Below are 231,062 nucleotides of genomic sequence, written 5' to 3'. Positions count from 1 at the left end.
CTCCCAATGGATCTGTGACCATTACTCTGACCACAGACATTGGAATTGCAGTGATCCAGTCTCCTCAGTGGATCCACAGGTGGTGATATTTGTCCTCTCCACCATCTGTCTACTCTTGTCCTTTTCTTTCTTTTGCTCATGTATTTTCTTCATGTTATTTTTTATACTTTTATAGGAAAACCAGAACCAGCCATCTACTGCCTTTCTTCTACAATTAATTTTTTTTAAAACAAATCTGCCTCTTATATACACTGCTCATCCGGTGTTATTTCACTCAAATTCACTCCAAGGCATTTATTAACAAGAATTTACCCTGCTTAAAGATGGGTCATAACAAGCTCCTGGCCTGTCCTAGACCCAGCGTTTTCTCACAGGGGCTGAGCGTGTCCAAACAGGGTCAGCCCAGTCCCACAGCCCCTCACACCCCTCCAGCTTAACCAGGACCCCCTGATGGCTGCATTGCCCTTATGGAAATGGACCCTGCCTGATCCCCTGCAAGGGGAACCTCCCTGGGTCAAAAAGAAAGAGGAATAAGGAGGAATAATGACAAAGGAAGTTAAAAAAAAACAAAAACAAAAGCCAAAAAACAAAACAAAAACGAAACAAAACAAAAAACCCAGAAAACCCAACCAAACAAAAACAACAACAAAACAAAAATCCAAAACAAACAAACAAACAAAAAAAAAAAAAAAAAACAAAAAAACCCAAAAACAAACCAAAAAACCAACCCAACAAAAACAAGCAAACAAACAAAAACACGCACAAAACCACAGGGGAAAGCTGGGAGGGGGAAATCAAGGATGTGGAGCAGTTTTCTTTTCAAATCACAGTTTGAAAGTGGCTGTCAGGAACACAGGGCTGCAGGTCCCAGACAGCACAGGATTGGTTTCAGCATTTGGCTTCATGCTTCAAAAGGGACAGGGAGGACACGGCCCAGCCCTGCACAGCCCTGTTCAGCCCTACCCATGGACATAAAGATGGAAACACAGAATCACAGATTCCTTTTGGTAGGAAGGGACATTTCAAGGTTATTTAGTACAGGCCCCGTGCCCTGGGCAGGGACACCTTCCACTGTCCCAGGCTGCTCCAAGCCCCATCCAGTCTGGTCTTGGACACTTCCAGAGATCCAGGGACAGACACAGCTTCTCTGGGCACCCTGTGCCAGGGCCTCACCACCCCACAAGGAAGTTCTTCTCAGTATCCCATCTAACCCTGCCCTCTGGCAGTGGGAAGCCATTCCTCCTTGTCCTGGCATTCCAGGCCCTTGTCCCAAGTTCTTCTCCAGCTCTTTTGGACACCTTTAGGCACTGGAAGGGGCTCTGAGGTCTCCCCAGAGCCTCCTCTTCTGCAGATGGACATCCCCAGCACTCCCAGTCTGGCTCCAGAGCAGAGGGACTTCAGCCCTTGGAGCATCTTTGTGTTCTTACCTGGACTGTCCTGATCTGAAGGACAGGTGTCTGTCAAGGAAGGTGGGAACCTCCCTTGGAATGGAGAATATGACCCCCTTCCCTCTGAATTCTTATAACTTTGAAATGACAGGGCTTTCAGGCAAAGATAGGAGAAGAGGAATAGAAGTTCCTTGCTAGCGTGTGTGTGTATAACGTGGCAAACCAACCCCAAGGCGGCAGCACCGACGAGCAGACGCAGAGCCCCAGGGCCGGCCTTGTCCCGGCTGCAGGCCCCTTCCCCTGCGGTGCAGTTCCGGGCACAGCCAGCAGGGGCGCTGGTGGCTCCCAGCCGGGCAGGGTGGGGCAATGATTCCCCCGGGGCTGCAGGGGGCGCTGTGGCGCGAGCTCGGCCGCCTCTCTGCGCACGGCAATGGCGGCCGGGCTGGCGGAAGGGATGCACAAGGGGCTGCCTTTGGAACCCTCAGGGACGGCCGGGCCCGCTGCACCTCCGGCTGGGGAAATGGACTGCAGCAGGAACCTTGGCAGCAGCTGGAACGGCAGAGATGGGCACACCCAGGGTGACAAATAAAATGTAGGAGAAAATTCCGCAGCCTTACAGGAGCCGCGGGGGTTGGGCAGACACGGTGTTAGACTGTGGTGAAAAAGCCCAAGGCAGTGGCAGGAGGCAGCAGCAAAAAGCAGCAGAGCTGGGCAGTGGCAGCCGAGTTTCTGCAAGCACCTGGCACACACAGCTGGGGAGACGCTCCTTCCAGGAAGGGGGAAGGATTTGGAGTACAGGTTTTTCCCCTGAGGCACTCGAGTAGATGGTGAGAGTCCTTTCCAGTCAGATTGGGAGTTAATGAGGTCCCAGTTCACCAGCTGCTCTTACAAGCAGAGGTTCGCCCACAGTACGGAAGAAGCAGTGCCGGGCTGGACTCTGCGGTGGCAGCGAATTCTCCCCGTGGTAGCAGCTGCCCAACTGTTCCCTTTGGATCCCAAGAACGAGAGAGAGCGAGTGAGGAGCTAAGCCCAGCCCCTCACCCCCAGCCAAAAATGTCGCAGTATCTCTGCCCTTCCCAAGAGAAAAGTTCCCAGCAAAGCCCCCTTCCCCCATCTTGGCCACTTCTTTAGTCTCTCTTTAGTAACTGGTTATTATCATCTCTTAGGCAACACATGGGAGAAAATTCTCTGCGAGAAAGGAAAACTCCTAACTTCCAACAGGACTCACTCCAGCAGCTCCGTGTGCTCCCTGTATTGGGGGCTCCAAAGCTGGAGGCAGCTCTGCAGGTGGGGTCCCTTGAGTGGGGCAGAGAGGGAGAACCCCCCCCAGCCCCGACCTGCTGCCTATGCTGCTGGGAAAGAAGCCCAGAACACGGCTGGTTTTCTGGGAGGTCAGCATATTCTGCCAGGACCTGTTTTCCCTTAAAAATACCAGAGTTCTTCTGCCTTAAATCTCACATCCACCACAAGTGTGACTGGTGCTGCTGTTCCTGATAATTCTAAAATAATTCCACGCTGGGTTACCCTAGGGATGAGTTTAGTTATTTGGTCCAGAGCCATCATGCACATCCATCGTATGCAGGTTTCTTGCGAGGCTGGGGACACTGGGGACATGGGGACCACCCAGGATGGCTGTTTGCAACCCACAGACCTGTCTTCATTCTGCAGGAATTTGTTGCAGCAAAACTCTGCTGAGCTGTTTCCTGGTGCCAGCATAAATCCAGTACTGAAGCAGCTCCCTTTTCCTGGGAGAATAATACCCCAGTGAGGAGAAATTCACATCAGGCCAGACGTGCTATCACACTGAAAATAAATTTCTTTATAATTTTGTCTAGTTAAGTATTAATTCCCCCCCTAAGCAGTTGTTGGCCATTGGGATACAAAGCAACATTTATGGCTGATGACTGACTGCCGTGAAAGGGGAGCAAGAGCAGAGCCAGCAGGGTGGGGATGGGGAGGGGGCTGTTGGGGGGTGTCTGATGCCAGGCTGCCCTGGCCACTGTGGGTGTCCCAAGGGGCTGCTCTTTGCTTGCTGAGGTGCCCCAGGGCACCGACTGCCACGGCCATGAGAGCCCCAGAGGGTCACCGGGGATTAGGGGGACAGGGGATGTGGGCGCCTTTGGCAAGTGGTGGGGCAGGGTGACAGCTGGGGACAATGCCAAGAGTCACTCCCTCACAGTGCTGCATGGTGTTCTCCTGCATGGGCCACAACCCTGGGCTGAGGCTGGGGTCATCCTTCACATCTCTCAGCCTGAAAGTGTCCTGGAGGCTTCCCAAAGCACACTCACACTTCAAGACCTCCCTCCCATTCCACTGAAGTTTGTTCTTGCTGCAACTTGCTGGAAACGGCTGCTCCTCATGCCCCTATTCCTTCCCACCTGCCTGACTGGTCCTGTGGGAAACTCACATTTTTGCCCCAAAAATATGTGCCTGAAGTTTTTTCTTATTGGCTTCTGTCTCTCTTTTTTCTTCCTCCCCCACAACTTAACCTGCTTTGGGCCTAAATGAATCTTGTCCTCCCCCTGGCACAAGGGACAGAGCAGGATCAGCAAGGGACAAATCAGGAGGAACAGGGCCCTTCCTCCATGCCAGCACTGGGCTCAGTAATGAACTGACACCCTGGTGGTTCTTGGCTTTGGGCTGTTCTATTGTCAGTGTTTCAGGAACAGCAGCAGCAGCCCTTGATGTGGTGGATACAAAATTTAGTGACACCTGGATGCTTCCTGACTCAGTTTCCCCATCAGTGACACACAGCTGATGCCCCAGGGCCACATCACACCTGCCAGGGCTGCACAGTGCCAGGAAGCCTTGGGGTGCTGTTCCAGGGACTGTCTGTTGTGGGACTCACCCCTCTGCCCACACAGGGGACTGGAAATAGTACAGTAACATTAATTCCCATGAAATAATTGTGCTGGTTCAGCAGAGTTTGTAACAAAATTGTAAGGAATGGATTTTTTTTTAGTTCCCTAAGTATTGCTGTAATATATCCAAAGGTAGGAAATTATTTCTTTGTGTCAAGGAAAATAAAACAAGGTTTTGCTTTCAAAAAGGAAACTTCCCTATCCCACAGTATTCAGGACCAGCACAGACCTTAAAAAATTCCTTAGTTTCCTTCTCTGTTCATCTTCAGTGGAGACCCTTGCTTGGAGCATGGCAGGATGACTCACAGGACGCTGGACTCTGCCAGCCCCAGCCTGGGCTTTGCTTGTCCCAGTGTCTGCCCCTTGTCCCTTATCCCCTCACTGCAGAGCAGAGAACCTTGTTCTGCCTCTGCTCCTGCAGCCCTGGGTGCTCCTGGTCCTCTGTGGTCAAGCCACCCACTCCTCCCAGCTCCCTCCTCACACCCCTACTAGCTCACATCCCCTGGGAAAAAAAGAACTCCCTGGAAAGCTGTGGAAACAGCCTGGCTGGGGTGATGCTCAGGGGAACTGTATTCTTCTCCTGGAGGACGAGTGTGTCCCAAAAGCTTTGTGCTTCTCCTCAAGGTGCTGGTCAAAGAGGGGGCATTGGCAGCCAGGGGCCCGTGTGGTGGGAAGATGCTGCTTTTGCCTGGGGGTCTGGCAGGGCCAGTGGCAAATCTTGTGCCCAGTGCCCGGCCCTGACCCTTGCCCTGGGCTGCTGCAGATGAGCAGCTCCCAAAACCTGCCCCACTCACCCCTGCCAGGCCAGGGAAGTCCAGTGCCCACATGAAAGCTGGGAATACTGGGTAGCCCAACAAGCACATCTCTTCCTGCTGCCAGCCTGGCAGCTGGGCTTGGCTCTGGCCAAATCCAGGCAGCAGCTGTATGGATGCAGCGGGAAGACAGGAGGATCCTCACATTGAGCTGATGGCTGTTTAATGAGCTCATTTTCCTTAGCACTATTGATTTCCCTGGGCTCTGCTGTGAGTTGGTTTGCCTCCAGGAAACAAGGACTTGGCACCTCTGAGCAAGGCTGTGCCTTAAATCCACGGCATGCACTGGAGTGGTGTGGGCTGGGAGCATCCTGCTGGTTGAGGCTGCTCCAGGCAGTGCTGAGTGGGCTTGTTTTTCCATCCAGTATTGATGACAAAGCACAAAGCTCCAAGAGAGGGTTCACACCCTTGGGAAGTATGCCTAGAGCTTGGATTTACACCAGATACTGACAATGTCCAAGCAGAGCCTTGTAGCTGGAATATCTCAAACATGGCTTTTCCTGCCTCGGGTGCTCTGCTGCTGAACTCACATCCCCATGGACACATGGACCCCTTTCTTGCACCATCATGGACTCTGCAGCCGGCACAGAGGGGTCTTGGAGTCCCGTCCCTCCCACCAGCCCCTTGCCTTGATGCCTGCAGTGCAGACCATTCCCAGCCAGTGGCACCCCTGCCCAAAGCTGCCTCCAGCAGCTCTGGGGCTGCTGCAGGGAGATGGATGCTGTTCAGAGCCCAGCTTCGCTACTCACTGCTCCCCCTTGCCCTGTTTCCTCCCTGGCCATCCTCACTTACCTCCTGGCACCTGGGTGGAAGGGGAAAGGGTGCCAGCCTGGCCAGCCCCATCACCACTGGCTGCCCTAGCACATGGAGAAGTGTGAAGATGCACACCTGCAGCCTGCAGAAGCCACCTGTGAGGGATGTGACATGCCCAGCACAGCCCTTGGGCACAGAGGAGAGCAAGGGTCAGCCTTCTGCATGCCCACCCTGTCGGGGCCCTGCAGAGGGATAAACAAAAGGAGCTGGAAGTCTAAATGTGCAATCATGATTATTATTTAATTGGCATAACAAAGGCTTGGTGGGCTCAGGCTCATGACTGGAATATTAATATAGAAGGATGAAGCTTGCTCTGGAAAGACAGGCAGGGGATTAAGGGGAAATGTATTGTTTTGTATAGGAAGACTGGATACTTGTGGCTTGCAATCCAATGGGTACCTGGATGCCATCCTGCCAAGCTGAGGGGCTTTCCATGAGCAATTGCCAGGCTCACCCAAAACCCAGGACATCAGGATGGTGGAGAATGTCCCTACCAAAGCAGCTGGTGCAGTACCAGGACAGCAGGGACAGATTGCCCAGAGAACAATTCCAAGGCTTTAAAACTGATTTTTTTCTTTGAGAAAAGGTCAGTAGAAGAGAAAGGCTATAGTTTTGCTGATAACCTTAGGGTGTGGAAGTGGATTGTGGGGGAAAAACAGCGGGATGGATGCCACCCAGACATGAAAGAACTCCTTGCCTTGCAGAGGGGAAAGGGCTAGAGCTTGGGACTGGGAACAGGAACCTCTGGGGTATGGGAGCAGGATACTCGGGACTTGTTCAGGTATGGTTCAAATAGCTCCACATATGGACAGCCCAGAGCTGTGAGTCCAGGGCCAGGGTCTAGCCACCCTCATGGGGAAAACCTTGTCCTTAGAGCAATTTCCCTCATTCTGCCCCTCCCTGCACCTCAGGCATCTCCACCCCCACCCTCCCCCCATACTGGCCATGTGTGCTGTTCACAGCTCACCAGCCCAGCTGAAGAGAAGCTGTGGGACACCACAGCAACAGCCACACCAAAGGCCATGGCAGGATGGGGAACATCCCGTGCTCTTTCCAAACTCCAGAGCAACTGGGAAGCAGGCAGGCAGCTTTGGGAGTAAATGCATCCACTCAGATTGCAAGATCAAGAAGGCCAAAAGGAAAAGAGAAAGGATTCAGCAGGCAAGGCAGTGAGAGCACATGGAGAGGAAGGGGACAGGCAAAGCCAGGGCTGATGCTCTGGGGTGGAAAGGGGAATGATGTATACTGTGATGCCAAGAGCATTCACAGTCTCAGTGCTTCAGTCTGAACCAGCCAGGGTATGCAGTCAGCATCAGTGAGAGGCAACAATCCTGTCAGGAACAGGGCTGGGGAGCCTGGAGAGACAGAGCAGAGCAGGCAGGCCAGGTCTGGCAGCCCCATGTGGATAGAGGCACAGCAGACAGCAGGAAAGCTGGGAGCAGGAGGGCAAAATTGGGCAGCTGTGACAGCAGAAGCGTGTGTGACTTTTTAAAAAGAGAAGAAACCTGAGTGCTCAGAGCTGCTTTGGACCTCTGGGAAACACAAGGATAAGCAGCAAAGCAGCCTGGAACCCTGCAGGCCGGCACACTGGGGAGCAATTGCCAACTCCAGCTTCTCAGGGGAAATTGTGGCAGACCCGGTCTGGTTCTCTCCTCTGACAGGAAACACAAAACGCAGTGTATATGCTTGATGTTCAAAAGACTTTGACACAGGTCCATACAAACATCTCAGCAGCAAGCAGCAGATCATAACCAGCCTAACCCTGGTGTGAAATGAGTGCTGGTCCCAGCTCAGACTCCAGGCTGTGGCTGTCTGCAAGTGAGATCATGAGATACACAACTGTGGGCACAGTAGGAAGATAGGAAGTGTGGAGATTATGTTGGAAGGCAGATTCCTAACCCCAAATTCTCCCTACACACCATCTCACTGAGAAATTAGATAAACAGGCTTGGGGAGCAGGACACGATGGAGCACAGCCCCATACCAGCAGCATCCCAGCACAGCCAGCACATTCTATAAACAAAGAAATTATCCACTTGCAAGAAGCAGTTTCTGGGGGAGGGACTGACATGCTAATTAATTACTGCAGAGCAGGGGGCTAACAGCAAAAAAAGGGACAAGCACAATACTGGGATGTGTGACTGTGAAAGGGCTGCAGGGCTGCTGGAAGCAGTGGCTGGAGAAGACAGCTATGTGGGGACATTGCCCTTTGGGCTGCTTGGAGAGGATCCAGATAAGGATGTCAGAGACCTGGAAAACATGACTGCGAGAAAACATAGCAAATGTGGGCTTGTTTAATTGGTAGGAGGGAGTGAAGGGGGCTGCAGCAGCAGTCTGCTGGAATGTAAATTATTCCTGCAACAAGGAATCTGCCCATGCCAGATAACACAAATAGAATCAGGCTTAGATTATGACAGGGAAAATCAAGATAGGCAGTGGGAATAATCTTCCCAGTCATAAGAAGGAGGGGCTGGAGACTCCATTGCTGAGGTTTCTGAGAAAGCCAGGTCCCCAACAGCATGGTGTTACCTGGTATTAGCATTAGCTGGTCCCAAATGCTCCCTTGTTTGCAGGATTAAACCATTTCTGGGCACAAGCATATGGAAAACGCTTACAGCAGGGGCCTGGCTGTCTTTATGGCCTGCGAAGAAGCAAAGGTAGAACTGGACAAGAGACCTAAATGGTTAAAATCAGTTTGTATGGGCCATGGGAGCAGCATTGTCACCATCCCACAGAGCCACAGAGGTTGGTGCTGGGGATATCAAACCAGCTTCCCCCGGGAACTGACAGATAGAAAAGTCATAGGAATGAAATGTTGGGGTAAAACAAAGCAGATGAAGCTCACGTGGGCAGCAAACCTCCTGCCATACTGGGTGCTCAATGGGAACCTAGGGAAAGAGGAGCCTGGTGAGGAAACCTGTCTGGAAACAAAATCCATTGGGGACAGTAAGAGGAAAATGTGCCAGGTGAGAAACAGTGTTTATAGAGACAAGAGCTGTGTAATTTGAATTTGTGAAATAATTTCTGTTGTCTCAGTCCAGGGGGAGTGATGGCTGATGGCTCTGCTTTAGTTGCACACACTGGATGAGCAGAGCTCACGCAGATGGATGATGGTGATGGATGCTCAGGGACCTGGCTAATGAAAAGCAGCATGTTGAGCACCCTTCACTCTCACTAACTGGAGGAGTGCTCAGAAGCACCTCTGAGCTGGCAGCTCCAAAATAATAATGGCCACAAAACTCAAACAAAAAGTTAAGTCCAGGGGATGTCCCTGGGAAACTGCTGGTGGTGGATCTTCTTCCACCCAGGTAAAGCTGCTGTGCACAAGGTGCCCCTGGGATTAGGTCAGACCAGATGAAGATGATAGCTTTTGCCACCACAGCTGACCTTGGTAGCTCCATGTGGGGTCCACAGGGCTGGTACAGCACAGGGCAGGAGGATGCAAAACACCACAGCTGCCTGCCCAGCCCTCTTCCTCAGTCCAGGACTGCAGCTGCAGAAGAGAAGCAGTAGCACATTAGGTATAAATTCTTCATAGATTTAAAGTTTTATGTGTAATTTTTGCTCCATACTTGCCTGCAGGATAAGGTGGGCTGTGATACTGTGTTCTGGGGACAGCCCTGTGGGGAAGGAGGCTCACAAGTCCTCTCTGTGTGAGCCATCACAATCTTAAACCCATGCTGTGAGCAGGACGCAGTGGTTGACAGAGCCCAGGTTTACAGCACCGACAAAGCACAGAGCTCACACAGGGACAGGGTGAGTGACAGCTCTGTGCACAGCACCCCACCTTCCCTGACATCAATTATCTGCAGCAGCAAAGCCCAGGAGACCACTTAATAATCCCAAATAATCCCACAGGAAAATTTACAACAACCATCAGATAATTTATCTGATAGAAGCTCCTGAGGACAAGGAAATTTCCTCAAATAACCAAATCCACAGGAACCTCTGTCCTTGAATGAGGAGTTTCCAGCCTACCTTGCCAACTCCCTAGACCAAGGCCAAGGGAACCCCGGGGTCTCCTGGAGGTTGACTGCTTCTGCCACAGCTGGGCAGAGGGAACACAGGCAGGATAGCCCCACAGGCAACAAGCAAAACCAGGGCCAAGAGGCATCTAGGCTGGAGCACCTCCAATCCTCTGCACAGTTTGGTCACCCCTTCAGCTGCCCATAGAGCAGTTCCTTGCTGTTGGCTCCACTGAAGGGCACCTGACACACAAAGTTTTCACAAGGATTGGGCCATGACAGCTCTGGAGCTGGGAAGTCCTGTGGTGCCCCAAATGTGTCCAAGCATCTCACCTGGGTTTGGAGTGCTCTTCTGATCTCACACTGGACCTCACTTTTCCATAATTCCACACCAGTCTGGAACATGTTGAATTCTGTCTTGATGACATGGTTAATTACTCATGGCTGCTCACGGGCTTCACAGCAGCTTTAAAATCTGATCCCTCCCCTCCAGCTCCCTGCAGGCTCTGTGTTTCACTGGGGCATAGGTGTGCTCCAACAGCAGAGAAGGGAAGAAGTGCTGCAGCATCAGAGGAACTCCCTCTCCTTCCTGCTGTGTTGGATCTGGCTGGAACCATGGCTGAAGCTGATGGAAAAGGGCTGCAAGGGCATCTCCATCCTCTAGCTTGCATCCCCACAGGCATTTGGCTGTTGAGCTTTGCTTCTTACCTGCTGTGCAGTGTGGCAGGGACTGAGCTGGCACCCAGCCGGACCTGGTGGCTGCACCTACGTGTCCCCCTTGACCAGGCAGCTTGGGGGTCACTGCCCACTATCAAGTGCTCCCAAGCAAATCCTCCCAAAAGCCCTTTGCAAATATAACTGATGCTTTCGCTGCTGGTGTGACTACAGCCTCCATCTCCATTTCCTGGCTCCCATCTCTGAAATGGCCCTGCATCCTCCACTGTGACAACAGCCAAGGGGCTTGTGCACAGGGAGGGCAACCAGCACAAGCAGCAGGGGTGCATCTGCTCTTGGGATGCAGCAGTATGAGCAACAAGGGCTGGTAAATCTTTGTGAAGCCTGTCTGCAGAGCCATGGCCAAACCTTGCTGGGTGCTGGGTCACAAGTTGTTCTCCCTGTGTCTGGCACTGGGCCATGGGCCCATGGATGCCCAGCTTTAGAAAATATCCCCTTCAAGGGTGTGAGATGGTTGATACAGGCAGGAGTGGGTTTAGCATTTTCCAAAGGAATTGACCTTCGCTTCAAGCAGAGCAAATCTTTCCCAAATCAAATGATTTTTGTGATATTCTTGAATCACCTTAATGGGGGTTGTTTGAACAGAGAGCCAGATACATTAGGTTTTGTTCTAAAGGACATGATTTTATGAGTATATAATTACTCCTCATCCCTCTCTTTGAACCCCAGGCCAGAGACCATGAGCATCTCCAGACCCTGAAGTGGTTCTGCACTATGTCTGTTCCCAGACACAGGACTCCTGTACTGGGCTGTGTGCACAAACCCCCTGGCCCACATGGAGGCAGCTGATGAGCAGAGGCCAACAGCCCAACAGCCCTGTCACACACAAACTCCAGTCTGAAGTGACAGATTGGAACTTTCTGATTGTGCCTGGGCTGTGTATGGGGAGAGTGTGCTTGAGGGTGCTTGAGCTGACCTGACTGCCAGGTGCAGCATGCTGGGGCTGGCTGTGATGTTGTGCTATGGCCAGGACATGGTCTGTTCATGCTGATGACTCCAGCACAGTAACTCCAGTGGTTTTGCCATGTTTTTATCAGCATAAACAATCTCTATTGAAATCTGCATCTAGAGAAGAAGCATACAGTAAAAGCAGCACTGTGTGATGTGCTGGTGTACATCTTAACATATCTCATTTGTGGTCCATTCAGAAACTATCTTGTGTGTCCACTGTAAATTCTGCAGGCAGCTTCTGGACAAATATACCCTTCTGCCTTGCTTTACAAATGGATCATCAAAGATGGATGGGAGAAGTGGAGCTCCTGGTCCTTAGTTACTTCTGACCTTCATTGGAAAACCAGGACGGATGTCAGAGAGAGCACCTTGGTGGCAATGAGAGTCAAGATTCCCTTTCAGCCTGGACCTGGTGCTGTGTGGGCACATCAGTGCCAGCTGGGGCTGAACAGTCCAGGGCTTCAGCACAGGGCTGTGCAAGCTTCCCAAGGGGCCTGGCGAGCAGTATGGCTGCATGAGGACTCCCCTGTACTGCGCTCATCAGTCTGAGTCTCAGCAGAGCTAATTATCTTCAGCAGTGTTTCTTTTGGTGCCACAGCACCTCTGCATCAGCAGGGAGGATGGAGCCAGCCCTGCTCCTCTTCCCTAGCTGTCCCACCTTCCCATACAAAACGGCAGGCACGACAGCGCGGGCGCCAAAACGAGAGTGCTGCCGGTCCAGCTGCAGGTGCTGAGGTGAAGGAGGGGCTGTGCCTACTGCACACAACAATGTGTGACCAGGAACGGGCATCCCAAGGAGTCTGGTTGTGAGGAATTCCAATGGGAAACCCCCTTCGGCGGCCTTGGCTCACCATTAACTGGTGCAGGACCCGAACCTTGCCAGTTGCTCCATGCCAAGCTTCTCCCTGGACAAGTGGGTCACCCAGCCCAAGCCCTGAGCCTGCTCCCAGCCCATCTCTCGGAGCCCCCTCTGGGGAGCGCCATTCCCTCCTTCGGGCCCTGCGGCCTCCGAGGCCGCTCCCGCGCTATTCTTCCACGCGGGGCCGCCCGCGGGCGCCTTCGCACCTCGAGGATTTCGGCGGGCCGGGGCGGCAGCGCCTGGAGGGAGCGCGTTGCGGGGACGGGGCAGAGGCAGCGGCACAGCAGGGCCGGGCCGGGCCGGGCGGGGCGGGGCGGGGCGGGGCGGGGCGGTCGCCGTAGGGCACGGGCGGGTCCCGGGGCGGGGCGCGGGTCCCGTTCACATCCGGGCAACGCTCGGCGGACGTGGAGCACGCGGGCGGGGCGGTGGCGCGTGGGGGCGGCGGCGCGGCCAATCAGCGCCGCGCTCTCATCGGTGCAAACAGGAGCACAATGGAGCGAGCGGCGGGCGCGCTGCAGCCAAGCTTGGCGCGAGCGCCGCGCGGCTGACGGGCCGGCCGGCCAATGGGCGGCGGCGCGCGGCTCTGGGCAGCCAATGGGCTCGCTGCGGGGGCGGGCCCGAGCGAGGTTAGGGTGTCCTTGCTGGGCGCTGGGCTAAACTTCACCAAATAAAAGCTGTTCGTGTTGGGGCGGCTGCGGAGCCATTTTGGGTAAGTTCTGCCCCGAACTTTGGGTTCGCCCGCCTGGCGGGGCCGGCGCGGCGGTGGGGCTGCGCCAGGGCGGCGCTATGAATGAACGCGGCGGCGGTGGCGCGGGCCGCGGAGCGGGCGGGGGCCGGGGCGGCCGCCGGCCCTGTCATGGCTCCGGCCGCGGGGAGGGGCGGCGGTGCCCCCGGGTCCCTCCGCGCCGCCCTCCCCCGCCCCCCGGGCCGCGGCAGCGCGGGGGGGCCGCGGCCCGTCTCGCCGGCCTTGCCGTTCGCCCCCGACCGGGCCTCGCCGGCTCTGGGCCGGCAGCGCTGGGCCGGGCGCCCCCGGCAGCGGCGGCGGGTCCCGGGGAGTGCGGGGTCGGGGGCGGAGGCGGGGCGGGCTCCCCATGGTGCTGAGCCGAGGCTCCTCCCGGCCAGGGAGGGGGAAGCGGCCCCCCCCGGGTGCGGGGTATCGGAGCCCGCCCGCAGGGCGCAGTTCCCCTTTGGCATCACGGCTGCGGTGCTCGGGAATATCAATAATTAAGTCTTTAAACTTGGCGGTCGGAGGGAAGCGGGTCCCTTTGCGCGCTGGAGGCCCCGGGGTGCGGGCTGCCCGCTGCCGGGTCCCGCCGGGCCGGGGCGCGGGGGGGGGATGCGGTGGAAGGGCCGCTCCCGCCGCGCCGGGCCACGGACTCGTCCCTGTCAGCGCGGTTCCGTCCCGCTGCGCGCGGAGCAGACGCGGATCGGTTGTGACATCGCAGCCATGTCACAACAGAGGCATCGCAGTCACAGGAGAGCCGCGTCTCGCCGCAGTCATCGCACCCGCTGCGGGTCGGTGGCCGCGCCGTGGGGCTCCCCTGTGCTCACCAGTGGCGTTCACTGGTGGTGGAGGTGGATTTTAGCCTTGGTCGATGAGGTTTGTAGGATGAAGGCTGTGAGAGACACGCACGCAAATACGGGAGGAGGAAGCAAAATCGTCAGCTCGGGTTACTGCTGCCAGCGCGCACCCGCCCGAGAGTGGGTCTCCCCCTGATTGTCAGCTTGCCTGCTGACAACTGCACTGAACTCGCAGTGAAGTCGGGGACCGCGGGTCCAGGCCGGCTGCCTCAGCACATGCAGAGCTGTTTCTGCCTGGTCTGCTGCTGATATGGTAGAGTATTTTGGTAATTTTGCTATGAAAAATGCTTGCTTTGTTTCCTCAGGGAGTCCGGATGCTTCTAGCCAAAAGCCCAGTCTTTTTTCTTGTTTACGTCCTGCTCAGGAAATGCAGCAAATATTGATGGTGCTGGAGAATGAGGGGAGACGGACGGAGATGGTTGGCTGTGCTTGTGTAGTGTCCGATGGGACTGGGGAGAAGCCTCCAGCACCCCTCTGCTGGCACTGGCCTCCCTGGCATGGGGCTCCTGGGGGGCAGAAAGATGCTGTTAGCTTGTTAGATGTTTATCCGTGACCCCTTCATTTGCAGAGTATCTTTTTAAGTGCTGTGGGGTCAGTTGGATTAGAGTGTTGCCAGAGGAGAGGAAGCACTGAGTTCTCAGAGGGTGTTTTCTGTGTTGTGAAGTGTTGCTGGTGGGCCCTGTTCAGGTGATGGCATGGGAAGAGGTACTGTCTTGCCTCTCCTTGTCTCTTGTTTACCTTCTTCATGCAGGAACTCTGCTGTGCTCCTTTGCAGAGAAATGGTAGTTTTGGTCAAACTGTTGAAGGATGAAGCAATAACAGCAATCTTCCTGGAGTAAGTAGGTTGTTTCTCTCCCAAGGCTTTTGGCCTTGAGCTGGCTTGGTTTTGGTTTAGGGCTGCTCCTGGGCTCCTTTCCTGAAAATTGCTTCCTCTTCTACTACAAAGTAGAAATTTGTTTTTGGGAATGCTAATTCAGCCTGTGTCTCTGAATTGGTACAGCTGCCTGCTCTTGCAGGTCCTTCAGGGGTGCTGGATGTGCTGCTGCACTGCCTTCACTGCAGAGATGTGACAGCATTGGGTGAAGCTCATTGAATGTTGCCCCTCAAGCGCTTCAGGCTGAAAAACACAGTAACTAGGAGAGCTGGATCCTGTCAAAATGTATGTGTGTGCCTTGTGCAGCGGAGTTAAAGTACATGTTTTTATTCTTCAAACAAAAGCTGAAGTCAAGGAGAGGACTTTGAGAATGAGTGATCTTGGTTTGCTTGCACTTTGATGAAGTCTGAAGCCCACCCCGCAGGCATGGCTGTTTGTTCCTGCCTGTTCCTTTATTCTCATTCTTCCCAGCAGAAGCACAGGCTGCCCTGTCCCTGAGGAGGCAGTTGCAGCCCCTTGCAGTATGGGTACCCCGTGTGAATCTGACACTAAGGCAGCTCTGGCAGTCTTTATCCATGCTGCAGCTGTGAATAATGCACATCTCTAGGGGAAGGTGCTATCAGGGGCCTTGTTACTTTGTTCTGAATGCTGCTGTCTAGTTTAGTAGTATATGCCTTTTTAATGGATTGAGTTTACCTCTACCTCTGTTGTCCTCCATGGTGGCCTTAGGGTACCATGCTGCTTGTCTTTGAGCAGCTGGCCCTAGATGTTCCAATGTTAGTCCCAGGGGTCAGTGCTGTGGGTCTTTTTGGGGTCTGTTGATTTCTAGTGGCTTGGTGGATGAGGCTCTCAGAAGAGTGTCTAGTTTTCCTGTCTGCTTTTTATTGCATTTCTTCATCTGGAAGTAAATCTCTGCCCCCTCTCTCCACCCCAAAAGTGTAATCGCAATAATTTTTAAGATCTGGTCTTCCTTGAGTGATCTTTAATATTTTATCAAGAGTTTCTCCAAACACATAAACTTCTACATGTGGGTAATATAAAGAGTTTCACTGTAGTGGTTTGTGTTGTTTCAAGAGGGCTTTGTACAAGCACGTGAACTTGTTTTTGTGTGCTGGGTGACTTTGTGAGACTTGTTTTTTGAGAGGCTGCCAGAGCAGGCCTTTGTGTTTTGCTGTGGTGTCCTGCCCTGTCTGGGCTTTGCACAGATAAGAGCTGGTATCATTCTCATCAATGTGCAGGAGAAGCTTACCCTCACTAAGGGGGAAGAGCTGATCAGCCTTGTGCTGAGAGCGGTGCTTGGTGCAGGAATGCAGACTCCTGTGTTGGGTCTGGAAAGCAGGCATGCGCGGGGAGCCTGCTCTGAGGCTGTCTTAAAGAGACAATGTCAAGCTCAGTGGTTGGATGTCTCACTGGGCCTTGGGGCACTTAAAAGGGCTTTTTTCATTTCTCCTGCAAGTAGCAGTGAATGCATTTCTCCTTGCTCATCCCCACTTTCCTGCTTGGGACAGTGGAGTCAGCCTCCGGTGTTGGTGGTCCTCCCTGGTGTGTGAAAGCAGAGGCAGAGTGGTTTTTGGAGGCCAACAAGCGCTGTCAAGGGGAGAGAAGATGGTCAGGATGAAGGGGCCTGTATGCAGTGGGGCAGCAATGTTTACTGTGGCAGAGTGTTAGTGACATGCAGGGTTTGTGTGGTGGGTTTTCAGCACCCTAAAACCCATGAAAACAGAATTACCCTTGACTGTGGGAGAGATGTCAGTGCCTGTGTTGCCAAGCGTGGTGGTGGTGGGACCAAAATCCTCTAAGGAAGCGATGTGCCCTGTGCAGCACCTGCTGTGAGTGCCACACTGGGCAGTGCCTGTCCCAACCTCCAGTGATCATCCGGCACCAGCCCCTGGGGAAATAACAGAGCTGGGCAAAGCTGACCAATCTGGAAGCAAAAAGGGAAAAATGTGGTTCTCTGTGTGTCAGCTTGTGGCACCAAGGAGACTCTGATTTTGTTCGTAATATCTCGAGCTGGTGTAATATGTTTTCCATGTGGTAGGACAATGCCTTCAACTTTCCCTTATATGGGAAAATCTGGGATGCAGCCTAGCAATCCACCAATATGTGGCTAATAATTTTTGGCATTGTTATGTTGGATGTGTCCAGTCAGCCTAAGAATTAGAGTATACCTGAGACCCTCTGGCTGGGCTTTAATATTTAAGACCAGTCCCTGGCAGATATCTGGGGAAGGGTTATGACTATGCTCTAGGGAACGCCTGAGTACAACTGGCTGTTTTGGAAGTCAGCTAAAAGCTGGGAGAGTTTATGCCTGAGTGTAGAACTCCTGCTCTGTGCTGCCCTTGGGCCCAGTGCTTAGAGAAGTGCTGGGTTGTGTTAGCATCAGGTGGGACTCACACACAAAGCTTTTGGCACATCCTTTGTGTGAGGACCTTCTCTCTGTGGAGGAAATGCTGCCTTGAGGTGAAGGGGTGCATGCTGTTTCTGTATTGCAGCCTGTTGTCTCCATGGCGTTCTCAGCCTGTAGTGAGTGTAAATCCTTCTCTAACAGGAGCAAAACACTCTTTCAGTCCAGAAAAGAAAATGAGAAGCATGGGAACCAAGTCCCAGTCCCTCTTAGCCTTTCATGTGGGCGCTGGAAATGTGCAGAGGCGTGTTGGGTATGGCTCAGGGAGTGCAGGTGTTACTGTGAGGGTGAGATGTGGCTTGGCCATGGGGTGCCCATCATATTTTCCAGCCCTGGTTTCCCCTTGAGGGATGCTGCTTCATGATTATGAATGTCTGCCCTCTGAGGTACAGCATGCCTTCTGCAGGCTCACCTTTTCCAAAATTCTATGTTGGTTGTTTTGGGATAGTTTGTTTTACTGTGGTGTTTGGGAATTTTTTGGTTTGTGTTTTTCCTGGTAAGATTAAGTTTAGATCTCTTCTGAAGCTTCAGGCACTTGTCTGGTTCTCTCTGCCATTTGGCTCAATTGTGACGGGAATTCTGGGTTGAAATGCAGGTAATTCATTGTTTCCTTTTGGGGTGACTGTGCTGAAAGCAGGGAAGAATTATGCTTGGCAGTGTCAATTTTCAGAGTATTTTCTAAATGTTTGTATAAAAGTGTGGGATCTGTGGAGCCCTGCTTTACATTAGAGTAGGAGACTCTATCAGGGGTCAGTCTGGTGTTACTCTAGGCCCCTGAGCTGGCTGCATGTCCTGTTATAACATGCCTGCTGTTGCAGGGGAGGGACAGGTAGGCCGTGGATGGGCAAGGCTATTTCATTCACTATCTGGTGTTGTCCTAAATTACTTGTTTGAATTACAGCCTGAGAGGTCTGGCGCAGGAAAATAACGTCGGGAGGGCAATAGGCATGTGTGGGAGACCCCAGCCAAAAGCCTGGTGAGGAAGGCTGGGGGAAAAGTTGTGTCCCTGTGGCTGTCAGTGGACCTGTGTGAGGAACCTATTGCCTTTAGTGTGAAAACTCCCTGGGATGTAAGATCCTCACCTCTTCCCCCAGGAGATACCTCATTGGCATTTCTTTGAAGGCAGAAGCAGGACTTTACCTAATTGAGGAACTGCTATAGAGTGGTTGCAACTAACAACTCCAATAGAAAGGGAGTTGTGTTCCCTCTCTATTGCACTGGAAATAGGTATTTGTTTTGAGGACATAGTTTCATTTTGCACTTCAACTTACAATGTATGGCTGCCTTGGAAAGTGAATTCCAGCACTTACAATTAGCTACAGGCAGGAACAAGGGTGCTGCAAAGTTGCAGGGGGTTCCACTTCTTTGATATATAGGTAAGTGAAATATTGGTTCTTTAAGAAACATTAATGCCTTGTTATATATGTGCATTGAGGCAGAATTAAAATTAGTCCTAGATACAAGAATAAACATTAGTGCTTTGCTATAGATGTGCTGTGAAAGCTGCTATTTTTATGTGAGCCACTGCCTTGAGTTCTCTAGGTCTTATGCACAGAGCACTTTTAACTCTCAGTCTTTCATCTGCTTTGGTTGAACTTAGAATATACTTTAGATAAAGTGAAGTTTAAGTGTTCGATGTCTGTTAATTGAGGATCCAACAAGAGCCATTTTTGATGACTTAATTAAATGCCTGGTGCATCCTTGCTGTGCACTGTGCTTGCTTAGCCTCGGAAGGAGTGCAGTGGGGTGTGCGAATGCACAGTCCATTGCTCCTATTTGTATGCTTCTGTGCTTGTTGCTTTAGGGCAGGCACAGCCCTGTTTCAGTGATCTTTCTCAGTCCCTGCAGGGTGCCCCTCACCAGAGTATCCGAGCCTTTCCCAGCATGCACTTTGGTGCGTACATAAGAGCAGGTTTCTCTCCTCTGCCGCAGCAGCAGAGGCTTGAGCTCTGTTTGTGTGCAGTGATGGTGGGGGCAGGCTGGCTGAAGCAAGGCTTGTGCTTTCTGTCAAGGTGCTGAGGTTTGTGATTGCAGATTTGTGGGCCGGTCACAGTGACTTCTCCACCTCCTTGCACTGGAGGGTGAGAGTTTCTATCAGAGAATAAAATTGTTGGTTTGGAGTTAGGCCAGTCCCACACTGTGCTTTGAGAGAGAACCAGAGTCCTGAATCCCAAAGGCAAAGGAAGGAGTGTATCACTGTGGGCACAGGCTCCTTGAGGCTTTGGTAGTTGTAATTTCAATTCAGGTGAATTGAGGTGTGACTCTGCAGGCTGTAGCACCTATGTGTTTGAATAGGTACAGCTGTGCCCACATCTGACAGGGCATGCTGTGTGTGGAAATGTGGTTATCTGCAGATACTGCTTTCCAGTTTCTAGACAGGCTCTCCATTGGCTGCTCTGCTGAGTGGAGCAGGGCATTAGGGCTGAGGACAATATTCTTAAACCCTTTCCTGGATCCAACTCTATTTCCTGCTCTTTCTGTTCCCCTTAGCTGGAAGGAGGAACAGACATAGAGCAGAAATGGGTTTCTGGACCCTGTTGCATGATTGTTCCTCCAGAGATGCCTGCTGAAGAAAGGGTTCAGAATATGAGTGGTTTTTCCAAGTACAGAGGGAGAGAAGATATGGAAACCATTTTGGTTTGGACTTGGGACCGGTATGTGCAGTAAGAGTAGGCTAGGACATGGCCTGTGGGAACGGTGTTCTCCTGCTCTGTCCAGGGTTTGCTAACCTGTCTTCTGTGTTGCTTGCATGTCAGAGGAGACTGATGTCTACAGACCTGCCAGGCAAACAGGGACAATAGTTTCCTGGTAGCTTGATGCAGCTGATGCCATGTGCTTGCCTGCTTTCTGGCTGACCCTATGACAGTGGTGCTGGTTGGCCAGGAGTGTCCAGGGCATCTTCTGTATCTGTGCCCTGAATGAATGCAGCTTGAGTCCAGTAGAGATCCACAGCAGCTCTGCCTATGTGCTGTTGGAAGAAGCTCGGTGTGCCCTGGGTTCCAGTTGTGTTTGGAAAAAGGGAGTCTGCAAAGATGGGACTTTGCAGTCAGTGTTGGTGATAGTGGCGAGGCATCCTCTGGCAGGAAGCCCTCCTGCCCATGTGTTCCCTACTCGTGCAACTGTGGCTCTCCAGCCTGGCAAGGTTGATGGTCTTTTCACTGTTCCCTGAGCTGGTCTCTGACTGAAGGGCTTTATGAGCTGAGGCAAGAAGGGGCTACCTCTCCACATGTGCTTTTAGTAGTGTTTCACTTGCAGTGTGTCTGGGCAGGCCTCTGTGTGCTCACCATTTAAAAGGGCTAGTCAAGTGTATTAAAGCATTGTCTATAGCTGAGGAGCTGGCATCACTGAATCCCAAGCATTTGCACAAGAGGAATTGAAGAATTTCTCTTTGGCACTACTCTCAGCCTCCCATACTTCAGTCTTTCTTGGGATGGTGTAAAAGACAAATGCAAGGAAACAGATGATTGAGATGAATGTCTCATTACAGATGGCATCTGAACTCTGGACACTATTCTCTCAAAGTACCTTCTTAGGCCTGGACAACAGCAGATTTTGTCTTTTGCTATTTTGGAATGAGGTTTGCTAGATTTTGTTAGGATGTGCAGGCAGAACAGATGCCATGAGCTATGGGACCTCCCTACAGCATACAAAAACTCTGACTGTGGTTATTTAGGATGCTGTCTTTCTGGGTGCTGAGGAACAGCTTGGCTCCCCCAGTACCTGGCCTTGCTGCAGGCAGGGGTCTGCCAGCCAGCCTTTCTGCCCTGCCCTGGCGTGGGTGGCCTGGGTTTGCAACGCTGGCAGGACAGGTGCAGCCTGTGTGGGTGCAGGAGCTCTTCTCCAACAGGGCAGCATCAGTCAAGCAGCCTCTGTGAGTGGTGTTGGAGCTGTCCTGTGCTTGGGGAACGAGCAGTGTAGCAAAACGTTCTTCTGCTCCTGGGGATCCCTTCTATGTCCCCAGCCTGCGCTGTGTGTGAGAGCACAGACCAAGCTGAGCTTCCTTTATCACCTGTTTTTTGAGATCCCTAGGACCAGGATAAAGTGCTGCTTGGTCCAAAGAAGAGCTGCTCACTTTTCACACACTAAGATGTACCTTGGGGTCGGCCTTCAAGGCCTGTGCTCATAAGCTGTGGTCTGAGATGTGGCCATGGTAGGCAAAGCAAGGCTGGCCTTGAGCTCCCTTCAGGCACTGCACACCCCTTGCCACTCTGCCACCTGTCCACAGATGAGGCATTTGGCAAAGCAGAGGTGTCCATCCTGTTGTGAGGGCCTAGAAATGTTTGAAATGCTAACTCTTTTCCTGTGGCCCAGCTGCTGGTACTTGGCCATACTTCATTCAGTTCCTTGGATGTTTTTCCTTGGGCACATTCCTGTGGGCTACTCGTTAGATGCAGCAGGAGGTTGGCAGGAGGGCACCAACTTTTTCTTTCACCTTTTTTCTCTACCATGGTTATAGCAGAAGAACAATGGGGAATAACTTAGTCAGCAGATCACAGGAGTGAACAGGGATGTGGGGACATCAGGTGAATGACTGGGAAGGTAAGAGTTATCCACTGTGGAGGTCTGTGGCAGGGAGCTTCAATTGGAGCAGACTTTCCTGAAGTCTGACAGAAATTCCTCAAGAAATGATTTTCAGCACGACTGGACTCTGCAGTGGGATCTCCATCACTATGGAGCTGTGGCCAGTGTTGCTGTGCCTTCTCAGCACAAAATCTGATCAGGGTGTCAGATGTGTCCACAGCCAAGTCTTGAGGTGCATTGTGTGTGTTCACTTTTCTCTCCCGATGTCAATGTTGATTTTCTGTCTTTATTCTAGCCTTAGAAAATAGAGGCATTTAGGGTTAGGATTGCCTCTGAGGAGCTGTTGGCAGTGTGGCAAAACTGTTTTCTGACAGCTGGAGTTTGCTGTGCAGGATGTTAACAGCAAGAGAAGATCTGTACTTTCAAGAATGCCAGCTCATTTTTTGGCCATCTACCTTGGGGGATAGTATGAGTTTGGTGTAAAGCTCTCAAACCTTATAAAATGTTCTTTGCATTGGCTAGCTGTCAAGGCTGGCTTTTGTAAACCTTTTTTACTAATAAAGGTTAAATTATGTGCCTAGTGGCTTCTTTGTAAGGACAGTGACCTTGGAGATGGACTTGGACAGCTAAGTGAAGCTTTGGACACTTGTGTGTAAGATATAAAAGGCAGCAGGAAAATGTGCAGAGTGCACAGGCTGCTGGTTTTTGCTGAAACATCTATATCCCTCCTGGTAGCTGGAGAGCAGCTGGATGTTTTGCCCTGATGCAAGAGGCCTTTGAAGCAGCTGACAGTAACCCCTGTGCTCCCTTGAGCCCAGTAATTCATCAGAGGCTTTTTCCTTACACTGCTGGGAAGTCTGGCTCCTCATGACTGCTGGTCCAGGAAGCCAGCAGGAGCCAAGCCTACAATTCTCTCTCTACCCAGGGGTAACAGCCAGGCACTTCGGGGAAGAGAGCCTGCTTCCAGCACTGAGGCTGTGTCCTCAGAGCTTCTTTGCCCATATCCATCTAAAATGTAGTTAGGGTCGTGTTGTCACTCTGACCAGAGGCTTTCTGCAGCCTCCTTGGTAGCTGAAGCACACAAGCATGCTGCCTTGGCATGCAAGGCCCTCTGCCTTGTGAAGGAGCAGATTGGGTGGACCATCCCAGGCTAAAAGGAATTGCCCACCAGACATCTATTTGGTTGCCAGCAGGCTGGTCATGCTACTGTGTTGAGCTGCAGTGAGCAGTGAGCTTCTGACTCGCAGAGGCCAGGAGAGGGTTGTGAGCTGGCTGCTTGTGGCCTGCACCAGGGTCAGTGGGGTGGGACAGTTGTGCAGGATGCTGTGGAAGTGACACTTGGCCATAGGCTTTATTGGCTTCTGGAGCTTGGCACTCCTGTAGCATGTGGATACAGATACTGTGCTTTGTTCATTTTAAAGTAGGAAAATAGGTGCTGGGAATGTGATGGATGAGGTGGGAAGGTTTTATGGCCACTGTCACTGTCTGTTCCGTGGACACTCCACTCGTGTCCTTTCCTGTTGGCTTGCTGGTCGGCATGCTGGGGCTGGTGAATAAAGTGGAAGGAAAATTTGGCACTGGTGATGGAAGAATGTCTTGTTAAGATTTGGCAGACTGGGCAGTTAATTTGAGCTGTGTGGTGGCCTGGATTGGATGCCACACTGGACCATATTTGTGTGTAGTGGGTAGCAGAGGTCTGGAAAATGCTACATCAGTGACATGCAGTGGGCTTTGCTGATGTGTCAGGAGCTTGAGCTGGGGATGCTCTTTACAAGGCACATGAATTGTGCTGGTGGGATACTGCTGTGCAGGGAGCCACTGGGACCCCTGTGTGTGCAGGAGTGCTGCACATGTTCTTGCACACCAGTGAACCCTTGCACATGAAATCATGCCTCTTGGCACTGAGGGTGGTCAGATCCCTGTCCCTGTGGAAGTCCACCCTGCTGGGTGCCAGCTACGAGTCTGGGCAAGCTTGGCCTGTCTCCTTTCTCTCTTGGCTGTGTAGGTACTGCATTGTAGCAATTTGGTTTGGTTTTCCTCTGGGTTTTTTTACCTTGCTGATGTCGAGGATTAAAATACACTGCCTGAGGCTTATGAACAACTGTTTGGAGTCAGACTCTTGGCCAGCAGATCAGAAGGCAACAGACACAGTAGGTTTGAGAAACCTGTCTCGCTCCTGCATACCAGGGTAGCAGGATGATGACATGGGAAAGAGCACACAGCTGATGCTGGGTGCATCCCCATGATGGGGAAGGGGGTACAGCTGACACTGGGTGCATCCCTGCTCTGCAGACAGCCACCTTGCAAGGCCTGTGCCGCATGGGAGTAATGTGTCCCCTCATTTTGGACTGTTCATGAAGATGATGAGGGACATACATTTTATGGTGAGCTCAGATATGGTTTCCCTCTCTCTAGCAGCAAGCCGGAGTGCTTCCCTTTGTGTGCATGTCGAATGGCCAGGCATGGCTTTGTGTTCATGCCTTCACCGAACAAATTGAAGGGGTTTCAGCTGTTCTGCTGCTTTCTCTTCCCTTGTGCTGTTTGTCCCTACTCACTACTGTGTTCGCTGGACTCTGAGTGAGCCCTCGGTGCTCAGTCCCCTGGCACTGTGCAGCTGCTGAAGGTCACTGTGGTTATGGTCTTGGATTAGAAGCTGCATTTGAAAACCCTCCAAAAAGGAGCTATTGCTGGTGCTGCCACGTGAGAGTCATGAAATGCAGCTGACTGAAGCTGCATTACCGGGGGCTGTATCCAGCCTGCATGTGCACTCTTGCTTGTTGGGTGCCAGCAGAGCATCCTGTGTGGACAGGCAATGGCACGAGCCCAGGTGTCTCCCTGGGTCTCTGACGTGGCTCTTGCTGTAGGGCTGAGGGCTTGGAGCAGAGTGTTGGTGTTGAACAGGCTTTCTGGAGGGGAAGGCTGTGCGGCATCACCATATTCCTTTTCCAAGGGAGCAAGTGGCAAGGAGGTTGTGGTGATTTATTGCCTGTCTGTCAAAGTCTTGTTGCCTCTTCACCTGTGGGGTGGCAGAGCTGGGTGTCTTGAGAAGGTACTGCAGGTTCGCCATGTACTTTTGGTGTCCTTATCAGCAGATCTCTGGGCTCCCCTTGCCCCACAGAGAACATAGTTCATTCCCCCCCCCCCCCCACCTTCTTTTTTAAAAGATGAGAATATTTTGAATACAGAAAATTGCTTGCAGCATGGCTGTGTCCCTTGGGGCTGGCTGTTGTTGTGATGCTCTGCCCGTCCTGGACATGTGTACCTGCCTGATGCATGTTTGCTCCCTTACTTTGGGTTATTTGGACCTCTGCGTTCTCTCCTTTCCCCCTTTGTTTCCTTCATCGTGCTGTGTGTCCTGCTTAGGAGTGTGGGGCCTGTGCCCTCTTCCCCCTTGGTGCCGTGGAGCAGTATGGCAGCTCTGACATGAAGACCACTTGGCTGCTTGGCAAAGCCTCTCCTGATGGGTTGCTGAGGGAGTCTTGTTTGCTGTCGCTGTGTGAGCAGAGCTGGGAAGCTGATTCTCCGCAGCCTCTGTTTGGGAAGGAGAATGTGTGCTGTGCTGCCTCGCAGTGAGCTTGCAGACTCCACAGCCCCCTGCATCGCTGCTGCTGCTTTTCTCTTGCTGAACTACTGGGTTATTTTTAACTTGGAAAAATTACAACCCGAGATTGGCATTCTCTACCCCCAGCGGAGGGCTGGAGGCAGGATGTGGGGGCGGCACTGCGGAGGCCGGGAATGCGGCGTGCCGCTCCAGCGGGCCCGCTGCCAGCGGCTCTGCCCCCCGCAGCCCTGTGCCTGCCGGGCTGCGCAATGTGCGGCGGGGCTGCTGGTGCCTCGGCACGGATGGAGCTTCAGCCTGGATTCCCATGGCGAAGGCACAGAGCAGCTGCAGACACATAAACAAATCCTGCTGCAGCAGGCTGTGGGGAGAGAGCTGTGCTCTGCCTGCCAGGCTGCTTGCGTGACAGCCTGCAGACAGATAGCTGCTGAGGGGGACTGGGTACCTCCTTCCGAGAGTGTCCTACAGAGATGCTCTGGGGTGATGGAGTGTGCTGTGGAGGAGCAGCTAGCCGGGTTGCTGTTTTGCCTCCTGGAGGAGGCTTTGCTGAACCAGGCAGCCCTCCCTAATTCAACTGGCAGAGAGCTGTTGGGGAGGAGCCGGGAGAGGAGTCACTCTTGTGCCCCTCCCCTAGCTCTGCCTCCGGTGTTTTGCAGGCAGCTGCATTGTCAGTGGTGTCTCCCTTGCCTGGAACTCCCCGAGTGATGGGAGCCCCTCTCTAAATCCGCTGTCAGGGCGGTGTTTCTGCAGAGCCTGTTTTCTATGCAGCCCTCAGCAATGTAGTTGCCTGAGTCCCTCTGGGTTGCAGCAGACCCCAAGTTTCAAGCTCCGGTGGCTCTGCTGGCTGAGACGTGTCTGTGCAGCCCTGCTTAGGAGCAGGGATTGATGAGGTAGCAAGGCTCAAACAGCACCAGAGGACTGCAAACTTTGCTCTTTGGTCTCAGAGAACACTGTTGGCCAAGACAAGCAGAAGAAGAACAGTGCAGGATTCAGGTTCTGCTCTTGGTTTGTCCCTGCCAGACCTGTGAGTCCTTTACTGCTGCTCACCTGCAATGTGGATGCATCAGGTGAGGAGGGTGGCTGGTGCTTGGGTCCTGCTTGGTTGTCCTTGGGCTTTCTGTCTGCCTGACCAACTGCAAAGCTATTGAGGAGGTTCCTCTGATGGGGACGTGCTGCCAGGGCCTGGGGCCTTCTGTTCCAGCTCGCCTGGGAAAGCCTGCCAGTTCCTGTCAGTTCTGATCTGTTGTCTGCTACTCCGTAGCTCTCAGGGATTGGTCACGAGCAGCAGAGGAGCACAGCAAACCTCTTGGCAAGCAATGGCCAGTCCTTATGTCCCTTAGCTGACTTCAGGCAGTTGCAGACACCCTTTCTGGCTCCTTTGGGAATGATTCTCATTTGCTTGTTGAGGCTGGTCCCATACACCCAGCACTCTGATGCCATTTGGCATGACATGCTTTGGGCAGTAAGCTGGTGTGAGGCTCTCCAGGCTGTGGGATGGGGTACACCATGAGATACTGAGGCTGGTCCTCTGCCTCTGAGCTCTGGTCAGGACTCAGAGTTCCTGCCAGAGCAGCAGTGCTGGTGTCTCAGCTCTGCAAAGGCCCAATGTGATGCCTGACCCTGACAGAGAAATTACACAGCTCATGTCATCCCTGTATGGTAGGGAATGGCTATTGGCTACTTCCTTTCCTCAAGGCTGTAGAGTTTATCAGGCATGAGACACTGCTCTGTGTTTGAGCCAAGGGCTCTTCCCATGATGGCAGCAGGTGGTGGAGAGCAGAACAACTCTAGGGCAGCCAGGGCTGGAGTAGCATCTCTTCCCCAAGAGAGCTACTCTGCAGCTTATGTGAGGCAGTGGAGTGTCCCTGCCACTCCAGAGTGGTGTGAACACACAAGGACAGCTGCTAACACTGGCACAGGGATTGATGTGTGGAGCACAAGACAGACCAGGACTCTTTACTTGGAGGACAGGCTTCTAAAAGTTCTCAGCTGCCCTGTTGCCTGGTGCCCTTTGTTGCTGCCTTATGTCTGGCAGGGCTGAGCAGGGCCCTTGTGCTGTGTCTGTGGGAGCTGCCTGCAGTTCTTATTTCTAAGACTTCTCATCAGTCTGTACTGTGACCTCTGCCAGTGTCTGTCAGGGCAGGTTAGTACATCCTCAGGTAACAGTACAGCAAGGCAGTGCTGAGGCACCCAGCTTGCCCATGGCCAGCTGCCATCCATGAGCCTGGCTTGCTGCTGGCCTGCAGGCTGGGCAGCAGGCTGGGACCTGGCACCCCTGACTCATCTCTTTTCCTTCAAGCTGTGCCTGGCCACTGGGGACACGGAGCACTTCTGGAGGCACATTCACAGACCAGACCTGCTTGTCTGAAAATCAGTAATTTCATAGCATGGCTATGCAATTCTGTATCTTCCTGCTTGTACTTCAGGGCTGCATACAAAGTTCTGTGCCTGTTTGAGGTCTGTATTTTCAAGGAACCCTTCTTCTCATCAGAATTACAGGAGGAAGGAGAGAGAAGGGCTACATGATGTTGAGGAGGTGAGCAAGGCTTGCATCCCTCACCTTGAAGGAAGTGTTCCCAGAAGCCTGCTGATAGATGGAGCTTGGACACTTTTTGATGCATCTGTCTCAAAGGAGCTGCTTGCAGTGAGACCTTGTCCTTGGTACCTCCCTGAGCCAGCTTTGTTTGTGCCAGATGCTGCTCCTGCAGCTGGGAAGGGGAGCCTTTGGCTGCAGGGAGCTGGAAGATAAGGTCCTCTTGGAAAGTGTGTATCTCCAGTGGGCTAGTGCTAGGTAGTTTGGGGCATGAGTGAGGATGTGTGGAGTTAGGTGTACTGTATTAGAGCACTTCTCTGGTTTGTAGTAAGCACAGGGGTCTCCAGACTGAAGTGTGGGGTTCCTGTTCCTCTTGAATGTCACTGATGAACCACCCAGGGGTGCTTGCATTCTGCCATATAGGAAAAGGAGCTGGAAAAGCTGCCAGTGTCTAAATCAATGAATCATAGAATAGAATAAGTTAGAAGTAATCTTAGGTTATCTAGTTCCAACCCCTCTGCCATAGGCAGGGACACCTTCCACTAAGTGCACTTTTAGCTGAGAGTGAACAGCTGAGACATGGACCCCAATTTGTGTGTGTCTGTAGTGTCATTATGTGGTCCTGGCTCGCAGTGTGCCCTTGCTTTCCAGGAAAAGTGTCTGCTGCAGGACCTTGTCACTTTAGCAGAGGTGCCATCCCACTGGACCCCACTTGTGCTTCAGGGGATCAGGGGCTCTCACTTCTGGCTGGGGACCTGAGTGTTCAGGACACCTGCTGAGAAGCAGATGTGATCCCTTTGCTGGATTTCTGTCACTTCATTGAGGTATGGAGTGTGTATGTGCAGCATGCTGAGTGACCTGGTTGTGTCATTGAATGTCTGCCACAGGTATGGGCTGAAAACCAGAACTGAAGTGTACTGAGTGGAGTCTCCTCTGGAGATACTTAAAACCTCCCTGGACACAATCCTGTGAGACCTGTTCAGGGTGAAACCTGCTTTATCAGGGGACTTGGATGAAGTGATCTCAAGAGATCCCTTTGAATTCCAGCCATTCTGGGATTCTGTGTCTACTGTAGTTGGCAGTGTCCAAGGCTGTTTCCTGGTTCTGCTCTTTGCTGCAGCAGCTTTGGAGGGGCTTGAATGCAAAATTCCTATTTAGCAAGGGCAAAGAAAGAGTGCACGTTTTCCAAATGGGTTATCACCAGTGTCTTTGGCACATAGGTGGACATGCCCCACAGGCCTGTTGGGTGCCCCTTGTCCTTCCAAAGGTGGCTTGTGAGCTTTGCTTCTTTTTGAGTCCCAGGTCCTGTTGTGCTTGGAGAAAGCCACATGGCCCTTTTTATTTGCCCTTCTGAAGGGGATCATTAAGGGTGTTGATTTTTGTTTTAACTCCACTTGTTTCCTAGCTGCAGCCTATTTTCCATAGATAAAATCAGTGCTTTTTCCCCTTTGAAGAAGGCTGTCCACCTGCCTCTTGCAAGCAGCTGAACGTGGCACTGTGCTGCAGGAATGTGCTCTAATAAAGTAAAAAAAAAATGCTGCTGTTCTGAATAAGATGTGTTCTCGGGTAAATGCCATTAGTTTCTGCAGATGCTGAGGCCTCTGCTTTCTCTGGGTTTGTGGCCCTTTTGCTTGTTGGTGACAATGACCTGGTGGCACAGACAGGGCTGTGCTCATGTTGCCCCAGGGCACCTCCAGTGCTGAGCTGGCCTGGGGGAGCTTCTGAGCTACAGCCAAGGCATGTGGACATGTGCTGTGGGTTGGGGGGACCTGTCGCCTGAACTGTCAGAGAAGAGAAGGGAGGACAGGGCTTGAAGATAATACAGACCCTGGAAGTAAAGGCAAAACAAAATTAGGATTGCATTCAGAGCTGCTGACCCCCATCTTCATCACCATGCTGCAGATGTGATTTCCCTTCAGGAAAGGAAAGTTGCTCTTTGGGTAAAAGCTATGAATAAAACTTCCTTTCTGAAGTGCCTTGATGGTTTTGTGACTGAGGGGCTGCTAGGACATCTTGAGACAAAGAATGTTTGAAGGGATATTGGTGGAAGTGTGCCATGGGAGAATGCCAGAGATTGCTTTCAGAGATTGAGCTCTGTGTATCTGAAGTCATCTGTGGACACAGTCCTTGGCAGTGGTTGTGTGGGGATCTTGGGAGCACATGCAGGTTTTGGAGAGAGGGAAAGTTTGAGGCAAGTCTGAGTGTGTCCCCAGGGGAAAGATGGGGCAGCCCTGGACTGTGCCATGTGCTTTACAGGTTTTGAGGGCTGTTTCACAGTTTCCTGTGAACTGAATCAAAGAAGTTTGGAATAGAATCAAAGTAGTTTGGAAAGGATCATGGAGCCCAGCTATAAATATAACATGGCCAAGGCCACCACTCAACCATGTCCCCATGTGCTAAAGCCACATGTCTTTTAAATCCCTCCAGGGATGCTAACTCCAGCACTGCCCTGAGTAGCCTGTGCTAGTGCTTGACAACCCTGTTGGTGAAGAAATTTTCCGTAATCTGTAACCTAAACTTCCCCTGGTGCAATTTGGGGCCATTTGTTCATATCCTGCTACTCAGTAGAAGAGTCCATCTCGATCCATGCTCATGTCAGGGAGCTGTAGAGTGTGAGCAGGTCCTCCCTGAGCCTCCATTTCTCCAGGCTGCTCTCCCCCAGCTTACTCAGCCACTCCTCATCAGACTTTTGCTCCAGATCCTTCCCCAGCTCTGCTGCCCTTCTCTGGATTTGTTTCCTGAACAAAGGTCCCTGACTCAAAGGTTTGAAGGTCTTTCTTGTTACAAGGGGCCCAACCACTGAATCCAAGCTCCATCCCTCTGCATCATTCCCCCCAAAGTGGTCATCCTTTTGGGACCTTGAGAACTGGTCCTGTTTGACTGACCCTTACCTGTGTTATATTACAAGGAGGAACACCTTTTTGGCAGGTATTTTGGTAATTAATGGAATTACATTGGGGATTTAGCCTTTTTGGGGGATGCACTGCAAAAACCAGATGGAGTTTGAGATGTGAGAGCCCACCAGCAGTCTCCTTAAAGGCAAGGAGAATGTAAACTGAGAGCAGCTTGAATGGTGCAGATGCATCCCCCTTCCTGCTCTTGGAATACATAACCTGTGGGCACAGTCCCCTTTGCTTGTTAACACATGCTGTGTTTTCAGCTTGCTGGCTGTGGAGACTGTTGGATTTGTGGGCCAGTCTAATTTACAGCTCCTTTCCACAAGATCTGTTTTAATGTAATTCAGTCTTAGGTGGTGGTGTTGCTCTTTGTGATGAAGCTCCTCTGTGCAGCTGGAATAATTCTTGTCTAGCTCTCACTGTTCTGCAGTGCAAATCTGTGCAGCACCTCAGGCAGGCTCTTTTAAAGGTTTCAACAAGAATGGTACTGTTTTTGAGAAAGAGGTTACAGATTTTTGATCTTTTACCCATCCTTGTAAAAGTTCAGCCAGCCTCAGCACACCATCAGCCACTGAAAACAAACATTTGATTTTTAAAAGTTGTTTTTGTTGCTCTACTCTATTCCCTTTGCACCTGAATGAAGAAGGGCAGGTGGTAGAGGTTCAGATTTTTCAGGTGTGGATTTTTTTTTTTAATTGGTTTGGTTTGGTTTTTTTCCTCTCAGGGAATTTTAGGGAATTTTCTTCCATTTGTGGCCTAAGAGATGATAACGAGGATACATACAAGAGACAAAAGAAGGGGCCAGGATGGCGGGGTGCAGCTGGCTGTAGGGCTTTCTTTTGGGAAGGGCAGAGATACAGGTGAGGGGCTGGGCTGGGCTCAGCTCTCGCCCTTGGGCTCAGAGGTGACACGGGCAGGCTGCTGCCCTGGGGACAATTTGCTGCCACCGCGGAGTTCTGCCCTGCGCTGCTTTCTGCTCACCGGGGCTGAGCTTCAGCTGCTGAACTGGGACCTGTCCAACAGCCAACCTCACGGGGAAGGGACCCCGGCCCCATTCCCGGAGGGAGCGTCCGTGGCTGCCTGTGGGAGCCGCCTGTCTCTGCCCAGCCCTGCTGCTCTCTGCCGCTGTTCCGCTGCTCCAGCTGCCTTTGCTGTGCTTTAACCCGACAGCCCGAGCCTGCCGGGGCCCCTGCAGCTTCTGCCCCCGCCTGGGGCTTAGTGCTTCCCTTCGATTTGACACCTCCGGGGATCTGCTCGCCTCTGCTGTTCCAGCTGCTGCCAAGGTTCCTGCTGCAGTCCACTTCCCCAGCCGGAGGTGCAGCGGGCCCTGAGGGCTCCAAAGGCAGCCCCTTGTGCATCCCTTCCGCCAGCCCGGCCGCCATTGCCGTGCGCAGAGAGGCGGCCGAGCTCGCGCCACAGCGCCCCCTGCAGCCCCGGGGGAATCATTGCCCCACCCTGCCCGGCCGGGAGCCACCAGCGCCCCTGCTGGCTGTGCCCGGAACTGCACCGCAGGGGAAGGGGCCTGCAGCCGGGACAAGGCCGGCCCTGGGGCTCTGCGTCTGCTCGTCGGTGCTGCCGCCTTGGGGTTGGTTTGCCACGTTATACACACACACACGCTAGCAAGGAACTGCTATTCCTCTTCTGGTATCTTTGCCTGAAAGCCCTGTCATTTCAAAGTTATAAGAATTCAGACGGAAGAGGGTCATATTCTCCTTTCCATGGGAAGTTCCCGCCTTCTTTGACAGACACCTGTCTTTCAAACCACAGGCTTTGTGTTGCTTTAAATGGAGAAATGTCTTTCTCTGTCTCTAGCTTTCCTTTTCTTGGGAATGGGTAGACATGGCCCTGAAGCCATGCAGGCAGACCTGAAACTTTTTCTAGCATTAGCATGGGTCTCCTACCATTTCCTTCTGGTAGCCCCTTCCTGTCTCTGTCTGCATCTCCAGGCTTTCTCTCAAACTTAGCTCTTTCCTTCTGGAGAAACTCTAGAGAAAGCTGCTGAGCCACTTTTCAGACCAAAGGTTTCTCTAAGCCCCAGTCTTTTCGCAGGCCCCCACTTTGCTTTGGCAGCCCATTGCCATCCCTGTTTCAGTTGTATGTTAAGGCTTCTTCTGTCCATCAATGTTACTCTGAACCTAATTTTATACCTGAACCTTTTGACAAGAATTGCTGTACAAAAGGTGATTCCCAGACAAGGGCTTCTGACAAACTAAAATAATCTTTGTCATACCATTTCTAACCCTGTTCCAAATGCAACCCTTAGCTTTCACTTTCTGTCAGTCTCAGCTGTAGTTCTTGCTTTCCATCTGAGCCTTAGAGCTGGAAATCCGGATAGAGTTCTTCCAGCCCATGGATCTTGGCAGCCCCCACTTGGTTTTGGCAGCCCTTTTCCTGCCACAGTCCAAGTGCAGCTTTAGGCTTTGTCCCTCTCACAGCCGTAACCCTAATCCCGGCACTGGCTCTCATATTCCACAGAGCAATTGAAAAGGCCCCACAACCATTGCCTGGATGAAAACTGACCCAGCCCAGCTGTCCTGCCAGCTCCTGCTTGGCTTTTGAAGCCTGGCTCAGCTGTAAGCTTTGGCTTTTGCTCAAGCTTCTTATTTTTTGTGAAGAACTGCAGGGAAGACTCCCAGCCCATGGCTCACACCAAAGCTTTCACTCACCCTGGGACTCTGAGCTGCTCTCACTTGGGTTTGGCAGCTTTCAGCAGAAAGTTTACTGCTTTCAGCTTTGCTGCAGCAGTAACAGTGTGCATTCTGCTTTTGAGCCTGACCCTGTGCTTGCCTGTGGGCTGTGAGGAAGGGATATAAGGAAGGGTCCACAGCCATTTCCTGGCAGAAGGGGATCCACATGGGTCTCTTAGCAGCCCCTCTCCCCAGGTATCATGTAACCTTTCCTTTCAGTCCAAACCCTGACCTGAGCTGTTTTCCAGCGGAACTGTAGGGAACCTTCTAAAACATTTCCCAGGCTGGTCTCTTTATATTTTGCCATCCCTTTCCAGCCCCACATGAGTGCTAGACTCTGGACCCTTGTGCTGGTTTTCCAGCAGAGCCTTAGCTAAGCTCCCCAGCCTTTTCCTAATGAAGGCTTTTTCCCAGGTAAGGCCTTGTGCAAGTCCTTCTTTGCTCAGGTGAGCTCTGCTGCCTCTGCATTTCTGTTTTTTTTTTTTTTTTTCCTTAGCCATAGCCCTGATTTTCCTGAGAAGCTGTAGAGAAGTTTTCTACCAGTTGCCTGGACCAGTGTTTCCTCCCAGTACAGCGTTCTTGGAAGCTGCCATGTTCTTTTGCAGCCCCACTCCAGCTCCAGCTCTGGACTTTGTTTGTCTCAGCATTATCCCAACCCTAATCTTATTGCCAAGGTCATTTTTCAGGAAGGTGTCTGCAAACTCAGGTCTTTAACAGCCCTACTTTCTTCTGGTGGGCCCTTTCTGACCCCTCTCAAGCTATGAATTTTGGCTTTCCTTCAGCCCTAATCTTAATTTCACATGTGAAGCCCAGCCAAGGGCTGCCAGGGGAGGTTTCTCTCAGGCCAGGTGTTCTGTGCCATCACAGTGCTGTTGCAGCCCCACTCCCACAGCTGCCCTGTTGTGCCCATGGAGTAGCTGTTCCCCAGGCTTGCCAGATGCACAACAGGGTTGAGCTGGGGTTTCTTAAAATTTTTTTTCTGCATATTTCTGGATTTTTTTTCAAGTCAGAAAACTACTGTTTCAAAGTCAGTCAGACAGGGATTGGGCAACATTAACTCACTTTTCCCCTTCCTTCTTGTTTGCTTCATGGGGATGCCAGGCAGCCATGCCTTTTGTCAGCAGGACTGTTGAAGGATGTTAGCACACGCTGGCTGCTCTGTCCCAGTTCTGCATCCAAGCTTCAGATTTGATTCTGGCATTGCTACTTGCATGCAGCATTGGTGGGCAGGATTATTCCTGTGGAAGAGCTGCCTACAGAAGTTCAGTTAACAGTGCTTTTTAGACCTTCACTGGGGTATTTTAATTTTGAGTGTTTCCATCAGTGTCCTTTAAATATCCTCCTGAGATGTGAGATGGTGTGGTCGAAACACTGCAGAATCCATGGGCACCCCAGACATCAGGCTTCTGGAGAGAGGGAGAGGGGCTGCTTTGGGAGGTGGGCACCAGATGCTTCTGCTGCTTCCCTGGCTGGAGGCACTCGAGTCTGGAGCTGACATCTTGTGCTGCTGTAAGGAACTTCCTTATGGACACAAATAGTTTTTCAGCCTGTAAAACAGTTTTAGGGATCTCATGTGGCTTTTAGAAGTACCCTGTGAAGATTTGATGGGAAAGGAGCCAGGAGCACATTGCTGAGTGCCTGTGGTGAGGGTATGAGCTCCGATGCAGGCTGCCCCTTGGCCAGCAGTGCTGTGTGCCCCCTGCACCAGGGCTGCACCTGCTCCCTGCTGCTCTGCAAGGAGGGCTGGCACAGGTCAGGACTGAGCCTTGGGTGGAGAATTTGTGCATTTTATATTTTCCTGTAAAAACTGCAATCTGGAAAATGGTTTCAAAAAAGCAAGTCTGAGGTTTAAACTTCTTGGAAACATTTTCCTTTCCTTTGGATAAGCAACGAAGAGAGTGTAGAACAAGCTGTCAGGCCATCCTCCCCCCAGGCTGGGCGGCCAGCACGCTGCCCCCCCGGCCCAACAGCGCTCCCAGAAAATTGAAAATAATTGGTATTTCCTATCCTCAGGGCAATTATTTGATCCTCTGCAGCTGATCTGAGCTATTCTCAGAGCTAGCAGCTGGCCTGGGCAGGGTCCTGGGTGGGGGAACCCAGACTGGGTTCAGGAAGGAGCTCTGTCAGCAGCCCTCAGTGCAGGGCTCCTGGGGCGCATACTCTCCTGCAGGTCATGTCCCACCTGTGCAGGCTCACTTGTGCTGCCATTCCCCAAATGATCTGCATCTGGGCAACCTTCACACAGAGCTCACTGTTATTGTCACATAAGGTGATAAATATTAGAAATTATTCATTCTTCTGTGGCAACTTAAACACTGACACTTTTGGAGCAGGGTTGTTGGGCTGACACGTTAATGTTTGTCTAGGAGCTTTGTGCAGCTGGACCTGTTCCATCAGGATTTCCTTCTGGTTGCTCGCAGCCTGCAGGCAAGGAGGTGTGTGTTGCAGCATCTTCCCAGCCAGATTGAAGTAGCAAAACAATGAATGCTACTTGCTGTGGTTACAGATTGCTAACTATGTTGTATGTAAATTTAATCAATATTAGAGAGTATTGTTTGAGATTCTGTTGTCTTTAACGTTTCAAAACCTGGCCAAGAATATGCATATCACATTAAATCAGGGGATTTCTTTCAGCTGTGGATTTGAGACTGCTGTGGGATGTGTCTGAGGTTCTCTGAGATCTGTTTGTGGGCCAAGGGGGACCCTGAAGAGCTGTTGTTTCCATGCCGTGACAAGTTGCAGGCACGCTAGCATTGTAACTATTTTTGCAAACCACATGCTAGGATTTCTTGTTGTCCTGTGGCAGTTTGTCTTGGATTTCCTGCTTCCAGCACTGTGACTTTACAATGCTTTATTACAGGCTCAGCACTGGGGGTTTCTCTGTGGAGCTCACATGCCATGGCAGTGACTGTGTGGGACACACTGCAGTGGGTGCACATGGTGACACTGGGACCTGCTCAGAGGGTGCTGCCTCAGATGCCTCTCACCCAGCCTGCTGTGGCCCAAGGACTTCTCAGATCAGATGGTAACCCTGATGTTTCAGACATGTTCAGCTCTTGAGGCAAATGTGGGCCTGAGAACAAAGTGTGCTGGGTTAGCCTGGTGCTGTGCTAACACTGCTGGATAGTCAGACTCACAGAGGGATGGTGAAATGTTATTCTGAGCTGGTCCTTGCTCTGGGCTGGCAGTGTGGATAGGGATGTGCTTCCAGAGGCTTGTTAAAAAGCCAGGGATACTTTCTCATTGGGAGAGCACAGTTGGAGCTCAGCACAATTGGAGAAAAGAGGCTGAAAGTTGTTTTTGGTAGGGCTGGGTACCTCCTCTTGGCAATGTGCTCTGAAGTGAGGTGCAGTGGGTCCCAGGATCCCTCCTGCTGGACAAGCTGATCTGGTGAGGAGCTCTTCCCTGGGGTACTGATCACTCTGAGCCTTCTCCAGCCTCCTGAATTCGCCCGGTTTGCTCAGTCATGCCAGCCCTTGCAATCGCTGGATGTGCTGGTCACTCCAAGCAGTTTTGGTTTGGATTTTCCTGAGAATCGAATGCAGAAAAGGGTGAGGGCTGTGCTTTTTCTATCTTCAGCCCTCTCTCACCTCAGGCTGGCCTTCCTGAAAGCCCAGCCCTTGGTATGCAGAGCAGCAGGAGAGCCAGGATCCATCACATGCAGCATTCCTCCTGCTTTTGCACCATGGGGCTGCCTGTCTGCTCTTTTAGCCCCCTGTACAGGATAGAAATAAACATTCAATGTAAAATAGTATAAAGACAGGAGTAAGGTAGATGCAGAAAGCCAGGCTTCCTGTCCTAGCACTGTCCTTCAAGGGAGCTCGGGACAGAGCTGGCAGAGGAGGCTCTCTGAAGCACAGAGGAGCAGACCATGCTGTGTGACATATGGACAGCCCCAGTAGGAGCTTTGGTGTTGAATGGTGCCATAGCTTGGCTGTTAGAAGATGTCTGAGTAGAATAATCAGGAACTGAGGCTGGGGTGTCGCCTGGGCAGCGAATTTCAAGAGAACATAGTGGTTGAGAACAATGGAGGAAGGTGTGAGGAGAACTGCAGCTCGTGTGAGCTGGCCTCTTTGAGGAGGTTTGATGCTGTCAAGGTATTGTCTAAGCACCTCTTGCTTCATTTCTATGCTTCAGAGCTTTATAGGAGCCAGGAAGGATGTGTTGCCTGTGCACTGTGAAATCCTTGCCTGGCGTGTGAGGCTGTGCTTGCAGAAGTGTACGCTGCTGTGGGTTGCTGAAGGAACCCATGGGACACCCAAGACAGTGATAGCAGGGGGCAGGTGTCAGGGCAGAGCAGGAGCCTCTAGGAGCAAGTCCTACCAGTCATGAGTCCTGCTTGCCAGGATCCTGCACTTGGGGTGTGCATTGGTACCTGTTCAGTGTGCTCTGAACGGAATTATTCAGCTATTCCTTGAGTGCCATACACTTGATACCTGCTCCCACCATGTGCAGAAGGGTGCTCAGAACATCTCCTGCCTTGGCTTCATCTGAGTGCTCTCATTCTGCTGGGTGACTGTTGGAGCACAAGTTTCCTGGTCTAGTAGTGATGTAGCAGCTACACATGCAGATGGAGTCCTTGGTGCTATGCTTGTGTTGCCCAGCACATGCTGGGCACAGTTGGGTTGCACTTGAGAGTAAGTGCACAAGTTTTGTTTGCTCAGAGCTAGATTTTCAGCAGGTGGTGTTGAGCAAGCAGGAAATTGGATACTTTGGTGTAGAGACGTGTTGTATGGTGGAAAGTCTGGAAATAGCATCCACCTCTCCTTCTGAATTGCAGCAGGATGTAGGCAATGGTAGTTTGTCTTTCCATCAGGTGTGATCTTGAAAAGCATCCTCAGCAGTGACCCATCTGTGATGGCTTTGTCTTGGACAGTCCTTGGGGCTGCTCACAGCTGTCTGTGACAGTTCCAGAAGGCAGTGCTACCTCCCAAGTGCTGTGGCTTCCAAATGTTGTGTTCCTTCATCTCTGCTTTATGTGGATGAGCTAATATCACGCAGGGGTGCTGGGCAGCACCCCTGGCTGAGGCTCTGCACTCCCCAGGCTCCAGCTCGGATGCCCTGGAAGCACTGTAGCTAAGCCAGGCTGAGAGGAGTAGTTTGCACATGCCTTGGGGTACCCTGTTACCCTGTTATCCCTGTTACCACTCTAGAGCTTTATTCCTTTTCTTCATATGTTGACCTCATCTCCCAGACTTGGCAAGTGTGTTTCTGCAATGCCTGTTGAAAGTTCTTCTCAAGCCCTGGACATCTTGTCCCTTTACAGGCTGACTAGTCAGAGCCACTGTGGCTTCTCTGTGCCTTTGCTCTCAGCTGATTTTCAGTGCCCGTTTTTCTCTGAAGATCTTATTGAGAAGATCTCCCATTTCTGAGGGAAAACAGAGGTGAACCACTCTGCTGGAGGTGTGCTGGGTGGAGTTGTGTGTACAGATGAGACAGATGGCTCCTCCCAGGGAGCTGTGGTTGCTTTCACAGAGTGCTCGTGGTATTTACTGGTGTTTGGGCTGCATGGCTGGAGTACTGTGCATGTCCAGGGGATACTGGGAGCACATGTTAGTGAGCCTCAGCCTTTGAACTGGGAAAATCAGTCCTCCAGCTGCAGAGGAGACTTTGGCCACTCATATGGGAAGGCTGGTAGAAGAGGGAGAACAAATGGTCAATGCTTAGTCTTGGATTGGTGTTGGCTCAGTTGTGGAATTTCTAATGGTGTTCTTGGCTTCTGCACAGATGCTGCGACTCCTGGAGGAGCCCAGGCAAGAGCAAAAGGAAGTAATGACATGATGTGGACTCAGCCTGGTGTCAGGATGGCTTGTGCTTTCAGAACAATAAAAATAAATTCAAGAGAGAAGGATAGTAATGTAATGTGCCTCAAATTGTATAACTGAAAATGTCATTGCTAGCAGCAGATGCTGTGTAGAGGCTGTGCCACAGCAACTTGGGCTGGTCACAGAGAAGGACAAAGCACAGCTTTCAGGGCTGCTCTGCTTGTCTCTTGAAACGCATCAAGACAGTTCCTAGTGTGTGGTCAGTGTGCAATGTTGGTGTGCTCACTGCCTGTGCGTGGTGCCTGGCCATAGGGGCTTGCTGAGGAGCTTGTGCCATGACCTCATGGAGGACTTGTCCTTGGCTGCTGAAAGTGCTTGATGCCTGCCTGGTGCAGGGGTGTTGCAGGCTGGCAGCATGGGGATGGGGCACACATCAGTTAAAAGGTGTACAAAACCATAAAAACTTGAGCATGGAGAATGAAAACTCCCCACTTGTGACTGTGGCCATAAACCTGCAGTGCTTGCATGATGTGCTGGTGAGAACATGTTGATCTCTGTGTGAAAACCATAAGCTTATTTAGAAAATTGGGCTGTCTCATTTGAGATTAGAGTTCCTCTTTAATCTGCAAATTCTTAATTAGTATGGAATTAGCTTGTTATGTGGGGTTCTTTTTGCATATATATCCGCATAGCATGGTGGTGGTGCTTCTTAGCAGGTGGTATGCTTCCCTTTAGGATGATGGACAAGTTCCTGGCTCAGAGGCCAGACAGGATGCTCTGGATGCAGCAGGCAAAAGCAAACCAGCATGAGACAGACATGATTGTGTCCCTTTTCTCCTGTCCAGCTTGTCTCCTAGGAGGTGATGGGAAGAGATGTTTGCTCCACAGGATTATCACAGAATTACAGAATATTCTGAATTGGAAGGAACCCACAAGGAGCATTGAGTCTGAAGCAAAGTGAAAATTTTTCAGGATAGAAATCCATTTTAATTTAGGTGAAATGTACATTTTTGAGTTGAGTCTGTGGTTAGAAACCATAGTTATTTAGCCAGACTGCAAGGCCTAAGCTCAGTGAGGTTACTTCAGCGAAGGACAGAGATAAAGGGGGGGAGACAGAAGATGATAGAGAGAGGCAGGGACTGCTGTAAGGGCAAGTCAGCCTGACCTCGGAATTTTTTCTGATAACAAGGAACTAGTGGTATAAGTCACACGAAACCCATAAAAATGAATATGTATGAACCTATTGTGAAACTGGATGCATATGTATTTGAGAGAGAGATAAAAAGAGACCTGAAGTTCTCAGAGGTACGCATGCCTTTTTTGAGGACAGCAATCTTCGTGTGCGTCCGGTGCTGTAATAAACATACCAACTTTACAACTTTTACAAAGTTGTGAGGTTTTCTTCTTTTCTCCGCAAAACAAGTCCAGCCCTTAAATGAGTGGCCTGTGTGGGGACTCAAACCTTGGCATTATTAACGCCATGCTTAAGCCAAGTGAGCATTGTTCATGGCAGGGTGTGTTACATGCCACAGGCTCCCTGGTGGCTGCGGTCACAGCTGGCCACAGTGCCTCTGGCCCGTGGCAGCACAGTTCAAAGGAGCCTTCCACACACTGGGATGGCATGTCACCCTGGGAGCTGGAGCAGGGCCCCCGAGGAGCTGGCGTGCTGCCATCCTCTCGGGGTGCCCTCTCTGCAGCCAGCTCTATGTGCAGACAGGAGGCCAGGGGCTTTCTCCTGACACCTGTGGGGCTTTGGAGAGCCTCTTCTTGCACTTGGAAGACTTTGCACATGGTCGGAGTGGATATCCTGGTTAGAATCATTGAATCATCAAAGTTGGAAGAGACCTTTAAGATCATCAAGTCCAATGGTCCACCCAGCACTACCACTGCAACCCCTAAAAGATATCACCCAGTGCCCAATCTAGCCCCTTCCTAAATACTTTGGGATGGTGACTCCACCTCCCTGGCAACTTATTCTCTTTCCTGACCACTCTTAACAGTGAAAAATTTTCTTCTGGTATCTAACCTGAATTTCCCCTGTCTCAACTTAAGGTAATTTTTTACTCTTGTTCTCTCACTGCAGGCACAGCAAAAGAGACCAGCCCTCAGCCCACTACAACATCCTGTCAGAGACTTGGAGGGAACTATGAGTTCCCCCTATGAGCCTTTTCTTTTCAAGAGTGAACAAACCCAGCTCCCTCAGCTGTTCCTGCTAAAACATTTTTTGCAGACCCCTCACAAGCCATGTTGCCCTTTGCTGGACATAGACCAAGACCAAAATGTCCTTTTTTTCCCTTTGAAGTGAGGGACCCAAAATTGAACATAGTAGTCAAGATGCCTCGCCAGTGCCAAGTGCAGGGGATTGGTCACTGCCCTAGTCCTGCTGGCAATACTGGTCTTGCCATTGGCCTCCTTGGTTGCCTGGGCACACTGCTGGCACCCCCAAGTCCCTTTCTGCCAAGTGGTTTTCAAGCCACTCCTCCCCCAGCCTGGAGCTGCAGGGAATTGCTGTGACCTGAGTGTAGGACCTGACACTTCACCTTCCTGAACCTCACACCATTGTCCTCAGCCTGTTGATTGAGTCTGTCCAGGTATCTCTGTAGAGCCTTCCTACCCTTGAGCAGACTAAGCAGATCTTGAGGTTTAACTGTCTTCTCTGGATCTGATATCCCAGCCTTATTTTCTCTAGAGAGATGGCTCTAGTTCTGTGCAAGTACAGGGGTATAAGGTGGGTGTGATGCTGGCACAGCACCAGGCACCCACAGAAGCCTCTTGTTCACCCCCTCCTGCTTCAGCTGGGCAGAAGAGAAAAAAAAAATAATGAGGAGTTCATGAGTTAAGGACCAGTAGAAATACTTCAAGGGCAAAACAGGCTCAACCTAAAGTTGCAAAGTGAATTTATTACTAAGAGAGTCAGAGTAGGATAATGAGAAGTAAAATAAGCCCTTAAAACATCTTTTCTTCCCCCAACCCCTCCCTCCTTCCCACCAACAGTGCAGGAAAACAGCATGTGGGGGTTTGGTCAGTTCATCACTCAAGGTTTTCTTCTACTGCTCCGGGAGAGAAGTTGCTCCCATGTGACACCGTGGGGTCCCTCCCACAGGAGAGAGTTCTCTGTGAACTTCTCCAGCGTGGCTTGCCAATCTCAGGAGCAGCAGTCTGCCCAAAACTGCTGCAATGTGAGCCCCTCCCACGGGCACACAGTCCTCCCAAAACTGCTGCAGCCTGGGTCACTTGTCCACGGGCTGCAGTCCTCCAAGGACAGGCTGCTCCAGCCTGGAAGCAGGGGCCCTCTCTCTCTACCAGGTCTCCCACTGGATCACAGCCTCCTCCAGGCATCCACCCGCTTGAGTGTGAGCATCTCCCCCACGGGCTGCGGCTGCATCTCTGCATCCCCTGGGAATCCCCGTGGGCTGCAGGGGCACAGCTGCTTCACCGTGGTCCTCAGCACAGCCTGCAGAGGAGCCTTGGCTCTGGCACCTGGAGCACCTCCTCCTTCTCCACTGACCTTGGCGTCACCATGTTATGTCCCTCACATGTTCTCACCTCTTCCTCTTCTGGGACTGAAAGAAAAAACTGCGAACTGTGCCTTGGTTTTGATTTTCTTCTTAAATCTGTTATCACAGAGGCATTACCAACCTCTCAAATTAGGCCAGCTTTGGCCAGCAGCATGTCCATCTTCAGAGCCACCAAGGATTGGCTCTGCCAGACATGGTGGACGCTTCCAGCAGTTTCTGGCACCCCTGCTACCTAAAACCAGGCCATGCAAAACCAATACACCTGGGAAAAAGAATGTCAGGCTACAGGCAGAGGCTGCTTTGGCAGTGGGGGCCTGGCTCTCCTTTCTGCTGGAGAGCCCAGGAACATCCCTGTCCCTCACAGCCACTCTTAGGAGCACTGGATGTGGGGCAGGGCCCAGCTGCCTGCCTGCTCCCTGTCCTGGTGAAGAAGCTGTGCTGGTCTCCTGCCGCTGCTGCTGAGCCTCATGAGGCAAAGCTAAAGGTCGTTCCTCTGGGCAGCTGGCTCCTGGCACTGGCTGCTCCTCCCTGCCCACAGCCTTTGTCCTACCAGCCCAGTGCCACCTCCCTGAGATCCTGCCCTACCCGAGTGCTGGGTGCCTGGGAAGGAACAGGTGGGGTGGTGCTAGAGCAGCAGCCCACAGGAGCAGGGGCCAGGGCTGTGTGACAGCCCCAGGGCTGGTGGCAGCAGGGCCCTGCAGCCCTTTGCTGGGCTCTGAAGGCAGCAGAGCTGAGCAGCAGAGCTGAGCCACTCACTGCAGCACCAAATGTCTGGGCATCCTCCAGCCCTCGTTCAACTGCTGCAGCTGCCTGAGTTAACACTGTTCAAAAGGCAATGAGCATGCTGGGCCGTGGGCCCCTCAATGTGTGTGATGCACAATATATGGTTTTTCATTTGATTTTTTATTAAAAAAAAATAAAAAGCACCCTGAAAACCTAGAGTTGAATGATAGGCCTGTTGTGGGCCACGCATCGAGAGACTTCCAGCCTGGGCTAGCCCCACGATGAGGAACTTGTAGCAAAGCATTTATCTTGACCTTATCTTGCCAGAAGTTTTGCTGCTGTGCAGACAATGTGTGAGCCTTTCTCCTTCCCTGGCATCTCTTGGGTCTCATTGAAAGCTCCTGTGTGCTCCATGTGGGACCTTGGGTCTGCTGAATAGGAGCAGAGGGCTACAGGTGCCCCCAGTGTCTCTGGGCTGGTGGTGGCCCTTCTCCAGGCCCTGAAGGTGGGCAGAGCTGCACTGGTGAGATGCAGTGGTTCCCAGGGGAGTGCAGATGGATGCTACCAGTGTTCTGCTTTCTTGCTATGGGAGAGTCCTGTGCTGCTGGATTCTGTCCTGGTGCTGTCCCCACAGCTGGAGACATGCACAGGCACCTTAGAGTTGTAATGCTAGGTGCCAGGGCTCAGCCCACAGCCTGGAAGTTGTTGAGTGGTGTAAGTTCTGCTCTGGGTCTGGGAGCAGCAGGTTGGCTGGCCTGCAAAAACCCTTGGGGTGTGCCAGGTACTTAAAGTTAAGTGTCACGGAGTGATTCTTTGGGGCAAGGCAGTAGTGGGGAGACCTCATTGAGCACAGGAGGCATCCCATGCCTTGCTGCGTTTCTAAGGGACTTGTCAGCCTTTTGATGATGGAATGAAAACAGAGAGCAGGAAGAGAGTGCTAGTTCTCACAAGAGCTGGGGTGCCCCAGATCCATCTTCTGGGTTACTCCAGCAGAAAATTGATTGAGCAGTCAAACAGGCTCCTCAGGGAAGTGGTCACAGCACCAAGCCCATTCGATTTCAAGAAGTGTTTGAACAATGCTTTCAGGCACATGACAGGATTCTTAGGGTGACATGTGCAGGGCCACAAGTTGGACTTGATGATCCTGATGGGTCTGATCCAACTCAGCATATTCTATGATTTGGTGTTTGTAAAACCTGTGAGGAGAGGGCTGGGAAGTGGGAGCTGGGGTAGGAGCATCTCAGTTTGGTAGGTGATGGCAGGGCCTGCTGGGGGCCAAGCTGAGGCATATGGGGGAAGACCAGTGTGCTCATGTGCTCCTGGCAAGAAGGCGTAAGCTGAGCACCTTGGAGCCTGCTGCAGCACAGAGACCACTGTGAAAAACGAACCAAACCCAGGTCTCCTACACATCTGGCTATTTGGGATGAGACTGGTCCCTGTAGGAGCCCAGCATGATTGTTCTGAGCTGTTGCACCCACTTGGTCTGAAATCTCTATGTGGTCCTTCCTGGAAAGCAGCTCTATTGCAGCTGCATGTGTCTTCTAGCTTGACCTAGTGCTGTATTTTCTGGGCCCTCCTTGAACACATTTGCAGCAGTACAGAAGGGACTGTACAGGACAGGCTTAGTGTCTTGGTTTTGAGACAAATTTCAGGAGAAAACAACCTGGAATGAGCATTTCCTCTGAAGAGAAATGCTCACTAACGCCCTTTTCTTCGGCCAGTGAGAGAAGTAAATACTAGGTGGTGAAACTGAAAAAAAAGGGTTATTAACAAAAAAAATAAAGGTGCCTGCAAGGCACAGAAAAACAAAGAAAAACAACGTTGATTAAATGCTAGATATTGAAATTGTGGAACCCTGCCCTGCTCCTCCACCACAAACCCCAGGGCCGGCCTTGTCCCGGCTGCAGGCCCCTTCCCCTGCGGTGCAGTTCCGGGCACAGCCAGCAGGGGCGCTGGTGGCTCCCGGCCGGGCAGGGTGGGGCAATGATTCCCCCGGGGCTGCAGGGGGCGCTGTGGCGCGAGCTCAGCCGCCTCTCTGCGCACGGCAATGGCGGCCGGGCTGGCGGAAGGGATGCACAAGGGGCTGCCTTTGGAACCCTCAGGGACGGCCGGGCCCGCTGCACCTCTGGCTGGTGATGAAAGGAACTGTAGCAGGAACTTCTGAGCAGCAGCTGGAACAGCAGGGTGGGCACACCCAGAGGTAGCAAGCAAGAGGTAGCAGAAGCTCTGCAGCTGTGACTGGACTGTGGAACCTCCCGGGGGTAAAAAGTATAGCAAAAAGCCCAGAGCAGTAGCAGGGGCAGGGGTGGGGTGTGCTGGACAGCAGCAGCCTGGCTCCTGAGCAGGCCAAGAGAGAGGTTCCGTGGGATTTTTCACCAGCACAGGCTGGTCTCTAGGTCTGGACTGTGCAGGGGGGCAGGCCTCAGCGGGGAAACAAGGGTATTCCCATGTCCTTGTGCTGCATGTATTGGCTCTGGGCTTCCCACAGCAGAACTGCAGGAAAAGCAAGCTGGCAAGTCCAGTCACAGAGCCAAAGCAAAAAAAAAAAAAAAAAAAAAAAAAAAGGATAAAACCAAACCCAACAGAAATAGCAGGATTTTTTTGATTTTTGGTCAGAGACACCAGCTGCGTGGTCAGTCCAACAGCTTGTGTGGAAAAGGGAAGAACTGCCCCTCGCCTCGGCCTTAGCTATCTCTGGGAACCCTGGTCTGGCTCCCATTCATCGTGATAGTCCCGGAGCCAGGGGGAATGGGGATGGGGCCGGGAGAGCAGCCACCCCTGGGCACAAAACAAATCAAAACCCTCCAAAATTATATAGGTTAATAAACCATTTCCGTGACACTTTGTAATGAGAAAGATTATAATCTGTGTCATCCTGTTCACAGATGCCATGAAACTCCTCCCTGCTCATTTCGTGGCACTGGGTGCCTTTCCTTGTTCCCACTTAGCTTGACTTAGATGTGGGCCAGGATGGCCAGCCTTTGCCTCTTCTTTTCAGTATGATGACATGAGCTATGGACCAGTGTCAGCATGCAGAACTGGTCACCCTGAGCGCTGCCGACCTGTAGGACGTGTTGAGTTTTGGTGTTCCTGCTGGGGAGGGAGAGACAGTGGGGTACGGGGGCGTCACTGGGGCTGGCCTGTAGGCTGGCAGCAGTGCCAGCTGTGCCCTTGTGCCAGCAAGTCTGACAGCTCATGCCTCATGGAGTGGGTTTGCATGGTACCGGTGGGAAAGGAGAGGCAGGTGTTTGTGGGATTTCTGTCTTAAAACACTTGTCTAATACTTTTGAGGTCTTTGGCACTTGTTGCTGGTACTGTGGAGCAGACAACTGCTGACGATTGGCTGCCCAAAAAGCACCTACTGCTGACAGCTCTGTTGAGTGTGCCATGGCTAGAGCAGCAGTGGGGAGGGCACAGGCTGCAGCCTCACTCTGTCCCCTTGACTGGCACAGCATGCTTATCCTGAGGAGCTACACCAGTGCCCCATCCAGCCAAGACTGACACCGTTTCTGAGGCTGACCCTGCATGTGGCAGGGCTTCTCCTGGCCTTCCTGCCACCACAGCACTGGAGGGAGGGAGGCAGCAAGGCCAGCTTTCTCCTGCATCTGGCAGTGTCCTACCTATGCCCAGTCCCCAGGGAAATCAGCCCTGGGCAGGTGTGTGTCAGCTCACCATCTCGCCAGGGCCTAAGAGTGCATGAAGCCCAGGAGGGGATGCTGGGGGCTGTTCCTCTGTGTTTGGGTTTAGCTGCTCTGGCATTGCCTGGGAGCTGTGGCCATTGCAGACACAGGCTAAAAAGTTCTGCTGGCCAAGCTGGACCACAGCCACTGTTGCAGAGAGCCTGAGGGAACACTCTGTTTGCCCCAGAGAGGTGTCGAGGTGTTGCAGTTTTGGAGACAGGCACGCAACAGAACACACCAAAGTCCACAAGACAGCAGCCAAAGTTTATTGTTGGGCACCCCCTTTTACAGAGGCTTCAAATTTCCTGTGCTCACATGTTGTATTCATATTGTTGCTTGTTTTATTCATAATGTTATCATATTTCTATAGAGAGTCCCGTACCTTCTGACTGGCTTTCTCACAAGCAGCTCTTCACAGCAGTGTTGTTCCTGCTTCTTCGTCAGAGCTCCTCCAAGGCTCTCCCTGACCAGCCAACCCACCCCCTTTTATCCCAGTTATCCTCATTAGCCACAGCTGCTGCCCAATTAAGGACATCACAGCTGCAGCCCACTTAGAACAACTAGGATCAGGGCAAGGCCGCTTATACAATACATAGATTTTACTAGGACTCCTACTGTATTTTCCCCTTTTCTTTTACTTACAGATGTTCAAGTACTATACAGATATTCAAGTACAATACATACATTTCCCCATGACTCAAAGGCCATGTACAACACACAGCTCCTTGCTCAAAGGCCATATTCTTCACAGTTCTTGCCTGTCACAGCTCCTCGACTCAAAGGCTATGTTCTTCTACAGCTCTTGGCTGCCTTATCCTCCACAGCTCTCAGGCTGCCACAGCTCTAGGCTGTCCTATCTTCTGTCACGTCGGGGTCACCAATGGTTGTATTCATATTATTGTTTGTTGTATTTCTAGAGTCTCATACCTTCTGGGTGGTTTCCTCACAAACAGCTCCTCACAGCAGTGTTGCTCCTGCTTCTTCATCAGGGCTCCTCCAAGGCTCTCCCCAACTGGCCAACCCACCCCCTTTTATCCCAGTTATCTTCATTAGCCACAGCTGCCACCCAATTAAGGACATCACAGCTGCAGCTCATTTAGAACAACTAGGATTGGGGCAAGGCCACTTATACAATACATAGATTTTATTAGGACTCCTACTATACTTACACACCTGATTGATTGGGATCTTAACACCACCCGATGATGGTCTGGCTCACTGGCCGATGATGTGTCTGCATTTGTAATTAAATGGGATTGGCTGGGGTCCCCTGTTTGAATTTGAATCCGACCTGTCATTATCATACCTGAGGACTTGTTTACCTCTATTTTCTAACAAACTTAGGCTGGTTGAGTTGGTGTGTGTTATGGCCAATTTATCTGCGCAGCTTCAGACGAGCTGTAGCTGTCGCAGTTCCCCCTTTCTGTTTGAAAATGCAAAGTGTTCTTTGTCATCCTTCTGCAAGGGCCCTTTGCAGACAGGATGATAAGACAGCCTGATGACACAGATGATTCCACCCAACTGGAGAAGCCCAGCTCCTCCCAGCCAGGGGTAGCATTCATATCCAGGAGCTATCAAAGGGGATCACTAGCAATACAAGTTTTCAAAATGGCCACAAGGTTGTTACTTGGAAGTTACAATTTTACAACCTAACTCTACAAACAGGAAATATTTCAACTTTAGAACCCTGAGAAAACCAACTACCAGGAGAAACAATTTGTCTTAGTTCAGGTTTGCAATTCATTCCTTCAATAGTTAATATTCTTAAGTCCTCATATCTTTAAATATATTTACAAATTACAACTTTACACTACAAGCAAGAAACTATTCAACTCAAAACCATCTCAATTAAAAGCACACATCCTTCTGCCATTGATGCCTCCCAAATGTTTGTCTTGGTGTTCAAGTGGGGTGATGGGTAGGTTTTCTTACCATTGTTGATAATCTTCTGCCTCCAACAAGCTGTTGGCTTGCTAGGTTGTGTTATGGCTTGATTGAAAAACATGAGAACACACAAGACTTTTAAGGGGGAGGTGTACATCCACCCCACACTCCCCCTTTATTTTTACAACTTAACAGGAATATAATTCTGTTGTTACCATATTTCTAGAGTCCCAGCTCTCAGACTGTCACAGCTGTCGGCTGTTCTATCTTCTGTCATGTCGGGGTCACCACTTGTTATCATATTTCTAGAGTCCCATACCTTCTGGATGGTTTTCTCACACGCAGCTCTTCACAGCACTGTTGTTCCTACTTCTTCATCAGAGCTTCTCCAAGGCTCTCCCTGACTGGGCAACCCACTCCCTTTTATCCCAGTTATCTTCATTAGCCACAGCTGCAGCCCATTTAGAACAACTAGGATTGGGGCAAGGCCATTTATACAATACATATATTTTAATAGGATTCCTACTACATAATTTAACTAGCAAAACATGCACTTTTGAATTAAATTAACAAGGTAAAATTTACAGCTGCCTATACGCTTTTTCATCATCCAGGAGCCCCCTTTTCACAATGGGGACTTGGAGAGCCTTTTCTGGATTAGGCTTCCATGTCTACCTCAAAGGAAAGGGGTCCAACTTCTGCAAAGCCAAAGCAGCTAGTCAGTGATCTGCTTTCACTTTTAGCACAGAAACACCTGGGTTTGGTGGCATACTTTCCCTGCCAGCCTTGGCCACAGCCAAGACCCAGGATGGAAGGGCTTCCCTAACATATTCTAAAAAGAAATTTTTCAGTAATAACTCATAGAACAGCTAGCTTTGTCATATATCCTTATCTAAATAACCAATTATATTATAAATAGCCTGTAAATAACTATAACAATGCATATATATATATCCCCTTTTGAAAGTGCCATTTACTTTTTTGGCATGAACAAGCCAACTCAAAACCATAAAAGAAACCATCCCCATGTCTTGGTTAGGTTTTTCAGGTCGCATCCTGGTTTATGATTAAAAGTGACACATCCTTGTCTTAGTAATGTCCTTAAAATATTTGATTCTCAAGGTCCTTGAGTAAAGTCACGAGTGAATTGTCACTGCAGGGTTCCCACAGATGGTCCATGGTGTCTGTGTGGAGCCCTTGGACTTCCCCTGCGAGGGCCTCTTCACTTGGGTGTGATCTTAGGTCATTATTTGATGGTATGTACAATGGTAACAACATTATTTAGCTGTATTTGTAGAATCCCTTTGCATAGTCACAATACCAAAAGCATAGTGCAAAATCAGTTGGGTTTTCTGTCTCCTTAAATACAGGTAGTTTGCAGCATTACAGAACAGAGAGACACCTATGAAGTTGTTTCTTGATGTCAGAGGGAATTGATGTCAGAAGTTACTCACACAGCTATTGTACTGAGTTATTCACTGTGACAGATGACACACTGCAGGCTCCCCAGAAGTCAGAGGAACCGGTATTAATTTTACCATAATCCTTGTCATTTGCAGAGGTGGTGAATACAATGCTGGTTTAATTAAATATGGACAATAATATCTGGTAGAAAAGGTTTCAGATCCTGGCTTCAGTCTACCCTAATTAATGGGACCTCATTAGATAAGTGAATATAAAGTGTCTATTTTGGTTTGGGTCTCTGTTTACTTTTAATGCTGCAGTACTTTAAATTGTCAAATCAGCACTTCCATGAGCATTCATTTTGCAAAACTAAATATTGGGTAATAGTTGTAGACTACAACAATAACATTCCTCTGTATAAATTAAATCATACTTTGAAGAAATGAGTAGCCTAGGAGTTATGTACAAAGAAAATCAACAGTCATTGTTGAAATGAAATGCAAAGTGTTACTGCTACTCCTACTGTCTCAGATACCTTTCAAATAAATTTATCAAGACCCTTAGAATGTATTTATAGGTTTACAAGTCAAGTTTCAGAAAAATCAAATCATGTCAAAGATTCTATAAAGCAATGAAAAGCATATGTACATTTTCCTTATAACCTTGGGATTTTACTCATTAAAATTGTTGAGTTTCTGTATCAGTCTATTTGCAAGGTAACTGCAATAAATTCCCCTTTGATTACAAATAAAGCATTGCACCTTCAAGGCATATAATCTTAAACCATGGTGCCAGGTATGCACAGGTCACATTGCGCTCGTTGTCTCAAACAAGGTGAGCACAAACATAATAAATCCACTCAGACATGTAAACATGCAACCTGTTATCCAATTGCACAAACACCTTCTCTCCTAAATTAGTACCTCTGTGTTTGCTTTCATGAACTTTGAGTGTTCTTTTGGGGATGTTTAAAACAAGCAGTGTCTTTGAATTCTAAAATGTCATAAATATTAAGAAAGTCTATGTCTCAGTGAAGTTGCCTTATGTCTGATGGAGGAAAGTAGCAGGAGGCTGTCACAAAGGGACTGGCAATACTAGATATGCCACCTCTCTTCACTGGGCAATTGGTTGGGTCACTGACAGAGTAAACTGAATTTATAATAAAGGGCAGTACTTCTGAAACACAGGATAACTGTTTATAGAAGGTCCATCACTGGAAAATATTAGATACATGGTTGAAATTAAAGTATTAAAATACTAGTAATATGGTTGGAATAAAGGCATCACCTTTATTCTTAGCAAGAAAACCTCCTTTAAAGCAACACACTAGTGTCTTCCCTACTAAAACCTCAAACACTGCAATCCAGAGTTGATAAGACTGGAATAAATTCTATTTGATCTAATTTTAAACCTCTAATGAATTTTAATCCCCTATGCTGAATATTTGTGTTGTGCAGATAGAAAGAAAAATTCAACAATTTTTGTCTTCTGTGTAATCATCTTATGTTCTGATTCATGATTTTGGAATACTAAGAATTTTACAAGACCTTTAAGGATAATGACTATAGGAATTGCATACATATAATAGAAAAGGCTGAATTCAAGAACAAAGCAGTCTTTTCTATTCTAGACTTATTTCAGACTTTCATTCTATGAAAAGTTTTTATACTTCCACAATTTATAGTTTTGGAACTCCATACTAGGCTATCTTTGCAGGCTGACATTAGTTGCAGGGGACATAGGGCACAGTACAGGGATTTAGAAATCTGTGCCTTGGCATTTACTTTGCATGGTATATTTTTTTTTCTTGAAGGATTATTTATCAAATTGAGGGTGACAAAACTAAGTGTTATGTTGCCATTATCCAGAGTTATTACAAAGTATGTCCAGTCAGATATCGGGTTTTATCATCTGTATCTTACCTCAGTACTGCAAGGTGATGAAGTCCAGATAAATATTACCCTGAATATTGTATGAATATAGTGTATGTATCAGTATGACTCCTTTTTGGAAACAGTTTACTATGAAGAGACACAGAAAAACATCCCAAACATCTAAGCTTTATAATAAAGCTTTCCACTTACAAGTATATTCAATATGGTTTCCTTTTGGTGTTGTCTCAATAGCCTTCTAAGCTTTAGAGCTTTATATTGTTAGGCTGGCTGATTTACTATAGGTTTGATAATTGTCATATAAACTAAAAATAGCCAACAGCCCCCATCCTTGAATAAAATATTTGCACAGTTTTAAATGAACAAAACTTAATTTAGATTTGGAAATCCCATAACTGAAACTGTAAGATTTTTGGAAGAGAAAAGTAAATACTTTAATGCTTCTTTTTCTTTGGAGGGTAAAAACAACCTGGAAAATTACTGTGAGTCCTATATGGAAGAGAATTATTAAGTTGAACTACAATCCTTAAATATTACAGAGTTTTCTGCTGAAATTCTAATACACATTTGAAAAGGAAAGGATCCAGTGCTGCCAGTCATAACATGAGGACGAAATCTGTTGTAGGTATATACAAAAACCATTATTACATGGACACATCTCCATGGCAACCATTTGTCCTGCCTGATTCCTGGAAACCTTACCAAAGGAGCTTTTTAATGTTTCTCAATTCCATGGGTAGACTTTCTGGGTTTGCCGTGCGTGTTGGCCATCTGCCCAGCCTTGGCTACAGTGGGCTGCAGCGGCTGGACGGCCCTGCCTGCTGCCCCCCGCAGTCTCGGGGTCTCCCCACACGGCTGTGACCCCTCGGCTGTGCTGCTGCAGGCAGCGGGAATGGGATTGTGGCTGCGGCTGGAGCGGCCCCGGTGCCGGCCGGGATGGAGAGCACAGTCACAGCTCTGCTGTGTGCTGCACAGAGGGCAGGAGAAGGGTGCTGTCTCCCATCAGGGCTCCCCTGGTCCCGGTGGCGTGCTGTTCAGGGCTCCCCAGGATGGCGTCACTCGGTGCGGCTGGACCCGTCAGGGTCAAACGGAAAATTGCAGCACAGCGCTGACTTGGTAGCGGCAAAGGCGCCATCTCTTGTGTGTGTGTGTCGAGTCCCATACCAGCGTGTGTACAAGGGGTGGTTCCAGCTCTGGTAGTGGCGACGGCAACGCTCGTGGCACTGGGACTTTGGGATCCTCTGTCCTGCCACTGCTTCTGGGAAGGACGTTGGAATGGCATCCGTGGGCCGTGGGTATCCATGGTGATGTATCTCCAGGGTTCTCCCACGGGTCACAGCGGTTAGTGGGCAAGCCCAGTGGAAGCTGGGTCATAGGCGCAGTTTCAGAGCCAAGCCAGTCAGCCCTGGGAGGAGGCGCTCCAAGCACATCTGTGTGGGGAAGGAGTTTCGGTGTGCGTTTGGGTGGCTGTAGGGTGCTTTGCGGCCGTGACGGCCGCACGCCGCTGCAGTGCAGCTGCAGAGCCCGTGTGTCGGGCATGGCTGCAGAGCCCGTGCATCGGGCATGGCTGCAGTGCTCGCCTGGCACGGGGCACAGCAGGGCTCAGCGGCAGACGAGGCTCCATGGCTTGGCGTGGCTTTGCAGCGGCTCGGTGCGACATGGCAGCGCTCGGCTGGTGAGGTGTCCCGGCACGGGGCGGCCTCGCGGTGTGCCGTGGTTTCACAGCCTGACGCAGCCTCCTTGCCCTCCCTCCTGTCCCACGCGTGTGGTGCGACACCCCTGCCTCCCGCTGCCTCGCCCAGTGCCCTGTCTTTGTGCATACCTGAGCGGCCGGAGCCTGCCGCATCCCCACCGCCATCCTGGCATCCCACTCAACTTTTAACTGTCCCAGCAAATCCAGTACAAGTCTCTAGGGCCTTATAACGTCCATAGTGTCTGTAGCAGTTTCCAGAGCCTGTTCCACAAGTCTCCCAGAGCTTTATAACATCCATAACAGCTTCCAGAGCCTGTTCCACAAAATTTACCCCTCATTCAGATAAAAAGAGGGTGGTCCATACCTTTAGCGCAAGGTCTTCTTCCACTGAAGCCCATGCTCCCATGTTTCCTGCAGCTTCTTCTATTTACAAAGGGTCCGGACCAACGAGGCTTTCCCCGTTGCTCTTCGCAGCTTTCCCTGCTGCTCGAAGCTTTACCTGCTGCTCCACTGGGACTGCAGTGGCTCTGCCCACTGCTCTCTGCAGCTCCACAGGCTGCAGGCAGCTTTCCCCACTGCCCTCTCTTCCTGCTCTACCCGTGGCAGCTGTGGTATCATGTCAGAGGTCACCACTTGTTACAGTTTTGGAGACAGGCACACAACAGAACACATCAAAGTTCACAGGACAGCAGCCAAAGTTTATTGTTGGGCGCCCCCTTTTATAGGGGCTTCAAATTTCCTGTGCTTACACACCTGATTGGCTGGGATCTTAACACCACCCAGCTCACTGGCCGATGTCTGCATTTGTAATTAAATGGGATTGGCTGGGGTCCCCTGTTTGAATTTGAATCCGACCTGTCATTATCATACCTGAGGACTTGTTTACTTCTGTTTTCTAACAAACTTAGGCTGGTCGAGACGTTATGGCCAATTTATCTGTGCAGCTTCAGACCAGCTGTAGTTGTCACATCATGGTGCTGCATTGCCACAGACCCCTCATTGATCCAATGGGGAGAAAAGTATGGGGACCTGGTTGCCCCTGGCACTAAGGTGCTGCCAAGAGCTGGGCTTGCAGCTGCAGCCCCTCTGATCAGGCCTGCTGTGGGGGACTTCCTTGGAAATGACCCCTCCCTCAGCCCATACCCCCTGTGGGCTGCAAGGTGGGTGCTGTTCATGCAGGGTCCTCCCTGCTGCGGGGGCACAGGCCTGGGGACACAGCCAGCCCAGCCCCAGCACTGCCCCTGGGGCTGCTTGTGGGGGACATAGCTCTTCTCCTCCTTGCTTGCCCATCTTTGTCCCCATAGCAGCTGTTCCCTGGTCACGGTCATAGGGCTCACAGCCCACGGCAAGTTCCTGCATTCTCTCCAGTCTATTGCTGCTGTCATTGCTGCTTGGCAGAGGCTGGTTTGTTTACTTTCCTCTGCTGCTGCAGGGCTGGCAGCGTCCAACAAATCTCTCAGCAGGGCCTGGGCTGTTCCTGGGGCTCTGAGGAGTTTGGAGTGTGGTCTGTGCAAGCCCCAGACGTGCCGATTCTTGCCGAGACTGTGGCTGCCACGTTGGTCTTGGCTGGTGGGTTTCAGCAGCTGAGCTGTGGTGATAACTGTGGCTGGGCTCTTGCCGTGGCTCAGCAGAGCAGACATCCCCAAGCTTGCCCTGGGAGTTTCATTCTGGCAGCTTTGTTGCTCTGAGCAGCCCCAGGGTAGGCTCAGCCTTCTGGAGGGGTGAATAGAAGGATGGAGTGCCTCAGATCCAGCAGTCTCATAATTGTGATTTTTTTTTTGTGTTGTGTCTTGCAGAAATAACATTCATCCCAGATTTGATGATAATGAAAATACAGAAAAAAGAAAAGCAGGTTTGTGACCCTCTCTCCTTCTCCCAGTTCAGCTGTCAAGGCCTGAGGACCATGTCCCATATGGAAATTGTTGCAACTGATGTGTGGTGGGCAAGTGTTGTCTTGAATTTCCAGGCAGGGGTGCAGCTCAGGTCAAATTTCAAGGAGCTGAGCTGCACCCCAGAGTGGGTGAGCCTGATGGGACCATTGAACAAGGTGGGCTTTATCTTCAGCAGTGGAAATGCTCTAGATGCTGCCCCAGTGGAGGAACAGCCCTTCTTTTTGTCTCAAAGTCCACAATATTGGTTCTTGCTGTAATCTCCTTACAAAACCACGTTTGCTGTGGTTGCTGCTGCTAATGTGATACACCAAGACTAATACCACCTGGGAGGTTCAGGAAGGTCATGTCTGGGAGCTGTGAGAGCTTGGACCAGGGGGAATTTTCTTCCCTTACTCAGAAAAAATCCCATCTCACAAAGCTGTCATTTCTGGATTGCTGCATTGGATCATAACAGCCTGCTGCTCCCAGAGGAGATTTATGAGCCAGTGGTCTCTGTATTAAGTGTATGCAGGGGAAGAGCCTGACTGGTGGCACTCTGCTGAGGGGAAAGGACCTGTTACATGCATGGAGAGCCACTCTGCCTGTGGGGCTGAAATGTGGCTGGAGGTGTAAAACAAACTGGTCTGCCTGGAGCTAATTGTGTCCATGCTGCTTTTAATGGGAAACCATTCAAGTGAGCACTGACCGCAGGGATAAATCTGTGCCATTTCTAACCAGTGCGGAAGCAGCATGTGGTACTCAGGGCACCCCAGATCACACTGCCATGGCAGGTTAGTGGGAGGAGGAGGGGAAGGAAGTGTTTTGAAGAGGTCAGTGTGCTGTTCTGGGCTTCCAGCAAGGCAAATGCTGCAGATATTGAAAGGTGTGTGTTGGGAGCACCAGTACTGTAGGAAGTAATGAGATTAGCAGTGTGTCCTGAAGATACTGTGAAGAAGCAGAGCCAGCCTCAAGGTGAGGAAGAGGAGCAAGGGATTGTGGAAGGTCTTGTGTACCAGCATGGCTGGGTTGCTCCAGATAGGGCAGAGCAAAGGCCTCTGGAGGAGAGCAGGATGCTTTGGGGTGTGGGTCGGTGATCTCCCTCCTCTGACAGCAAAGCCCAGGTGAGAGATTGATGCCACTCATTGGGCTAATACAGCATGTTTGGGTGCTCTGGAGTGGGATTACTGAAATGACATGGGGTTTAAGCATGGCAAAACCATCCTCCCCTACCATTTGGATATTTTAGAGGACTCAGCTGAAAATTGTTTTCTATAGCTGTTGCTGCAGATAAAATCTGGGAGGGAGATAAAGGCCTGTGGTGTGAGGAAGAAGGGATAAAGTTCCAGCTGCTCATCTCCTGATATCTCTAAGCCAGCAGCAGTCTAGGACAAACCTTGCAGCATGTCATAGGGTGGGGTGCAGCATTCCCAAATTGAGTGTTTGGGAGAAAGCCTGGCCAAGCAGGCCTCCTGCAGGATTCTGGGTGCTCGGTTGAGGTGCTGAAGGGGTAGGTGTCTCCCTGCAATGCTCAGATAAGCAGCACTGGGGGCAAAACTTGCAAGGGGTTGCCTTCCACATCACTCTGGACACCTGAGCTGAGAAGTGCCCACACCTTGTAAACAGACTTCTCATGGCACCAAGAGGGGCTGTTGCCTTCCATTGAACAGTCTCTCTGGAGAAGATGCGATGCTTATGTGGTTCCAAGGCTCTCAAAAGTCAGGTTTCCCTGGTTCCTCTCATCTGCAGAAGTTCCATGTTGGTCATCATAAGGGTGTAGGATCAGGCCCATGGATGAAAAGATTGGCAAAATGCTGGTACCTTCATATTGGTGGGGAATGGCAGGGTGTTGTGGTGTTGATGTGAGGGTCCCCAGGACAAGGTGAGAGATGAGAATTGACTCCAAGTTCTCAGAAGGCTGATTTATTATATTATGATATTATATTAAAAGAAAATTATATACTAAAACTGTACTAAAGAAAGAGAAAGGAGACATCAGAAGGCTAGAACAAGAATGATGACAAAAACTCTTGACTGTCCGGAGTCCCAATGGACTAAGGTTGGTGGTTAAGTTAAAACAATTCATGTGCTGGGTAAACAATTCTCCAAATCACATTCCAGAGGAGCAAAGTATGGACAAGCTGAGGCTTCTCATCTTGCCAGGAGAAGAAATCCTGGCAAAGGGATTTTTCAGAAAATATCATGGTGACAGCAGGGGAACTGTCAACTAAAAAATATTGGATGTGCTCTCTCCTTTCCCTAGTCTTTGGCTGTCCTAGGCCAGTGCTTTGTCTTCCCTGTGTCCACTGCAAGTGGATTAGGAATCTGGGCTGGAGAGATGGGGTCTCAAAGTGGGCTGTCTGGGGAGGAGCTCCTCTCTGTGCTCCCTTGGTGCCCCCTGTAGCAGTGCTGCTGTTCATGTGCCAATTATGATGGGCTGGGTTACAGGGCACTGCCACCTGGTTCACTCGTCTGAGGGGCTGTTGTTAACAAAGGCAGGGGCTGTGTTTCCACAACTCTTTTTCCTCAGTGATGCACAAAAATCTGGTACATTTGTCATCAAGCTGTGACTAACTCGTGAAACCTGTCACTTGTCTCATGACACTTACAAGTTCTCATGCCAGGGTGCCTTGTCTGCTGATGGAGGTGGGACAGGACTGCCTGGTTAGCCCTGAAAGCAATGACAAGTGATGGATTTCCTTTGAGGGCTCAGCACCATCGTTCCCTAGACTGTCTCTCCTGTCTGTGTCCTGCTTGTCCCTGGACATTGAAGGGTCTTTTCTATTCTTTATTTCTGCCCAACTCTGACTTGTTAAATAGCCAGATAAATAATGAGCTAAAATAAATGCAGTTATCCCACAGTGCCTCTAAACCTCCCTATTCTACAGCCATGAAAATGCTCCCATCCTGCATGGACTGTGAGAGCAGAGCAGAATTGCATTGAGACAGAGAGGTGGAAAGTCCTGTGACCCTTTAGCCTTCTCCTGGAGGGGTCTTTGACTTTCCAGCCTGGGCTTGGAAGTGGCAGGAATGGCTGGATCCCCTGCAGTGTGCAGACAGCAGTGGGAGGCATTGGGAACAGCCCAGGGCTGCAGGGATCTTGTGGCTGCTGGGCAGCCTTGCAAGGGGTAGACCCTGGGAGCATCTGGGGAGCTCTGCTTGCCTTTGCTTCAAGCCCTAACTGCATAAAATGAAGGACTTTAGGACTTTCCTGAATTTTATGGGTCTGTTTGTGTGAAAGACAGCTTTGCTGTCTCCTATCCTGCAAATGCAGCTGGGGGTTTTTACCAGAGTTCCCCGAGGCTGGAGCAGGCTCCTGAGCAGTGGGAGCAGCACCAGGGCACTGCTGTCCAGGCCCGAGGGCGCTTGTAGCTCTGTCCCAGGCTGTCTGTGGCCTTTTCTGTCGTGTGACACTGTCAGGTCTGATGACCCCCTGCTGCTGGGGTGGAGTTTTGGGCACTCACTCTGTAAGGGTGAAGGGCAGGGGAGCAGTGAGCTTCCAGGGTGCCCTTCTCCTGCACACACAGCCACAAGTGCTGGGTCTCCCCCAAGCTCCAAGGGCTACACAGGTTTTCATCCTGAGTGGGGAGGACAGCCTGGACAGCCCAGGGCAGCAGCATTGCCCTCTGCCCCACCCACTCCCTCTGCTAGGGTGGTGGGGACACGTGTGCCCCCTGCCAGGGCTGGCCCTGTCACCAGACACAGCTTTGGAGCTGTAGTTGTTGAGAGCTGCGTTGTGGTGGAGCATCTTGGGAACAGAGCCAGGCTCCACCTGCACTGCACACATGCCATAATGACTGCAGAGCCTGCTCAGAGACATGATGGAAGGTGGCACTTGTTTATTTTTAGCTTCTTGTTGCATTAAGAAGCTGGAAACAAGGGGTGCAGACACTGTGAACCTGAGCACAAGAGCCCATGCTGTATGCAGTGCTGGTGGGGATGGGGCTGCTGGAGTGTTTGGCTCACCAGCCTGCCAAAACCTCTGTGTGAAAGAAGCTGCCTGTTCTGCTCCTGTTGGGCTCTGCAACCAGCTGTGTGGATAGGCTGGGCTGGAGGGGCCAGCCTGACCATCTCAGGGAGGCAGAGCTGTGTTGTGCTGCCCATCCTGGAGGGGCAGGCTGGCTGGTGGCCTCGGTCAGTGCTGAGGGGGAAATGAGCAATGGGGGGATGGGCAGCCCCCAGGCATCAGTCTGTGCCTAAAGAGCATGGAAACCTTTGTGACCCCTGCAGTCAGGGTCCCTGTGGACACTCCTTGTACAGAACAGATCTCTCAGGGTTTGAGACATGCCCTAGACCCAAATGCAGGCTTCTGCAGAGCTCTCCTGCCACGCTGCAGGAAAGCTGGGCCAAGCATGCACCAAACGGGGCTTGAATGGTCCTGGCAGCTGGGAGCAAGGTGGCATGTGCTGCTGGCTGTGGTCACACTGCCTGGTGAGGCTGTGTTGTGTGGGTGTCATCTGAGCCTGGCTGCCAGAGGAGGTGGGTCTGCTCTTGGTGTTGTGACCATTGGAAGAGCTCATCTGTGGCCTCTTACTAGACAGAGCTGCCGTTCAGATCCTGAGGCTGTGGCAGAGCTTTGCCCTGCTGGGAGCACTGCTCTTGGAGAGGAGAGCCTGCAGGAGGGATTATGGGCTGGGCATGAAGTTTTTGGTCTTTTCTCCTTCCCGCACCCAAACTCATGGGATAGTGCAGGGTTTGGATATGGATCAGGCTCCAGCACCCAGCAGTGTGGATGCAACATCTCCTTCATCCCCATCACATCTCCTGGCAGTGCTGGCATGTGACTTCTACCATGTAGGTCCAGAGGAGCTTCTCTGCTCCTGCCTCTCACAGATATTATTATTATTATTATTATTACTATTATTATTATTATTGCTGCTGCTGCTGCTGTTGCTGCTGCTGCTGCAAGTGCATAAGCTGTGTATATCAGCACTTCTTTTGTGGGGCAGCAGTTCCCTCTTTGTGCTGTTATTCCCCTTGCAAGTACCTGTTGCAGGCTGCAGGTTTTGTCCCAGGCTCACCATAGGCAGTCCCACTGGCCTTGCCCTAAGCAGGTGTGGGCAAACCCTGCTGAGTATCGCTGCTCCTCAGTTGCCATGCATGTGCCCAGGGAAGTTGGTTATCTGTCCCTTCACATGGCTGTGCACCCAGCTTTGCTGGGGGCTTGCAGAGGATCTGGTGCTGTGTGAGCCTGGAGCAGCCAGGGCATCCCGCAGCAGCCTGGGGAGAGGAGGGAGCTCTTTGGGTAACAGGAGCAGGAGCTGCTCTGCCTCCCACCTCCTGGTGGTGTTTTCCACCAAATCCTGAATAAAAACTTGGCATTCAAATTGAGACTATAAATGAAACAAAACAATTTTAAGTTAAGGAAACACACCACACCATTCATGTGGGAACTCAGCACATCACTCCTGATGTCCAGAGTTGCTGAGATAACCCCTGGGGGGGCTCGGAAATCCTGGAATGTTGCCAGAAGTGCTTGGTGGTTGGATTTTGACCCTGCACGGGATGTGCCACCTGTATGAGGACAAGAGGATTACTTGGGGATAAGTGGTGAAGGAATTGATTATTCACAGAGTGAAAACACAGGTTTTGGGATCTTGGTACAGGGGGGTTCTTAGGAGACAAGATGGAGGAATTAGGGTGTGTCTTGTCCTTCTCTTCTTCTTCTTCTTGTCATCCATCTTTGATGGTGATGCTGGCACTTTGGGATTGATTCACATTAAATCTGCACTTGTTAATAAGGGTAAAAGATATTGGAAGGTAAAGGTAAATATCTTATACGTAGTTTCTAGTATAAAAATAGACGGCCGCCCAGGGGGAGGTCAGTGTGCCCATGGCTGTCTTGCTGTGTGGACCTCTGTCAGGCTGGGAGATGACTTTGTAGATAAGAATTAATAAACAATATTGAAGACCGAAAAATCTGAAGAGTTCTTTCGTCCTTTGGAGCGCGGGCTGTCCCAAGGCCATTCTACGCCTAACCAGGCAGAGACAGCAGGCCAAGAATGGAGACACTAAGGCCCACCCTGACCTTGGCTTTGCCCTAGAATGGGGTCTTACAATTATAGTGCACTCTGTTAGCCTCCACAGCTCTCTGGGGAGTTTTTAAACACTTCTTTCTCCTGACTTTCTGTTTGATAGTAGTTAGACACATGGAACAAGACTTCCTGCTCCAGCTGATGCTGAAGGACTGTATGAAATGTAATTTATAGAAGATTCTTCTGTGAATAAAAAAAAAAATCACAAATTGTGTTCTGGAAATGTGAAATTATTACAATCATCACCAAAAAAATCCAGTTGAGAGACAGTGCAAAAGCATAGTTCTAGGGATAAAAAGTGTTCTGGGGAAGCAGAGCATGCTTGGATTGTTTTACCAGAGGTTCAGAGATGGGCATTCTCTACCAAAATGTGGAAGTCATCGTCTTTACTTCTTCTCCACTACAAAATACCCAGAAACAACAAAGCTGCTTGCTTAGGTATACATGTAAAATGGGTATGTAGAATGGGCAATTGAATGGAAAATTATGTTTCTATTTAGTTTAAGAAAGTGATAGTAAGAAAAAGGATGCATACTCTGTGAATTTAGAAGTAACCCTGTAGCAAGGCAGGGCATCACATTAGGAACCACTGAAGACATGGAGTCTAATAACAGATCTTTTTCCAACTCTCTTGGGATTTAAAAAGTCTTTAAGAGGAGTCACAGAGTAAACAGGGTGAGGTCAAGTGAGGGCTCATCTAAAGTGAGTGTTGGCAGAGCAGCTCAGTTAAATAGGCTCTCTACCCAGAGCCATCTCTGATGCCAGAGGCATCAGAAGGTTGCCCTTAAAGGGTGTGGCAAAGGCATTTTTGAACAAAGTCACATAAGCCACCTGTTTTGAGGGTCTTTACTCTGGAATTGTAAAGGAACACTGTGAGATTTGGGAATTACTAATAAATAGTGTTGGGACCATCACCCATTAGGGCCATGGAAGGGGAAAGGGGAGTAAATGTGAAACTAAAGGTCAATAGATTCACTTAGGTATTGAGTAAATACTTAGGAACTATAATAATTAAGCACTTTGTTTCTGAAAATACTACACTAGTGAATAGTCAACATGACTTTTGCAAAGCAGAGTTAGTCTTTGCAATCTCTTGGGGATTTTAAAGGTAACTGGCTCACAGGGCTGAAGTTGGGCTGGGCTGGTGCAAGACTCAGGGGCTCCCAACCAGCAGCTGAGGAGGTTTCTCACCGAATGCTTGTAAACACATGAAGTGTTGTCCTGATGAAAGGTGTTTCTGTAAATTAGTGACTGGTTAAAGGCAAGGAAACCAAATTCAGGGAAGATGCTGCTGCTTTCACAGCACAAATAGGGGAAGAAAGGTGCTGGTTGATTCCTGCAGTCATCTGAGATGCTGAAATGGAGAGGGAGGCTTAAAAGCTGAGGAAAGTCTCAAGATGCTCCTGGTAAAGTATAGGAGAACCAGTCACGCATGTCTTCAGTGGGGGCTGTCCCTGCTCCTGGAGGAGGCTGTAAAGCACTGTCAGAGTTTGGCATCTGCCTACAGGTTGTTCCAGGGTGCATTCCATGGTTTGTAAAGGGAAAAGGAGCAGAGCAGAAGCCCTGCTACTATTCTGTGGTACCTCTGATGCTCTGTGCTTCCTACTGCCACCCCATAGCCAGTGGGGTTGGAAGAAGCGCTGGGCAGGATAAAGCAGGTGGCCTGAGAGCTGGCACAGCCTACCTGTGAGGAGAGGGTGACTTGTCACCTATGCCTTAGCTGGGCCAAGAGAGCTCTGCAGGGGGAGGATGGCAAAACTGAATTGTACAGAGCGTGTGACAAGGAGACACCCCTCACACCTTGAGAAGGAGAAGCCACTTAGGAGGGCAGCAGGATTTAACCACAATTAGTGGTTTTCCCCAATACCTTATGAGTATACAAAGTACTGAGTGCCCCCAGGTGCATTGGCACCCAGGGTTACAGATGTGGGTGCAGCCTGTGCTGGACCAGCCTGGACAGATGGGGTGCAGAGATCCTGCCTGCCCTGCCCCACCCCTGCCCCCTCAGGGTCAGCATTGCCCAGAGCAGCTCCCAGCTGGTCAGAGCAACCCAGAGCAGCCTGCCTTACCCTGCTGCAGCATTTTCCAGAGCTGTGATTTGCCAGGTTTAGGCTCCTGCAGCTACATGTGTTCCTCTCCTGTGAAGGGTGTTGGTTTTTGTCCTCAGTCAGGGTCACCCGATGTTACAGGCCTTGCAAGGGTTGCAGGGGGAAGAGAGAGGCGAGAATCTTGACCTCATGTTCACAAGGCTGGATTTATTATTTTATGATATATATGTTACATTATGACTATGCTAATAGGAATAGAGAGAAAAGTTCAGAAGCTTGCTAAGCCAAGAATAGAATAGGAAGAATCCATAAACAAAGGAGCTCTCTCTGATCTGTCCCAGAGAGAGCTTGGCCTTTGATTGGCCCTTAATTGTAAACATCCCACATGGGCCAATCACAGGTGCACCCGTTGCATTCCACAGCAGCAGATAACCATTGTTTACATTCTTTTTCTGGGGCCTCAGCCTTCCAGAAGGAAAAATCCTAAAGAAAGGATTTTTCACAAAAGATGTCTGTGACATTGAGGATCTCAGTATGGTGGTATGTCAGTGCTGGCCATTGCTGCAGACACAGGAAAGTAGCCCAGTCACAGCAGTGGGCAGCCTGTTGGCTCATGGACACCTCTTTCTCAGGCCACTCAGGTCAAGGTTGCTGCTGCAGCAGAGTTCCCTGCAGTGAGTGCTGTGTCCCCATCAGTGTGGTCCTGGCCCTTCAGGCTGTCACCCTTTGGAAGCAGAGGTGATTTCCTTGGGGCACGGGGACAGCAGCCGATGTCCAGCAGCAGCTGCACAGGGACACTGAGCTCCTGCCTGCCAAGAGGAGCCAGCCAGGCTGCTGCAGGCACAGCACTGAGGGTGCTTTGGAGCCATGCAGGAGCACAAGCTGGCTCTGCTTCCTTAGGCTTTTCCTGTTGACGAGAAGCCAGGATAAACTGAACCTCATCGAGGGGTAGTAGAAAAATCCCATTCCCTGGCTCGTGGCAGTGCGCCAGGCTCTCACTGCAGACTGTACTTGGCAGCAGTCCTACATGCATGGCCAGAGCTTGCAGTGGGCATCAGGAGCATAGCATGAAGCATTCTCCCCTCAAAATAGACCAGCTTTGGGAGTATGGTTTCTGGGCTGGCAGCACTTGGTGGAAGCAGCCTGGTCTCCCTGCCTCTCTGTCCATGTGCTCGCTGTGTGAGCCCTGGCTGTGTGCCTGGGTCCCACAGGCTGGCATTTGATGGCCTGTTCATGGCAGAGCCTGCACCAGAGGCTTGTGGTTGCTCCAGATGGAGGCAGTCGCTGCTGGCTGGGACCAGCACTGCTCCTGGGACACGGCAGGCTGGGACACCTGATGCCCACAGGGATCCCAGCCAAGGTGCTGACACTGAGTGTTGGGGAAACAGACTTCCAGCTCTTCAGGGAGATCGTCAGTGGGATTGCCTGGGAGGCTGCCCTCTGAAACAAGGGAGTGGAACAGAGCTGGCAGATCTTTAAGGACACCTAGATTGGGTATCAGTCCCAGTATTGATCCAGACTGGGGCAGGAACAGATCGAGAGCAGCCCTGATGAGAAGGGTTTGGAGGTGCTGGTGGATGAGAGGCGGCACACGCCCGGCCGTGTGTGCTGGCACCCAGAAACCAACCATGTCCTGGCTGCATCAAAAGAAGTGTGGGCAGCAGGTCAAGGGAGGGGATTCTGCCCCTCCAGTCCCCTCAGCTGAGGCCCCACCTGCAGTGCTGCATCCAGCTCTGGAGTCCTCAGTGCCAGACAGACATGAACCTGGTGGAACCAGTCCAGAGGAGGCCACCAGGTTAATCAGGGGGATGGAGCACCTCTCTTAGGAGGAAAGGCTGAGAGAATTGGGTTTGTTCAGCCTGGAAAACAGGAGGCTTAGGGGTGACATAATTGCAGCCTTCCAGTTCCTAAGGGGGTTTAGGAGTGGAATGATACCAAAAAGAATGATATCGAAATTGTCTGGATAGAAACTTTGTAACGCACTTTTGAGTATTAGATGCAGACATTCTTTATTGCAGCATGGTGGTCACTCAGGGGGAATCCTTCCTCCATTCCAGTGGGATGAGTGTTGGGTGAACAGGGATTTTATCATGCACACTGATTACATATTCCCACATATACATATACATATTACATATATCCCCACTTCCTTGGCTTTATTTTACATAGTTGCACATCTTACCAGAAGTCCTTACATGGTTCTTTGGGGTCCATTTGGACAACTTCATTTGGGATCCAAATGGACAATTTCTGGTGTCCATTTTAGGTGGCTGTTCCTCAACCCTGTTTTTGAGTGAGTGCAATATTGCTGTTTTGCCTACTTCTGCTCTGTCAGCCGTGTAGAGCTGACCTGGCATCCTGCTTGCACTTCTGTTTGCCTAAGTTACATTCTTTATCTATTTCTACAAGGCTGTGCTGTTGTGTTCTACTTTCCTTGACAAAAGTAAATGTTGTTCTGTTCTACTGCTCTTATCGAGTGAGTAAAATGCTGTTCTGTTCTACTGTCCTATCAGGGGTACTACCTAAAGGGGACTTACAAGAGAGATGGAGGGGGACTTTTTACAAGAGCATATGGTGACAGGACAAAGAGGAATTGATTCAAACTGAAAGAGAGTAGGTTTAGATTAGATATTAGGAGGAAATACACACACACACACACACACACACACACACACACACACACTCTCACATATATATATATATATATATAATATTAAGAGAAAATTCTTTGCTGTGAGGGTGGTGAGGCACTGGAAGAGGTTGCTCAGACAAGCTGAATTACCCCATCCCTGGGGGTGTTAAAGTCAAGGCTGGATGGGGTTCTGAGCAACCTCGTCTAGTGAAAGTTGTCCCTGTACACAGCAGGGTGTTGGAAGTAGATAATCTGTAAGGTCACTTCCAACCCAGGCCATTCTGTGATTCTAAATTGTTACAGCTGGTCCCCATCTTGTGAGAGCTGAGGAATGCAAAGGCTGGGACTGATCCTGTTGGGCAGCCAGTGGTCTCAGAAGCAGCATCAGTAGTGCTGATTTTCTCCTGGTCCTGGAGAGGTTCCCTTTGATTCCTGAGGTGCCTGTGATGGCTGCTCCATGTGGTGGGATGGCTGCTCTCCCTTCCCAGGCTGCTGGGGCAGACAGCAGCAGCAGCCAGGGCTGGAGGTGGCTGCATGTGGGGAGGGATGCTGGTGCAGCCTGCTTGACCAACGCCAGCCAAGCCTGCAGCCCCACTCGTGGGGGGCTCCAGGGGCATCAGGGACCTTTCCACTTGCAGTCTGTTTCATTTAATGCTGCCATCTAATCCAAATCAGAAGTTCCAGTGTTACAGAGCACCCTGTGCCTAGACAGCCCTGGATGGGCTCTAGCCATCAGCCTGTAATTGTAAAGATTTGCATTCTCTCCCACAGCTCTAGGGTGTCTTGAGGAACTGGATGGTGCTGAGGTTCTGCAGAGCCAGGGCATTGCTGCCAGAGGCACTGGCACCTCCATCTCAGCACCAGGGAAGGGGCTTGTGAAGGAAGCAGTGCCCCTGGCCTGGAGCAGCTGTGTGTGTGAGGTGGCAGGGCAAACAGTGCCCCTGTCCCCACAGGCAGAGGAGATGCTGCCTGGCACTTCTGGGCCACTCACCAGCTGCCCCACAGGCTCCCTATGAGGAGCTGACACCTCCAGGCTGTGGGAAGGGCCCATGTCTGGACTCATGGCACAGCCACCAGCCCCCAGTTGCAGGATCAGCTTTGCAGCCCCGGCCGTGCCGCTGGGCCTGCTCTGGTGGTGCCCTACCAGCCCCCTAGTGATGGCCAAGCCCAGCAGTGGCCACTGCTTCCCTCTGGGCATGGCTGAGCTGTGTGGTAGGAGGAGCTGGGGCACTGGGGATGGAACCTGACCGGCAGAGCAGCTGAAATGAAGCCTGACATGTTCCTCTCCCCATCTGTGCACCACACCACTGCACTTCTGCCCGCTCCTTTGTGCATCCCTTGCTCTCTCTTGCTCTGGCAGCTGCTGGAAGGGATGTTTCCAGTTCTCATTGACACTTGTCACTCACAGCTCCCTTCCTTGGGCTGTCCCCTGCCTGCTCTGCCAGCCTGGGCTGCTCTTGTGGAGCGAAGGCTGCTGCACACTGAGCCTGGGTCCTCACAACAGGCACTCCTACTGCTGCTTGAGGAGAGTGGGGCCCTCGAGTGCTGCTGTGGCCGAGCATGCCCAGGAGGCTGCTCAATTCCTTTCAGTGTTCAGTGCTGGAAAGTGCCCAGGAAATGAAGGAAGTGCTGAAGGAGGAAGAGCAGCTCTTCTCTCCTGGCCTGGAGGGAGCCCTGGCACACAGCAGCTCCTGTGAACAGTGCTGGTCTAACCCTTCTCTTCTGCCTCAAGTTCTGCCCCAGGTGGACCTGGGAACCCTATTTTTGTTTCTGTAGGCTGCTAGGCATCCCTAATTCCTTGTCCTTGCCCTACTGTGACAATCTCTGGCTCAGGGCAGCAGACAGGAAATGCTGTGGATGCACAGGTTGCTCTTGCCTTAGGCAAGTGAAGTCTGGAGTGTTTGATCAAAGGCAGAACCAATGGTTTGATGCACACACTGGGGCCAGCCATCTCTGCTGGGACCTGCATTGGCTGAGGGGAGCCAAAAGGCCTCTGTCTGTCAGCCTCTGTTGGGCAGAGACGGGGGGTCCACCTGTTGAGCTGTGTCTGCTCATGGTGGCTGTTAGCCATGGTCCCTGAATGGTGAGGGATGCTGCACTGGGGCTGCAGTTCCCCCGGGGCACTGCTGGTTGTGGCTGTGCCATTTGCTTCACCTGGCGCTTTGCGTTCTCTCCGCAGCCGCCGAGCTTCAAAGCGTTGAGCCTCTCCCCAATGTCGTCTGCCTGGGAGTGCAGGACGCAGGACACCTTTGCCAGCAGTGAGGAGCAGGACGAGGTGCCACACCAGGTGACAGTGACAGCCATGAACACAGGTGGCCAGTGCCAGTGCCTGAAGGAGGAGCCCAATGGGGCTGCCCAGAAGCAGACGAGCAACCAGAACGGGATGCAGGACAGCGGGGGCACGGGGGTGAAGAAGAAACGGAAGAAAAAGGACCTGGGAGAGCAGGAAGGGGTAGATAAAGCAGCAGTGGAGGTGAAACCAAAGAGGAGGAGAGAGCCTAAAGAACCAAAAGAGCCTAAAAAGGTGAAGGAGTCTAAGAAGCCGAAGGAGCCCAAGCAGAGGGAGGTGGCTAAGAAACCCCGGAAACCTCGGGAACCCAAAGCCCCGAAGGAGCCTAAAGACAAGAAGAGTGGCTCTGAGCCAGCCCCCAGATCAAGATCCAAGAAGAGCAGGTGGGTGGTGGTGTGGCCCTTTCCCTGTGCCTGCTGTGCACAGGGCTGTGGGCTTGCATGAGCTGCATCTGGGAGAGAGCAGCACTGGGTGTGCAGGAACTTGGTCTGAAGGCTGGATGTGCTGGTTGGGGTGCCAGGATGAGCTCTCTGGCCATGCACAGATGGGACAGGCAGGTGCTGTTTGGGGGCCCCGTGAAACTCGAGATCCATAAGAGGACCAGAGAGTCCTCTTGGCCTCTCCTTGGTCTGGCCTTTGTGCCATCCTGGCATCCTGGGGAAAAAGGGACTTTAGGGAGATGTCCCACCAGGACAGTGAGGTGCTGTGTGGCAGAGGGCCTGTCATATATGATTTGGGGCCAGGGCAGAGGGTATGTGACTGAGAAAAACCTGGCCCTGAACTGTGTGCAAATGAGGGACTCTGCACACCCAGGGCCAGCAGCCTGCCTCCCCTTGGCTTGAGTTTGGGAGGATGGTGGAACAGATGCCATCCCCTCTCCCTCTCCTTCTCCTGGAAGACTTATCCCTTCTGGCAGCTGTGGAGCTGTGCTGACAGTCAGAGCCAGCAGTGGAGGGAGGCCTGAGGACTCCCTTGTCCTGCACAGGCCAGCGCCACTGCCTCTGGTAATTCCTCAGCCTTTTAATTAACAGGCTGGTTGGCCAGAAGCTCTGGTTTCTCTTTAATGGAGAGTGTGTACAGGGAGCAGAGCAAGTCTCAAGAGCACTGATTTAGTTTGCTCTTCCAGAGCCCTCCTCCTTCAGAGCTCACTGAGCCAGATCCTGGAGAGGCCGTGGTTGTGGAGCTGCCCTTGGGTGGCCTTTGGTGCCATTGGAATGGGCTGGTTGTGGACAAGAGGAGGTGTGGGTTGCTCAGCAGGATGAGAGCGGGGTGCCATGACCCCAGCAGATCCCTGAGCTGTGCAGTGCTGCCACTTGTGCTCTTCCTTGAGCCCAGGGCTCTGCAGATGTTCCTCATGAGTTGGTGAGCCAGAGCAGAGGGGATGGGCGGATCAAGCGGTCACTGCTGGGAGGTGAGGGAAGGGCTCCTGCAGGCCCAGGGAAGGCTGCAGGAGAGGGAAGGAGATGGGCTGCAGGCAGGGAAGGGAAGGATGAAGCCCATGTGCCTGCAGCATTGCAGCCCAAGAAGGGTCCTGGGATGAGGTATGCAGCTTTCTGATTTTCCTAATGACACTTCTGCTCCACCAGTAAGGAGCTGCCATGCAGCAAGTTCACAGGGATCTGCCCCTGCAGCAGGACCTGTGGGACCACACCAAAGCAGGGGAACCCAGGGGAAGAGCAGGCCCTGGAGGTTTGTGAAGGCATTCATGGCTCTTGTGGGTCCTTTGGCTGCCAGCAGTGCTTTGCAGGGTGCTGACCATTACAGACAGGGCAGCCCTGACTGCAGCCTGTTGTGAGGAGCTGCTGGACACATCACCCTGCCAGAGATGGGGCTTGTGGCAGGGTAACCCCAGGTGCAGATTTGGAAGCCCTGGCTCTCCTGCTTGGGCACAGCAGGTTCTGGGCACACAGGGAGCTGAAGGGGAGCCAGCTTGCTCTGCTGGGTACCAGCAGAGCCCCAGAGGAGAGGCCACTTAATGCAAAGCACACAATGTAATGTAACTGTAACATATTATGCAACCAGAAGAAACTGTATGTGGGAGTCTGGGAGTTCCACAAAGCTCTGTGCATTCCTTATGCTCTATCCCAGTATAGCCTGAGCCTGTGGTGCTTCCTCCCAGTCATCTGTGCTTCCAGGAGGACCTACTTCCAACTCTGCTGCTTGGAAAGTCCAGCCCATGGGATTTGGGAGTGCAGTCCTCTTTACAACTTCCCTGCCTCTGTAGCCCCTCTTTGAGCCATTTTTCAGACTTGCTTTGGGCTCTGGGTCAGCCACCAGCAAACCCCCTGTGTGAGGGATGGCCATGGGTGTCAGGGGGAAGCTCTGCCGGGAGCAGGGCTGGGAACCCCCCTGTGGCCCCTGGCCATGTGGAGCTGGGGAGGTGCCTGGGGGGCCCTGACAGCTCAGGAAGGGGAGAGGTGAGCAGCAGGCTTTGCTTAGTTTGTACTCTGTGCAGATGGAATGATTGCTGTGAGTCCTCTTAAGTGGCAGATAATGGTGGCATAATTTCTTCTAAATTATTTCTAATCATAGTCAATGACTGACTCATGAATGAAGCAGTTGTTAGTTGTGACTTACAAATCAATATCTTGGGAGTTATTGCTTGGTGGAAGCACTGCTCACAGAGCATTTTCAGGGCCTCTAATTTCGGCATATATGCATGGCCAGGGCATTTTTGGCCTGAACAACAAATTTTTACCTTTATTTTTCACTAGTCACAGGCAAGCAGAGATTTTTCTTATCAAATGGAGTTAAAATCTTGACATTGCTTTGAAACTAATGGTTCCTCTGCCACTGTGCAGATCTGGGATGTGGAGGGGATGAGTGGTGGGGCTGGAAGAGAGGAAGGAGGCATTGCTCAGCCCTGGGACATGCACCAGCTCTTTGGAGCCATTCCTTTAACAGTGTTTCTTGCAGAGGTAAAGGATGGACAGGCATGCTGGGAGCAGCTGGTTTTTTGCTCTGGTGCTCCCTGGTCCTGTTTCCTTGTGCAGGTGCCCTTACCCTGAGGACATGCCCTGGGTCTGGGCTTGTCTTTCCGTGTTTTTCAGGGAGGTGGTGGGATTCCTGGCCACAGAGCCCAAATCCCCTCAGTGACCTGAGCATAGAGAGCAGTTGCCTGGTGGGACAGAGCTTCCCAGCAGGCCCTTGGAGTGGGCAGTGACTGCTGTGATGGTCCATTGCATCTGTGGGAGTTGGGTCTGCATCCCCCTGTGTCTGTGGCCATCACAGGGCTTACCCCCTCCAGCTGGAGGCTCTCACCAGTCTGCTCAGCTCAGTGCTGTGACCCAGGAACACAAACTTTTAGCTGGAGCAGCTTGGTGTAAAGATTTGGCTTGGTGTAAAGATTTGCTGGGGTCTGGCAGAGCTCTGTGGCACAGGCAGCAGTTGGCCAACAGTGTGGCCAGTGCTCCTAAGACTGGACTTGAAGGTTCTGTTCCAGGGTGCCAGAACATGGGTTGCCTCTGAAGATGCTGAACTTTATTTCTGACTTTGGTCAGCACAGGATGTGTTTGGGAGCACTGTGGTCAGAGCAGACACCTTGCTGCCTTGGCATACTGAGTTTGGTAGTGGAGAGATCCTCTTTGTGCCTGTGCTAGACCCTGTGAGCTGAACCCCAGCTCCTACAGCCCCTGTGGGGTTGTTCCCTTGGCTGGTGAGAGCACCCAGCCTCCACACCAGGCAGGACAGGTGGACCCTTTCATCCCAGTGTTCTGGAGCTGGATGGAGAAACACTTGGTGTGCTTAATGAGCATCAGTGACTGGGGATCCCCAGTGCTGGGGGAGGTCCCAGGAGCCTGGAGCTGCCTCTGGGTGATCCTGTGGCAGCAGTGCTCTGTGTGGAGCCTGCTGCCTCTCCTGGGATCCCCAGGACATGATCTAACTGTCAGTCTGCCTCGGCAGCAAAGACACCCCTGTGGAGAAGAAGAAGAAAGGGAAGAGGAAAAATGAGATACCAGCGAACAGTTTGGATTTGGATCAGGATCTCCTGAGCCCATCTGTACAGAGCCCAGAGGAGTCTGTGGAGTCAGCTGACAGCCAGGTATGTCCAAAGCCCTCAGCTGGCTGCAGGTGGGTGAGATGCTGGCTGCCCCTCAGTGGGACCACAGCAAGGGCCTCTGGGCACAGGAATCAGAGAGCATGCTCAGCACTGTGGTCAGCTTCTGTCAGCCTGACATCAGCTGTTGGCCCAGGGCTGCATGCACACTGCTGCCCTGGGCCCTGCGTGTGTCAGCCTTGAGTGTCCCTCTGCAGGGACCCCAGCTCTGGGCAGGTGCCTTTCCTGGCACAGCACAGGGGGACACACTGGCCCTGCATCCTGGGGTCTGCATGCCCTGCCTCTCTGCAGGGCTCCTCTCCCTCACGTCCTGGGGATGGTGGGGCTCTGTGGGTCAGGGTGGGGATCTCAGCACTGCAAGGAGTGCCTGTTCTTCTACCACCCCATCCTGCTGGGGCCTGGAAGGAATTCTGGCAGCCCTGGGGCTTTCTCGCTGCCCCTCAAGCAGGGAGGAGGTGCTTGGTCTGTCCGTGCCTCCCAGCACTGCCCTTTCTCCTCCATGCACAGAAGCGGCGCTCGGGACGGCAGGTGAAGAGGAGGAAGTACAACGAGGACCTGGATTTCAAGGTGGTGGATGATGATGGCGAGACCATTGCCGTGCTGGGAGCCGGGCGAACCTCGGCGCTCTCCGCCTCTACCCTGGCGTGGCAGGCAGAGGTAGGGCTGGGCTGGGCTGGGGGTGTGGGACTGGGGATCTGCCTCATGCACAGCATTCCAAAATGGCACTGCTGAGGCTTGAGCAAGTGCTGGGTCCCAGCTTGAGGATGGGGTGGGAGAGTGACTGTCTGGGAGGGTTCAGGCTGGCTTTTCAGGAGCTGTGAGATGGACAAGAGGCATGGTGGTCCAGCTGTCCCCCTCCTGCTTGGAGACCAAGGCCTCTGGAATGTGTGATGCAGCTGGACATGTTCTACCCACTGCCCATGCCCACCTTTGGCTTTGGTCTCTGTAGCTCCTGTCCATGATTGCTCTATTATTTTGTTCCTGCTGGCTGAGGGCTTTGTAGGTGCCATGTCATGATTTTCTGCCTGCATTGCTGCTCTCCATCAGTGCCTCAGAGTATAGTGATGCCAGCCTGACCCTTGCCAGCTGAGCTGATCTGCTGGGCAGCGTGGCAGGGATGTGGGCAGCATGGCAGGGACCACCCAGTGCCACTGTGGTTTGGGCCTTGCTGTCCTTCTGCCTCTGCCCACTGGTTCAGTGCTGGCTGCTCCTTCCTGCCTTGTCTGTGACTGTGTCTTGGATCCTGCAGCTCTTTCCATCTTTCTGGTCACTGACAAAGCTGTCAGATATTAATAATGGTCACTGGTTGTTCTCATGGTGTTTCTGTTACCCTCTCTAGTCCCCTCTTCCCAAGGTTTTGGTGGGTATGAGCTCTGTTGATAAGCCCTGACCTAAAGATCCACACACCCACAGGCGATGCTCCAGTGCTGCTTCAGCTCTGCCTGAAGCTGTGTCCCAGCTGGGCTCCTGGCAGCCATCTCTCCGAGTGAGATTTTCAAAGCAGCAGGTGTGAGCTGCCTTTGACATGTGTCCATGCTCCCACCCTGTTCTCCTCTCAGTCCTAAAGTTCCACCTCAGTTTTTCCTGCTCCAGATGGGTCATTAAAGCTGATGTCCAAAGCAGCCAGGCTGGATGGTTGCTCTGAGGCCTGGCCAGCCTGCCCAGCTGAGCCTGCCTGTGCCTGCTCCAGGATCAGAACTGACAGCAGGGCAGGATGTGAGTGCTGCAACCTCAGGGCTGCTTTCTGCGTGGCCTGGTCGTGCAGCTTTCCCCCTTCACCCTGGCCACAGTCCTGAACAGCTCTTTGGGCAGTGCAGGGCTCCTCCAGCAGCCTTCAGCCAGCCAGCAGTGAGCCACAGACCAGGGGAAGCCTGAGTAAGGGCTGTGGATCAGCGTGGGAGCTCCCATGGCACTGCTGGATGGCCATGTCCACACAAACCCTCTGTGGCAGAGTCAAGCAGAGCCCAGCAGTGCCAGGGCAGGTGCCTGGGCACAGGGGAACAGGCACTGCACAGTGACTGTGGCAGGAGCACTTCTGCATGCTCCCTTCAGCTGTCTTAACCCAGTTTGGGCAGAGTTCCTCAGACAGGGCAGAAATCCTGCTCTGGGCCTTGAGATGGCAGCCAAGGAGCCCAAGCAGAGCTGCTGTTCCCTGCTCATTGCACTGTGGTGCTGGGTTCAACATCCTGCCCTGCACTCAAGGACAGTGCCAAGGCAGCAGTCACCTCTGGGCTGGGGATGGAAGGGTTGCTGTGGCCCTGGGCGTGGTCTTGGCTTTCCCAGATACTTTCAGATTAGTGGTGTGGGGTGCCCTGTCTGTCGTTCCCTAGCCTGCCCCATGCCATTCTTTGAGAGACTTTCTAGTCTGCAAAGTGACACCTCAGGGCTGCTTTGCCTTGGTCCATACTCTACCTCTGTCAGAAGGGAATGAACAGAGTCCTTGTGCTTTCTGCTCTGCACTTTGCTCCTCCTTCTGCTGTACTGTTCTAGCCAAAGCAGAACTGATATTTCTAATGCTCAAGCAGGCTCCATGTTTTTGGTGTCCCTCATCTCCCCTGCATCTTCCTCTGTGGGTCTCCTCTGTAGCACAGATGGGCACAAGCCTGGCTCTCCTGTCCCTTGGCATTTGGTGGGGCTGATCCTGGCACAGCTGCAGCCAGGAGAGCCTCCACGTCCCCAGAGCTGGAAGCAGGACAGCATCAGGGCCACCTGCAGCGAGCCTGTGCTGAGTGAGAGGAGCTGTGCTGGAGCCCCTGGGTGCCAGCAAAGGGGATCTGTGGGTAGAAGCCTGCAAAGAGAAGGAGGCAGCACTTCAAGCCTGTCAGGAGGAGCTGCATGGAGAGTGGTGGGGTGAGGTGCTGTTGCCCATGTCCTGTGGCCAAGGGCAGATGACAGTGTGTGGGTGACATGTGGCAGGGCCTGACAGACATGCTGCCTGCTCTCCTGGGGCCCTGGGGCCATACAGCACTGTGGGGCTGTATAACTGCCAAGGCATGACCAGAATGTGGCATGGAGAGTGCCTTGGAGCAGGAATGTGCATAATTTTGGCATAATTCCTTCCTTGAGTCCATGGGCAAGTGCCCAAGCTCCCTCCTCTTTTCTGGGAGGCTTTCCACTCTGTCTGGCTGCCCTGGTGTAGCTGGAATGACCCACACAGCAAACCTGACACTGCTGTGGCCTGGCTGACCTGGAGAGGACAGGCAGAGGGTGAGTGTAGCTGGGCTGGCAGCACCTACACCCTCACACCCAGCAGGGGCTCCCCAAGCACAGCTCTCCCAGCTCCCAGTGCCAGCTCTGCCTGCCTGGGGACTGGGAGAGGAGCAAGCAGCCATTCAGTGCTGGCAGAGTGCCAGGGGTGTGTGATGAGCCAGAAAAACAGAGCTCTCCTTTCCTGTCCCCAGGAGCCTCCCGAGGACGATGCCAATATCATTGAGAAGATCCTTGCCTCCAGGATGGTGCAGAAGGAGGTGAGTGGCAAAGATGTCAGTGGGGCTAAAGTCCCTGAGCAGAGGAGGGGTGGGACCTGGCTGCCCTGTGCAGCAGGGACACGAGGCAGCAGCAGTTGGTGCTCTTGCTTCTCTGGTGGGGTGCTGGGGTATGCCCAGACTGGCACCTTCCTGAGCTGTGGGTCAATGTGGTGCCTCTCCTGTCCTGGGCACCAGAAAGCCTCTGAAGAGGAGTCAGGCCTGGGCTGATGCCCAGGAAGTGTTGGGAGTTCCCCGTGCCCAAGGGCGGTCTCACGTCGTGTTCCCCAGGGCTGCTGCCCCTCTGGAGCAGCAGCACAATGAGTGCCTGCCTGTCCTCACCACCCTGGGGCTCAGTTCCTGGAGCCTGTGGCCAGGCAGGGGGTGGCTGAGAATGCCCCCTCAGCTTCTGCACAGCCTCTGACTGTCACTGACTCTCCTTCCCTTGGTTTCAGGCTCATCCTGGAGGCCTGGCATTTGAGACAGAGGAGTTCTACGTCAAGTACAGGAACTTGTACGTGCAGTGTTGTACTTGTGGTGCTTTTTTCTGTGAGCCCTGTGCATGCAGGAGCAGGGACTGTGCACTTCCACCTCTGTCCCATCCCAAACTGCAGCCCCAGCATCCCTTTTTCCTATGCCTGTTGATGCCTTGAGAGGCTACCTGGAACAAAGGCTGGACAGTGTTAAAGGAATAAAGCAGGGATTTATTAAAAAGGCCCTCAAAAGATACACCTTGGGCAGCACAAGAGCCTGGCTGAGGCTACACCTAAGATGGATGATGGGTCATGAGTTTCACACTTTTATAAATTTTGGTCCATTTATATATTTTGGTTAATTGTCCAATTACAGCTTCAGGTTCTGAAGTCACATCCTCCCAGATTGCTCTCCTCAGTTTGCTGTTTACACTTTTTGGGCCTGAAGCTGCAATGGGGTCATTGGTTCTCAGGCTGGAAAAGGATTGTTTTGTCTAACTAAACTGTGAAGAGAACTTGCTAACACTTTCTATGAAGTTCAGAGTTATATACTAATGCAGTACAGAATCTGCAATAAAAAAAAAGAAATAAAATACTGGAAAATGTTAAAGCTAAAACTTGAGGCATCACTGTCCTGAGCCAGCTGTGGTGGGAAGCAGGGAAGCTGCTGCAGCTTCAGTGCTTGGTCTTGGCTGGTCCTGGGGCATGGCTTTCCCAAGTTTGGGTTGGCATAGGCATAGGCATGGACTCGTCATTCTCTGGATCGCTGGGAGATCCATGCTGCAGGGTGTGGTGGATGCTTTGGGACCAAAGGCCTCTTGGTCACATGTTGATTTTTTCCCCTTGCAGCTCTTACCTCCACTGTAAATGGGCAACTCTGGAGGAGCTGGAGAAGGACCCCAGGATCTCACAGAAGATAAAGCGCTTCCGGAACAAGCAGGCTCAGATGAAACATATTTTTACAGAGGTGAGAGCAGAGCACAGTGAGCAGTGGTGCCTGACTCTGAGCCCAGTGCCATGGCGGAGCAGGCCAGGAGCTGCCTCTGGCACCTTGCAGCCCAGAGCAGTCTGTCTCCAGGGCTGGAGCTGGGGTCCATGACTGTGCCCTGGACACCTCCAGTGTCACTGGTGGCATTATGAGCAGGGTGACAAGTGTCCCTTGCAGGGCAATGCCAGCTCTGGAAGAGTTGCTTGGTGGGAGAGAGAGCAGCATATAGGGCTGGAGGTGCTTCTGTGGTGGAGCAGAGATGCTGTGGGAAAGAGGGAGCTATAAATATCTGGGCTTAGGGCAGCTCTTGCCTGCTCTGCTCTATAAGCAGATTAATCTTGCTTAGCATAAAAGGTGTTCTATAATTTATCTTGTTGCTCCAGAGATAGTTGTTGGGTCTCCTAGAACTGCCCCTTACGAGTATAAATCAGGCCAGTAGGATATGAAAATTTCTTCTTTGTAGCTGGAAAGCTGGGGGTGTGTGTCAAATTTCTCACTCATGAGTCTGTTTGGGGTCTTTCTCAGGATGCAAAAAAAAGAGCATGTGTTGGAACACTCTGTACCACCACCAGTTCAGCAAGGAGCACATGCACTTTCCCTGTAACTAACTGGGGCTTGGGGAGTTGTGAGTGTAGAAGCCTGATTTTTCTCTTTCCCAAGCCCTAGGCCATGTCTCTCCAAGGACTATGCTAGGTGGGGCAAGAGGGAAGCAGAGACAGAGACCAAGGTGTCACCCCTTGCAGCCCTGGGGTTCTTTGGGTGCTGTGCACAGCTCTGGATGCTGCACATCAGCTGAAGCAGACAGCTTAGGACTTGTACCTTTGGGCCAGATAGGCTGGAGAGGACATTGCTGCCTCCCAGCAAGGGCAGCACAGAGCATGTGACTGCTCTAAAGAAAGAGCTTTGCCTTCTGCCAGGTTCCTGCATCCTCCCTGCCCAGAGACAGATGTCTGTACCTGTGTCCAGGGCACTTGGTGTGTTGCACACAGCTAGCAGCATCCTGGGGACAGATGCCCTGCAGCTGTTTACTTGTGCCCATCTGTTTAACCCTGGAATCACCTTGAACTTACCTCCTGTTTTACTGTTTGCCATCACAGCCTGATGAAGATTTGTTCAACCCTGACTATGTGGAGGTAGATCGAATTCTGGAGGTGGCTCACACAAAGGACCCTGACACTGGGGAGGTGAGAGGCTGCATCTCTTGCTGGCCCCATGGAGGGAAGGAGGGAGACATGGCAGGAGGCCCAGCCCCATGGTGTACATTGTGGGTCATCTCTGAGCAGCCTGAGCCTTCCCAGCCTTCCCTTGCACAGGTTTCCCTGTCTGCAAGGGCCCTTGGCCCAGGGTGGGTGGAGGGATGCTGACTCTCCCTGTCTCTGAGCCTGTTTCTCCCTGTGCTACAGGAGGTGACTCACTACTTGGTGAAGTGGTGCTCACTGCCCTATGAGGAGAGCACCTGGGAGCTGGAGGAGGATGTTGACCCAGGGAAGATTAAAGAGTTTGAAGCCCTCCAAATCCCTCCAGAAATCAAGCACATGGTAACGTACCCTGAGGTAACGTACCCGGCTGGCAGCTCTGCCCTGGGCACAGGGACTGCCTGTGTCCTGCCACAGTCCAGCAGTGCTGGCCTTGTCCCTGGTGCTGCAGTTCAAGCCCTGTACCTCCCCTCTGGAGGTCGAAGGGTGGGTTCCAGAGGCCAAGCCCTTGCTGTGACTCAGCTGTCAGTGACTGTTTTGAGGTGTTGTCCCTGATGTGCAGCCCCAGCTGGCCTCACTGGGCATTAGCATCTCCCATGGACCTTGCTCCTGCTGTCCCCTCCTAGGAGCGCCCTGCGTCCGAGTCCTGGCAGAAGCTGGAGAAGTCCCGGGAGTACAAGAACAGCAACCAGCTGCGGGAGTATCAGCTGGAGGGGATGAACTGGCTGCTCTTTAACTGGTACAACAGGTGAGGAGAGGCAGGAGCCCAGTCCTGCCATGAGCAGCAGGCCCTGTGTGTGCTGTCATGGGAGCAGTGAAGCTGGGGAGCAGAGTGGACAAACGGGCCTGACAGAGCAGCCACTGAGTCCTTCAAGTGCTGGAGCTGGCTGGCAGCTGCCAGAAACAGTGTGTTTGCTTTAGCTTTGCAACTGAATTTTTAGGAATGGTTCTCCCTGGTATATATGCTGATGAGTCTTAGAGATAGTAGGGCTTAGCTGTGATTCTGAGATACACCTGGCTTTTTGGTACTGGCCAGGCTATTGGTGACTGATTGTGTGGCAGACAGGTGGGAATGTGCATGTTCTTGGCTGCAGCAGGCCATCAGATGCACCTTTCCCTGGCTCACGTGTACCTGAAAAACAGCATATTTCATGCTGGTTTTGAATCCATGATGTTAGAAGAAGTTGGCTGGCTTACCCAGACGTGTTTGGGCCGCTGTACCAAAGTCCCCCCATGCTCCATGCTGCAGGATCAGAGAAGGGTGGGCAGAGGTGGTGTGCCTGACATCCCCTCAAAGAGTTGGTGACAGAGTGGTTTCTGCCCCCAAGAGCCACCCTGACCTGACCCTGTCCGTCTCTGCAGGAAGAACTGCATCCTGGCTGATGAGATGGGGTTGGGGAAGACAATCCAGTCAATCACTTTCCTCTCAGAGATATTCCTGATGGGCATCCATGGCCCCTTCCTCATCATTGCACCTCTCTCCACCATCACGAACTGGGAGCGTGAGTTCCGCACGTGGACAGAGATGAACGCCATCGTGTACCACGGCAGCCAGATCAGCCGGCAGATGATCCAGCAGTACGAGATGGTGTACAGGGACACACAGGTACTGACCAAGGCACACAGCCCTCCTGGCACTGTCCCCCAGCCCTGCCTTCCTTTACTTGGGAAGCACTGAGCTGCCTGTGGAGCTTGTTCATTTGGAGAAGGAGAGATGATCTTTGCAGCTCCATTTGCTGGCATGGGCTCAGGTTGCACTGTGTGTGAGTGAACAGGCATAACTCATGCAGAGCAGGGAGGGTGCAGCTTCTTGTCCAGGCCTATGTGCCTGCCCTAGGGCAGTGTCTGGTTTAGAGATGCACAGCCTGTGGCCATCAAGGAGGCTTGCAGAAACCTGCCCAATGCTTGAGAGAGATTATTCTGGAGAAATTCCAGCTCAGAGTCAGATACTGACTCACGCTGATACTGTCAGACAGTGTGCTGCCACCCTGCAGGAGTCAAATTCTGGTTTCTGTTTCCCTAGGGTAACCCTCTCCCTGGGATCTTCAAGTTCCAGGTGGTTATCACCACCTTTGAGATGATCCTTGCTGATTGCCCAGAGCTGAAGAAGATCCAGTGGCGCTGTGTGGTCATTGACGAGGCACATCGCCTGAAGAACAGGAACTGCAAACTCCTGGAGGGGCTGAAGCTCATGGCCCTGGTGAGCATGTCCTGCCCAGGTTCACCTGGGAGCAGGGTGGGCTGGAGATGGCCATGCTGAGCAGTCAGATGCCACTGTCAGCAGCTTAGGCCTTGTGCCAGGCTGCAGAAAAACCATCCAGAGGGCCCCTTGATGGATGGGGCACTGGTGCCCTGCAGCCCTCACAAACTTCTTTTTGCCCTACCTTCCCCTGCTCCTTCCCACGTGGGGGTGCTCCCTGCCAGAGCCCTGCCCATCCTTGCAGCCCAGTGTAAGCTGCTGCAGCACATGGGGGCAGTTGCTGGCCAGCCCTGCACAATACCCCTGGCCTTGCTGTGTCTTGTGCCCTACACTGGGCAGGGCTGTGGTGTTTGAGATAGTTTCTTACTACTGTGCAAATGTTCCTCCATGCTAGGGGTGGGTTAACAAAGGGATCAGTGAGCTGCTCTGAGAAATTATTTGGATGTCCAGCTCTTTTCCAGTCCTGGGAAAAGCAGTGTTGCTGTTAGCTGGACCAAGGGCCAGCAGGCCTTTTGGGTCTTCCAGCTGTATCCAGCTTCCATCATACTCACTTGTAGCTGGGCAGGCCTCTGAAAATAATTCGTCTTGTGACTCCCACAAGTTCCAAAAGACTCTGCTATTTCCCCTGACTTTGTGTCTTGTGTAGGGCCCTGCTATGTTGTGAGCTTGGGCCAAAGCAGGGTTGCTTCTGGTCTCCCTTTTATGCCTTCACCTCCCTTTGTACAAGTCCTCTGGGAGTCTCCTACCTTATAATTACCCTTCTTTCCTAGCAGGCCACTCCTGTGGACATTTCCTGCACTAGACTGGGCAGGAGGATTAGCCTGAGTTGTGAGTCTGAGGCTCTGACAGTGCTGGGACAGAGGAACTGGTGCACCCAGGACCAGCACCTGGTGGTGCCTAAAGCCCAAGCCCATGTGTCAGTCATGGGAGGGAGAGCACTCTCCTTGAGGGATCATCTGATCCTCACACTCCCAGGTCTTGGGGGTTGTTTGGACCTCATCTCCTTTTACTGCACATGTACCTACATGGTGAACCTCTAAGAAAAGCTCCCCTTTGTTCCAAGTGCGCAGTCATGCCTGTCCCTGCTAATTTTGGAGCACCCTGCTGAGACTGTCCCTAGCAGCAGGCCACTGCTGCCCCTCGGTGTCCCATGGCTCTGCGTGGTGTTCCCTCTTGCTCTGTCTGAGCCCTGAAGACAAACATCCTGCCCCCAGCTGCACAGGAGCTTGGACTCTGTCAGCGTCCCTGTCCAGCACCAGCACAGGCCTGCCCGACACTCTTGTGCCAGGGCAGGGCTGAAGCCTGGGAGCAGTGTGAGGTGTTGAGTCTGGCTGTTGTTGCACAGAGCTGGACTGGAACGTGTGCATGGCAGTGTCCTGGGAGCCCCAGGACAGTGTTGTGTGGCAGTGGCTTGGTCAGGGCTGTCACCATGGCCAGTGAAGCCTCTCAGTGTGTATGTGGTCCCAGGCCATCCAGAGTGCTTCTTAGGCTGGAAGACAAGAAGCATTGTGCTCTTGGGACATCTTCAACCCCAGCTAATGGGGTTGAGCCATCAACCTGTTTTCTCTGTGTTCCCAGGAGCACAAGGTGCTGCTGACAGGGACCCCCCTGCAGAACTCGGTAGAGGAGCTCTTCAGCCTCCTAAATTTTCTGGAGCCACAGCAGTTCCCCTCAGAGACAGCCTTCCTGGAAGAGTTTGGAGACCTGAAGACAGAGGAGCAGGTACCTGGAGGAATGATACCAGTGACTTAGCACAGGCCACTGGGACACCTGGTGACCAAACCAGACATGCTTTCAGACATGTGCTTCATGGAAGTGGGTAGGGCTCCTCATACCAGGAGAAGCAAAGTTGTGACAGAGCCCCAATGCTGTTCTGGGGAGAGGAGACCTGCCCCTGCCAAGGCAGTGGTCTGCTCCCAGCTGACTCCCTGCTGCCCTTGCATGCGTGGGTAGAACAGCTTACCTGCCTCTCCCACCTGGTCTGTCCCTAAGACCAACAGGAGTGCAAGGGGAATGGGGAGGTCAGTAAGTCCATGTGTCAGTCACCCTTGTCAGGTTCTCTTCCTCCAAAGCTCTCCTTGAGTGTGGGTCATGGGAAGCTGCTTAGTTGCCTGGGCTGTCCCACTGCCTTTTGAATGTGGAAATTGCACAAAGATTGTCATTCTGTGGGAGCAGGCACAGGCACATGAAGCAACCACCATCTCAGCTACCATCCAAAGTCTCAGCTCTCCTCCTGCATCAGACACTAAGGCTGCTGGCAGCCCAGGCATGTGGAGCTCATAGCCTGGGACTGCTCATGCCTGCCCCAAAGACCCCAGGCCCTGAAGTTGTCCTGGCTGGCTGCTGAGCAGCTGCTCTAGTCACCTGTAGTGGGTTTGCAGCACGGGGAGGCTCCAGGCTAGCAGACCCCTCTGCTGGCCCATGTGCTTCCGTGCAGGGAAGGCAGTGAGTGTCTGTGCTTGCTCTGCAGGTGAAGAAGCTGCAGTCCATCCTCAAGCCCATGATGCTGCGACGGCTGAAGGATGATGTAGAGAAGAATCTGGCACCCAAGCAGGAGACCATCATTGAAGTGGAGCTGACCAATATCCAGAAGAAATACTACCGGGCCATCCTGGAGAAGAATTTCTCCTTCCTCTCCAAGGGTGCCAACCAGCACAATATGCCCAACCTCATCAATACAATGATGGAGCTGCGCAAGTGCTGCAATCACCCGTACCTCATCAATGGTGAGGGCTGTGCACAGGAGTTGTGTGGGGGGACACACAGGTGTCACTGCAGCATTTACTGTTCACTCCCAACAGAACTTGCCTAGCTGGGGAGCCAGCTCAGGCCTTGTGCCATCTGCCCATGAGGTGGCAGTGCTCTGTCCTGTTGCCTTCCCAGGCAGCCCAGCTCCCTCCAAGGGCTGCTTGCTGATGGGTACCTTAGAGTCTCCTGAGGCTCACTGTGTTTGGGGGTGTTCCAACACAGGACCAGTGTCCCAGCCTGACTTAATCTGCCAAGAGCTGATGTGAGCCCTACAGAAGTTTAGTCCCAGGAGCGGAGGGTCTGCAGGAGGTCTCTGGCCAGCCTCCCTAGCTCTGACTGCATGGATTCTGTTGCTCATGCAATCCTTTGCTGCTGCCCTGGGCAGCTGCACTGCCAGGCTTGCCAAGAGCTCATATCCCTTTTCACATGGCAGGGGCAGAGGAGAAGATCCTGGAAGACTTCCGCAAAACACACTGCCCAGAGGCACCAGACTTCCAGCTGCAGGCGATGATCCAGGCAGCTGGGAAGCTGGTGCTCATTGATAAGCTGCTTCCCAAGCTGATTGCTGGTGGGCACAAGGTGCTCATCTTCTCGCAGATGGTGCGCTGCCTTGACATCCTGGAGGATTATCTCATCCAGAGACGGTTAGTACAGGCTCCAGCATTCACCACGACTCCTCCACAGTACCTCCATGCACTGCACATGGAGTGGCAACAGCACAGGGTGGGGATTTGGCCATTCCATGCCCAGATACTGATGGATCTGTTTTACCATGTACTACTGGTGGGTGTGGAGACCCCAGAGCTAAGCACTTCACTTTCATTCTGTGTAGTTTAGGGCTAGTCCTCAGAGTGACCGGGTAAAAGTAGATCATTCCCTTGGTCCTGGTTCCCATGAGCCCCATATCTGTGCACCGTGCATGGGGTTGTGATGATTTTGTTATCATAAGAGGCACAACTTTTGGGAACAGCCACAGTGCCCACAGGCTGATGGGGCCTGAGCCTCCACCTGAGCGCAGGTCCTGCCAGTAAGTCCTGGCTGGTGTGCCCACACAGCCTGGGGGAAGGAGCAGAAAGGGATTTGAAGGCCACAGACTCTTGGGGCCCTGCTCTAAGCTCTCCCTCTCCTGAACAGGTACACCTACGAGCGCATCGACGGGCGGGTGCGCGGCAACCTGCGCCAGGCTGCCATCGACCGCTTCTGCAAGCCCGACTCGGATCGCTTTGTGTTCCTGCTGTGCACGCGGGCAGGCGGGCTGGGCATCAACCTGACCGCTGCTGACACCTGCATCATCTTCGACTCCGACTGGAACCCACAGAATGACCTGCAGGTAATGGGCTGGGCAGGGCTGTCATGAGGTCCCGAGGCACAGCTTCTGTCACTTGTGCCAGGCAGGGACAGCAGGGCAGCAGCACCAGCTGTACTGGGCACGAGGTACCGTGTCAGGACGGCTGGCAGGAATGTGGGCAGGGGGAACAGGACATGGGGGAGATCGCAGTGTGGCTCTGAAAACACAGATGCAGGCTACACTGTGTCCATACCTGTTTTTGGAGTGCGTGCAGTGTTGTGTGCCACATCTGTAGAGAGCCAAGGCTCCAGCCTGTGTCCTTGCCTGAGGGTGCTGGGATCTCTCATTCCTGCTCCACAGCTGTGCAGGCTGTGCCAGAGCCCTGCCATGTCAGCCACAGGCAGGGAATGAGCGTGCTGTGGTGGATGGGAGGTGACTGTGGGTTAGGTGGGTGAGTGTAGATGCTGATGCAGAATACCACTTGGTCCTCGTCCAGCTGGGCTCCCTGCGCTGACACTGTGCCCTCTGCCCTGACAGGCTCAGGCTCGCTGCCATCGCATCGGGCAGAGCAAGGCTGTGAAGGTCTATCGCCTCATCACCAGGAACTCCTACGAGCGCGAGATGTTCGACAAGGCCAGCCTGAAGCTGGGCCTGGACAAAGCTGTGCTGCAGGACATCAACCGCAAGGGCAGCACCAATGGGGTAGGTTGGCTGCTGGAGCGGGGCCAGGTGGGAGCCTCTGCAGGAGATCTCTCCTCCTCCCCCTGCAAGTCACTGCCAGGTCAGAGCAGGGACTCAGCAGCCTTTGGGGAGGGAGAGCCCAGTCCCACACACTCACACTACTGCTCTCTGGCCTGCCAGACTGTTCCTGCACTGCCATGGGGATAGGGGACATGTGGTGTGGTGGAGTGGTGTGGGCTGAATTTCCTGATAGTCCCTCAGGAAGAGTTTTGAAGTGACCTCTTTGTTTTAACAGCAGCTAGTCTGGGTTGGCTTAGGGCCCTTTGTTCTGAAGCAGAGGGAGGAGCCTTCTCCTGTTGTGCAGTGGTAATGGTTGCTGGCCGGGTTGGTGATGCCCCTGTGCTTTGGGCAGGTTCAGCAGCTCTCCAAGATGGAGGTGGAGGACCTGCTGCGGAAGGGAGCCTACGGCGCACTCATGGATGAGGAGGATGAGGGGTCGAAGTTCTGTGAGGAAGACATTGATCAGATCCTCCAGCGCAGGACACAGACCATCACGATCCAGTCTGAGGGAAAGGGCTCCACATTTGCAAAGGTATGCTGTGCTCCAGTGGGAGGGAAGGGGGATTTCCCTCGGGGGTGGAAGAAGGGGAACATGCAGGGCAGTAGTGGTCAGCCAGCCTCCTACCTGTGTGTGGAGACCTGTCCAACCTCCTACCTGTGTGTGGAGACTGTCCAGCCTCCTACCTGTGTTTGGACACCTGTCCAGCCTCCTACCTGTGTATGGAGACTGTCTAGCCTCCTACCTGTGTGTGGAGACCTGTCCAACCTCCTACCTGTGTATGGAGACCTGTCCAACCTCCTACCTGTGTATGGAGACATGTCCACATGGAGGCCAAGCCCTGCTGTCTCAGTGTGCCAGTGAGACCTTGGCTGTGCTGGGGCTGGTGTGCTCTCCTGTCTCTCTGATGGTCAGCAGAGCATTGAGGAGGGGCCACCAGCCTGGCAGGTGATAGAAGGCTGCCTAAGATGTTCAGCCATGAGGGCTGGATGGTGGCAGGACCCAGCTGCTGGGCTGCATGATGCCCAAAGCCAGGTGCTGCTGTGCCATGGAAGCTGTGTGCTGTGGGGCCTGATAAAACCCCCAGACAGAGCTCTGTGCTATGCTCTGGCCTGCTGGGACCACTAAGGGCCCTCCTCCTCTTGCACAACCCAGCCTCCATTTACAATGGGTCAGGCATGACTGCAGAACAGAGGAGTTCAGCTCCCTCAGGCAAACAAAGAACCCTCTGGCACGTAGCAGCTTAGGGTGTAACATCCCATAGCAGCAAGGCTGTGCACTCAGACTGGCATTGGGGGATCTCTGTATGGAAGAAAGCACAGCTGGATGGTGGGTTGCACCTGCTTCATTCCTCTTCTTTCTCTCCTAGGCCAGCTTTGTAGCATCAGGAAACAGAACTGACATTTCCTTAGATGACCCCAACTTCTGGCAGAAGTGGGCCAAGATAGCGGAGCTTGATACAGATGCCAAGAATGAGAAGGTAGGATGCAGTTTGTGTCCTGTGTGCCCTACAACTGATCTGACACCATGTGGCCTGGTGTCCAAGTGTCCAGGGAGCTGCATGCTTCCTCCAGGCTCTCAAAGAGGTTTGTGTTGGGCATCAAGAATTAGTGCAAGGGAAGACTGACCCACAAACGCTGGCTAAAGCCCTGATTTATTTAGCCACATGTTGGTCTGTGTCTCCCTGATCTTTCACGGTACTCAGTCTGTTCTTCTAGCTACTCCCAACAACCTCACCCTCTGCTTGAGAGCATTTTCCAAATGCTCTTTGAGCTCTGGTAGCCTTGGGCCTATGCCCATTCCCTGGGGAGCCTGTTCAATGCCCAGCCATCCTCTGGGGAAAGGATCTTTTCCTGGTGCAGCTCCAGTCATTCCCATGGGTCCTATCCCTGGTCACAGAGAGCAGAGATGGGAGCTGCCCCTCTGCTCTCTCTCCTGAGTGCAGACTGGTGACTCTGCCTGTCAGGAGGTAGGAGGGGACAGAGGGGATCCCAGTGCTCTGCTGGCCCTGCTGAGGTGATGGGCTTGGCTGCAGCTCAGGTCTCTCTTCCCAGCTCCTCCAGGCACAGGGTGCTATCACTGGCTCCAGTGCGGCCCCAAGGCTGCCATGATTCCAACTGAGGCAGCAGTGCTGTAAGAGATGGTTTTAGGCAGCAGCAGGAGGGAGGTCCTGCAACTCTGCAGAGCTCACTGCTCAAGCTGGAGCAATGGGAGAGTGTGTGTGTTTGTGTGTGTGTGTGTGTGTGTGTGTGTGTCCTATGTGCCTGAAATCCAGGCAGATTTACATTACATGAATTCATTCAACAGGGTGGGCTAAGGAGAGGGGGCAGGTACATGCTATTTAATTTCATATTGCTCCCTGCTGCACCTTCTTGGAAGCTGCTTTTCCTGTTCCAGCCCACCTGTCCCCCTGACACAGAGACTGCACTGCCTTCAGCACAGTGCTTGGCACAGGCTCTGCAGAGAGGGCCAGGAGTGACTCAGAGCTGAGTCAGCTGCTGGCAGTCAGACGTTTGGACACAGAGGGGGCTGATTTTAGCCTGTCATCAGTCAGGCTGAATTTTGTGCTGGTCAGGAGTTGTCACTTGTGCAGGCAGAACTGCACACAGGAAACTTGAAGCAGGTATCCTAGTGGGAAGGTGATGGTCAGCCGCAGGACTGGCAAGCCAAGAGCCAGAGGCTGAGCAGAGCCCGGGTGACAGGGGCCAGAAGAGCACATAAAAGTGTTTCTGCCTGTACCTGAGAGTGCTCTCTGCTCTGTCCATCACAGGAGAGCCTGGTCATCGACAGACCCCGGGTGCGGAAGCAAACCAAGCACTACAACTCCTTCGAGGAGGACGAGCTGATGGAATTCTCTGAGCTGGACAGTGACTCGGACGAGCGACCCACGCGCTCGCGGCGCTTCAACGAGAAGACGCGGCGCTACCTGCGGGCTGAGTGCTTCCGTGTGGAGAAGAACCTGCTGATATTTGGGTGAGTCTCACCCCTGTGAGAGCACAGCCAGAGCCTCCAGCTGCCCCAGTGCCCATGGGCACCCGCTGGCTGCACCAGCCACTTCGTGTCTGTCCTGCTTGCTGTGTTGCCTCCTTCCAGCAGTGACCCCGCTGGTGGGACCTGGGTTCTGAGTGAACGTTTGGGGTGGAAGAAGAGTTAGCAGGACAAAGCTGGCAATTGGCACTTCCAGAGTCTGCTCCTGCCTCTTCCCTGTTCAGTGCTGCAAACCTCTCCCCCTCTCTGCTCCTGTAATGTGTGGGCAAAACATCCCCATCTAGGGGATCTGGCAGGGCTGTGCCCCCACAGGAGCTCCTTGAGAGAGGTGCCAGCAAGGTCTCTAATTGCACAGGAGTGCTCACTCTGTGTTCCTGCTGTTTCAGCTGGGGACGCTGGAAAGATATCCTGACCCATGGGCGGTTCAAGTGGCACCTGAATGAGAAGGACATGGAGATGATTTGTCGGGCCTTGCTGGTGTATTGTGTCAAACACTACAAGGGGGATGAGAAGATCAAGAGTTTTATCTGGGATCTCATCACGCCGACGAAGGATGGCCAGAATCAGGCTCTGCAGAATCACTCAGGTATTGCGTGTTCTCTCTGCCATTGCATCCGTACCCACTGCCCCATGCCAGCCTGTGAGACTGAGGCTGCAGAATTCAAAGCAGAGCTGATGGAAACAGTCTGCAAGTGTTTGTGCTTCAGCACTGCAATTCTCTCTGCACAGAGAGAGGCTTCCATGGAGCTGACCTCCACACTGACCCTCAGAGCCAGCAGCAGGGGCTGGCTGAGTGAGGGAGGCTGTTTTCTGTCTTTCAGTGCAGAGAGAGCCTTGAGGTGGGAACAGAGGTGCTGCTAAATCTCCTCTGGCCTATGAATACTGTTGTGGTTCCCCTGCACAGGGAGGTGCTGGGCAGTGAGCTCATGAGCACCAGTGACTGTATGAACATGTTGGGTGTGATAGGGATGAGGTGCTGATTCCACTCAGGGCACGGGCATGCCTCAGGCTGCTCCTCAGGGCCCCAGAGGGCACAGCATGGACATGGTGCAGAACCCTGCCTCTGCCTCTGGGCAGCATGAGCAGCTGCACCAGGGAAAGCTGGGGGTGCAGCTGAGCATCCATCTCACAGCAAGGCTGTGGGTTTGATCCCCATATAGGCCATTCACTTAAGAGCTGGACTCAATGATCCTTATGGGTCCCTTTTAACTCCAAATATTCTGTGATTTTGTGATTTCCCTTTTTTTTCCCCCTTTTGTTTCCCCTTGTCATGGTGTTTGTCCCTGATCTACTGGTCTGCAGTGCCTGCCCTGATGGGTGGAGGTGCAGTGTTGGTTTGTTCTGAGAATTATGCAATGCATAAGTGCTCCCCAGGTGATGTTGTCTTCTCTCACTCTATGTAGCAGGACCCTTGTCCTAGGCCTGGCTGTGCTCTGTCTGCTCAGAGGCAGTGTCTGAAGTTCATGTGTCACATGTCAGATCTGTAATTGCATCTGTTGGCTCCCCGTGTCTGTATTCTGTCATGTAGAAGTTCCCAGTGTACCCTCAGTTTCAGACAGGTCACCCAGAGACTTGTCAGCCCTGCTCCCCCTCTGGCTCTAGCTCCGCCTCAGTGATGGACACTGCAGATTGGCCTCCCTACCTGCAGCACAATGCCTGCTCTCTGTAGGCCTCCCTGGGACTGGGGCAGCCATAGAGCCCACCCTGTGAATGAGGCAGCCACAGGGCTCCTCACCTGTGAGCACAGAGTGGCTGCTGGCTCTCTGCACCTGGGCTTGTGGCCTGGGACATGTGGTCACTGCCTGCTGTGCCAGAGGCTCTGGCTGACCTTGCAGCACATTGCCTGCATCCTGTGGCTCTCAGGACAGGTGAGTGGGGCTGGGGAAGGCCACAGTGTCCCTCAGGGAGTCAGAGCCCAGCAGCCATGTGCTGCTTGTTCTGTACTTGTGATCTGTGGCACAAGGTGAGTAATGAGGGGGCTGGTACTCTCCAGACTGCTTTTGACATCAGGGAGCTGGGCTGAAACCTGGGACTTCTGTTCCCAGATGGTGGAGCACAGGGAAGGCTGTTTTGGAGTGGTGATGCTGCTGAGCACCAAATGCATCATAGTTGGTGCTTAAAACCCAACGTCATAATTTCCTTCTGCCTGGAAGTGTCCAACTGGCTTTTGCAGCCTGACATCCAAGGATGTGGCTTCTTTTGTTGTCTGCTCTAAGTTATTCCAGTCACCTCCTGCAATGGGAGTCACTTTGGCAGTGCTGCTTCCTACTCTCAGCCCTGCCCTGAGAGCAGCTGGGAGTGGGCCTGAGAGTCCTGTGGGGAGCAGAACAAGAGTCAGAAGCAAATAAACTGCTATGAGTGGACTTGATTTAGATAATGCTAAGTGACAAACAAGCCACGGTTTCAGCAGATGGTCAGGATTGCTTTAGTGCAAGAGCATTGACTATTGACCAGCAAAGCCACCAGGAGCTTCTTCACCAACTCTTTAGAATGGCTCTTCCCACCTGTTTAACCTCTGTGTTGTCTGGGCCAGAGGAGCAGCAATGCCTCAGCCTGATGTCAGGAGCTGGAGAGGAGCAGAAGCAGCAGAACACTGAGGGCAGAGCAGAGCTCCTTCCTCTGGCAGGAACTGCTGTGGTTCCCCAGGCAGCCTCAGGTACCACTTGTGTCTGCAGAGAGCTGACTGGGCAAGTCCTGCCCCATCCCTGACAGGCAGAGAACAACAACGACCTTAAACCTTTGCTGGGGCATCCTGGAGCTCTTCTCAATCCCACATCCATGCAATCACAAGGGGTGGGCACAGCGCCCAGACAGCCCAACTCAGAGCTCTGCTCTGATCTAGCACCATCCTGCCTTTCATCCTGGAGCAGGCCAAGCTGCTGAGGAAGCAGCATCTGCCCAGAGTTCATCAGGCCAGTTTGGTGCTGGGGACAGGAGGCCTGGTGCCTGTGCAGGCCTCCAGCAGGCAGCTGGGCCACAGCCCTTGTCCTGTCATGGAGCTGCAGACTTTATGCAGGAGTTGATGATATAGTGACGCTTTCTCTTCTTCACTGGTGTTACAAGACCAGACAGATGGGATGGGACTGCCCAGGCATCCTTTCCCCTTCATGTTTGCAACTCCTACCCAGGGAGGCAGCTTATCCCTCTCTGGAGACTCCAAACAGCAGTGACCCCACCAGGAGTTGTTTCCATGTTCTGCTGTGAACTCACACCTTATTTCAAGGTTGAACTGTGTTTAATTTTCATCTCCAGCCACTGGGTCTCATTTTATCTTTGTCAGGCAGATGAGACTGCATTCCATTTCCAGTTGGTACCTTAGCACCCTTGCAGTTCCCCCCAGCCCTGCTCCAGATGCACGGTACAAGAAACAGCCCTTACAGATCAGATCAGCAGCTCTGCTGCTCTTTGATCATTTGGGAGGTTCTTGTTTGAACTCTTGTCCCAAATAACTGTCCTCATAGAGTGACCTTTAGAGGTGCCTGTGGTGTCTAAGTCTCCAAGGGCTATGGCCAGGACCAAGGTCCCTTCCCTGCTTCATTCCTTTCCATGTGATATTTTTGCACATTGAGGGGCCGTGTTATCATTTGGGCTCAGCATTGCACTGAGAACACACAGTAGTTCTGTTTCTGTGGTGATCCCCAAGTTTTTCATAGAGATGGACTGTCCCATACTCTGTGTTTGCCCCGTGCACTTGCTCTCCTTGGCTCTCCAGGCTGCAGCTGGGAGCTCTGCCCGGGCTCCTGCAGCTCGCAGCTCTGCTGCCCCCCCAGCCTGCAGTGCCAGAGGTGCCTGGCAGCAGTGCCCGCCGTGCCCGCGGTGCTCACTGGCTGCCACTCGCTCCCACAGGCCTGTCAGCACCGGTGCCCAGAGGCAGGAAGGGCAAGAAGACGAAGAACCAGATGCTGCTTCCTGAGATAAAGAACGCAGACTGGCTCGCCACCTGCAACCCCGAGGTGGTGCTCCATGATGACAGCTACAAGAAGCACCTCAAGCAGCACTGCAACAAGTGAGTCAGAGAATCATGGAGTGGTTTGGGTTGGAAGGAGCCTTAAGGAACATCTTATTACATTATCCTGGCCAAGGACAGGGATACCTTTCCTTATCCCAGGTTGCTCCAAGCACTGTCCAACCTGTCCTTGAACAGGGATGGGGCAGCCATGGCTTCTCTGGCAACCTGTGCCAGGGCCTCATCACCCTCAGAGTGAAGAATTTCTTCCTAACATCTAACCTAAATCTTTCCTCTTTTAATTTAAAACCATTCCCCCTTGTGGGAGCCCACATTGGCTCATGGAGACAGTGGGCTGAGGGCCTTTAGTGTTGGGAGGGTGGGAGGGAGCTGTGAAGGGCTCACAGCCCACAGAGGATGACCATACTCTCACTCCTGGACCGCCCTCGTTCCCCTCCAGCTCATGGAAGCCGTGTCCTGAGCAGCGACCCTCCGGCCACCGGGTCACAGGGCTGGGCAGGGTGGCATGACACTGCCTGGTCACTGCCCACCCTGCTTGGTGGAAGTGGGTGCTTCCATGTGGGAGAACACGGTGTGGAGCAGGTTTTGCTGGCTTTGCTGACCTCTCTGCCCCCCGGGACAGGGTTCTGCTGCGGGTGCGAATGCTCTACTACCTGAAGGCTGAAGTGCTGGGGGAGGCTGCGGATAAAGCCTTTGAGGGGACCCCTGCCAGGTAGGGACCTAATGCTGAACCCCTGCAAGGCTTCTTGGGCTTGAGAGCTGCCACAGGTGTCTGACCCAGCCACATCTGGGCTCTCTGCAGCTCCAGATGAATCAGACCCCAGGTCTTCCTCAGGCAGAACTTCACTGTCAGGCAGCCACCCTGCCTGTGCAGAGACTGCAGCCATAGCAGCCCTGCTGAGGCAACTCTGAGACTGTAGCACCAGCCTGGGTGCAGTGGGGACTTAGAGGGGTACCCTGCAGGAAAATGCTTCTGTGTGCTGCTTGACAGATGGGCCCTTATCCAAAGTGGGAGTCCATAGAGACTGCTCTCAGTCTCAGGGCCAGGCCTCAGAGCAGAGCACGCCCCATCGCTGTGGCCTGCAGTCCCTGCCAGCCCTGGGAACAGTGGGACCCACAGGCTCTGTAATGGCACTGAGCCTGCAGCCTGCCAGCTGCTGACCTTGCTGCAAAGACTCAGCTCTCAGTGCTTCTCAGAGAAGTGTGATATGCTGAACTTAAAAGCTTAATTTCCCCAAGTAGGGGCTGCTGCCTTCCCCAGCACAATTCCATCAGCACCAATGTGTGTGGGGAGACACTGTTCTTTTGGGGTTGGTAGGTGTGAAGTGTTTTACCTCTAGAGATGCTGTTCAGGTCAGACGGGATCTTCAGTCCTCTGGAGATGACTTGGGTGGGGAGGCTGGAGAGAGGCTGAGGGCATCCTGCCCTGGAGAAGGAGGAGCAGGAGGGCAGCAGGTTGTGGTGGAGCCAAGGCTCCAGTTCTTTGACCCCAGGGAGATGTGTGCCCATGTCATGGTGGGGCCCCAGGCCAGTGTTCATTAGCTGTGCCCAAGCCAGCAAGCTGTGGCACCTGCCCTCCCCGTGTCCCTTCTGAGGAGTGCCCAGTGCCCCTCAGTGTCTGCTGAGGCTGGGAGAGGGGTGTTCATACCATGTCTGCCACAGGGAGCTGGATGTGCTGCTGCCAGACATTGACTACGTGGAGATTCCCGTGGACTGGTGGAATGCCGAAGCTGATAAATCCCTGCTCATCGGCGTCTTCAAGCACGGTGTGTACCCAGCTCTGGTGGGTGCTGCTGTGTGGGGGGATGAGCACCTCTGCTGCTGGAGGCAGTGTTGTGCTGTGCAAGGGACAGAGCTGTGGCCACGCTCCACAGCCACACAAGGCCAGGACAGCCTCCCCAGGTGCCAGCAGCATGTTTGGGTGGGGAACAGGCACCCCACAGTGCCCAGGGTGGGCATGCCAGATCTCGTGGTAGACTCTGGTTTGCCAGGAGCAGTGTGCAGTTGCTGTGTGAGGGCAAGGAGAAAGGCACAGATCTTTTCTTGGCCTCGTCATGGAGTCCTGGTGCAGTTTCCAGGAGACACGGGGCTGTTTGCCCCAGCTGCACGCTGTGTGGTGGCTGTGCTGCTGCTGGCTGGGATGGGAAGGCTGACCCTTCCCTTTGCCTGCTTGCAGAGCCATTAGCCACTTTTGGGAAAGTGGTGTGAGTTCTGGGGGTGAGAACTGCTGTCGTGGTAGAACAGAGGGAGTGGGAGCCGGGTGGGGAGCTGTGTGCCAGGAGTAGGAGGTTTTTGTGAACCAGGCTGTGTGCTGTCTGTCTGTCCCGGCTGTGGCAGGTTACGAGCGGTACAATGCCATGCGGGCGGACCCGGCGCTGTGTTTCCTGGAGAAGGTGGGCATGCCCGATGAGAAGCTGCTCTCTGCCGAGCAGGGCGTCAGCGATGGGGCACAGGATGCTGCCGAAAGGTGGGCAGGGGATGGAGCCGAGCTCCCACAGCAACCTGGCTCTCTCCTGGGGCACTGCAGTGGAGGGAGGGAGCAGGCTGTGCTTCTGAGCACAGAGGGAAGGGCAGAAGGGAGCTGGTTCCCAGTATGAGGTGGAGAGGTGGCATGAGCACCAGTTCTTTGCTTCTTGGTGCTGAGAACTGGTACAGCCACAGAGGCTGTGCTGCCACTACCAGGAACTGTTAACTCTCTCACCCAGGAGCAGTGTGGAAAAAGAAGAGAGCAGTGGAGAAAAGCTGGAGGGGCTGTCAAAACAGGAGGTGAGTGGGATTCATAGTGTCAAATGCACATCTGATGCTGCCCAGCCTGCCCTGCAGTGCAGACTTGGCTCCCTCAGCTCTGCTGCACGGCAGCAGGGAGCTAGCATGGCTGGTCTGCCTGGTGTGTGTCCCATCTTGTGTGCATTGCTTCTGCTCCCTGGAGCACAGCTTCTGCTGTGCTTCTCTGTGTTCCCTGTGGATGTGGGCAGCATCTTCTTCGTGGGGAACTGAAGGGTATTGAGGGCTGGGGATTCCCAGGAATGCTGGTTCTCAGTCTTGGTTGGCTTCAGGAACCACATGGGGCCCTGGCAGAGGGGTCAGGGATGTCCCAAAAGAAATGGCCTTGGGGGAGAGGAAGATCAGGGAATGAGGCAGCACAGGAGAGTGCAAGGATTGTTTGAACAGTGGAGGCAGTCACGCTGCAACTGTCCTGAGCAGTGGCACTACAGCCTCTGTCACTGTGGTGATCTTTCCCTCCAGGCCCAAAATAGCCTCTCTGAGCTGTCACCTCTGCTCCTGTGTGCTGGGCACAAACAGCATCTCTGCAGCCCAAGCACACTGAACACACTACCCTGCCCATCCCACCACCCTGCCAAGGAGGGGTAGGCTGTGGCTGCTGGGCGTTCTGTGTGGGGTTGAGCCCTCTCTGATTGTTTCCTTTTGCAGGACATCGTGGCTGCTGGGGTGGGTGAAGCCAGTGAGAAGCGGGACGAGCCAGCGGCAGGTGAGGCCATGTCTCCTGCAGTGTGGTCCATGGCTTCCCTGGGTTTGGGGTGGCACAGCCAAGCCTGAGTGCTACCCCAAGAAGCCCACTGCTGGGCTGGAGGGACATTCTGATCTGTATTAGTGGATGAGGCAGCTCAACCTGGGCAGGGGCTGTCATGCACAGACTCACAGGTGACCCATGGATAGGCCCTGTGGCAGGGCAGACAGGGTTCCGAGTGATTCCAGCCAAAGCTACCCAGGGTAGCTTCAGGTAGCTTCACCCAGGCTTCCAGGGTGACTGGAAGTCATTAGTCTGCTCTTCTCCATGCACTTCCCTGCATGAGATGAGCATGTGAGGTCTCTGCAGTGGGCAGTGTTGGCACATGCTGTGGGCTGACTGGCCCCATTGCTGAGCAGGGAGCTGCAGTCTTCTCCCATGCATGGCCTGGCCTGGAGCCATCATTCTTATCCTGATCTCAGCCTCTGGACTCTCTGAAGGAAGCTAAGACATGATGAGGCTGTGAGCCAGCAGGGTCCCATGGCCCCCTGTTCATGACTGTGATCGCTCATGCTCCCCATGGAAGGCAGATGGTGGGAGGAAGCTCTTGGAGCTTGCCAGAGGATGTGGGAACCTGTGGCTGTGCATGTGTGCTAAATACTAATGTCCTGGCTGATGTTTGAAGCCCAGGATGGCTCCGACTCAGACAGATCCTGCTGGCCTGTCTCCTCTGCTCTCACGGCCAGACTGCGGCGACTCGTCACCGTCTACCAGCGCTGCAACCGCAAGGAGCTGCCTCCCCGTGCCGAGATGCTGGTGCCTGGTAACCATGGCTACTGGCTGCAGGATGAGATGTTCCGGAGAGCCTCTGAGATGGACTCAGTGAACAAAGAAATGCAGAAAAGGTAATGCAGCAGAGGAGCCTTTGCAAAGCTGATTTAGCCCACTTGAATTCTCTAACCCCCAGAAGTGACCCAGGTAAATGCCACCAGAGCTGACTGTGCTGCCAGCTGCATGGGGCATGGAGTCACAGGGGTCCTTGCTGGGCAGGGAACATGCTCTGAGCCATGGGAGCCTTGCTGCTCCAGCAGCCAGCCCAGCCACGGAGCAGCCTCCACTGTGTTGTATTCATATTGTTGTTATCAAGTTTCTAGAGTCCCGTACCTTCTGACTGGCTTTCTCACAAGCAGCTCTTCACTGCAGTGCTGTTCCTGCTTCTTCATCAGGGCTCCTCCAAGGCTCTCTCTGACCAGCCAATCCACCCCCTCTTATCCCAGTTGTCTTCACTAGCCACAGCTGCCGCCCAGTTAAGGACATCACAGCTGCAGCCCATTTAGAACAACTAGGATCAGGGCAAGGCCACTTATACAATACATAGATTTTACTGAGACTCATAGGCTACTTATACAATACATATATTTTACTAGGACTCCTACTATACCACTGCAAACTGGAGTTTGTGGGTAGCAGGTGGTGACACTGAAAGGACATGAGGGGACAGGTTTCCAGGGTCAAGTCAGCCTCAGCAGGGGAGAGTTGTGTCCCTGGAACACACTGTGATGAGGGTGACAGATGAGCACTGTCACAGCCGTGAGCGGTGCCCTTCCAGCCCTTGTGGCTCTCACACCACTGCCTTTGCCTCCTGCTCATGGCCACTGGAGCCCAGTGGTGACACACCCTGGATGCACTGTGCTCCCATTTCATTTGTGTCCCAGTGAATGGGAGGGGGTTGGGACTGTCCCAGCACCCTGAGTGGCTCTCTGCAGCCATGGGGAGGGTATGCACAGGGTGATGCTGTTGCTGCTGCTGCCAGTATCCCATGGCACCCCAGGACTGGGACTCTCTGTGGTCACCAGCCCTCAGTGGTTTTGCCTTCAGTGAACCTGTCCCTGCAGCAGGACCCCACATAACCACATGGCACATGTGCTGCTGTGTGCTCTGTTCTTGGCCTCCTTGTGTAGAAGCTGCTCCACCTTCCCTTTCCTCTTTTTCTGGACTTCTTCTAGTTGTACCGTCCCCTCTTCGAGGTGGGGGCATCAATAGTTGTGCTGTAGGCATCACAGCAGCCTGGTATCTCCTGCTGCTTAATTCTCTGGGCTTTTCATAGGGGAGATTGCCTTACAGGAGTTTTCCACTGGCCTTTAATTTGAGGCCTTTTGACAAATTCACCATTGAGTTCCTTGATTTGGATCATTAATATATTTATTAATTAACCTTCTTGTTGTTCTCATTTTTGAAATGAAACATGACAGCAGCCCCAATGCTGGCCCAGGTGTATTTTGGGCAGTTGGAGAGTTCTGTGGGTGTTGACACCCTGTCTACTTTCCTTTGATATGTCTCAGCTTCTTGCTGGTGCTGGCTCAGAGCTGCAATTCAGAGGCTGAGATTTGACTGGAAGCTTTTTTCAGGCCTCAGTGCTCCCCTTTTTCTACCCTTGCCCTCTTGTGTGCACCCAGGTCTGTTCTCTGTGGGTTTCCTCTGGGCTCTGCCTGGGCCAGTATTTGCCCAGGACACTTCACCATCTGTGTCCTTTGAGTGGTCCCCACTAGGTAAAAGCTCATAGGGTCCAAGCCAGCATGAAAGTTGCATTCTAAGAGTGCTGTAACTGAACTCCTCCCTCAGCACTGCTGCTCTCCTCTGCTGGGGAGGGGCTGACCCTCAGGAGTCCCCAGGAGTCAGTAGGGTGAGTGGTGTTTGTTACTGGGACCCTTAAGCAGTGAGCCCCAGTCTCAGTTTCCCTCTGAAAGAGGCTGGATGAGAACGGTGTCTGCCCATCTTTCCTTTAATTCTGCTACAGAGAACTGACCTTACTATGGAAGTCAAACAGCTTGATGTAGCAGGAACGGAGTAGATGGGATAGGTTTGTGCCTCCCTGTTGGCAGCACAGTCCAGAGCTGCCCTCAGAGGTTTATTGAAGCAGCCAAGAGGGTTTTTTCAGCAATTGAGAGCCAGAGGGCCTGTGGCCTCTGCTCCTCCTCCCTGTGCACCAGAGGGCAGAGCATCTAGTACTGTGGTGGTCTCCCCAGTGTGTTCCTCCTGACACCTCCCTCAGAACTGTTGGTCAGTAACTAGACTGTGCTCGCTGAGTCTCTCTACCTGGTGCTTTGCCTGTTCTGGGCCCAGAATGTGTCTCAGTGGTGTTCCCATCTCCTCCCTGCTCTACAGGTGGACCAGAAGGGAGCAGGCAGATTTCTACCGCACTGTCTCCTCCTTTGGGGTTATCTATGATCAAGAGAAAAAAATCTTTGACTGGGCCCAGTTCCGAGCCATCTCTCGACTGGAGAAGAAGACAGATGAGAGCCTGGAGAAGTACTTCTACAGCTTTGTGGCCATGTGCAAGAATGTCTGTGGTCTCCCTTTGTGGAAGGAGGATGGTGAGTGGAAATTGCATGGCCTATGGAGGGGTACTGGTAGGTCATTTTGAAGGGATCCCACTGCTCTGGTGGAGCAGGAGAGCAAGGGAGGAGCTTCAGAGACAGCTGGAGGCAGTGAGATGCCAGGCAGGCCGTGGGCTTGCAGCACTCATGCATTTCTGGCTGCCCTGTCCCCACCACATAGTGCCTCCCTGGCACAGTGGGAGGGTAGAACAGCCCTGTGGACTCCTGCCCCTGCTCTCACAAATCTCTTGGAGTTCTCACAGGAAACCACAACCAGTTTTATCCAAGACAGCAACCTCTGTAGGTGAGAGACAAGTTGAGAAGCAGCACACACAAAGCACAGCTCCATGCTGGAGCTGGAGGTTGTTTGGGTGAGCTGTATTGCTGCTCTCCAAGCATCCCTCTGCTCTGTTGGACAGAGTCCTTTCCATCTATGTCTGTGCTGACTGTGGAGCTCTGCTGCATGGTAAATGGAGCCTGGATCCACTGCAGGAAGCTCAGGAAGCCTGGCCAATACACAGGGCATTTGTTTCCTTTGAGTGCTCTGCAGAGGTGCTGCATTGGCACTGGACAGGACATAGATGAAAAGCTCCTTGGGGGCTATTTAGGCACAAAGTGATTTGTTTCCAACAACAGCAGAAAATATTTTGCCTCACATCTGTCATGTAGTCTGGTCTTAGGCACAGTTCCTTGTGTGTGTGTGTGTGTGTGTGTGTGTGTGTGTGTTGTACCTCAGGTAGCTGTTCCTCATCAGAAGAGCTGCATGAGCTGCCCTTCCCTGACAATGGGCTGAAGGGCTACCAGAGGCCCAGAGTGCTGGGAGCCACTCTGCCTGCAGGTCCAGGCAGCTCCAGCACTGCTGGTGATGATGGAGCAGAGCTCAGACCAGACTCTGAAATCCTCTGCAGCTGGTGCTGCTCTTGATCCAGCTGCTGAAGTCAGGGGGTTTTACTCCCTGTGTCCATTTGGTGGGATATGACTGGAAGGTACTGAGACTGGAAAAAGAGGCCTCAACAGTGGCTACAAACACTGGCCCCACCTCACCTGCAGTATGAGCAAGGTTAAAACTCAGCTTGCTCATCACTGCCTCTGAGGAACTCCTGCCAGCCCAAATAATGTGTCCTTGGCTTTGCTGTCCCTGCTGCAGGTCCTCCAGACCCTGACATCTACGTGGAGCCCATCACGGAGGAGCGCGCTGCCAGGACACTGTACCGCATTGAGCTGCTGCGGAAGGTGCGCGAGCAGGTGCTCAAGTGCCCGCAGCTCCACGAGCGCCTCAAGCTGTGCCAGCCCAGCCTCTACCTGCCCGTGTGGTGGGAGTGTGGCAAACACGACCGGGACCTGCTCATCGGCACCGCCAAGCACGGCCTGAACCGCACAGACTACTACATCATGAATGACCCCCAGCTGTCTTTCCTAGACGCGTACAGAAACTATGCCCAGCACAAAAGAACAGGGCTCCCAGGCTCAGAAACCCTGTGCTGCCTTTACCAGTCTAACTCCAAACTCTACAGTTCCCCCATGTTCAGCCAGATGGATCAGTCCTGTGAAGCCCTGGAGAACGAAGCCGAGGGTCACATCAAGCTCGAAACCGTGGACAGCACCATGTCCCAGGCTGAGGGCAGCCCGCTGGACACAAACTGTGAAACATTCATGTCCGAAGTCCGGGACATCATTTCCAGTAACTACGACGAGAGCTCGCTGCCGGACTCGCTGGTGTGCATGATGTACGATGAGAAGGCGTGTCCCAGTGAGCAGAGCTCCCTCGCCAGGGACAGCCCTGCCTGCACCGACGTCGGAAGCGGCGGCGCCAAACTCTCCGAGGGCAAGCTGGAGGGGGATGAGGATCCGTCCAGCTGCGATGCAGATGCCATGAGAGAGGCTCCCTTCCTGGAGGGTTTGCAGGTGGGCTCTGACCGAATGGACAATCAGAATGAGGAAGCTGAGCCTTCACCTTCTACCCCCGAGAGCAATCCTCTGCAGAGTGCCCCAGCCAAACTCAGCAAAGGCTTGGAACAGAAGGGAGCACTTGCCAGCCCAGCGGCAGGGCTGCCCGAGCATGGCACCGTGGAAAGGGTCCTAAGTGTAGGGCTCTACAGTCCCAGTCTCCATAACTATGAACTAAAGGTTCCTCCTGAGCAGAGGTTCATCAGTCTGCTGCAGGAGAAAGGATTGGAGGCAAAGTCGGGGCCAAGTCAGAGCCACAGCGAGGAAGATGAGGAGGAGGAAGAGGATGATGATAACTCTGACGCAGCAGCAGATGCTGTGGAAGGCTTGAATGGTCCCAGGACCAGGGCTGATTTTGACCCTGAGGCTCATGAACTGGGGGGTGAGGAGCAGAACTCTGGTCTCCCCACACCACAGGACACTTGCCCAGAAGATGTAAATGGCAAGAGGGAGTCCCTGGGTCTGGGGGAGCCCGGGGCAGAGGTCAGGGTGGACTGTGGCTTGAATGAGGAGAGCACCCAGCAGCACTCACCAGACCAGGCTCAAAGCCAGCCCTTCAGCCTGCCCACACCTCTGCCTCAGGGGGCAGAGGCCCCCTGTGTCAGGGAGGAGCCCTTGGGCCGAGATGTTGAGGGACAGACAGGCTGCACAGAGACCCTGCACCCTGAGCCTCAGGGCATAAAGCAAGAAGAGTGTGAGAACAGAGATGATGGGGAGAAAGCCAGCAGCAACCAGAGCCAAGGTAATGTCCTGAGAACTCCCTCAGGTTGACAGTCACCTCTGGCTATGGTGGGAGGCCTTGCTGTCCTCCTTGCAGAGCCAAACCTTGGGGCTGGGCAGCCCGTGGAGTGGCCTCCTGTCTGTAGGATCTGAGGCTGCTGCAACTGGGAGCAAAAGGTGTTAGGGGGTGCCTTTGCCAGTAGAGCTGACCAGAACTCTCCACCCTGAGCCCCAGCAGCCCTTCTGCTAAGGGCATGCCATGGAATGCAGGATGCCTTTCCCTTTCTGGCACAGAGCACTGCCTGTTGAGCAGCTCCCTTTGGAAAAGCATATGCCCTCCCTCTCTCCCACCTGGGAATGGCCACACATGGGGGCTACTGCACTTCAAGCCCCCCACATTCAGCTCAGGGGAATGATGGTCCTTCCTGAGCAGCTTGGGCTTCCTGCCCTGGTCTGAATCTGCTGCTTCTCTTGGAGACTAGGGGACTGTTTGGGACCTTTGTGAAGCTAGCTGGGCATTGGGGTGGGAATGTTCAAGGAGATACTCACCTCTAGATGGGAAGAAAGGCAGGGTAGTTGTGGGCTCTATTCTCCATTGCTTTTTTAGATGGTCCAGAGAAGTACTTGGAGGAGGAGAACAAGAATTCTGCTTCTGTCCTGCCCGGGGAGATTGATGATCTTCAGGATGCCCGGGCACCAACCATTGCCCAGCTGCTGCAGGAAAAGACACTTTACTCCTTCTCTGAGTGGCCTAAGGTGAGGTTAACATGAACACAGTTTGTATCAAAGTGTTTCTGGGTAGCCCTGGCCAGCAGTAGCTCACACAGCTCCAGCTCTGCCTCCTGCTCCTCTGCACACCCCATTGGATGCTCTGGCTGAGGTGCCGTGGAGATGCTTGCCCCCAAAGCAGTTCCCTGCTGAGCTGAGATCACCTGGGCTGGGCTTGACTTTAGTCCTGAGCTGTTGTTGTACATGGGTCGCTCATTGCAGTTTTCGGTTGCCTCCATCCAATTCTGTTTGCAGGACCGTGTGATCATCAACCGCATTGACAACATCTGCCACGCCATCCTGAAGGGCAAGTGGCCTTCCTCCAGCCAGCAGTTTGAGGCACAGAGCCTGCTGACAGCCCCAGCCATGGCCGGCAGCACCGGCAGCAGGAGCAGCTTTGCCGAGTCAGAAGCCCCCAATCCCACCTTCAATAACGGGGTCTTAATGTCACGGGTACAAAAGGTGAGGGGGGCTCTCAGGCAGTGAAAGGCTCAGGACTCTGGGGTGAGACATTGCCCAGAAGTACTCAGGAGTTTCCCACGTGTGGCCCCTTGGTGCCAGTTGGGGTGTATAACACGTGGCTTAAGCCACCTGGTCCCCTGGCGGTAGCTCCTGGTGGGTGCCCCATGCTCTCAGCCCTGTCCCCCTCCTTGGAAGGCAGCTGCTGTTGGCAGCTCCACAGCTCCTGTGGCTCTGAAGGTGCTTCCAGAGTCAGCACTGGAGCGGCTGACATGGTCAGAGGGGGCATCCCACTGGTATCCCAAAGGAAGGGGTGCAAGGAGCACTGCCCTGTCGAGTCCCCAGCTCCCAAGTCCCAGTGCCCCAGTCCCCAACAGTCACATTGGACAGACGGGAGCTGATGGCCTGGGGCCCCAGCAGCTGGCAGAGCATGGTTATAACACCTTGAGATATCTGAGTGTGTCCTGCATCACCCCTGCACTGGGAAAGAGATATGATATGCCCCCAGAAGGGACATCCCTCAGGCTCCTTGGAGAGGCAGGGATGGCTGTTAGCTCAGTGCTGGTGTGAGGAGCTGTGGTCGCTGGGCAGGGTGGGAGCACCTGTAACCCTCTGTGCCTTTGGTACACACAGGAAGGTTTCCTGAGCCCTGCCTTTGCAAAAGATGAGCGGAAGCACAGGAGACCCTATGAATTTGAGATGGAGAGAGATGCCAAACAGAGGAGCCTGGAGCAGCTGGCAGCAGCCCACGTCCATCCTCCCATTGTGCTGAACGGCTGGCGCGAGGCAGCGGTGGACTTGTCCAGAGGCTCTGATGGGTCCCCAGGGAGCTCCTCTCCTTTCCCCCTGAACACAAACATGCCCAAACTGGGGACCGTGAATGCCCTCCAGAGCTCCCTGGGCATGGACTTGTCTGGCATCCTACAGGCAGGGTTAATCCATCCTGTCACTGGACAGATTGTAAATGGCAGCCTCCGAAGAGATGATGCTGCCATGAGGAGGAGACGGGGCAGGAGGAAAAATGTTGAAGGGATGGACCTCATCTTCTTGAAGGAGAGGCCTCTTCCAAACAGGCTGCAGGTGGGTTGATGCTCCCCACTTTCACATGAACCCAGTGGAGTCAGCAATTTGTTTCATGGCCCAGCTGCCCCCCTCCAAATTCTGCTGTCCATACACTGCACTGCTTCCTCCAGGACAGTTTGGTTTGTGCAGGACCAGGCAGGAGTAGATACTACAGGGAGGAAAGGAAGTTATCCCTCTGGTTTACAGCACTCTGGAGTGTCTGAATCCTTTTAAACATTATTAAAAGCAGCTGTTCCACCTCAGGGAGTGTTTAGGTTTAGAGAAGACAAGGAAGACAAGATCCTAGTACACCCTTTCTCCTTCTATCCTGGGATCCACTCAAAGAATAGAGCAAGGCCAGCATCCCTAGACCACTTTTAGGAGTGATCTGAGGGGAAGTTGGTCTTCCTGGTGATTGGAGTGTTTCCTTGTGAGTTCAGAAGCATATCTCAGCTCTCTGTGCCTTCCCTACCACTAGTGCTGGGGATGGAGTGGAAATGTAATGTGGTGGTGGGTGGTGATTTAAGGAACAGGCACTGGGAGTATCTGGATTAGTGTGTGTGATGGGAGCAGATGACCTGCTTTGGGAGCTGGGCTTCTCGGGGTGCACATGCATCACTGCAGTTGCTGATGGGCTGTCCCTGATCCTCCTTCCATGGCAGGACGTTCAGGAAGAGCAGCCACAGCCCCCTCAGAACAGTCCCCTCCCTGATGGGCCAGTTGCTGCTACCTCAACTCCACAGCCAGTCCCAGCTGCAGGCAGCCAAGAGAAGGCTGTCCCGAATAAGAGTCTCCTTGACTGGCTCCGGCAGCAGTCTGACTACACACTCGATGTCCCCAGCTTTGGCACAGTAAGGGTGGCCTTCAGTGGCACGTGTGTGTGTGGTGTGTGTGTGTGTGCCTGCCTTGTGCGTTGCCCTTTGTGTTATGTTCTTTCTTGTAACATGGTTTGTGGTGTTCATTGGGGCTGTTCAGGGATTCATGACATGTTCAAGAGGTGAGCACTGTTCCCCTGTACAGCACTTGCTGCTGGAGAACTCCTCTCCTTTCCCCCAGAACACAAACATGCCCAGACGGGGGACTGTCAGTACCCTTAGGGTTCGCTGGGCACGGACCTGTCTGGCATCCTCTGGGAGCTGAGCCCTGTTACCCAAGGTCGGTTCTCCAGCTGCAGTGCATCTCTCTGCCCAATGCACAATGTGTTCTAGAAGGGCCAGGGATGGATGGGGACAGAAATGAGAAAATGGATTTGAGGTGTTCAAGGTCTATCCATGTTGTTCTTTTTCACCTGTGGTCATTATAGGCAGTGCTGTTGTACTAAATAAGGCTCCCAGGCAAGAGAAAACCTGCTCTCTTTAAGAGCCACACTGAAGAGGCTGTGTTGGAGGCTGACAGGCTGTGGCCATGTGGCCATGGATGCTCTCAGAAAGCAGTGGCTCAGAGTGAGGTGCACAGTCTGTCTGATTCTTCCTGCTCTCTCATAAACCTCCAGCTCTTGGTTTCACAAGTTGCTTTGCTACAGGTTTCAGCTTATTTAGGCTGTTTGACCATGTGGTAGGCAGAGCACAGACCATGAAACAAAGCAGGAAGAAATGTGGTAAAACAGAAAATACTCTGCATCTTGGTCCTGGAGGATCATGTGCCTGAGGCTGGAATTTCCTGGAGCTTGAAGTACAGGCAAGACATGAGTGTTTTAAAGTTTGTTAGAGATGAGAGCTGAGGAGCCCAACATCTGCTCAGCAGGATGGTGTTTGCTTTTCAAACTTCAGAGACACGTCCAGCTGTGTGCCCAGGGCTAGGACCTCACTGGAGCAGGTGTGGAGGTGTCTTCCCACTCCTTCCCAACACCCTTGCCTTCCAGGGAGGTACTGGAGCCTGTCCAGTCTGACTGTGCCTCTGGTGAAGCTCTTGCTCCCAGAAAGCCACAGTGCCTCAGGCCAGCCCTGCAGGATTTCTTCTGTCCATGTAGGATGGATTGAGAGAGGCTTTGGGGTACTGCAGTAGTTCAGTTCAAAGGATGAACTGCACTCAAGGCTTTTTTCTGACTCTCAGGAATCTGTGTTTTCTGGGTTGTTGGTTATAATGCTCCATCCCTGCCGGCACATTGACAGGGGGTGTGCAGTGACTTGGCTGTAACTCAGTAGGTTGCAGTTCCAGAGGGCTCTGATCCCAAAGAAACATGGTGCAGCATCTCTGTGGTGAAAATAGGTGGTGAGAAGCAGGTGGCTGTATGAGAGTGACACAAGTGGCACACACAGACCTGTTCTCTCTTTACTGGGTGTATGCAGTGTCCTGTTTACAGGTGCATGTGTAAGAAGCTGCAGTGTCAGGAGTGGAGGAGAGTTAGAAAGGGCTAGGGCGCTCTAAGTGGGGTGCACTGGAGGCTATATCTACAAAAATCAGTTTTGCTTATTTGAGAGCTAGTCCTGTGGCAGGGACCCGTTTGTGCTGCTGGTGCTACTCCTGCCCCAGACTGCAGGGATTCTCTGTCCCTTGGGAGCCCATCCATGCTGCTCTCCTGCAGGGCTTGTAGCCAGCCAGGCTCATTAAGCCATCTAGTCTCATTAACATTGTCTTGTTTGCACTCCAGAATTTTTCAGACAAGCCCAAGCAGAGGAGGCAGCGCTGCAAGGACCCCAACAAACTGGACATTAGCTCTCTGACGGGAGAGGAGCGGGTGCCGGTGGTACATAAGGGTACCGGACGGCGGGTAAGCAAAGGCCTGTTCTGTGCTCTGCCCTCAGTGTCCCAAAAGGCTTAGCAGACTTTGAGCTCACCTCTAGGGGAGATTTAATACAGAGAAGCCTATGGATGAGACAAAAGTCTGGAAGAGGTCTCTAATCTACATTATCCTGTGACACATGTGTGCCCAGGGACATGCAGACCAGTGAAATAAGTGACTGTCTGCGTGAAGTAAGGGATGTAGGAGTGTCATCCCTTGCCAGGGGGCATAGACCTCTCAGTGGCAATGGGATACAGCCTTTGGCTTTAAAGCCACGCTCAGCACAGCTGTGTCATGTGCTTTCCAAACTAGATTTGATTGTTCCCCTTGAGTTCATTGCAGTATGCCACAATTTGTACCATTGCCACGCAAGTACCTTTGGTTTGTTCCTCCTTATGAGGTACAGGCTAGAGCACACCAATACCCATCCCGCTGCTGGCCTTGTAGAAAGTCGAGGGTTGGAAGGGCTTTTTCTTGCTTTCTGAGCACAGAGCTTGGATTTACTTGTCTGCAGTTTAATCTCCAGGGCACTGAGGTTCACTTCTCTGAATAAGAAAGGGGTGTTCAAGATTACTTTGCACCAAAATTAGTTCTTAAACACACCCAGGACTGTACAAGGTCAGAAGGTGATGTGACATTAATCCCATCTAAAAGCAGAACTAAAGAGTGAAGCAGAAAGGTTGTTTCAGCCACATCTGTGTTCCCCTTTGTTGCCCCCATGCTTGGCCTTTTCTGGGTGAGCTGGAGACTTTTCCAGTTCTAAATACAGCTTTTACAGAAGCTCTGTCCCCATCACTGGTACCTGAGAGGGCAGTGAGGTGGGCCACAGAGGCTGAACCTGCCTTTCCTCCCTGAGCTGTGTGTCTGGAGGCAGCAGGCACACATCAAATCCTGCAGAAAGGCAAGTGTAGCAAGGCAAGAGTCTCCACCCCAGCCAAATTGCAGCCCGAAGCAAGAAGTTAGGGGAAGTGTAATCATATTTTTTGTATTATTTTACATAACTCTCTCTGCAATAGAGGTCATCCTTCTGCTGTGTTTTATAGTTAGGGGGAGCCACGGCACCAGCATTGAAGGAATTGCCAAGGTGGCTTGATGCAAACTTGGAGTATGCTGTTGCAGCTGACTGGGCTGACATTGTTAAGCTTTCAGTAAGTTAGAGCTTTTGGAGAAATCTGTATCATGTCATCTTTTTTTTTCCCCTCCCCATCCCCACAACCTTTCTCCAGTGAGGACCTGGGAGCTGCGAGGCAGGCGCTGGGCTGGGTGTGTGGGAGGGCATGGCTGCAGAGCGGGAGGTTGGGCCGTGCCAGCGCCAGCCCCGTGGCCACAGAGGGGCCAGGCCCCAGGAGCAGGCTCAGCCTGCCTGGCTGCAGAGCCTGGGCATGCTCAGGGTGCCGGGGGCAAGAGGAATGCCCTAGGAGCTGGACAGAAGGGTGTGGACAAAACATTCTCATGGGTCAAATTTTCAAAAACACCTCTATAGTTGATAGTTTTCATCAGCTCCTGTGAGCTCTGCCTGTGCAGCCCATGGGCCACCGAAAGCCCTACAGGTCACCAGGCCTGAAGGGTCAGGCACAGGCAGGGAGAGGGGCAGGACGGAGTCTCCTGTGCCACATTCACCCACCCTGTCCATCCACCAGTCCCTGCCCTGCTGTGGGGCAGAGCCTGTGAGGAGCCTCTCCCCTCTGGCCTGCCCGGCACTGCCAGATCTTCCTGCCCTGCCCCACGGGCTGGCCTGAGCCAGATTTCTCCCTGCAGTCCCTCTCACCTACTGCCTGCTTTTGGCCTGCAGTGGTTTGTGTGACAACCTTGCAGAGGGCTGGAGGGTGAATCTGTTGGTGAATCTTAGAGGTTTGTACTGCTCTCAAATTGGTTTTTCCTTGTCTCTGGAGATTTGGCATGATCTGTCCCAGTGCCCAGGAAATGGCTCCACGTCCAGGCTGGCATCAGGGCCCCACCTCTGCAGCCAGCCCCGGGTGAGCTGACAGCTCTTCCTTCCCCTGACTTGAGGGGACAATCCCTTTGCCACAGAAACCGCTGTGTGCCTGGCGCTGCCCGGGCACCTCTCCTGTGCCCTGTTCCAATGGCTGCATCCCATGATCATTCCCACCCCATGGACACTGAGCTTTTGGAGAATGCTTACCCATCCTGGCAGGGAAGGGATGCAGAAGGATGGCCAGTGGCTCTGGGCACTCAGGCCAGCAGGAGCTGGGGCTGGCTGGCCCACAGAGCCTGGGGACACTCATAGCCCTGTGTAGCTTCTCCCACATCCCAGTGGGAGATGCTCCCAGAAGGTTCTCCCTCCTTTGGCAGGTGCTGTGCTGAGCAGACTGCCAGGCACATCTAATTCACGTTTCTGCACTACAGGTTTCAACAGGAAATATTTTTCCTACCTAAATTTATTATTCAAAATGGTTCAAAGAGTGGTGGATATTGATACGCAAGGGAACCACAAATGGAAATGTTTAAATGTCTGTGTTGAGAATGCTGAAAAAGGGAGTGTTAAGTTGTGCTGTGGATCCCCCTGCACTGCTCTGTGTAACCAGATGGTCTCACCCACTTCTGGCTGCTGGGTTTTGGTCCTATGTCTCTTCTGTCAGAAGACCTTTCTGAATGCTCCCTGGCATTTCTGCGAAGCTCTGACCAGGAACTCCTCAGTCAGCACGCCCACTCTCTATGTCATCCCATGAGCTTTGCTGTCCTGCAGAGCATTGAAAATTTGGCCCTTCCCATCTCAAAGAGGATTTTTTCACCTGTTGCTGAAGGCACAATTAGAGCTGGGCAGGGAGCTGAATGGGCAGCTGACACCATACTGCCCTGGTGCTTCTCATGCTGTGAGCAGCTGGTGCTGAGGGTTGGGGTGAAAAACAGGGTAAAAACATGTTTCCTCCTCCCCTCCCTGAGCATTAGAGTGCAGGATCCTGCCAGGGCAGAATAAGGGTGTTTTGCATTTGGCAGCATCTCTTGGGGAAAAGTTGTGTGTACCTCTCAAATTCCATATCATGTAGGCAAATATTCCTGTGCCATCACCATCTGGGACACAGATGTGGGCACGGACAAGCCAGATTCCCCTCGCTGCAGTAGTAACTGTTGGGTGTTCTCTGTTATGTCTCATTTTCAGGGCTACTTACCCGAAAACAAATTCAATCGCATCCTCACCGAGCCTGTGCTCCGGGACACTGGGCCGCGCCGGAGAGGGAGGAGGCCCCGGAATGAGCTCCTTAAAGGCCCTGGTGTTGTAGCAGATTCTTCTTCTGGAATGGGACCACTGTTCATGAACGGACTAATTGCAGGGATGGATCTAGTGGGACTTCAGAACATGAGAAATATGCAAGGGATCCCTCTGACCGGGCTGGTTGGGTTTCCTGCTGGCTTTGCAGCAGTGCCCTCCGGTGAGGATGTGAAGAGCACCCTGAGCATGTTGCCCATGATGCTCCCAGGCATGGCGACCGTACCCCAGATGTTTGGTGTGGGAGGGCTCCTCAACTCCCCGATGACCACAACTTGCACCGCCACTGCTCCGACTTCGTTAACAAGCACAACGAAAGGTGGCACGGCCAGCGCCGAGAAAGCCAATGAGGAGAAACAGGGCAGCCAGGATGGGAAAAAGGAACCTCTCGCTGAAGATAAGCCTGGTCCTAGTTCATTTTCTAATCAGACAGAATCCGCAATAACTACCAGTAGTCCTGTAGCTTTTAACCCATTTCTTATCCCTGGGATGTCTCCTGGACTGATCTATCCCTCCATGTTCCTTTCCCCTGGCATCGGCATGGCGCTGCCTGGCATCCAGCAAACCAGACACTCGGAGGCGGCCAACCTGGAGAGCCAGAAGCGGAAGAGGAAGAAAGCGAAAGGGGAATTGGCAAATCCAGAGCCAGAAACTGTCTCACTGCCGGAAAAAGAAGCTGCAAACAGTCAAAACTGTGTGCAGCAGAGCCCGCCAGCGGCGGCAGAGAAGGAGCAGGACGGACCAACAGAGGAGGAGCGCCAAGCAGCTCACGATACCGATTAGACCTTTTGTTTCATTGAAAGAAAAACACAAAAAGATTGTGGCTTGTGAGTTTCTTATCCCATAAACTCTTTGTTACTTCCCCTCCCACCCTGCTCCACCTTCATAAACCTGTGTTTCCATGAGTAATACTATCTACCTAATTCCCTGTCAGAAAAAACTGGTGACATACTACATGTTAATAGTTGCAGGGTCTTGCCACTTTATTAGATAAACAGTGTTGTCTAGCTAGTATGGGAGGCACCGAATTCTCATTCTGTTTTTCCAGTCAATCATCCCAGCTGACAATAGCAAATCCAGTACTTGGTCACCCCCCGCAAATTGCTCACTCCTTTGAGAAGAAAAAGCAGCAAAAAAACAAAAGCAAAAGAAAAGTGTTTATCTCTTGGTCTAACACACAGACAAGGTATTTCTGTCTACAGCGACACTGAACGAAAAAGCCTATATTTGGGCTAAAAGCACAGCTATAGTAAGTGCTAATGTGTATTTTTGATTTAAAGTATTTCCCTATTTTATCATGGTTACTAGAATAGTAGTATAGACAGAAGTATATAACTAATAATTGAAAATGCATATATTCATTTCTTTGAAAGGAAAAGCATAAACTGGTAGTGATATAATTTCTTGATCACCCCACCTCAAAGGTTTGGAGACAAACTGCAGAGAGTGAAAAAACAATGTAGACATTCTTTTGTGTTTTTTAAAACCAACGTTTGGTTTTATGTTATGTGGAATTTAGTTGCCCTTTCCTTGGTAGTTACAAGAACTTTCCAGCTTGAGCTGGAAAGGTTTTGCACACTTGCATGACTTTTCTGGGGTTACTGTATCTGTAGCAGCCAGTTCCTTCATCATTCTGCTTGTCTTCAGTTCTCCTCTCTGGCGTTAGTTCTCAGCTATGGCATTACAGGTGCTCTGAAGGTATTTTTTCCAGCCATGAACAGACCACACCATTTTTAATGCTCTTATATGAACACTTAGGCTTTCTGAGTTTTTATATTTCCCACTCCTTACCCCAGAAGTGGTGTTCTTTCAGCAAACACGGAGAAGGCTGTAGGCCAGCTTCCCTCCTTGGGGAGTCCTCTGAGAAGGACCCTTGAGACTTTCAGAGCCTGAGTTTCTTACTTCTAGTGGTGGACTGTGAAGAGATGACTTTGGCTTCTTCCCATTCCGTTTGCTGTTGAACAGTATTTCCAGTCCTCCAAATGATTTCAGCATCTGCATTTCAAATGGACGGGTTTTAATGCTGCCAGCCCCCTGCTCCAGCTCTGGGTACTGAGACTCCTCTACAGGCAACTCTTCTGATTTCTCCTTCCCCTCACTCCTTTAATTCTTCTTTCTCTTGAGGTTCTTACTTGCAGCTCATGGTCTGAGAATTGAATAAAGCCACAGTGGTGCAGCAGTGAGTGAAGGGCAGGCGGGGAGGGAGTTGGAGTGTGCTACTCATCAGTTTCACACTTGGTTGTCACAATTTACTGTATTTTTTACTTTTTTTTTCTGTTGCAGTTTTGCTAATTTATCGGATGGTCCAAATGTTTTGACATAACTATTTCAGTTTGCATTATTTATTTATGATGCTTTTTGTCATTGTCTTTTATACATTTGGGATTATAAATTATGTACATGTTAAAATTAGCATCTCAAAGAAGTCTGTTACCCGTGGTCAAAAAAAACAGCTGGTTTATATTTTCGCAGAATTTATTCCCAGTTTACTGGATTGGATGATTTTTTAAAGGATTTAGCTAATCATAATGCAATCCTCCTCCCCCCCAATAATTGTGTTCTATTTAATAACATTCTTGTAGCATAGATACTGTATCACTATCGACAGATTTCTTAGAAATGCTGCTATCTCTATTTAACTAACATTTTGTTCAGTTTTTGCCTCCAGTGGAAGCAGAAAGGGTTTTTTCAGCTGTTAAATCCAAAATCAATATAATTTATTTATGTAAAAAAAAGTCACGACTGATATATTTTTGAACCTTTTAAGTACTAACTTTGTTTTTATTCAGTGGAAGAACATGTACTTGCCCTAAATCCTTAAAATACAAATGCTATAAAACTTCATATATCTTCAAAGCCTTACTGTGAATGGATACAGAAATCTCTTCCGAGTCCATTTCTTGTTATGGGATGATTTTTCCAGGGTTACACGCATAAGGAACAGGGTCTAAAGTGAAATTTATTTAATTAGCCAGCATGCTCTATACCTTGTTCTTCCTTAGCAGACATGTATGCTACGTCTCTGGGTGTTTAGGCTTCTCTTTGCTACTTTGTGACCCTTTTGCAACCCGATATACTCTGTGGATTATTTAGACTGTAAGGCGTTAAGTGGCTGCTTCTTCTTTTCCATCATGTCCCTAACAAACGCCAAATTTTCACTGGTTTTCATGGCTATTCACACACATACATCCTTCACAAAATGTGCTAACAAAATAAACTGTCTGTGCTCTTGAACATGGATAAAAAGAAAAATATTTAAAAGTCAGATTTTTATTTTTTTAATTTAGTGACTAGATGATGCTTATCTTTCAGACTTGGGAGAGCCTTGCTACAGATGTATATAATTTTTTTCAGCAAATATATGTGAATGTTTAATTCACCTGACTCAGTGATAAACGTGACTTGCCTTTTTCTCAGCATAATCCCATGAGAAGCTGTTGGAAACAGCAGCGTGGTTGCTGCTCTAGGCTGCTCCTGGTGCCCTGTGTTACTCTGCTGCTCGCTGTCAGGGGCCGAGCCTGCAGCTCCCACAGCACCCTGGCTGAACTCCAGCCTGAGGGAACTCCTGTTCCACATGGTTTGCAAGATGCCAGGAGCAGCCCGAGCTCCAGGGACAGTTTAAAGCACAGGATGCACAAGGGCTCTCTGCTGACCTGCTCTTTCCACAAGGGTGGGTGGAAGCCCAGAGACCGCCACAGCCATCACACACACCCCACCGTACAAGCAGTTACACCCCTTGGCATGTGCACTGGGGGTGCTGGGCTCCTCTCCCTGCACTTTCTGCACCTCCAAGTTTTGTGAAATGCTTGTCCTAAATCTCTGTATAAGGATCTCAGGCTTTAGCAAAGCAGGCATTCATCATTGTTTCATCAGAATGATATGCAGGACCAGCTCCATTCTTCCAAGATCCAGGAAAAAGGACACAGAGTAAAACCAGTGCTTTTACTGCTCCACCTGCCCTGTGTAAGCACCTTGTCCTGGTATTTTGTTGCTCCTTTGGGGAAGAAAAAGAGAAAAGTGTCCTGCAGAAAAGACTGGCAAAATGGTAGTGTGAACTGTGAATTTCCAGTTCCAGAGTCTCTCTTTAAAATCTGGCTCCGCACACTGCATCATCCTTGCACCTCGGCATCCATGATGCAGGATATTTGCTGGCAGAAGTTGCAGCAGGAGAGCCATGGAGGAGCTTTGGGCTGTCACATCCGTAGTGGCTGCAGTGTCTCTGTCTCTTCAGCCAAGGTTTGCTGCCTGCTGGTGGCAGTGAGTGGGTGTGGTGCAGGATGGGCACTGTGGGCACAACCTGCTCCCTGTTATGCTTTACAGGATACAGGTGCCCTTTCCTGGAGAGGGAGTAAAACAGGCACAGCTGCACATCCCTGCTGTCTTTGCCTGGTTTTCATCTGACAGACACACAGAAGTCTCATAATACATTTAGACAGGATCTCTAATTCCCTTTATGATCACAAAAAGGGGAGGAAGAATTTTCCTCAGGACTGAGCCATGGTTGGGGGAGCTTTACTTACCCCAGGTGCAGATGTTCCCAACTCTGGGCTCTTGACAGTTACAAGAAAGGATTTGCGGTTGGAAACCGTGCCCAGCAGTGAGCAGAAGGCAGTTTCTCGAATGACATCTGTTTTTTATTGAAACTTAAGCTTTTCAGTGCAGTTTTTCTCCTCTCCTCTTTAGGAGCCACTTCAGCCTCAGGGCTCTGGAGCATGGGCTGAGTGACAAGATCAAATGTGAAGAATCTCCTCACATTTTACATCCTCAAAGCACTTTCTGGGCACTACACTTCAGTTAGAGTCCCCACATGCTTCACGCCCATGGGCAGTGCCCAGCTGCCCATGGCACCCGTGCTCGACCATGAGCACCAGTCAGGCAGGCAGTGCTGCCAGGAAAGTGCTGCCAGGAAAGTGCTGCCAGTGCTGCAGAGCAGCAGCTCTGGAAAAGTGGAGGGGAGAGAAATCCAGCTTCTCTCTCAGTTCCGTTCCCATCAATCTGCACAGTGTGCCCTGTACATTTGGACAGCAGGCCTAGGAACATCATCCTCACCCTCCCATGTGGCTTTTTGGGATGCTGGTTGTTTCATGGTGCTCACAGGGGTGGCTGAAGACTATACGTGCAGTGCCATAGGTGACACTAATTCCTGAAGAATCAAGGTTGCACCTCAAGAGGTATAAAACAATGCAAGATCTTCAGCCCAGCAGAAGATCAGTCCCACTCCCCATGTGGCCTTGTTCTTCCTCCAGTGGGATTTTAATTCATTAACAACTCCATACAGCACCACTACCTGGCTCCATTTGCCAGTGGTCTGGATGGGATGTGACGTTACTGGTTTAACTTGGAACTCTGTCCCAGCCTGCCTGAACACATCAGTTCAGGCAAGCCCAGCATGAGCCTTCAGAGGGTTTCAAGAAACAGCAGTCGTGGACCTGCTGCAGGAGCAGCTGAGGGGAGTGAGAGCCATGGCAGATGCTCCAGCCTCTCTCTCTGGGCTCCTGCCAAGCCTTGGTTGTCAAGTTTCTCAGCTGGTCGTGCTATAGCACAGGGAGACATTGTACAGGAATTGCCTATACTCTTTGGAAAAATGAATTTTTAAATGAAAACCTGCCAGTGACTTTTTTTCCCCTCCAGAAAAGGACAGAGATTTCTGATAGAAGAAGAGATGCACGAAGAACAAAGCTTGGCTCACCTTGAGGAAGACATCTCTCCAAAAGGAATAAATAAGCCTGTGGGCCCCAAAGCCTCAGTATGAAATCCTAAACGAAGTACATTTCCTGTCTGCTTATGACAGGCAGTTTTCCATGCTCTTATGGCCAATCTTTTTCCACATAGATTTAGATGTTGGATTAAGGCTGGTTTTTATGGAGACTAATGTTTTGGAAAGCACGGAGCTGATCTGATTCTCGGTAAGGGACTGGCCCTACCAGCCTGCGGATCCCACAAGCTGATCCCTGCGCTTTGTAGAAGGGCATTTTCAAGAAAACCAACCCCAGGATCTGCGAGTGGGGTCGGACGGAGGCCGGGGCAGGGCAGGGGCTGCCGAGTGAGCGGGTGCGGCGGGGCCGGGGCCGGAACGCGCCTCTGGGCATCCTCCAGGTACCGGGAAGGGGGATCCGCCGCACCGGGCGCTCCGCGCCTTCTCCGTCCCACGCTGTCCCGGTAGGAGGGAGGCGGTTCCGGTGTCCTCCGGTGCCAGGCGGGCGCAGAGCCCGTTCCCTCTCCCCGAACGAGCGCTGCGGACGGTGCGTGACTCGAGCCCCTTCCGGAGCTGCGGGAGCCGCTCCCCTGCCCACGGGGGCGGGCGGGGTCCTCACAGCCCCGGCTCCCGAAGGACGCGAGTGCTTCCAGTGGGCTCCGTCCATGGGCGCCGGTTCCGGTGAAACGGCACCTGGAAACGCTCTGAGCGCCCGCCGCGACCGGGACCGAGGCGGGGCCGCGCCACGAGGGATAAGGAGCGCGGCCCGGGAGCGGAGCGGCTCCCCGACGCCGCCGGGAAGGTGCAGCCATGCGTGTACCGGGGCGCTGCGGGCCGAGGAAAAGCCGCTCCTGCCGCGGCCCCGGAGCCGTGGGCGGGAATGGGCCGCGAGCATTCGCCTGCACCGAGCGCTCGCCTGCAGACGGGAGACGATGGCTGACCCCGGACGGCACCGGGTGACCCCGGGCAGCACCGGGTGACCCCGGAGAGCACAGCCTGACCCCAGGCGGCACCGGCTGACCCCGGGCAGCGCCGCCTGACCCCGCCGGCCGCCACCGCCGTCCCCCGCGCGTATTCCCGTCCCCGCCCCCTCGCCCGCGCTGCGGCGGAAGCGGCCCCGCCCTTCCGGCGGTTTTGGCGCGCGCTCCGCCGCCATGGCCCGCCCGGGGGCCGCCGATCCCGGTGCCGCCGTGGAGCGGCTCTGCCGGGAGCTCAACCTGGACGTGGCGAGCGCGGCCGAGGCGCTGCGCGACTTCACGGCGCTGCGGGGCACCTACAGCCTGGAGGTGAGCGGGGCCGGGCGGGGCTGGGCGGGCGGGCAGGCGGGGACGGGCGCCGTCCCGCCCTGGCCGAGCCCGCGGGACGCGGCGCTGCCCCGGTGACAGCGGCGCCCGTGCCCGCAGGGCGAAGCGCTGCACTGGCTGGCCTGCGCGCTGTACGTCGCCTGCCGCCGGAGCCGCGTGCCCACCGTGGGGAGCAGCCCGATGGAGGGGAACGGCGTCTCCCTGACCCGCATCCTGCGCTCCGCGCGCCTCAGGTGAGCGCCCCGCCCGCGGGCCGGGCTCTGCCGGTGCCGAGCGCCGGGAGTGCCGTGCCCTGTCCCTGCCCCTGCCGTGCCCTGCCCCTGCCCCTGCCCTGCTCCGCACGCCTCAGGTGAGCGCCCTGCCCCTGCCCTGCCAGAGCCGCTAGCCCAGGTGCCGCTCCTTCGCTCCCAGCGCTGCCAGCCGCGGCGGGCTTAAAGCAGTAAATCCGCTGCTATTACAGATGTAAATTAGATGCAAACATTAATTTCCAACTTCAAGCCTTTAGGAAAGCACCTGTGTCGGAGCAGCAGCTGTTCTGCACACGCCAGTTGTTTCTCTCAGTAGTTAATTTTACCACAAACATCTCGGCGTGTGCCATCCCGGTATAAGGTGTGTCTGGCTCAGGATTCAGGCCAAATTCCGACGCAGTGCTGGTTTTTCTGGGAACACAGCACTGTTGGTCACAGAACTCACCTTCTGCACGGCCCCCGGCGCAGCTGCCCTGGGGACACAGGGCGGAATGTTGCTCTTGCTCGTTCCATTTAAAGACCCCACTTCACGCTGAGCTGCTGGAGGGGTTGGGAGTTATTTACATCCTCAGCTGACAGGTGTTTGTGCAGGTAACTTTGACAGGCATCTACTCTTGGCTTGTGTTGTTGCCTGTCCTGCCTCCACCTGCACTTTGCTGCCCACCCCTGCCCTGCTCTGTACAGCCATGCTGGCAGCCTCCACACCAGTTTAATGTTCCCGTGCCTTAAAGAGGGTGAAGGAGAAATCCCAGAGTGATAAAAGACAAAAAGCTGATAACATATGGTTTGGGAGTCTTATCAAAATAAATTGTAAATCCACATAGTAATTATGTCAGTCTTCAAAGGAGTGAGTATGTTGCATTTTGGCTTTTTAAAATTTTAGAATGGAAGTTAGTAAAAGCTCAAAACAGACTTTTCTTTTTTTCTTTTAAGTTTAATTCAGTTTTTTAGCAAAATGAAGAAGTGGATGGACATGTCAAACCTGCCCCAGGAATTCCGAGAGCGAGTTGAGAGGCTGGAGAGAAATTTTGAAGTGTCAACTGTGATTTTCAAAAAGTTTGAACCAATATTTTTTGATATATTTCAAAACCCTTTTGAAGAAAGTTCCAAACCACATCGAAGCAGGAAGCAGAGGTATTTTTTTAGATTTGATGTGACTTTTCCCTGGAAAGAGTTAGACTCAATATAAGTTTATGAAAATTAATTTCCAGAGTGATGGTGTCTCTTTGACTGTGAAATGCAGCCAGTGCAGAGCCACCCCTGAGCCCAATGGGTGCCACTCAGGCCAGCTGGGCTCCCCATGCAGCTGCTGTTGCACAGGAGCTGTCCCACAGAGAGGGTGTCAGGGCGTGCTGGGGACAGGTACCATGAGGTGGGTTAGCTCCCAGGTACAGTGAGATCAACGCTTGAAACGTTTGGCAGAAATAGTGAAACAGCACAGGAGTGTTTTGTGTTGGCACAGTGCTGGCTGCGGGCTGGTGTCACACACAGCATGATCTCCCTGCTCAGGGCTGTCACATCCCTGTGGCCTCCACGCTGCCATGCTTGCCAGGTGAGTGGGAACACAAGTGGGAGGAAATTACAGCTGATCTGCTCGTTTTTATGACAAATTTGGGAACTGAAATGAAATTTCCTTTCGGGAAGGGAAAAGGAATCTTTCTATTTCAATGGGGACCAATAGAGGAGTCTTTGGTGCATGTCCCTGCCCTTGGTGTCATCTTCAACACACACATGGAATGTCTGCCTAACTGAAAGGATCTCATCCATGCTCCCTGCAAGAATATGTGGCTGTGACAGCTTTGTAGTGAGATTGTAACCCTGGGGATGAGGGAGCCAAGCTGTGGGTCTGCAAGGTGTTTTTGTCAGTTTATGTGGGTTCTGTGGATTTGAGGGGGGATAATTGTTGTGGTGCAATGCTCCAGTGTACTCCCACAGGCAGAGTGCAGGGGAGGTGCTTTGTTGGTGTTCCTTTCACAGAGCAGTTTTGGTTGGTGCCACTGTGGCTTTGGCTGCTCTGTGGGTTGAGTCATGTCCTCCTTGGTCTTCCAGCTCCATGGGCTTGGATAGTTCTGCTCCAAACAGGAGTCAGCAGCTGAGCTGTAGTACAAGCTATAATTGCCTGTTCTGAAGGGATGGCCGATGCTTTAGTAAAATATTTTGGAAAAACCATCACTGGAATATATGTAGCCTTTGTCACCTCCCCACGTGTGGCTGTAGGAGGGTTCTGTGGGAGGTGTGACACCAGCAGAATAGTGTGGCAGGGTCAGAGGCCAGAGGCAGCCTTTGGCTTGGGAACAAGGTTGGGAAGTCGTGGATGTGTGCAGGACACTCTGGAGCTAGGTCAGGCATTGTCTGTCAGGCAGTGAGAGCTGAACTCAGGACATGTAGCTTATATTGTGCCTTAATGTGAAATTAAGACAGCAGCTCCAGCTGCTCTTTTGAGCAGGGAAATGGAATGAAATTTGAACTGTAGAACAAGGTCTGGCTTCCTGGAACTGAAGAGTAACTTCTCCCCCTGTTGTTCTTGTTGACAGGCGGGTGCCATGCAGTGTCAAAGATCTCTTCAACTTCTGCTGGACTCTCTTTGTGTACACTAAGGGTAGGCTGCTTGCTTTGCATGGTTTGTTTACATTCCCAGCTGTCAACTTCTGTTTTGTTGCTTGACGTGATGTGCTGTCTCTTAAAGGTAATTTCCGTATGATTGGAGATGATTTAGTAAATTCCTATCATTTACTTCTGTGCTGCTTGGACCTGATTTTTGCCAATGCCCTTCTGTGTCCAAACAGAAGAGATTTGCTAAATCCATCATTTAAAGGTATGGTGGGGATAGATTATTTACAATCAACTGTGCTTTGTTCTCTTGGCTCATTTGAAGTGAAGTTGAAAGTTGGTTGTGTTTCCCCTCCTCCTGGTTCCCAGGCTTACCAGTGGAATCCCACACTCTGGAGATGAAAGGCTCTGAGGATCCTCCCTGCATCATTGGCACGCTCTGCGAGCTGCACGACGGGCTCCTGGTGGAGGCCAAGGGCATCAAGGAGCACTACTTCAAACCTTACATTGCGAAGCTGTTTGATAGGAAGGTACATCTTGTGACTTTCATCAGCACTTGCTGGTGCTCCATGGTGGTCTCGAGATCATTTAAGTCCTGCAGGTTCCACAGGGAACTTGTTAATGAGCAGAGGAACTCAGACTGGCTCAGGTTTTCTTTGTATTTTAGCAGGAGCAGAATTCCCTCACACTTTTAATGCTGTGTGCTGGAAGGTCTCCTCTGTTTCAGCTTTTTATGTCCGTAAAGAATCTTTCCATTTTTGGCAGTGTGAAACTGAATCATGAAGGATGGTGTTTTCTTCAGGCAAAGGAAAAGTGATCTCCTTGTGAAATAATTGTGTGGAATGTCTGTCAATGGGGTGTGTGTCCTGCTGCTTTTCTTGAAGTTGAGCAAAATGCTTTGAAAGGAGAGGTCGAGGTTGCAGATGTACAAATTGTCCTGGCTAGTTCTGATCCTGGAAATGTTTTCCAAGCTCTGTGGAAGCTTCTTTGTAGTTGCTCATCGAGCCAGTCCCTAAGCCAGCAGTGAGCAGATGTGGCATTGCAGGGCTGGCTCTGAGCAGTGACTTTGTCTGGAGCTTGGATCCAGCTGGGCTTTGTGCTCTGTCTTGGTAATGGCACTGTAGCCCTTTGGTCCAGGCCAAAAACAAAGTCCGGTTATGCACCTAAATCTTGGGTTTTTTTACTAAAACCATCATGCTCGCACACCTGAAACAGTTTTGATTTTATTATCTAAGATACTTCTGCTTTTTATTCTTAGATCTTAAAAGGAGATTGTTTGTTGGATCTTTGCAACTTTACAGAAAATAGGTAAGTTACAGCTTTTGTTCTCAATCATAGGGCTTGGTTCATGTCTAAAGCACAGGCCTTTGTGTACTGAATCTCAGTTTTACTGTTCCATTGTGCTTCCATATCTAATGGGTTTTGAGTATTTGACCACCAAAGCTGCTCTCTGGCTGAAACACTTTCTGGATCAGATGTGTGGCCAATGTCAGGAGTTCAAGCTGCAGGGATTTTTTCTTGGTACCAGGTTTTTTGGTGCTTGCTCTGATTTTCTGGCAACCATAATCTTTGAATAATGTAATGCAAACTAAAACCTTGGCTCTGAAGGTTACAGATGTGCTTCTATACACATATTATTTCCAAGTAGGGAAATCTCTAAATTTATTTCTCTATCTCTAATTGAGTGTATAAATCCGTGGATATGGCAGATGGACTCTAAGGGAAGCAATTGCAAAACCACAAAAAAGAGGTGAACAATTTCAATGGGAGCGAGGTGTCGTTGTTTCAGAAACTCTGAATTAGCTTCTGAAAGCTACTTTAAATGCAAACTATAAAAAATCCTTGTCAATTTTTTTGCCTTTTGCAAAAATACCTATTAATTTGTTTCTGCCTTTTGTTTGTGAGCTTTTAACTTGTTGGTTTGCTTTGGGAATTTTGAGCTAAGACTCAGTTGTTTTAACAATGTAGATAACACCTCAATTTAGATATAAACTCGTTTCTTTGATCATTGAAAATTGAATTTCTCCTAGTATTTCTACTTTAAGATTAATAGTCTTCCTTCAGTAACACTGTCGTATGGAATGATACAAAGGTCCCTTTTCTTTTGCAAGTAGTCTGACATCTCAAAGACTCTTGTAAGCATCTCTGGGTTTTTTTTTTTTTTGTCCAGCTTTCCACAGACCTTTACATTTTCCTAAAAGACATGGGACAGCTGAACCTGTGATGCAGTGAGGTTTCCTGTGTGATCACAGGTTGCTTGTGCCATGAATACATTGTTATATTCCATTATTATACATGCTGGAACTGCATTCCTGGCCCAACTGCAGGCAGGATTGCTGGTGCAAACCATTTCTGTTTTTCATCCAGAAGTTCCATTCTGCTTCCCAAGTATATGTTTAAAGCCTTGCAACCTTGGTGGGATTAAACATTCCTTTTTTCCAGCTGGGTTTGGTGGAATAAAGAAAATGAAGGATTTGTTTGGTATCACATGTCAGTGATGATTTTAGAAATAAAACCCAGTCAGGAAACTCCTCACTTTCCCCTCCTCTGCACCATTAGGAGAATTATGGGCTACAGAGTGGCAAACCCAGAAGTGCAGCATTGGGTGCAGTACTCCCTGGGGAGAACAGTTGAATCTGTTGGGTGCACAGATTTAACCTCTGAGCAGCTGAGCACTTCCAGATTGGTTGATTCACAACTGGCGTGAAAGCCAAGTTGGTTTTTCCCTCTTCTTATGATATCCAAATTCTGGTGGAAGGGTGATTCCTGCAGTGATCCTGGAGAGCTTTGGGGTCCAAGGGCAGGCAGGGATGACCAGGGCAGGCTGCTCAGGGAGGTGGGAGCAGCACTGCTGCCCAGAGCATGAAACTCTGACCCTGTGTTGGTTTGGGGCAGCACCTGAGCTCCTGGGGCACCTTCTTTGTTTTTCAGCAGCTAAACCTTTGCTCTCAAACCTGGGCTTCTCTTTCAGCAAAGCACTGAATAAAGAGTATGAAGAATATGTTCTGACCGTGGGTGACTTTGATGAGAGAGTTTTCCTGGGAGCTGATGCTGAAGAAGAAATTGGCACTCGAAAATTCCCTGCAGATGTGCCAGGAGAGAAAACGGCAGCACGAGCTCACATGGAGTGTCATCTGCAGCAGCATTTTGAAAAGGTGATTCATTTAACATGGCAAGCTCACTTGAAGATCTCCTTCCAGTTTTCTCACCCTTATGCACTCTTTGAATCATTGAGGTGACTTAAAATTTCTTCCTCCTGAGAGAGGAAGATGAACACAGGCTTCAGTGCTGTCTTGCTATAAGGAGAAAAGGTGGTATCTTTTTTCCTGTGGAATTTTTAAAATAACTATTCCTTAAACAGAATGAGTGCACTTTCATGTGTATAGTTTGGTTTTGTCCAAGAAAAATCAGTAAGTAATTAATACTCAAATACATATTTGAGTATTAGTTTTGATCGAGCTTCATTTATACCCCATAATCCTACCACAAAACCTTGACACCCACTGTTTCATTTCTTAGGAAAGGAAAAGTCAACTTTTCTATGGAAAATAGGATTCACACATAAGCCTTAACAAAGTCTCTCTTCATTACAAAAAGTAGCCTATAAACAGAGTTAATGTTTCACTGTGTTTAAAAATGTATCTAATGAAGCTGACATGCAGGAAAACAGTTGCTTGATGACTTTTTAATCTTGGATAAGGGGGAAAAATAGTATTGGCTGTGTGAAAGAGCCATATACTGTTGGATTTACATGTCAATTAAAAAAATAAGAATTTTTATTCTGTGATACTTGTGCAAGTGCAAATGAATCATAGGTCTTGGCTTTTTCTCCCAAATATAAGTGTATTCTATAACCAAGCACATTAAAGATGGGAGTTTGGAAAGGGTTTTTTAATTCTAAGCTTCAGTTTCTGTAGTACAATAATATTACTGTTTATGCATAACAGCTGCAGGCTTCACCTTTTCTCACTATTTGCCTTGTGTCTTCAGAATGTTGTCAGTTCAGATAATTAAACCAAAAACTTTATTGTGTCACTTCCAGACAGCAGGATCCAAATAGATAAGTACAGGCCACAGAGCTCCATCTGCTCAGTGCCACTTCATCCTTTGGATGGAGGATGTGGGGAGGCCAATTTCCCAGGGAATGTTCTCCTGGAACCTCTCCTGGGCAGCTCTGCCACCCACTCCTTGTGTCACCAGCTAATGCAGCTGGCAGCTGAGAATGGAAGCATGTGCTTCCTCTTCTTTGCCCTGCATTTTTCTCTTCCTTGCCCTGTATTTTCAGTGTTCAAATAAGTCTAAAAAGTTACAGGTTTTAAGATTTTAGGTCTTGTTTTACTGTGTTTTAGTTGTAAAATCCCTTTGAGTCAATTTTTGTCTGCTCAAAGATTTGTTATATTTTCTATTTATGGAGATTATATTATAGATATATTTTCTATTTATGGAGATTTTTAGTCACTTCTGAGCTCTCAGGTGAAGCCTTCACGTGGTTCTACTAGTGGTGTAATTTTAATCTTTGAAGGAATTTTGCAGGAGATGCTCATTTGGAAGGTAATTGAAACAGTGTTGTTGTCTGATTTCTGTTTTTTATTTTTCTCTGTCTGACAGAAAAGGTCATTTGCACCTTCAACCCCACTGACTGGCAGGAGATACCTGCGAGAAAAGGAAACTGCCTTCACTCCTGTGGCCTCAGCCACACAGAGCGTGAGCCGTCTGCAGAGCATGGTGGCTGGGTTGAAAAATGCGCCAAGTGAACAACTTATAGCTATTTTTGAGTGAGTATGTCCACTTTAGCTGCTTTCATGGACACAGAAACTCATCTTTTGGCTTTTTTTTTCCCTTTGGGGCAGAATATTTTGGTCTGTGTTTCTGTATTATTTCTTGTTGAAGGATTTTCTGTTTTCTCGATGATCTCTCCTGGAGAAGGATGGCTGGACACACACACCCCCCATCTGACTTGTCACCACCATTGTGTTAATGGAGCTTCAGCTTTTGCTGATCTTGATTTATCTGTCTGCCTGAAAGCCAAATGCTTTTTTTATTTGTTTACATTTAAAACAAGTACTTATCAATTAAAAGATGTGGTGACCATGTTGGCAGAGATTTTGGAGAAGGGCTTGTTCAGCTGAACAAGCTGCAGTCTTTGCCCTCAGCTGGGAAGATAAAACTAAGAGCACATACAAGCTGCCCATTTCTCCTTGACACTGCTGCAGGGTGTGTTGGTGTTACCCCATGGCACAAGGATGAGCCTCTCATGACCCTGGTCACTGTCAGTGCTGACCTGGAGTAGCAGCAGCCACGTTTCCCACTCAGGATGTTCTGGTGCTTGTTCCCTAAGCACACTTCAGATCACTGCCTTCCTCCCTGAGCACAGCTCATAAAAAGCAGTCATTGAATAGTAAATACCTGTGAAGTTACTGGGTGTTTGCCTAATATCTTTCCAAGTTAAGGTCCTGCTGTGTTACAGTGTAAGGTCTCCAGATGTATTTTTACAAATCAGAATGATATTTAGTATTAGCACTTAATATTTGAAGTCCGAAAGCAATGTTCTATTTAAAGTAACCATCATAAACAGGTGAAAAATATTACTTTCTGTTCTCATCTTTGGAGTTACGTACATTCGAAAGTTTTGCTAGCACTAGTTCCTAAAAGTTTACAGCTGTGCTCTGTGGGATACATTTGTTTAGAATGTTTCTTTGATTGTTTTTATAAGGACTGGTACTATTTATACTCTACAATTAAGACATTAATGTGTCTGTAATCTCTAATAAAACATGTGGTTGTTCCAAATAATAAACCAGACTGTCAAGAAAGAGGTAAATATTAAAAAGGGAACAAGAATTGAATAAGCCTTTGGCAAGAGCTGTGATGAGTACTTTGCTCATCCTGGATGTGAGTTCAGCAAGCACTCAGGTCTATGTACTGTGTCCCTGGAAGAAATGGAGAAACTATAGTTTGGACTGTGTCATGTTCTATGCTTTTCAGTATTTTCTTTTTCAAATTAAAATTCCATGGAAAAGCTTTGAAGTTAATTAGAAGGCTTTGTTCAAAGAGAAACTTTAGCTGATTTTAGTTCTAACTTTTCAGAGTAATTCAGTGTCTTAATATGACACAAGCCTCGGGCCACTGTCCTCTAAAACAGAGTTGCTGGAAAATTCAGAAGCATTCAGAATGAGCATCTCCAGCTAGAGATATTATGGCCCTTTTTATGGCAGTGACAATGTGGAGTTCATCAGTTCCCCCAGTCTTGGCAGGGAATGGGAAGATGCTGCTGCCTCTTCCCTCTGAGCTTTCCTGTGCTGCCTCAAGCTGAGCCTGGCCAGTGAGGTGTCGTGGGTGCCTTTGGATGGATGGTTGGTTGGTTGGTTGGTTGGTTGGTTGATTGGTTGGATGGATGTTTGCTTGGCTGTTGCAGTATCCTCCTCACTCCTGGCAGGTTCCTCTTCCTCCTCCCTGCTGCTGTGGTTCTTGCTTTCTCCTGTGTTTGTTCAAGGTCTGCAGATCCTCCCTGGCCCTGTTAGGAAGAGAGGACATGATGCTTGTGTATGTTTTATGTTTTCCTCTGTCTGTGTGATACAGGTTCTTGCTGATGAGGAATGCTTGGTGTAATTGGCTTATCTTTTTATTTTGATTTTATGGTTGTTGTTTCTTGATGTTTATGTTTTTAAACTGGTTATTAAATTATATAAACAAGGCTTTCTTTGCCTTTGGCTTCAGGTCTTGTGCCCGCAGCCCCTTGGAAAGCATCATGAGCAGAGTGAAGGAAATTGGTGAGACCTTCTGCTGCTGCTACACTCAGTCAACAGATGAGCAGCCAGGATCTCACATAGGTATGGACTGAAAATACTAAACCAGGGCAAACAGAATGCATACCTGTACTGTTTTCTGTATTTAATGCAGTGGGGCTGGTTTTATCCCAGGATACACCCAAGCAGAAAACTGCTGCTGTCAAACAGTACACTGTAAAGAATAAAAATTTATGGCAGAGTAAACCCAAGACTGCAGTTCAAACTAGGATAACCAAGAAATCATGGAAAAGTAACTCTTAGCAAGTGTAAACTTGCAGTCTTGTTAGCTTTATAATTTCAAGGAAACTGAAAGCAAATAGGAAAATAATTATTGCAAAATTACATCACAAGAGATATTACAATAAATAATCCTTTAAAATATTTATGGAATTTCATGCTGTGTCTGGGACTAGTGGATTTCTGAATGTTTTTTTTTGTTGTTTGCAAAGTATATATATACTCATGTGAACTATTGTTTTGGATGAGAACAGGTGCTGGTCAGTTTAGTCTTAACCCTGTTTGTGCCAGTGGCATTTAACTTAATCTCTGTTGATTTTAAATTTCAGATTTTGCTGTAAACAGATTAAAACTGGCAGAGATCTTGTATTATAAAATCTTGGAGACTGTAATGGTGCAAGAAACACGGAGACTGCATGGGAAGGATCTGACTGTAAGTAAAGAACCAGTGAAAGATGAGAACACTTTTTGTAGCTATTTCTTGGGAGTTTATCTTCAGGCAGTTTCAGAACAAAGCACTGTAAAGCACTCTGTGTATGTTCTTAATACTAAAAAGGGGAAATACATGGGGAGCTGCCAAAATGTATTTTTCTTCTACAGTTTAAACCAGTATAACTATCATAACTAAACATTTGAATTTCTGTTGCCTTCTAGAATTACAACTTTATGGACTGATAACTTTTATTATCTTCTTTACCCAATGAGCAGTACCAATGCTTCATGTTAGACAGCACTACATTTGCTCTGCTTTATGATGCACAGCAATGGGGCCAGCTCATTTGTCCACAGCATGCAAAATGTGATCATTTTGGTGTTGTTACTCTACTTCTGTTCTTCTCAACGTCCCTGTAAAGAGGAGGTTGTAGATTGTAGTAGGAGTCCTTGTAAAATCTATGTATTGTATAAGTGGCCTTGCCCCAATCCTAGTTGTTCTAAATGGGCTGCAGCTGTGATGTCCTTAATTGGGCAGCAGCTGTGGCTCATGAAGGCAACTGGGATAAGAGGGGGTGGCTTGGCCAGAGGGAGCCTTGGAGGAGCCCTGATAAAGCAGCAGGAACAGCACTGCTGTGAAGAACTGCTCATGAGAAAACCACCCAGAAGGTATAGGACTCTAGAAATAATATAGCAGCAATATGATTACAATAGTAGATGGGAGAAGAGGACAGCTTCTTTCCAGCAATAAGCTGTGTAGTGTCAGTGCCACAGAATCCCAACCTGTGTTTCCCAGTTGTGAGGGCAGTGGCCCGTGGTGTGCTCTCTGCAGGCTCTCCTGGAGCAGGATGTCTTTCACCGCTCCCTCCTGGCGTGCTGCCTGGAGATCGTGCTCTTCGCCTACAGCTCCCCTCGCACCTTCCCCTGGATCATTGAGGTGCTGGACATCAGGCCATTCTACTTCTATAAGGTAAATAAGCACTGGCCTAGGACAGGATTGGTATTAAAAATGGCTTGTTACTGGATTAAGAGTCACAGAGTTCTCCCTAGGGAGTCAGGTGAGGCAAGGACTGATATTAAGCGTGCATCAGGATGTGACTATAAGACACAAAATAACACAACGTGGACACACTGGTCTTTCAAGGTAAAAAGGGACTTTTTAATTTCTGACTCCAACGTTTATAGATTTCCAAAAGTGACAGCAGATCGGAGGGTGACAGTGCCACCTCTCCAATGACACTGGACAAACCAACAGTCCATCAAATTTCTTCTCCTCCATAAAGGAATGCAAAACAATGAATTATTTACATAAAGGGTGTGAGAAAGTTTGTTACAAGAATGTAAACATCAGAAGGCTTAGATAATCTTAAAAAATCAGGGCAACATCAAGCCTATTCTAAATGCTGGCTGTCCTGAAATGTATTACTTGGAAGGTATAATGCTAGAGCTGAAGCTGAAATATAAAGAACAAAACCCATTTTGTAAATTGTACTGATCTTTAACATACTGCCCTTCTACTAGACTAAAGCCTTCAAGCATATATTTTTTTGATCTTTATTGACTACAGTGTAGTTCTAAAATAGCAGATACAGATCTGAAATATTGGCTTTGGCTGCTACTACTTATCACAGGCTTGCTTTGCTAAGTTTGGGATCTTTTCCTTTATGTGACAAAACATAGAATATCTTTTCCAGTGTTTTCTCTGGTTTTGCTCTTCATTTAACCACATTTTCCCCACTTCCAATGTAACTTGATTTTTGACTACTTCAATCCTTTTATCACCTATCCATATACCTCCAGCTTTTGCTGGATGCCTAGCAGCTTACTGGGGTTAGTTCTGAATAAATCAAATAGTTCTCTTTAGATGACAGCAACCAAAAAATGGAAGCCTTAGAGAAAGCTGGTTCATTATCTGGCCTTCCTTTTTCCTTTACTGCTCAACTGTGCTGTAACAAATCTGTCAATATTGCTGTGGCTGTTGGTAGCCTCCATCAAAACTGGTGCACATCCAACTTCATGGAACAGATTTATGTTTGATTTGAATTTTCTCAGCTATTAGTGTATATTCTTGCAGCACTCTTATTTGGACAAAAATTGCCATTCTAGGGGTCTCACACAGGAGAGACTTGTGACATTTGTAACTTTGTTCTCTAGGAGTAGCTTCTGTAGCAGGAATAAACAAAACTGGTCTTCCATGGAATTTTTGTGGCATTTCCATCCTTGGAGCTTTAACAAAACAGGCTGAATGCTGCTCTGATGGAATAACACAGGGTGGATCTTGTGTTGGAGTATGATACTGCAGTCAGCTCTGTTCAACCCCCATTTGTCCTTGTTAAGGGTTCTGAGTGCTCCTTAAATGAAACTTTAAGCAGTGGTTTTCAGCTCCTCATGTTATGGGCTGCTTGTTGGCAAGAGCTGAAATGCTGGGGCTGTCACATCCCCAGCTGTACCTGATCACCTGTCCCAGGTCAGTGCTGCATGTGCCCAGTGCCTTCACTTGTGCACAGTTAGCAGTGGTGAGAGAGGCCCTAAAAACCCCAGAGTGGATTGTTCTGCATTGTGGCATATCTGCTGTCCTCTTCCAGCTCCAGGTTGCTTTGGGAAAGGGGGTTAAATGAAGAGGGTTGGGAAAGATGAAGATGTGAGGTGGAGGCTGGAGCACTCTTGTGTTGATATTTTGAACAGGAGCCTGAAATAAATAACAGGTAGATGGTGTTAAACATGAGCAGTGTGACATTGCTGTGTGTGTGTCATTGCCATCAGGTTATTGAAGTGCTGATTCGGTCTGAGGAAGGACTGTCCAGAGACATGGTGAAGCACCTCAATAGCATTGAGGAACAGATTCTGGAGAGTCTGGCCTGGACTCGGAACTCAGCACTCTGGAGTGCACTCGAGGCCTCAGAAAACAAAGTCCCAACCTGTGAAGAAGTATGTGATCTCATTCCTGTTACTAGGAAATTCATGTTCTTTTTGTCACTTTTTTAATTTGGAAAACTGTTCAAATGAGATTGTTACTGCAGAAAATCTTCTATTAATAGATTGTCACAAAGAAGGGAAATTAATTTATCTTAGCCTGACATTTCTTACTTCCCAGGTGATATTTCCCAGTAATTTTGAGGCTAGCAATGGAGGAAGTGGGTTTGGGCACTTGCCCATGATGCCATTATCTCCCATAATTCATCCTCGAGTGAAAGAGGTTCGGACAGATCTTGGTGGGAGTTTAAGACGAGGTAAGTTTAAAGCTTCTGATATTATTTGAATGTGTGAATTTGGGGAGAGGGTTACAATTCTTTGTAATTGGAAAAAGCATCCTTGAATCTGAATTGAGAGTTCAGAATTGTGAAGTTTATTTGAGCAAGAGAAGGTCTAGAAGCACCCAGTCAAACCAGTGCTGTGACTCACTGGCTGCAGACAGTGCTCAGACAGTGCTTCCCTTCTGGACTGGAGATTTTGCTGCTGGCTTGATGCTAGGATGACCTTACTCTGAGATGGATTGTCATCAATCACTTACTGTCCATTGATGTTCAGATTTTTCCAGGATTGTTTTTTTTGTTGGTTTTTTGTTTGTTTGGTTTGGTTTTTGGGGTTTTTTTTTGTTTTTGTTTTTTTTGCTTTCTGTTAGTTTACAGTCAGTGAGTTTGACTGGATTTTAGCTGACTTTTTTTTTTAAATATAGTGGCAGAGCTACACTTAACTCCCGCTTCCTACAGAACTGTTTTTGTGCTGGGTGGAGGACAGTGCTTTGCCTGCAGTGTTCTGTCCTCTGAAGCTGCTCTTTGCAGATTCCTGGATCTCACACAGAACTGTCTCCTGACACTGAAGGGTGCAGAAGCAGTGCCAGCACTGCTGTTTCCTTTGCATGCTTCTCTAGTTAGGAATCGCAGCTTTTGTTGTATCCCAGACACTGGTCCTTATGTTCTTGCACGTGCTCTGTGAACTGGTGGGTTGTGTAATGTTGTCTCCTTCAGTGTTTGTGTGGCAGCAAACGAGGCAGTTTGGTGATTTTTTAAAATACTCCTTGGGAAGGAGATGTATGAGCAGTTTCTGTGTTAGGGTTCGCTGATGGAAGAGGAACCGGATTGGAGATGGTGAATTACATCTGTCTCTCAATCCCTGCAGTCTCCAATCAATCTTACCTAGCCAGTTATCCAGATAATTTCTGACTCATGGGAAATAGGAAATTCTTGTCGCTGTGATTGTCACAGACTGCAGCAGAAATGCAAAAGGCCTGTGAGCAGAAGCCTGGTACATCAGTGCTGTGTACTTCAGGTTTATTACTGGAGCAGATGTTTGAAAGCAACAGGAAAGCCGAGAGGAACTGGGGTTATGTGAGAGTGGAGTCACCTGCCTGGGAGCAGTTTAGAGAGAGTTTGAAAGCCAGAACAAAGGGAAGGCAGCATGTCCAAGGAGTGTGGTCAGGGTTTCTTGTAGAGGAATGTGTTCACAGGAGTAACACTTGCAAAAATTCCCTAATTGCTAGGCTGACTGGAGTAAGTACCTCTGATCCTGTGTGTTCCTCAGTCTCTGTGGATCAGAGTGACTGCTCAGCTTCCATGTGATATCTGACAGCAGAACTGCACTGTCTGGGGTGACTGCAACACTGAAAAAAGTCAGACTACAGATCTTGTTCTTATCACCTCAGAACAGTGAATTCTGAGAGCAGGCCTGAGGTATAAGTGATCTCTGCTGGTGTAGTTGGAAGGTATCCTTTCACCTTCTTTGCAGAAGTATTTCCATTAAGCTGCTATTGTTAAGGTTTTGTTGGGTTTATTTTTTCTTCCTTGACATGCCAGACGTGCAGCCATTGTCTCCAATCTCCGTTCACGAGCGCTACAGTTCTCCTACAGCTGGGAGTGCTAAGAGAAGGCTCTTTGGAGATGACAGCCCCAAAGAAACGCAGATGGAAAAAATCTTAACGAAAGGAACGAAGCTGACAATTGCTCCAGCATCAAGCGTCGGTGCTGAAAACATGTCAGCATCTCCTGCCCAGACAGTGCTGACCATGACAACCACTACAGGACCAGGAAAAGCAGGACAGAAGGTCACTATCCCACTGCATGGTAGGAATTCTTGCTGCTTTTCTTCTCTACTAGGATATTTTCTTTAGTCTTAAGTTATGCTTAGACCAACCATGCATCTTGAAAGTGTGTTGTTTTTTCTTTTTAAAAAAACAGTTGTTTTGTCAACACAACTATCCTGGTTTGAAGGACAGGTGTCTATGAAGGAAGGAAACCTCCCCTGGAATGGAGAATATGATCCCCTTCCCTCTGAATTCTTATAACTTTGAAATGACAGGGCTTTCAGGCAAAGATACCAGAAGAGGAATAGCAGTTCCTTGCTAGCGTGTGTGTGTGTATAAGAAGGCAAACCAACCCCAAGGCGGCAGCACCGACGAGCAGACGCAGAGCCCCAGGGCCGGCCTTGTCCCGGCTGCAGGCCCCTTCCCCTGCGGTGCAGTTCCGGGCACAGCCAGCAGGGGCGCTGGTGGCTCCCGGCCGGGCAGGGTGGGGCGATGATTCCCCCGGGGCTGCAGGGGGCGCTGTGGCGCGAGCTCGGCCGCCTCTCTGCGCACGGCAATGGCGGCCGGGCTGGCGGAAGGGATGCACAAGGGGCTGCCTTTGGAACCCTCAGGGACGGCCGGGCCCGCTGCACCTCCGGCTGGGGAAATGGACTGCAGCAGGAACCTTGGCAGCAGCTGGAACAGCAGAGGCGAGCAGATCCTGTTGTAATAAATGAGATGTAGCAGAAACTGCAGAGCTGTGGCCCCTGCCGGGTGCCCCGGCAGGCAGGGCTATGGCACTACAGGGTAGTGAAAACTCAGAAAAGCAGCAAAAGAAGGGCAGGGGCGGGCAGGGGTGGGCAGGGGTCTCCTCTGCAGCAGCAGCATCACACTGCCAGGGAAATGCATCCTCCGGGACGGGGCTGAACTCAGGGTCCTGGTGTTTTCCCCTGAGGCACCCGAGCAATGGCAGGGTCCTTTCCAACGAGACAGGGTGCCAGTGATGTCCCCGTTCGGTGGCTGCTCTGATGAGCAAACGCTCACTCGTGGCACAGAAGCAGGACAGGGCTGGGCTGCAGCAGTGAACTCCCCACAAACAGCAGCTGGAGCATCCTGCTCTGAACCCAACGACGAGAGAGGGCAAGGAGCCGAGCCAGCCTCTCACCACCCAGCCAAAATTTGAGGTATCTTTTATCTTCCAAAGAGAAAACCCACCAGGTAAAGACAGTAGCCAGCCGAACCCTTCCCATCCTTACCCTGAGCTAAGGCAACTTCTTTTATCTCTCTACCAGTGGTTTTTGTCTCTTAGAAATGTATGGGAGAAAATTGCCTGAGAAAAAGAAAACAAAAGGAGCAATCCTAAGCTCCAACTGCTACTAAAAAGGTTAAGTTTATATTGATATCACATCCTTGGAGACATCTGATCCCTGGCAAACACACTGAGGATTTCTCCTCTTGCCTAAGAGATCATGTTTGTGCTCTTTCCAGTTTTACCTCACACATTAATTGGTATTTCAGTTCTCAGCTCCATTAATGATTTACTGCAATTTGTCTTAATTTGTCTGTTAAAATCTCCAAAGGCTCTGGAACTTCTAGATAAGAGTTACATGCTAACATTAGAAAAATACTGTGAGACTTCTGTTTTGTGGAATTTTGGTGATACTTGAATATTTCTGAAAATGATACATGAGCAATGAGTTTATAGCCATTCTTAATTTAAAAATTGGGTCTATAGTTAAAGATTAAAATAAAAATTCTGCACTAATCATGTTTAAGGAGATTTTCAGCAAGATAATTTGATTACTGAGGAAACTAATGAGGACTGTATAGGATATGCTGCCAGTTTTGCAGAATAAGAATTAAAAAAATAGAATGCCCACCTTCCACCAATAGACTGGAAAACCAAGTACAGAAATTGTGATTGCTTGTAAACTTTGTACTTTAGGATAACCTTTAGAAAAGATCATTTACATTCAGATTCTCCTTTTAAACCTTACCAGAAATGTAATTTTTACTATTTCTAAAGACTCTGTGGGACAGACTGTAGTACAGAGGATGAAATGTCGTCAGTATCAAATGTTCATAAATGAGTTTGATTTGCTGTTTGACTTTGCAGCATGAAGAGAGCGGCCAGTTTATTTCTAGGTATGTGTATCCTCTCCAGGTATTTCAAATGACATGGGTGGAATCACCTTGATCCCCATTTTGATTAATTTAGGCCAGCCATGTAAAGTGGATGCTCAGGCTCCCTGCCACCCTCCTGGGACCCAAGGAGCAGATGTGGCGCTGCCCGTGGCCGGCAAGCCGAAGAGAACGGGCTCCTTGGCACTGTTCTACAGGAAGGTGAGTGCCCTTCCTCCTCCTTGGCACTGTTCTTCAGGAAGGTGAGTGCCCTTCCTCCTCCTTGGCACTGTTCTTCAGGAAGGTGAGTGCCCTTCCTCAGAAGGGGGCTGTGCTTGTGCTCCTGTGTAGGAGTTGCAGGGGGTCGCACGGTCGGGACGGATGGAGATGAGATCTCTCTGAAGCCAAGTCCCATAACTTGTAGTTTATTACAAAGGGCGTGGGTGAAGGGCCCTGCTGGGAGCTACCAGCCGCAGCTCGGAGCAGGGCCGAGAGAAGAGAGGCTTAAAGTGTAAGAGAGTTAAAGACAAAGGTTTAAGAGCAGAGAGCATGTAGAGAGGAGGGGGTGAAGGAGTGCAGAGGGAAGACAAAGAGACAAAGAAAGAAAAGGGTGCGAAGAAGATAAGGGAGAAGAGAGATAAGAGAGCGCGAAAAGAGAGCGAAGTTCTCATTACAATACAATAAATCATCTTCAGTGCTGAATATTCAGATTCTCATTAATTAATCTACTACAGCATGCATATCTTATAACATTTCTACACAACCTATAAGTATCACTACATTACCATACTATGTTTACATGTTAAACCTTAAATCTTATTCTTTGGGCCCCATCTGCCAAGCTGCAAGGCTTGCTGTGACTCTTAGGCCTGCCTGCTTGCAGAGAGAATTGTTTCTTCCAGGGGGGATTACATTCAACTGGTCACAACTAAGGTATCTCAAAGGTTGCTTTCATTTCAATCTCGCTTATAGTTTCTATACTCTCAAAATCTTTTGCCAGGCAGTCATATTTAAAAGGCTTTCTTGTTTCATCCTCCCCAACACTCCTGGCCATGCTGGAGCCTGCCTCCCTGTGCACCTCCCAGTACCTTCAGTCCTCATGTGCCTTGAGCTTGGCACATGCAGTCCTTGTATACCTTGAAGAAGAAGGTTAAAAGATGTTGAGTGTTGCAGAGAGTCCAGTTTTCTCCTTCCTACTGATGGGATTTTTTTTTCTTTTTAATTAGAAGCTTCTGTTAATAAATATCAAAGGCATACTTGACTTCAGATTTTACTTCTCTTGGCTATTTTGATTGCCCCCACATTTGCAAGGGTTAGACAGAGCTGACATGAGAGGGTTTTCCTGTGTGTCACTCATTCAAAGCTGCACTGCTGTGGATCCAGCATTGGAGATGCTCCTTTGCCATGTTTACATCTGCCCAGCAGTGCTGATCTTGCTGGGCTGGGGGCTCAGGAAGCAGTGATGAATAACATAGTAGCTTAAGGTTTCTAAAAAGAATGAGTTTGAAGTAATGCAGGATTTAAAGGTTAAGTTAAGATCTGGGTGTCCTTCAGAGTAACTTCAGATGACTTACTTAGAGTTGCTTTCATTTTCAGTGTGCATTTTGTGAAGGGTCTTTGGAGAAAGCAGGATAACTTGGGCTAGATGACTACAAAGACTATATCCCTAAAATTAGTCTCTCTCTAAAATACTAGAAGATTTTCCTTTGCTGTTATTTTCTTACTAGGTAAGTTTTATTTTCTGAGATTTTCCCCTTTGAGGGTATCTGTATAGATACAGTAGATCTTGAGAAGTTCTACCATGAACATTCTTTAAGGTACAGCGTAATAAAAAAATAATTTCTGAAAACACTTGTAAGCCACTTCCTTTGTCTGAACTATTGGTTCTTTAATTTTGTCAGTGACAGGCAGTTTCTCTGAGAAAGGATTAAGGATTGATCAGTCACCTGCCAGTTGGGAATGCTGCATTTTGGAAGTTTTACTCTCAGCTGGGAAGAACTTCAGGTGTAGCTGTGTCTTTGACTAACCATGTCATAGACAAATAATTCCTCTTACTTATGAAGAAGAACTAAAACCTTGACTTATATTTGTAGTTAAATTTTGACTTTCCATTTACAGTGATCATTGTACTCAGAATGATAATTTTCCCCTACTTTCCTTTCTTGCTCCTGTTCAGTAGAGCAAGTGAAAGTGACACCACCCCTTCCTGCTTTCCAGCTTAAGGAAAGTGCCTAATTAGTTAGTGAGGGATATGGTATAGAAGCTGTAGGCATAATGTTTTTAGGAGGATTTTCTGCAAGTGTTAGAGGTTCAACAGTTGGAGAGTGGGCAGCTTAGCCTTTGAATCCCAAAATTCCAGAATGATTTTGGTTGGAAAGTACCTAAAAGATCAAATCATTCCACCCCCTGCCATGGGCAGGGACACTTTCTGCTAGACCACACCCCATCCAGTCTGGCCTTGAACACTCCAGGAGAGGGCAGGAGCAGCTTCTCTGGGCACCCTGTGCCAGGGCTTCACCCCCTCCCAGGGAAGGGTTCCCTCCCAGTGTCCCATCTGAGCCTGCCCTCCGGCTGTGGGAGCCACTGGCACTCCAGGCCCTTGTTCCAAGTCCCTCTCCACTCTCCCAGAGCCCCCTCAGGCAGCAGAAAAGGCTCTGAGGCCTCTCTGGAACCTTTTCTCCTCCAGGCTGAACAACTCCCACCCTCCCAGATCTTTCATGGGAGCGGTGTTCCTTCCCTCTAATCATCTTCGTGGCCCTTGTAGAATATCTCTGCTTGGATGTCTCTTATTTCTGCAGGCCAGGATAGGCTTGTTTGGCTTCACTCTTTGCTGTGTGTCTTTTCCTCCCAGGTGTATCATCTGGCAAGCGTGCGCCTGCGTGACCTGTGCCTGAAGCTGGATGTGTCCAACGACCTGCGCAGGAAGATATGGACGTGTTTTGAGTTCACCTTGGTTCATTGTGCTGATCTTATGAAGGACAGGCATTTGGACCAGCTCCTCCTCTGTGCTTTTTATATCATGGCAAAGGTAACATGTAGTTTTAAGAAATTCATGTAATTTTATGTTCAATTTTATGTTCAAAATGTCAGGTGTGTTCAGCATTTACAGTGTGACTGATTCGTGTCGTATTACTGGAGGGAAGGGGAAGGTCCTTCCAAGAAGTGGATGAAGTCTCAGTATGGTTTTTTTTTTTCCTTGTTTTGCATATCTTAGCTCACTGGCTCATTGATGGAAATTCTTGACAGAGTTTTTCTTCTCTTCTTGGGTGCATTCACAGTAGCACTGGTTCACACAGACAAAGCACTGTGTGGTCTTATTGCCCTGTATTTGTTTTCTGTCGCATTTGTCATCTTGACAATCTGTTGATCTAAACTAAAAATTCTATTGCAATTACAGAATTAGGCAGGTGCAGAAATTTGCAGGAGCAAATTTATGTGAGGTGGTTTTTATTCCCAAAAATCCTTTTAGCTTTTGATGATTCAGGCTGAGGAATTGAGGTGGTTGCCTGTTGTATTTCATTTCTTGTTTCATTTGCCAGCTTTAATTTAAGGTGGTGTTAAATTGGATTGTGAAACTGGACTATTGGTTTGACTCAAACTTGAGCTGATGGTTACAGTGTCCATCAAGCCTAATTCAGACACAAAATTCAGGAGGCTGGATTATCTTTTCTTGAGGGCAACTGAAGAGTAGCAGTGTGTGGTGGGAAACTGATGATTAAATTGTGGCTGCCTGTGCTCTTAACTGCAGCATGGGTTAGGCTCACCTGATGTCAACACTGGTAGCAAAGCCATTTAATAGTGCTCTGTATTTTATCATGTAATTCGTCCGTTGTTTCGGGGTTTTTTATAATCCAAGCTTTTGAATGCTGTCTCCTGTGCAGAGACCTGACAGCTTAGCCAGAGACATTGATGCATTGTCTCCTGGCTCCTACTACAAAAACTGTTGCTTGTCTGCTCTTAAAATTACAGATGTAGGGCTGAAAAACAGAGTGCTTTAAGAAATGAGCTATTTTGAAGTAAAAAAGCTAAGTGAAATTGCATGTGTGTACCTGCCTAATGTCTTGTTCAGGATTTCCCCACTTTCTGTTTAGAAAAGTTAGGGATCCAGTTTCAAAATTCACAAAACACATTTTTGACTTAATAATATTTCCTTTCTTTAATTTTAACTGTCACTGGAAGAAAAGTCTGGAAAGGAGTAATTCCTAAGCATCATAACTAACAAAAAGCTTTAGTAGCTAAGAAACAAGGAATTCCTGAACAAGAAAAATCTTTGTTGTTTCATGCTGTCATCACTAGAGATAAATTTTTAAACTGTGTATCCATAATAATACTCCTCAAAAAGCTGAATTCTGGACCTAGGCAGTGCAGCCTTCACACTTTGCACTTGGTCTTCAACAGCCTTTTCTTTTCCAGGTAACCAAAGAGGAAAGAACTTTTCAGGACATAATGAAAAGTTACAGAAATCAGCCCCAGGCAAACAGCCATGTAAGTCCTTAACACTGGCTTTACTTTTTGTAAAGCTCAGAAGTGGCTTTTGAAGTCTTTGTGCTCATAAGAGAAGTGAAATCCTCTGCAGTGTTATACTTGCTCCTGTTCAGTTGGATTTCATCTAGTCTCCTGACCTGCTTGCTTTCCTTGACAAGAGTGTTTTTCCTTGCTATCTTGTAGGTTTATAGGAGTGTCTTGTTGAGAAATACTTCTGATGATGTTCCATTGGACAACAATGCAAACCCAGATATGGAGATGACAGAAGGTGAGTACAGCAAAGGAATTTGCTCTTTTCAATAACATGCTTGGGGCTTTTAAAGAACTGAACAGTCAAGTAATAAGTGGAACAAGTTTTACAGTTTTAAGTGTATTAAAGAAAAATAAATGTATTGTTGAAAAAGAAACCATCTTGTAAGTAGCTCTCCTGTGTATTAGGTATGGAAAATAACCCTTCCTAGTTGGAAAGAATATTTAATTTCATCTACCTAAATTTGGTTGCTCAGGGTGGAAGTGTTTTCTTAGTATGTCAATGATACTGTGGTTATTGGATGGCAACATTGATAACAAAGAAGAATGAAGATAAACAGTACCTGGAATATTATGGTGGGTTTTTTTAATATCATCTATTCTGAAGACTGAAGTAGAAAGAACTTGTTTCAGAAAATAAAAATGCTAACTCTCCAGGACTGCCATTTTCTTATATTCAGGTTTCTTTTAAATAAGTAATGGTTTCTTTGCTCTGGGTTAGAGAAGAAAAGGGATCAGAGTGGTATTTGAGAAAAGGATGGAACTGTGCCATGCCTGTTGTGAGTGGCATGTCAGGAAAGTGAGAGATCAGCCCATGTATGAACCCATGAGCAGATCTGTATGTCATGTATGAGCCCATGAGCAGGACACACATAGAATTTAGTTTGTTCTTTGTGGCAAATTCCCTCTGGGTGGGATTCATCTGCCTTAATGAATATTAGAGCCATTTTTAAAGGCCTGTTGAGGATTCTGTCAGGGTCATGGAAGGTGCTGATCTCCTCTAAATTCTGACACCTCCACAGTTACTGGATGACTTGGAATATCTGAAGTGACACTGGGCTCTGGTATTTTGTCAGACATATATATGTGGTTACAAAGTTCTTTAATGGCTTCTCCTACCAGACTTTCTTCAGTTTATGGACTCATGTCTCCTTTACACAGTATTAACTCTAGGTCTTTTGATGCCAGTTCACAGGAGCTGTGCTTGTGTTGTGAGAGGAGGAAGGCAGATGGACAAAGGAGTCACTTATGGGTGTCAGCTGGAGCTTTGGATGTTTGTCTCAGTGCACTGATTGCCAGAGACTTTGTGTGCTGCTCTGTTTTACTTGGCAGACAGCAGAATGCAGGACACATAGAACGTTGTGTAGCACTTCAGCTTAATTAGGGGAGAGCAGACATCAACAGAAATACACTTGCTGTGTGGCTACAGCTTTTCCCACTTAACAGAACACGCCTGAACAAATGGTGTCATGACTGCCTTGGTGCAGATCTGAGTTGAGCACCAAGTTTTTCTCTGCTAGCTGATCACAACAGACTTTCAGAGAAGCCAAAAGCTGGGAGCTGTCAGACTGCTTAAAACTTAGTTTTAAGACCAAGTAATGGCTTCGTACCACTCCCCACACTCCCCAGAATAAACGTGGAAGAGGGGGTCAATTGTACTACAGTTTCTTGCTACAGCTGTTTCCAAGTTTGGAATAAAGGTTGATACTGGCCTTTTTAGACATAACCCACAAGCCTGCTCACAGCAAATGGTAGCTCCTCCTGATGTTCATAACCACCTGCAGCACACCCTGCTCCTGGCTCAAGCACATTTCTTGAATTCCTGTCATTGACTGGTCAATTTATGGACAAGTTCTTGCCAGCTGGACATTGTAAGTTCAACTCTGAAGGGCCTGGTTTGCCAATGCTGTAGTTTTGAAATCTGAAGCTCTCTTATTGTTAGACTCATCTGTGAAAGCTGGCAGCTCCTTGGGACGGTCCACAGCAGAGAATTTGAGTGAATCAGAAACAGAGGAGAGAGGAGATCTTATTAAATTTTACAACGCAGTCTACGTAGGAAGAGTAAAGTCATTTGCACTGAAGTACGATATCACAAACCAGGATCATGTGGTAAGTCAAGTATTTTGGAATTAATACTCAAAGTCATTTTTTCTGGCAGTTAAATGTATGTCAGTAACTTTATCTTGTCACCTGATGTGGGTCAAGTCAGATAATTGGAGGTAACCGTATGAGCACTTGCTTTAACAGCCTTTCAAGAGGACAAATGTAGATGCTGCTCAGTTTGCAAACCCATTTCCAACTTCTTTACATCAGTGCAATACCGACTTCTCAAACGCCTGTAGACTGTCTGTGTAAGGCATCTGGAATATTAATTCTGTTGCTTGGTCATTACTTGATCTGTTGTTTCACTGTCATGAGATAAAATACTCTAAAGAAGAGCTGGGTGTGTATCAATGTTCTCTAGTGTGGGGTTCCTGCTGTCAGTGTGTTTGGCCGAGCAGCCGTGTCCCCCTGTGCAGGTGGAGGCGCCGCCGCTGTCGCCGTTCCCCAGCCTGCGGCCGCAGGCGGTGTCCCCGCGGCGAATCTCGCAGCAGCACTCGGTGTTCGTGTCCCCGCACAAGAACGGCGCCTGCCTCACGCCCCGCTCTGCCCTGCTCTACAGGTTCAATGGCAGCCCCTCCAAGGTACACACTAAAACAAGGCTCAAAGTGGTTGAGAAAGGGTTAATTGTCTTTAATTAGGATGGGGTCTAGTGCAGTTTTGATGTGTTATAATGAGCAGCCTCTCACTTTGCACTAAAGTTAGAATTCTCTATGTAGACTCCACCACTCAGATGTGCAGAATAACCTGTTGTTCACAAGTTTGAAATGGAGTCAGAGTAACTCATTATTTTTGTCTTGATCGCAGAGTTTGAAGGACATCAACAATATGATAAAGCAAGGTGAACATAGGAGTAAGAAGCGAGCAATAACAATTGACAGTGACACTGAATCCCCCTCGAAGCGACTCTGCCAGGAAAATGATGATGTTCTACTGAAACGTCTGCAGGATGTTGTCAGTGAGAGAGCAAACCACTAAAAAGCTTCTGCTGTCTGTGGATCTCCAAGTTACAGAGCTGGATACAGCTATTGTGCTATTTATTTCTTGCTTTTGTATATAGACAACTGTCAAGTTCCTTCAACACTGAACTTTCACCTGACTTCCACAGGACACAAAAAGTAAGAGTTATGTAGGAAATGCCAGTGATCTTAATGCCCAAAGATCACACTGTGCTATAACTTACTCTGAGCTGTTTTAGCAAAAGAGTGTTCTGTGAAACCCATATTGGATGTTCTCAAGCCCCATTTGGAGCATCATGAATTCTGAGTGTAACTCAGCTTGGAATACCAGTTTTATTATTAGAATAAGAGTGATAAAGAAATTAGTGAAATCAGTGAAGTTTCCTCAAGCTTTTGGCATTTAGAAGAAGAAACTTACAAAGTGCCTTATTTGAAAAGAATACAGAATTTTATGTATTTTACTGTGGAGTAACTGGAGGGAAAAGAAATTAATTATTTAGCCTCAGGAAAAGCTGAGTAGTTTTGAACTGTCAGAACTTATGTTAAAGTGTAGGTTGTGACATGTATCTGACAGCTTTTGCGGTAACAAAAGCAATAATCTAAAAATACAAATAGTGGTGACTTAGGTTGGACTCTGGTAAAGTTCACAGTTCTGTGAGCCTGAATTCCCTTTCTCTTGAGCCAGTGGTGCTCCACTTTGGAAGCCACAGAGCAGCCTGCCCTAGATGTTCATACAGATGGCAGCTCACCCATGAGAAAATACAGTTACAGCTGAAATCAGCAGCTGGGGCTTGGCCACATTAAAGCTGTTCAAATGTACACATTCTTATAACAATTTGAATGTCTTGTTTTTTCCTGAAGACCTTTAGCCTCTTGTGTAGTATCTACACTGAATGTAAGCCCATCACATAACCAGGTGTGTATGTGTGAGGTTTTATAGCTGTTGAAGGCTTGGGTTCACTGGAAAAGTAGAAGTTCCAGCATCCAATTCTTGTGACTGAGTTTTTAATGCTGAAGATCTGGTAGGGTCTTTTTTACCAAAATGGAGAAAAGTCAGGGTTTACTCATTACTGTAAATCAGTAGTTTGATCTTATAATTGTATTTAAGGTTAGAGCCATAGAGAAACTTCTCAGCACTGTAATTTTCAGTTTCTGTGTAACTGAACTGAAAAAAAAAGAACAACTACACAGGACTTATTTGAGGGGCTCTGTTTCCTTCATTGGCTGGGTGGGTTAGTATGTGAGATCCACAGGTCATGAAGAGAACACTACCATGATTTTGAGCAGCCTCCGTAATGATGAAGGAGAAATTCATTTCTAAGTGTAGGTGTGCAGGAACACTACTCAGCAAGGAGTAGGAAGTTTACAAACTTGGTTTTGAGTCATTAACTACTTGAACATTTGATATTTTTTTAAACTTTTTTACTTTCAAAAAAAGGTGCTTGCTTATGGAGAGCTGCAGTATGAGGAAATGGCTGTGCAGTGGAATAGATTTCATGTAGATATTTAATTTTATTCAAGTTTTAATATTTGCCTTCATATTTTCAGATAAAAAGTGGAGGATTGCAGCCTTTCTGCAATAGGATAGGAAATTTATGGTTAGGCATGACAGCATCAGTCTTTGCATGGTATTGTATGATAAGAGTTTACAACCATTGACATGGTTTTAATTCGATATCATGTGCACATCTCCTGGTGTCTCTGCTCCCCACACTGTCACTGCCTTCTCTGACAGCAGACAACTGATGGAGCCAAAATCCTTAATAACTGTTATGTATAGTGCTTCTTCAGTAGGAAAATGAATGTACTACAACTGGATGCAGTTCAGAATTCTTCACCTTTTTAGGTGATGTAAAAACTATTTTGGGCTTGTTGAACAGCTAAAACAATAGCTTACATGAAATTTTTGTAACGGTTTCAAAGTGCCTTCACGTGTAAATCTGTATTTTATAATAAACAACTAAAAAGCATTTTAACCTGTATTGCTGCATTTCCTGTTGTTTTGCTGTGCCAGTTCATTAAGCAATGCCTTCTTATCTGCATTTTCTGTAATATCGAAGACCTTCATTATTTTTGTGCTCCCTCAGATTTCTTTGGGATTTTTTTTGTGTTTGAATTCATGACATTTCATGTGTTTTTCTGAAGTTTCCTCCAGACATTTCTTTACTGTTTGTTTTTCAGTCAGGTGTGGATTTTGGGAGAAGGTGAGTAATATATTGCATGAAGTCACCAAAAAACACTAGAAGGGAGAGAACCCTGCAGTGACAGGTGATGTGTCCACAGAGGCAGGGGTGACTCCAGCAGAGCTGAGCTGTGAGCTCCTAGTTCATCTCTGAGCACTGCAGGCACGAGCTCCAGGTGCTGGTCCTGGCTGCCTTCCTCCCAGATGTGTTTGAGGACCAGCCTTGGACAGGTTCAGATCTGCACAAGCTGGTGTCCTGCTGGTTTTGTTGCTCCAGGTAAGCATAAAGCTGGCAGGAACTCAGCTTTTCAAATAACTCTTGTTCATCTGCTCTATGAGGAAAAAAAGGTGAATTTATGCAAATTCTGCTGTAATGACTTCTCATTACAGCAAAGTAATTCTGTAAAAAAAAAAGTTCTGTTGCCAGAACTTTTGCTTTAAAAGACTAATCTCTAGTTCATAGAATCATGGAATATTCTAAGTTGAAAGGGACCCACAAGGATCATCAAAGTCCAACTCCTTGCCCTGCACAAGACACCCCAAAAATCAGCATCATAGAATAGCTTGGTTTGGAGAGGACCCTCAAGATCATCTGGTTCCTCACCCTGTGCCTGGGAGTGTTGTCCAAGTGCTCCTGGAGCTCTGGCAGCCTTGAGGCTGTGCCCATTCCCTGGGGAGCCTGGGCAGTGCCCAACCACCCTCTAGGGCAAGAACCTTTCCCTGATGCTCAGCCTGGCCTGCCCTGGCACAGCTCCCTTCCCTCAGGTCCTGTCCCTGGTCACGGAGCAGAGGTGGGAGCTGCCCCTCATGAGGGCTGACCTCAGTCTCCTCCTGGCTGGACAAACCAAGGGACCTCACATGGCACATGAAAATCAGATGCTCCAATCAGCATTCTATTTCAGATGTGTGAACAGTAGAAACTTATTGTAAATATAGTCCTTTTTGGGATAATAAACTCAGCTCCACTTGATTACATTGATCATGGTGTGATGTCCCATTCCTGATCCTCCACACTGCACTGAGGGACCCCAGCACCTTCAAAAGCATTTCCCTGGGAACCTTACTGACTTCATTCCCTGAGCGGCCTGAACTCTGCTCTCCTCATGGCCAGGCTGGAAGTTTTGCTGACACTTTTCCTCCTGTCATCAGAGATTTTAAACTTGATTGCTTTGTGGTCACTGTAGCCAGGATGGCCACCAATCACCACTTCCCTTACAAGACCCTCTCTGGTAGCAACAAATCATGGAGAGCACCTTTCCTGGTCGGCTCCCTTAGTACCTGCACCATGAAGTTATGCCAGTGTTTTAGGAATTTTCTGGACTAGTTTGTGCCAGCTGTGTGATGTTCCCTGTTAACATCTGGCAAGTTGAAGTCAGACAAGGACAAAGGTGATTGATTACCACATGTTCCTTAGTGTCATGGTGCTGGCTGGATGGCCCATGGTAGTCACCAGCTTTGTTTGTTTGTCCCTTTATCTCACCCAAGGATTAGTTCCCAGGCAAGGGGATGATGATGGTTGCAGCTGTGCAAACCTGACTGGGTTTTAGTTTTTATCTTTGTAAACTTCCTTCTGCAGGTAACCCTGCCAGCAAGGGGACAGCATTGTGGGCAGCCTGAACTCAGAAATTAGGTTCTTGTACTCCAGACTTGCAAACCATCCTGTCTGCTGGGGGTTGAGGGATTTCACCAGTTCTTCAAATGAAAATATCACCTCCTTAATGCTCCTTGAAGTGGATTCAGAGCTTCCCTGTTTACTACAGCTCAGCTTTCTAGAGTCAAAGTTTAAAGGTTGTTAACACCCCTGTGGAGAATACCAAAAACTGCCAGCTCTTTGCATATGAGCACTATGTTAATAACAGGTTGCCACATCCCTAGTGTTGTACTGAGGTGTGGCCTCAAGAAAAATTTGTGGTTAGGCTGCAATTAAACAACTCAGGGAATCGAAACTGATTTTCTCTTTAGTTTCCCGTTAGGAATTACCCTTCTTGTGTTGCTGTTTTGTGACTCATGAGGGATTTTTGTTGATGTCTGAGGAGTGGTAAGCCATGAAGAAACTGCAAGTGTGTAAGCAGTGCTGGGATCACAGATGAAAGAAGCTGAATGTGTCTTAAGGCCAAAAGACGCCAAGTAAACAGAGATTACTCACTTTGATTGCTTTGATTACAACACTTAGTTTGATTGCTTTGATTACAGTAATCTGAGTTTGCAATAAGCACAGAACTCACCTCTCAAGTAGCAATTCTTGAAAAACTGGTGTCAAATGAACACAATGCCAAACTCCTAAAACTTTTTAACTTCTTTGAGTGACCAGAAGTGCACTGGAGGAGGGTGCATCAGAGGCAGGTTATGCTTGTGGTTCCCAGCCTGCCTGCAGCCTGGGCTCATGCTGCCCTGGCTCCATGTGAGCCACAAGGCTGGGCAGAGCTGCTGGGGGAACATTTGGTTTAAGGGAGCCCCCTTTCCCCTGCACGTGTGCTCCCCAGCAGTGCTCCTGTGATCCAATGCCGTCTCTCAGCTGGGGCACAAGGAACCTGGGCTGCAGCAGCTTTACTGCAAGCACCTTCTCTGTCTTCATTACATGTCATGCCCCGTGGTTCCCACCACAGAAAAACAGCTCTGCAAGGGTTTAGTCACACACATTTCAGCTAGTTCATGTGTAAATATGGGGCTCAAGCAGCTGTGGTTGTGGAGCACACTGGTGCCAAGTCACAGGAGGCTTTGCTGTGAACTTTTCAGTTCCTTGGTGGCCAGTGTGTAGTTCTGCTTCATGGGGTCCACCGTGATGGTGTTCACTGGGGTCCAAGGATGAGAGAAGAGACAGAATCTGACTCCATGTTTCAGAAGGCTTGATTTATTATTTTATGATATATATTATATTAAAACTATACTAAAAGAATAGAAAAAAGGATTCCATCAGAAGGTCAGCTAAGAATAGAAAAAGAAAGAATTATAACAAAGGCTTGTGTCTCGGACAGAGAGTCAGAGTCAACTGGGCTGTGATTGGCCATTAATTAGAAACAACCACATGAGACCAATCACAGATGTACCTGTTGCATTCCACAGCAGCAGATAACCATTGTTTACATTTTGTTCCTGAGGCCTCTCAGCTTCTCAGGAGAAAAAATCCTAAGGAAAGGATTTTTCAGAAAATATCCTGGTTACATCCACCAAGGGGAGTCAATCCAGTGGTGGATGCCCTAACCCTGGAAGTGTTCAGGACCAGGTTGGATGGGGCTTTGAGCAGCCTGCTCTAGAGGAGGCCTCTCCTACCCATGGCAGGGGCAGTTGGAACGAGGTAAAGTTTGAAGTCCCTTCCAATCCCAGCCATGAACACCAGGAAAGTGCTACAAGAAACATGTAAAGCGAAAAAATAGAGAGCCCTTACACAGGAATAATTCCTCTTCAGCCTGAGTTTGACCATGTGCTTTGAGTTTTGCTTGCCATTGCAGGGGGATTTGTTGGCACAATTTTGGGTTTAGTGCCACGTTGCTTGAGCAGAGGTGACTGGTTTCCTGTGTGTGCAGCAGCAGGCGGGGTTGGGGAGGCACTCAGTCACCTCTATTGCACACAAACAAGTCCAAAAATAACTTTTTCCTCCTTTCCCCTTTTTCATGTGTTTGTTTCATTATGAAGGAATTTGTGCTATTCAGAACAACACCCTAGTGCAGTATTTTTTTCTTTTTCTTCCTTCTACCCAAGAGTGAAACTGGTAATCCCTGTCCTCTTGCTGTGTCATGTGTTCATCTCATGTTACAAAGTCAGCAGTTTTTTGATTGCATCCAAGACAGATGTCCTGTTCTTTCAGGATAATCCTCCCTTGCTGTTTTTTAGGCCACAAATGCAATGAGCTACCTCTTAATTTATGTATTTTTAATAAGCTCTCCAGATGTATTGGGCCTGCAGATAGGATGTATGTCCTTCAACTCCTTCCCCTCCCCAAAAAGCTTCTTTAGGTTATATAGGGCAGGTTTTGACTCTGCTTAGAAGTGAAGAATGGACTGGTGATCAATTATTCCTTAAAAAGCAAAGCACCAGTGACATTTATGTGTCACTTGTGTAGGACAGAGGAAATGGAGAAGGTGGGACATAATTTGTATGGTTGCATTCCCTAATGGATCTGGCCTGGTTTTGCCTCCTCATTTGCTTCCAAGAATTGAGTTTCCTCTAAAAGGGTGGGACCCAGCCAGTTTCGTTTCAGTGCTGATGGATCAGCACTGAGATACCCAGAGGGGATGGAGAAAGACTCTCAGCCAAATGAAAATCAGACTGGAAACTTTATATGTCCTTTGCTAACTAAAGCCAAGAAGTGAGAAAGCAAGATGAATGTTTACAAAGGAAATTACTGTATCATGACAGAAGAACATGTGAGCTTTGCTCCTCAGAAACAGAGACTTCAAGAAAAAAATTAAGAAGTTTTTATTACTAAGATGATGGGAAGTTTTTACAGTCATTTTTTTCTCCCCTCTACACATCTGAAAGGGAGAAGGAAGTGGGGAGGAGGACACAGCAACTCCAGATGTGCATTGCATTGGCTTGTGGCTGGCTGCCAGGTCACTCAGCCACGCTCTCACCTCTCCTCCTCAGCAGAGTGGGGAGAAAATACCACAAAACAGCTTTGAGACAGGGAGATCTCACCAGCCACCATCATGGGCAAAACACAGGAACTGAGGAAGATAATTTGATTTCCAATTAAAAATAGAGTAGGATAATGAGACACAAAACCAAAACTAAAACCACCTTCTCCCCACTCAGCCCTTTTGCCTAAGCTCAAGTTCATGCTTGACTGCCCTATCTCCTCTCTCTGCAAGGGTTGTAGGAGGATGGGGAAGGAGGAGGGGTCAGTTTGTAATGCTCTGTCCCTGCTGCAGCACGGGATCTCCCCACAGCTGAAGTTCCTGCTGGGATCCTGCTCCTGTGTGGGCTCTCCATGGGCCACAGCTTCCCCAGGGCCTGTCCAATTGCTCCATGAGGCTCTCCCTGGGCTGCAGGGTGGATCTGCCTCACCATGGCCTGCACCATGGGCTGCAGGGCAATCTCTGTGCCTGGAGCACTTCCTGTCCCTCCTTCCCTGGCCTTGGGGCTTGCAGGGCTGTGCCTTCTCCTCCCAGCTACAGCTGTGCCACAGTGCATTTGTCTTGGAGGCCTCTTGAGCCAGCTCTGCCCAACATAGGATCAGCTTCTGGTGTCGATGTACAGAGGCCACCACTGCCCTCCTTATTCCCCAAATGTGACCATGTAGACCCAGCACATGTAAGCACACTGCTGAGGGATAAGGTGTAACCTTCCCTGTGGGAGCCCATGCAGCATTGCAGTGAGCACAGTGTGAGCAACAACAGCACGTGCTGGGCATCACAGCACTGCTGCCTCACACAGGAGCCTGGAGGTGCCCAGAGGCATGGGTCTCTGGGATGCCCTGTCGGTGCTGCTGATGGCAGGGGAGCGACAAGCTTGTCCCAAGCAGTGCCTGGCACACCCTGAGCCCATGGGGCTGCTGGCAGCAGTGAGGGGGCGCCCCAGAAGCTGTGCTGGTGAGAGTGTCTGGTCCATCGGGCACTGCGTGCAGCTGCACGTGTGGCAGACACAGCTCTGAGAAGGCAGGCAGGGTGGAACAGGGCAGCAGAGAATTTGCCAGCCTTGCTCTGCGGGGTCTGTAATGGGAAGCCAAAGTTTCAGGCTCCTTCTGTGGCCTTCGTGGCACTCAGAGGCCTTGGGCAGCTGAGCTGTTTTTATGGATATTGGGAATTACATGAGAACAAAATACATAAAAACCAGCCCATGTGTCTGCCTGGGATGGCTGTGGTATCCATTACCATGGCTGGAGCCACAGGGCACCTGGAGCTATGGTGAGGCTGCCTCCATGGCCCATGATGTCTTGGGAATGAGATCCTGAAGGAGTTCGGGTTCAGCAGCGCTGTTCGAAGGCAGCAGCGCTGTTTGAAGGCAGCAGTGCCGAGGCATCGCTTCCTTTGGGAGCCCCACGTGGCAGCCGCTGTTTGCGGGGATGCCTGGGATTTGGGACGGTGAGCGGCAGCGTCCAGGGTTCCAGGTACTCCACGTGAATCCCCTAGAGCAGGGTCGCCGCGGCGAACACGCACCGGCGGCCCCAGAGGGGACCCTGCCGCCGTGCGGGGTGCGGCGGGCTCTGTGGGCGGGCGGAGGCTCCGCCCGGGGCTGCGGCGGCTCCCGAGCCCCTCAGGCGGGCCGGCCGCCATGACCGGGCGCGGCTGAGGGGCCGCGAGGGGCGGTGACGTCACTGCGCGCCGGACCCCCGGGCCGGTGGCGCCTGCGCGGTGCCGGTGCGGGATGGGGAGCCCGGCGGGCGCTCCCGCCAAGCGCGCGCGGTGCGAGGAGCCCCGCAGCCCCGGCAGCGACCCACGGCTGTGGGACACGGAGCGGCTCTGCCAGCACCTCGCCCGCTGCGGCGTGGGCGATCCCGGCCTGCTGCGCCGCTTCCGAGGTACGGCGCGCCAGGGCCGGGACCGTGGCCATGTGGCCCGGCCGCTGGCGCTGACGCTTCTCTTGCTCCCGCAGAGAGCGGGGTCACCGGGAGGATGCTGCTGGACCTGCCGGCCTGCGCCCCCGAGCTCATCCGCGTCTGGTGAGCGCCGCCCGCGGGGAAAGGGGGGCCGAGGCCCGGGAGCCGCGGGGAGCGGCCGCACACGCGCGTAGCCCGGCTCGGCACGGCTCTAGGCCGCGGCCGCCCGCAGCGCCTCGAGCGGAACTGTGCCGGGGGAGGGCGAGGGAATGGGCTCCATGGGCTGATCCCCGACCCTCGGAGCAGTTCCGGCTGATCCCAGCACAACCGCGGCGCGGACTCTTGCTGCCCAAATAACCTCGATCCTTTAGAAAGGTTTAACGAAAATCCCCTGGGGTAGCACGGTGGCCTTTGGAGTGTTGCTGGGAACGCAGGAGTGAGCTCCAGGGTATCCGATAGGAACTTTTCTGCCTGAAGTTGCTGCTACTCCAGCTCCAGGAGCGACAGCGGCCCCGGTGTTTGACAGAGCGGGAGGTGCTGCTCGGCAGAGGCCGAGTGTCACCCGTGTCCCTTGGAGGAATCCCGGGCATTGACAGCTCAGCCTTGCAGCACTTGGCGCTCTGTTGTGCCCACAGCAGCGTGGGCTGCTGTGGAAATAGAAATGTTGTGGTGTGTTCTGGCAGAACAGGGGCCTGTGGGTGAGTGGCCAAGTCCTTGCTGCCCTGAGCAGCCCAGAGCAGGCAGCCCGGCTGGTCATGGTCATCTGCCACAAACACGGGGACGCTGGCTGCTGTTCTAAAGTGCCTAAAGGATTGTTCCCAACAGTGAGCAACGACTGGGCCCAAAACCCTTTTATCTTTCCGGTGGTGAATATATTTTCTTGCTTTTCTGGAACAGCAGAGAGTATGAATCTGTCCTGCTGTTCTCTGTGTTGGAAAGGCCCCTTTGCCCCTTCTCTGCCCCGCCCCAGGGATCCTCTTTTGCTCCCCTCTACTGGGATGTGTGCCTGCTTGCTCACCACATACTTCCTGGTGGTTTTTAATCTTGTAATGTCTTTTCTTTACTCCTTTGTTAACCTTGTTTATACTGTTTCCCTCAAATTTGTCTCAAAACCCACGTGCTGGCTCCAGCTGTTTGCTGCTGTTGTGGTTGGTAGCCCTGAGGTAGGCTGGGGTGTGTAATCTGGCAGGTGCACACAAGTGCAGAGCTGTGCTTTCTGCTGGGGGTTGGAGCACTTTGGTGTTGGCACCTTGGCTGAAGGCTCCTCTGAGCTCATGCTGGGGCTGAAGGGCTCTTCCTCTATTTTATTGAGACATCAGCGTGCCAAGGGGAGTGGGAATGGGCGGGTGTCTGGGCATGAGTATTAGAAGAGAATAAAAAGCTGGTGTGACACAGTGGGACAAGGCAGAAGTGCTGTGCTTTGGACAAGGTAAGACGTGCTGGAGTCATGAAGGTATTTTTGATTTCTTTTTTTGTGGAAGAGGGGTTTAACTGCAGCAGTTTGAAGTGTGCAGATAGGAATGCTGTGATGTGGTGGAAGGCAGCTGAAGCCTTTGTTTATTGCTGAAGTACCAGGTAATTGCCTGACTGAAATGACAAGCTGATGTCTAGTTTTATTTAGGATTTGCCAGGAGGCTGGTTGCTTCTGGCAGGGAAGGAGCCTCATGTCCAGGACACACTGGACATGTGCAGCCAGTGTGGGGAGTAAGAGACTGTCTGTCAGTGCTGAAATGGACAGCAGGATGGGGTAGCCAGGGTCCCTCGGCACAGGATACAGGTGATGGGGGCGCAGGACTGTGGAGACTTCTCAGTTGGAGAGCAGACGGTGTTGGGTTTACAGGTGGCTTGTGCATTTTCTTTGTATAACATATTGTTAACTTTGTATATGTTTCCTTCTGTGAGATCTGACCTCTTGTTTCTCTTAAGCTGAAACTGTTGAGAGTTGGATGAGAAATTGCTCAAGCATTCTGCTCTTTGTCAACATCTCTCACTTTGCACTAAGAACAATTCTTTTGCAGTCCACTGCACACTGTCCTGCAGTAAGCTGGCTCATTTCTCTGTGACAAGCCACTAATGAATGCATGTCTTTAGTTCCCTGGGTTCCTGGATGTTCAGAGGGGAGAGCTGGGGCCAGTGGTGCATAGAGGAAGGGCAGTGAGATTCCCAGGTGTTCTCGTGTTGCTGGCTGTGGATGTTTTGTGTGATGTACAGAGCACTGAACACAGATGATGAGTGGGGCTGTCTGGCTGACCTCTTTGGGCACAGGAATGGGATTTTCTGGTCCTTGTGACCTGTGGCATGAAGGGGTATGGACCAAGCAGGGAGGGGAGTGGATGAGGAAGTGCCATTGTCACCGTTTCCAAGCAGCCATCAGTAACGCTGCTTTGGCTGTTGGAGGAAATGCAGAGTCCTGGAAAACTACAGTTTTCCGTATTAACAGGATTTGTCTTGCTTAGGGGGTCTGGCCTTGTAGACTTCAGGTGAAAAATGCCCTGTAGCTGTTTTCTATCTGAAGGAGGCTGAAGAGCAGGGAAGGTGGGGCATCCAGGCACTTGGTCACACCAGGATCCACCATGCAGGGTCTGACTTTTTCCCAGTTCTTCTCCTCGTCCCACCAGAGCAGCGAGTGGCTGTGTGGGACTGAGCTCCTGTCTGGGGTTAATCCACAACAATCCTTCTTGGAGCCCAGTGTGAAGCACAAAGGGCTGCCAGATGATCTGAACAGAGCATATTAAAACACAAATAGTGTGGCCAGCAGAATTATTGAACTATTCTTGCCCTGTGCTGGTTGGGCCACACTGTGAGTGCTGTGTCCAGTTCTGGGCCCCCCAATTTAGGAAGGATGTTGAGATGCTGGAGCATGTCCAGAGAAGGGCAGCAAGGCTGGTGAAGGGTCTGGAACTCAAGCTTTATGAGGAGTGGCTGAGGGACCTGGGGTTGTTTAGCTGGAGAAGAGGAGGCTCAGGGGAGACCTTACCACTCTCTACAACTCCCTGACAGGAGATACCTTCTCCCAGGCAACAAGTGACAGGACAAGAGGACACAATCTTAAGCTGTGCCAGGATGAGGTTAGGCTAGACATTAGGAAAAAATCCTTAACAGAAGAAGTGATTGGGCATTGGGATGGGATAGGCTGCCCAGGAGGGAGGTGGAGGAGTCATCATCCATGGGGGTATTTAAAAAGACTGGATGTGTCACTTAGTGCCATAGTTTAGTTGATAAGGTGATGTTAGGTCATAGGTTGGACTTAATGATCTCAAAGGTCTTTTCCAACCTGGTTAATTCTGTGATTCTGTGTGAAAAATAAGTTGTTAAAAGCATTCATTATCCTAGTTTAATAGCTGCTGGTCACAATGTTGGTTTCTTTGCCCTCAGATATCATGGAACACATGCTGTCTGGGCATCACCAAGGGAACTTTTCATCTTAGAATTGTGGAATGGTTTGGGTTGACCTTTTTGATCATCTAATTTAGACCCCTGCCACAGACAGGGACACCTTCTGCTATCCCAGGTTGCTTCAAGCCCTGTCCAACCTGGCCTTGGACACTTCCAGGGATGGGTGCCCAGCTGCTCTGGGCAACCTCTGCCAGGACCTCAGCACCCTCACAGGGAACAGTTTTTTCCTAATACCCAATCTGACCCTGGCCTGTCAGTTTAAAACCGTCAGCCCTGTTCTGACAGTGTCTGCTCTTACAAGAAGTCCCTCTCCCTCCTTTTATGGTCTCCTTAAGGTATTGGGGGGGCTACAGGGAGGTCTCCATGCAGACTTGCCCTCTCCAGGCTGAGCAGCCCCAGCTCCCTCAGCCTGCCTGCACAGCAGAGGTGCTCCAGCACTGCCTTGTGGCAGTCTGAGCAGCAGCTGCAGCCCCAGAGCTCCCTGCTAGGGAAAGCAGCATCAAGTGGTTGAGAGAAACACTGCTCACCAACAGCTCAAACATCACATGCCTGTAATATTTTAGGGATTGTTAAATGATTCAGATGAGAATATGTAGTGCATCAAGCAGTACTTTTTCCTAATTGTTGACACTTTATAGCCTTATTGTGTGTTAAATTTTATGTTGAAAGGCTGGTATCAGACTGATCTCGGTGGTTAACTGCTGGGAGAAAAAGTATTTTCTCATGGTAGTGTTTGCTGTCCTACTGAGGCTGAATCCATTTAGCTCAAGGGCAAAGCTTGCAGACAGAGTTAGAGGTGTGATAGGGCATATTATCTCTCTCCAGACTTATCCCACCTGTGCTCTTAGGCTGCTGTGAATCTGCACTGGAAGTTTAGCTGTGTTGTTTAGCTGTGTTTAATAATTTATTAAAAATGACAGCAAAATATCTTTGCAAAATATTAGCATCAGTCTCAGCAAAATTAGAACATGTTTTAAACTGCAGTGGTTTTGCTGCTGGAGTTGAAATTAATTTATGTAAAATTCAAGTTAATTTGATAAAATTAAACTTTAAACAGACAGTTGACTAACTACGAGAAATTTTTATAAAAATAATTTGTTGGGACCTTGACATTTTAGTTTAAGGAAGTTTTGCATCCTTAAAAAATGTCAGTTATGGGAAGGCAACGTGCAGCATCCGAATAAGTTTTAAGGACACTAGGTGTGGTTTACACAATTTTTTCATCAGTTTCCTGGTGGTTTTATTTCTCAGTTCTGTGTGAGTGGGAGAAGCGCTTATGCTGCTCTACAGACATGTTCTGTAGCTATTTGTTTCCTTCCTTCTGTACTTGATTTTATATATATTTTGATAAATACTTTCAATATTTTTTTGAAAAAATTGCAGTTGCAGTCTTCTTCCATCAAGGAACATCAAAGTAATGGGAACGTGCATGAGTAATTCAATGTGTACTGCAAATTGTAAAGGGACATGCATTGCAGACTTTGCTCTCAGTGTTTCTTTTTCCTTGTTAGCTGCGCAGCTGAGCGACTGGAAGTGCTGGCGTGCCTGACACAGATGCAACAGCAGCACATGGAGGTGATGAAGGTAAGCCATGCTGTGGGGACACCATGGCCAGCTCCTGCCCCAAGGCCTGCACAGGGCTCTGCCTCCCCCTTCTTGGCTTGGTGCTGCCAGCTGGTGCCTTTCCTTTGCACAGCAGCAAATTCTGGGCCCTTGGTAGTGGTGGTCTGTGAAAAACCACATTAACTAGAAGAAATAATAGAATCATCATGTGGGAGCTTTCAGTGGACACCTCCAGGTTGTGAGGGATTAAATGAGCACAAGAGCTGTTTGACATGTGTTGGAGAAGCTCCCTTTCACATCCCTCTGTGCAGAGCCTCTCCTTGGTTTATTTTATTAGTTTTTCCCCAGGCCTGAGTTAACAGACTCCTCCTTGCTGTTCCTGTTTCCTGTGTCCAGCTGTTTCTCCCAGTGGTGTGTGTTGCTCTAACTGGCCAGGGCTGTTCAGTAGTAGTCTGCATATCTGCTAGAGCCCTCCCAGCTCAGTGACCAAGGGTAGAGAGCACAGGTAACCCTCATTTGCCTCAGTATTTTACCAGGATATGTGTGTGATGGAATGGTTTCACCTGCAGTTTAACAGCAAAGGTTAAAGATTAAATGTGTTTGCCTTTTCTACTTGAGTCCCTGTAGTTACTGAGATGTCTCTAAAAATATGTGCTCATCAGGAAGTACTTATTTCATATTGTGGTCATTTTGGGGGTTTATATTTTGTTTTAAGAAAAAAGTGACAATCATAATTTCCACCCAGCAATATTGCATTTGATTTTAAAAGCATGAACAGTATCTGGGCAAACACTTTTGGATATCTCAGACATGCATTGCAGTATGCTGCTTTAATTGGAATAGGAGATTAATAAAGACAGCAGTTTTCACACATGTTAAGCTTTGGAATTATACAGTTGGAGATAACATTTTTAGGCATTTTGTCTTCTCTTGCTATGTGAAATAAGCAGTTTTATCTTTTTGGTGTCAAGCTTTAGTAGTTCTCCAATACAAATTTGGTTGCGCAGAGAGGTTGAGGATGCCTGGAAGTGTTCAAGGTCAGATTGGACAGGGCTTGGAGCAGCCTGGTCTAGTGGAAGGTGTCCCTGCCTATGGCAGTATGTTGGAACAAGGTGATCCTTAAGGTCCCTTCCAACCCCAACCTTCCTATGATTCTGTGATAGATCTTGATATAGAGTTGGCAGGATATGTCTGTTTTACAGAAGATGAACAGTCCCTCCAACCAAACACCTGACCATTCTAGATATCCTTTACCTTGATGCCTGCTTCTTTTCAAAGTCAAATTTTAATTTTTAATTTTTTTTTCTTGCTTCTGTAGGTCTTTAATGATCCTATTCATGGGCACATTGAGTTGCATCCCCTGCTGGTTCGGATCATCGACACCCCTCAGTTCCAGCGCCTGCGGTACATCAAGCAGCTGGGCGGGACGTACTTTGTGTTTCCAGGGGCCTCTCACAACCGCTTTGAGCACTCCCTGGGGTAAGGTGCTGCTCCTGGTGCATCTCTGGCATCTGGATATCCCTGTCTGCTTCTGCTGCTGTGGTTGTGCTGCAGCCAAGGGGCACTGCTGTCTGAGCATTGCTGAAAACTGCTGGGGACAGTTTCTGGTCTCAAATGTTCCTGGATAGCCCATGTCACTGTGGGCCGTTCCCTTGAATTTCTTTTAATAAAGACAGATAAACAAACCAAGATGTATCAATGTTAGATTTCCTTCCCCACCCTTTATTCTAAGAATATTATTATTTTATATTATATATTTTATATAATAAATATATTATGTATTTTATATAATATATTATTATCTAAGAATATTATTATAATATTATTCTTATTCTAAGAATAATGTTAGCTAAAAAACTGTGTTTTATGTTCCCCTAGTCAAAATACAAGTTTTAAAGCATAAACTTAGTACCAGGGCAGCTCTTATGATCTGCCAAACAGCTGTAATCCCTGCACATCATCCAGCACAGCCAAAATGAATTCGATCTGTAATGTTTGCCTTTGTAGGTAGATGTGCTTCGTGCAATCCATGGCAGGTTGTCAGGCTGAGAGCTGTCATTCCATTAAGCAGAAATATGATGTAGCCAAGGATTCATACATAAAGGCCATTCATACATACTAGGTCATTCACACTCCTCAGGAAAGCTGATGAATGACAAATTTGAGCTTGTTTTAAGAGTATATCTCAAAGAGCAGTTATTAAATTAAAATTAAGCTTGTAAGTGGTTTTTATTCAGATGATTTGGCCAGCCTAAATTTGCTTTTGTTGGTGCTGAAATATTGTGGAGTAAATCTGGCTTACTTATAACAAGATTCAAATGGCTGTTTGCAAAAGGGTGAGATGAATAAGGCAGCCTGGATTGATTGCATTTGGTAAACCAAAAAGACAGAAATGTGGTTGAATATAAACAAAGTTTTCACAACAGAAGTCTGAAAACTTCAGTTCTATCAGCAGCTTTTCTTTTGAACAGTTCCATTGATCTATTGAGTTAAATTTAGGACAGTTGTTCTCCACTTGTATATAATGCCAAAGATTTCTACAGTATTACAAATAGAAGAACTGAGCTTTGTGTGCTTATTGGTCTACTAAAAAGCCATCAAATGGTGAAATTTGGACTAATGAAACATATTACCTCGTCATAGAGGTAATTATTACCTTGTCCTTGTCTTGCTTTAAGCTGTTCTGAAAGGGGAGCTGTTGAGGCAAGTAGAAAAAGATGTTTGTGCAGAGGTTATAATAAACAGTTTATGGGACTGTGTGCCATATATTTGCTCCTACTGGTTTTGTGCCCATTCACTTAAATACATTTTCAAATCTAAAATGAATGGGAAGAAGGGAAATAATTCTCATGAGCTATTAATAAAGCAGCAGTTTGAAAAAAGTACCAAATGCTTTGGTGGCTGGTGTGGACCTTTGCAGTTTGCCTTGGCTGGAATTCAAGGATTCAGTGTAAGCTGAGGTGCTTTAAGATTCTCACTGTCAGTGGTGCACTGCTGTTCCCTTACACAGCTGCCATGAAATACTGCAGGATGCTGTAGAGCCTCTGTGTTTTGGGCATGGTATCCATTTGGGCATGGTATCCCATGCTTTTTTGCTTTTGGAGGACTAAAACTCTACTACAGGAAGCAGTTTGTGATTTTACCACGTCAGGGTTGGGTATTCTTTGTATGCTGCCTCTCAGATAAGGGCTGTGACTTAATGGAGCAAAACAGAGTAGGGGAGTTTCTGTTTTTCTGTTAATCCTAAACCAATGCTATATTTCTTTCTTTCCCTCCTGCAACAGGGTTGGCTACCTTGCAGGATGTCTGGTTCGTGCACTGAAGGAGAGACAGCCAGACCTGGGTATAACTGAGCGAGACATCCTCTGTGTAGAAATTGCTGGGCTTTGTCATGATTTGGGTAAGGAACACCTGAGGTGGGTTGTTGCTCTTGGAAAGCTAAGCAGGATGAAAAGCTGGCTGTGAGGTCAGAACATGTGAGCTGTTTTGGGCTGCTTAGTGCATGGCCATATTCCAAGACAGGTTTTATCTGTTGTGTTTGGTCTGGAGTACATCTGTGGAGACAGTTCCACCTGAATCTGTAGCCACTCTTAGCTAGTGTTTTGTCCTGTTTATGTCCAAATGGTGCTTAGAGTTCTGCCCTCTGTGGCTGAAGGGTCCACTTCTTTCTGTGGTTTCTCCAGGTCTCTTCAAACATTTCAGAATGAAAATTAGCGTTCCTTTCAAAAATTGTAACATTTATTTCATAGCTACTTCTTTTTTCAGAGCTGACACAGAATAATTTAATATTCTGTGTTGCTGCAGTACTTGCCTGTGGTGTAGGTGCTGGAACTGGCTGTTAAGTGCAGCAGTAGTACTTGAAGTATCTTAGGAAAGTGTACTTGCTATACCTGAGTCTTCCTCACAGGAATTATCTGGGTGGTTGCACTCAGTGGTGGTTACAGGCTCCATGTCCAGGTGGAGCCCAGTGAGGAGTGCCCTGTGTGGGGCTGGTGCTGTTGGATGTCTCTGTCAGTGATGGGGACAGTGGGATCCATGCACCCCTGGGCAGTTTGCCAACAGCACTGAGCTGTGTGATGGAGTCACATGGAGGGAAGGGATGGGGCATCCAGAGGGACCTGGACAGGCTGGAGGGACAGACAGTGGATTGAGAACACCCTCAGGAGAAGAACTTGGGGGCATTGATGGGTAAGATAGGACCAGAAGCAGCCCAGATGTAGGAGAATTCTTGGCAGAACAAGGGCAGGCTGTACTTTTACAAGAGTGGGACAACCCTGGCCTGCAGATTACAGAGTTACTTTGAAGACCATGTACTGTCCTCAGAACAAGATAGCCCATGTACTGTCCTTGAATGGATACAACAGGAAAAAATGAGCATTGTGCCAGGATGAGGCCAGATGCCAGGCACATTGTGGGACTGCTAATTTAGCACAGCTTAGCTAAAAATGCTTCTAGCAAATAACATGGATGTGTAAATGCAGCCACTTCACCAATGAGCATTAAGCACTAGTGGCATGAGGCAGTGCAGAGAGAGGCATAAATATGCCAAAGTTGCTGAATAAAGCAGAAGGACATGGAGCCATGTTGGTGTGATTGTTGGTACTTGGCCAACTCTCTGTGGGACCCTCTTCACCCAGAGCCCCCCTTGTGCTGGACTGACCCCAGCATGGGCACAGCTGGGGGGGATTCTGCCCCTCTGCCTTGCTCAGGTGACCTCCACCTGCAGAGCTGCTACCAGCCCTGGGCCCCAGCATAAGGATGGGGTGCTATTTATGCACCCCAAATTTGCCCCAAGGCCTTGGAGATACACAAAGGGCTGAAGCCCCTCTGCTCTGGAGCCAGGCTGGGAGGGCTGGGGGTGTTCAGCCTGGAGGAGAGGAGGCTCCAGGGAGGCCTTAGACCACATAAAAACGGTTCCAGGAGAGCTCAGAGGGACCTTGGACAGGGGCTTGGAGTGACAGGACAAGAAGGAATGGCTTCCCACTGGCAGAGGGCAGGGTTAGATAAGATATTGGTAAGAATTCTTCCCTGTGAGAGTGAGGAAGTCCTGGCACAGGTTGCCAGAGAAGCTGTGGCCACCCTATCCTTGGAAGTGTTCAAGGCCAGGTTGGAGAGGGCTTGGAGCAGCCTGGGGTAGTGGAAGGTGTCCCTGCCCATGGCAGAGGTCTGAATGAGATGATCTTTAATGTCTGCTCCAACCCAAACCAGTCTGAGACTCTGTGATATGTCAAGAAAAGTCAAATACAGGAGAATTCAGATCCTAAGCTTGCTCAAGAAAATTTTGCTGACAACTATGTCTCAGACTAAACCTGTGTAATCTTTATATTTAAAGGTCATGGGCCATTTTCACACATGTTTGATGGAAGATTTATTCCACTCACTCGTCCAGATTTGAATTGGAAGGTAGGCTTTTCACTATTAAAATAAAAAGACAAACCTGAAATTTTTAGAGGCAGAATAGTTAATCTTTAAAGAGTTCCAATGCTTTTGAGGCTATAGTGGTCATCTGGCCTTACCTTATTGCATCATTTTGATGGCTTATTTGAAAACTAGAATGTTGTTTTCTAATCTTGTGATGATATCCTTGTTAGGTCTGCACTGATCATTTTTGGTCAGCATTGTGCCTTAAAATATTGTTTAGAATTCAAACTTTCCAAAACAGTTGTTTGCTGTGAATGAAGTGCAACATAGTCCTTTCAGACCTCTCTGTGCTTGTAATTTCTTAGCAAAATCAGATGAGTAAACTGGTTAATCTTTTACACAGCAAAATTGATTATTTTGTCTTTTAGCATTGTAACTGCGTTGCTGCTGTTTGTCAACACACACAATTAACAGCTCTCTGCAGAAAAGTGTGTTTCTGGACTCTGTAGACCGGGTGATTTCCTCTTCTGTTTAATTGAAAATGACCAGGAAAGCACTCAGCTGCTGCATTTCACACCAGCCTGCCCATGTGCCTGCTAGGCAGTGCTGATGGCTTGGAGTAAAGCTGTGACTGCAGGAAAGATGCTTAAACTATGTAATACAATATTTGGATGGGTTTTTTTCACAGCATGAAACTTCTTCTGTTCAAATGTTTGAGCACTTGGTCACTTCCAATAAACTAGAAGAAGTCATGAGGTCCTATGGTCTTATCCTGGAAGAAGATCTGTTGTTCATCAAGGAGCAAATAGGAGGGCCCATAGATGAAACTGCCTGTGTGAAATCGGTGAGTCAGGGTGTTGCTCCTGTGCTCATGCCAAGAAACACCTTCATTTCACTGAAAGAACAGATAATTTTGGCTTCTGCTATATGTTACTTCTAGCTCTATGAAATTCTGGGAATCTTGTCACAACTGATGCTGGAGGAGTGTTGTGTTTATTTCTTACAGTGCTGGTAGATGTGTTAATGTGCTTACAGCTCCCTGAGAATTCTTACCCAAAAGCCTCCAGATCAGAGGAAAGCTGTAGAAAGTTACTTGTATTTAGGGAACCTAACTGGTGACTGGGATCCACTCAAGGGTACTGAAGAGTTGGAAGAATTGCTCACCAAAATATTTTTCATCATTTACGTGCAGTCCTGGGTGGTCCCAGTTGACTGGAAATCAGCAGATGTGGCTCCATGAGGAAGGGTCAGAAGGATAATCCAGGGAACTAGAGGGCTGTCAGCCTGCCCTGTGCTAGGGAAGGTCATGGAGCAGATCATCCTGAATTCCATCCTGCAGCACCTACAGGACAAGCAGGGAACCAGGCCCAACCAGCCTGGGTTTAGGAAGTGCAGGTCATGTTCAGCTGGAGGGCAGGAAGGCTCTGCAGAGGGATCTGGATAAGTTGGATCAATGTGCCCAATTGTGTGAGATTCCGCAGTGCCAGGTGTTGGTCCTGCTACAGGCTGGGGTCAGGGCAGCTGGGAAGTGGCTAGGCAGAAAAGAGGTGCTGTTTGGTTCACAGTGACTGAAAATGGACCAGATGTGCCCAGGTGGGCAAGAGGACAATGGCCTGTACCAGCCACAGCATGGCCAGCAGGACCAGGACAGTGACAGTGCCTCTGTGCTGGGCACTACTGAGGCCACAACTCAAATTCTGCATTCAGTTTTTGACCCCTCAGTTGAAGCAAGACACTGAGGTGCAATGGAGAAGGGCAGTAGAGCTGGGGAAGAGTCCGGAACACAAGTATGATGAGGAGCAGCTGAGGGATCTAGGGGGCTTGGCCTGGAGTAAAGGAGGCCTCCCCCAGTCTGGATAACAAAACTGGGCACTGGCAGTGATGAGGCAGGGAGGAATCCAAGCCTGGCCCAAGAGCCAGAGCCACAACAGCTTTGATGACAACAGTGAAATGCTTGGATTTATTGCAGTAGCAAACATAGAGGATAAGACCTGAAGAAATGAGTTGCCTCAAGAAGCAAGCAAGAAGGGATGGCAGTTGTTAATCTTTGCAACTCTATGAAAGACCTCAGTCCTCTCCTCATTTTACACTTTTGTCATCTCTTCAAGGACACTCATTCAGTTGCCACCCGAGTAAACAACTGGTAGCAGCTGAAGTCAGTGGGAGATCTGTTGGGACAATCTGGTTCTAATCAGAATTTATATGTAGTCCCAAACGAGCAACCCACAAATGTTCACACTTGCCCATTATTTTCTGCTGCAGGAGTGGGTGGCAATCCCATGGCAAATACAAGGAACTTGGAGTAGTGAAATTGAGTCTGAGATCTTATAGGAAGAGGATGTCCATTTACAAAGTCCACAAGCTGATTTTTATCCCACTGGGCTCGTTTGCACACAAATCTTGGTGCCTGCCACTGGCATTGATCATGTGCCAGGTGTTTTCCCTGTATCTGGTTTGCCTTGTTTGGATTCTGTGCCTGTTTTCCAGCAGGATACCAGGAAGAGGAGTGCCACACACGGTACATGGCAGCACCTGCCTGGTGCCAGGCAGCACATGGCACTGGCAGGCTGTGCACTGTGGTGCAGGCCTGTCATGACGTGGACGATGGCTGTTCAGGCACCAGACATAAACAGAGTCCTGAGCATGTCCCAATAGCAGAGCTCTGTGATCATGGGATTTTTATCCTTGATGTGCTTGCATCCTTCTGCTTGCATGTGTTTCTGTTGCTATTTACATCAGATTTAGTATTTCTGTAGTGCAGGTAACATGGAAGCTATGTTTGCATACAATGCTTTTCACTTTCAGAATTTCAGGGCTACTTTATGGCATATTTTTAGGTGAAGAATCTTTAAATTTTCAAGAAAATGTGCACCTTGTATCTTATTATTTTGGTGTTTGTTTCCTATTTACCTTATGGCTGAATTGTCCCTTGTGAGGCAGGAGTTTAAGTAGCGGAATATTCAAAATTTTTTTCTTAAAACTTCTAAGTAAGTGTTTTTAAACTGTGTTCTATGAAGTTGTAGATTGCAAAAGATTGCAGGACAGTGACATATTTGTGTATTTAATTCTCTGAAAATGAAATAATTCCAAAATTTCCCCTCTTTGTTGATATGTTGTTTTTTGTTTCTTCCTTCCCAAGCTCAGGCTTTCTTTTAGTAGAGTAATGGGCAATGAATACTTGTGTTCATGGGTTTTATTCTTCTTGAGATTATGAGAAGACAGTTGCTTAGGCCCTCTTCTGGATTTCTAATGTCTGATAGCTTCTGGAAGTTCTTTTCTTGTCTTTGTGTTCTTCACTACCTCAGTGTTGGATGTTTATCACAAGAAAAGTCAAGGTGTATTCCCACTGTCTTTGAAAAGCCATTAGACATTGTTGGTACACTTTAATTTTTTGTTGTTTCTGATGTTTTTCTTCTTGGCTCCCCTGTCAGTGGCCCTACCGTGGTCGACCAAAGGAGAAAAGTTTCCTTTATGAGATTGTAGCTAATAAAAAAAATGGCATTGACGTTGACAAGTGGGATTATTTTGCAAGGTACAAATATTACATTTTATTATGAATTCCTATTGACAAAATGCTACCATATGTACAAAAATGATCCTGTGGTTGAACACTCTGTGCAATATTTCTAGGGATTGCCATCACCTGGGAATCCCCAATAACTTTGACTATAAGCGATTGCTTATCTTCACCCGGGTCTGTGAAGTGGGGAACCAGAAGCACATCTGCCCCCGTGACAAGGTGAGCAGAGGGAGCACCTGGGGGCACATAGGGGAGCTGCACCCCGTGGCTGGGGGTCCTGCCCCATACTCCCTTAGCCCAAGAGGGACAGAAGTATTGGCTGCCCTGAACGTTTTTCTCAGAAGCTGCTTTTTGGGAGAGGGACAGAGCAAACCATTGTTTGAAAGGATTTGTGGCAGATCCTGTCAGGGGAGACTCTACAGACCCGTCAGATCTGTGTAATCCTGCTCCACATCTGCTGGGCAGGATGTGAATGTGGCTGTGGTGAGGGGTCCTCTCCACTGCCTGGGGTCACTGTCAGCACTCTGCCCTCCTGCAGTGGCCTGAGCCAGTTTCAAAATTTGGAAATTGTGAATAATAATCATTCTGCTTTATGCTGTGAATGGGAGGAGACAACTAATTTGATTAATTGATTGATTGTTTTAATTTTCCTAGTAAGACAGTGGCAAAAGTAAATGCTAATAGGGTTTTTTTGATTCAGGAAGTTGGAAATCTGTACGAGATGTTCCACACCCGGACCTGCCTGCACCGGAGAGCATACCAGCATAAGACTGGCAACATCATTGAAATAATGCAAGTGTATTTTCCTTTCCTTTCTTTTCAATTTATATTTCAATTCTTGAAACAATCCATATCCATTTGGAATATTCAGAAAATCAATAAGGTGTGACATAGAAGAAAAGCTACTTCTGATCCTTGTGAAAAGACTTAGTGCTGAGGGTATCATAGAGGCTGTGGTTAGCAAAGCAAACAAAAACAGAGAGGACAAAAGCATCCTTCCACATTAAATTAAATGAGAGGAAAATTGCTAAAGGCCTGAAGAAGCACAAGACTAGGGTGTGCTTAAACCTTTTAAACTGCTGACAGCTGAAGTCAAATCCTCATCTGCAAGTTAGAGACCACTTAGCTCAAACTGCCTGGTTACTAGAGCAAGGTTGCTAACAAAGTCATGAAAGGGCTCATGTAGTTTAGCTGAGGCCTGGCTTTGTGTTTATGTAATGCAAGATTTGTTCAGGACCAACTCAGCTGCCTACCTGCTGTTTTACCTCTCTTGTTGATGTCTATAGAATTTTCCTTATAACATTATTCCTTTTACTTTTCTTGAGAATCAGAATTACTTTTATCTCCAAATCTTTTTTTCCTTAGGGTCTTGTCTGCTGGATAACTGTTGAGTTTGGTAAAAAGGAATGTTAAGGATTACACAGTACAAGAGTGATTTGGATTGGTTTCATTTCATAACCTTCAGCTCTTGATTTAGGGATCCTCTAAAACTCAGACTAAAAATGCTCAGGTTTGACAGTACCTATATATGACAAGTAAAACATATTTTTTAGTTTAGAAAAACTCAGTTCTTGGCTTCCTGTAATTAAAGCAGCCTTTCCAAAACAGTGTCCAAACTGGTAATGACAGCAAGGTACATGGAAATTTGGAAGAACCTCATCTTTAGATTATAATTTTTCCCATCTGAAAATATTACATGTTTGTGATGCTTTCCCTTTACAATGCTTTGTACCTCTCAGCTAACTGGGGAGGCAGGGAGTCTGTAAAAGGGTTTGGTCATCTGTGAGGGAACCTTACTGCAGCTGAGGGACCCTATCAATGTTTTACAGGGTTCTGCAGTTGTCTCAGCAGTGCTAAACCCAGTCTAAAGCAGAAAAAAGTGAATTTGCTCATTCATCTAAAGGTTACATTCTGTTCTGAACCTGTCTTCAGTAAATCTGTTTTGGAATGTGCAGTGACAGCATGGAGACAAGATGTTGCAGTGATCAGTGTGTGCTGTGTGCTGAGGATACAGTTCCATCTATTGTCTTCTGTTTATAACATACTAAATTGTTTCATTCTGCCTGTTGACCAGTGAGGTGTTTCAAAATGGTATTATCCTGAAGTCATAATTTTGTCTCAAACTAGGATAACAGAAGCCTTTCAAAAAGCAGACAAATATTTTGAAATAAGAGGCTCTGAAGGAAAAGTGTATCGGATTTCTACAGCAATGGAGGACATGGAAGCCTACAGTAAACTAACTGGTATGAGGTGTCAGAATTATTTTTTTAAGTAAAAAAGCATGATTGCCTGTTAAAATGCTGGTTTTATTGCTTTTGTGCACAGAAGGTGGGGCAGGCCTGGATTGTCTAGTGCTTGTGATCCGAAATCTTGCTAGAAGGGACAGCAATACCTTCTAATTTAAACGACTTTTATGTTGTGAGAGGGAGAAAGAAGCACTAACTTTGTATTCCACGCATGTTCAGATTCAGCAGTGTTAAAGGTCCTGCCTGTGCCCTGAGTTTGTTGCATGTGTCACAAGGGGGATGTGAGTGTGCCCTAAGTGGTACTGCAGATGGCTCTGTCAGGTGAAGTTCTGGATGTGTTTTGTGGTGTGAAGCTGTTCCCAAAGCAGGTTCCAAACAGCTCTCGTGGGGTCTCAGGTTGCCCTGCCTGCCTGCCTCTCCTGGTGTGTGCTGTGGGGTCCTGGTGTTCCCCTGGATGTGTTCAGAGCTGCAGTGGGGCCAGGCAGCCCTTCTGCTCCAAGGCTCTGTGGTTGGCTCTGTGTCCAGGGCAGGGTGCTGCAGGTCCTGCTCAGGGCTGCTCCTGATACTGGCAGCTCTTGCAGCACCTCTCAGCTACAGCTCACCAGAACTTCCAAGCCAGCCCTCCTGAGTTTCCATCACCAAGCCTTAGCTGGCCAGCAGAGAGACAGAAGAACTTCTATCTTTGGTCCATGGATGAAGTGACAGGGCCTGAGGGCACTGTTGCAGAGAATCCTGTGTGCTTTAGCCTTTGTCAGGCTAAAGGCCTTCTTCTGGTAGTCCTTGATGTGCCACAGCCTCTGCAGCGTGCCCCCACTCCTGCTGCTGCAGTGAGGAGTCCCCTCTGTCTCTGTGTGCCTCTGCTCAGGGCAGGACAAGGGTGCCTGCTTTGAGGGGCAGTAGTTGTTGGGGAATGTGAGCTGCATTGCTGGGCAGTGGAAGGCTGGGCAGAAAGGAAAGAACTGAGGTGAAGTTGTTGCTGGGGAATGGCTGGCCTGGCAGGTCCTGCTGTAACTACCTGCTTACCTCTGGTACCTGGTGAGGAGCACAGCTCAGGGCAAGGACAGCAGGGCTGTGCCCAGCCCCTCACAGTCTGCCACAGCAAGGAGCTGCTTGCTGGGACCATCTGTTCTGCAAGGAGGGCTGAACAGCAAGGGAGAGTGATGTGAAGAATGTTCCAGCATGTGCATGAAGGATGAGTATGGCCTCCTCCTAAACCTCCTTCCTGCCTCTGGTGCTGTGAAGAGTAAGATTTTTCCTTTTTTTCTTTTCACTCAGGGAATTTCTTTCCAATTGGAGGAAAGGAACAAATCTCTTGCCTAAGAGATGGGAATGAACAATATTTAAGAGAGACAAAAGATGTAGCCAAGGAGGAGGGGGAAGGGTGCAGTTTGCTACCGTTCTCTTGGGAAGTGCAGAGCAGCTGGAGATTTTGGATGAGGGGCTGGGCTGGGCTGGGCTGGGCTCAGCTCTCGCCCTTGGGCTCAGAGGTGACACGGGCAGGCTGCTGCCCTGGGGACAATTTGCTGCCACTGCAGAGTTCTGTCCTGCGCTGCTTTCTGCTCATCGGGGCTGAGCTTCAGCTGCTGAACTGGGACCTGTCCAACAGCCAACCTCACGGGGAAGGGACCCCGTCCCCGTCCCCATTCCTGTCTGTGGGACAAGGCCAGCCCTGGGTCGGTGCTGCCGCCTTGGGGTTGGTGTGCCTTGTTACACACACACACGCTAGTAAGGAACTGCTATTCCTTTTCTGGTATCTTTGCCTGAAAGCCCTGTCATTTCAAAGTTATAATAATTCAGAGGGAGGAGGGTTATCTTCTCCATTCCAAGGGAAGTTCCTGCCTTCCTTGGCAGACACCTGTTCTCTAATCCAGGACAAGTGCTTGCAACCTGGACACTCCTTAGGGTTGTTTCAGCAGTCCCTGGTAAGTGATGCTTCTGTGAAATTGTCCAGTTATGGACCTCTACAAATGATGAACCTCTGGGAGGTTTGTAGCAGGCACAGAGACTGCAAAAGGCCCCGTGGAGGGCAGAGGCCTAAAGATAGGAAATGCCAAGTCATGGTGAATAGCTAGAAGCCCCTCTCTTCCACCTTTCGGACCCCAGCTTATCTCTCTGTAACCCTATAGGTCACTCCCTTTTAACCCCTGCTATTGGACAGTTTCTGATCCCCCTATACCCTATAAAATGGGCTGTTTTAGCCTGGTTCTGTAGAAGAGCTGTCACTGGAATTCACAGATCACCCAATAAAGACATTGCTGTGGAATGCCAGAATGGCCTTCTCCTCTCTCACCCTGCGTCTGCCTGCCTGCAGCACCGAGCAACCTAAGAGCTGAAATCACAAATAGCTGATAATCACTAAAGAGCTATTATCCATTATGCTTGCTAAGGTGGCCAGTGGCTGAGAGCTGCTTGGGAATCCAGGCATTCTGTCCCCATAAAGGACTGAGCTGTCAGGCCTGTGCTGCCTGCTCAGGGGCAAATCTGAACCCAGCAGGAGGCCAAATTAGAGGTTCTGCAGCAGAAGGTTCCCTAACTTTCTTCCATGGTGGTGGGTGAAGAACCACCCTGTGTTGCCTCCTGATTTGGCAGCAAATCCTACTTCTAGTAAAGGCTGAGACAGTGAAGTATTCCTTGTCACTTCTGCTGTTGCACAGGGAAGATGTTCATGGGCTTCTTATTTCCCCTGCATTATCTATTCTTTATCTGAAGAGACCTGGTCTGTGGCTCCTCATGGAGGAGTTCCTGGCTTTGGTTGACCTTGTCCATTAAACCAGTTGAAGGTGTTTTGGTACATGGCTCACAGATTGTTCTGGACCCTGCTGGGAGCTCCTCAGGCCGGTTGCAGCTCCGGGTGGGCTCTTGCAGGGCTGTGCTTGCAGCATGTGTTGAAGCTTCCCAGGTGTTCCTGGCCAGGGGATGCAGTCATGGGGTGCAGATGAGGCCGGCAGCATCCTGGCATCAGCAGTCTCTAGGATGGCCAAAAATAACCTTTCTGCTCTGAAGCCACCTCAAAAGAAGCCTGTCTTGCTCCTCCTGATGCTGGGAATCTTGCTGCATGTATCGTGTGGAGTCAGGAGGGAGGATTTTGATGCTTGCATCCAAAGTCTGAGAAAACCTGAAGGCTTAATGGCCATTCTTTATTTTTTTACAAGACAGAGTCTTTACCCATGTCCTGAGCTAGTTAGTGGTGGAGTTCAGGATAGTCTGCTAAGCAAGACTGGCTAAATAAGAGGAGAAAGTAATTTCTAGTGAAATAACAAAATATGTTGCCAGGGTGAGAATTGAGATAGCTTTTCTGCCAACAGCCATTGTGAATCTAATGATAATTAAGATAATATTGAGTTCTCATTGTCAGACTTAGTTCCCTCATTCCCTGGAAGTGACTTTCCTGAGCCAGTAGTTTTTCTGATTGCTTTAAACTTTGGCTCTGTTTGTTCATTTTACTGTGACACTGGATTGTGACATACATAACAAAAATCCATGCAACTTTGGCAGACTGTGTCTACCTGGAAATTCTGCACTCAAGTAATCCGGAACTGGAGGAGGCACGAGAAATTTTGCGTAAAATAGAACGACGTGAATTATACAAGTTTTTAGGAGAGACTCGACCTGAATCAAAGAAGGAAATTATAAAGGTAATGTCCCTTAGCAGAAGGTTCTGAATTCTGTCCCCTTAAAAATGTTCTTGAAGTTGCTGAACATCCATTTGTTTCTATGTGGGCTTTGTTTAGTTTGAGGGTTTGGGTTTTTTTTGTTATTAGCTATTTGAAACATAGAGTCAAAAATTTTCCCCCCATCTTTAAGTAACTGAGCCATGAAACATATAAGAAATTGGGGGAAGTTTTATCTACAAACAGTCAAAAGAATGCCAACAGATGGAAATTCAGAAGCTAAATTATTGCAGAAATATTTCCAGGAAAAACTTTTCTGAAAAATACAAAATTTTATAAAAGACTCTTACAGTCCAGTGATTGAAAAGGTTATTATATCGTTTGATGTTCATGAAAATTTCCAAACAATTAGGAACTCATTTGCTTTGAACCGTAATTTGTGTGATTTGCTTTGAGAATAAATATCAAACTGAATAATAGCTGCTGAATTTCTTGGTGTTAAATTCTGTACTAAGCATGAGAATGCAGGTACTTTTCCCAGAATTTTTCATAAGTGCTTTTCAAAGCAGATAGCAGTTTAATTCCTGTTGTCTTATTTCAAAATAATGATATTTTAGACCTCACTTCAGCTGACTCAGCTGTTTTAATGTGCTATACTGTGTGGTCAGATCATCAGTTACTTATCCCCAAATTTCAGGCATCATGCTGAGGACTTTCTATTTCTGATTTCCAGAAGTGGATGTCTGTATCTAGAAAGCCTTCATAAAAATAGTTCAGCTCTTTTAAAGAATAAGGTTCGAAAAGGACTGCTAGATGTAGCTGTTCATCTTTTTGTTTGAAGAGAAGCTTTGCTTGTGTTCTTTGTTTACGAAAAAGTCGTGTTAAGAGATTGTGTATTACAAAAGCAGGGGGAAATAGGTGAAAGCAAACATTACATGGTTGTACATGGATTGTCAAGTTTCTGCCCTTCTGAGGAGAAGATTGGGGTAAGTGGCCCAACAAATAAGGAGACAGATGTGAGACCAAATGTTATGATTTCCACCTTTAAACAGCTCCTTTTAGAAGCTTGGTTAATGAAAGGAAAACTCTCACTTTGAAAGTGCAGTCAGAGGCATTGACTCTTGGGGTATCCAGGGAGTTGTTTTGAAGGGAGACTGGATCCCTGTTGGTGCTGTAATTGTATCCAGCAGTGCTTTGCAGCTCAGGGTGCACAGCTGAGGGCCTGAGGAGGATGTTTCCTCCTGTAGTGCCTGTGGCAGGAATGGCAGAGGCTCAGCCTCCTCCCAGCTCCCAGACAGAGCTGAGTCTGCTCTGCTCCTTCCCACACCACAAGGTTGTGTTTAGAACCACTGAATGGTTTGGGTTGGAAAGGACCTTTAAAGGCCATCCAGTCCAACCTCCTGCCATGGACAGGGATGACTTCACTAAAGCAGGTTGCTCTAGCCCTGTGCATTTCTGTGATTCTCAAGCTGGCCAGAGCCAGAGGAAAATCCCAAAGAGCTTGAGAGTTCTCAAATTCAGGTTGAGTTTCCAGTTAATGCAAACTAGAGAGGTAATTTCAAAATGATGCAAGCAAAGTTAGGCAGTAAGGTAACACATACACATTCTGATACAGAGTAGAAATAATTACAAACAGACTGCCTGGAGCCTGTTCCCTCCTGGCAAAGTTTTCCTCCAAGCTTGCTCAGTCTTTCTTTGGTTTCTTGAGTCACTGCAAACGACTCATGTGCCTTAGCTTGTCACTGTGTGTGATTTTCTACTTGTCACTCTCTGCATCTCTGCAATGAAAAAATCAACAGCAAAAAAACCCAAAAAAACCCCAAAAAAACAACCCAACTGCTCCTAGCAGAATTCCTTCCCTCCTGGACAGTCTCCAGACTGCTCTGGGCTGCACTCCCATGAGTCTCAGTTGCTCCCAGGAAATCTTGGTGCTTCAAATTTTGCATCTTCCCCAGAACACAGCAGCCCTGAAAAACGGCCACAGCCTTTGAATGAGGACACTGAGGACATTTCAGTGGACAGCTGTTCTCCATCTAACCATGCTCCTCTGCTTTGTGTTAGCCTCAGTGTCAGCAGGGAATATTCCCTTGGGGCCAAAACCGAACAAAATCCCTTTGTGGGTTTTAGATTTTGTGGAGTACTTTAGCAGAATACTTTTTGTGGGTTTTTTATTTTGAGGTTGTCTGTCTCTTTTGTTTTTTTATATGTTTTACTGCATAGATATAAAAGCTTTATCAGAGGGTAAGATCCTGCAAGCCCTTCATTTGAAAAGTTCAGTGAAAATGTCTAGTATTCAGCTTTGGGGAACTTAATTGTAACACATTTGTATTGTAAAACAGTTGATTGAAGGTATTTATTTTCTGCTTCCATGCTTCAGCATTCTGGATGTTGCACTCCTGCTCTCCCCCTGCCCCATCACCAGGTGTAAAGCTCTTCCTTCACAGACTGGCAGATTTTGGGTTTTCTCATTTGCATACATTTGATTTGTTTCTAAAAACTGGGTTGTATACTAATGGCTATGGTGTACAGCAATTCAAACAACCAGATTGTTGCAAGAGTCCTGTCAAGTTGTGAAGAATTGAAAGCTTTAGTTTAGAAACATGTGTTGTGTCACCTGTTGTGTTGCCTTGACCTACACCTGAGAGTGCATAAGTGTGATTTGAGTTACTGAGTTAATCCTTTGGTTTGGTTTCTTCCAGAGTAACAGCCTGGCAGAAAGCATTGCTAATTCCAAGCCAGAGAAGGACCCTCCAGATGTGGAGCTAAAGGCTGAGAATTTCATAGTTGATGTAAACACCTCTCAGAGCGGGTTCAAGTAAAAACTTCTCCATCACAGAGGGCCTTGTGTGGTGCAAGAACAAAGCCCCAGGGTGTCTGTGGCTGCAGCCTGGCTCCCTTGGAGGCTCAGAGGTTTCCTGTGGGGGCTTTGCTGTGGTGGGAGGGGTGGGGCAGGAGGGGGAGCCTCCCTGGGCTGTCACCTGTACCCTGCCCCTGGTGACAAATGGGCTCTGTTGTCATTGTCCTCCCCCAACAAGGAGAATCCTGTGGGGTTTGGGCTGTCACTGGCAGCAGCCCAGGCACCACTGGGTGGGTCAGGGAGGCAGGAAACCCCCAGAGGGAGGAAAGAGGCAAAGTGACCTCCAGGTGCTGCACTCCTGGTGCCTGGCAGGCACAGAGCCCCTGCAGCCAGCAGTGTGGGAGGGAGGGAGCCTGAGGCAGAGGAGGGAGCTGGGGCACTCTGCAGGCTTCACCCAGCTCCATCCCTTCTCTCAGCTCATTCTGGGAAGAGACTCTGGCTTTCCACAGAGTGCATCACCAGCTGCTCCTGCAGTGCCCTTGCACTGAAGGTTCCCCTCACTGGGCCAGACTGGAGCAGCTCACTGAGCTTTGCAGAATTTACCTGGGCTTTTCCCATCCCACAAACTGAAATGGTAGGGAAGTGGGTCCCTGCTGACCACAGAAGTGTTGGTGTACCAGGCTGATGTAAATAATGTCTAAAGCTCATGTTTATGATTGTGAGCTCTGCTGCAGCCTCTGTAGGTTGTGTGTTTTGGGGAGGCCCAGGCTGGCAAGGGACCAGTCCACTTCCAGTGCTGGAAACTGGAATGTTCCAGAGCACAGCTGGGAGCTGGTCACTGTAAATGTGAATATCCACCTGGCAGCATCAGAGCAAGGGGGGGTAGAAGAAAATGCAAATACCAGATTGTTTTTTTAAGTAATAATTTGTTAAATACTGTTTCATTTCATGACTGTAATTTTCAGGAGTGGGGCGTGTGTGGCCTTTTGTATTTATTGTGAGAAAACTAAAGACAAACATTAACAAATGCCATTTTCTTTTTTTTTACATGCAAGGTTATTAGCATGGATTATGGAATGAAGGAACAGAATCCAATTGATAAGGTTCACTTCTATTGCAAGGCTGATCCTTCCAAGGCAGTTAAAATCAGTAAAGAACAGGTAGGTTTGTACTTTCCTTCTGAAAAGCATTTTCACCACCTGTGATGGAAGTGATCACAGTCCTGGGTGGTTGTTCATGCAGAATTTGTGGAGAGGTGGTGGGATCCATGGCCTTGCAATCTTCAGTGTGTGTTGTACTGTGACAGTCTGGAACCCTGACAGCCTTTGCCTATGAACAGTATTTAATTGGAATACACTAGGAGTTGGAATATCACAACTGCTTTGGATAAAACTCATGGATTGTAGTGGAGCTTCTTACTGCTATCCTTCTGTATTCTAAGAAATACTAAAGCTTTTTTCTGCTTTATTTCAAAGGTTTCAAAGCTTTTACCCAAAATATTTATGGAGCAGGTTGTCCGGGTTTATTACAAAAGTCAGGACCCACATATTATTTCAGCAGCAAAACAGTACTTTGTTCAGTGGTGCATGCAGAATGATTTCACCAAACCACAGGTAACAAATTCACTCATTATATTTCTTGTTTAGAGCTCATAATCTTCCATAAGCTTGCTTTTTCAGTAACAAGTTGGACATTCAGGCCTTGCCTTTGTGGCAGAGGCCCCCACTCACTCACCTAACCCCTGGTTTTATCACAGCTCCCATCTGGGGGTGCTTTGGTTTCACTGGAGGCTGGAGACACCTGAAAGTACCACAGTATCATGGAATCATGGAATGGTTTGGGTTGGAGGGGGATTTTGAAGATCACCTTGTTCCAAAGCCCTGCCATGGCAGAGACACTTTGCACTAGACCAGGTAGGGGAGAGAGCTGCATCCTCAAACAGGAGAGGAGTGCTCCTGGGTGGGATGCAGGCATGGAGAACTGGGTGAGGCCTGTCCTTAAGGTCATTCTTCTGGCCTCTGTCTGTTAGAGCAGGTAATTTTAGAGGGGCTTTTTACAGATGGATCAAGCAGCAGCTCTCCCTGGTTGTGGAGTGTGGTTGTGTCCTCTGAGCACGTTGTTCAGGTTCAGGCACACCCACCCTGCAGGCCCTGGGTGCTGCAGAGCACAGCAATGTCCATCTCAGCAGCCAGTTCCTGCTCCTGGGCAGCTGATGGTCTGTGTTGGAGTGCCTGAGCACAGATCACCCCCTGCATCTGCCTGGGGTGAGCCCCCCTGCTTCAGCTGCTGTTCAGCCCTGCTGGTTTCAGACAGTGCAGGGCACATCCAGCACCAAGGGGAGCTTAATTACAGCAGGGCTAATGAGGGGCTGTGCTGAGGTCACAGAAAACACTCCAGTGATTCTGTTAGTAGAGCAGTGACCTTCCAGATTTTCTGGTAATAATTTAGGAAGAACCTGACTGCTGGTGGTGATGCCTTCTCAGGTAAGGCACTTTTGTCTCCCCACCACTGCAGCAGTTTTCACCTCTGGGATGCACAGTCACCAGTGTTTGTTGATTTACAAAGATTCTGGGACCTTGCAGCCTGAGAGTGAGCTGCTTTTCCCTGGCCTTAGAATGGAAAGCAAAAGTGAATTAATGTTTCCTGTATTTTCATACTAGGATGGTGATGTTGTTGCTCCTCATCTAACTCCAATGAAGGAAACCTGGAATAAGATGACAGATGATGAACACAGGAGAGCCTCAGAACCCAGCTGCAAACAAAGGCTTTCTTTTGATAAGTAACAGGTTTCTTTTTGGTGCTATGCAGTCTCCTTCCTCAGAAGCTGAGTAAATTTGAGCATCAACTTTTCTAAAAGCTGGTTGGATGGCCTGGAATAATTCACAGAACAATGCAGAATGTATTTTGCAATACAGAATGTTTTAATGTAGATACTTAAAGTGCATCTTCCAGATGGACTTCTAAAAACCAATTTATTACAGCAGAGTAAACTCAGTTCTCATTGATTTTTTTAATGTAGTGGCACTGTGTAGCAGGAGTAACTTTAAAAATTGCAATTCATTGTTATTACAAGATTTTACTACTCCATCCAGTCCTGGTCCCTTCCTATTGCATGACTTAGCAGAAAAAATCCCAAGCCAGGTTTGATGGGGCTTTGGGGGGGGGGGGGGGGGGGGGGGGGGGTTGGGGTTTTCTTAGTGTCTGAGGAGGAGAGGGATAGGTATGCTTCTGAAAATAGAGTGAGGTAAAGAAGAAAGTACCATGGGAGGCATCTTCAAAATTAACAAAATTAATTTAATGAAAAAAAAAAAAAAGGGAGGGAGAGGGGAATCTTTTGATAATCAAAGATTAAATTTCTGGTATTCAAAAAGCTGGTGCAAGCCTCTTGCTACAAGTGACCACATTTTTTATTGCAGTAACAATGCATTGCACTGCCATGCAGCCTTTTATTGTTTTATTGTGTATTTTTGATACATAGAATGTTATATTTTTTACTGTCTGTCCTGCAAAGACTGCTCAAAAGGCCAGTGGTGTGAGTAGTTGCAGGAAGGCCAAGCTGCCCAGGTGTTTGCCAGGGCTCAGGTGTGCAGAGAGGGCAGTGCCAGCAGGGCTCTGCACCAAGAGCACCTTGGCTGTGCTGTACACTGTCCTGGGCAGGCAGGCTCATCAGGAATCCCTCCATTCTTGTATCTGCTCTGTTCTCCTGGACCTCATGGCTGTCCCTGTATCATTTTTCTGTCTCTTGTAGATCTGTGAGGGTTCTTACAGTTTTCCTGTACTGACAGTACTGGTGTGAGTGTTCTGAATGTCTGTGCTGTTGGACAAATGAAGACCATTTTCCTCTCATCTTTTACTCAGGTCTAAGAGGAAGGCTGCTTTCATTAAATAAAACCTCAAAGCTTGAAAAAGTCTGACTACAAAACTAAAAACAAAAGTAAAAGGTTCAGTAATGCTCAGGAATTGGAGCACTCTGTGGCCTTTATATCTGGAAAGGGGAGAGAGGTGTTGTACATCTGGCTCAGGCTGTCAGGTGTGGGTGGCCAGGGTAGGTCCTGAAAAACAACCCAGTGGGAAGGTGCTGTAATAGAACTCCACAGCCCCTGTAATGTCTCCTTTGCCCTTTTTATGCTGGGAACTGATGCTGTTGGAGGGAGGGAAAATGAGTAGCCAGGTGCTTCTGCTGCTTATGTGTCTGAAGGTGTAATCTCTGGTGCTCCTGTCTAACAGTATTTCAGACCTGCAGATGAACCAGATTGGTTAGAAGGGCTTGTGACCTCTTTAAAAGCTTTTAAAAAATTTGCTATTCCTCAAGAAACAATATCTTAGAAATATAATTTATCTCCCTTGTCTGCATAAGATTGAGTTTCATTTTGATATAATTTTGTTCTTGTTGATTTGGTTTGTTTTTAATTTGTTACTAACTGCACTTTATACTTGGAAAAGATCTTTTGTTTATGTTAAACCAAAAGTGTATGCTTAAATTTAAGTTCTGAGAGCATTTCTTTTCTCAACCTGTTCATCTGAGCCTCTCTGAAGAATAAATTTATAAACAATTATTTACTATTCTTTTAAAAAACTGCAGTGTGTGGACTTTATTAAAAACAGTCTTACTGTGCCATTCCAAGCAGCCAAGGTGTCTGTGGGAGAGTTTCCCTCTGCAGAGCTTCTTGGTTGCTGTCTCCTCGTGGGCTGCAGGCTCAGGGGGGGTCCCATCACTGCTGGTGCTCAGTGTGCCCACCTGGCCCTGCCACAGCCTGGCAGCCACCCCGGGGCCAGGGCAGCCTTGGGTGAGGCTCCAGCTGTGGGGAGGGCAGGGAAAGCCCTGCCTGAGCAACCCGGTCACCTCCTGTGGTGTCAGCCTCAGCGAGCTGGGCTGGGAGAGCAGGGCTGCACCAAAGCCTGGCTGCAGGACTGGGTTCAGGGTGTGGGTTACCAGTGGCACAGGTCTCGTGCTAGGGGTGGTGCTGGCTCCAGTTCCAGAGGCCCATCAGTGCCTGACAGGGTCCACCCTCAGCATGTTTGCAGATGGGGAGACGTGGCTGATGCTCCAGAGGGATGCGCTGGGATCCAGAGGGGTCTGACAGGAACCTCCTGAAGGTCACAAAGAGGAAGTGCAATGCCTCCATCTGGGAAGGGTAATTTCCTTCACCAGGATATGCTGAGGACCCCAACCCATGAGGAAGTGTAGAGGAAGGGATCCAGGAGTTCACCATGACCCAAAGAATGTGCAACAACGCCTCTTTCGGCCAAGTGTTGCAGCGGTGTCCTGGTGTTGTCAGCAGGTACAGAACCCTTTCCCTCTGCTCCACAGCAGTGAGGCAGCCCTGGAGTGCTGGGCCCAGAGCTGGGCTGCCCAGGACGGGACACAGGGACAGACTGGACAGAGTCCAGCACAGGGCCATGAAGCTGATAGAGGGACTGCAGCGTCTCTGCCATGAGGAGAGGCTGAGAGAGCTGGCACTGCCCAGCCTGGAGCAGAGCAGGCTCAGGGCATCTCATCCCTGGGCATGAAAAGCCAGGGGGAGGCTGCAGAGGGGACGGGGCCAGGGACAGCCCTGGGGGCCTTGGGCACAGAGTGACCCAAAGGAGGGGCCCTCCGAGTTCAGGAGATGCTGCTGCACTGGGAGGGTGGCCGAGCACTGACGCAGGTGCCCGGGGAGCTGGGGGAGTCTCCATCCCTGCAGAGACTCAAAGGCACCTGGACACATCCTGGGCAGCCGGCTCTGGCTGGCCCTGATGGAGCAGGGGCTGGGTGAGGTGACCTCCAGAGGTGCCTCCAGCCTCCCCCAGCCTAAGCTCCTACCCCCAGGGTCACTGGCAGGAGTGTGAAATGGGTCTGAAGTCGGGCTCTGTGTCAGTGCTGGGATTAGGAAAAGTCCTGGTGGATACAAGGGTGATGCCAGGGTTTGGTGCTGTGCAGCCACTTTGAGCAGGGAGCATTGGGTGGCACCAGGCACAGGGGCTGGGTGCCCTGAGTTGGGTGCCCTGAAGGGCTGCAGGGGGCTCCAGGTGCGTGTCACTGGGGGTCTGGGACAGTGGAGGGTTGTGTTGAAAATAGGGCTGGTCAGTCTGCCTGAGCCCTGCACCATCCCGTCTGTCCTCTTAAATCCATTTTCACCTGTTTCTCTGTGAAGCTCCCAACCTATGTGCATGTGTGCTGCAAGGAGTAAGTGCCAGCTGCTGGAGAGATGGCACAGACTGGCCATGGGAGATGGAATCAGCAGGGAAAGGACTGCCCACCATTGCACAAGGTACTCAAGGGCTGGGAGGGTAGGTGGGTGTAAAGCTGGGGCTCTGTGGGATGCAGGCCTCACAAAATTGCAGATTTAGGGACAGGAGCTGACATCAGGTGAGGTCATGGGGTGACACTTCAGCTGGATGTCCAGCTGTGCTACCATGATAAATACATCAAACGTGGTCAAACCAGACTGGCCCTTGCCCTCCAGTGGAACCCCCTGAGCCACCCCAGCCTGGAATCCCCCTGAAGGGCTGGGTCTGCTGCTTGTATGGAGGAAGGGGGGGGGGGGGAGGAGGAGGAGAGCTGGCTCAGCCTCCAGGAATGAGGCTAAACCCTGTCAGCCAGGCAACAGATTGTGGAGCTCTGGCTGGGAAGGGCTCTTGTCATCCCCTCCTGAGGAGGAAGCCCTAGTGCTCATAGGGTGACAGACAGAGGGTGGGATGGATCCCTGGAGCTGTGCCCCAGGCTGACCCCCCACTCTTGCTGAGGCCACACAGCCCAGGCTGAGACAGGAGAAGGCTGTCACAGCTGCTGGCCTGCTCCCCACCACGTCCTGCACACCTTCACAGAGCCACTCAAGGGGCAAGGATGGGGCCAGGAGAAGTTTATTGAGGAATGGTGGCCGTGCTGTCCCCAGCAGTGCCAGAGCCAGCCCTGGGGCAGAGGCTGCCTGGGCTGGCTCAGTCCCAAGGTGTCTCTGCTCTTGGAGCTTCCTTCTCCCTGTGGGGCCCTGCCGTGCCAGCTCTGCCAGTGCCCTCCCCCTGGGGCAGCTCTGCCTCATCCCAGCCAGGTGGTTTGGGGTCGGGCTTGGGGTTAGGGTTGGGGCCAGGAGCAGAGTTAGGGTTTGGGTTAGTTGTGCTGTGCCACTGTGGGCCCGTTGTGGCTCTGCAGCCACACGGCAGCAGCACTGCAGGCCTGAGGCCCCGCTGCTGTATTTTCCAATCACGCTGCCCCCACCGGCTGCTCTTTCCCCGTGAAATCGGGATATTATTGGGAGCAGGTGAAATGAGGAGGGGGTGAGGCTGGAGGCATCCCACAGGCTCTGCAGGTGCTGTCAGGGAGCAGCTGTGCTCGAGACATCAGTCCAAAGAATCCCCTCTCCTGCACCTTTTTCCTTGGGTGCCTTTGTTGGGGTCAGGGCAGACCCCACATTTCCAGATTCTGGATGCAGAACTCCTCCCGCTGGGAGAGGATCTCGTTGTCGAAAGTCTCGCAGGGCTGGCTGCCCCCGCGGTGCAGGTCCCCGTCCAGCCACAGCCCAAACCTGCCGCTGCCAATGTGCGGAGAGCGCGGTCAGCTGCCACCGCCCCTCCATGGCCGGAGACACCCACGCCACCTCCCGGGCCAGCGGCCACCTCCCGTCCTCACTGTCTGCTCCCCAAAACGGACGTGAGACGGGACAAGCAGTGGGCCAGGCCTGTCACCGCACCTGCGGGCAGGGAAGGGGCAGGGAAGGGGCTGGGGCGGCAGGGAGCGGGGTGGGAACCGGCAGCCCTTCCAGCAGGCAGTAGGGTCAGGGAATGAAAGGCCCAGCGCTGCTGGACAACCCGTGCCAGTGTTTTGGGGTTCAAACCCTCACGATGTGCTTGGCCCTAGCTCCGTAGGGCAGCCGGGGTTCCTGTGATGGCTCTGGTGGCCATCGGGGCTGGGGGCCCTCTGAACCGCTCAAGTTGGCGGTGCAGTTCCTACCTGCCCCCACCGACCATCAGCAGATTCACATCCCCGTTCACAAAGAAGTCGTTCCTGCCCGTCCACCTGAACACCTGCATGGGGACAGCACACAGGGGACCGTGGGCTGGGGCAGTGTCCCCATCCCCATTCCTGTCCCTGTCCTGCGAGGACCAGCTGGGGGCTGCTGAGCCAGGCTGGCTCTGCTCGGGCGTCTCCTTGTTCCACATCTCCAGGAGACCCGGCCGAGCCTGTGGTTCGCATCCACCCCTGCCAAGAGCCCTGTGGGCCCTGCCAGGGCACAGCTGCCCCCACTGGCGCCCCGTCACGCACAGCGGGGCCCGACATGGCTGCTCAGCATTCTGCCAGCCTAGAGCTGGGTTGCGACCGCCCTGCCATGTGGAGGGACCCCGGTGACAGCCAGCTGGGCGGGGTCCCCTTCCCTGAGCTTCCCTCCCCGACACTGCCTGGGATTCGCCTTCTCCCCCAGCCCTGGACAGCCCCAGGGGCTGCTGCCAGCCTGGTCCCCCGGCTGCTGTCCCCGGTCCGGCCGAGCGCAGCCCCGGCCCCCCGGATCCCCCAGCGCCGCGGGGACCCCCAGGCACGGCCCGGCCCTCGGGGCACGGCCAGCCCCGGCCCGGGAGCCCCCGGGCCGGCAGCCGCACCTTCAGCTCGGGGCAGAAGGAGAAGAGGAAGGTCTCCCCCGTGCCGTAGAAGCCGCTGCTGCTGCGAATGGCCGTGGCGGAGAAGGCACCGAAAGCCTGGGGAAGCAGAAGGGGGAGGCTCACGGGGCTGCGCTCAGAGGGGCTCCCAGCGCCGGGACGCGTCCCCGTCCTGCCCACGGAGCCAGGAGGTGGCCGAGCCCCGAGCGACGCGGGGCAGCCGGGCCGGGAGGGCACGGCCGTACCTGCGCCTCCGTGTCCCTGATGAGCAGCAGGGCCGGCGAGTCCGGCCGGGCCCCGCTCCGGTACAGCGTCCGCAGGCTGAAGCCGTCCCGGCCGGTGGAGTAGAGCAGGTGCCAGGGCTGCTGCGTCAGCCGCGGGGGCAGCTGGGGGCCCAGCTGGGGCACAGCGGCCTCAGTCGGTGCTGGCCGGCTGAGCATCCTCCCCTGCCCCAGCACTGACCTGAGATCCATCGAGAGTCCTCCCGGGAGGAGGAGCGCACATCATCCCTCCAAGCACCCACCTGAGCATCCTTCGAGAGATGCTTCCAAACGCCCTCCCCTTCAACACATTCCCAAAGCGTCCTCACCCTGCAAACCCCTCTGAGATGGCTCCCCAAGCATCCTTCCCCCCAAGAGGTGACCGAGCTGACCCAGGCACAGAGAATGTCACCCATCTGGCCTCACAGGGGACATTGCTGGTAGGACAGCGGTCACGGCGGGGTCCCTGCGCAGGCGGGGGTGCCTCACCTCCTCGATGTCCCTGTCCCGCAGGATGCTGCTGGGCGTGCTCAGCACTAGCCTGCTCGGCTCCTCCTCCGCTGCTGCTGGGGCTCCCTCCCAGCCCCGCTGCCCCTCTCCAGCTGGGTCCTCGCATCCCATGGGCAGCTCCTCGTCCTGGTCGGGCTGGGGGCAGCCGGAGATGAGAATCACTGCGGGCCGAGGGAGCAGCAGCTCCCGAACCCGCCCGGCGTGGGGCGCCTCCCATCCTCTGTCCGGGGGCTGGGAGAAGGGGCCCCAAGCCCACCGAGATGGGCACCAGGCTGAGCCTACAGCCCAGCTCCCGGCTGTCCGCTGCTACTGACAGCCCAGGCACCAGGCCGTGCCGTGCCGTGCCATGCTATGCCGTGCGGTGCCTTGGCACCCCGCCAGGCCGTGCCACCGCTGCACACGGAACTTCAAGGGTGTGTGGCCACCCGAGGGAGAGGAAGCGGTGGAGGAGGAGGAGGAAGAGAAGGCAGGGAAGGTTTCTACAGCTGCAGCCCCGTAGAAGGGGTGAAGCCTTGCCTGTTCCCTCTTTGCTCACGGCCAGGCTGACCTCGCAGCGTGGAAGGGGTCGGGGATGTGCCGCGGTCCTGGTGGCCGCTAGCGACAAGTGTCTCAGCCAGCCCCGCGTTCAGGCTGTGGGTGCAGCCCATGCCCAAGGGCGGGTGGGCAGCAATTCCCTGCCCACCCCTCTGAGGGATGAGCGAGTGCAGCCGCAGGGCGCAGGAGCTCTGCCCCGGGATCCTGGCGGGGCAGCGGCGGCAGGGACAGGTCCCGCTGTGCCCGTCACCCCCGCACCTGCCCAGCCCCTCGCTGTCCCCAGGGCAGCCCCCTCTGTCTGTCCAGCCCCGCGTCCCGCCCGGTGGTGCCTCCCAGCGCTGCCCCAGAGCTCCTTCCTCGCCGTCCCTCCCGCCATGGACCTACCAGCAGCTGGTAGCCGTACCGGAGCCCCCTCATTGCCGCTGTTCCTGGGGTGCCGGGGCTGCGCCCGGGGAGCGCTGCCACCGCCCGGGGTTAATGTTCAGCCGCGCCCGCCCCTCCCTGGCCACGGGTGCGTGACAGGGCTGGTGCGGGTGCCAGCGGCTCCCGGGTGCGCGGGCAGGCGTCCCGCTCCAGACGGGCCGTGCTGGCCGGGGCTGGCACCTCCCCTGCAGCCCGCTGGGGCCAAGCACACAGCCCCAGGCCGGGGCTGCCCTGTGCAGAGCCGCTCTTTGCAACACAGCTGTGGCAATGCCTGTGGGACCTGCCAGCACCTGCGGTGGGGTGACCCTGGCTGGGCACCAGGCACCTGCCAAGGCCTCTCTTACTGCCCTCCACAGCTGGCTAGGGCTGAGAGAATCCAGCAAAAGGGTCATGAGTTAAGGACTGGGTGTGATCCCTCATCCAATACTTTCAAGGCAAAATAGACTTGAATTAGAGATATTAACTGAATTTATTACTAACAAAATCCGAGCAGGATAATGAGAAGTAAAATAAGACCTTAAAAACACCTTCCCCACACCTCTCTCCTTCCCAGCTCTGCCTCCACCCCTCCAGCAGTGCAGGGAGATGAGGAATAGGGGTTATGATCCATTCATCACCTGTTGCTGCTGCTGCTGCTCAGGGAAAAGAGTTGCAGTCCTTCCCCTGCAGGTGGATCTCTGCACCCCCAGGCCCTCCAGGGGCTGCAGGGGCACAGCTGTCTCCCCATGGGCTTCTCCATGGAACCCCAGGGGAATCTCAGCTCCAGCTCCTGAAGCAGCTCTAGCCCTGCCCTGGGGGTGTGCAGGACTGTTTCTCTCATGTATTTTCACTCTGCTCAGCTCTGATTGCAATTACATCTATGCAGTAACTTTTTTCTTCTACTTAAATCCCTGATCCTCGAGGCATCACCACCATCTGTGCTGGGCTGGGCCTTGGCCAGCAGTGGCTCCATCCTGGAACCATCTGGAGCTGGCTCTGCAAGACACAGGGGATGTTTCTGGCAGCTTCCACTCCTTTAGCCACCCCTCTACCAAAACCTGGTCACACAAACCCAGCACAGGAGGCCCTGGTGGCAAAGGACCCTCACTGAGGGAGCCAGCTTGGGACTGGCAGCTGAGGAAGGGAGCTGCTTGCTCAGGGACCTGCCAGCCTCAGGTGCCTCTGGAGAAGCCCCTGCAGACCAGGGAAGAGGTGCAGTGCCCCAGTGCAGCCCCTTCTCCCTGATGACACCCCCAAACCACTCAGCCTGGCTGTGAGCCTCCATTTATGCCAATTCAGGACTTCCTGTGTGCCTTGCCTGGTGACACGATGGCCTTGATGCCTAGCCCTGGGCCCACTGCAGGCATTTTTGGGCTGTTCCCCATCTCCACAGCAGGCCTAGTGGGTGTCTGCTGCATTGTCCCCACCAGCCTTAGACAGCAGTGGGAGTCTGGAGGTTCCTGGTACCTGGCATTTGGTCACTGGCAACACTTGGTAGGGACCAGACACTTCTGGTGGCCCCAAAAAGTCCTCTGAGACCCTGGTCAGGAGCCAAGACAGGGTTCCCAGTCCCTGCCCAAGCTGCCTTAGCATGGCAATCCCTGTCCCTGCCCCTACCTCTGACAGTGCTTCTGTCCCATCTCTGTTTCTGTCCCCACCCTTCCATACCCCTGATCCTGATTCTGTCCCTGTCCTTGACGCTGTGCCTGCCCCTGCCCTGTCCCTTCACCCGTTCATTCTCCCTGCCCCTACTCTGCCCTTTCCTCCTCCTTACCCTTGACCCTGCTCCTTGTCCTCCCCTGCCCCAGTGCTGACCCCACCACCTTCCTCAGGACTCTTTGTGTCCAAACTTGCTCCTTCAGGACACCGAGACGGGGCCAGCGCAGGGGGCCGGGAGTGGGCCCAGCCCCGGGACCAAGGGCAGCTCTGCCCAGGCCAGGCCGGGGCGCTGCCCCACAGCCGGGCTCTCCCAGCCTGCCCCACAGCCCTGCTCCATTTTTTGTCACTTGTTTCCTCCCCAAGCCGTGTTTGCTTTCAGACCCCTCCCGTGCCCTCACCCCGCACAGCCGGAGCACACACCAGGTGTCCAAAACTCGCACAGTTTTATTCATTTCGCTCCCGCCGGGGCCGCCCCGGGCCGGGCGCGGCTCCGCCCCCAAAGCGCTGACAGAAGTGCAGTAAGGCAAAAGTTGGAATTGTCCGGAAGAAAGATTTCTACAACCTGCCTGGGCACACCATCCATCAGCTGCTCCGCACCCGCTGCGTTTGGGCTCCGTGTCACATTCCCAACCCCCGGCTGTCCCCGGGAGCAGCGGCGATGCCCGAGGCGCTGTCACACCCCGGTCACTGCATCTCAGTGCCACCCGCAGCCTGCAGAGCTGGTGGCTTCACCCCACAGTGTCACATTCCGGGGGCGGCAGCAGCAGCTCCAGGGTGAGCAGGTCTGAGTGCAGAGAGGAGTGGGGGGGACCAGGGGAACTGACTGAAGGGAGCCCCGTGCACAGCCTGGAGCCCAGCACTGACTGGCACAGGGTGACACAGACAGGTGCACATCCAGCAGCGATAAGCAGCTGTGGAACAACTCCGTAACAGCAGTGGCTGAGACTCCTCCTGGATTTGGTCTGGGGCCTTACAGGGAGATTGTGACACCTCCTGGTCCCAGCTGCTGCCCCAAGTGATCACAGCAGCAGTGTGAGCCCAGCACTGCCAGGCTTTGTCACCCAACAGAAACTGGGAGCAGTGGGAGTCCATCTCCTCAGTAGTATTCCCTCTGAGACCTGCAACGCCTCTGTGCAGCTCCTGGCATGGCTATGTTGCTCCAATGGGATAGAGCAGTTACCTGGTACCCACCATGCTCCTGATCCCATCCCAGTTCTGGTTCCTACTCGTGTTTGAGTGCTGAGGTTACCAGGTGTGGCAGCAGCTCCAGACACCATCCAAGGTCATTGTCCTTGGTCACCCAACCCTTTCACAGCACCCACTGTGACTGAGCACATGGGATTCTTCCAGATCCCTCACAGCAGAACCACGGAGAAATGGAACCTGCAGCCAGGCTTGGGGCACCAGGTACCCAGAGCCTGCCTCGTGCCAAGCAGGAGCATTACTGGTCAAAGCAGTGAAGGGGAAGATCCCCAGAGAAGCAAACATCTCCAAGAAGCAGTGGTGGAAATCAGTTCGTGGTCTGAGCTGCAGCCCTGGGTTTAGCTCAGACACTCCTGCTCTTGCTGGACTGCCCAGAGCTGATGGCTGAGGTTGAAGTGAAAAGCACAGCTGAGGGGGGAGGCACTGCAGCTCTGAGAGTCTGTGCTGAGCCTGCAGCTCAGTGGTTATTCCCAGAACCTCAGCCCTTTCTTCCAGTAGGTATCATTCCCAAAGTCAGACTTCCTTCAGGGAACCTTCCCCACCCACCCCATGCAGTCCAAGCTTTGCACGTTCCTCGGAGTGGCCCATGTCCCAGGAAATGGTGCTGCAGTCCTTATTTGAGAACCAGCATGGCCTCTGTCCCGTCCTGCCGGGTCAGGTGCAGCCCGTGGGTGAGGTAGTACTCCCGCCGGAGGAAGGCATAGAAATAATCTGAGACGAGCAGGATCTGTGGAGTGACACGTTCACACACATCAGTGCTGCTCCAGAGCAAGGAATAAACAGGGACACGTGCTGGTGACAGGCCCTGTTGGGGGTTAAGCAGCTCCTGGGCTGCTCAGCACAGGCTGCTGGAGGAATCACTGTGGCCTTGGGAACACCTGGTGCATCCCCTTGCCATGTTAAGCCAGGGGAGACTCACATACAGTAGCTCCATAAACTGGCCAAAGTGTAGGACAATGGCAGGTCCAGCTGTGCCACAGCTGCACCCACAGGACTCCTTCTATCCAAGTGTTGTCCCACAATCACAGGGTCATTTTAGCTGAGAAAGACCTCTGAGATCACCAAGTCCAACCTTTGACTGATCCCCCACTGTGTCACCCAGCCCAGAGCACTGAGTGCCACATCCAGGCATTCCCTGGACACTTCCAGAGGTGGGACTCCATCAACTCCCTGGGCAGCCCCTTCCAATGCCTGACCATATTTTCTGTGAAGAAATTCCTCCTATTGTCCAACCTGAACCTCCCCTGGCACAGCCTGAGGCTGTTTCCTCTCATCCTGTCCCTGTTCCCTGGGAGCAGAGTCTGATCTCCCCAACTGCACCCTCCTGTTGGAGGTGCAGAGTGAGAAGGTTCCTCCTGAGCCTCCTTTTCTCCAGGCTCAGCCCCTCCAGCTGTTCCTGGGGCTCAGTTCCCTTCTCTGGCTGTTCCAGCCCTGTAATGTCCTTCCTGAACAGAGATGCCCAGAACTGTCCCCAGGACTGGAGGTGCCTCAGCAGTGCCCAGCACAGGGGACAGTCACTGCCCTGCTCCTGCTGCCACCCCATGGCTGGTGCAGGCCAGGTGTCAGTGGCCTCTTGCCCACCTGGGCACACCAGGCTCCTGTGTAGCTGCTGTTGAGCAGCACCCCCAGGGCCTTTCCAGCCACTCTGCCCTGAGCCAGGACATGTCTAGCTGTACTGAGGCACATGGTGGCACTGTTCCCACTCCTGGGGCCTTGAGGTGGCAGGAATGGGTGACAGGGGATTCTCTAAAGCTGCAGCCTTGGGAAGCTGCCACTGCTGGGGCAGACTGGGCTGTGGCAGGGACCTGCTGGCTCAGTAGTGCCATTTGTCACAGCCTCTTGCAGTGGGACTTTCCCACAGGACCGATGCCTTCCTCCATCTGGAAACAGGAGCAGGTAACCAGAGTGGAAAACCTTCTCAGTGCCAGCCTGAGCTGATAGTTATTGTCCTCATGTCCTTGTGCAGATGCCACTTAAAGCATCCCTTTGGCACCAAGCACTGCTGTGTACTCCAGGTGACAGGGGCACAGAGGGAGGGACAGTCAGAGCCTGCCTGGGTTACTGTGCAATTCAGCACAGAAAAACACAGCAGCTGCTGCAGAGGCTCAATGGCAGGAGAGGAGGGGATGGAGGAGCAAGTGCAGAGCAGGGGAAAGAGAAACAGGGCTGCAGACTGCTGAGGTCAGGGGAGAGAGTGTGAAGGAGAACAGACCCAGGGAGAGGGCCAGCCCCAACAGCCATGATGATCTGCTGGCTTTGCTGCACTGCTGACAGGTTCTGCCAGTGCAGCTGGTTTCACCTTTACCTAAGCTTCTCTGCAGATATCTAAATGGGAAAAGAAAGAGCTGAGGTGGGGATGAGGGCCAGATTTTCTCACGAGAAAATCAGACAAGAGACTTGATGTCTGCATTTACACAGAGCACAAGACCTTGCAGGACCTGCTATGACTTTCCTCTCAGGTAAGAAATAAAATCCTCTTAGAATATCAACAGCTGCTATTTCCAGTTAAAGTTTTACTATTCCTTTCATTACATAGGACCCGTAATGAACCATTCCCAGTTTTCTATCAGCCTCTCTTAGCAGAATCTCTATTCTCCCTTTCAACCTGTGCAGTCTCTTTTGGTTTTACCAAATAAGTGTTTCCCCCATTAATCAAGGGTAAGAGTAGGTGATTTTTGCCCCTGGCCAAAGCATTCCCCTGGCTTTAGGAGAAACAGACAAGCATAAATGGCTGAGGCACATTCAAACCAAAGGCAGCTTTAACATGAAATGAAGATTCTGCTCACCCACAGTCAAACTGCCCCAGGGCTCAGGTACATGACAAGCAGCACAGAGAAGAGAAAGGACTTACAAAAGGTTGTAGCACCTGTGTACTCTGAGTTCCACCCTTCAAGGGTGCTAAGCTCTGCTCTCCCTAAGGCCAGTGAAAGTCATGTATCCAGAATGGCCTCAGGAAAGGCAGGGAGGGCAAGCCCTGGCATCACTGGGACCCTGCACGTGCTGCCACATCTCAGAAATACTGCTGCCATGTCCTTGAGCATGGGCAGGTCTCATTTGTCTGTTTTCTGGCCCCACTGCTACTGCCCTGAGGTTTTTCCATTTCCCCTCTTAGCTCTCCTTCTCCCTTCACTTGTGCTTGGCCCTGCCATCCTCGGATGCTTTTCCTTGGCCATCAGCAGCAGAGCACAGAACCTGCAGCTGGCCAGGTTGGGTTGCTGAGCCACAGCTCACACCACAAGAACTCTTTCCCATTAGTGTGCCAGGGGGTGAGGAACAGACAGAATCCAGGAGCAGAGCCAGGAAGCTGCTGTGCAGGACCACACAGGATGCAGAGAGCCAGCCCCATCCTGCAGGATTCCCTGCTGCTGACAGGCCACCCCCTCCAGCAGCCTGCCCACAGTGCAGCTCCATTTGCCTCACTCTACTGACCTGCCCTATGTTGAAAGTCAACGTGATGGCATAATAAAAATTGGAGTTGGCACTTCCTGCATAAATCCATAGATGCCACAGAACAGGGAACAGGAAGGAGCAGAAAATGAGCACACATGACAGGATGAAGATGTTCCGGAGGACTGTAAAAGAAAACCAGCTGTTAAAATGATGTATTACTGAGCAGTCATGGTCACACAACCAGCAATGGTATTTGGGGTGTGCAGGGGGTGAGAGGGACTTGCCAAGACATACTTTCCTCCAATAACCTTCCACAGGTTGCTTTAGTAACTTCTTGGATAGTGGTTATAAGAAATCCACTATATTTCCATTAAAAAAAACCCAAACTTCTGCCTTTGTTGCAGTGTGAAATCCCCACTTGCAGCTCTTTCCTTCCAGATCCTGCATCCAAACATTCTTTCTTGGATGACTTTGGCTTTTTGGTATCTACACTACAGTAACCAGCAGCCTGCAAAGGGGCCTTGCCAGCAGCACCCAATTTGGAAAGCAGAGCAGCTTAATCCCTTGCCTCATCAAGCTAATGGCAAAGGAAAAAATGAATCTGTGGGTTATAGGACAAGATACTTTCCTGGGAGGTGGCAAGGAAATGAAAGCACCATAAAAGGAAGAAACTCATACAGGCCAAAAGCACTGACAGACACATGCCACGGGGAGGTGCAAGGATCCAGCAGTCTGCCTATGTGCCAGGTGGACAAAAACCAAGCACAACTTTGTCTAAAAGAGCTGGGAACCACCAGGCCAGGAGAGCTTTTGTTTTCTGTGAAGTGCTTATGCCTGTCCTTTGGTAGCAGTGCTGTAATCCATCCCGACCCTCGTGCTGCTGTGCTTGGCTGCAGCTCAGCCCATGCCCACCACCCTGCAGTTGGGGGCAGAGGATGCTTTGGGAGCATTGTTGCATCCAAACCTTTTCCCACCTAGTTTAAATTTCTTGTTCAGAAGGTCTGCTCACACACTGCAGGGTGGGAGCCTGTGACAGATGATTGTCCCTCTCCCTGCATGTTTGGAATGTGGAACTGAACTATGCTGAGCAAGCACTTTAAGAAGTTCATCACCTGCTACAGCTGGGATGTGTTCAGGGCCAGCCTGAGGATTCCTGCCCTGTTTGATCACAGCTGCTGAGCTCAGCTCTCCTGAGTCTGAAACCCACAGAGCAGATGGTCTCCAGGTGTGATCATGTCTCCTTCAACAGGCAGGTGAGCTGTCCATGAGCACACCTGGCCTGGCTTGGAGGAGGCTGCAGTGAAAGGCCTGGACAAACTGGCATGGTTGGTCAGAGCAGTTGGTTTAAGCAAGAAATGCCAGAAAAAATCAACACTTCCAAATCTCCCCATGGAAGCAGGTTCTACAGACTGAGCCTGAGAATGCACAGGAAGCTCTCTGTGATTTCAGGAGATAAAGAGGGTCTTTTTGAAGCATTTAAGAAAGTCTGGACAACTGCTTGGAGTAACTCAGTTACTGTCACTCTAAGCAATCAAGCAGATACAAAACAAAGCACAGCTGCAAGATTGAGCACTTTAAGGCTGGGGGACTTGGCAAATGCAGGAGCACTGCTCAAATTACACAGCCTTAAATGGGAGTGAAGCATCTGGAGGATGCAGGACTGCAAAAGGTTCTTATAAAAAAGATAATCTTCAGAACAAGCTGGAGAGAGGGGGAAGATAAGGTACAAGTGAAAATTCCCTCCTTGACCAATTTCAACCCAAGTCCTAAAGACATGTTAGGGACTGTATCACCAGAGGAAAAACCTCCAAAGCCCAGCCTCCTTCCAGACACCCATGGAGGCCATGAGAGCCTGTGAACTTGGGTGTGGTTTGGCTTAGTGGTGACCATTTAATTTAATTATTTGGCAGGCCCTTTTACATTCCAGATAAGTAATAATCAAGCACAAAGAACTTACATCTGTAAAGGTGGCTCCAGACTGGAAGGAAGGCCATGTACAGGGCAACATCTCCCACCGTGGGATAGGACTTGAAGATGGAAATGATGGCGAGCTGGACAAACAGGAAGAACACAGGGTGCTCCCTGGAAAGGAAAACAAAGGCTAAGGGGATGCAGCAGGGCCTCTGCAAACTGCAAATGAATATCAGCAAGGGCACAGATGTGCTGCAGGACAGGCTCAAAGAGGCTCCTGCAACCCTGTTCTCTGCAGACTAGGCTCCAAATGCTGCGTGGGGTGGATGGAGCTGCCCTGCAGAGCAGCAGGGTCAGGGGAGGCACATCTGCCACAGCCCTCACCCAGCAGCCTCAGTGCACGTTCACAAGCTGCACTGTGCTTCCCAGCTCTGCCTTATTCACCACAAGCAATTAGCACCTGCCCTCTGATGGTAATTTGGAGAAGCCCAAAGCCCACAGTTATCCCTCACCTGATCTATCCAGTGCAAGCCAAAGGACAAGCTCACTGAGAATCCAGGTGTGTTAATGGGGGTTTTATCAGAAAGAAGTCAATGAAGTCAGATAGAAAAGTCCCCAAGTTTCCACATTTTTCCTGTCAATGAAGAGCTGGAAGTTCCAGCCAGTTCTTGCTTTCTGACTACAGTGCCTCATGCTGGCACTTGTACAGCCTCCATTTCTGCTGCCTCTGTTGATGCCTGCAACACAGAGTTGAACTGGAGAGCCCAAGTCACTCTGTTTAAGAGGAACTGAAACTGAAGAGCTGAAACTATGGGAAAGGAAGAGGATAAGCCCTGTTAAAAATCTTTTTTCAGGCTTGTAGGTCAAGACATCCAACTTCAGCCCTAGAAGCATTCACTGGATAACTTAAGAGTAAAAAAAAAATGTGGTAGAGAAAGACATTCATACTTACTTTAACTTTATTGCCAAGGGAATGGTGTAGAAGAACACATTGATTTGAAACACACATACAAAGAAAAGACTGAAGTGTTCAAACATCTCTGCAAAGAAGTACCAGAAAAGGCCAATATTGGGTGTCAGGTCTGGAACAGAAAGGCTGAAATTTGAAAAGAAAGTCATGGTAAATTTTTGAATGGTTGTTCTTCCCTGCCCTGCTTCTGTTGCATTAGTTAATCATTGTGTGCTACTGGATGTAGGTCCTAAATTGTAAATCCATGAAAGAGAAACCAAATGGATGAAAACATGGAGAGCAGGTTGAAATCCTGCTGAGGAATCTTTCAGTAGGATTTAAGCCATTCTCAAGCAGACATTTCTCCAGAGAGAAATATCTCACAGCCATGGTAGCTTAACAACCAAATCCATTTCCAGTCACTCAGTAGAAAACAGCTCCTGCCTTTAATTTTTGCTAATATTTATTTAACAGAAGTTGGAGCTGGCTAATGGCCACTTTCCTCCACATGTTCTTTCTTTTATTGCATTGCCAGTAAATCACAGAGCACACACTTCCTGGGTCAAGCACACACCTGTGTGTGATGGGCACGAAACAGTCTGTGAGGGCAGGGTGGGGCTGGACAGAAACCCATCAGTAGGAATCCTTATACTTACATAAACCCATAAACAGATGGGATAAAATCCCAGGAGTTGAGCAGGAAGAAGGAGAGGCAGATGATCACCACCAGGCTGCACAGGTACAGGGATGCATACTGCATGGTGTAGAGCCAGAAACTTTTGCTTTTCAGTTTGACAGGTATGAACTGGCGCTGAAAGAGAAGCAGAAGCACCTCAGCAGGGGGAGAGCCACAAAAACGTGTGAGTGTTCAGAACATCAGCTCAAATTGATGAAATTGATTCAACATTGGCACTATGGCATTTGAAGAAGCAGCTTTCAAGCACAATTTGCTTGTTGTTCTTCACTCTGGCCAATTAAGTCACAGACATTGCATGCACTCCCAGAGCTGTGTTTGAAAATACAGCAAAGCTGGTCATTTCTGCTTGCAGTGAGTCCCCTGTGTGAGCACACACACAGGAGTAAGATTTACACCCCTCCTCACAGCTGCACTGGTGCCTCAGATGTTTGCAATACTGCACTGGTCCCTGTCTTCTCCTGCACGACCCCACCTGATCCCCTGTTCTGGCTGAATGGTACCTTCTTCAATATTTTCCCTTCCTGTGCTGGGAAATTTATGTCTGTTTCTGACAGCCATCCCAAAACCTTATGTGTGAACACAGAGGCAAAGAATTCATTTGATTGTGCTTTAGTTATGTCTGTCTCTTCAGTCAGAATTACCCAGGCTGGCTCTTAGAATTCTTCTGATGAGCTCTTGTTCAATATGTTCTTGAAGAAAAAGGGGGTGACCAAAAGCCCTGCTCCAGAACCCTGTGGCCCCAGGCCTGGCCTGGCACTCCTGCTCTACTGAAATCAGGGCAATAGGACATCCACTGAGTTCCTAAGCACAGAGGAGCCCCTCTGAAAGCTGCCATCCTCAGACAATGTCCTGCCACTGCCACATGTCCTCGTCACATGGCAGGGATATGCCACTCCACCAGTCCCCTGACTGCCTGTGTACAGACAAATACACACAGGGGCCAACACCTTGGGGATTGCTCAGCACTCTGCAGCTCCAGGTCAGTGATGTGGCTTTTCCATTTGGCCCTGGTACTTGCAGTGACAGGAGATGTGCAGAGAACCTGTCCTGGCTGCTGTGGGCTCTGGGTTTTCTCAGTTGTAGCAGGTTTAATGTCACTTGCTGGGACAATGGAAGCAACATTACCAGAAATTTTGGCAGGACAGATTGAAAATAGCAGGAGAAAAGTGATTTAATTCTGTACAAAGAAAGTTCATTTACAAATTTAGATAAAAGGACACATGCTGGCATGACTGCCTTTAAAAGTTGCAAATTAGGCAATCATATCAAAGCACTTATTGTGTTTGTGTTGTATTATTGTTTGTGAATTCCAAGTACAAGGCTTGCACTTCACTCCTAATTTACTTTGACTAAAGTTAAAAGAGAACAAATGAGGCTAAAATATTAAAGATACAAATTCTCCTAAAATTCATCAAACTGAAAAAGCAACACTGACTACACTGTTTTTCTCCTGTAAAGATTAATAATAATAAAAATTCTGAAAAAAAGTAAGAGACATTCATGTCAGAGCAAGAAAATTAACTAGAACTGACTCCCATTCTGTCTGGAAACTCAGAGATTTGAGAACAGGCTAGTTAAGTAAAGATAAGGTATAAGCATCATCAACAGAAGCAACAAAAAAAGCCTGGTGAAACATACAGCAGCATTCAGAATTGTAAGAATTTCAAATACTAAACATTATCACAAAGTGATCTGTGAAATGAGCTGAGCCTCTGCTGGCATCACAGCCTCACCTTGCTGCCAAAGCAGGATAAAATTAGCAAGGGCAGCCCTGGTGGGAATCAGGGTCTTGTTAATGGAGAGGGAGAAAGAACAACCAGCCCCAAACCAGTATTTTTGAACTTCTCTGGGTCTGAGCCCTTCATTGCTGCCCACACAACACAAAGAACAGCACTTATTTTGGGGAAGCTAAACACACCCAGCTCTGCAGACTCCCTGCTCCCTTCTCTCCAAACACAGGCATTCCCATTCAGGGTTCACACTTGCCATGGCTTGAGGAGAGTCACTTTTGCTGAAACTCTGCTCTTGTCTGAGTCCCCTCCCCAGGACTGTCCCTGCACAGCTACAAGAAGGCACCAAGAGTTAGAAATCACCTACCTGTAGAAGGTAAAGCAGTGCTGGAGCAAACAGTGTGAGAGGGTAGAGTGACTGGTATGTTGCTAAGGCCAGGAACACAGCACTGAGGAAGGCACTACCTGCAAAGAAAAAAAAAGTTCATAAGGAACTTTTAGTATAAACAGCCATACAGACAGCAAGTCCAAATGGGAAGAATCTCTTAAGCCTCTGCAGGGGATTCACAAGTATCAGGACACCCCTTAAAGGAGTTTTTAGCAGAATGTATCCTGCAGGGTGTCCTTTGTTAATGACATTTTGAATGGAGAATGACTCATTCCATAAGAACAAACCACTGGCTGGTTTCTATCTCCTGTCATTCACACACAGAAAGAGACTCTCATAATTCAGTCTATTTAAAGCCCATGCTGGCTGCTGTTAATGCATGGGAATGCATTCACTTCAGTCATATCTGCATGTAAGAACTGCCATACTGGGCTTGCTGGATAACCTCATCACCAGAATGTGTTGCAGCCTCAGCAAAGCTGTGTGCAAGAGAGCAAGCAAAGTCTGCACTGAAGGAGTGGAGTAGCATTAGTTCTCCTTTACTGATACCAAAACTGAGGCACGGAAAGGATTGGCACAACTTTTCCAAGTGATTTTGTAAGGATACATGTCTCTATTGAGGCAGCTTTATTTGAGGTGTCTTAGTGTTGAGCACTCACATTTCTCAACTAATAACAGAAATATTCTCAGCCAATTAACAGAAAAAAATGTCCAAAAGATCTCAGGTTAAACAACAAAAAAATGCAAGCAACCCAGTGCAGTAGCCTGGTTATAGCTACAGACTCAGTGGAAGTCCTCTGTAAAAACAGAGCTCAGACAGCCCAGGGCACAGAACCACTGTGACTGCTGACAGCAAACACTCAGAGAGCTCCTCTCTGCTTCCTCCTCTGAAAGGGAAAACACAGGGTTACCTGGTGATGAGCCTCTCCTCTCTTCAACTACTCTCTCCTGACAGAAACCCCCCTATCCTGGATTTTACCCAGTGTTCAGTTCTGCATGGATCTAAATAAGTGATTCCCAGAAATCACAGCCATAACCTGAGATTCTCTTTGCTCACTTAAACTCCAGAATGCCACACTCCCAGTCAGGGACAAACCACCAGACAGTTTTGTCTATGACCAAAATTTTGGTCTCAGGGTATCAGTGAACAGTTAAAAATCAGTTTAACTAAATGGACTCCACTTGTTTGCAATTGCAAATGCTTTTAAATTAAAATATCTCCTGACTCAATTAGCAAATAATTACAGGAAAATTTTCTTTAGATAAAAACCATCTATATCAGCTTTTTTTTTTTTTTTCCCAGTGCCTGGGTCTGAGCCCTGCTGGAGACAAAAGACCAGACTGACCTTTCCTCTGATCCAGCAGAGAACTCCTTAAAACTTAGGTGACTATTACAAATCACATAGGCTAAAAGATTTTAGCACTGGGGAGTCAAAAGAAACAGAAAGCTGGCATTATGCAGAAAATTAATGAAACAGTGATTCTGACATAATCTACTCCACTGGGCTGTTTTGAGTCTTTGGTTGTTGCTTCTGCTTCCCCAAAGCTTAATTAGTTCATTTCAAACCATGTTTACAACTGTGAGTAAAAGCCAAATAATAGCTGCAAGCAAATGCCCGCTTTTGAATAAAAGTTCAAGGAAAAGCTTTGAAAATAAATTGTGTATGACATTTAAGTGCATAGTCACATACAAAAGAGCAACAGAGCCTTTCTATTCTGCAACACACAGACATGTTTCTTCCTGAATAGAAAGCTATTTGAAGTCAACCAGGAAAAGGAGTCAGTTTTTAGTGTAAACTCTCATAAACACTGAGGTGAAAGTAAGTCTCCACTTGACTAGAAAGTCTTCTGAAGTCACAAATTCATGTAGAACTTTCACCTTGTTTCAGTCCTGCTTGTGCCATGTTTCACTGAGATCTTTGTAGCAATCCTATCTGCAAAGCTTCTCCTGGATTTATTTTTTGCTACATTTCTAATCTTTCTAAAAAGTCCTAAAGAACCCACTTTTCTTCACTGAGTTACCTTTTATTGTAGCTAAAATGAAGAATGCAATGACAGAGTTGTTGATGGCGCAGGTGGACTTTGCCACACAAGACATCACAGTGTAGGGGTTTAACAGGTAGCTGAAAAAGAGCAAAGCTCAGGTTACATCCAAAGGACCATCTAATTAAAGAGATGCTCAAAGAAAAAGAAAAGATGCACTTTGCCTTTTCTTTTTGTTTATTTACATTTGATGGGATCCTCTCATCAGCAAATTAATTCAGCTGAACAGGTTCTTCAATCTGAAGCAAAACCAGACCCCTGGATTGCAGATTTGAACACAGGGGCCACAAGGAGCCCACTACAGAAATGAAACAAACATTGGGAAGAGGTCCAAAATGCAAGTTCTGGCCTAGAAAATGACTACCAAAAATGCTTCTTGCTTTGCAGAAGCAGTATACATTTATCCAGTCAGATCTAGGATTATTTGGTCCAAAGGAAACTTTTTCTGCTACTCACACCTACTACTTCTGAAGAGGAATAAGTAGAAAACACAATGGAAAGAAATCTGAGACATAAGCAGAGTTTCCCACAACTCAGGCTCCTGCTGTGGCAGAGCAAGCCTTTACCTTTACCAAGGCACTATCTGAGCACAAAACCAGCCAGCTATGCAAGAGTGACACATTTTAACTGGAATTGCAGAAAAACTCTTAGCAACTTTACATTCCAGAACTCAGCCACACTTTGGTTAGCAAGCATGCAAGCTCCTTTTGAAAATAAGAATTACAATAATCTCATTTAAGTAGGTTCAGAGCAAAGAAAAATTGTATTGGTAGTCCTCCAAACCTAAGTATGACAATGTAATGATCAGCCTTGCCAATAACTGAATTACTCATCAGAGTCAGCAGACAGGGCTGACGATTTCCTAATTCTCTCTTTATATTTTCCTGTATCTCCAAGTCCCAGTCTGTCTTTTTCAGTGTTTCCAGAAGGCAGCTCACAGCAGGACAGGTACAATTGAATGCCAACTTTGCTGTGGCAATGTACAAAACAGTCTGCAATTTACCCACTTTACCCTTCTGGCCACAGGGGCTGTGCCATTTAAAAATTTAATATGAAAATAAGAAAAAATGGCAATTTATCTAATGGAGAGCTCTCTCTGATACAGATCAATTTGGATAATTTCTTTGTGTCAAAATAGAAACTTTTTAAAAAATCTGTAACAGTAGGCACCTTGCTTGTATATTAATTGAAGCCTTCTGAAATAAAAAAAATGTTTTGTATATAGAAGAACACCAAGACATGAAATTAATAAAATGACAACATGAAAACATCTTTTAACTGTTATAAGCAATTTGGGATATTCAAAGTGTGAAATTTGGGATATTCAAGTTGTGATATTCAGCACACACTCAGATGTTTTGTCCAGCTGCTGAGAAATTCTCTTAACTTTTCTGAAAAAGTTGGAAGGCAGAGGATCATTTTGGCAACATTATCATACAGGCAACATAAATGGGAATGTGATCTGTGCTGATTCTTGTTACCCAGATAATGGGCTGCTGAGCCCATCTCAAAGGGCCTGAGTGCATTTACTTGTTGGCAACAAGCACATGTAAATGCATCTGATTTTCATGTTCAAACTGAGTATTCAGGGCCAACAGGAAATTCAGAATTTTTGTGGGAAATAAATCCAACTTTTGCCAGTTTTTGAAGGCCCAAATGAGACAAACAAACCCCAAAGGGAGCTGAGGAGCCAAAGCAGCCCACTGCAGCCTACAGGAGCAATACTTACAACAGTGCTACCTTGAGGGGGATGTAGTGCATCTCCATGGGTGTCTGGATGAGTTCAGCCACATCTGGTGCATATTTATCCAGTTCTATTAGGAGCTTCTGCTTTTTGAACTGAACAAGGGAGAATGATCAAAGACTGTTAGAACAGGAAAGCCATTTTTGTGTACTACTTGTGTAATTCTATTTCATATTACTCAGCCAGTTACCTGGGGTTTCTATTACTGTGGAGCATATTCAAGCCCCTGGTGTGAGCTAGAAGTTATGTGAGGAGTTGTAGAGAACAAAAAACTCCCATCTTTCCCCAAATACTTAAAACCTGAAATGAGAGTCAGGAGGAAGCAGATAATTTCTACTGTTTAAACTTCCTTAATTACCTGTGTCTATGTCCAGACACAGCTGCCAGTGAGTTCACCACACTAGAGTCCAATATTCAATCTTCCTGACACCTCTCTGGATCTCTAATGAAAAGCTAACTTTATAAATTCACTGTTCAACAAACAAGCCCCTGAAACCCAACCCCACACATATGCACTCTTTGTTGTTTTAAATATGGATACTTCTATGACAAATCTCTCTTCAATCTCTTTTGTTTTAGAAGGCTCTCTACAGAGACAAGAGAGCAATCTGAAATATGAACTGACTGAATTATGTCATAGTGAGACAGAAGGACAGAGATGCTAGCAGTGAATTCTCAACAACCAAAGTAACTCACATGTGGAATTCTTACAGGCCTGCAGTTCTATCCTGGGTTATTTCCTTAACCTCAAAGTCAGAGGACAGGGAACAAGCTCATAGCCTGGTGGGAGACCACAGAGATGCTGTAGAAAACGCAGTCCCCTGCTGATGCTGATACCTAATCCCCACCCCTCTGGAACTGCAAAGAGCACAGCACTGCTCACATAAAATGTTCTTTGAGAGCTGGGAAGAATCACTCAGCTCCAAATACACATCTTTATCATTTGAAGGGAGGAGCAGTATTTGATGTCACACTTTCACCATGCTCACAAGAATGATCTGTGTCCCCTCAGAACTGCTGGAAGGTTTCACTCCTTCCTTTACACATTTCCAGTCTGTGTATTACCTCATGCTCATGTGCAAAGAAACCCTCTCCAGGGTAGAACACCCAGGCTAGAGAAAATTGTGCTGTGATCACCTCAGAGTGTAGCTACAGACACTGTAATAGTGCCACAACAGAATTTAAAATGCCTCAGTTGTCTGTCACATTCAGTCCTGTTTATCATTAAAATATGACCAGATTTACTGCAACAAGAACTTGACACCACATCCTCTGGCACATCTTTTCTTTGGCCCAAGACAATTATATCTGCTGGGAGAAGAGGACCAGCAACACTGGGAAGTCAGCTTACCACAACTTTGTTGAAGTCCTGGATTGCCAAGTAAAGGGCAACAGCAGTTAGCACATCAGTTATCTAAAAAAAGCAAGGGACAGGATGATTGTAAGCAAAACAAACAAATGGAGAAAAATATATTGGTCAGCATTTAACAGGAGCTCTGATCTGACTCAGCTCAGGGGAACAAAACACAAGCTTTAAAAATCCTGAAAGGCTGATTTGTACAGTGCTCTCACACACCACTTCACCTTGAAGACACGAGCTGAATAAAAATACTTATATTCACAAAACACAAGAATGGGGAATTAAGAGGAAAGAAATTGCTCATGGAGAACAGCACATGAGAGCAATAGAGAGAATCACTGGTGTAGAGAGCACAGCAACACTAGGGCAGTGCCAGCTGGCTGAACCCACCTGGCCACCAGGGCAGGGTAACAGTGCCCTGAGCTGCCCCAGAGTGCCCAGGCAGCAGCACAGGGCACACTGGCTCTGCACAAGCCCTGCCTGGCAGGGACCTGGGCACTGAGGCTCCCCTGGCTGCTGTGTGCAGCCAGCCACAGCCCCTCTGTCCTTCTGAATTGTGCACAAGAACTCTGAGAACAATTCACAACAGACATGTGGGGGATGAAGCCATTTGTGCTCCTTGCCTGTCTGGGGTTTGGCAGACAGGAACAGCAGCAGCACAGGCATCGGGCTGGGGGGACACAGGATTGTGTCACCTGGAAGAGGCAACCTTTGGAATTCAAAACAAAATGACACCTTCCCCTTTCTGTGCGGGGATACTTATCTAAGCAAGAACTCACAAAAAGGAAGGAATATGTGTGGAAACCCAGGGCACACAGGGAATATTTCTCTGTCTGCTCTGGGGTGCCCTGACCCCCAGGGGAGCACTGACTTTGACCCTCATTCATGGAAAAAGTTTCCTAGACTTCAAGACAGGAAGTGTGAAATAGATTATAGAGAGCAGTGCAGGCGTATCCCTTGGTGAGAAATTTAGGTTCAGGGATTTTTAGTATGTTGTGGATGGAAGCAAGATGGAGGGCACAGGGTGTCATCCTGAGTTTCTTCTTCATGCTTCTTCTTCCTTCTTCTTCATTGGTTTGGGTGGCATTTTGTAATTGGGCAGAAAAGTCCCATTGTGGGCTCTTTGGGATCAGTTATTGGGTTAAAAGGGAAAATAATCCAGGTGTCAGTTCTTAATTGGATAGTTTAGTCTTAGAAGCCCTTGTACCAAGAGACTGTTGCCATTTTGTGCATTCTAATGAAAAGCTGCTGAACTCTCAGTAGTGAGACTGTTTTAGTGATAAGAAATAATAAACACTTGAGTCCAAACATGAATTACTGTCTCAAGTGCCTTCAATCCAGACCAACCAACAACTGGTACCACCGCAAATATGTACAAGAAGGGGAAAGCCTGAATGTGGGTTTGTGCAGGCAAAGCTGCCTTTCCAATTAACTGAGCTCAGCAGGAATTTGAGCTACAGGGAGGCTGAAGGACTGAAAACAGAAAATCACACTCAGCATTTCCCTGAATGGGACCCTTCAGGAGAAGCTTTCCATGAGCACTTACCATGAATACCAGTTCAGCATATTCAATTAGGAAGTGAAAGAGATAGATTATCAGCGGGGTCTGAAAGAGCAAAAGGGAAATCCATATCAAATACTGTCCAGATGAAATACTGGTGATTTGATGAGACAAAACACCAGAGTTGAGCAGTTCTACTAGACAATGGCAAAGGTAATTTCCTTTGGTCTATACTCCAACACTGGTACTTCAGAGCAAAGTGATTAATCAAAGCACACTTATTGGTCTTTTTCCTTGCAAAGTCCTCAATGCACTTTACAAAAGACACCATCAACTCTGAAAATTGTATTCTACTCCAATTTTTTATTTCTATTACAATAGTGGTAGACTTACAATAGAAAGCATACAAAGACCAGCTTTAGAAAGTAATTTCTTATAGAAAATTTATTTTTCAGCTTGTCTGCAGGTAATTTTGAAAGATTTCCTATATAGCTGGTTCCCCTGCTGTTTAGATGTGTCTTTTATAGTGCAAAAAGAAGAAAGCATGTTAAAAACATAAAGAAAGGGTTACAATTCTATCATTCTCTTACTCCTAGAGTTTTTCCCTTTTAAGGTAAGAGGAAAAGTATGTTTCTGAATTATTCCCATCACACAAAAGCTTAGTCTGGAAGGACTATATTTACATGCTGCAAAATCAGCCTTCACTGTGAGAAAATAAATTTCTTTTAAAAAGTTTAAAAATTATGTAATGGTCTAAATCAGCATGGGGGGATATTTCACAGTCTGGGAGAAATTCTGTCTAAAGAAATAGAATTTATTGGAAAGAATCCAGTTTTCAGAGGATACCAGATTCCTGCTTCACCCCAGGGACACAATGTATGAGTGTACCCTCATGTCAGCAAGGGCATTCAAGGGCACAAAACCCCACAGGTGCTTAAGTGCTTTTGTAGGAACAAGGTGTTTTCAAGATGAGGAATAAATAAACTGCATGCTTGTGCTAGTATTAGAATTTCTGCAAATGCAGAGACTCCAGGTGCTGATACCTTGTAAATCCTATCAGACTCACAGTGACACTGTCCCTGCTCCAGTTTGTGCTGACAGAACAGCTGGGTGTGAGCAGAGTATCTGACTTACTACAGAGCCCCCCTGTCTCAAAGCTTCTTTATGCACTGCCTGCTTCTGCACAGGGAATTCACTGGGAATATCTGGATTTCCTCGTGCTGGTCACTGTGTAACCACCGCTCTGTGTAACCACACAACCTCAGGTTCTCTGCAGTCTCTGGGACAAAACAGGCCCCCAGCCTTCTCCAGGCCCCGAGCTGCCAAACTGAGACCCCTGCCAGTGGAATATCACATTTAAAACCCAGCATGCAAGCCAACCAACCTCATGAAAAATAGCTCCAGAGTATGGCGAGACCCCTAAATCCAGCAGAGCTAATCCTTCGACCACTGAAACAGACAAAACACCTGCATTAGAACCCCGGGATGTGGGAAGTGAGAGATACCCTGAGGGTAAAACTGCAGTTTCAAAATACTCCAAGAATATCACCCATAGAATGGGTGAGAGCATACCTCCCAGAGCCAAGAGCCAGCCAGAACAGATTCACCCCAGCTCTGTGCACGTTCCTGCATGGGCACTCATCACCTGCTGATTTGTTTCAGCTAAAAATGTTCTGGATGAAATCTTTTGCACTTCATATAAATCACATGCATGATATCTCCTCCTTTTGAGTGACCTATTAAGTGACACATGGCATCTATCCTGGACAAATATTTAATTCCAAGAGGACAGCCACAACATAATACAGAGCTTGAACTGTTTTGCCTCATTAGATGTAGAGAGGCCTCAAAGGTCCCAAATCACAAGGGAAGAACAGAAATGAACGCATATTGCTGGGCAAAGCTAAAAGCTTTATCTCTTGTTGAAACTTCCTGACATTTTATAGCCTTAATTGAGCTCCTTTGTGCTCATGGAGTTACAGCTTGCCCTGCAATGCATGTGTGTGCTTTTCCAAAGAATCTTCACCCTCCTGAGCACAGGGGTTCCCTGGACTGAGCAGTATGCAGTGAAAGAAGCCAAGGGAAATGGCCAATTTGTTCAGAGGGAAACAGGCAGGACACTGCAAGAAAATACAAGAGGTGCTCAGTTCAGTAATACAGAAATATTTCTGTTAGAAATAGATTCTGGCTGCCATCAACTTCCTGTATGGTGACAGCCCAGACTCTTCAAGATGATCCCACTTTTTCCCCTTTACTACCTAGATACCTACCTTGATGCTCTAAGGTGGTATTTACAAAGATTCAATAATAGCATAGGAAGCATGAAGTGCTATACACTGTGGAGCAGAGGCCTCAGGTCATCAAATGCTCTTGTACTTTTGACCTTTATTACTTCTGGCAACACTTTTCCACCCTAAAACTGCAGATAATTTTACCTGCATAATAACTGGATACCAAAGGGACATCTTCAAAATAAATTAAGGCTCCTAAGGCTCAGATGATCCTCAGCTGACCATCACTGAAAAGCCCCGATTACCCAGGACCTCACTCAGCCTTCAGCAGGGAATGTGAATGGCCGGAACGTGTGGGACACCAGCTGACCAGGGAAGGGGACCGGGGCCCGTGCACGGCACCCTCACCGCGACACGGTGCCCGTGGGGGACAGCGGAGCCGAGCCCGGTGGAGCCCCGCGCTCTGTGCCGGGCGGGTCGCGCCCGTTCGTGCCCGTGTGTGACGCCCCGGTGTCCCGGCCAGCCCGGCTGCAGCCCCGGCCTGTGCCCGTGTGTGACAGCCCCGGTGTCCCGGTAGGTGCGAACCGCGGCACCCCGGCTGCAGCCCCGGCCTGTGCCCGTGTGTGACACCCCGGTGTCCCGGCCAGCTGCGAACCGCGGCACCCTGGCTGCAGCCCCGGCCTGTGCCTCCAGCCGCGCGGCCCTCCCGGCCCCGGAGGCACCGAGCACCCGCGGGCTCCTCCCGGGCACGGCTGCTCAGGGCCCTTTCGTGCAGCCCCGGTTCGGGCCCGGCCGAGCACGGGCCGGCCCTGCCCGGAGCGCAGCCGGGCGCTCGCACCGCGGGGCCGCTTCTAGCCCGCCGCCAGGCCGGGATCGGGCCCTGCCCGCTCGGCTCGGGGGTGCCGCCGCCCCGGCTCCTCCGCGCCACCCCCGCGGGGCTCGGCCCGGCCAGCAGCGCCCCGGCCCGGGCTCGCCGGGCCTCACCTCGCTTCCAGGCGTTTAGCGGGGACGCCACCTCGACCCGCTCGGCGATGAAGGCGGCGAGGCTGGAGCGGTAGAGTGCGGCGCGCACCGTCACGGCCGCCAGCACCACCAGCACCAAGGGGGCCGCCATCCCGGCGCGCGCTCCGCCGCTGCCGCCGGCTGTAGTTCCCGGGCGGCGCCGGGGAGCACGCCGCCAATGAACCGGCCCGCCCGGACAGACTACATATCCCAGCGGCCCTCGCGCCACATCTTCCCGGCACAACTCGGAACTACGGCGGCCGCAGGGGGGCTAAATTAGCAGGAGCGCGCTTGGAGCGGCCAGGCGGGGGTCCCGATGCCGTCCCCCGAGCTGTCCCGTTCGGGTCGCCCTTGCCCAGGACGGCCACAAGGGACAGCCCCTCCTCCGCCGGGGGACAGGGATGGGTCTGTCCTCGAGTGCCATCGCGCTCCCCGCGGGCCGTCCCTCCCGCCTGTGGATCACAGGTGCCTCTGGATGGGAGCTCTGCCGGGGCAAGGCCTGGCGGGCTGGGCCCAGCTCGGACGAGGAGCGCCGGTGGCTTCTGAGCCGTTCGGAAATCCCCTCAGACAGTTCTTTATTTTTCAGGTGTTTCACAGACCCCCACGGTATCTGCCCGCGTGTTGGCTGGGCTGTGGTGACAGTCAGGGCTGTTGTGAGGGCGCTGATTTGGTTTCAGAAGGCTCTTGGCAGACCCAGGGTCTCAGTCTGTGTGGGTTCCACAGCTCCAGAGCTTGGGAGTTCTGGGAGACTTTCAATCACCCGCCTTCCCAGCATGGACCTCCCTGCTGTTCTCAACAGCTGCTCCTCCATCCCCAGCACTGGGTACGTGTGCAGCCCGTTCACACAGTCTCACACAAAAATAGCCTTTACAACACCTCATCTGAATGGAGGCAAGTGGAAGGAAGACATGATAATCTCCTAAAAATGAGCGACAGTGAAAAACACATTTCACATGGTATGTGAAGACAGCAATTTTCATGTAATTAAAACTAGGATTTGCTGAGTGTACTGGGCTTGCCATTGAGAAGAGCTGGATAATATCTAAGTCAACATTTATGTTGCATTTATGCTGTAGAGTTGCACCCACCTGCAGAAATGGAGAAAGGCTGAATTCTTCTGGGATGTGATCCCTAAAGGCTCAGGTGACCCAGCATGTGCTGTGCCCAGGACTGGAGAGGCTGGTGGGGTTAGCTGCTCAGTCACATAAACTTTATGGACCATGGCTGCTTGGAACATGAATCCCTTTGTGCTACAGAACCATCTTCAGCTGGTCCCTGGACAGTTTCCTGCTGTGCTCACTGGGGTTCAGCTGCTGCCTTTGTAAGGCTTCTCTCCTCCACTGCCACAGACAGCAGAGCTGGTGCTGAGGCCATGAGGAGAGCTCCAGTGCTCAGCCTGGCGTGGGGCAGCTGCTCTGCTTTGGGCTCTCTGGCACAAAGTGTGGGTTGTGCTGGTAAAGCTGCTCTGAGAGTGTGGCTCTGGCTGGCCCTGGGCTGTGATGGCCCCAGGGCTGACCGAGTCTGCCACATCCTCTGGTAAATCAGGGTGAATTCATTCAAGTTAATTTATTTGTGCAAGCATCTGTGAATAGGAAGCCAGAAATGCTGATTCTTCTTTGCAGCTGTTCACAATGGTATCTTGAGTTTTCTGATCAGAAATGCTTTTTTTGGTGTGCAGGTTCTCTCCAAATGGCAGTTTGCCATTGCCTGTGACTGCTGCTTTGCTGAGTGACTGGCACACAGTGGTGTGGTTAAAGCTGCACTGCTCCAGGGTGCTGATTGTGCCAGTCTGAGCTGTGCCATGTGCTGCCCAGCAGTGTCTGATGCAGCCCTGGGGAGATTCAGATAAGCCCCGAGGAGTCAGATGTGGAATCATGCCACTACAGTTGTTCTGTGTTTAATTAGTGTGCAAAGCCAACCAAAAAGAAAGGTCAAAGAATAATTAATGATAAATGCAGCAATGCTTTCTGGAGCATGAGTTTGCTCCAGCACTTCTCGAGGAGGAGATCCCAGGGCTAGCAATGGAGGGAAATTCCTAAACTAATTGACATATTCAGCCCTCTCAAAGCATCAAATACATCAGGCAAATATGAGAGGGTTGAGTACCAGTTGCTATCTGATGGCCACTGATTTGGGGGTGGGAGCTGCTTTGAGGAGTTGCAGTAAACACACACACAGACACAGACACACACACACTGTGATGCTGCCTTTTGTCTGGCAGGAACTTCTGAAGCCACTCTCAGCCAAATGAGATGGAGGAACAGACCTTTACAACCCTTGGGGTTGTTACAGGCTTCATGGAAATCAAAGGAAGTTTCAGGAGACCCAGGCAGTTCGTTTTGCACAGGCAATAGTTTGGGACCTGGCAGTGTTGCTGTGCTGCTCCAAGTCAGCTGGCACAGGAGTGCCGGGGCAGGGAGGGATGACACAGAACAGAGGAGAGATCTTGGGGCTGTCAGAGACTCATACTGAGCTGAACAGAGACTTCCAGCAAAGAGCTGAAAGGGCACACACCAGAAAACTGAGAAAACTCTGGTTTGCTTAGTTAGCGCAGCAGGGTTTTTTTGTCTTTTTTTTTTTTTTTTTTTTTTTTTTTGTTGTTATTGTTGTTGTTGTTGTTCTGGTTGTGGTGTTTTTTTTTTGGGGGGGGGGGGGTTTCCAGAGGCATAAACCTGATCTTCTGAGTCCTGGTGTTTACCCCAAACTGATGACAGTTTTTGCAGCACTGGGGCATTTACTGTCTATCCTTGATTCCTGAAATTCCTTGACTCTGCAAGTGATTTGGTGGTTGACTCTGCAAGTGATTTGGTGGGCCCATGCGCAGAGGGCTGGGTGTGCTAAGGCCTGGGAGCAGTGTGAGGAGCTGCAGTTTGGGATCTCCTGCAGTGGTGCCAGCAGCAGTGTGACAGTGTGACAGTGGAACGCTTGTTGGTCCACACAGGGAGCAGCAAATGCAGCTCTCAGGGACCTTCACATTGCCTGTCCTGCAGCCTCCAGGTGTTGATGCCTTACAAAGAGAAGATCTGATGGAGCCAAACGTGCACTAGAGTTGCTGCTGGTGCTGCTGGTGCTGGTGCTGGTGCTGCTGGTGCTGCTGGTGCTGGTGCTGCTGGTGCTGCTGGTGGAGCTGGTGCTGCTGGAGCTGGTGCTGCTGGTGGTGCTGCTGGTGGTGCTGCTGCTGGTGGTGCTGCTGGTGCTGCTGGAGCTGGTGCTGCTGGTGCTGGAGCTGGTGCTGCTGGTGCTGCTGGTGCTGGTGCTGCTGGTGCTGGTGCTGCTGGTGCTGCTGGTGCTGCTGGTGCTGCTGGTGCTGCTGGTGGTGCTGCTGGTGCTGGTGCTGCTGGTGCTGCTGGTGCTGCTGGTTCTGGAGCTCTGCGCTCTCTCGGTCGTGCTGCCCACGCCAGGCACCCACGCAGAGCACACAGGGGATAGATGAATTCAACCTGGGCTTGTTGCATCACAGAACTTTCATAAAACACTCTGTTTAACACTGAGCCAATTCAGGGATGATTCATCTTTGTTCCTGCAAACAGATGCTGGTATGGGCACTTCTTGTGTGCCCTGCTGGAATTATGCAATGGTGACATATTTTGGGGTAAACAAGCCGCTCCTTTTCCTGACTCACTGTACAAATTAGGTGTTCTGATTCCTGAGGCACCCTCCAGTCCTCCCTGGCAACTCTTTCAGCCTAATGCAGGGGTTTTTTGCATTTGGGAGACCACAGCTTATTTGTTATTCTGAGATTTCATCAGGGCTCTGTGCAATGACTTACATATCTCAGGGGTGCTTCCTGTTCCTGTGGGATGTATCCCACCCTATCCCATGTCCCAGGGGTAATTTTTACCCACCGTTTATTTTGGCCAAGCTGTCATGTTTTATTTTCATAGTCAACCACTTCAGTGTTATACTTAGTTTCCTTTCCCACCCAGACCTTGCACAGCAGTAGTTATTGCATTGTAGTCATTAGGGGTCCTCAGTGGGTTTGCTGTTCCTGAGAGAGTCACATTTACATATCTCACTCTAGTGGGGTCCTTTGCTGATAAACATTTGAGTTGCTTTTGCCTCTTTTCAAGTTGTCTTATGTTGGAGTTTATTGACTAGAACACCTGACAGCTTTTGGGCTTGTCAGTGAAAAAATACCCATAAATTCATATGCCTTTAATTTTTGTGGGCTACATGACTACTCATTACTTCTTTTTTCTGGGGGTTCATGGGTAAAAACTGCTGTTAAGTTGAAGGGTATTGCTTTTTCTAGAAATTGCTGAGAGAAAGGTGCTTGCCTTCTATTTATTAACTTGGAAAAGAACAGATTTTCCCAGCAGTCTGAAATAGCACTGCTGCAGGTATCTTCCAGTCTTTCTGCTGCTGGCTGACAGAAGACAGCATGAGGTTTGTGGTCCTTATGGAGGTTAGCAGTGGCCTGGATCAAAAACAGGACCTGAGCAGTTTTTTGTCTTTCTTTGGGTTCAGAGACAGGAGAAAATAAACTGCACTTCAGATTTCTTCGACTGGCTTCATGTACCAGAACTTCCTTTACATGTAAGACAGATATTTTTGTAAGAAAGCAAATTAACTTTCTCTCAGTGCCCAGAAAGATTGTATTTCTGCTTTGAATATTTTTCAGAGTGAGTTTTCAATGGCAATATTAAAAAAAAAAATCCCCAAAGATGAAATTGGTGCCAGCTAAGTTAAGGCAATTAATCATCTAGTGGAAGCTTGTCATCTACATGAGGGAGAGATGGGCTTGTCCAGAGAGCTCCAAAGTCACCTCAGACATCTCTGCTGGGTGGAGAAGGGATGAGCTGATGAGTGAGCTGAACACTGAAACTCTGGGCACCTGAAGTTAGGCAAGAGGAATCAAAGGGGCCTGATAAACAGCTCTGTTCAGCTTTTGGGCACTGGCTAAACAACTCACCTTGACAGCAGCATCTCTGAAAAATGGGCTGTCCAGATGCAGTGTGATGAGGGCATGGCTGAGCACTCACAGCCAGCAGCACCATTTCCTTCCTCCATTTCAAGTAAAGAAAACCAGGTGGGTCTGTAACAGCTGGAGCAAAGAGAGGCTGCAGAGGCAAAGTGGGTTGTGAACAGCAGCTCTGTGATCACACTCTGTTTCTTTGCCATGTTTTCCTCTATGGGAAGCCAGTAGGAAACAGATCTGTGAATCCCACTTGGATCTGTCCCACATTCCTGAGCTCTGCCCTGTCCCAGCTGAGGAGGAGCTGCTGGTGACAGCAGCCAGGGACAGTGGGGAGGGACAAGTCCTTCCTCAGGCAGGTTCCTTCCAGCTGCCCAGGCACTGCTTGTCACTCTGTGCCTCTGGGGGCAGGAGCTGCTGCTGGGTACCCCCTCCTGGGGAGCTCCCACACCCCTCTGTCTGTCTGTCTCTCTGTTGTTCTGACACACATGGCTCATTGCTTCTGCCTCAGCCTCTGCTGACAGTGGTTCAAGGCCACAGGATCATATGGTGGGAGCTGCCTCTGCCTGTGTGGTCACACACGAGTGTCTCTGTGTTTTAAGAACAGGAAGCTGGGTTTGGGCTGGCAGCTGCTGAACTGCACTGTGCCTCTGACTGTGAGTGCAGAGTGTTTTCTCAAACATTTTATTAGATTTCTTTGTCTTCAAGGCAAGTGTGTGTTTTCAGGCAGGAGCCAGATGCAGAGAAGCCCTGTGGGCATTTCTGAGCAGTGAATCCCTCCCTGTGCCCCTTCCCTGTTTCCCTTCCCTGCTCATTGTTTTGGCAAGTTAACAGGGGCAATAGAATGGACACAGGCACCAAGAGGAAGAATGGTCTTGTTTTACTATTAATATTGAGGCAAAACAGAAGTAAGAGGATACATTTGGTAAAACAATAAGCTTATTACTCTCTTGGCTTTAGCAACAGGTAAAAATAAGCAAGGTAATGCATCTAATCATTACTATAAGAGCCAGAGAGGGGGAATAGTGGCTGAGGAAGATACATCACCAATTGCCTGAACACTCCACCATCAGGCAGAGCCCTCAGTGCCTGGGCAGCCCTGTTCTGCAGCAAGGGCCTGGAGAACCCTTCCAGCAATTGGGAAATCCCACGTGGTGCATCCACCCCTAGCTGAGCTCTCCAGCTCACCCAAAAGCAGGGTCCAGCTTTATAGGCCCAAATTGACAGGTCCAAATGACTTGTTTGCCTTTTGGTGCAGAAAACATCTGATGGCCAGCTGGGGACAGGGCTTGGCCAGAGCCCAGGCCACAGCCAGGAGGGTTTTGCCTAAAATATTCTGACAAGTCTCTAGGGACATCTGTAGGGAAAATTTCTTGATATACCCTACACAAGGTTATACAGACATCTCTACAACAGCCAGTTTGGCATTAAGAATAACTAATATAAATGTTTTAATAATCTATATTTAACTAAAGAACCTTGATGGTATTAATAGCATCATGCTGAAGATTCATCAGATAAGTCACCTCAGGCTTAGGCCTGCTGTTCAGCCTTAGCATATCACTCATGCACTGTTCCTGGGCTGAACTTCCCCTGCTCAGGGACCAGCTTGCACACCCAGGTGTCCAGTAGAGGTGTGAAAAAACAGCCTGTGGCCCCCAGGCAGCTGGGCCTTTGTGCAGGAGGTGTGTAGTGGTCCTGTAGGGCACTGGAGCAGCCCTCCCCAGCTGCTGAGCCTCCTGGAGCACCAGGTCCTCCCCAGACCTGTGCTCTCAAGCCTGATCCAGCCCCAGAGCACTGCAGTGGAGATGCCTGAAGGTTTATCCTGTCCTTTTGCCTTATTTTCCATCAAGAATGTGGAAAAAAAGGCACGTGGTGTTCTACAGTGCTGTACTCTGCAGATGGCACAGAGGTTTCCTGTTGTGTGGGCTCTGGTAGCTGCTGGAGGTGGCTGCAGAGCCACGGGAAGTGAGTGTCAGAGCCTGTGGGCACTTGAGGGTCAAATATTCTTGCCCTGTAAGAGCTTGGTGTTGTTTTAAACCACTGAAGTACAAATTTTTATTCTCTGCTTGGAAATAAAGGCAACAGGAATACAGAACCCACCTCCTTGTGTGCAGCCTTAGTAATAGTGAACATATATCTTGGTTTAAAGAAATGGAATTGCAAATTCATCCTGTGACAAGTTTTCTGTCCATCCCTGCTTTGTTCTGTAAGGCAGCCATGCTGTCCTTAGAGTGGGAATCAGCCCTGCCTTGGAAAGCCACTGCTAAGCTGAAACCAGTGTCTGGATCAGTATTTTTCCAGTTAATCCTCAGAAGGGATGGAGAGAACGGGCTGAATGATAAAATCAAAGTCAGGTGAGCAGCAAGCTTTCCCCAAAACATCAGTCAGATTTGTGGAAAGCTTGATCCTGGTCCAAACCAATGCAGCAAAGCCAACATGAGCCCCCAGAAATGCAGACTTGTGACTTCCACCATATGGTGACTGTGGGTGACATTGAGAAGTACTCCTCTTCCCAATCCTTCAGTTCTGGGGGTATTGATTTGTGTACAGAGGCACCATGAGCTCCTGGGAATTCCCCACAGGAATTCCATGCAAGGATGGCTGCTGGAAGGGTTGGCATTGCCACCCTGGGTTTCAGCTGCAATAGCTGGGATCAAGTCCAGTCTGAGGGGCAAAGGGGGGATGTGTAAAACCAGATTTAAGGAGCATGGAAGCTTGGCTTGTCCTGAAGTTGTCTTTCCACCTTCTCACTGGGTTAAACTGTTGGGGGCTGCCAGACTGACAGAGGGGACTGGGGCAGGGACTGGTCATCTGTGAGATGGAGTTGGGATGGACACAGGAATCCCACCTGTGCCTCACCTGTGCTGCTCAGGGAGCCAGGGCTGCACTGTCCCCCTGCCCTGGCCCCTCTGGCAGAGATACCTGCAGGGAAGGGGCTTCTCCTGTTGCAAAGATGATTTTTTTATCTTGAGCATGGTGAGGCCCTGGCACAGGCTGCCCAGAGCAGCTGTGGCTGTCCCATCCCTGCAAGTGTCCAAGGCCAGGTTGGATGGGGCTTGGAGCAGCCTGGGGCAGTAGAAGGTGTCCCTGCCCATGGCAGGAGGCAGAGTGGGATGGGATTTGAAATCCAACCCAAACCATGCTGTGAGTTGATGATTTTCTCTGGAAGGAGCCACTGGGGATTGCCCTTATCAGTCAAACCTTACAACTGAAGTTAACCCAAATGTCCAATAAGGGCATTTAGTGGGTGCTATGGGGTCTGAGTGAACATTTTGTACAGTATTTGTGACATTACAAGTGTAGTCATTTTTAGCACTAGTGGAGATTGCACTGACACAGGCAAGAGGATGGCTCTGTTGAAACAGGCAAGGGGAAAACAAAAGTAGGGAGAGTTGGAGGTGCTTGCCCCAAGTCAGATATGAATGAATCTCCAGATCCTGAGCCCAGCCCCAGTCCTAATCCCCTGGTTCCCTCTGCTTGGGACCTGGTAATTAAAATCAAGGGTAATTTTCTGGGAGAGACAAGTGGAGGATGGTCATAGAGAAAGGCCACCAAGTGAAGCAGAGTGACTGAGTCATGCCTGTTCTGGAAAATGAGAGTCCTGAGGCCTGGCAACAGCTCTCAGTGCACCGAGTATGGAGGAACCCACAGCTTGCAGTGGTCTGGCCTGGAGAAAAAGGAAAAATGTGTGGACTGCAGGGACAGCAAGTGTCCTCCCTGCACAGTGCCATCCCCTCCTCAACCCCAGGGGTTTGGCTGTGGCAACTCTGCAGAGCACAGCTTTCCCTGCCAGTGTGCAGGGGAGAACATGTCCAGAGCACTGGACAAAAAATACACCAGGGTGATCAGGGTGTCCAGCACAGAGTTATGGAATTGTTAAGGTTGGAAAAGACATCTTAAGATTATTCAGTTCAACTGTTATCCCAGGTTCACCATTAAACTGTGTCCCAAGTGCCACATCTACATGTTTTTTAATGCTTCTAGGGATGGTGAGTCCACCATCACCCTGGGAAGCCTGTTCCAATTCCTGACCATCCTTTCCATGAAGAAATTTTTCCTAATATCCAACCTAAACATCTTCCTCTACTGTTGGCTAGAGCACCACACGAACCCCTGAGCTGCTCTTTGAAAATTGCCAGGCATGGCCATCCTGCTCTGAACCTGAACAAAAGCACTGCTGGCCACCCTCCAGGCAGCCCCACTGTTTCTGTCCTGTGGGGGTGAGGAGCAAGGGAGGCTCCCCAAAATCATATTCCCACATGAGCAGTCCTTCACTGGAGACATCTCCCTTGCCCACTCTGCCTCTTCCCACCTGGAGGATGGGCTGCTTCCAGGTTGAAAATATGTTGAATTTATTAATTAGAAAAGTTTGCAGCACAGGGTCTGGCTGGGCAGGTCCCTCCCTGAGCCCACAGCACCCTGACCTGTGGGAGCCCTGGTGGGTGGGTGATCCTGAGGGCACAGGCACCGGGGTCTGTGTGGTGCTCCTGGGCTCTGAGGGCTCCTTCCCTCTGCTGTGGGGTCACAAGCCAGGTAGCAAACATCTGTCTCATGTAACAAACCCCTCTGCACCCCATGGGCAGGGACAGAGCCATGTGCTTTCTTCCCTGGCATCAGAGGTAGCTCAGGACATTCCTGCCTCACCCCAAGGCCTCATCCAGATGCTCCCAGGCTTTTAAGGTTATAAAAAAAATTCTGCCCTCCTCAAGGCCTGATGTGAGATAGTGGCCATGAGCAAACCAGCCTGGACTGCTGGCTGAGCTGGCAGGAGGTGCTGGCACCACCGTGTCTGTGCCAGGGTGCCTGGCACAGAGGTGTGCCATTGGAGCAAGGACTCCCAGCTCCATCTCCTGCTGCTGGGGGAGCTCTGAGGGCTGAGTCCTACCAGAGCTGAGGCTGAGGTGACTCTGCCTGGGCACAGGTACCCCCAACCATGAGTGCCCCTGGAGGTCTCCTGGCACCAGTGTGATGGGGATGAGCCTCCTGGCACAGGTAGGGGTCCCAGGAGGAAAAGAAGGGGGAGAGGCATTCTCAGGGAGAGGGCAGAAATCCAGCCAAAGTGTGAGAGCGGGGCAGGAGATGCTGGGGAGTGCTTTGGGGAGCAGGGCTGGAGGGGAGCCCGTGGCTGGGGCTGGGGACTGTGGTGCTCACCCCTGCCAGTGACTCAGACGGTGACCTCTGGTCCTTGTTCCCCGTGCCTGAACCCAGGGCCATTTGTGCTCATGCCCAAAGCCTCCATGAGGCATGGCCTGCCTGCCTGTGACTGTCCCTGCTCTGCATGCTCAGCATGGCTGCTGGCTGCTCAGCCCCACACAGGCTGTGCCAGAGGAGTCACTCCCCACCTGTTTGGTCCCGTGGGACTGGGCTCTTTGAAGTCCCCACCCCACCTGCCCTGTGGTGCATGACTCGGCTGTCACCTGCCCCAGGGACCCTTCCCTTGTGCTTGTCACGCGTTACCTGAGCTGCCAACCACATCCCCGTGCTCTCCCCATCCCATGGCCAGAATGCTGGGGGTCTGAGCTCTGGGAAAGCAGTGGGATGTTTATGGCCAACATCTGGAAAACCATGTCCTCCCAGCTGCTGCAACAGCACAGCATCCCTGCAGCCAGGGCTCCTGTCCTGGCCAAAGCCTCTGCCCTGTGTCCTGTCTGAGGAAGGATGAGAGCACTGGGGTTCACCCTGTGCGGTTGGGGTACACCCTGGCTCTCTGGGATGGACCCTGTCCCGTTGGGGTGCACCCATTGCCTGCAGGCCCATGATGGCCATTCCTTTTCTGTCTGGGGCACAGGGAGGGGAATGGAGCTCGCAGCCTTCCCAAGGGGGAAGGTGATTCCAGACTGTGTAGGTGCCGCCCCAACACGGTGCTGTGTTCTGGAGACCATCCACATCTGCCACGGGGCCGCGATGGCCTGCAGGGCCCACGGCAGGGGGAGCACCAGCTGGGCACTGCCCCCTTCCTCCCATCGGGACTCAGACCCTGGCTGTGCTCTGCCGGGCTGGCAGGAGGCAGGATAGACAGACAGACAGACAGACCCTGGGTGTGCTCTGCCGGGGCGGCAGCAGGCAGGACAGACAGACAGACAGACCCTGGGTGTGCCCTGCTCCGCCTCCCACCCACCGCACCTCTGGCTTTGCTGATTTCCCCAGGCAGCCGCGGGGCTCGATGGCCACGACAGGGCCCCACGTTCCAGGCGATCTGGCCGTGGAAGGATGGTCCAGGCTGGTGCAGGCTGTTTGGAGGGAGCTCTGAGGAGGTGCTGTCCTTCTCCCAAACCTGTCTCTCCTGCTTCTTGCCAGCCCTGGCTCTGCTTGCCTGGCCAGATTGCTCAGGCCAGTCTTGCCCGATCTCTGTCCCCAGGATGATCCCCGGTGTTTTTGTGTGCCCGCCCAGGCTCAGCTGCCTGCAGGGCAGGGGGAAGCTCTGCTGGACCCGTCCTGGCTGCCAACCTGAACCCAGCACAGCCCCAGCCATGCCAGTGCCACCACTGGGCCTGCTGAGGGTGGCATGGAGGGGACCCTGGCCCCAGCACTGACCGGGTCACTCTCCTCCACTTCTGCCTGATCCCAGGGCAGCAGAGCAGGGATGCACTACCCTCCGTTGATTCATCTTTGTATTTCTTCAGATTTCTGTCAGAAAGAGGTGGTGATGAAAGCACCACCTTAAGGTGCCTGGCTAGAGGGTGGCACAGGAGCAGTTGGAGTCCAGTTGCCTTTGGAAGGATCTTCCTAAAGAGAAGCACATCTGTGAGTGTTCCTCTATAATGGGCACTCCTTGAACCAGCCCCATTGATGCCAGCCCCTGGGGGGACTGACAGTGTTCTGGCTCCATCCCATTTGCAGTGTTTGGGATGCTAAATTAGGCACATCTGAAATAATTTTGGTAATCAAAACAATGATTTCTAGTCTCTCTATTGCTTTTCCACATCACCCCCAACTCCCAACCTCTGTCTCCAGCCTTACCTTCACACCAGCTCTCTGAATCGCCCCCATGAACAACAAACACCCTGTGGACCGGGGCAGGGCAGCAGGGATGGGGCTGGTGCCACCCAGCTGCAATCACAGCTGCCTCTTGCATCACCTTGACTGCAGCCTCCAGGTGCAGAAGAGCAGGAAGTAAAAAGGGGTATTTTAATGACCCAAGCTGTACACAACACACCAATTATCTGACTGGGGCAAAATGGGGTTCACAGGAGAAGCAGTTCTGCAGAAGCCTTTCATCCAGGTGTGTGAGGGTTCCCAGGTTAGAGCTTGGTAGCCAGAAAAGCAGCAGTGCTCCTGGACTTACTCTTTCTGCTGCTGCTCTGCTCTCATCGCTTTAATTTGGACAAGGCCAGAAAAAGGGTTTATTGCAATAAAATTCACAGGAATTTTATTTCCTGGGAATAATGCCTGCCAGGGAAGGCATGCAGCAGAGCTGCCTAGGAGGGTGTTGCAGGGACATGGGGTTGTTAATGCAGAGACAGGAGCTGGGTGAAGTATATGGGGGTGATTTTTCCCATTGGATCCATGGTTTGATCCCCTCATTTAGAGTCAGGCCATAACAACCTCCCAGGTGTCCTTGCTCAGGGGAGTTTCCCTAGGGTTAAACCCCACCCTGGGCACACCGGCACAATCCCACACCAGTGCTGCAGCTGCTGCCCAGGCAGTGGTGCAGGAGAGGAGTGATGTGAGGGGAATTGTTCCCAATGCTGCCTGCCTGCTGGCTCTGATCACCAGCCATGCACATGTTTTGCTGAATGTGGGTCATGATGCCCTCATCCAGGCAGAATCCAGGCCCATAACTTAGAGAAGTGGATGGCACACAGAGGAGGCTCTGCCCCCATCCCTCTGCATGCCCAGGTCATGGGCAGATGGGCATGGTGACCCACTCTGAGCTCTGAGTCCCACAAAGTGCTGCTTCTCCTGCTTCTCCTCCATCTCCAGTGCCCCTCCTGCAGGGGTGACCCCGCTCCCAGCAGGGGAGGGGAGAAGCCTCGCTGGGGTTACCAACAGCAGCACTTCCCCATCCCGTTCCCCCTCCATGTTACAGGTTCTCCTCAGCCACCAGCCAGCACCTTGCCCTGCACCCCCATGGGACAATTCCCTGTGCTGGCCTCATCCTCCAGCCCCTTCCTGGTCTCAGCTCTAATGATGGGGTGTCACGGTCCCATGGAGGACAGGTGGGGACAGGAATGCCTGGCGCTGTTTGTCAGAGCTTATCTGCACCCTGCCACGACATTGTTTTTGTGAAAGAAGTTATTCAGAAAGTCTGGGGCAGCATCAGGGGAGATCTGGGCACAGCTCCTGGAGGCTGTTTGTGTTTCTGGTGCTGCCAAACCGGCTCCCTGGGTGGCTGGAAGTGGGTGCCTGCAGCTGGAGGTCAGGAAGGGCTGCTGTGAGTGCTGGGGAAGCACCTTGGCTCTGAGGGCAGCTCTGTGGGGAGCAGCAGCAATTCTTGTGCTCCTTGCTCTGAGCTGGCTGCACCAGACCTGCCTGGCAAAGCGTGCATTCGCCTAAAATTTCCACAAATAAAGCACATCTCCAGGCACTGGGGAGGAAGGCAGCCTTGTGCTTTGCTCCCAAAAGAGACCCCAATGCTGCAGGTGAGGCTGTTCCTTGGATCTGCTGCCAACACTGGCAGAGGAGGATGCCAGGCTGCCAGGGGTCACTTGGCTTGCAGGCAATGAGCCATGAGAACTTCAAAGGATCTTGGACCTTTTTCATGGAAACTTTCCTATCTCATTTTAAAAAGATAGCAAGACTTGGCCCTATAAGACACATTTCAGGGAGTTTCTTTCCACCTTTTTCACCCTTACACTCAGGGGGGTGTAAGGGTTTTTTAAATCCCAGGAGCTGATGACCAAAAATCACCAAATCCCAGAAACATACAGAGCTGATAGATCAATTTTGGTGCCCACCCAGAGCTCTGGAGATCTCCTGGGAGAGCAGTCCTCCAGTGCCTTGGGGTTACATGGATGAAATTCCCTTCCTTCCATCCTGCTGCCCACTGGTGCTGCCCTCTCCTCCAACAGACCATGCCTCTTGTCCTTGCAATGTGTGTCAGGATGGCACAGGCACTCCCACACCTCGGTGGGCAGGAGATGGGGAAGGGGTGGATCTATCAGGTCAAGGGGTCTGGCAGGCTGCAGGTGGAAAAATTCCCCCTGGACCTGGCTTTAGTGCCCCAAACTGGGCAAGGAGAGACCCACTGGGGACATTCCCTCTGCATGTGCCAGAGGCTGACAGATGCTGCTGGGCTCGGGGCTGCCTGGACCCCCTTCCTGAAAGCTTCTGCAGCAGGTCACCATTCCACATTTGGCAGGGCAGAAGGAAGGGATAGGCTTTTACAAGCTGTGAAGTGCCAGAAAACTGGAAGTTTTCCCACTGTGCTGTAAATGGAGCTGAATGACCTGACTCAGATGAAAGGAGTCCTTGCCTGCACCTTCCTCTCTGCCTTAAACCAACAGCAAAGTCACTTGTGAGGCTGGAGTGATTTGAAAGCTCTGGTGGCTGTGGCATTCTGGTTGGTGTCACTCCCAGCAGGATCACCTGTGCCTCTGCCCTCCAAGAGCTAGAGCAGACTTTCCATGGGAGTTCCACGTGCCTGGGGCTGTAAAGAGCTGGGCTTGCTGTCTCCCCCTCACCCTGGGGGTGGGAATCTTGGGCACTCACTTTGGGTGCCCTGAGAGCCAAGGTGGGGCTGTAACCAACCAAGATATGACATGAACCTGCTCTGAGCATGTCAGCTGGGACTGTGGACCTTTAAAATCCTGCCTGCAAGTGACACTGAGCCTTGTGCTGGGCTGGGGTGGCTGCAGCTGGGGTTGAAACGCTTTTGTCTATATTTAGTGCATTTTTCAGATAACCTTCGTTCTATTTTTGGGCTATGTGCTGACTTAGGGCCCCTTCTTCCTCTTGTGCTCCACTGTGTCACAGGTCAAAGCTGCTCCATTTTGGGATCCTCAGGTACTCAGATATTTAGAAGGGGGTTAAGGAGAAGGCAGGCAAATAAGCTTTTTGGCTTCTTCCTTAATATTCAAAAAAAGGGAGAAAATAGTTTTTAAGGTATTTTGGTGGAGCAGCTAAGCCTGGAAACCATGAAAGGTCTTTGCTAACTCTCTTTCAGAGAGAAGGAGACTTTCAGAGAAGCAAAAGCCTGGGCTTCATGTGGGAGAGAAAAGGAGAAGGTGCAGGGGCATCTCCTGCTTGGTGTGGTTTGGTGATTCTTGAGGGTTTCACCTCCATGTGCAACATGGAGAGAGCAGAGGGCAATTTCAGTGAAGAGCCCTTATAAGGCGGTGGTGTCTGGGCTTGGTGACAGCCACCCTCCTGGTGGGAGAGCTTGGCTGGCAGGACCAGGGTGCCTGCCAAGACCCAATGGGAATGCCTGAGAGCAGGAACCTTCAAGGCAGCCTGTGTTTTGCTCTTTTTAAGGTCAGCTCCTTGGAAAGCACCATGCTTGGGGAGGCCACCATCCAAGGAGCAAAGTGACAGGCACACGTGTCCCCCGCATCCCCATGCCAGGGTGACAGGTCTCACTGCTATGATGGGCCAGAGCAGTGTGGTGACACAGGGCCAGGGGTGCTTCACCTGCCTAGAGAGGCGCTGAGCAGCAGGGCCACCACAGGCTGGAGTGGAGCTGGGCACAGCCAGCACAGGGCTCCTGCCAGCCACAGCAGGGCAGTGCCAGCACCAAGCCTGCTGCAGAGCTGTGTCTGCATCACACTCACACTGGGCCTGCACCCAGCACCCAGGTGATGTAACCCAGTGGCATGGAGCTACCAGGGACTGTGGGTATTGTAAAACTCCTCTGTGTATCAAAGGTCTTGGGATGGTGCCTGAAAAGCAAAGGAAAAAATTTCCCCTTGTCCTCTCCTCAAATTTGGATCCAGTCTCCCATGTTACTGCAATCCTAATTCCTCTGCTGGCTCCAGGGGAGGGTGACATGGTCCTTCAGCAAGGTGCCAAGGTATACACAGCGGGACTCTGCCTCTCATGGTGTCTGGGGGAGGATGTTTGAAATGCCACAGAGTCCTTGAGAGCTCTCAGTCCTGTCACCCAGCTCTGCAGTGTTTACCTCCAGCCCAGCCTGGCACAGTGAGGCTGGATACACCCAGCTGAGGTCAGCCCAGGGCTCATGGAAGGGCAGAGCTGCTGTCTCCCATCTGCCCTGGGGGTGACCTCAGCCTGCAGGACCCCACCAGCATGGCAGAGTTTGGCCCCCCAGCCAGCACCCCACCATGGCAGGACACCTCTCCCTGCCTCTGTGCTGGGCTGCTGGAGGTGCCCTGCCAGCACAAGCAGGTGCTTGGCAGCACCCAGAGCAAACATGGCCAATAGTGCTGCCCATCCATGGCTGCCAGCACGTGGAGGTGGCTCGTGCTTGGGTTTCTGGGAGCTGGCTGCCCATGAGGCACAGCTGTGTACGGGGAGCTCACTCCTGTCGTGCAAAGGCAGCACGGCTGCAAGGGGTCTGGCTTTGGGCCTGGGGGAGAGGGGCAGCAGCAAGAGAATGAGAGCCAGGATGAGACCAGGACTCTGCTGGCCTGGTTCATCTGAGACCTGCAGGCACTGCAGCCGGTCATCCACCAGCTCATGTCCTGTCAGGCACCACATGTGCAGGGTGGGCTGAACATTTTCTCCATGATGGCCCTAATGTGGCTGTGCACTGCAGTGCTGCCTCCCCAGGCCTGTGCTGTGGCTGAGTCTGAGGTAATAACTACAAACCCCAGAGGTAATAACTACAAACCCCAAACATCTCCAGGTCTGTAGAAAAGGGAGCCTGGCCATTTGCAGCTGAATTCCAGCCCCCTGTCCAGATCCCCACCCCATGCCTGGCTGTCTGCAGCAGTGGTCCCACATCTTACACTGCTCTGGTGTGGAAGCTGTGTTCCTTCTCCAACCAGGGCCATGGCCGTGGCATATCCAGCCATGCACTGGCATTGCCCCCAGCAGAGTTGCTGGCCTGACTGGAAATATCCCCAGGCTAATTTTAATCCGGGCTGTGGTGTGTTTTTCAGGTCATTGGGGTGGGTGTGGGCAGGGCTTGGAGGGTGTCCTGCGGCCGTGCCGCGTGCCGGGGTGTGCACACACCGGTGTCTGCAGACACTGGCACTGGGGGAGGCACCCTGGCCACGGCCACAGGGGATCTGTTCCCTTCATCTCAGCACAAAACCACACTGCGGATTAAGAGGAGACTTTAGTGTTCCCTTCCTCCCCTCAATATAGCGAAACCTACACAGGACAGGACATTTATAGCTGCCCTCCCTTATCAGGAACTCTCTTGGGTTTCACTCTGGGGTGACACCTGGGAGCATGCTCCAGTGCTGCTGGAGGCAGCTGAGAGGAGGCTGCAGAGTCCCCCTGCCCTGCACAGCTCCAGGCTCCCTGCAGGCTGGGGCCAGCCCTGGGCAAGGTGGGAGCACAAGGGTGGTGCCAGGCACCTTGAGCACCCCCCTCATGGCCCTCAGAGCCATCCCAGCTCTGCGTGAGGCGCAGGAGGTTTCTTGGTGTGGCATCACACCCTGCTGTGCCCTCTGTGCCACGAAACCCCAAAGACTCTGCCTGGTCCTTACCACACCCACGGAAACTCAACAAGAAGATCCCTCCTTTGGAGAGATGCCATATGGAAACTGGTGAACTTGCTCCAGGCTCTCCATCAACTCCTGAGTTCCCTCATCTCCTTTTTTCACATCTGGCTTTACAATCTTGCTCCAAGAAACATATAAAGTTATTCTCAATGGATACTGAAAGCAAGGGTCTCTCCAAAGACACTGAGCCCAAGAACCAAATGAGCAGGGACATCCCAGTGGAGCAGGAATCCTCCCAGCACAGGGAGCAGGGAAGCACATAAAGAAAGCTGCAGGCAGGTAGTCCCTGTCCCCAGGGAGACCCAGGCAAGGCTGAGGCTCAGGGCTGAAGGAGCAGGGAGGTCCCTGCTCAGCCAGGGCAGCTGCAGAGTGCAGCTTCCCCCCGGCTGCCTCTAACCTCGGGACAGGAAGCTCAGACACCGTGGTGGGAGCTCCTCTCTCCTGGGCAGCATGTCATAGTCTGGAGAGAAGAGTCAAGGTGGCTCAGCACAGCGACAACCATCAGCCCAGCTGGAACAGATCCTCCAAGGATGAGGATACCACTGAGGGCTGGATGAGCCTGTCTGTCCTGGGGATCCTCCTCCAGCATGGACAACTTCAATTGTTGAAAATTCACCCATTAGGAGAGGGGAAGCAGAGCAGAGCTGGTGCTGGTGAGCTGGCCAGGGCAGCTGAGCACAGCATGGTCATCCCAAGGCTGCTCCTGCCAGCTCTGGGGAGCCCTGCCCCTCTGCATTGGGACTAAACCAAACTGCAGGACAGAGATTTCTCAGAGGGAGTGATGGGGTCATTTTCCCCCACTCTACTCAGCCCTTCTCAGATGAGGATGCTGATGGTGAGACTGTGTGGTTTGGGTGGGAGCACAGGCAGCCACAGGAAAGCCTGATGGAGCAGCCTTGTCTCTACACCAGAACTAGACTGTGTCACCGTGTCACCATGGTGGTGTCCAGCAGCAGTGTCCCCTGCAGACACCCACTGCTGGGGAAGGTGTGGTGTGACCCTGGATCATGAGGTACCAGGACCAAAGAGAAGGAGCATGTTGGGTGGCACCAGCAAAGTGCAGGATAACTGGAAAACTGGTTTCTTCCCAGTGAGGTCACCTCCTGGCTCACAACACCTTGACCAATCTCTAGCAAGCCTTAGCTGAGCAACCAAGGCTGGGCAGCTACAGAAGAGTGATTTCTACCCTGTAATTTTCCTATCCCCTGAAATGGAAGACCCATTTCCTGGCTTGAATTTAAGTGTAGGAAGTTCCTGCCTCTGTCCTAGGGAGGGATTTAAAATACAATTGGTACAAATATATGGGATTATGAACACATGAAGATGAGGGTTAAATCCTCCATGGTCAGCACTGCCTTGAGCCTCAGCCCAGACAGGCTCACAGTTCAGGGTGTGCACTCCTGGGGCTCAAACAAATCCACACTGAACTGTGGGAGGCCTGACCAGGTGGTTGAGCGGCTGCTTCTTTATTCAGGTTCAGCCCAGCCTTTTCTTCTATTCTTGCCATGGACGGCTGAGCCTCTCCCCAGCCTGGGTGGATCCCAGGGCTCAGCACTGCTCTGAAGCAGGACTGACTGCCAAAACCTCATCTTGCATGAGGCAAATATGTGGCAGGAGTCAAAAGAGCCAGAAATGCTGTTGTGTGGAAGGTGGCAGCTTCCAGGGTTCATCCAGCCCATGGCATGACCTGCCCCGACCCACTGGGCTACAGCACCGGCGGTGACAAAGGCATGGCCAGGCTTGCACTTCTATTGGCCTGGGGTTAATTTGGGCAGGATTTAACCTTGACCTTAAAGAGGCCCTGAATGCTGATTCAAATGCTTATCTCACTTTTGGGTCACACAGACTTGAGAGCAACTTGGGAATGCACTTGAATAAAGCACCAGTGACTGGGCAGAACACTGGGCACCTCATGGCACCTGTCAGGAGGGGGTCACTTCTACCCAGGAGTGGGCAGAAGAGCTAGAGACGTGTGATCCAAACTCTGGAAAATACAACTGTCCTGATTTATAGAAGCTACAAAGCCACTGAAGCCCAGCATCAGAGTCTTGGGGTACTCTTGAGTGCCAAGCTCCCAAGGGCTCCTGAGTCTTGTCCAGCCTCCTGGGAGCCAGAACAGCTACAGAAGAGCAAGTCTTGAGCCAGGGTCTGTTCCTTGCCTCCAGAGCATTGTGTGCCCTCTGGGCTAATACACACTTGATGGAACTCACACTTCCCCATGTGGAGAGCAACTCCCCATGGAGATCATCCTCCCCATGGAGAGCACACTACCCTGTGGAGCACATCCCTCCTGTAGAAGCACATTCCACCCCTGTGGAGTACACATCACCCCTGTAGAGAGCTCCCCACCACCATGGAGCACATTCCCCACTATGGCTTATGTCATGAGCTGCTTTGGGGTGAGGCTGGGGGACCCTGGGGGTAACAGCGGCTGCTGGGATCCAGGGGCTGGGAATGAGGAGCCTCAGGGGATTGGAAGGGCAGGGAGCAGGAAGGGCCGGCAGTGGAGGGGCGAGGGGCAGCAGGGTGGGCAGGCTCCTTCTCTCGGCACGGTGTGGAAGGTTGGAGCCGGGTATCAGTCACTTTTGAGGAGACCCATCAGGAGGCGCCGTGGCCGGTGCTGTCAGTGGGGCAGCAGCTCCCCACTCCCTCCTCTGCAGGGCAGGCAGAGTGTGGAGCTCTCCTCGGCTGTGGCCGCTGCCCGCTCCCACCGCCGGGCTCGGGCAGTGCCAGGGGCTGGCAGGGCAGTGCCGGGGGCTGGCAGGGCAGTGCCGGGGGCTGGCAGGGCAGTGCCAGGGGCTGGCAGGGCGCTGCCGGCTCCAGCCCCTCGCCACCCTGTCCCCTCACAGGCACTGGCCCCGGCTGCTGCACCCCGACCGGCAAGGTTACTCCGTGCTGAGACACACACCCCAAAATCGCCTGGGGTCAAATTACTGGGCTCATGTCACCAGCTGCTATTTCCTTCTATCCCCCAGCCAAGCGAGGAGCTTGTGAAAAACAAGGAGGTGTTTCGGGTGCCCTGAGTCAGAGCGCCGCCGGGCCGGGTCACGGGCCGCTCGTGGCTCAGGGCAGCAGGGACAGCCCGGCCCGGCCCGGCCCGCGCTGCTGCCAAAGGCGGCCGAGCTCTCCTCTCATCACTGCCCCTGGGCAGCCTTCCCGACCGGACACTGCTGCCTGGCCCGAAGCCGGCTTGCAGCCCTGTTTTTCAAAGTTGTTTTGGTGTCTCCTGGCAGAAAGCTGCTGGTGACACAAATTCTAAATATAGAAGCAAGTCCGTTTTTTATGCGACAAATGCAAAACCTCTGTCCCACGTTCATCTTTGGGAAATAGGTCTTTTTGTCAGAGAAGTGCAAATGTAACACCCAGATTTCTTTCCAATGAGGTCACCTTCTGGCTGTGGTCATTCCCAGAGGGCACTCACCGTGTTTTTTCTAGGTAAACTCCTCCATGCTCCTTCATTGCTGCAAAGTCACACTCAGAGCCTCAGGCAAATCCCAGGCTCTTCATGGACCCCATCTCAGGTGCTGGGCAGTTTCTGTGGGATGGAAGCCCACACGAGGCCAGCCTGCTCCCCTCTCCCATGGCAGAGCAGCTGGGGAGCCAAGTTCTGTCTCTTCCCCCCACCCTTGGGTGCTACATGGGCTGTGGGTATCTACAGGGGGCACAAGGAGCTTTTATGGGGCTGGAGGCTACTGGTTGCCCCATAGATATGATCATCAGCCATCTGCTTTGCACCTCACTCAGGTCACTGTCCCTCATCCAGGCCATGCAGCACAGAGCAGCTCCTCCCCACTGCAAGGCACATCCCTGTCCCACAGGTGTCCCAGGAAGGAGCTGTCCCCAGCCTTGCAATAACCACAGCTTCCCTGAGCACTCACAGCTCTTCTCCAGTGCGGGCCTGGGCTGGCCAGAGCTCTCTGTGCCCCCTGGGGCCTGGGAGCCCATGCAAAGGCCTGTGCTGGGAGCACTGGGGTGCTGGGAGCACTGGGGTCCTGGCCACCAGGCAGCAAGTGACCAGCCTTGGTGACAGCCCCCATTTACCCCTTACCTGAGCCACAGCACATCCACACTGCCCTGCCCCCGGCAGGGGCTGCACTGAGCCTTCAGCTGGGTGTGTGTCTGGCCAGACCCTTTGGGAAGAGCGAGGAGACACTGCTGTGGAGTCCTGTGGACCTGGGATGGAGACCACTTGAGGCAGACAGGTCTCAGGCATCTCTGAAAGGGCCAAGGCAGTGGGGGAGAAGCCACGCTGAGCCTCTTCCTCATGGTGCTCACTCTGGCCACCAAAGCCCAGCGAGACACTGAGGTTCCTCAGGGACTGGTGGTCTGTCCCAGTTTAAGTAAGGAGCACACCTCTTGTCCCCAGGCCACCACTCAAGGGACCAGAGGGGCCCCCAAGGAGATTGATGAGGATTTTTAATTATGTGAAAGAGTGCTTGTTGCATTTTCTTGATCTAGAACACAGACAAACAACTCCAGGCAGGAGCTTCCAGGCAAATCTATCCCAAGGGACAAGCAGCATGGGAACAGCCAGCTGAGGAGCTGAGGTATGGCACACACATACACCAGGGGTGTGTGTGGGTGATTGCTGGCACCTCCCAGTCCATTTCACTGGGGCTGGGTGGGTGTCTGGGCACATCCCTGAGTGCCCCAAGGACTCTCAGTGCGATGGGGGTGAGGCAGGGTGGCCTGGGGAAGGAGAATGAACAGCTTTTGCTCATTCATTAAGACCCTGAGATTAGCTCAGTTGGTCAGAGCATGTGCCAATAACACCAAGGTGAGGTCTTGACCCTGAATGGGCCATTCACTTCCACGAGAGTTGGACTTGATGATCCTTCTGGGGCCCTTCCAGCTCAGTATATTATTCTGTGATTCATTTCCCTGGTTTCTGCTGTCTGGCACAGAGCCTGTGTTGCAGGATTGGCTCTGTACACTGCATGTGTCCTTCTTCATTAACTGCTCTCCCCAGCCCCAGCTAACGAGTGCCCAGCTCATGGTGTGGCAGCAAGCCCTGGGGCACACTCACACTGGGGCCTTCAGGCACCTGGGAGCCGCAAGGGCTGAGCCAGCTGCTGACCCATAGCCCCAGGACATGGCTGGGAAATGCTTCTTCAGGTGCTCAGGAGTTACCTGGTGACTTCAGCATCACCAGGAGGAATGGCTGGGCCAGAGCTCCCTGGGCTCTGGGAAAACTCATGGCAGGGATGCCAGGATGCAGCAAGGTCACCCCAGGCACCTGCAGAGAAACAGAGTGGGCAGCTGGGGCTGGAGGGGTGCCCTGGGACCTCCTTCTCAGTCAATGCCAAATGCTGGAGACGTGTTCTTGGAGGGGTTTGCAAAGATCCAAACATAGTATTATTTCCCTGTTCTCTTATTGTTTTAGAAGTTTTTGGTGGCTGGATGAAACATTTTTTTTTGTTTTAATAAAGGACAGGTAAATGGGGCTTGGAGCTAGGTGATCCTTAAGGGCCCTTGCAACTCAAACCATTCTATAATGAGCACCCTGCCTGCTTTGCATGCCATTTGCTGGGTGAAATGAAGCACGTGCATTACACACTGGCCCTGCACCTTGCCAGAGGCTCTCAGTGCTGCTCCCAAAACCTCCTGCATGAAGCAGAAGTCAGTGTGATCACCTTCCTATTTTCAGCAGTCACCCAAAGCTCACAGAGTGCCTCCAGTTATGCTCCTGAGCAGCAGAGCCTGAGGCAGCTGCTGGGGTGGGCTCGTGCTGTGACACACAGGGCCCCACTTAACTCCCCATTACCTGTGGGCAGGTGAGGTGCAGTCAGCTGCTTGCTCATCCTCTCCAGCCACAGCCACCCCAGGCCTTGCAGCTCAGCTCAGCGTGACTTTCCCAGCGACCTGAGGGACAGGGCCATGCAGGAGTCATTGCCCTGTGTCCCCCCATCCTAGCTCAGGATGCCAAGGGAAGGCACTCTGGTTTCCCTTCCCTTACTCAGTGTCAGCAGACACTGCTGTCGCTGGGGACAGAGGGGGTCCCTCCAGTTTCTCCTTGCTATGCACAGACAGAGGACACAGTGACGTGGACCCCAGCTCAGCCCTGCAGGATTGTGGGCACATGAGGGCTGGGCCACCACGGCTTCTTGCCCACTATTCCCTGTGCCAGCAAGATTAAAGTCACTTCCCACTGTCACACAGCACAGCTGTCACCCAGCCCAGAGCCCCTGGCCACAGCCCCTGGCAGCCACTGCTGATGGCCTCAGGCTGGTGAGAGGCTCCTTCCTCTGCTTCAGCATCTGTGCTTGTCCAGCAGTAAATCACTGGGGCTGCACGCTGCCCTGGGAGGGGACTGCCACCCCCTCTTGGCAGCAGGACACCAGGGCAGGGTGCAGCAGAGACTGAAGCATTTCCCATCCCTGTAGGAATGGAGAGAGGGGCATCCCATTTAAACCTGTGCTTTAGGGCACATGCCAGCACAAATGGGGCAGCTCACCCTGGAACTTGTTTCACCCTGACAAGATTCATCCTGCTGCATTTATTTATGCCCTCCTCTATGGCAGCAGGATTAAAGGCTAATTTCTGCACTCCTGCTGCAGCCAGCAGGAGCCATCCTGTAATCACTCCGTGTGAAACCAGGGCAAGCAGGAGCAGCAAAATGAACCTCCTGGCCAGCAGGAGCTCTTGGCTTCAGGCAGGGACCAGGTTGGGGGACAAGTGTGGTTATGCTCTAACTTCTGGTGTCTTCTGCAGATCGTCCCCTCTGTGCCCAGCAACTTCAGCTCCTCGGACATTCACTGAAACTGCCATAGCCATCTCAAAATTCCCTCCACGGACATCCCAAATCAGTGGATTTTCTGCTTAGGACTGTTTCAAGCTTCGCAGGCTTCTGCTCCCCTCCTGGCAAAGTGGGGTGGGAGCTCTGCAGGGTGGCAGCTCTCCTCCCAAAATGGTTTACACTCTTCTGCAAGATCCTTCAATTACAGAAGACTAAATGTTTTTTAATTTGTGACCTCGTGTTGAATAAGACACAATTAAATTCTACCTCTTGTGAATTTACAGTGGGGAATTCTCACCTGTGATGCCAGATGAGTCCTAACTGTTCCATGCATGACTCAGACACCCAAACGGCTCCATTAATGACTGTTTTAATAAATGTTCTATCTTTACACAGACAATATCCTGCCCTGTGACAAGCCTGGCACGAGGTCAAACCAAACTTTGGTCCCACGGTCGGCTCATGCTGAGGATGCCAAGCATCCTGGGGGGCTGTGACACCCCAGGGACGTTCCTGTGCCGTTCTTCACGAACCCTCCTCACCCCCTCACATGGGTAATGGTCGGGCAGCACATGCAGGGGTTTGGGCCCCAGTGCCCTCATTGGTGTCCGAAGTGGCTCAGTGGATGAGTGCTGTGCAGCAGTGACAGGGGATGGGTGTCTGGCTCAGTGGATGAGCGCTGTGCAGCAGTGACAGGGGATGGGTGTCTGGCTCAGTGGATGAACGCTGTGCAGCAGTGACAGGGGATGGGTGCCTGGCTCAGTGGATGAGGGCTGTGCAGTGCAGCAGTGACAGGGGATGGGTGTCTGGGAAGCTTCAAGGCTCCGTCCCTTCCCTTCCCTTCAGCAGCGCCAGCACATCCCCCGCTCCCTTCCTGTCCCCCCCGCGACCTCGGCCGCTGCGGGCGGGACCGGACTCGTATCGC

The 231,062-nt window shown here is 50.7% G+C and overlaps 5 protein-coding genes across 8 annotated transcripts; 3 read left to right on the top strand and 2 right to left on the bottom strand.

Annotated features, from left to right (window-relative positions):
* The first annotated feature begins 12,927 nt into the window (after positions 1 to 12,927).
* CHD6 (chromodomain helicase DNA binding protein 6) lies at positions 12,928 to 113,967 on the top strand. The gene is made up of 38 exons (XM_059480606.1): positions 12,928 to 13,093; positions 55,796 to 55,851; positions 68,762 to 69,255; positions 72,776 to 72,914; positions 73,437 to 73,586; positions 76,331 to 76,396; positions 76,849 to 76,907; positions 77,716 to 77,833; positions 78,952 to 79,038; positions 79,258 to 79,407; positions 79,677 to 79,798; positions 80,413 to 80,656; positions 81,074 to 81,250; positions 82,829 to 82,972; positions 83,721 to 83,976; positions 84,432 to 84,642; positions 85,133 to 85,328; positions 85,824 to 85,988; positions 86,380 to 86,559; positions 87,395 to 87,505; positions 88,796 to 88,998; positions 89,400 to 89,599; positions 92,860 to 93,019; positions 93,603 to 93,692; positions 94,643 to 94,746; positions 95,318 to 95,447; positions 95,686 to 95,746; positions 96,413 to 96,470; positions 97,135 to 97,354; positions 99,615 to 99,823; positions 100,974 to 102,515; positions 103,101 to 103,249; positions 103,517 to 103,723; positions 104,354 to 104,800; positions 105,445 to 105,633; positions 107,373 to 107,492; positions 108,548 to 108,652; positions 110,626 to 113,967. The coding sequence occupies exons 2-38, from the start codon at positions 55,819 to 55,821 to the stop codon at positions 111,514 to 111,516; spliced, it is 8,187 nt and encodes a 2,728-aa protein (XP_059336589.1). The 5' UTR covers positions 12,928 to 13,093; positions 55,796 to 55,818; the 3' UTR covers positions 111,517 to 113,967.
* Positions 113,968 to 117,582: 3,615 nt separating this feature from the next.
* On the top strand, positions 117,583 to 144,643 carry RBL1 (RB transcriptional corepressor like 1). 2 transcript variants are annotated; one of them, XM_059481003.1, is made up of 22 exons: positions 117,583 to 117,714; positions 117,832 to 117,965; positions 118,914 to 119,114; positions 120,515 to 120,579; positions 120,667 to 120,795; positions 120,900 to 121,060; positions 121,789 to 121,838; positions 123,502 to 123,685; positions 125,139 to 125,305; positions 127,248 to 127,360; positions 127,885 to 127,988; positions 128,820 to 128,957; positions 130,751 to 130,915; positions 131,082 to 131,217; positions 132,781 to 133,047; positions 135,205 to 135,329; positions 137,959 to 138,135; positions 139,521 to 139,592; positions 139,776 to 139,860; positions 141,565 to 141,731; positions 142,142 to 142,306; positions 142,530 to 144,643. In XM_059481003.1, exons 1-22 carry the CDS (start codon positions 117,583 to 117,585, stop codon positions 142,698 to 142,700), a joined length of 3,108 nt encoding a protein of 1,035 aa, XP_059336986.1. In that variant the 3' UTR covers positions 142,701 to 144,643. The 2 variants fall into 2 exon arrangements, with proteins under 2 accessions (XP_059336986.1, XP_059336987.1); XM_059481004.1 differs by having other exon boundaries at positions 135,151 to 135,329.
* Positions 144,644 to 150,854: 6,211 nt separating this feature from the next.
* SAMHD1 (SAM and HD domain containing deoxynucleoside triphosphate triphosphohydrolase 1) lies at positions 150,855 to 176,968 on the top strand. 2 transcript variants are annotated; one of them, XM_059480756.1, is made up of 16 exons: positions 151,167 to 151,320; positions 151,395 to 151,461; positions 156,246 to 156,318; positions 157,616 to 157,776; positions 159,582 to 159,697; positions 161,630 to 161,700; positions 162,347 to 162,502; positions 165,090 to 165,190; positions 165,289 to 165,397; positions 165,879 to 165,970; positions 167,306 to 167,421; positions 170,920 to 171,059; positions 173,735 to 173,824; positions 174,888 to 174,992; positions 175,308 to 175,445; positions 176,493 to 176,968. In XM_059480756.1, exons 1-16 carry the CDS (start codon positions 151,167 to 151,169, stop codon positions 176,613 to 176,615), a joined length of 1,812 nt encoding a protein of 603 aa, XP_059336739.1. In that variant the 3' UTR covers positions 176,616 to 176,968. The 2 variants fall into 2 exon arrangements, with proteins under 2 accessions (XP_059336740.1, XP_059336739.1); XM_059480757.1 differs by lacking the exons at positions 151,167 to 151,320; positions 151,395 to 151,461 and adding an exon at positions 150,855 to 150,909.
* A 4,236-nt stretch (positions 176,969 to 181,204) lies between these two features.
* TLDC2 (TBC/LysM-associated domain containing 2) lies at positions 181,205 to 184,121 on the bottom strand. The gene is made up of 6 exons (XM_059480564.1): positions 184,089 to 184,121; positions 183,150 to 183,305; positions 182,646 to 182,798; positions 182,404 to 182,499; positions 181,760 to 181,833; positions 181,205 to 181,340 (listed from the first exon to the last, which is right to left on the bottom strand). The coding sequence occupies exons 1-6, from the start codon at positions 184,119 to 184,121 to the stop codon at positions 181,205 to 181,207; spliced, it is 648 nt and encodes a 215-aa protein (XP_059336547.1).
* A 2,068-nt stretch (positions 184,122 to 186,189) lies between these two features.
* On the bottom strand, positions 186,190 to 206,084 carry PIGU (phosphatidylinositol glycan anchor biosynthesis class U). 2 transcript variants are annotated; one of them, XM_059480711.1, is made up of 12 exons: positions 205,897 to 206,084; positions 204,066 to 204,130; positions 202,727 to 202,786; positions 201,172 to 201,234; positions 199,806 to 199,915; positions 198,056 to 198,156; positions 196,013 to 196,110; positions 193,875 to 194,029; positions 193,222 to 193,365; positions 192,316 to 192,440; positions 190,398 to 190,540; positions 186,190 to 187,695 (listed from the first exon to the last, which is right to left on the bottom strand). In XM_059480711.1, exons 1-12 carry the CDS (start codon positions 206,024 to 206,026, stop codon positions 187,582 to 187,584), a joined length of 1,308 nt encoding a protein of 435 aa, XP_059336694.1. In that variant the 5' UTR covers positions 206,027 to 206,084; the 3' UTR covers positions 186,190 to 187,581. The 2 variants fall into 2 exon arrangements, with proteins under 2 accessions (XP_059336694.1, XP_059336695.1); XM_059480712.1 differs by lacking the exon at positions 190,398 to 190,540.
* Between the last annotated feature and the right edge of the window lie 24,978 nt (positions 206,085 to 231,062).

This window comes from Ammospiza nelsoni, chromosome 12 (genome assembly GCF_027579445.1).
Source record: "Ammospiza nelsoni isolate bAmmNel1 chromosome 12, bAmmNel1.pri, whole genome shotgun sequence".
NCBI lineage: Eukaryota > Metazoa > Chordata > Aves > Passeriformes > Passerellidae > Ammospiza > Ammospiza nelsoni.
The sequence above is the reverse complement of the archived record's forward strand: the minus strand, read 5'-3'. Positions and strand labels throughout refer to the sequence as shown.

Bases quoted from the DNA above. Each gene is read 5' to 3' on its own strand.
- CHD6 (XM_059480606.1), top strand. From the start codon at position 55,819: ATGATAATGAAAATACAGAAAAAAGAAAAGCAG. The intron at 88,999-89,399 runs GTGAGTCTCACC...CTGCTGTTTCAG, and splicing joins AAGAACCTGCTGATATTTGG to CTGGGGACGCTGGAAAGATA. The intron at 95,747-96,412 runs GTGAGTGGGATT...TTCCTTTTGCAG, and splicing joins AGGGGCTGTCAAAACAGGAG to GACATCGTGGCTGCTGGGGT.
- RBL1 (XM_059481004.1), top strand. From the start codon at position 117,583: ATGGCCCGCCCGGGGGCCGCCGATCCCGGTGCCGCCGTGGAGCGGCTC. The intron at 133,048-135,150 runs GTAGGAATTCTT...TATCCTCTCCAG, and splicing joins GGTCACTATCCCACTGCATG to GTATTTCAAATGACATGGGT. The intron at 139,593-139,775 runs GTAAGTCCTTAA...GCTATCTTGTAG, and splicing joins AGCCCCAGGCAAACAGCCAT to GTTTATAGGAGTGTCTTGTT.
- SAMHD1 (XM_059480756.1), top strand. From the start codon at position 151,167: ATGGGGAGCCCGGCGGGCGCTCCCGCCAAGCGCGCGCGGTGCGAGGAG. The intron at 165,398-165,878 runs GTGAGCAGAGGG...TTTTTGATTCAG, and splicing joins ACATCTGCCCCCGTGACAAG to GAAGTTGGAAATCTGTACGA. The intron at 173,825-174,887 runs GTAAACACCTCT...TTTACATGCAAG, and splicing joins CTGAGAATTTCATAGTTGAT to GTTATTAGCATGGATTATGG.
- TLDC2 (XM_059480564.1), bottom strand. From the start codon at position 184,121: ATGAGGGGGCTCCGGTACGGCTACCAGCTGCTG. The intron at 182,799-183,149 runs GTGAGGCACCCC...GCTGTGCCCCAG, and splicing joins GGGACAGGGACATCGAGGAG to CTGGGCCCCCAGCTGCCCCC. The intron at 181,834-182,403 runs GTGCGGCTGCCG...GTCCCCATGCAG, and splicing joins CCTTCTGCCCCGAGCTGAAG to GTGTTCAGGTGGACGGGCAG.
- PIGU (XM_059480711.1), bottom strand. From the start codon at position 206,026: ATGGCGGCCCCCTTGGTGCTGGTGGTGCTGGCGGCCGTGACGGTGCGC. The intron at 204,131-205,896 runs GTGAGGCCCGGC...TGTCTGTTTCAG, and splicing joins GCTAAACGCCTGGAAGCGAG to TGGTCGAAGGATTAGCTCTG. The intron at 187,696-190,397 runs GTCAGTAGAGTG...GTCACTCCACAG, and splicing joins TGACTTTCAACATAGGGCAG to ATCCTGCTCGTCTCAGATTA.